Source organism: Spinacia oleracea, chromosome 4 (genome assembly GCF_020520425.1).
Source record: "Spinacia oleracea cultivar Varoflay chromosome 4, BTI_SOV_V1, whole genome shotgun sequence".
In the NCBI taxonomy this organism is placed as follows: Eukaryota; Viridiplantae; Streptophyta; class Magnoliopsida; order Caryophyllales; family Amaranthaceae; genus Spinacia; species Spinacia oleracea.
This window is the reverse complement of record NC_079490.1, coordinates 188131648-188375247: the sequence shown is the minus strand read 5'-3', so window position 1 is coordinate 188375247 and position 243600 is coordinate 188131648. Positions and strand designations below refer to the sequence as shown.

At 37.3% G+C, this 243600-nt stretch overlaps 27 protein-coding genes and 3 non-coding genes across 48 annotated transcripts; 18 read left to right on the top strand and 12 right to left on the bottom strand.

Annotated features, from left to right (window-relative positions):
• The first annotated feature begins 2095 nt into the window (after positions 1 to 2095).
• Positions 2096 to 6466, top strand: LOC110782617 (agamous-like MADS-box protein AGL12). Of its 2 annotated transcripts, none has more exons than XM_021986782.2 (7): positions 2096 to 2522; positions 4352 to 4442; positions 4850 to 4911; positions 4981 to 5086; positions 5341 to 5382; positions 6023 to 6064; positions 6141 to 6466. In XM_021986782.2, exons 1-7 carry the CDS (start codon positions 2341 to 2343, stop codon positions 6231 to 6233), a joined length of 618 nt encoding a protein of 205 aa, XP_021842474.2. In that variant the 5' UTR covers positions 2096 to 2340; the 3' UTR covers positions 6234 to 6466. The 2 variants fall into 2 exon arrangements, with proteins under 2 accessions (XP_021842474.2, XP_021842476.2); XM_021986784.2 differs by having other exon boundaries at positions 2098 to 2522; positions 4987 to 5086; positions 6141 to 6462.
• Positions 6467 to 8568: 2102 nt separating this feature from the next.
• Positions 8569 to 12596, top strand: LOC110782768 (GDSL esterase/lipase At1g71691). The gene is made up of 5 exons (XM_021987007.2): positions 8569 to 9084; positions 9561 to 9685; positions 11515 to 11754; positions 11856 to 12105; positions 12191 to 12596. The coding sequence occupies exons 1-5, from the start codon at positions 8772 to 8774 to the stop codon at positions 12424 to 12426; spliced, it is 1164 nt and encodes a 387-aa protein (XP_021842699.2). The 5' UTR covers positions 8569 to 8771; the 3' UTR covers positions 12427 to 12596.
• LOC110782769 (BURP domain protein RD22) lies at positions 11515 to 15515 on the bottom strand. Of its 6 annotated transcripts, none has more exons than XM_056843415.1 (3): positions 15181 to 15348; positions 14920 to 15031; positions 11515 to 14632 (listed from the first exon to the last, which is right to left on the bottom strand). In XM_056843415.1, the coding sequence occupies exons 1-3, from the start codon at positions 15217 to 15219 to the stop codon at positions 14127 to 14129; spliced, it is 657 nt and encodes a 218-aa protein (XP_056699393.1). In that variant the 5' UTR covers positions 15220 to 15348; the 3' UTR covers positions 11515 to 14126. The 6 variants fall into 6 exon arrangements, 4 of the variants coding, with proteins under 4 accessions (XP_056699393.1, XP_056699395.1, XP_056699394.1 ...); XM_056843417.1 differs by having other exon boundaries at positions 14920 to 15028; XM_056843416.1 differs by having other exon boundaries at positions 14920 to 15028; positions 15222 to 15343.
• A 564-nt stretch (positions 15516 to 16079) lies between these two features.
• On the bottom strand, positions 16080 to 16165 carry LOC130460489 (small nucleolar RNA Z221/R21b). Its single transcript, XR_008920346.1, has one exon. It is a non-coding gene; the product is annotated as a small nucleolar RNA Z221/R21b (small nucleolar RNA).
• A 1400-nt stretch (positions 16166 to 17565) lies between these two features.
• Positions 17566 to 32747, bottom strand: LOC110782767 (protein LAZ1 homolog 1). The gene is made up of 9 exons (XM_021987006.2): positions 32591 to 32747; positions 30743 to 31215; positions 24749 to 24805; positions 21888 to 21996; positions 19653 to 19837; positions 19217 to 19305; positions 18697 to 18952; positions 18340 to 18588; positions 17566 to 18240 (listed from the first exon to the last, which is right to left on the bottom strand). Exons 2-9 carry the CDS (start codon positions 30956 to 30958, stop codon positions 17959 to 17961), a joined length of 1443 nt encoding a protein of 480 aa, XP_021842698.2. The 5' UTR covers positions 30959 to 31215; positions 32591 to 32747; the 3' UTR covers positions 17566 to 17958.
• A 454-nt stretch (positions 32748 to 33201) lies between these two features.
• LOC130472266 (protein FAR1-RELATED SEQUENCE 5-like) lies at positions 33202 to 34903 on the top strand. Its single transcript, XM_056842794.1, has 3 exons — positions 33202 to 33264; positions 33414 to 33550; positions 33784 to 34903. Exons 1-3 carry the CDS (start codon positions 33202 to 33204, stop codon positions 34901 to 34903), a joined length of 1320 nt encoding a protein of 439 aa, XP_056698772.1.
• A 785-nt stretch (positions 34904 to 35688) lies between these two features.
• On the bottom strand, positions 35689 to 39475 carry LOC110782766 (probable cinnamyl alcohol dehydrogenase 1). Of its 3 annotated transcripts, XM_021987005.2 has the most exons (8): positions 39353 to 39475; positions 39159 to 39192; positions 38542 to 38642; positions 38334 to 38447; positions 38005 to 38235; positions 36496 to 36781; positions 36252 to 36402; positions 35689 to 36135 (listed from the first exon to the last, which is right to left on the bottom strand). In XM_021987005.2, the coding sequence occupies exons 3-8, from the start codon at positions 38628 to 38630 to the stop codon at positions 35939 to 35941; spliced, it is 1068 nt and encodes a 355-aa protein (XP_021842697.1). In that variant the 5' UTR covers positions 38631 to 38642; positions 39159 to 39192; positions 39353 to 39475; the 3' UTR covers positions 35689 to 35938. The 3 variants fall into 3 exon arrangements, with proteins under 3 accessions (XP_021842697.1, XP_056699390.1, XP_056699391.1); XM_056843412.1 differs by having other exon boundaries at positions 39159 to 39464; XM_056843413.1 differs by having other exon boundaries at positions 35975 to 36151; positions 39159 to 39472.
• A 5255-nt stretch (positions 39476 to 44730) lies between these two features.
• LOC130472265 (protein FAR1-RELATED SEQUENCE 5-like) lies at positions 44731 to 46109 on the bottom strand. Its single transcript, XM_056842793.1, has 2 exons — positions 45544 to 46109; positions 44731 to 45151 (listed from the first exon to the last, which is right to left on the bottom strand). Exons 1-2 carry the CDS (start codon positions 46107 to 46109, stop codon positions 44731 to 44733), a joined length of 987 nt encoding a protein of 328 aa, XP_056698771.1.
• A 1239-nt stretch (positions 46110 to 47348) lies between these two features.
• Positions 47349 to 52400, top strand: LOC110782765 (putative UDP-glucuronate:xylan alpha-glucuronosyltransferase 3). The gene is made up of 4 exons (XM_021987004.2): positions 47349 to 47732; positions 48917 to 49126; positions 49524 to 50161; positions 51211 to 52400. The coding sequence occupies exons 1-4, from the start codon at positions 47668 to 47670 to the stop codon at positions 52242 to 52244; spliced, it is 1947 nt and encodes a 648-aa protein (XP_021842696.1). The 5' UTR covers positions 47349 to 47667; the 3' UTR covers positions 52245 to 52400.
• A 582-nt stretch (positions 52401 to 52982) lies between these two features.
• Positions 52983 to 60073, top strand: LOC110782763 (uncharacterized). The gene is made up of 5 exons (XM_021987001.2): positions 52983 to 53395; positions 53663 to 53742; positions 53826 to 54001; positions 55279 to 55387; positions 59434 to 60073. The coding sequence occupies exons 1-5, from the start codon at positions 53092 to 53094 to the stop codon at positions 59734 to 59736; spliced, it is 972 nt and encodes a 323-aa protein (XP_021842693.1). The 5' UTR covers positions 52983 to 53091; the 3' UTR covers positions 59737 to 60073.
• Positions 60074 to 61357: 1284 nt separating this feature from the next.
• Positions 61358 to 65628, top strand: LOC110782764 (probable xyloglucan endotransglucosylase/hydrolase protein 32). Of its 2 annotated transcripts, none has more exons than XM_056843411.1 (4): positions 61358 to 61758; positions 61846 to 61946; positions 62684 to 62901; positions 65361 to 65628. In XM_056843411.1, the coding sequence occupies exons 1-4, from the start codon at positions 61554 to 61556 to the stop codon at positions 65593 to 65595; spliced, it is 759 nt and encodes a 252-aa protein (XP_056699389.1). In that variant the 5' UTR covers positions 61358 to 61553; the 3' UTR covers positions 65596 to 65628. The 2 variants fall into 2 exon arrangements, with proteins under 2 accessions (XP_056699389.1, XP_021842695.1); XM_021987003.2 differs by lacking the exon at positions 65361 to 65628 and adding an exon at positions 63020 to 63707 and having other exon boundaries at positions 61369 to 61758.
• A 3588-nt stretch (positions 65629 to 69216) lies between these two features.
• On the top strand, positions 69217 to 72541 carry LOC110782762 (serine carboxypeptidase-like 42). Its single transcript, XM_021987000.2, has 10 exons — positions 69217 to 69842; positions 70237 to 70344; positions 70426 to 70518; positions 70615 to 70707; positions 70886 to 70971; positions 71087 to 71365; positions 71450 to 71583; positions 71672 to 71764; positions 71862 to 71979; positions 72078 to 72541. The coding sequence occupies exons 1-10, from the start codon at positions 69581 to 69583 to the stop codon at positions 72243 to 72245; spliced, it is 1434 nt and encodes a 477-aa protein (XP_021842692.1). The 5' UTR covers positions 69217 to 69580; the 3' UTR covers positions 72246 to 72541.
• Positions 72542 to 72666: 125 nt separating this feature from the next.
• Positions 72667 to 72789, top strand: TRNAY-GUA (transfer RNA tyrosine (anticodon GUA)). Its single transcript has 2 exons — positions 72667 to 72703; positions 72754 to 72789. It is a non-coding gene; the product is annotated as a tRNA-Tyr (tRNA).
• A 2242-nt stretch (positions 72790 to 75031) lies between these two features.
• LOC110782760 (protein trichome berefringence-like 7) lies at positions 75032 to 81576 on the top strand. Of its 2 annotated transcripts, none has more exons than XM_021986998.2 (4): positions 75032 to 76275; positions 79503 to 79661; positions 80359 to 80670; positions 81437 to 81576. In XM_021986998.2, the coding sequence occupies exons 1-3, from the start codon at positions 75380 to 75382 to the stop codon at positions 80666 to 80668; spliced, it is 1365 nt and encodes a 454-aa protein (XP_021842690.1). In that variant the 5' UTR covers positions 75032 to 75379; the 3' UTR covers positions 80669 to 80670; positions 81437 to 81576. The 2 variants fall into 2 exon arrangements, with proteins under 2 accessions (XP_021842690.1, XP_021842689.1); XM_021986997.2 differs by lacking the exon at positions 81437 to 81576 and adding an exon at positions 80949 to 81243 and having other exon boundaries at positions 75033 to 76275.
• LOC110782761 (protein TRACHEARY ELEMENT DIFFERENTIATION-RELATED 6) lies at positions 81330 to 81941 on the top strand. Its single transcript, XM_021986999.2, has one exon. The coding sequence runs from the start codon at positions 81414 to 81416 to the stop codon at positions 81795 to 81797; it is 384 nt and encodes a 127-aa protein (XP_021842691.1). The 5' UTR covers positions 81330 to 81413; the 3' UTR covers positions 81798 to 81941.
• A 609-nt stretch (positions 81942 to 82550) lies between these two features.
• On the top strand, positions 82551 to 96304 carry LOC110782759 (transmembrane emp24 domain-containing protein p24beta2). 2 transcript variants are annotated; one of them, XM_021986996.2, is made up of 13 exons: positions 82551 to 82905; positions 83290 to 83608; positions 84015 to 84158; positions 84252 to 84383; positions 84660 to 84872; positions 84972 to 85202; positions 85275 to 85619; positions 85746 to 86237; positions 88601 to 88606; positions 88927 to 89133; positions 90611 to 90797; positions 90903 to 91010; positions 96026 to 96304. In XM_021986996.2, exons 1-13 carry the CDS (start codon positions 82634 to 82636, stop codon positions 96157 to 96159), a joined length of 2790 nt encoding a protein of 929 aa, XP_021842688.1. In that variant the 5' UTR covers positions 82551 to 82633; the 3' UTR covers positions 96160 to 96304. The 2 variants fall into 2 exon arrangements, with proteins under 2 accessions (XP_021842688.1, XP_021842687.1); XM_021986995.2 differs by lacking the exons at positions 82551 to 82905; positions 83290 to 83608; positions 84015 to 84158; ... (4 more) ...; positions 85746 to 86237; positions 88601 to 88606 and adding an exon at positions 86973 to 87187.
• A 1003-nt stretch (positions 96305 to 97307) lies between these two features.
• On the bottom strand, positions 97308 to 102404 carry LOC110782758 (protein NOI4). The gene is made up of 3 exons (XM_021986994.2): positions 102212 to 102404; positions 98870 to 99052; positions 97308 to 97717 (listed from the first exon to the last, which is right to left on the bottom strand). The coding sequence occupies exons 1-3, from the start codon at positions 102215 to 102217 to the stop codon at positions 97673 to 97675; spliced, it is 234 nt and encodes a 77-aa protein (XP_021842686.1). The 5' UTR covers positions 102218 to 102404; the 3' UTR covers positions 97308 to 97672.
• An 8663-nt stretch (positions 102405 to 111067) lies between these two features.
• Positions 111068 to 116408, top strand: LOC110782756 (pentatricopeptide repeat-containing protein At5g55840). 2 transcript variants are annotated; one of them, XR_008932693.1, is made up of 4 exons: positions 111068 to 111375; positions 112131 to 115427; positions 115863 to 116054; positions 116125 to 116408. XR_008932693.1 is itself a non-coding variant. In XM_056843409.1 (3 exons), the coding sequence occupies exons 1-2, from the start codon at positions 111195 to 111197 to the stop codon at positions 115394 to 115396; spliced, it is 3447 nt and encodes a 1148-aa protein (XP_056699387.1). In that variant the 5' UTR covers positions 111068 to 111194; the 3' UTR covers positions 115397 to 115427; positions 115602 to 115732. The 2 variants fall into 2 exon arrangements, 1 of the variants encoding a protein (XP_056699387.1); XM_056843409.1 differs by lacking the exons at positions 115863 to 116054; positions 116125 to 116408 and adding an exon at positions 115602 to 115732.
• A 982-nt stretch (positions 116409 to 117390) lies between these two features.
• On the top strand, positions 117391 to 125247 carry LOC110782757 (E3 ubiquitin-protein ligase UPL2). 2 transcript variants are annotated; one of them, XM_056843410.1, is made up of 6 exons: positions 117391 to 118246; positions 118416 to 118562; positions 118668 to 118748; positions 123739 to 124005; positions 124641 to 124854; positions 124941 to 125247. In XM_056843410.1, exons 1-4 carry the CDS (start codon positions 117860 to 117862, stop codon positions 123796 to 123798), a joined length of 675 nt encoding a protein of 224 aa, XP_056699388.1. In that variant the 5' UTR covers positions 117391 to 117859; the 3' UTR covers positions 123799 to 124005; positions 124641 to 124854; positions 124941 to 125247. The 2 variants fall into 2 exon arrangements, with proteins under 2 accessions (XP_056699388.1, XP_021842684.1); XM_021986992.2 differs by having other exon boundaries at positions 124641 to 125191.
• A 2445-nt stretch (positions 125248 to 127692) lies between these two features.
• On the top strand, positions 127693 to 145414 carry LOC110782755 (E3 ubiquitin-protein ligase UPL1). The gene is made up of 16 exons (XM_021986990.2): positions 127693 to 128086; positions 130712 to 130807; positions 130893 to 131099; positions 131214 to 139178; positions 139262 to 139579; positions 139908 to 140109; positions 140180 to 140466; positions 140551 to 140837; positions 141161 to 142301; positions 142471 to 142617; positions 142731 to 142811; positions 143299 to 143524; positions 143613 to 143752; positions 144219 to 144325; positions 144410 to 144579; positions 144986 to 145414. The coding sequence occupies exons 1-15, from the start codon at positions 128054 to 128056 to the stop codon at positions 144510 to 144512; spliced, it is 11340 nt and encodes a 3779-aa protein (XP_021842682.2). The 5' UTR covers positions 127693 to 128053; the 3' UTR covers positions 144513 to 144579; positions 144986 to 145414.
• Positions 145415 to 149212: 3798 nt separating this feature from the next.
• Positions 149213 to 181093, bottom strand: LOC110782754 (acetyl-CoA acetyltransferase 2). The gene is made up of 15 exons (XM_021986989.2): positions 180938 to 181093; positions 180672 to 180726; positions 179647 to 179745; positions 179372 to 179545; positions 179193 to 179298; positions 177225 to 177363; positions 151382 to 151459; positions 151176 to 151241; positions 150994 to 151079; positions 150633 to 150732; positions 150409 to 150519; positions 150204 to 150245; positions 150013 to 150099; positions 149666 to 149751; positions 149213 to 149570 (listed from the first exon to the last, which is right to left on the bottom strand). The coding sequence occupies exons 2-15, from the start codon at positions 180715 to 180717 to the stop codon at positions 149537 to 149539; spliced, it is 1254 nt and encodes a 417-aa protein (XP_021842681.1). The 5' UTR covers positions 180718 to 180726; positions 180938 to 181093; the 3' UTR covers positions 149213 to 149536.
• An 18733-nt stretch (positions 181094 to 199826) lies between these two features.
• On the top strand, positions 199827 to 203155 carry LOC110782578 (COBRA-like protein 6). Its single transcript, XM_021986743.2, has 6 exons — positions 199827 to 200273; positions 200406 to 200485; positions 201087 to 201552; positions 201812 to 201965; positions 202056 to 202333; positions 202412 to 203155. The coding sequence occupies exons 1-6, from the start codon at positions 200210 to 200212 to the stop codon at positions 202645 to 202647; spliced, it is 1278 nt and encodes a 425-aa protein (XP_021842435.1). The 5' UTR covers positions 199827 to 200209; the 3' UTR covers positions 202648 to 203155.
• Positions 203156 to 203260: 105 nt separating this feature from the next.
• Positions 203261 to 203342, bottom strand: TRNAS-UGA (transfer RNA serine (anticodon UGA)). Its single transcript has one exon. It is a non-coding gene; the product is annotated as a tRNA-Ser (tRNA).
• A 738-nt stretch (positions 203343 to 204080) lies between these two features.
• On the bottom strand, positions 204081 to 207596 carry LOC110782753 (uncharacterized). 2 transcript variants are annotated; one of them, XM_021986988.2, is made up of 4 exons: positions 207339 to 207596; positions 205878 to 205945; positions 205648 to 205743; positions 204081 to 205536 (listed from the first exon to the last, which is right to left on the bottom strand). In XM_021986988.2, the coding sequence occupies exons 1-4, from the start codon at positions 207433 to 207435 to the stop codon at positions 204715 to 204717; spliced, it is 1083 nt and encodes a 360-aa protein (XP_021842680.2). In that variant the 5' UTR covers positions 207436 to 207596; the 3' UTR covers positions 204081 to 204714. The 2 variants fall into 2 exon arrangements, with proteins under 2 accessions (XP_021842680.2, XP_021842679.2); XM_021986987.2 differs by having other exon boundaries at positions 204081 to 205743; positions 207339 to 207595.
• Positions 207597 to 211120: 3524 nt separating this feature from the next.
• LOC110782616 (protein DMP3) lies at positions 211121 to 212073 on the top strand. Its single transcript, XM_021986781.2, has one exon. It carries the CDS (start codon positions 211283 to 211285, stop codon positions 211955 to 211957), a length of 675 nt encoding a protein of 224 aa, XP_021842473.1. The 5' UTR covers positions 211121 to 211282; the 3' UTR covers positions 211958 to 212073.
• Positions 212074 to 213862: 1789 nt separating this feature from the next.
• LOC110782752 (uncharacterized) lies at positions 213863 to 220928 on the top strand. Of its 3 annotated transcripts, XM_021986983.2 has the most exons (17): positions 213864 to 214127; positions 214263 to 214325; positions 215122 to 215276; positions 216149 to 216262; positions 216487 to 216552; positions 216887 to 216970; positions 218282 to 218368; positions 218487 to 218578; positions 218706 to 218766; positions 218848 to 218907; positions 218993 to 219053; positions 219366 to 219473; positions 219548 to 219666; positions 219754 to 219825; positions 219932 to 220017; positions 220118 to 220214; positions 220317 to 220928. In XM_021986983.2, the coding sequence occupies exons 1-17, from the start codon at positions 213923 to 213925 to the stop codon at positions 220446 to 220448; spliced, it is 1662 nt and encodes a 553-aa protein (XP_021842675.1). In that variant the 5' UTR covers positions 213864 to 213922; the 3' UTR covers positions 220449 to 220928. The 3 variants fall into 3 exon arrangements, with proteins under 3 accessions (XP_021842678.1, XP_021842675.1, XP_021842676.1); XM_021986986.2 differs by lacking the exon at positions 216887 to 216970 and having other exon boundaries at positions 213863 to 214127; XM_021986984.2 differs by lacking the exon at positions 216487 to 216552.
• Positions 220929 to 223275: 2347 nt separating this feature from the next.
• On the top strand, positions 223276 to 228018 carry LOC110782751 (poly(A)-specific ribonuclease PARN). 2 transcript variants are annotated; one of them, XM_021986981.2, is made up of 7 exons: positions 223276 to 223765; positions 224746 to 224876; positions 225006 to 225313; positions 225794 to 225907; positions 226204 to 226330; positions 226575 to 226842; positions 227103 to 228018. In XM_021986981.2, the coding sequence occupies exons 1-7, from the start codon at positions 223413 to 223415 to the stop codon at positions 227875 to 227877; spliced, it is 2076 nt and encodes a 691-aa protein (XP_021842673.1). In that variant the 5' UTR covers positions 223276 to 223412; the 3' UTR covers positions 227878 to 228018. The 2 variants fall into 2 exon arrangements, with proteins under 2 accessions (XP_021842673.1, XP_021842674.1); XM_021986982.2 differs by lacking the exon at positions 223276 to 223765 and having other exon boundaries at positions 225025 to 225313.
• A 108-nt stretch (positions 228019 to 228126) lies between these two features.
• On the bottom strand, positions 228127 to 229101 carry LOC110782615 (early nodulin-like protein 21). Its single transcript, XM_021986780.2, has 2 exons — positions 228749 to 229101; positions 228127 to 228668 (listed from the first exon to the last, which is right to left on the bottom strand). The coding sequence occupies exons 1-2, from the start codon at positions 228936 to 228938 to the stop codon at positions 228277 to 228279; spliced, it is 582 nt and encodes a 193-aa protein (XP_021842472.2). The 5' UTR covers positions 228939 to 229101; the 3' UTR covers positions 228127 to 228276.
• A 1118-nt stretch (positions 229102 to 230219) lies between these two features.
• LOC110782749 (probable L-type lectin-domain containing receptor kinase S.7) lies at positions 230220 to 232648 on the bottom strand. Its single transcript, XM_021986980.2, has one exon. It carries the CDS (start codon positions 232409 to 232411, stop codon positions 230345 to 230347), a length of 2067 nt encoding a protein of 688 aa, XP_021842672.1. The 5' UTR covers positions 232412 to 232648; the 3' UTR covers positions 230220 to 230344.
• Positions 232649 to 235546: 2898 nt separating this feature from the next.
• Positions 235547 to 243118, bottom strand: LOC110782748 (uncharacterized). Of its 2 annotated transcripts, none has more exons than XM_056843408.1 (9): positions 242752 to 243118; positions 240282 to 242356; positions 238391 to 239816; positions 237619 to 237962; positions 237345 to 237539; positions 237033 to 237208; positions 236706 to 236797; positions 236532 to 236632; positions 235547 to 236301 (listed from the first exon to the last, which is right to left on the bottom strand). In XM_056843408.1, the coding sequence occupies exons 1-8, from the start codon at positions 242936 to 242938 to the stop codon at positions 236601 to 236603; spliced, it is 4527 nt and encodes a 1508-aa protein (XP_056699386.1). In that variant the 5' UTR covers positions 242939 to 243118; the 3' UTR covers positions 235547 to 236301; positions 236532 to 236600. The 2 variants fall into 2 exon arrangements, with proteins under 2 accessions (XP_056699386.1, XP_021842670.2); XM_021986978.2 differs by having other exon boundaries at positions 235547 to 236298.
• Positions 243119 to 243600: the final 482 nt, after the last annotated feature.

The window sequence follows — 243600 nt, the reverse complement described above, 5'->3', positions numbered from 1 at the left end:
AAATCACAAATTTGCATCAAAAAGTTTGAAATTAATTGAGGCATTTCATTAACTTTTTATTTCTTATAAAAAAATGAAATTGATTGACGGTAACTTTTGTGTAAGACCGCCTTACCGGAAAAACCACTTTAATTAGTTAACTAATTTGTTCCATTGCTTAACTAATTAGTTGCATTATTTAACCATTTGGTTTCAATATTTAACTAATTAGTTTCAGTGATTAACTTATATGAAACCAATGTGGTCTTTTGTGTAAGACCGCCTTATATAAAATTTTGTAATTGACTGAAGTGTGGCCCTCTGTTAAAAATCTCATTTTTTAGGTGGTCATTTAAAATTTTGAGATTTTTAGGTGGTAAATAAAAATTTGATTTTCTTTAGGCGGTAAATCACAAAAAAAAGATATTATAATATAATTATCAATGGGGTGAACATCAAACGGGCAAAATCGTATTTTCCAACACTAAATACGGGCGTTTTAAGAAAAACGTTTAAAATACCCCTAGACTAGTGTTGACAATAATATGCAAGCAAGGAAAACGATTTCACTAAAGTTATCACATACAACACCGTCACCCATAACACTGTATAGAGGACTATAGGGTAATTAAAACACTTGTGAGTTCGGAATAGGTAAACAGATGAAATATACCTAATTAAGTTGATGAATTGTATATTTGTATAGGATAAATATATACTTGCTTTGATGAATAATTTGTGATTCGTTAAACTAATTAACCCTCACTATCCGTACAAGTGTGTGAACTGTCTTCAGTATTTTCACTACTAACATTCGACAACAAATGGCATAATTAGGGGTGTCAATTCTCAATCCGACCCAGTGAACCCGATGGGTTTGTCCGACCGTTTAGAATCCGAACCGTTTAGAACCCGCGAGTTAAAATCCGAAATCCGATCCGATCCGATTATATTCAACCCAAATCCGACCCAACCCGTTAGTATTGATCCGATTAAGATCCGAATCCGTTAACAGACCGATCCGTGACAATCCGGATCCATTTAATCCGATCCGAAGCGATCCGAAACCCGTTTATGATCCGATCCGTTTAAATCCGAATCCGTTCCAACCCGAGGAATATCCGTTTAATCCGATCCGTTTTTAATCTGTGACCCGTTTAATCCGACCCGTTTCAACCCATGACCCGTTTAATCCGATCCGTTTTTAATCCGTGACCTGTTTAATCCGAACTAATTCCAACTCATCGATATAATAATATATTCAATAACTTATATTACTAATCTTAAATTCTTATTACTTTTAAAAGTTAGTTATTATTTTCGTCCCCTAATTAAGTCATCGATATGAATATATAATTTGGAACCGAATTGACCCAAATTCCAACCCGCTACCAAATAACCCGATCCGATAATTACCCGAACCAATATAAAACTGAATCCAATGTAACCAGGCTAAATTAGTTTCAATCCAACCCGTTTTAGTCTATTACCGATTAATCCGATCCGATATGAATCCGATCCGAAATGAATCCGATCCGATATGAATCCGACCCGAAATGAATCCGATCCGATATGAATCCGACCGACATGAACCCGAACCCGTTATAGTCCGACTAAACCCGTTAACAATCCGTCGTATTCCAATCCGATCCGATCCGACCCAAACCGACTACAATCCGACCCGTTTACAACCCGATCCGATATGAATCCGTGAATAAAAAATTCGACCCGATCCGGTCCGTTAAGTTTTCAATCCGATCCGATCCGACCCGTTAGCCAAATTAATCCGTTCCAATCCGATCCGTTTCAACCCGAATCCGATGAGTCCGACCCAAACCCGATCCGTTGATCCGATTTGACACCCCTAGGCATAATCAATTATATAAGTCATTCCAAAGAATCAGAATACTTAAAATTTAACCCATAATTAGCCACCTTGGAAGAGCACTAAAATCTGATAATCATATTAAATATAATAAATAAATACTCCAAAAAAAAAAGGGACAGTCCAACTTCAATTAAATTAAAAAGTTACTCTAATTAAATTATAAAATACTGTTAATTAATTATTAATTAAAGATGCAAAATAAAATGAGTATATAAGAGGATTCAATTCCTAAGAATGGAAAAAAACAAAGGCAAAGCTTCAGTTCCGAAGCCCAAAAAAACTCAAAAATTTAACAAGCGGCAACTCCGAAGCTAGTTCAAACTAGTGGGGGGTTGTTTGCTATTAAGCAATCACAAAAATCTTACATAAATAATTTCATAAATAAAAAAAAAAGGGGGAAATTTGAGTTAATCAATTAGTTTTTGGTTAATAAAATTTAATTTGTGGAAAAAATAAAGAAAAGATCGATCGAGATGGCGCGTGGTAAGGTGCAACTGAAGAGGATAGTGAATCCAGTGCATAGACAAGTTACTTTCTGTAAGAGAAGAGCTGGTTTGCTTAAAAAGGCTAAGGAGTTGTCTGTTCTTTGTGATGCTGATGTTGGTGTTGTTGTTTTTTCACCTCAAGGCAAGCTCTATGAACTCTCTACTAAAGGGTACGTATATTATTATTATTATTATTATTATTATTATTATTATTATTATTATTATTATTATTATTATTATTATTATTATTATTATTATTATTATTATTATTATTATTATTATTATTATTATTATTATTATTTATTATTTATTATTATTATTATTATTATTATTATTATTATTATTATTATTATTATTAATAAAACTTTTATATAAGGCGGTCTTACAGAAAAGACCACCTTGATGTCATATAAGTTAAGCAATAAAATCAATTAGTTAAACACTTGAACTAATTAGTTAAGCACTGAAACAAATTAGTTACTAATTAGTTAAACAATGAAAATAATTAGTTAAACACTAGAACTAATTAGTTAACCAATAAAACCAATTAGTTAAACAATCAAAGTGGTATTTCCGGTAAGGCGGTCTTACACAAAAATTGCCGTTATTATTATTATTATTATGTGGTTACCAATGAATTTTTAGATGTGGTTCTATCAACTTTTTCATTTTTGTTTAGGGAAATTATTAACTTTTTAATTAATACTATGAACTCCTTGGAACTTTTTTGTGAATTCCACAAAAAAAGATCAAATAGTATTCTTACAATAGTACGTAGTATCATTGTCGCGTCACATCATCAACTAATTATGTGTTGTTAAACGCAAAATAAATGTTCTTTTACCCTTTTACTATTATATATTGATGCCTTATTTTATACTAATGATTTCAACACCTTTTAATTAGGTCTTAAAGCTAGTCATTTTCTCAATTGTTACATGTGAGGTAGATGTTTATCATGGAAAAGGGATTGGTGGGGGTGAAGATATGGAGTATATATTTTTGTTCTTTTCAAATATTCTATAAGAGGTGGAGTATTAGGTATTGCATGCTATCAATTACTATTTTCGTTTTGAAATAATCTTTATAGTTACTATTTGTATAAATATTAATACAAAAGAGAAAGAGTACGAGGGTTAAAAGGTTGCTAAATATAATAAAATATATGTGAAGTAACATAATTGTATAAAAAGGACGTGTGTAAAAACAAAACACGAATAAATTAAGAGAAATTAAGTGAAAAGTTGTAAATGTTGTGTGGTAATAAATGTAAGATAGTAAACTTTTATGTCTATAAATAGAATAGAGCATATTATAAAGAATATTATAAAACGTACTAAAATGAAAAGTGTTAAACATCATTTTAACACGGAGGAATATAGGCTAAAATCCATTACGTAGTGATAAATATTTATTGCTTATTATCGAGTAAAGAATTTTGTTGATTTTCTTAGATATTTCGAATTCCATTTTTGTTGAAAATAATAAAATTACTTGTTTGGGGATATTGGGTGTCACATGCACAAGAAAGATAAAGTTAAAAGGCAAGAAATCAGAGACAAAAAACCTACGTACTCTTAATTAATACTAAACAAAAAGTATCTTACAATGCCTGCATATCTTGATTTCTTTCATCATTATTTACGCTAATCCCAGATCTCACAAAATTAATCAATCAGCTTAATTTTGAAAAAGCAATTTGGGTCCAAAATACTAATAACAAGGTTTGCATCATTTTATGTTAATGTGTTTAATGATTATTTACACATTAAACAACTACTCCGTACCATCTAACACCTAATTCACCAAACTCTACACAAGCAGCTAATTCAACTTGATAATACAAACACCTAACGTCTAACAGATCGACAATAAAACCAGCTAACAACTAACGATTAACCGTTAATTGCTAAATATGGCCTTTATATTACACCCGTATGTTTTTAAGCTAATATTCATATTTTAATGATCGTGGTTAACTTTTGTATAATTGGTAAAGAACCATGCAAGGGCTGATTGAGAGGTACATGAAGTGCACCAGTGGTTTTCTCCCGGCTGAATCCGAGACGGACGTACATAAGCGCTTGCTGGTATGTTACACTTTTTCTTTGAGAGCTTTTGGGTTCAATGTTAAAAGTCTTTCAGATAAGCGACACCAAAATGTGATTACTGAAATGCCATCAGTTGTTCCCTAATAAAATAGTGATTAATGTAATACTGATATGGCAATTGAAAAAAGTGTTAAGACAAGACTCATTGATCTTGTTCTTACTAACTTTGATAGAGTATAAAACTAATCTTGAGGATCCAACCATCAGTTTAAGCTTTTGGTTGAGTTGGTCATTTGACATGGTATCAGAGCCAACGTGACGCAAAGGTCACGATCAGCTTAAGGTGCTTTGTTTTGGGGTTGGTCCTCCTTTGACAAACTCTTAGTATTTGGCTTGTTTTTATGTCATGAAATTTACTGGTTTGCTATTTTTTCCCCTTGGTATAGGAATCCAAGGACGAAGTAAACATGATGACTCAAGAGATCAAATTGCTGGAGAAAGGGCTCTGGTATAAGAAACACATGAGCATAATATTACTTCCACATGTTTGAAATAAATTGACTAAAGAGTGTGTTAGTTTCAGGTCCATATTTGGAGGGGCTGAAGGAGCAATGACATTGGATGAGTTGCATGCACTAGAGAAGCATCTCGAGTCATGGATCTACCAAATTCGTGCTACCAAGGTACGTGCTTTCAATATTTTAATTAATACACTCGTTATGCTATTCATATATAGTTCCTTAGGATTAGTCCCTTAATTGAAAAATAATCCACCTGAGTTAAACTAGATGTACTACTTATAACATTTTAAATAAAAAAAACTTCATTAAAAATAGCCTTTTCTAGCCAATCTATGTTGTTACAGAAAACAAAAATGTAATTAAATCAAGCTTGATTATGGTTCACCACATCTAATACACACATTATCGAATTGCAGATGAAAATTATGTCTCAAGAGATTCAAGTTTTGAAGAACAAGGTTAGTTTAAATCTTTGCTCATCTGCTATTATCACCTTTCTATTTTACAATTAATTGCTTGGTTCATGTAATATACTAGTTTCTCTATTTATTTTAGTTACGAGTATTTATTTTGACTGGACAAGTTCGTCAATGTATAACTTTGACCTTTAATTGTGTAACGGTAAAAACTGTAAAAAGCAGATATATATTGACAATATGTGTTGAGACGAATCTAAAAAGACCCAATATAACTAAATAAATATCCACCGAAACCAAGGGAATATAATGCTAAATAAATGTCCAGGAAAATAGAAATACATCTTAATGTTACTTCCTCCGTCTTTTAAAAAGAGATACACTTGGCCGACACATAGTTTTAGGAGAGTGAGATGAATTTATTAAAATAAGATGAAAGTGGGGTAGTTAGTGAATTATTTACTATATTAAAAAATGATGTGAGTAAGTGTGGGGACCACAAGAAAGAAAAAAATATTGATATAATTGAAAGTGGATACCAAAATATATCAAAAAAGGAAAGTGTATCTCTTTTTTTCTAATATTTGAGGAGAGTGTATCTCTTTTTAAAATACAGAGGGAGTATCTTTTTTTTATATTCTTTTGAATTTAATAGAAAATTATTTTTGATGTCATTGTTAAGGAGGGTGTCCTGAGGGCCGCAAACAAGTATCTTCAGCAAAAGGTAGCTATACTTTTTCTTTTCTTTTTTTCGTTAACGTTGCATCAATCAATTGTTACATTGTCTTCCTGACTCGCAGGTTGAAGAGCAATGTGGATTTTTTAACGTTGAACCACTAACAACTAACATCCCTTATGCACTGACTATACCAAATGAAATATATGAATACTAGTTAGTGTACTAACAACATAAATTTCTTTGTAATTAAAGAATAAAATGGAGAAACCAAACTCGGATTTGTAATACCTCTTTTGAGGATGTGTGATGTGTGTCTATTAAAGACTATTCTATCGTTGTCACATTATGTGCTTCTTAGTATGTGATTACTTGTACAATTGTTTGCATTTATTATGACCGTCAATTTATGTATTATTCCGTTGTGTATATTACAAGTTATTATTGTTGTCATCGATTAACTTGTTACGAATTTATACTACGACTACTTATTCAATTTCGTACATTGGGTTTTAGCAAGATTATAAATTACTAGGAAAGGCCAATAAAGTATTAGTCTAGTGGTTAAAATTGAGTATCTGTGTACAATAGTCTCATGCATGTTCGATTCTCTCTGCCCTCATTTGTACTTATATTGTCCTTTTGGCTCATTCACACACACAAAAAATATTACTAGGAACATTGAAATAACAATACTCCCTTATTTGAGTGAGTATAATGGCTCAAATAATTTTTCAACGCAATATTAATATACTACGGAGTACGGAGTAATTTATAATATATCATCATCCATATACGAAGTATATACAATTATAGATATTCGGAGGACGCTCTAATTTACCTAGCTAATATTACGAGGGTAATATTACAATGTCAGATTTTTTTTTTATAAAAGTGGAAATATTATAAATGAACGGAATTTTCCCTGTTTAAGTAAAAAAATAACATAGAGAAATCTCAATGCACATTTATTAATCGTTAAATCACATGCAAAATATCAAACGTAAAGAACATTTTGAGACGGAGGGAATACTAGTATCAAGTTTAGAATGGAGTAAAAAGAGACTGACCCTTTTCTCCTGTGGTGGTTTCTTTTTCTACACTACAAAAAATTGTACCATTAACGACGGGAAATCCCGTCGCTAAAGGCCAATAATCGTTGATTAATAACGGGATTTCCTGTCACGAACCCGTCAAAAAAGGGGGTCGTCGTTAATGGAAAATCCCGTCGTTAAACCGTCATAAAAGACATTTAAGACGGTTGTTCCCGTCTTTGTTTGGTTGTTTGCCCCGTCGCAAAAGGCTTTTACGACGAGATTTTTAACCCGTCGTAATTAAGTTGTCGTTAAAGATACAGATTCTTGTAGGGCTAGTAACCTTCTTTGTTAATAAAGAGGTCTCTTATTATGATTCTTTTGATCATCTTTAAGGTAGTGATTCGAACTTATATATTTATTAATAGGAACTCATTATCTCAACAACAAACACTATTTTTTTGTTGTTAACATGCATGCCTATTGCCTAATAGTAAAAAAACGTAAAATATAAATAGTGGAAATACAAATTGCATAAGTCACGGTTGTATAAAGATAACAATAATGATATTGATGAGCTATTTCCGAGGAGGGTATTAAATTGTAACTACTAACTAGTAACTTGCAAAAAAATGGAAGAAGAAGTAAATGTAGCCAAGTTGGAAATGCAGAGTTTTTAGCAGTAGTTGACTATTGCTAGAATTGTTTTCTATTCGACATATGACATATCACATGCATTCTACTACGGAGTACTCGATACTATACTAGCTCCATCTATCTTGTTTGTTATTGTTACAATGTTACTCCCCTACTCAGCTGATCACAACACATAATTAACAATTTCAACCAACTATATATATTAAAAAAGTTGACACATTTTCCACTATCTATATTAAAAAAATAACCATTCCCTCCGTTTCTTTTTGTTTGTTACGTATTTCTTTTAGGGTATTTCACAATGTTTGTTACGTGGGAGAATTTTTCCTTTTATAAACTTATTATACTGTGCCATATTTTAATTTTAATTGGTCCAATTTTTTTTAACTCATTAAATTTCTTTACATTTTCCCAAGTATGTTAAGTTAGCATTCTTTGTGCTTTTCCATTATTAGTTCATTTTGATAAATAAAACAATCTTATTGGTTGTTGTAATGATTATTGGATTGAGCTTGGATTTATTTTTTTAATAAAAAAGAAAAAGAATCTTTATTATACGTTAATAAACGTGTAAAATTCCAAACATAACAAACAAAAAGAAACGGGGGGTAATATAAAAAGTCAAAATGATGTATGTATTGTAATACTAAGGAAATATATTAATACGGAGTACGTATAAATATAATAATTACCATGAAAGTGCACCTTAGAATTGAACCACAAGTGTATTAACTTGCGTATGCATAATAATAATAATAATAATAATAATAATAATAATAATAATGCGTATTTACATTGCCGCGTCTTACCATGGGCAGTTGGGAGGAGATGACAGTAAATGAAGTGGTCAGAGTTGATGTTTAATACTATCACCAAAGTGCACCTTGAAATTGAACCCACAAGTCAATATTTACACATTTATACAATGTAATTATTATACAAATGCAATTACTACCTTCCTACCAAACTTCTTAGTTCTTACCCTTGTCCACTTTTTAAATACTCTTTTCATTTCCACATTGCACCACACTCTTTTCTCAAACCACCAATTAAATAAAAACAAGATGAGGAGTTTGGTAGTAATGCTAATGTTGGTGGTGGTGGTGGTGGCGGCGTTGTCGATGAGTGCATGCTTAGGCCAAGATTACGGCGGCGATGTAACGACGGCGACACCACCATCGAATGGGAATGGGGAGATGTCGAGGAAAAGGGCGTTAGTTCCGGCCATGTTTGTTTTTGGAGACTCGTTAATTGACAATGGGAATAACAATAATTTGCCTTCTTTTGCAAAAGCTAATTATTATCCTTATGGCATTGACTTTAATGATGGTCCTACTGGTCGCTTCTCTAATGCCTACACCATTGTTGATGCTATCGGTATTTCTTTTTCTCTCATTCAATTCGACCCTTGTTTTTTATTTTCTTGTTATTCTAATTTACGCACGTACATTAACTTTTGTTTTTTTTAGTGTGCATGAATATTATTTATATTTTAGGTGAAATAACTAACAAGGTTTGTGTAGTACTAAACAGTTATTATATTTTCGGAATTTAGAAATGCATTACCAAATCACACATCTAATGATGTAACTAATGATCAATTTAGCTAATTAATTATTTTTGAAGAACGATTTAAATTTTAAAATGTGTACGTTACGGAGTACAAGTAATATTTACCGATTTACTATCAAAGTACTAGAAAGGTAGTAAACCAGGGCAGAGTACTTTAGACTAATGAACTTTGGTACATTTATGAAATATATACATTCAACTTTACTTTACTTATTATGTAATTAAGTTGTGTTCGACATGCAATTAAATTAAATATCTGAGTTTATTTGATAAAATTGCAGCGGAGTCACTAGGTCTGCCACTAACCCCAGCATACTCAGAAGCAAGAGGAGGAGATCAAATGCGTTACGGTGTCAATTATGCTTCGGCTGCTGCTGGCATTCTTGATGCTACTGGCAGGAATTTTGTAAGTTTTTTTTAAACAATAATTTGTTTTCCGTTTTATGTTCAAGATTTATTTTAATTAATTTCTTATTATTTCACTACAAGAAATTGTACTATTAACCACTGGAAATCCCGTCGCTAAAGGCCAATAATTGTTGATTAACGACGTCGCGAACCCATCATAAAAAGGGGCCGTTGTTAATCGAAAATCCTGTCGTAAAATACATCATCTCGATGCCCTTGATCTGCATTAACAAATTTATAGTACTAACATGTAAATATCAATTAGTTTAATTAACTACAAAAAACGTGCTCATTACGTATTAACTTCTCTCTTTTTGTTACTACTCCGTATATAATAATGATGCAAGTGTCTTAGCCCTTTGATTCTACTTTTTGTTACGTTGTTCATACAAATACAAAGTACTCGATCCCATTCAAGTCAAAAGTTTTTTTGACCTAGTGAAGATAAATGTACGTAAAAAGGAATTGAATTGTGATTGGTACTAAATGGAACCAATTAATTATTACGAGTATTTAAAACATACCAGGTCTGTACCAATTACCAAAGCAGTAAATAACCATACCTACTTGTTTTTCTCATGAGGACATTAACTGCCACGATATCAGTAATTAATTGCCTTGTTCCAGGCAATTTTATGTGTGCGCGAGACCGAGTTAGTCACTTGTGTTTTTCTTGGCCTTATACAAATATCTATTATACCGCCGAGTGCATCTAGAGTTAGATACACGTACTAATAAGTGTTTTTTTGGACCAATTGAGTTTTTACTAGTTGTCAATATTTACTAGATTAGGTACAATAGTGCATTTGATGCGCAGTAGATACTCTTATTGACCTGAACGATGTTATGAATTGTGTAGTGACTTGATATCTTATATTCTTTTGAATATTTTGATATTTATCACCTTTTATGTTTTAGGTTTTTGTATTTACCACTTTATTAAATTTAATTTCATATTTCCCGCTCTAGCTTATGAAATATTTTATATTCATCACCTCTTGACGAATTTCATCCAAATTTTCATTAGTGTCATTATTTACCTAAACTTTTCTAATTGAAAACCTAATGAAAGAGGAGAATTTTTTTTTAAAATTGGTTAAGTGTGGCCATATGGACGGAAAATTTGATGGAATCCCTTAAAATGTAGTGAATATAAATATTTTATAAAATTAAGGTGGTAAATATAAAATTATATTTTATAAGGTGCTAAATAAAAAAATCTGAAACTTAAAAGGTAGTAATATGAAAAAAAATCTTATTCTTTTTATATCATTATTTGTTTTTGGTATGTTTTAAACGTAGCCTTTTTATTAGAATTTATTAAATACTCCCTCCATCCCTTAATAGTGGACCTGTTTTGAACAGATACCCTTGTCAATGCACAACTTTGACCACCAATTTCTTTAACTACATATTATAAAAACTTATAAAAATATTAATATTTTGAAAATATATATTAAGATGAAGCCAACAATATATTATATACTAACATTTGTTTCCATATACTCGAAATAAAATAGGGTCAAAGTGAAATATGTAAATAGTGCAAAAAGTCAAAACAGGTCGAGTATTAAGGGACGGAGGGAATATGTGTTTGAAATTAGGGTAATTTCATATTTGAAATTCTTGATAATCCAAACTCGTGAATTACCAAGTCGATCCAGAAATTCAAGTTATTCAACACACCATGTATATATAATGAAATTTATCCTTGTCAAACTATTTTATATTGGTAGCAAATTGAACAATAGATATTGGACTCATAAAAGTTAAATAGTATGTAGTTAAAACTAATACAAGTAAGTTGTTGGATGTGGGTTGTGTTAGGTTGGACGCATACCGTTTAATCAGCAAGTTCGGAACTTTGAGAGCACATTAGACCAAATAACAGCTAATCTTGGGGCAGATGAAATGAGTAGAAGTTTGGCACAATGCTTGTTCTTTGTAGGAATGGGAAGTAATGATTACTTAAACAACTATCTTATGCCCAATTATCCAACTCGAAATCAATACAATGCCCAGCAATATGCAAACCTCTTGGTACAACAATACACCACTCAGCTCACTGTAAGTCGAACGATGGATCGATCAATCTTTCTTCAATATATTTATAATTATAATGATGTACGTGCATGATTGACTACATATATATGTTTGTTGAAATGCAGAAATTGTATAATCTAGGAGGGAGGAAGTTTGCAATAGCAGGATTAGGAATGATGGGATGCATCCCAAGCCTATTAGCACAGAGTCCTACTGGGAATTGCTCTGAAGCTGTGAACCTACTAGTACAACCTTTCAATGCAAATGTCAAGACAATGCTCAACAATCTCAATTCCAAACTTCCTGGTTCTAGATTCATTTACGTCGATATTGCTAACATGTTCCGTGACATCCTCGCTCGTCCTGCTGCTTACGGTACGTACATTCTAATCTTAATTGTTTGGCTGAACTGAACTGAACTGAACTGAATGAAACTGAACTGATATTAATAAAATTGCAGGATTCAAAGTGATCGACCGTGGATGTTGCGGGATCGGGCGAAACCAAGGGCAAATAACATGTCTACCATTCCAAACACCATGCATGAACAGAGAAGAATACGTATTTTGGGATGCTTTCCATCCTACATCACATGTCAACGTTATCTTAGGAAGGAGGGCCTTTAATGGTGGTAGCGACGTTTCTTACCCCATGAATATTCAACAGCTTGCTACTCTTGATATTCAATCTAACTGATCGATCATAATACTACCTACCAGTACCTACCTAGCTTCTCTTCCTTCTTACTTAATTATCATAATACTACCTATCATTAGTGTTCTTAATTAATTATTGTGTTTTAATACTACCTATCATTTCTAATTACCACTGATTTGTCCTATATATTCTTCTGTTATTGATTATCATATTCTATCATTATATACTAGCTAGCTAGCTAGCTAGCTAGCTTGTACCATGCACGTATGTAGTACATACGATTAGTGTACGTCTTATGATGACTTTGCAATTAAGCAAACTAGTACTATTTACTGATAAGACCTTGTACACCACTATTTACTTTTTTAAAAGTAATTTATATATGTAAGAAAAATACATTAACAAAAACAAAAATACCAAGGAAGGGCATTAACGTGAAAGAAAATACATTTATACAAGTTGATGATTACGACATTTACATGTAGCTAGCAAATGTACGGTGGCACACATGATAAAGTTTTAACTAAGAATAACTAGGAATTAGGAAGCATAGGTGCTTATTTACCGGGCCTTGTTAATTTCCCGTTATCACAGTACTGCATATATAGGGCTGCAAATGAGCCGAGCCGAGTCGAGTCGAGTAATAACCTTATCGAGCTAAGCTTGTTAAGGAACATTGGTATTCGAGCAGGCTCGAGCTTGAACGAGCTTTAATTTTTTTTGTTCGAGCCAGGCTCGTTTAATAAAATACTTTCTCGGGCTCGGCTTGAGCTTGCTCGTTTGTATTTCGAGCTCGAGCTCAAATCTTAACGAGCTTTAAACGGGTTTTAGTAAATGATCGAAAACCTATTCAATTCAAGGGTACTTATAGTGGCCATAAAGATTGACGAAATATGAAGAAGTAGCTAATTTGGAAGTCCAGCAAAATTCTTGTTGATTGTCGTGATTGAGAAGACTAAAAGAGGAAGCAGGAAATATGAATGTATAATTGACAAAATTCAAGCAAATATGCATTGACTATTGAGTTTCTAGATATATAATTCCTAAAATTTGTTTACTTTTTACCATATTAAATTTAGACTTTACCATTATACAAAATAATACATATTCTATATTTAAATTTGTATTATTCTATTAAAATATTTTACAAGCTATAACGGAGTTATAAACGGGCTACTAACGAGTTACAAAAGAGATATAAACGGGCTGTTCGTGAACAATAACGAGCCGAACGGGATGTTGTTCGAGTAAAGCTCGTTTAACAAACGCGCCTTAAATATTTGCTCGAGCTCGTTCAATTGCTTAATGAACGAGCTTTGACCGAGCTTTGACCGAGCTTGTTCGCGAGTTGTTCGCGAACGTCCTAGCTTATTTGCACCCCTATGCATATATATACATATATATATATATATATATATATAACTATAGTACGTACTTGAGCCCTGAACCTAAGCTAGGATCCATATGTGGAAATTAACACATTAGTTAGGATTTAGGATTTAGGATTTAGGATTTAGGAAGCCAAACTAAATCATTTCCACTAAGGAAATGGCATATAGGCTTACTCCCTGGCTTGATTTTAAGAAGTTGAAACGCCAAATGTTTAGGATTCCACGAAGAAGTATCCATATGACAAGCAGCAAACGCGTTCAATTGCTTCCCGTTAGCACCAATCAATGAAACATCATACATCTTCGTCTTCTTTATGTTGTGACAAAGAAACACCGCGTATGGGTTACTCATTGTACCTTTTGAATGTTGTATTCCATAACACTTTTTATGTCGTGTTCCATAGATAACACTGTTACCTTCAAGTTGTTATTTTTTCCAAACTTATAATTAACATAATCAACCATACCCTTCAATGAAGTTGCACAGTATCGGACCTCTCCTTTAACACCATTATCTGCACATTCTTTGACCGTCTTTGCAATATCTTGAGCAGCAATTGACTTAGGGTCCACGGATAGATGATTAAGGATCATTTGGAGCTTGTTAGATGACACAACGGACTTTGATTTTGGTAAAAACTTGGCTTCATTATCAGTTTTAATCAAGTCCAGTTTCATTTTTAATTTCTTGAGTAACATCTCTTCTGTAAAGTACATGACTCTGCCATCTTGAGGTAGTTGCGCACCCGTAAAGCCACGCTTGTACAAGGGTGCCAACCTTTCGAAATCATGATCCATATTGGTGTGTCCATAATTCATTAGGTTGAGTTTCGTACTAATTCCATCCTTTGTACCTAAATTACCATAATGCAAAGCAAATCATCCTTAAAAGTTGATTCAAAAATATAAATAAATTAAATCCAAAGGTACTGAAATGTTACGTTGTTGAAATGATGACATCTTTAGTACGTGGTTTAAGTTGATATTGTGTATTTGTGTTTATGGTCTAATTTGCATGGAGAAGGGATGAGCAGGTCATAAAAACATTAATTAATTTATGAAACAACAATTAATGAATTATGAAGTGAAACAATTAACATTTAATGAATTATGAATTATGAATTATGAATTATGAGCGGACCTAGTTCCAAAGAATCCTTGACAAGTTTTGGCATAGGGATGTTGCTCAACTTTGCCTTCCAGTATAATTCAGCAGGCGACTCTGCGCCATGGCTTGGTACCAAGGCCAACTGCTACAAATGGAAACAAAAACAATATAATATTGTAAACAAAAGAAATATAATTAAAGGCAATATATCAATCTTTGTAGAAATTATATATATTGATTTAAATAAGTTATAGCTAGAATGTTGATTTAAATAAGTTTATAGGTTCCACGTACGTACTCTAGCGCAAAGTAGATAAACAAAAAGAAAAACATACACCAATAACTGCAAAAATCACAAGCACAAAAGATGTCATGATAGAAGCGATTTTTACTAATCGTGTTTAGAAAAATAAAAGGAAGATCTTAGTTGTGTGAGATATAATGGCCATAAGAGTGGTCCTTTTATAGGACAATTAAGTTATACTTGTCTACTATGCAACTTGTATATTGGAGTTTTCCAACAGTCATTAGCAGCTATGGCCTCCCAAGTTTAAGCTTTATGCAACTTGCATTGCCAACACATCTATCGTTTTCGTGGTCGGGAAAAGGGAAAAGGGAAAAGGATGTCTATGGTGCATTGTTGCTCCATTTCCACATAATGCAACTAATTAACTTTATCTATTCGGAAAAAAAAAAAAAAAAAAAAAAAAAAGAGACCGACGACCGAGTAAATATTGTACATGGATAGTAAAGTGGTTTATAAAGAGATATTAAAAAAGTACCCAGTAAAAAACAAAAAGGGACCAACGACTGAGTAAGAATTAGTTGTAAATTGTAACAAAATAGTACTCCCTCCGTCCCTTAATACTCGACCTGTTTTGACCGAACATGCTTGCCAATGCACAACTTTGACCACCAATATCTTTACCTACGTATTATAAAAACATTGATATTTTGAAAATATATATATTAAGATGAAGCCAAACAATATAATATATACTAACATTTGTTTTCATATACTAAAATAAGGTCAAAGTGAATTATGTGAATAGTATAAAAAGTCAAAATAGATCGAGTATTAAGGGACGGAGGGAGTAAACGTTAAATGTGAGGCGGAGGCCTCCAAATAAAAAGGATCAACTTCCGTATCATTTGAACTCCCTTGCCTCAAAATAAAAAGAGAGAGAGAGAGAGAGCTCAGAGATAAAATGGGTAATAGAAAGTTATCAGCACGGGTAATCAGAGTGGTGCATGACAATCTCAATTCTCATCATAGCTCTAAGATTTTATTTATTTAACTAAAAATTAAATGAAATTACAAGATCGAAAGAATGGAACAAAGTACAAGGGAGAGGAAATAGTCTAATTTCATGACTATTTCAATCGCTTTGTCTTTGTTCAGTTGATCGAGTTTCTTTTGTTCCAGATTCAACAAATCTACACGATATAAATTCACGACTACAACAGATTATTATTTATTATAACCCTCGTTGCAACGATCATAACTTTCTACCAATGACTTAATTTAGTTTAAGAATTAAGGAAGGAGGAGGTAGGAAAGAGTAAATGGTGAGAAAGAGAGAGGGAGTTGGGGGTTATAAACTGCAAAAATTGTGGTTTGGTGCTCTGCTCTGCTCTGCTCTGATAAACCCTAATTACGGAGTATTATTTGTGCTGTTGGATTTCTAGGGTTTAAGAGTTTGGGCCTGCCTATGTTTTGTACTCGGTATGTTATGCTCATGGCTCATAGCTCATAGCTCATAGCTCATAGCTTGTGCATTGCCACTTTTCCAACTCCAAACACTTCTTTTCCCCTTTTTGGGATTCATGCTACTTAGTAGCTTAGTGTTTTTTTTGGGTGTAAAGAGAATCTCAAGGGACACATAGTGCAGATGAAATTCGATTTCAGGTATGGGAAATATCCCTGTATACCTTACCAACTAAGTTAGTAGACATCCACTTACAACTTGTTTTGTATTATAGTCAGTTTTCATTTCTTTGATTTTGAAAGTCAATTTCCTCTGTTTGCTTTTCATGTTTACCAATGCACAACTTGAGCTACTAATATATTTAATTATCAATAAGTAAGAGTTATAAAAAATTGATATTTGAAAAATATACATTAAGACGAATCTAACAAGATCCTACATAAATATGTTTTCCCTTGAGCGCTAAAAACAAAGTGTTGCAATTACAAAGAAACGGTGTGAGATAATATTTTGGTAAGGAAATAAAAACTAGATTAGCCCCTAAAATAGGACCAACCTAACTCCGAAAGGATGAGAGAGGAGAACAAATCATTACAAGAATTAAACCAATAAAGCATGGAAGGGTAATTATGACCGCAGTTTAATTTGCCTCTAGAAAATAGTGGTAAAAAGAAATCAACTTGAACTTCAAAACATTCTTTTGATCCCAAGAAAGAACGTTCCTTTGATGTCTTCTCGCAGTTCCAAGGGATGATGTTTATTAAAACAGTAGGGATCCATTTTGCAAAAGGGTAAAAGAAACTGAAAATTTCAACAAAATGTAGAAAAAGAATAACAAGAGAAAAAACCCTGATGTTATTCATTCACACATCGGGAAACCAAGAGAGATTGACTAAAACTTTGGCACCTTGTCATTTAGATATAAAGGTGGCGCGGTGTTGAAAATACAATAATAATCTTGAACAAACATAGTTTCAAGTTTCAAGTTTCAACATATTTATTTCTCCATGCAATGATTACTATCAAATTTTGTTATTCATTTACAAGGAGATATATGTTCAAATAGACACGGTTCTATTTTCTTTGGGTTTTTTTTTTGTTATCTGTACAAGTAAATCAGCTAGACATCTAATTTTCTGCTGTTCACTGTAAAATCAGTTAGCACCTTCTACTATTTGTCAAATTAGCTCTTGCCTCTAACCTGTCATCGGTCGTGGTCGTAACTTAGATTAGGAAATACAAGGAAAACAAAATAGGTGACTAAACACACCAGTGGGATGATATGCTGATTTCAGACCGTCAGTACGGACTGACTTGACTACTCGTATAAAAGTGAGGTAAACTATCAGCATCTTTCTCTGGGCTATCCTAACTGGGACGATGAACTTCTATATTTGACATGTTGTGATCTCGATCCCCAAGCCAAACCACTGTCACTAATACTCCCTTCTGGAAGATGATCATCATCATTAAAATCTTTTCTCCATGAATTTAATGGGATCACACTATCATCCTTGGAGCTCCTCTTCAGCTCTAGTTTCTTTACATTTTCTGATATCTCGTGGAAGGTTCTATTTATTTTTGCAAAACCCCTTTCAACTGGCTCTACCACATGGGATACTGTGAACCTCATGTCATCCGCAATCTACCAAATACAAACAAGATTCAAGGTTTGGTTTACAATCACTATTGATATCATACTTTATAATGTATTTATTAAAAGGGAGAGTTTGTGAAAACTCACGATTTCTCCACTACCGACCACCACGTCACGAACTGATTGAGGAAAATTTAAACGCTTTTCTCTGTCGTCATCATGTCGAGCTAGGCGCATCCTGGTGAATTTGGCACCATCCCTAACCTCCTCTGGGTCTGGAGGGGTACCTAAGGCTGCATAGTCATCCATAACAACAACATCTCTAACACACCGTTCTCCACGTTTGTAAGATACTGCTGGAAACACATAAAGATGAACCACAGCTGCAACACCCATCTGGCACAGAGGAAATTAAAATGCAGATTCATTCTAGTAAACAATTATGAAATTGCTGAAAATATAAAGTGAATTAATCAAAATATTTTTTTTTAAAAAGAGACTAACCTCAATACATATTATATAGTCCTGAATACGTGTCTTCAACTCCTGAGCCAAGGAACCCCGGAAGGCTCCTATTGAGAAAAGGAAAGCAACAGCTATTCCTTGCCACCATGTCAAGAATACTATTGACTTGAAAGTAAGAAATTTTGCCAAAGGCTTGATTGGTTCAAGTCTATCTTTCGTGACTGAATAGAATTGAACGAGGCAATATAAAGCCCATGTCTGACTGAAGTTAAGAACTGCTGCCAAATAGGGATAGCTGCAATAAGAAATTCCAGAAATTGAAATCAAGCACACATGACAAAACAATAAAACTCAACTCATAAGAGGCAGAATACGATACTAAATCCCAATCACACCTTCTCCTATTATGTACAACAAGCATGCTATACCTGTCGATTACCAATTTGATCACGGCAACAAAATATGTGGAGAGATTCACTGAACCTTTTCTTGTCTTGAAAAAAAAGTTATTTAAAATTTCCAAACTATGACGAGAAACTCAAAATAAGACATATCTTACCCATAATTCCACTGGAATTTCCCTTCTCCGTACACGCCACAAGCTTCCAAAAGTATTGCTAATAGTGCACATATCAACTTCAGTATCATCTGACAAGTGAAAAGGTTAATACAAATTAATGTTTCTACTTGAGATTAAATATCATAATTGATCAAAGCCTGAAATGCTAAAGACAACTTATACTTGCCTGCCATTTTACAATCATCACTACTAAGATTAACCACAAAATAGCATATCGAACACAAAATAACATGATATTACTTTGTAATATTAACATCTTGAACCCTCTTTATATTCAGAATATTCATATGAATCAAAGATCAACTTCATATGAAGTTGGTAATGTTTTGCTATTCAGAATATTCATATGAATCAAAGATCAACTTCATATGAAGTTGGTAATGTTTTGCATTTACTCCTCAATCATGGTACTTACATATTGAACTATGCCAATTTTAACAGCTTGATAGAAATCTTTCCCAAGATACCACTCCCTCATGAAGTATTTGAGAGGGAATGGATGCTCTACAACACCATAAGTATATGCTTCTTCCAAAAGGGGCGAGCCAGAACTTATGATACTTTGGCTTTCCATAAATTCAATTGTCTTTTCTTCTCCGCCTGTAACAAAATGAAGTTTAATAAAAAATTCGCCATGCCACATTCCAACTTCATACATGCCACAATAGATATGTCATATGAGTACCACTATTATTCAGAGCTACTACAGTCCATGAATATATCAAAAGTTGAAACACGATATAGTTAACCCAGTCATTCACCATTTCAAGTTGCACATGGTTGGAGCCCCAATCAAAAAGAAATATGACCAATGTAGCATTTATGGGTTTGATATTTTTCATCAATATTTTTTATTAAATTTATTAATGAACATGTTAAGGCTCGTGAACAAATTTGAGTTTGTCCAATTACAAGGAATAGACACATATGACACCAAAATATCTCCATTTATACGTGCAGCTTTTGCATCTAAGTACCTTATTTATGCAAACTATTCTCATTTAAATTACAAGGCACAACCGCACAAGAGATATTAGTCCAGCCAGGTGTCATTGATGATTCTAAATCTGGTTTTAACAGAAGTAAGGCACAGAAATATGCGTCAAAGTTCAAAGAATATTCACATAAATGATAAATGTCAATGTAAGATTTCTCCAGAAACTCTCTGGTCTAACGTCTGAATCTTTGAACCTAGCTACTCGTAGATATTTCAGGGGATGGTCAAAACAACTGACGCTAGGGTCAAAGTAATCCAATCGAATACTCAAAATCAAGCAATTTCCTCATATCTAATCCAAATAACTTAACAGGGAATGTATTTTCTGGTCACTTATTTTAACTTGGACTACGGAAAAAGATTGCATACATAAAAGGATAAGATGGTCTTTGTAGTGTTTTACATCAACTAACTGCCCCACATCATTATTCCAGTTTTTGCAACGTTGACACTTACACATTAGTGTGCAATAACAACCAGCCAGTGCAGGGGAAGTCTCACATCCAGCTGGGATATGGAATCTAGATGTACAACTAACCTACTACAGCATGAACAAAAAATTCTTTCTGATATACTCAGATTGACAAACATAGAATGATTGCTCTGTCAAAAGTCAAAACAAAGGAAGTTTATATTTTGGCAGTTTCATCTTTTACCTACGATCTTGACAAAGACCACGTCAAACAGTCTACAAAAATAACCTATCCAATGTTAAACAATGGCACCGCATAAGATCATAAACCATAATCAATAGTTGGTTGACTTCTATAAGAAACACCTATTTGAAGAAACAAACATTACTAAAAAGAATAATAGCTATAGTGCAGACTAACGACAAGCTTGCATGAACACAAGACAAAAAAAAATTGGTTCCTTCAATGTTGATGCAGCAGTGACAGCATCAACACCCAACATTGACACAAGTAGAGCCAGCAAAAAGATTGTATCAGGTTGAGTTCATGTTCGCGACGATCATTAACATGTCAAAAACCCTGAACCCAAAGCAAACCCATTTATTGAACAGATTGAAAACCGCAACTCTAACCCAACATATGTACCCAAGTACTAAATATTATTAAATATTAAAATTTATTATTTAATTAAAACAAGTTGCCCAAAAAAAAAAACGTGAGTTCAAGAAAATAATTATAAAAATGTAACAATGCTTCCATTCCAAAGTTTCTTTTATTTACAACCATCAATTAGGCCCATCACTATAATCAACTGGAACTTTAATGTTAAAAGGGATAAAAGCAGCAGGCTATTTTCGAGTAAATCTATCAACCCTAATATATCCTATTTTAATTCTTGTCAACTTATTTAATTAAATGGATTAAAAGGTCAATCAAAACTCAGCTACTTTCACGTTTGGCTCTGTTCAGGTTGTCATTCATCTCAACATTGGTTAATAATCAATATAAAACAAAGACCATATCCTATTCAGCGATTATGTACAATAGCCACTCTAACCACTCCCCCACCCCCCTCAAAAAAAAAAAAAGACCAGGAACTCGGGAGAAGTAAAGAAAAAAAAAAAAAAGGGGCAAGATTAATAAACATGAAACATTTTATGGTGAAGTTCAAAGTAATATTTCAAGCATAAATTCAAAGAACAGTTAAAAGATTACAGTTGAAATGATCTTGTGCAAATACCTAGACAAGCAATGAGATATCTCTCAAAGCAGTACAATGCAAAAGCTTCATAGCAATCGCGTATTACTTCACAGTTAAATGCAGCTTTTGAATCCAACAGCGACAAGAACTGTAATAAAAAAAACATAAGACAACAACCCAACAATCAGCAGTCATCACAATTCTCTAATGACTCAATTGTAACCATGCAAAAAGAAAAGAGAACTTAAAGCTACCAAAGAAAAGTATGTCATTTTTCACAATTGAGAAGTCTAGACATGCATGATAAATTCAACAAGTTCTCAAGGAGTTCAAACAAACAGATAATGATATATACGAAGTAGATAAGACGAAGAAAAAGTTACATGCTTTATGCTTATATCCAAATTTGACAGAAAATTCAGAAATCTGATGGATCCCTATTATTGATAGCATTCACTGTTGGCATCATATGTATTCCCAAAAATGAGATGAAATGAATTGTCCTCCCACTTTAGACTTCCTCCAAACCATCACCAAGTTTAGAGCACATTAGGGATATATTCACAAGTTGGACCCCCTACTACATATGCTTTCATAATTATGATTCATGTAATGAGATAAATAACTATAAATATAAATTCTCTTGTACAAATATATGTTGTTTACACACAATAAGGAAATGGAAATTCAGCGAAATCGACAACTCTCAGTTTCCTAGCGATGTTTACCCTTTCTTTTGAGATTTGTTACTTAAGCAAATAGAAAAGTTAATATTAACATATTTAGCAAGACGTAAAAGCTCATAAGTACATGACAATTTATATTCTCAAAGAGCCTTTGTTCTAATGAACTTCCAGAAGGATGACTAAAAATATGAACATACGTGTGTGATTTTCAACTAATTTTCAGTATTTTAACTTATCTTTTTATACTTCTGACTAGAGCTGGCAAAAGCTAACCCAACCCACCAACCCAATAATAAAGGGTTGGATCAAAATTTTCAACTCATTTAACTAAATGGGTCAACCCAACCCGTATAGTTAAAAGAGTTGGGGGGGGGGGGTTTGAAATTTTTGACCCGAAAACAACCCATCTAACCCGTTTAGTCGTTTACACAATTAGGTCATGTCAACCCACTCAACCCGTTTTAGTTTGAAGTTTGGGCCTTTTTGGACTTTAACTACAATATAACAATTGAAAAATGACTCAGAACCCTAATAGCCGTCTCCCCTCTCTCTCTCCCTTCCCCTCTCTCTCTCTCTCCCCTCTCTTTGAGTATCTACTCTCATCTGAAACGATTCTTCTTCTGCTCTTTGCTAATAGTTCGACTGGTTTTCCGGTTTGGTTATACTATTTGTTTTTAGATATAATCAATGATTTTATGGAAGTTTTACCATCATCTTACTGATTAAGCATGTATATGTTCGTAAAATTCATCTTGTTCCAGTAATCCACTGGTTTGTTAACCCGACTCTTATAATTTGTCCAGTTTATTTTTGTTCTTGGAATTAGCATTTTTTGCTTGATTTTAACAAAGTTTTATATTGCATAAAGGACCACAATATTAGTTTGGTACATAATGGTTTAATATCATCAAATATTCAGAACAAGTGAACAACAGAGTAGTATGAATTTGTAACAAACTAAATTAGAGCAAAAAGTAGAATAAAATTTTAGGCTATGTATTGCCAATTTAAGACAATCTTAGTACTTCAAATCTTCAATCTTGCTCCGTCAGATTATGTTCAAAGTAAGAAAAAAAGTTTATAAAAATAAATAAATTATATTTCTGTACAGGTCGACCCGTTTATTGTCAGGTTGGGTTGAAAATTCCAACCCGTTTAATTAATCAGGTTGGGTTCAGGTTAGGCAAATCTCAACCCGTTTATAAATAGGTCGACCTGACTTGGACCCAACCCAACCCATTGCAAGCTTTAGTTCTGACTCCTGACGTAACGTATCTTAACTTATCAACTCCACAGTTAACTTATTTTTGAACTTGATATAAAATGTGAACTGAACTTGGGTAGCCCTTATTGGCCCTTAACTTATTTGAATTCACTGGCCTTAAATTCAACACATCTGAACTTATTTGTCTTGCACTTAACTTATCCGAACTTAAAACAAGCGAACAGAAAAGTGAGGAGAACGAGACTTAGACCCCACCAATATAGGCCTTTCCACTTTGGGATGTAAAGTATAGTTAACTACTTAACTGTATACTAGTATATATTGTTGTTCCATTTTTATTGGATTAATATGATAAGAATTACTTATGAACTGCACTTATCTCTTCATGAAATGAGAAAAAAAATGAACAAGAAATCATTTTGTATTGCATACTTCGTACTAAAATTGCACGCTACAACAAAATGAGTGCCAATGTACAATATTGCATTAAATAAAAATTTTGAAACAAAACAAATTTGGCATTTGTTTTTGAAACAGAAGCTTATAATAAAATCCAATTTACAGCCTTTAAGGAATGACAGAATAACAGTTATTCAGCATAACAATTTAGATATAGTTAGAGTTAATTTACTACTCTTTCAGTTATTCAGCATATCTTTAATGCTTAGCTTTGTATGGATATTGTACGGAGTATCAGAGATTCAGAGCTTATGAACAATATAAAACTCAAATCCACACCATCATGCGTTCATACATCACCACACCTCATACCCAAAGACGGGGACAAAAACTTAGTGTTTAACACTCCTAACCTATTTACCTATTCAGAAAAACGAATAATCAATTTCAATGTGAGAGTGTTAGACTACTAGGAAGTACAACAAAAAAGCTTTAAAGGGGAGCTGAACATAATTATTTCACGTCAGTGCATCACAAATGTAAATGATTACCAAAAATGTGAAATCACAACAAGATAAGGATTAGCTTACCGATTCTAAAGCATACACAGGAACCATTAGTATGAGCCCTATTAGGAATTTCTGCTCCTGAAATTCAATCCAACGAGGCAAGGGGAAAACGGTCAGTGCCAAAATCTAAAAAAATGGAAATATTAACACACTTTATTTTTATCTTATATTTCTTTGCTTCTCCCACGTTATAATGTATATTACTCCCTCCGTTTTTTTGTGCCCACTTTCCAAAAGCGGTGTTTTCTTGTTCTACCCACTTCTACTTTATTCTGTTTTTTTTTTTTTTTTGAGGGAAGCAAATCAGTGCTTATATTGCTGAATCAGAAGCTATAACATCAATGATGGTACTGGGGAAGTCGTCCTCCCATATCCTTAATCCAATCTCCCAAGGTTGAAGATGGGCCAAAGTATGGGCAGCCTTATTCCCACTTCGTTTAACAAAAGACCAACTAATATCATTAAAACTATCAGCTAAAGCCACAATGTCATCAAAAATCAAATGTAAACTACTCGACCCTGTTCGCCTTCACTGTAGACCTGTAGTCCTTGGATTACGGACAAGGAGTCGCTCTCGACCACCACTCTGGACAAGCCCACATCCAACGCCACCCGCATCCCCCAGTAAACAGCCATAGCCTCCGCGACCTACGTCTCCCAAACATGCTCCACTTGCTTCGCTGCACACGCAATGATCTCCCCTTGCGCATCCCTGCATATTATACCCAGCCCCATGCCCACCTCCCCCAACATTCCAGCGTCGACGTTCACTTTGGCCCTTCCTACGCCTGGCCTTGCCCACACCACCGGGTGTTCTACCCTTTCTCGCCCACCTTGTCTCCTTACTGCACACACCTCCTCCTGCCTTAACTCCCCACAGGTCTTCATGGCATAACTTAACGTCTTCTCTGGCTCGGTGGCTTGCTTCTCAACAACAAACTTGTTCCTCGCCCCCCAAATCGCCCAGCAGGTTGTAACCAACTCCTCCATTTCCTCCCCATCCAGTTTCTCAAAACATAGTTCCCACCAATCCACAGCGGTACGGCATTTTGACGAAGCCAGACCTTCGAATTTACTAGCCTTCCAAACTTCCCGCGCAAAAGGACAGTCTTTAATGGCATGTAACACAGTCTCTTCTTCCCTTGTGCGACACACCCCACACTCAGCATCGTATGAGGGAATGCGGCGACTTAGCCCCCTTCTAGTGGGGAGCACCTCCAAACAGACCCTCCACGCAAAAATTTTAATACGTGGTAGCGCCTTAAGGCGCCAAACCTTTGACCAGATAGCTGTGTTTGTCGAAGGGGATCCGCCATTCTCCACTCTCGAGTCACCAGAGATAGCCCTATACGCGGAGCGAACCGAGTACCTTCCATCTTTCTCAAGGTCCCAGCAGATCGTATCATCCGGCATTCGGGGGCTAAGAGGTATGCTCAGAACCCTCGCCTGTTCAAAGGGGAGGAAACACTGCCTCACAAGTTCTGTGTTCCAGCTTCTTGTTATAGGGTTAATCAAATCACCCACCACCAACTCACTATTCGAAACACCCCTAGGAGAAATGATCTTCCTGGTTTGAGTACCTGGAATCCACGGGTCAGCCCAAGCTCTAATTTTCTCACCGTTGCCAACCCTCCACCGCATACCCCGTCGGACCACCCACCTCGCTCCCCAAATTCCCCGCCAAGTATAGCTAGGCGCATTGCCTAATTCGGCCTCCATAAAACAACCACTCGGGTAATAGCGAGCCCTAAGAACCTGCTCCACAAGAGAACCTTGGTGCACTAAGAGGCGCCATGCCTCCTTACCGAGGAGGGCCCAGTTAAAGAGTTTGAAATCACGGAAACCCATTCCACCTTCCTCCTTGGGACGACACAAAGCTTTCCATGCCACCCAATGAATCTTCCTCTCACCTTGCTTCTGACCCCACCAAAACTGAGAAACAAGAGCCCGTAGTTCATCACAAAAGGAGGATGGAAACTTAAACACGCTCATCGCATAGGTAGGGAGAGATTGGGCCACCGCCTTTATCATAACCTCCCTACCTGCCTTAGAAAGAATCATCCCCTTCCACCCTTGAAGCTTCTTCCACAACTTCTCCTTGACTCCCCTAGTAATCACCTTCTTCGACCTCCCCACCACCGTTGGAAGTCCCAAGTAGCGATTGTGTATGTCGACTATGTTGACGCCCAGCTTAGTCTCCAACGCCACTCTCCTCTCATCATCCACGCCCCTGCTAAAGCTCACAGTGGTTTTGTCACGGTTCACCTTTTGCCCCGACGCCTGTTCATATAAATCGAGAGTCTCCTTTATCACTTCCGCATCATGCATAGCTGCTTTCAAGAAGATTATGCAATCATCCGCAAACAGCAAATGATTTATGGAGGGGGCAGTGCGCGCTACTTTAATACCATGGAGCCCGTTCCTTTCTTCGGCTTTTAACAGGAGGTTTGAGAGCACCTCCCCACACAAGATGAATAGGTAAGGGGATACAGGATCGCCCTACCTAATTCCTCTACTTGGACTAAACTCCTCCGACGGACGCCCATTAACCAACACCGAGAAGCTGACAGTCCTCACACATTCCATAACTCGACTCCTCCACCCAACATCAAAGCCAAACTTACCAAGTACCGCATCAAGGAAGTCCCACTCTATCCGATCATACGCCTTCGCCATGTCTAACTTCATCGCCAAACACCCTTCCGCACTTTTCTGGTTTTTCATATGATGGAACATTTCAAAAGCTACTAGAATATTGTCCGTAATAAGGCGCCCCGGTATAAAAGCACTTTGATTTACGGAAATAATATTATCCAGAAAGAGCTTGAGGCGATTTGCAAGGACCTTGGACACCAGTTTGTATACCACATTACACAACGATATTGGACGAAAGTCGACCATTCTTTCTGCATTGTTCTTTTTTGGGATGAGGACAATGTGAGTTTTGTTCAAGTAAGGTGGCATCGATCCTCCTCTAAGAATACTCAACGCTACATTACACACCGAAGGACCAACAATGCCCCAATATGCTTGGAAGAAAAGTGGGCACATACCATCCGGCCCCGGAGCCTTTATCGGGTGCATTTGACTCAACGCAATCGATATCTCCTCCGTACTATAATCTTACTATAATCTGCCTGGAGCCCCTCATTCATCTCAGCAGTGACCCTTGGTTGGAAGTCCTGCAAAGCACGATCAATTTGGGGTGGGTTAGAGGATGAAAATATAATTTTAAAGTAGTCCACTGCCACCGCCCCCAACGCTTCATCACCAACATGCTCCATACCCTCTTCGTCGATCAACTTTCGAATGGTATTACGCCGCTTTCTACCCGACGCTCGTTGATGGAAGAATTTGGAGTTCCGGTCACCCTCCTTTAGCCATAACACCCGCGACCTCTGTCTCCAATAGGCTTCTTCATGGCGTACCAAGCCCTCAATATCACGTACTAAGCTCCGCCTTTTCTCTCCTTCGTCTCTCGATAACCCTCCCTTATTGAGCTTACGAAGAGCACGTCTTTTTTTCTTTAATTCCCTGAATATCGGGCAAAACTTGTCCTCACTCCACGCCTTCAAGTTATCCGTACACATGGCTAATTTCGAGTCCAAAGAGTACCCCCCTCGCCAAGCGTTCTCAATCACCCCCTCACACTCCTCTTCCGCCACCCAAAACTGCTCGAACCTGAACGGTTTTTCACCCAACGCCATCCTCCCCTTTTGCCTCCACAATGTTAGCTTAATGGGAGCATGGTCAGACCACTCCCTGTCCAGATTATACAAATGCGCCTCAGGGAATGAAGTAAACCACTCGTCCGTAGCAAAAGCCCTATCCAACCTAGTCTGTCTGTTCTCAGCCAACTCTCTCCCATTGTCATAGGTGAACTCATACCCAGAGAACGGGACCTCACGAAAACCGCATACATCCACCGCACTTCTGAAATTTACCATTTGCCATTCAGCCCTGTCCACGCCCCCTTTCTTCTCAGAACCACGTAGAATTTCATTAAAGTCCCCAAGCCAAGCCCACGGTAAATGGGATTGTCCCGCTAAATCTTCCAGGAGCTTCCACGATAGGTGCCTGCATTGAGTTTCCGGCCACCCATAGAAACCTGTCAACCGCCATTCATCCTCGCCCAAACCTCCCCGCACCACCACATCAATATGGTGGACCGACATCGTGCGTAGCACCACATCAACATCCTTACGCCACATCAATGCAAGGCCACCCGCCCTCCCCATTGAATCAACTGCCAAGCCTTCAAAATCACGTAACTTACTTTTTATTCTGCCAAACTCACTACTACTCAGTTTCGTCTCCGATAGGAATATCACAGACGGGGCCTCCCTCCGGATTAAGTCCCGGAGACCTCCAATTGCAGAGGGGTTGCCCAGCCCTCTACAATTGAGCCCCAAGATACTCATTGAGCTGGGCGGGGTTGCACCTCGGCAACCACCGTCATCCGCAATCCATGATCATTTGAGTCCACAAGCGCTTTCTTTCCTAACCCCACAACATCTTCCATATCACAGTCCCCCTCTCTGTCTCTTTTCTTCAAGAAGCTCTCTACCCCTTCGTTATTGGGTTCCACACTATCTGACACTCCTTTTCTCCTCACTAATTTCTTATATTTCCTCACAGAACCTTTCTTCGCATCACTTGTTCCCACTACAAAATTCAATATGGGGGTCGAAATGGGGTTTACCCCCTCTTTCACCGGGTTTGTTGATGTCATCAAAGCCACATCATTCACTCCAGCAGCATTTTCCACTAATTGCCCACTGGCCTGGGCCTTCATTGGGCGCCCCCCTCATTGCACCACCATCCACCGTGGATAAATGCTCACCCCTTTTGGTGACGAATAAGGCCTTCCTCCCTGCTGAGAGCGTAGCTAGCTCTTCCAACTCCTTCCCACGACCCTTTCTAGGGGAGGCTCGTAAGAACAATCCCCATCCTGGCCCCTTTTTCTTATCCTCTTCAGCTACTGCAGCACAGTCCCTCTCCGAATGTCCCATAACACCACATGCAAAACACATAAACGGCAGCCATTCATATGCAAACTCGACCTTCACTTCTCTTCCACTCCTGTCTGTGATTACCTTCTGACGCCTTAGAGGTTTAGAAACATCAAGCATGAGTTTGACTCTCCTATACCTGTCTAGGCCCAACTTGTCCTCCTCAATCTCAAGCAGCGTCCCCATGCCCCTAACAAGGGCTTTCACATGGTTATCCGAACGACAGTACTTTATTCTGTTTTTGGCAATCATTTTTACAATCTTACCCCTTTCCCATAATAATTACACCTTTACATCATCTCTCTCCTACTTTTCCCAATATTACCCACTAATTTATTACATCTCTCTTATTTTTTCCACCTTTTTCTTACACCCACTCACCCCTCCTTGAAACAAGAGTCTACATTAAATGGGTACAACATCAGAAAACGGAGGGAGTCCAACTAAATACTTATCAGAATTTTAAGGAGCACAGCTGCAGCGTAATTTATAATGAGTGTATTTGTAGGGGAAAATAAGAGATCTGTTGAGAAATGGCACTAGGAGTATTGCTTAAATAAACAAACAGAAATGTGGAGAGAGCCTTGCAGAGCTCCAAGAGGCAAGAACACAGAACCCTGTCAGAGTTTCATGTAAGTTTTCTGAAAGAACTTTATTTAATAAATTCTTAAGTTGCATAGGTAGACATATAAATGGGTAATCAAATCATCTATATTAAAACCTTCCATGAGATATATGATTTATTTTTAACAAGCATTCTGACATGAAATCACCTATACTAATAAATGTAAGTATTTCTCATGATCACCTGACAGTGACATGAAATCACCTATACTAATATAAACCTTGGAGCTCATGTAGCAACTTATTCATGCACCCTATGTAATAGATGCTGGCATGTACGTTCCATCAATGGTTAAAAGGGCCAAAAAAACCGACAAACATAATAAATGGACTGCTAGACCAAAACTTAGAGCACATATAAGGTTGGATAAGAACAGACCTCTGGGTGATTGTAAGCTGCTAAGTGCTCAAAGATGAGATACATAGATAGCACCAGAGCTGTAAGCACAAATATGCTTGAACTAGTGATACTCCAGCTGTAGAGAGATGATGTCCCAGTAGCCATTTCTAGAAACCATGCTTTCCCAGAACTGCCGACAGACTCCCTCGCATTTAATAGAAAGAAGAAAACATACACAAGCCACATCCATCCCATGTCCAGGACACTAGGATGAGTATCACTTCTTTTTAGATTAAGATGATTTCAAGCTTCATATGATCAACTGCACCTAAGCAGCACGTGACATCTTGCTATCTTCCATATTACCTCTTGATAAGTCCTGCAATTTCACCTTACATAATACACCTTCTGGAGAACATGGCAGTTGAAAAGAAGGGAAGAAACTTCTGGCTCAGGCCAACTGCAAACCTTGCAGATTCTTTACGTAATCTTACACAATGGCCTGATAAAACCTGCCATCAGAATATAGAAATAAGATCACCAGTTGTAGAAAAAGCCGCATATCTATCTGGTGGCAAGCACTGGAACAAACTACTGACTTTATTGGATACCACTAAGTCACGAACTCACTAACACATTGCGATAAGAAGAAAAAAAAACTAGTAACTAGTATTGGTTTACAAAACGGAGCATAATCTTCCGTCTAAAAAAAAAACAGCATAATGTAGCCATTCTCAAGCAAAATGTTTACTGACAACAACCGAGGTTGGCACATCTCGTTGGGCGTGACGACTCTAATGGCGTGAAGTAGTTCGTCTTCTTCACCGAGCAAGAACCAGTTGCTTGGCTTCACCCAGGTCTAGTGGCGGTTTTTCTTTATCCATGGCAATGAGTTTCGATAATAAAATCCAAATTAGAAGTTAATATCAGGCTCCATCTGCTCATGGTTCATGAAAAATTATCCCCAAGTAGTAAGAAATGAACGAATAAAAGGTCATTGTCCAATAGTCATTTACGCAACTAGGTTGAATTTTTTTAGTCACGGACAAACCCTTTAGCTACAGAATTTCATTCAAGTCGAAAAGGATCTTGCTAGATGCAGTTAATATGAACTATGAGATCAAAAAGCAGCCTCGATAACAGTTACATTCCATCAAGCACTAAACAAATTCTACAACACATCCCTTCAAACAAAGGGTTTTCCTAACCCAAAATCATATGCTCCAATTTCATTTTAATTCTGTTTTTACCCTGCCATTTCAATTCGGGATTCAAGAACAACCAACGCCACACTTCCACTAACTCCTGTCTATTGGTCCCATACAATGGGTGTATACAGAGGTACAAACTCAAATTTCTCCTACATGAAAAGGGATGCAAGCGCCTTTTTTTGGGGGGAAGCTAGTAGAATCAATTCATTTCATTCTATTGATTGTGGACTATCAATGACCCTAGGGAAAATGGCAAACTAAGTTCAAAATCAAAATACCCACTTTGCTAAATGATTGTTCCGAACTTCAATGACCCAAAAACAGCAATAAATCTAAACACTGAAATCGGTTCACTGCCATTGCTTCTTTCTACCCCTAACAACACCAAAACTTCACAATGCCAAATTTAACCAAAACAAGAAACACCCATCTCATGTTCAACAGCTCATCAAAGGAATTAATCACAATAAAACACAAAACACGAGAATCATTCAATTAAAAACAAAACAAAGAGTTAGCAAGTTCTAAATTAATAAATCAATAAAAACACCTTCTAAATTAAAGAAATAAAAATCAGCAATGATTCCAATCCATAACCAAGAATAGAAGAGTTAATACAAAAAGTAATGGGAAGGTAATTAATCAAAAGTGAGAAAGGAAATATTGAAAATCAGACCTGGAAATCGGAGCTTTCTGGGAAAAGAAAATGGGAGTGCCGTAGTGGAGAAGGGTCGATCCGAAATGGGGAGAGGAGAAAAGAGAAAGGGAGTTTACGAGGAAAAAAGAGAAAGATTTTATGGAGGTGGGGGCATAAAAGAGACGTGTAAATTTGACGTTTGCTTAAGCAGTTGGGCGTATCACTTTTTTGTATTCATGTACAAATCTTAATCTAGTCCCACGTTCTATAACTAGATATATTTTAGTGTATCGCTATTCGATGTCCGCATACGCTAAAAACGTCCGCGGAATATAATGTTAAAGTATGGATTTACCCTTATAAAAAGTCACCCTTCTTCTTCACTTTTTCACCCCAAGTTTTTACTCTCAAATTTCCGGTATCCCGCAATAATTTTCCGACGACTTTCCGGCAACACCATTTGTTGGCTCCCAACACCATTGTGTCCTGCCTCTACATCACCTCCATCACCTGAAGCCCGAGCATCACCACTCTGCCGCCCCAGGACCACCATCACCTGACGCCCACCACCACCATCGCGTGGCTTGTGCTCCACCATTAATCAACACCACCATAGCTGTCTCGAGCACCTCTGCATTTCCGTCACCATCATGGGCGACGACGTTCCTTCAACGTCGTGGTCGTCGGCCATGATGCACGCTTCGTCGCCGGAGGTATAAATTTTTTTTGTTTGTTTTTTTTGTAGTAAAGTGCCTCACACGGATGGCTAACCTATTAAATATTAAATATGAATATGAATGTTGCGAAATATTAATGTTGTGATTTTTTAATATTAAATATGAATGTTGTGAATTTTTAATAGGTTCCTAACCCGGAGATTCCACTTCCGGATTATGGTGGTGACGGTGTTGACTATAGTGATCGGTTTGTGACAAATGAAATTTTTTATGGTTTTGAGAACGCTGCAAATTGGGCAAGACAAGTTGCTATTGGATTAGGGTTCATCTTGATAAGTAGCTCATACAAAAAGACGTGAAAAGATGATCGACAATACCGGTACTTGAAATGTGACCGTGGAAGGAGAGAAAACAATTATAGGGATCCAGAGACCGCAAAACGTCCAAACACAAAGAGCAAGGCATGTGGTTGTCGGTTTATGATTAAGTGTGAATTGAACAACAACGAGTAGAAGAAAATAATTGGGTAATTGAGTTGCCTAATGATCGTGGCAGACATAACCACGAATTGATTGTGTATCCCGAGGGTCACCGCGGTGTCAGCGGTCTCAGTCAAGGTGCAAAGGAAGTTATTCGTGAGATGAACGATGCACATGCTAAGCCAAAACACATTATGGTGGCCATTAAGAACAAGTATCAAGATGAACATCCCAACATGAGGCACATTTATAACTTCAAAGATAAGATTAGACGAGAAGGTTCAGAAGGGAGAAACGTGGCTGAGCAGATGTTGCATCTAGCGAGAGAGCACGGCTACATAAACTGGGTTTCATGTAATGATCGTTCGAGTAAAGTCATTACTTGTGCCTTCTTAGCTCACCCTGCAATGGTGGAGGTGTTAAGCACATATCCACTTGTTATTGGATTAGATTCGACTTACAAGACAAACAGATATGGATTTCCTTTCTTGGAGATTGTTGGTGTGACACCTACAAATCAGAATTTCTTGATCGCCTACGCATTTATGAAAGACGAGACGGCAGTGAGCTACCGTTGGGTGTTACAGAAGCTGAAGTTGCTCCTCGGGGAGGCCATCATTCCCACGGCTATCCTGACGGATAAAGAGGGTGGTCTTATGAGACCGGTCGCCGAGGTATTCCCACATTCTCGATATTTGCTATGTACTTGGCATATCAACAATGACGTGGAGGCCCGTGTATCACTTTTGTGCAACAAGAACAAGGATGTTGGTGCTGCGTTCAAGAATGGAGTATGGAAAAGAATCATGGAGGCTTCGACTGAGGCTGAATGCGAAAGTGCAGTTGTAGTCATGGAGGATCGTTATGGAAGATGGCCGGCCGTCCTGGATTATGTTCATAAAACATGGCTTAATGATCATAGGAAGAAATTCGTTTTAGCTTGGACGAATGAGGTTCTTCACTTTGGCAACATAATGACTTGTAGGGTCAAGAGTCAACACTCTGTCGTTAAGAGTTGGCTTGACAGTTCACAAGGGTCCTTGGATACTATTTTTAGAAAAGTGCATGCATCGATCAATAACCAAGTTACTGAGATAAAAAAAAATGGTTTAGAGGGTTTGAGACGGAGACACGAAGCCATCAAATTGTCTCCTTCAATTCTTAACTACTTGATGTTGAGGCGTTTTTCTTCTTGAAATACTTTATGAAGAGCACAAGCTTCTTCCATGAAAGTTTGTGTAATGCCGAGATTGTAAGTATGCCCAAATTAAACGCCATTATTGTCGCGTATCATATAGTACGTATCCATGAGGTACCTATGAAGTACCCGTACCAGAGAAGTACCCGTACCCGAGAAATACCCGATACAGATACCTCATAAAACAGCCGTACCCGGCGCTTCATATGTGAAATATATCCTACTCCCCAATTAACGACACCAAAAAGTTAAAAAGCTCTTTCACACAAGATTTCAGTGATATTGCACATGAAAATGATGATCACATAAATAAGGTGGTGTTGTATACAGCAATATATTAGCAGATCTTTAGTCCCTAAACGAGTTTTGCCGGATGAAATATCTAACCTTTTTTGCATCGTGTCAGTTTGGTTTTAAAAGTTATACGATTTAGATAGAATTGTGAACTAAAATAGTCACACTTATAGTAAATCACGTTGGTTTTGAAAACGAGCAACAAAAAAACAGAAAACTACTTTTTATAATTTTCATAATTGGTTTTTTTATTTTGTAAAAAACAGAAAATTGGAAATAAAAAAGCGATACCCAACGAGCCTTAATGTATGATTTCAAGTCCAATTTGGTTAGAATTTCTCAAATCGAGTTCAAATGGGAAATCCTCCAAATCAAGTTTCAGAGAGTACTGATTTTTTACGGGTATAATTCGAGAAGTTCTTTAGAGAAAAAAGGGTTTGCAAATGTTTACTGTGACCCAGTAATAAAAATATAAAGAAAAACATACAATGATGCAACTATGAGTAATAATTTGTAATTATTGCAGAATGCATTCTACACAGTACATAGAAAATCGATCATACTAGTAATATTGTAATGTTTTCAACAAGATAGCAAATAATGCCTGATATGACCTGTTATAATAAGCTTATTCATGTATATAAATGCTCAATAAACCAAAATAAATCTGAATGTATCATTGTATGATGTGTAAGCCTGTTCAAGTATAGTATTTCGACGTTTGGCCTAGTGGAAGATATTAGTTGAGGGAGTTCTCGATATCGATCACAAAACGATATTTGATGTCCCTTTTAATGAGCCTCTCAAGAGCTTGATTTGCATATTCAATGGGAACAACTTCTACCTTTGGGTATATCTTATTTGCAGCGCAGAACTCCAACATTTCTTGAGTAACTTTAGTACCACCAGTTATGCTACCAGAGAAAGTCTTCATGCCTGTCACAAAATTGCACTAGTAAGAAATTTATATAAATAGGAAACTAGGAAAGTAATAAGAGTTGCAAATATGGCATCTGTAAATTGAACAGAATTCAGCAGTCTGAGTTGAATACCTATTAAAAGACTGGCAGGACTAAATTTCACTTCATTTGGGAAGCCCACCAGAACATAAGCACCAAAAGTCTTTAAAAGCCACAAGTATGGCTCAAACTGGTGATCTCCAGATGCAGTATCAACTATAAAGTCCAATGATCCAGCCAGGGTCTACACCATGCATTACGTAGTCCAGATTAGAACCACAAATTAAAGGCAGATTTATTTATTTATAGTACTATTATAAAGTTGAGCAATAATCACCTTCATTTGTTGTTCATCAGATGAAATGACAAAATTGTCTGCACCAAGTACGTTCAAGGCCTCCTCTTTCTTTGATATGCTGGTACTAAAAACTGTGACTTTCAGTCCAAAAGCCTTACCAAACAATACAGCCATATGTCCAAGACCACCTAAGCCAATCACCCCTAGACTTTTACCAGGTTGGTTCATATTATGGCGCATCATTGGAGAGTAAACTGTTATTCCAGCGCATAGTAATGGTGCAGCCAAATGTGAGGGATAATTCTCAGGTATCCGATAGCAGTACCTGCAAATTCAGCACAGCAAGATTTTTCAGGTTTAGGTTCAATATGTCTAAAACCTCTAAAGCACATTTACTAAATTCTGTTCACAATAACACTGATGAATTGCTCTGCCCTCGTTGTCTATTACTGCAAAAACAAAGTCCGAATGCAACCATAATAGAACTAGGACGAAGTCATCAAGTTGAAAACTCTGCGAGTCTCTGCCTCATTTCAACAGAATCATTGTGCACTTTCGAAATGCAGATGGCCTTTACCAGGGATTTGTTCTTTTTAAATTCCAGGAATGGAATTAAGTGACTATAACAGGATAATTATCAAATACGGAGTACTTGGCACTGAATAGGCATGAATAAAAACTGTAATACCTGATAAATAACACACTGCTAAACTAGTAATCTGGGATGAACTAAATATATCAAACTATTAAAAAAATTGAAGTTTACAGGTGTGTTAATTTTATTATTAAAAATTTCAAATGCTGAAAAGTAAACCAAACAAGAGATAATTAAAGGCAGAACCAACAATTTCTCATGTAAATGTCCCTATTGGTAGCCTAGAACTTGATTATAGGAATGCAATGACGAGGTGCTTTTGTAAACATGGCCTGTAATACAACAAAACAAACCAGGGGAATGTCAATGGAAAGAAGCTCGGATCTTTGTTGAGATGCAATTCAGCCACCAAATTCTATTACTCCTAAATCCTAATGGATAGGAAAATGAACCCTCTAAGGAATGAAGGTAAACACTAATATAACTATGAAATGTATATAAAAGTGGTGAGTGGTTATAAACTAAGATAATTCGCCTTTAAAGTAATTGGGGGCTTACAATTACTAGTATTGCAACCAGCTAGTAAAATATATATATATATATATATATATATATATATATATATATATATATATATATATATATATACAGTTATGTGTAAATATGGGTTGCATAAGTGCTTTTATATCTAAAAACTTCATTCAGACAATCAGGCTGCAAAAATTCTGACTCCAACCGTCTACGAAACAGATTAGGACTTCCCCACAAGGTTGTGTTGGGACTTTAGATTATAATCAGGACAAGCAAGTCAAAATCCTCAGATTCTATATGAAGCAAAACTACCTTTAATCTATCTATATGAAAAAACAAGATGGAGCTAGAGTTTCTGTGAATAATGAATCAAATTTCTATCTTAATGAGAAAGGAGGAAATACCAAATACATGAAACCCACCTTTCATGAACAACAATAGAGCTAGAGTAACCTCCTTTTGTGATTGTACCATCTGAATCAACTCCGTTAAACGTAAAGACTGATCCTTTTACACAACTAATCTCCATCCCCTCATTGCAATACTCACAGTCTCGGCATGAGTTGACATAAGTTCCCACTCCAACATGATCCCCAACTTTGAAACGATTCACATTCGCCCCAACCTCTTTCACTGTTCCAACAATCTCATGCCTTAACACAACAAACAAACACAACTTGATCAGATCCAAATGCCTAATTTCAGTGTTTATATACATATATATATAGTATTCCACAAGCTAGCTACATACCCCGGCACCACAGGATACTTGGCATCTCCGTGAAGGTTCTTTGTCCATACCACATCCGCGTAACACACTCCACAATGTGTAATTTTAATTGATACATCATCTGCTGCAACTGCCCTGTTAGGTACATAAAGTTTAGTACATTATCGAAAACCTCTAAAACAATTAAAGGAGTACCCGAATATGCAAAACATGATACCCTTCTTGGTACCTGCGATTAAATTCATAAGGTGATAGCACTCCTGATGCATCTCTAGCGGCCCATCCTAGGCAATTCACATGAGCATTCTCAGAAGCCATATTCAGCTAATTCTGTTAACAGTAATAAGTAGCAAAATCAAATTCAAGTTTAATGTGACATTAAAATTTTAACATTAGTGATCAGTTTCAATTTTTAACCCTAGACTCTAATGATTTATACAATATGTTACAACTACAAGAAACAACATCATGTACATTATTTACAAATGCAATAAACAACACCATCACAATTTAAAGACTTCTCCCAAAAAATGACAGAAATCTTTTTTATTGAATTACTCCGTACTAATCGTCATCTTGCTTTAACAAAATTAAAATCAAATATTCATATGTCCGGTTTTGTTAGAAAATATACACCAGATATTCATGGAAAGCATAGTATTACGGAGTATATGATAAATCTGAATTATTCCCACTAAAATCAAATTCTTAATTATATGTTTTTTTGATCAAAATATATAAAGCCATAATCCAAAAGAGATTTGCAGAAGTGAGTAAAACAGTATCACTACCAAAACTAAAGTGAAAGAGTGCAATAAATTAAAACAAAAATCATAAGAAACAAACCTGATATTTTAACGGTGTGAGTGAAGTGCAAGATCTGCAAATAGAGTAGTAAGGATTAATTAGATTAATAAAATTAATGTTGATATTAATATTTATAGGGTTTTGGAGAAAGAGAGCAGTCGTTGGAGGGCGTCAATTGTTCAAATATGCCGTGCTACAACCGCTGACTGTTCGCTGTCGCGCTATGTGCTCACCGCTTCCAAGGAAGATGAACATTCTTCGCGGGGATTGGCCTCAAAACACTTTAACAACAACAACAACAACAAAGCGTTAGTACCAAAATGATTTAAGGTCGGCTAAATGAATCGTCGCAGGAGAACGTCTGTCACCAATCAAACTAGAAAGGAGCACTTTAAAGATGAAAATATGTGACGAATGATCCAATGAGCAGATCACCAGATTTAGACTATGTTGTATTTTCAAATAATATAAGTTCAGTAAATATAAGTTTATTTCTTATAAAATAAGTTCAGATAATATATTTAAGTCAAAATAAGTCTAATAGTACAGAGACTTAATTAAAGCCAAGTTTGGTAAAACTAGCGGGTAGCGGGGCCAAGTTCGGTAAAACTATCGGGTAGCCGTGAATAATAGTGGATAGTTGTCTAAATAGCGGGTAACTGCTTTTAGGCTATGCTCGGCAAAACTAGCGGTAGGGGTAGTTGTAGGATAACGGTTAATAGTAGCGGGTAACGATTAGCTGTCAAAGTAGCGGGTAACTAATATAAGGCCATGTTCGGCAAAATTTGAGGTTGTGGGTAGCGGTTAGCGGTTGAGTGGCGGGTAGTGGTTAGAGTAGCGAGTAGCGAGTAGCGATGAAAAGTAGCGGGTAACGGTTAGTTGTCAAAGTAGCGGGTAACTAATATGAGTGTTCGATAAAAGTAGCGGTTGATATTCTAAAATATAATAAAAGCTAGAATATTGTTTAAAACTAACAGATGGATGGATGGATCAAATGATGGATCGGGTGACGGGTTGGATGAAGCTCCATCCGAGTCCGAACCGACCCATCACCCGATCCACGCGCCAGCCGCTTAACAACCGTGTTTTATCTTGTTTCAACCATAAATTCGGTTCGGGTTGTTCGAATATCCGTCGGACTTTGATGAAATTGTCACCCCTAATTTGAAGGTTGAAAAAATATACAAAATATATGTTGAATTAATATTGAATGTTAAAGGGGTGAAGTGGAAGAGGTTAATGTGTATATTGGACTATTAGTAATTGATGTTGAATAAGGAAGATGAAGTGGAAGGGGAATTAAAGTTGTAAAACATAGAAACAATAAATAAATAAATAAATAAATAAATAACTAATAATGAATTGATGAAAGAAATGAGAGGTGACACATGGCTTCCAATAATCTATGGTGGCACATGGCTTCTAATAATATATAGTTATCATTTTTAAATACTAGGTATAGATGGTCATTCATTATTCCATTTTTTTGCCATTAGTTTTCACGTAGTATACGATAAATCCCTCTCTTTAATTTATTAGAATTGTGCTCCCTCCGTCCCATATTTACAGTCCCCTTGACTAAAAACACGGGTTTTAAGAAATATGGAATATAGTACAATAAAATAAAATAAAATCACTAAAATAGTTGTTCTTTAGGCGTGAATAATTGAATATTTGGTGTCTAGCTTGGATCCAAATTCTTTGTGTTTCTTTTTTACTTTCTTTGATGGCTGCTAGTAATTGTCATATTGACCTTTTATTCTCTTTTACCTTTTTCCTTTAGTATTAGTGCGATCAGGATCAAGCACAATTGTTATTTCAAAATTAGGTGATTCCCCTTCTTGTGTTTCTCGTTGTGCTTCAGCTTTTGCCTTTTTTTGTTCTGCTATCTTTGCAGCTTCTTCTTTGGCCTTCTTTTCTTCTTCATTTTTTATGATATCGTCAACTGCTTTATTATCTGTTTTAAAACTCTCCTCGATAAATTTTCCGGCCTTTGCTATCTTATGTCCTTTTCAAGATTAAGTTATAGTATTTGTAATCCCCCGTAAATTTATAAATTTTATTAATATATTTTAACGTATATTATTTATATTTAAATAGAATTTATGAATTTTAGTAATAAATATATAATTAACGTATATTTATTTTATTTTAAGTACGTTCTAAATATTTAACGATTTTTGAACTTGATTATATTTATATATTTAATGTATATTTAATTTTATTTAAATATATTCTAAATATTTTAACGTTTGTGCAATCAAGAATAATTTTAGAATATTATGTTGAAAAGAATTTGAATTACGAAAATCGATTGAATTTAGAAAACGATCCTATTCAATTTTGAATTTGAATCATAAAAGCCAAATCCTATTTCTAGCCCATTTTGCAAAGCCCAAACCATAAACCCAAACAAATCCTACATTTCCTTACTCTACCTCACGTAAAAAAAGAAAAAAAAAAGAAAAGAGAAACCCTCATCCTCCCTTGCAATCACGTGAAACCCCAAGACCTCCATTCTCTCCTTCTGCCGTCGTTGCTCCCCTCCACGCCGCTGTCCCCGCCGTTGCCCAGCCGTCGCGCCGCCGGTAAGCCGTTCTCTCCTTCTCCTTCTTTCTCTCTTTCGTTCTCTAAACTCTTTGGTTACAGTTTCTTGCACACCCCTTAAACGTTGTTGCTTGTTTCTATTGCCGCCCAGCACACCACCGTGCTCGCCGCCAGCAACCGTCGAGATCCCTTGTCGTCGCCTGACCTCTGGTCTGCACGGTAGTCTTCGTCTTCCTCTCTTTTCTTTTTCATTCTCTTTTTTTCTCTCGTGTCCTCCTCTCCTTAATTGTTTCTGTTTCGCACAGCCACCATTCGCGCAGCCACTTCACCCTGCGACCACCTGTGTGTCGCCGTGCCTCAGCTCACCGCCGTTCCGCCGCTGCCGCGCCTGTGCTCCGCCGGCAGTCTCTCTCTCTTTCTCCTTTTGGTTATTTCTTGAATCCTAAGTTATTTAAATGTTTTAATTAATTTAATTAATTTGAATTTATGTTTCTTGAATTAAATTTATGATTTTTATGATTAAGTTATGAAGTTTCAGATTATATGTTGTTGAAATTAATTTAATTATTTTCAGATTTATTAACTATGTTTAAGTTAGGGTTTTAATGAAGTTTTATTAATTTAATTCATGCTCCTTGAATATAGATTATAAGTTATTATGATTAGATTATATTTTCAGATTATATACTATGTTTAAATATAAAATTTAATTTTCAGATTATGTAATTGAATTGAAATAAGGAATTTAATTATTAAAGCATGGATTTTTAAGGTTTTAATATTCTAAAATCATGGTAGAATGATTATAAGTTATTAAAGTTATTATTTTTATGATTTTAAGTATGTTGGATATATTTTAGATTAGTTTGAAATTATTTTATATTGCTGGAAATTTTAAAAAGGGATGTTTTATTGGAGTTTAGAACGTTTTGGGATCATTAGTTTAATAGTTATTATGCTTGGAGGTTATTTAGTTAAGTTTCGATATTTGGGATGGTTCAAAATATGTTTAGGGTGTATTTAGAGCACTTTAGTATTGCTGTAAATTGTTGGATATTGATTGGGGAATTTTATTGGTTGTTTTTAGGCGGAGAATTCTTTGTAGGCGACTTTTGAATTCGTTAAAGTGGCCTATCAGTTTGTTTACACAAGGTACGTACATGCCTGTGTGCTTGGATGTGTGTTGTATTGAGAATATGATGAATATATTTATGAACTTGTTTATGTTGGAATTTCATGTTCAATGTCGTTGAATTAATGCGTTGAGCATAGAACTTTATTTATAAGAATTGAATCATGTTAGCATGGAATATTGATGCAAGCATGTTGGTTTTGTGGAACTTTATATTATTTAATATTGGTTTAGATCTTTATTGATCGTTGTTCCTCTTTAGATTTTCACTACTTTATAAGGGCCGAGGACCTTGTTTGGTAGTTGAACCTTATACCTAATAAAGGTTTTTAAATATGGATAAAGGAAGGATTAAAATAGTTGGAATTGGCTCTTGGTTGAATGTTGTGATCAATGGTTTAATTCAAAGATAAAAGAAGTTGTGTTTACTTGTTGAATATAATATTTATGTTTGATGAGTCATAACCAAGTATTAAAAGTTAAGTCATGTAAAGTGAAAATGAGTAGCAATAGCTTTAGACTGTGCACGTCTAAAGTGACGGACAACCAGGAGTTGGGGTCATGGGTAGCCTATGACTTTTTCTGGGGCCGGATTGATCACCGGTTCTATTTTTACTTAAAAGTCCCTCGATATCGCAGGTCATTGGGGTTTACGGAGTCGCGCCCGTACCTCGTCTTCCTTAGTGAAGAAGAAGAAATTTCTAGTAGACAACTCAGTCCATTGACTATTTCAATTTAAATAATGTTAATGATACAAAAGTCTAGTTCAGTCAAATATAGTCTTCAAGTCAATATATCTTGATTATCCTTGCTTATGTTTTATTTAGTACCATGTTAGGATTGTTCGTTTAATAGAATCATGTTAGGATTATTATTGATTTAGTATGTAGTACTCAGCTTTGCTGATTACGTGCTTTTGCTTGTGCATGTTGATCATGGCTATGCCTTATTGATCCTGTGATGACCCAATCTTTGGTGAGCAGTCTCTAAGGATCAATAAGCATTGTCCATCTGCAGGTTTGAAGATGTTGCATCATTGGGATCGGGAATAGAGAGCTTGTATTTAGTTTTGATTTGCTAAGTTAACTTGGGTTTGTTAATTGTGACTTTAAACTTGTCGTACTATTTATATTTCCTTATTTTCGTTGGATGATTTTTGGGATTAAACCTGTAATCAATTATTTATAAACCTAAAGTTCGTTTTATGTTTTCCGCTGCAAAATTCTGAATAAGCCGTTACGTTTTCACACGGGCGATAATGCCTTGATAATTCTCTACGTTTTATATTAAAATGTTGTTTTAGAAAAGAGAGAATTGTTGGGGTGTTACAGTATTTGTCATATAAAGTTTTAGCGTTAAATATTTAGCGTTAAATAAAATATCAACTGTATTTGTAACTATATGAAAATGAACTAATGTAAATGAAAAAAATAACTTCTGATCATATGTAATCTCCAACCAGTAAAATTTTGAGTTCACCTTTCTCCTTTTTTATTGTATCAACCCTTTCCCATATCTGTTTCTTTGCATATCTAGTCCATCTTGTTATGTAACGATTTGGAATTGTATTGATTGAAAGTAAATGCAATATTCTCATACAATGGAAGCACAACCATCCAGATTGTTCAAAGTTTTTGCATGTGCAAGTGACGGTTGAATATTCGATTTTGAATTGAACTTCTTGCCTTGATCATGTTAGATTATTTACATAAAATATAACATTATTAAAAGAACATCTATTCAAAATATTAAACAAAGATTTAAAGTTTTTTTACATGTTATTCCTTCTATCCAGACCTCAAAAGACACTGTTCTTTCAACACTTCTTATGAACTTTGCACTACTTGCCACAGAAAGCTTGAACTCTTCTTCAAAATCACGGAAAAGTAATATAGCACTCATACTTAGCTCTGAAGTAGGTATTCCTCTTGTTCAGTCAAACTCGTTCTTTTCTTCTGTTTTTCTCCATCGATTTATTGTAACTTGAAAAATACTATAGAACTCTGTTAATGTAGTACTTTTATTCACTTTAAATCCAACAGCATGGTTTGTACTTTCTCTTCTTTGTGAAGAAAGTATATCGGCAGGAAAAAAAAAAATATATTTACTTAAAGTTGTACACCATTTTTCTTTAAGAGTATACAATCTGTTGAACCAGTCATCCTTTTCCAGCTTAAAAGTGTTGATCATAGACTTCCAAGTTTCTTCAAAATCATTTGGTGTTATACACCCACTTAAACACTTGTAGAATGCGTTTTTGAAGTTTTTATCAGACTTCAATAAACCAAATCTACTGTTTGCGTTTTTACTCAAGTGCCACAAGCATAACCTGTGTATTGAAGAAGGAAAAACCCTGAAAAACAAGAATGAATACATATAGTTGCTTTCTTACAGAAATAATTACTCTTTCAAAGATATAGTTACTCTCAAAATATAATATTGTATTTTCTAAAAAGAGTAACTATATTATATTAAGAGTTACTATATGTATAGAAGGGTAACCATAGAAAATAAAGAGTAATTATATGTAAAGTTATAGTTATTCTCAATATATATTAATGTTTATAGTTATACTCAGTAACTACATGATATTTGAAGAGTAACTATAGTAAATAAAGTGTTATTATATATAAAGAAGAGTAACTATAGAAAATAAAGAGTTACTATATATAAAATGAGTAACTATTCTAATACAAACAGTGACTATATGTAAAGGACAGTAACTATATATATATGAAGAGTTACTGTGATACCTGTTCTATTCCAGCAGCAATAGTTGCATCTTGGTCTGTGAAGATTGATATTGGGTGCTTTCCTCCCATAGCTTTCAGAAAAGTTTCAAACACCCAAACGAAAGAATCAGTTGTTTCATCCCCAACGAAAGCACAAGCAAACATTGTGTTTTTCCAATGGTTATTAATACCAACAAATTGAGCACATATGAGACTGTACTTATTTCTTCTTAATGAAGTATCAAAAACTAGTACATCCCCATATATTTTGTAATCTTCTCTCATCATTGAATCCCTCCAAAATAGGCACTCAACTTTTCCTTCATCATTGAGTCTTACTCTGAAAAAGAACTCAGGATCTATTAATTGTAAGTCATACAGTTTGTTCACTAGTGTTTGTGAATCCTTGCCATCAATTTGCTTATTTTTTAACTTGTAGCAGTAGTTTAGATGATCAATCATCGTATGACCTACACCGTCTTCTCCATCAGTTTCTGTTGACATATATCTAAAAGACTCCATTGGTCTTATACCACATTCTGACATTGCCTCAATAGTTTCTTGCTTAGGCTCTATCATTTGTCATTCAGATCGGTGGAGATAATTACTTATTTCTCTTGTTAATGGATGATTATGAACCACTATATGCTTTTCAATTTCAAAATCTCCATTTTCATTCTTCTTTGCAAATACTTAAGCTTCACATTTAGTTCTTGTTATCGATACTCTCCTTCTCCTTCCTTTCTTCTTTGCATCTGATTGATCATCTCCAATTTCGAGTTCTTTCTTTTTAGGAGTGTCTCTTATTCCAGCAGCAGAGCAGTAGAAGTATTTTCCATTAACAACAATGGTTCATTCTTTATATACATTCTTCCCTTTTCGTGCGTTAAAACCAATAATAGCAGCATGTTGGCAATATAGATCATAAATCTCATCGGTTGTTTTCCTTGTTCTCCAATTAAACTGCCAACTAATGCTTTATCAATGTTTTGTTGTTGCTCATTATTTGGATTTTCTAAGATTGTATGATTTGTATTAATTGTATGTATTATTGAACCTGTACAGATACAAATGTTAGCATAGTTACTGTTTATATGTTATAGTTAGTCTACAGTTAATATAGTTACTGTTTATATGTTATAGTTACTCTACAGTAAATATAAGTCATGTTTATATGTGATAGTTACTCTACTGTAAATATAGTTCCTCTTTATATGTTATAGTTACTCTACTGTAAATATAGTTCCTTTTTATATGTTATAGTTACTCTACTGTAAATATAGTTCCTCTTTATACAATTCTTCTTCTATTGCGCGATTTAAATCGATATTCAAATCGATTAAATCGTCCTTCATTGTTGAACCTTGAAGAGAGAAGCTACTGGAGGAGAGAGAAATTGCTGGATGAGATAGAGATTTTAGGGTTTGGTTCAAAAATGAACGCGTATTTTCTGTTTGGGTGGTACTAAATGCAGGTAGTATTTTACCTAAATGCAGAATAACTTAAAATTACTTAAATATTATTATTCCTACATTGAGAGTGTTTGTTGAAGGGGAAGAGAGGCAGACAAGGAAGAACTAAAAGAAGGTCAAAGGCTGAATAATGAATATGAAAAAACAAGGGTATTTTCGACTTATAATTTTTTTAAGTGTCATTAATTTATTCTACATTTAGCGTTTTCTGTACTGTATTTAGTACGGGATTCGAACCTGAGACCTATCATACACAGGCCCTCGGTCTTAACCACTAGGCCAAGAAATTGTGAATACTCCTTAAAAAGGTACTCTTGGATGTATGTAAAAATTTGCGCCATCTATAATTATCCAGCAAAATATTTACGAAATTGAGTTAAAAAGTATTCATTTCTCCGAAGCCGACTTGGTCCTCCGGCCGTCAAAATTAACAAAATTATTACTGACAATTTCCCGGCATTAAACTCCCTGCTGCTCGCTTCCTACTACCCCCTACTTACAATAATCCAAGATCGATCTCATTTTCTCTCTCTTCCCCAATTTGTTTGCCTACTCTACTACAAATGCTTTCTGCTGCATTTATTTGGCTTTTTGTTTGATAATTTGTACAAAACCCAACCAACTCTTTTTAAAAAAGAAAAATTAAATCCAAGAGAAAGCAGGAAATGAGAGGTTCAATGGGTTCATCCCCAAAAGCTGTGGAGCCCCGCCATCGTCTTTCCGCTTCAGTGTTAGTCTATCATTTCTTAAGACTATTTTGATATTGAATTTGGTTTACATTGTCGGTGGATTGTTGTTCGTCTGATTATTATCAACTTTTAACTTCAATTCCAGGGTGTGTTTAATTTAATGGGTATTTCATTGTTTTTTTTTTTGTTTTGGGTTTTCACTTTAATCTTTTTCGCATTTTGAGGGTTTTTTTTTCCTTGTTGAGAATGAAGGTACAACTGTGAATTTACTGTTATGATGGCATGCTGATTATTTTGTGCGTTTTGATGTTGATCCATTTGGCATTTGGGTTTTTGATGGTTTCGGCTTTGGGGTATTCAAATTTGTACAATGTGCATGGATTGTCTTGGTTAGATTGTATGCTTGAGGAGAGAAATGGGGATGGTTTCTTGGTGTATACTCCAAATTTTGATGTTGAGCCATTGAATGTTGAGAATTTGAGGAGTCGTTTTGTTGGTGGAAGGTTGCTTGGTAAATACTCCAACTTTAAGTTTTTTGAGATTTGGCCATTTACTTCAAACAGAGGCCGATTTTTGCCTGGGAAAGGGAGGAGTAGGTTCTTAAACCCAGCCTTTCGGCAAGGGTTGAAGTCCTTGTGGCTAATTGGATTATTGGAGTGGAGCATAGTCAGTGATTTCTTATTTTCTTGCATTGGTTTGAATACACCTTTTTCACTAGCTAAGAGTCTAATAATCGGGATTGGTTTACTGGTCAGAAAAAAGATGTTATGTCAATGCTACTTTGTCACCCAATCATAGTAGCTCTAACGAAAACGGGTCATGTATAGGAATTATCCTGAAAAAAGCTGGAATAAGCTGCTCTTTTTCTTGTGTGTGTTCAAGGTTCCTGGGGAGAGGGGTGTAGAGGATCAGGGAGAAGCTGCACTTAGCTGTATGTTTATATAAAAAACATAAACTCTGTCAAGTCACTGTTGAAGTATTGGTAGCTTGAGGCCGAATGCAACTTTATTTCCAGCTCCACAGCAATGTGGTATAGGAGTTAGTGTTCTTAGCATCACGTTTCCATTAATTTCACATTGTAGAATAGGATTAGTGTACAGTGTACTTATCGGATCACAGTTAGTGTGCATTTTTATACGCGGGATTCTGAGCACTGTTTGTGAAATTGGATTTAAGACTCACCATGCCAGTCTAATTACTTATCTTACTCTTTGGTTTCTTTCAGTGAAGAGTCGAGCAAAAGAAGGTCTATGAGACATAGAGATATTAGAGATGTCGAAAAAGCATCATATTCTGCCTTTCAAGATAGAAGTTATAACTGCAAGTTTACACCATTAAAGCTCATCCTGATTGTCATTTTGATTGGAACATTTTTGACGCTCCTTCACTCTCCATCCTTACAGCATACAGAGAATTTATCAAATTCCAAATCTCAGTAAGTTTCATAATTTTCTTTCTTTCAACTGTTCCTATGAGTGTTTACTCTCTTTACATAACCTTTTTACTTTTCTTGCTCACCTTTCGCGGACGGTTCCTTTATCATTCATGTTAGCCGACTCCAAATCATTTTGGGGCTAAGGCTTTGATGTTGTTGTTGTTTGAACTGTTCCTATGTTTGTACTTTTCGTGGAAAGTCATAGTTTGTTACTCCTACAGTCCTACTTGATTCAAGGTTTTGGTTTTCCTTCTATTTGTTGTACTGTTAGGATCACTGTCCACTTCTTTAATTTCTTCTTTTGCATCCACACACATTATGTGTTTGTTTTCTGAAGTTTGTAGTTACTAATGATTATCCAATGCGATTTGCTCAAGAGGAATTTTACTGAATGCAGGATGAGTATTGTAGATATATGGAGAGGGGATAGTCATGTTTTGGACAAGCGCTATGTATCAGATCTAGCTATTAATTGGAATCACATCTCAGAAGTCATGGAAACTCTCACTGATAAGAATGAATATAAGGCTATAGGCCTTTTGAATTTCAAGGAAAGTGAAGTTGATAGTTGGCAAGAAATGTTACCTTCTCCTGAGCATATCATTTTGCATCTGGACCATGTCCCTAAAATCTTAACTTGGGAAACACTGTATCCTGAGTGGATTGATGAGGAAGAAGACTTTGAGACACCTAGTTGCCCTACTCTTCCCAGCATTCAGGTTCCTAGAAATGTACGTATGGATCTTATCGCTGTGAAATTGCCTTGCAACAAGCTTGGAAAATGGTGGAGAGATGTAGCACGACTGCACCTACAGCTTGCAGCAGCAAGACTTGCTGCGTCTTCTAAGGGGTCGTATGACATACATATACTGTTTGTTACTGAGTGCTTCCCAATCCCAAATCTCTTCACATGTAAGGAACTTGTTTTGCGTTCTGGGAATGCATGGCTGTACAAGCCCAATCTGAATACCCTAAGAGAAAAGGTTCAGCTTCCTGTTGGATCATGTGAGCTCGCACTTCCTCTCAATCCAAAAGGTAATTTTTTTTCTCCTTTCTCTGTTATTCTATTGGTATGAGGGCCTGTCTTTGGTGTTTCAAAGATCTAAAAGATCAATTTTCCTTATGCTGAAATGTTTATGTTTCAACTCTAGATTTGTAATTATGCTGAAGGGTTTGTAGCATTAGGTGAAGACCTGTCTTAGTTACATGGCAGGATTCTGGTATGTTTAACCTAAAAGAGAAAGTCATTGGCTAATAGAGCTTATTACCCCATCCAATTTGGTGAGGATGCTCTTAGTTCTTGTTGGCTCACTTTTGCATGAAATGCTTCCAGAGCTTGGACACAACTGCATGAGGTGTGTGAAAGTGCGCATGCCGTCTTAGCTAAACGACGGAGTGCTCTGCAACTGAAATTTGTTTTTTTTTCCTGTGCTGACATAAGACACACACACACACACACACAGTAGAAGAGCCAGGCAGGGTAGATAAGGCCTCAGCCTCATACACCAGAATCCCATATTGACAACTGTATTGACTGAGGTGAGAATGGAGATTTTTTGCACTCTAAAAGAAACATACTATACACTCCCGTCAGTCCCCTGTGACAAATATTGAAATTCAGAAATGCTGCTGACACTGGGAAGAGGGCTGAGAGCACTATTCTGTAAAATTGAATAAATGTAGTGAAAAGTGGATAATAAAGTTGGCCTAGTAATGATCAGGCAAGGAGAGATCAATGATGCATTATATCTTTTTTTTTTTGCTTTGGGAAGGCCGGGGTGGTTTAGTAGTTGAGAGAGAGTTGGAGGAGGGGAAGAGTGTTAAAGAAAGATGTTCACAATTTTAGTTTGTTTGACTACCATTCTTTTTAAGGTGTACCTTAATTGTGTACCTTGGCTTCTATTCCTTAACAAACCTATATTCTATGATTGTAAATACACTTTCCTTCACTCCTGAATATCTATTAGTGGTATCATTAAATATCTTTTGTGGATATTATATATGAGTCTCTTTGTATTCTGCATTCTGCATTCTGCATGTATTTACTGGATCGGATTTTTTTTGAACTGGATCTTTTGAAGCAGCCCATCTATCTACTGGAACTGCAGTCCGAGAAGCATATGCTACGATCCTACACTCAGCACATGTTTATGTATGTGGAGCCATTGCAGCAGCACAAAGCATTCGAATGTCAGGTTCAACTCGTGATTTAGTCATTCTTGTTGATGACACAATTAGTGAGTATCACCGAGGTGGCCTCGAGGCTGCAGGTTGGAAAATTCATACCATTCAAAGAATCAGGAACCCTAAAGCTGAACCAGAAGCCTATAACGAGTGGAACTACAGCAAATTCCGTCTTTGGCAGCTAACAGATTATGACAAAATCATTTTCATAGATGCGGACCTTCTTATACTCCGAAATCTAGACTTCCTATTCGGGTTGCCGGAGATTTCTGCCACAGGAAACAATGCTACTCTTTTCAACTCTGGAGTTATGGTAATTGAGCCATCTAATTGTACATTTAAGTTATTAATGGACCACATCAATGAGATAGAATCCTACAATGGTGGTGACCAAGGGTATTTGAATGAAATCTTCACATGGTGGCATCGAATTCCCAAGCGAATGAATTTCTTGAAGCATTACTGGGAGGGTGACGAGCCTGAAAAGAAAGAGATGAAAACCCGGTTATTTGGTGCAGACCCTCCAGTACTTTATGTACTCCATTACCTTGGGTTGAAACCATGGCTATGCTTTCGGGATTATGATTGCAACTGGAATAATGAATTATTGCACGAGTTTGCTAGCAATATTGCACATAGAACTTGGTGGAAGGTGCATGATGCAATGCCTGAAAACTTGCATAAATATTGTTTGTTAAGGTCTAAGCAGAAGGCATCATTGGAGTGGGACCGAAGACAGGCCGAGAAAGCAAACTACAGTGACGGCCATTGGAAGATAAAAATCAAGGATCCCAGATTGGAGACATGCTTTGAGGATTTCTGCTTCTGGGAAAGCATGTTGTGGCACTGGGGTGACAAGAATTGGACCGACAATGCGACTACTGTATCTTCACCACCATCAGGGATTAAAACAACATCTCTTCACTCTTTGTAGTATTTTCAGGGTCTATTTTTGCCCATCTCAGAAATATAATGACTCACATATATAGAATACAGATTGACAGATACAACTTATTTTTCGCGTGTAAATTCTATACCGAGTATTTTTACATATTTATCCTGTCGAGCCGAGAACCAAACTTTACTGGTATCCACCTGATTGAGCTTGCTGAATCAGACCCTCTGAGGTCTGAAGTTCTAGCCAGTACTTACCTGAGCAAAGAGCATTAAGGTTCTTTTATTTCTTCTTCTTTTTGTTCATGAATCTGGCATACTTCGTGTTTCAAATGAAAATAATATTTTTCTGCTTTACAATAAGAAAAGATTGGAAATTGGACAATAATTGAATAAATAGAATTTTCAGTTTTAAAAAAAATTACTTTGTATATATATATATGTGCATATAACTCCTAACGACTACAATAAGCATCAAAAATACTTTATAAAATAAGACGGTAGATTAAGAATTATGTTAAAAATGGTGTATTTTGAGAATTTTGACATTTTTAAACATTTTCTATGGAAATATCTCTACTACTTGTATGTTTTAGATTAGTTATTATGATTTATGACGAAATCATTTATAACTTAATATTTTTTTAAGAAAAAATACATTAAAATTATGATAGTCTTCTCTCAAAATTGTATATATAAGGTAATAACATTCGTAAATCGATGGTATTAAAATTTGATACTCTATCAATGCTGAATTTTCATTTTGACCTTTTTATTCTTCGTAACCCTTAAACTTACGCTTCTTTCACAGACTAATTCACTGTTCTCAAACTCCAGCAAAACAACCGAACCATCCTTAAAATAACACTTCCACTTCTACAAAAAAAATGGATTTGATAACCTGGAATTTTAAGCTTCCTCCAATTTCTCCAACTAATTTGAACCGCCCAATATTTAACAGCAACAAGGAGAAGCTATTCTTTGGATTTTGCAACTACCCTTTGCAATTCAATTATGTTAGGAACAAACCCTTTTCAATTTTAGTAACACATGCAAAAAAGAAGAAGAATTCACAGCTTGAATCACCAATTCTTCAACCAAACGTCAATAGAGAAGTTACTCAGGTTGATGATGAACAATTAGAAGAATTAGAAGAAGAAGACCTCTTAATAACTGACGGTTTTGACCAAGGTATCCCCACTTTTTCAATAGTTGCAACACTTTTTTTTCATAACTTTGACCATTAATTAATATCTTTAAGCACCTACTCGTATTAGTTACATTTATGTATAAACAAGTTGTGATTTAGAAAATGTGCATTCTGGATATCTGGGTGAGATAGACTTATATGTTAGTTTGATTATTTGTTAGTAATTGTTAATGTTTCTATGTAATTGAAGTAAGCCAAATGGGCTGATGTTAAATGGGTTATTGTTTTCATTGTTTGATAATTAATAGAGGAATTCCTAGATGATGATGATGACGATGATGGAGGTTACTTTGAAGATGAGTATGATACTGAGAATGCTGAAGTTTATGTAAGCTCAATTTATTTTAGGTATTGTAAATTGTAAATGCCTTGATTTGATTGCTTTTTGGCTGAATTGAGTTTTGGTTGAAGGCTGGAGATGGTGCCGAAGGCGGTGGGATATCACTTGCTGGTACATGGTGGGATAAAGAAGCATTAACAATTGTTGAAAATGTAACTGAATCCTTTGATGGTGACTTGGGAATATATGCCTTCAGAACTCTAGCAAATGCAATGATTCAAGTTCGGATAGAGAAGCTTTCGACCAAGTAATCATCTTATTAGGTTTATATCTTGATTCATGAACTAAAATCTGTTATTTTTTGGTTTAAGTAGTCAGGAAAGATCTTTCTAAATTTATCAGAGTCCGGTTTTATATTCTTTGTAGTATTCTTGTATCTATGTGTTTGTTTGGTTGAAATAAAAAAGCCATGAAGTAGAAATTTTTGGGGTTGACAAATACACAAGAAGTTGCACTCCCGGAAGTTCTACTTCCCACTGTATAGAGGAAATTACTTACCTAGTTTCCCCTAGGTAAGTAGAAAATTTTGTTGGAAATTAATTTCCTAGGATCAACCAAACAACAATTTTATTTACTTCCTAGGAACTGGGATCCATGGGAAAATAGAAGCATTACTTCCTACGTTCAACCAAACGACCAGTCGACCACTATATCTAGTATCATGGACTTGGTGTTGTGGTACTTTGAAAACCCTTGTTTATATTAGGTGTTGGCGTTTTCAACAATCTGGATGATGGTCTTATGCTCAAGATTGGTTCTTAGGCCATCAGAATCTGATGAGAATAAGGGATCTTTGGCTTACCTTCTAACTTGAGAATATTTGCCTTTTTGGAATATTGGCTTCTCATCCTTTACCATTTCCTCTGAGTTTTAAGTTTTTAACTTTAAAGATAACAGTTAAGTTCACTAAGTAAGTGATTCATCTGAAGCAAAATAATAGTATTTGTCTAATTTCATTGAAATTCAAGCATCTCAGTTGCTGAGCTACCTTTTCATTAGCCTTTTGACCAAATGAGATGGAGAATTTTCTTCTTTGGCCCATGTTCTCGATGCATGTTATTGTTTATAATTGCAATGTTGCATAACTTACTGGAAGGAAGAAACACCACCAGAAGAAGGATCCAACTTAACGCGGGAGAGTTAAAATGAGGATTGCTGTGAGAAAATTTTTGTTTGGTGGTGTAAAAAAGCATGAGAATAATTGTTTCGTGCTTGTGTGGAGCAAAAGCTGTTTGGTGTCCTTCTGTAACCTGTTTTCGCGTCATTGCGTTGCTCTTCCTTTTAAATCTAAGAAAGAACTTTATGCCAAAGAGATGTCTTCGTGTATAAAAACTTTAAGAATTTGTTTTCATGCGTATGAAAGGAGAAAGAACATATGGAAGTAGATTGTTCTCTTTTCATTTTTGTTTACCCAATTGTTACTTTGTTAGTTTAAGTCTACTATCTGAATTGTTTTATTGTAGTGTCGTATATCATTATTGCGAGGCTTTGATCTAGGAGAAGTAACATCACATCATTTTACAGGTATGGTTCTCCGACCATGTCTGATATTGAAGCATTCTCAAAAGCCTACAGGACACGGCTAGATGAAGCAGAACTATCAAAAACTATACCCGAGAATATATCAATAGAGGTATTTTTTTCTGCTTTTTGACTTGTAGAAATTCTCCAAATTTCCTTTAGAGAACCCTTCTCTAGTTTTAAATAAAACTGCTTGGACAAGCTATTTAAAAGGTCTTTGGTTGCATGAGGATGCTTGTATATTCATAATGCATGCTACTCAGTACTCGCTATCTTCTTCATCTAAAATATCTGTATTTAAAAATCCATTCTGTATTTCTGTATTATTGTTGCATAAATAAAATGTGGCAACCAGTAATACAGATTAGTGTTGCGTCAACATTGATGTTATCCCAATGATTTGTTGAAGGCAATAGAGGAGAGTCGGATCGATGCATCTTTACCTCTTACCTTTTCTGAGGGGATCTTTACCTCTTACCTCTGTGTTAACAAGGAGGCTGTTTACGAGTATAAAAAAACCTTAATAAAAAAAAGAGGCTGTTTCTGATAGACTCTTCATCTAAAAATTTACAACTATTCTATTACTTCACACAAAGTAAGATTGTGGACATTCCATTGTAATCCAAAAATCAAAGAACGATGTAATCTAGCTTTTCCCTTTTCTATTTCGGGAAAGACAACCTATTTATTGTTTTCTAAGCCGACAAGGCTCACATAGGTCATTACTATTGTAGGTCAAAACGCCAAGTCTCTTACCAGATTTTTCTTGTAAAGTTCAATGAAGGCATGCAAATTTACAGTGCTCATACAACCTATCACCTATGGCAAGCCTGTGGAAAGCAATCTTTTACCTGAATTGGATATCATGCTCTGATCTTTTTCTGAAGCGGTTATCATGCAATGATCTTTCTCAAAAGTGAGTTAATTACCATCTTTAACCATACTTACCACACTTAGGAAAATTGCATCAAGATCTGGAGCTAAAACTTCAAAACTTTGTACCTTCTCTGTTTGAGTGACCCCAATACCCTTGCCTTCACAGTTCAGACTGTACAATAGCTCCATTCCAACTGGAATTTAGATGGAACTATACAGTGTGCCGAAGATATTAGAATTGTTTGTCATGTGGCTAGTATAAGCCAGTGTATAAAAAAGCGCAAGGCGCACTAAAGCGATAACAGTCCGAGAGCCTAAGCGCAGCGCAAGGCGCGCGCCTCATCGGAGTGAATCGCACTTTTTTAAAATTGAAGGTTCCTTTACTATTATGCATATATATATATATGTGACTAAAAGAGTATTTAAACCACAAAATTATATAAACATCAGATTTTCTTCCCTATTTATTCTGGAGATGGGGTTTTCTTAAAGATTCTAGAATCAAGTGTCTGAGCATTCAAAGAGCTAGAGCCGGCTGCTGTCTTCGTCTTTTCTTTTCTTCTTTTCTTTTGGACTGTTGGCAGTTGGCCCACTTTCTATTGTTAAGGATTTATATGGTGTGGTCCGGAACACATTAACACCATAAGAAAAAAAAGCTTTCAACATAAAATAAAAACAGAATAAAGAATTTTAATAAAGCGTAGAAAAGCACGCTTCGCCTAGGACTAATTAAGTGCTTTTCCCTATCGCTTAGAAATTAAGCGCGCTTTTTCATACACCGTACAAGTGGACAACCACTACCAATCAACCAGTTGTCTTTGCTTCTAGATGTCGAAGCTTGATGTGCATAAAATAAAATCTCCTTCTTGACAAAACAAATGTGTTCATAAACTTCTGAGCTGGAGCCTTATTGACTAATTTTTCTGCACTCCTGCTGAATATGACCAAACCTCTTGCAGTTGCAACATTGAGGTTATCTTAATGGTAGCTATCTTTCTCTGAGTGATTTGTTTTTCCCTGAGTGTTGCATGTAATAAAATTTCTCTTTATCGCGGTGCTTTCATTGTAATAGTTCAAGTTTTCCCAAATCGCTGTTCTTCCGACTGCTTCTTGTAGGATTTGATTGCTTTGCCTTGTGCTTTACCTGCAAAACAATTTTAGATGAGACTCAGGTGTTCTCTTGAACCTTTTCTCATGTTAGCAATGGGCCCGATAACTCAGTTGCACTAAATTTTATTAGGTCCTTTAATTTTTAAATCATACCAACATTAGTGTTATTCTTTATTTGTTTAAAACTTCCACAAGTCTGGAAGTGTTTAGTTGTTGACCCTTTAATATTTTACTTTCTTTGACCATATTTTTAATTCTTTTCTGAAAGTATTGAGCCGAATAGAACTCACCTTGTCATCTCCATACAACCCTTCCATTCTAGAAAACATGTTCAGTTTGCGGATTGAAATTCCCATAATCTACGGAAATTTGGTGTCTGCAACAGCATCTACTACATAGGCCAAGACTTTAGCATCCTTTAGCTCAAATTTGACCAACTTCTTTAATTTATTGTGCGAGTTCTGCTCCATTCCCCCCCCCCCCCCCCTTCTTGATCAGCCCCTTCTCCTCTACCTCTCATAGAGAAAATGGCTTAGAAATAGGTTAGCCTTTATGCACCAGTTATCTTACTGTAGGCACTAGCATTGAGGTGGTTTTTGACTTAATGTTGAGGCCATATTCTGTTAAAACGTATTTGGTCTGGCCTTTAAATCCTTTGAACTCTCTTACCTCACTGTTGGTTTAGTGGAGAAAAGTGGAAAGGAAACTGGAGAAGAGACTGAGAGTGTTTTACTATTCAACATGCATATTCTTCTTCTCAGTCAAATTTCAAAACACTGACCTTAAATTTATGTAACAATAGTATGTAGAAGAAGTAGAGTTTGAAAGAAAAATATACATCTACTGAGATTACCTCTTGTTTCTAAGTGATTACAACAACAACAACAACAACAACAACAACAACAACAACAACAATAACAACAAGCATAAAGAATAAAGAGCGCCAAGAGGTGCCATGGTTCTTAGCCGCTTTGCGGATTTCTAGTTTTCTACATCTAAATGTCGAGGGTGATGGTAAATATGTATCTGTAATAGATTCCGAGCATGAAGCATAAAGTACATAATCATGTCCTTGTAAGACCTTCTGGCTTAGCCGGAGTTTGACCACTCCAGCTGTATAGGTTATATACCCTTTGGCTTGTTTGCCTCTAATGTGGAACTCAAACAAAGCAAAGCCTGTTGTTTTATTGATACAGTCTACAGATAATCTCTTTAAAGTTTCCACTCTTATAAACCATGTCTTTTAAGTCCCATGGTTTGTAATTTACAAGGACCAGGGACTAGACCTTTCTTGGTCATTCTGTAACGATTATCAACGTTCTATGGATGCAAGAAACAATCTGACAAAAGCACAACTCTGAAAGTCATGCAGACAGCCATAACCTTACAATTTGCTAGGGCAGGTCAAGAAAAATAGTCAACTCTTATGGGGCTATGTACTCGGGACTCGAATATAAGTCATGCAGACCAAGCATAATCTTGTAAGGGCAGGTCAAGATAAACAATAACTCAGATTCAATTTATTGTTTACGGGGAGGATTCGATTTGATGTACTTGAGGTGAAATGAAGAGTTAAGAGTACATAGATGTTTTGTACCATTCAATCAGGACTAATTAAGCTTGTTCTTTGTGTCGTTTTGGTGGCATTTTGTTCAAATTCTTATGTGCACCCAGGTACACTAGGTAATTTTTTCTCATTACATGAAAATTCTTATATACACCCTAGAACTATGTTCACCCGATGGTATTTTTATATCATTTGACATATAAACTCCTGGAGGTGTTGGACTTCTTTTTTATCTTCCTATTTCTTCCTTTTTCACCCTGTAATCCTCAATAAAGTCCATCAGAAAATTAAAGCATGTGTATAATTATGTTCTTCCTTTGACAAACATCTAGATGTATAATGCATTTTTCTGCGCGAAGTGGATTTATACTGTTTGGGATCTGTTTCAGTCTTTATTTTGTGGATCAGACTATGGATTGTAACTTATCTCCTTAAGACTTTTGTTTGCAGCTACATTGCTTTGAACTGAAATGTTATTCATAACTTCCTTTAGTAGTCTTATCTTGATTTGCACCAATTCACTCCGTATAAAAATATTGATGAGTTCAATTATCCAAGTTAGAATGTTTTTGAAACTAATTTTCTTCTCTTAATTTTTCTCGCAGGTGTCTTCCCCTGGTCTTGAGAGAATCATTCGTATTCCACAAGAACTTGACAGGTTCAAAGAGAAGCCTATGTATGTTAAATATGTCACCGAGGCTGCTGAGTCATCTTGCGAAAATGATGGTGTTTTCAGGCTTATTTCCTTTGATTTAGAAACAGAATGCTGTACTTGGGGGTTAGCTGATGTGAGGATTAATAGAGAAAAGGCAGGAAAAGGGAGACCAATGAGTAAAAAACAAGGTGAATGGCGGTTGACGACTCCTTTTGATTCCATTCGTTTAGCTCGCGTGTACTCTGAATTTTGATATGGTTATATTACAGACGCACGTACATTCAGTTTTGTTGATGTAGAAGTTCTGGAGTTATTTGGGATCCCCCCAACTTTTAGAATGTTCATTGAATAGAGTATCAAATAAATACTTTGATATAGCAAATCCATGTAATAGAACCGTACCGCATTTGCAAGTTGCAGTTGTAAATCATAAAATGTAAGTTAAGTTTGGGGGTTTATAAACTTCGATATGTACCTTTTAATAGATCTTGTATACATTTTTTGATGCATATGTAATTGTAATATATACTCCTATGTTGTCAAAAATGTATTTACCACCACAAATCAAGGAGTATTATTGAGTTCCACTACAAATATTGACTGTTCCGGTGTTGTAAATATGGAAACAATGGGCTTCGAATGAAGGCCCTTTTGTATGTGTTGAAGATCTTGATTGTTTGAATGAGTAGAGTCCGAATTCACCTGCACAAGAGCAAAGTCACTAGCCTCGGGGGTGTTTCCGAGGAAAGCCCCTCCGATGCCTAAGTAAGAACGATGCTCGGATTCTAGAGAGAAGTTCTCTAGAAGAGTAGTCTTAAGGCGATAAATTGGACGTACCTTGAGGTGTGAGCCTTGGCGGCCTATTTATAGTGTTTGCATAATAAATGCCCATAGGTCATTTATTGCTTTTGGGCCTTGGGCCTTGATGGATGGCTGACTAGCCATTGGTAGGTTTGATGCTGTTTGTTTAGAGCCATTGGGCTTTAGACTTAGTGGCCCAATTGAGAATCAATTGGGAGCCCAAACATTGACATTGTAGAGAATTATAGTCTTGGGTAAGTGCAGTTTCTTACTCTTAAGACTGTTACTCAGATTTAGGTACATGAATTTGATACGAGTGTAGCTTCGAAATTTTGAGTGCAACCGAACTGATTGGGTGTTTTTGGTTTTTAGTGTATTCTGATTGCTATTATGTTTTTACTTTTTAGTGGCAAATGGCAATGGTTTGGAACTCTTTGTTGTTAGATTAAATGTTTATGATTCCAATTTTTAGGGGAAGAACTTGCATAATTCCAATTGACAATTGCATGTTTGTGTAAATTATTTAACATTTTGTAGACAATTGTAATTTTGAAGTATTTCATTTTGATGCAATATTGATACTTGTTATTTTGGGGATGGGTTTTATTTTAAGTATTAAATTTTTATATTTATGCATTGATTGATTATTGATGGTATCTGTGAAATCTTGGCTCCGCCACTGGTAGTACCTAGTACGATGTACACTTACCAAGATAGTACTTTTATTTATCTTTTTTTCTTAGATCTTTACAAAATGAAGTTAACCCTATGGTCCCTATCATCTATCTAGCGGCAGAAAATAGTCATAGAAATAAAATCGGAAAAAAGATTGCATGGTATAATTTGTCTAGGATACCCCGTACCTCCCAACTTGGCAACTAGATATTTAAGAAAAAAGTTACAAAAAAAAAATAGAAATAAACAAAATGAAAAAAGACTTGAATGTTTAACTATTCATCCTGTCATAATTTGTCTAAGACGGGGCCTGCCAATTGCCAATTGCCAATTGCCAATTGCCAAACCATTTCATGCATTTATTCATATGGACTATTACTAATTTACTACTGCATGAAAAAACATGGAAACAGAGTAGTTTGTTTCCATGCTTTTTCATTACTACTTCTACACACACACACACACACCGACATCTACACTCACCCTCCATATATATTATATATATATATATACACACAATACACATAAGCTAAGAATCAATCAATCTGCATTTCTCGTTTTATATATACATATAATTATTCATTTTGCTTAAAAATGAAAATGTTGTTGATAATTTTGTGTATTTTTGACATGGTTTCATGTATCAGTAGTATTAGTTTATGGCCACCATCTCCTGGCTACTATCCTAGCAAGAAGTTTAGGTCTGTGAGTTTTTGGAGAGGTTATAGAAATTTATGGGGTCCTCAACATCAGAAGCTTGATCAAAATGCTTTGACTATTTGGCTTGATCGAACTTCAGGTAAAGTAACTAGTACTCCGTACATGCATATTAATTTCTAAATTCTAATCTCCCTCTTATATTTTTGTAATAATATATTATATATAGGAAGCGGGTTCAAATCGACTCGCCCGTTTAGATCGGGTTATTTTGGTACATCAATCAAGCTTCAACAAGGGTACACTGCAGGAGTAATAACAACATTCTATGTAAGATTTATTCACCTTAATTAATTAGTCAAACTTTTTACTTGCCTACACTATTCAACTTAATTATTCTAACTTTTTACTTTCTAGTTATTACTTCCTACGTTATACCAATTGACTGTTGGTTCAGTGGTGATTGAGGCTGAACTTGGTAGGGAGGACGCGTGTTCGATCCCCGCAACAACAATTGGGAGGGGAATGAAACCTATCCACTCACAACTCGCCCCCAATCCGGATTAGCCCTAAGGGTGAACCGGGACGGAGGGAGTAATTATTTGTTCAAACAAGCCGACATATGATAGTGCATGAACTAGAACTATAGATACTCTTAAATTAAATGCCCAAAATATATATATATATATATATTTTTTGATCCAAGGGCTCAAATTAATTCACCCAAAAGAAAAATAATAGGAAAATGGATAATAAATTAATAACAATAATTGTACTACAATTAGCATATTTATTTCTTCAATAGTTCAATTCCTTAAGCTTCCGACATAATGTATGTAATAGTGAAAATACTAGTTGCTAGTGTGACCCAAATAGTGAATAACATCTACTCCGTATTCAACTCAATTCAATTCCTAGATAAGATTGGTATAGTAATCCAACTATTCCACCCTCTAATATAAATTATCTCGGTCTTGATACTGTTATTTGAACTAGTAATGTGACAACTACCGAAATTATTGTATTAAATTCTTAATAAGTAATTACGCGTTGGCATTGATTTGCAGCTTTCGAACAATGAAGCTCACCCGGGGCACCATGATGAAGTAGACATGGAGTTCCTAGGGACAACATTTGGTAAACCATATGTATTACAAACAAATGTTTACATAAGGGGAAGTGGAGATGACAATATTATTGGAAGGGAGATGAAATTTCATCTTTGGTTCGATCCAACTAAAGGATTTCATCATTATGCTATTTTCTGGAGTCCTAAAGAGATAATGTAAGTTTACTTTTTTGCCCTTACTATTTCAACGCCCCTTCAAAAAATAGTACAAATTTTGCATTCAATATACTTCCTCCGTCTTTTTTTTTAATTTTGTTGATATTATTGTATATAGATTTTTAGTAGATGATATACCTATAAGAAGATACGAAAGAAAAAGTGATGACACATTTCCACTAAGGCCAATGTGGGCGTATGGATCAATATGGGACGCCTCATCTTGGGCAACAGAAGATGGTAAATACAAAGCAGATTATAGGTACCAACCATTTGTTGGTCAATTTACGAATTTTAAAGCCGGCGGTTGCTCCGCCTACTCTTCCCTCTCGTGTCGTCCGGTTTCCGTTTCTCCTTATCGATCCGGAGGCCTTACCCGTAAGCAATACTCCGTTATGAGATGGGTTCAAAGACATTACATGTTTTATGATTATTGCAAGGACCATAAACGTAATCGTTCACTCACTCCAGAATGTTGGTTACGGGCTCGTCGTTAATTATAACCATTTCGGGAACTTGCATTTTGGATACGTGTTTGATTTTATTCATATGCGTTTATAAATTACGAACCCGTAATAAAAAAAATCCTGCCACTGCTTGTACTGTTGTACATCCTTAAATAATTAATTTTGGAATGAACAACACACACTTCATTAATGCTTTCCTTTGTGTAATATGCCATGTCGGCAATCGGCATGGTGTAGTAGAGCTTGGCCGGGTATTCGAATTGGCATTCTCTTTTAAGTTAGACCATGTTTATCAATACCAAAAGTTTTAACTTCAATCTAATAAAATATTTTATTTTATTTTTTCTCTCTTTCCGACATCAACAACATCTAACAATATTTACTCCTTCCGTGTTTATTTAAAGAATACACTTGTCTTTTCCGGACATATTTATTTAAGAGATACTCTTGCCATTTTTAGTAACTTATCATTATTAACCCCACCATCTAATTAAATAATCTATCTAATATATACTATGTCCCACCACCCTATTGAACAAATACAGAGTAATTTCAGAACTACACCCCACCCCCACTTCTCTAAAATGACATGGTCCCCACTTGTTTTACTTATTAAAATATCTACACCCAACCCCACTTGTTTCATTACTTTATTTCATTCAATCCTTCTTCTTAATATCCGTGTCCGGCCAAGAATATTGATAATAGTTGATTGCAAATATTAATAAATATATATATTAATGAAGCACTTATTATTTAGTTCATTTTTTTGGCATAGGTTTAACAAGTTCTTTTTGTTAACAATTATGTTCTTAGGTTATTATTAATAAATATAAATTATTACTATGTAAGAATTATTTAAAATTTATAAAACAAAGTACAAATTCGACCGATTTGTAAAAAAATATTTGTACGTGATTAACTATTTAATAAACCTCTTTATACTTTGTAATGAAACTTTATCACGGAAGGAAAATAACTATTTGATACTCCCTACGAGACTACGAGTAGCTCACTTAATGCATTGATGTAAAGAAATAATATTATGATTTTTGGAAATTATTACTTTCAATTAATGCATTGATGTAAAGAAGTAATATTATATATCATTATTTGCGTCTCACCAAAAAAACCGATCATTGGTGTGTGATGTACATGTAATTTCAAAAGTGTTTATTAAATTTTTCTCTTACAAACATCTAGATGTATAATTGTATAATACATCTCAAAAGAAATTATGCGGGAAGTGCATTTCTACTGTTGGGATCTGTTTCAGTCTTCATTTTGTGGATCAGACTATGATCGTAACTTATCTCCTTAGATTTTTGTTTGCAACTACATAGCTTGGAATTGAAATGTTATTTATAACTTACTTTAGTTGTGAATATAATTATATGGCTTACTCTAATACGGGTAACTGGAACTAATATATATAATAATATCGTACAATAGTATAATTACGAGTATACCCTTAATATCCTCTATTACACCCCCTCAATCTGTGCAGAGGGAACCACATGCAGATTGGATCTTAAAAACTCAAAACGCTAACCTGACAAACCTTTCGTAAAATATGAGCGATTTGTAACTCAGTAGGGACATAATGTACAACTAAATCACCATGAGCAACACGCTCCCGAACGAAATGATAATCTATTTTGATATGTTTGTTACGATCATACTGAACCGGATTTACCGCAAGATAGGAGGCAGAAACATTATCACAATAGAGCTTGACGGGTGCGCGGAAGACGATTCCCTACTCGGCGATTCTGAAAATACATCCCGAGACCAATTTAACAAGATCATACATGTAACGTTTTGATGTATATAATGGTGAGAATTTACGGTCAAAATTTTTATACTTTGGACACATTTTCCAAAGCGTAAAGAACTTTCTGAAACGGAGGTAGTATCATACTTACTAAAAGATTAATTGTTATTATATTATTTGATTGATCGATGTTAATTAACAATGTTTTTTTTGTGTAGTGGTTACATGTCTCCGGAGTATGGGCAAGGTCAATTCTCTGACAAATCGGATGTGTATAGTTTCGGTGTACTTGTATTAGAAATCATCGCCGGGAAAAAGAATAGTACTTACCAATCAGGGGACGACACAGACGGACTTGTGAGTCATGTGAGTCTTCCTTTAACTCACGAGGTGACGTTTACATTTTGGATTAAAATTAACAAAAGATCGAAACACGAGAAATCCAAGTATTAAAATTTTGATGCAGGCGTGGAATACATGGAGAGAAAACATGCCCTTGGAATTTGTTGATCCAACAATGCGAGAATTAGGGTTCTCTCTTGCCTTAGGTTAGAATAATGTGTGTATTAGAATTCTGAAAACATAATTTTTAGGTTATTAAAATAACCTTTTAACCAACCAAGCTAACCGGCCAAAACCGCAAGGCCTTGACCGGCCAGCTTGGCCCACGGCAACAACACACATTGCAGCGCAGCCAGCAGTTGGGCCGCGAGCCTTGGCTGCTGCTGCTGCTGCTGCTGCCCCATTTTTGCGCGTATGGCCAAGGCAGTAAGGCCATGGGCCATTGTGCCTTGGTGCCTTGTTGCCTTGCTTGTGGGCTTGCTTTCGCGTTTGCTTATTAATTATCATTTGATAATTCATTCATCGTTTCGTACTTGACGATCCATTGTCGTACGATACGATTATTCGTTTCGCCTAGCTGACGAATATACACAATCACGATATACGATCTCACGATCCAATGTTAAATCGTATAATTATGTTTTCCGAACTAATTTCCCGAAAAGCTATTAAATGAATTTCCGATTCATTTAATCCGGTGGTTTGTTACATGTCAATGGTCTGACCTTATACGTTCAGTCAAGAGTAAGTTGTGAGCCTAATTAGGATTAGAACTCACTGATCGGAAGCATTGCTCCAGACAGCTGTTCCGATCACTTGATCTCACTGAATTAATTTTTCGTAATTAATCTAAACTTTTGATATTAGACTAATACACATTGGGTGAAGGACATATTTCCTTCAATCTTGACTAGGTTAAAACGCTAACCGCTACCTCAAACGCTACTGCCGAACATGCCCTTTATAGATTTTTTTTAGTTTATCCAAAACCTAAAGATACAACGCTACTGTCGAACACGCCCCTTATAAAGTTATTTCAAAATTGTAGATTATCCAAAACCTAAAGATACAGGTAGTAAAACTTAAAGTTACCATTACCATTTGTGTGAGTGAAACTTTTCTGTCTACTTTTGATTTTATATCATCTCATATTCTCATGATAATCATTTCTGACATGATGTATTTCCCTTAATTGTTTTAGCATAAATAAAACAAGCCAGAAAACTGATTGATATTTTAAGATTCTTGCAAAAGTTACAATAGAATGTTGTTTGAGCATGCGTCACTCAATTAGAGGGGACCGTTACTGTTTGAATGCTTTTCGGTGGGTGTTTAATAATAATAATGCAAGTATTTGTAGCTAGCATATGTGAGTGTGTGTGACCATTGTTTGCCTGAAGTTGCATTGGCATGCATTATTATACTTTGGCATCATACGGCGTTTCCTTTTTGCCCTCCCTTATCATCCCCAGCTACGGGAGAGTGGAGGGGTCGTCGACTATATTATTCGGACTCGAATATCCATATTGACATGGTATATGTTTAAGTGTCTGACACTGTTATTTTATTAAAAAAAGTTGCATAATTTTGATCCAAAATAAAGTGTTAGAATGTCCATATTCATGTTCGAATAATATTGAGATTTGATACAAGTATTTGCGTTAAAATGAAGATTCTAGATAACATAGGTGTCGGAGGTTCGGAGCGTATTCATACCACTTTCTCTACCACTATTAGCAGTTTGAATTATGCCATCAATGTGACTATTAATTTTTAAAGAGGTTTATTATTTACCGTCCCATTTGTTTACCCGTATACCCCTCCTATATTTACCTATCCATTTCACCATTTACCTTCTTCTACCTCCAACCTTACCACCATATTTATGTCCACCACCACCTCCAACCACCACGAGATTCCGACCGCCACCAAATTTCGGCCACCTTCAGATGTCAATCTGGTCACCGCATTGAGTTTTACGAGGGTGGTCGACTGCCGGGATGGTGGAGAGTGGTCGACAGGTGAGGAACTGGTAGAGGATGATCGGCTGCCGGAGTCCCAAATAATGGGTGAGGATGTACGAGGGTAGGGGAGGTGAAAGTGAGGTGAGATGGGGTGAAATGGAAGTCAAGATTAAATAAGAATAGTTGTGTAAAATAATGAGGCGGTTTTGAGTACTATGAGACGACTTTTAAGACTTTACTTTTTAATGGTACGAGTAGTAGATACATATATGTACAAGGAACATCGTACAATATTTAAAAGCTATTAAAACGGATAAAGCTTTTTGAAAATGTTTTCTTTTTAGGTTATTTTACAACCATTTCATTTGTTAACATAAGTATGTTTTGAAATTGTCTTGCGAGTAAGAGTTCTAGTCAAAATGCGGCTCCTATTTAGCTCCACCTTGAAACTATAGTAATGGAAAAAGTCTTAAAGTAGAAATAATAAAAAGAATCGAGGTCCAAAATAAGCATTTTAATAATGATTTCGATTTCAGTACTTTATCATTATCCACTACTCTAATTGTAGTTCTTTCCACTGCTCTAGATTAGAATCCAAATTCTATGATATTGACCTTGTTTAGCAAATGGTTATTGATTGTTTTACTTGGTAAATAGATGTCAATAAAATTGAAATAAAATCTTTTTAGCAATATTGAGATTGATGTGGTCCTCATATGTGCAAGACTTTTTGTAAACAAGTTCGTATGACAAGTTAAATTTGATACTCACTAATTTTGTTTAGCTCGATGAGAACTCAAATTTTATTATTTCTTTCTATCCGCCCTGATACATATAGACTACCGAAAAAAAAACATACCGCATTTGAAACAATCCTAACACGAGGTAATTAATTAACTTTGAAATGTTTTCGAAGTTAGCTTTGTTAAATTAACGAAGTGATGATGATTGTGTGCATGGAGCTTTGGAATTAAAAGTTATTGTTTCATTTAACAAGGTGTTTTAATGGGGCTCTAGGAATATATTAACATCATTTCCCTGCCTGCCTCCCTTTGACTTTACCATTTTTACCCGAGTCTGCAAGTACTTCACTCTGGGCCCAGTCTCGGGCCTGCTTATTTGAGTTTTGCTTTTGGCTCGGTCTCGAAAGTGTTCATTTTAGTGTAAAGCGATAAAGATCGTAATTTGTGACAAAATAATAAGATTATTTTTATGATTCTAAAAAATTAAAATAAGAAGTTTTTATGGTGCACAAAGAGTTACAAAAATACAATGGATAAATGATATGGACGAGATTTGATATTGGGTCATATATACAACGTGTTTAGGTTAGGATAAGTTTAGATTAAAAATAAGTTTTTTCATATATTTTCACACAAATCAAGTTATTTTATTCTTTTTTCCAGATAAAATAAGTTTTCAGATAAGTTCAGATTCCGTTAAAAAAAAAAATCAGATAACATAAGTTTAGATAGAATAAGTCGAATAGAAGTCTAGAGTTGGCAAACGTTCGTGTCGAATTGCATTATAGTCAGATATAAATGGGTGGGAAAACATCAACACTAACCAGACCTGTGGGATTTGACCCATTTAGAACCCCGACTAATGAAAACCCGTTTCGGATCCGACCCTAATTAACCAACTATAATTCAATTTAATCTTAAAATCCCCGGGGATACGGAATAAAAATTTCAACTTTATTTAGTGGTACAGTAATACTGTAGTACCTCTCACAACTTGTTCTATCTTTTCCAGAAAATGAGACGTTAGAATTGAAGATTCACTCACAGGCTACACTGCTACAGTCATACTCAAACACCACTACCTTTCCCTCAAAAAACAAAAAAACACCACTACCTTAATCATAAAGATAATCCCATCATTCACGTGTTTCATTCTTAACTGAATTCCAGTTAATTTTATCATTTCATAATTAAAGCAAAAACAAAAAAAAATCATTTCCAAAATTCAATTATCTGTTGAAATAAAATAAAATAAAAAGTTTTATCCATTCAGCATTTAAGTTTTCAAGGACTTCTTTATAAAAAGAGGTTGGTTTGCATTTATGGTTTGCATTCATTGTGTAGAGTAGAAAGTAGAAGTGGGGTTTTCGGAGGAGTGTAAAAAGAACAATGGGTACAAGACCTTTGAGCGGCGGTTTGTGGTGGTTGTTAGCGGTGGTTTCAGTGGTGTTTGTTGTTGGTGGTGGAAGAGCAAATGGGTACCCAATGGAGGACCTGGTGGTGGATTTACCAGGGCAACCAAAAGTTGGGTTCAGGCAGTTTGCCGGGTATGTTGATGTGGATGTTAATGCTGGAAGGAGCTTGTTTTATTATTTTGTTGAAGCAGAAAATAACCCTGACAAAAAACCCCTTTCCCTTTGGCTTAATGGAGGTATAACTTCTTTTTATAATGGTCGTTTGTTTTCTTCTTACTTTGATTTTCTCAAAGTTTCCATTTTTTTAATCTTGAACTGGTGAATTTTCCAATGCTAATGTTATTTATAGTATATACTCCCTCTGAGTTACGAATCTGATTCCAATCGTATGACTTTTAATTAATGAATGGAAAATACTCAGTTGCTTTGCAAGGCCAGAGTACTGTTGTTTGAATAGACTATGTTATTATGTTATGTTTACTTTGAGTTGTTTGTGTGTGATTTTGTTATTAGTACAGGACAAATTTTAGAGGCTTCTTTTTTGTTTGTTTTTTAGAAAAGTTTTAGTTATCAAAATTTAATAAAAATGGAACTGCCAAAACTCAAAGCAAAAAAATAATGAATTTGCAGGACCTGGTTGCTCCTCCATGGGAGGTGGTGCATTTACAGAATTGGGACCATTCTTCCCAAAGGGTGATGGAAGAGGCCTAAGGCGAAATTTGATGTCATGGAATAAAGGTTTTATATTTGAATAAATTTTTTTAGTTTTCAGACATTTTGTGGTGTTATATCCTGTGATGATGATTACATTGTTTACAGCTTCGAATCTCCTCTTTGTTGAATCACCTGCTGGAGTGGGATGGTCGTATTCGAACACTTCATCTGATTATATTACCGGGGATGCAACCTCTGGTATGTCAACTAGAATCATATTTTTTGTTTGAATGGTTGTGATTCTGCAAGTATCATGCTTGTTTCTGATGTATGATGTTCAACTTTTATTGACAGCTAAGGATATGCTCACATTTTTAGTGAATTGGTTGGTGAAGTTTCCTGAATTCAAATCTAGGGATCTGTTTCTTACTGGGGAGAGCTATGCAGGTTCCTTCTTACTTCTTAGTTAGCTAGCTTGCATCTATTTTCATTCATGTTTTAGCAGCATGACTGAATTCTCTGTTTAATACTTACTGAGCTATGTGAAAAGGGCGAATTGGATTATGATTTTCTGCTGTCCTAGTTAGTTCGAATGCTTTGCCTTAACCATGCCTTAACCATGCAGGGCACTACATACCACAACTAGCTGTTGCAATGTTGGATCATAATGCTCATTCAAACAACTCCAAGCTCAACTTGAAAGGACTTGCTGTAAGTAGTGGTTTTACTTGAGTAAATTTCTAGATCCATGGTTGTTCCTTTTTCTGTTAATTTCTACCTATGATGTAGATAATCTGTTCTGCATGCTTTCTATTTTGTGAATCAGATTGGAAATCCACTTCTTAAACTCGATAGAGACGTTCCATCAACATACGAGTTCTTCTGGTCTCATGGAATGATATCTGATGAAGTTGGCCTTGCCATCATGAATAAATGTGATTTTGAAGATTATACCTTTCCTAGTCCTCATAACGAATCTGATTCTTGCAACAATGCAATATCACAAGCAAACACCATTGTTGGAGACTACATCAACAACTATGATGTTATCCTTGATATCTGTTATCCATCTATTGTCGAGCAAGAACTTCGCTTGAAAAAAATGGTAACATAACTAACTATCCTTGAAAAATATCTTACCAGATGGATTTTCGTCGTTTCTAATTTACAAGTATTATTTCATTTTCAGGCCACTAAAATGAGTGTTGGAGTTGATGTTTGTATGACTTATGAAAGGAGATTCTATTTCAATCTTCCTCAAGTACAGAAAGCTTTACATGCAAATCGGACTAATCTGCCTTATGAATGGTCTATGTGCAGTGGGTATGAAACCGCTCTAGTAGACTATACTATACTTGGATTTATCAGTAGTCATTTTTGAGTTTCTGACTATAAATGTTATATTTTACAGGATTCTGAACTACAATGACAGTGATGGTAGCTTGGATATGCTTCCTCTGCTTAAAAGAATACTCTCAAATGGTATTCGTGTTTGGATTTTCAGGTAATATCAAGAAAATACAAAAAAGTAAGATTATGTAATGATTTCTTATGTTTTGATGGCATGCATGCCTTAACATCGACTGTTACACTGTTGACAGTGGAGATCAAGATTCTGTTGTGCCATTGATCGGCTCCCGTACCCTTGTTCGTGAGCTTGCTCATGACCTTAAATACAAGGCCACTGTCCCTTATGCAGCTTGGTTTCACAAAGGACAGGTAAAGTTGTTGATGTCAGCCTGCCTTCCATCTCCTTTTCCTTCTCTGTTCTCAAATCTCAACTAAACCTGCATTTTTCGGGTTTTATCTATTTACAGGTAGGAGGTTGGGCAACTGAATATGGAAACTTACTGACATTTGCCACTGTAAGGGGTGCTGCACATATGGTACCTTATGCACAGCCATCAAGGGCTTTGCACCTTTTCAGTTCGTTCATTCGAGGTCGAAGACTGCCAACTACAACTAAATTATCCATGGGTGGTTAACTACATTTAAAACAGATTTAGTTCTGAAAACTACAACCTGCAAAACTCTAATAAGAAGATAGTTTTTAGATGATTACTGACTGATTAGTGCTAAAGGATACTACAACTTAGGATACTTGAATTTTTCGACGATTTCACCAGCAAGAAAGCTGGCTGGTTCATAGATATCTGTCATGAGTGACTCATGAGTGCTGGAATCGGATTCAAAGGAGTAAAGATTCTAATGATTTGAGGATTTGTAAGTTCATTAGCTTTTTTTTAAAAAAAAAATGGGAAATAATATTTATGTTCAACTATATTTGTGCAACAAGTCAACAAAGAATGGTTGAAACCCAAGGAAGGTTCATCATACAGTAATAAAAAATGGACCACATGTGTCTTACAAAGTTATAAATTATTATTTGCATAAAAGAGATCAATAGCCCGCCTAGCTTAGTTGGTAGAGCGCAACTATGTAGGGTATATCCCACCACTCTCCATGAGTGGTTAGCAATCTATAAACAATGGGTGGTTGTGGTCGTGGGTTCGATTCCCACGGTGGGCAGATTTTTTTTTTTCACTATGGTAGGTTGAGGTTGCAGGTTCCATTCCCATGCCAGGCAAATATTTTTCATCATTTAATGGTAGATTAATATTTCTGTAACATCAGCTATAGCATACAGTAGCATCGTGTTGATTTTAAAACTGACAACAAAACTCCTTTTGTAGTTTTCATATTTTGGTATTTAGTTTTGTAAAATACAGAAAACTAAAAACAAAAACGACACTGAACGGGCCCTAAGTTTTTCATTTTTTTAGGGATAATGCCGAAGTTATATCGATAATCTTAAAGAGACAATTAAAAAAAAAAGGAACGGAGGAAGTTAGTTAAAACGATAATTAAAACAAAACGAGGGAGTACATATCTCTTTGAATTTGTCGGACAAAATACCTACAATAAAGTGCTCCGTAGCAAATTACAATGTGTTTATAAAATTAATTAGTGATGGCAACCCAAATTACTTGTGCAGTATCTGTGGGAAAGAAGTTCAACTTGGTCGATGAATGTTTTGGTACCATACTCACCAGTATGGCGTACCATTTGATTCCAACGCTTACGGCAAACATCACCAGACCTATGTTCCAAAAGATTATCCCAATCCACGTCGTCTTCACAAACTTTCAATATCGCAATTTCAATAACGCACTTTCAATATCGCACCTTTATTTCATATGCTTGCTATTTCAATTCCGCACTCTTTGCTCACTTTTTTTTAAGGCGATGTGGTTTTGCACCTAAACGGTATTGTACGCATTTCAATAATTTCTATTTGTGATGATGTTTTACATGTTTATTGCTTTCATTAACCAACATGCTAAATACAACCAACATACAAAGGTTACATCACGCTTAACAAAGATAATTTTGTGGACAAACCGGCCTTAGGTTCTCTTAATTAACTTTAAAGCAAAGTGACCACGTAGAAGTAGCAAATACGATGTTCCAAATGCATGATTCAACCAACCTAGTGTCATGATTAGGATTTCACGAAAATAATCCTTGTCTTGTGTTTGAATGCACTTTTAAAATTTGCCAAAAATAAGCGGTTTGTTCCCGTACCCGAATCTCACACATTCGGTTTCAAGATTTAATGTCTTATCCAAAAGAGTCAATTTTGGTCCGTCCAAACCGGACCCTTAAAATGTTTGGTGGCGACTCTTTCAAGTTCAAAATTTCAAAAACCGTAGGGATGATCCTATTATACAAAAAAAAAAAAAAACCCCTACATCAACACACTGTGGTTTTAGGGTTTTGGGAATTTTCCTAAAACTACCTAATTTGTTATAGGGTTTTGGCTTCTAAGGTTTTTTCCTATTTCCTATAAATACATGGCATATGGTCATGAACTAAAACACACAATTAAATACACTTTGCCTATCACCTAAAAATGAGATCCTGAAATCATAAACCTTATTCTATATCCTAGTTAGTACGATATAAGGAGGATCAGAACGTACTGTGGACTTTCTATGGAGAGACGATTTTTGGCGTTCTAACTTGTTCTTGTTCGGTTGGGGAGCAGCAAGAGAAGGCACGCATCACAAAGTGGGTTCACTAAATTATGCTAAATGATTATGTGCATTTAATTTGGATTCTGACATTTATGGTTTATTCCGCATGACATTAGATTGTTCATAACCTAACACAGACAACTCCGCCCGCCCGGGCGCGAGTGCATTTGACAAATCAAAGGGCGGGACATCCCTCGCTGCAATGTAACTCCGCCCGATGAGACCGGGCAACAAAGTCTGATCGGGCACGAGTGCAATTCTGATTTTGTCCTTCAAATCCGCTCGGTCGAGCGGCTCTGCCTAGTGAGACCAGGCGCGCTTGCCTTCAGCTCGATATCCATAAGGGATTTCATCTTCGGGGCCCAAGTCTAACTCCTTCGAGCCTAAATAAGTATCTGTGGTCCCCTTGAAGTTGACTGAAACATTCCGAACAAGGTCGGGATCCGTGTACTTGTCCGGGAATGTAAGAAACGGGTCTTAAAAGATCAATTTCCACCAAATAGCGGTCCGCAACACACATTAGTACTTAACATGACTCCGAAGAGTTCAATTAAGATCAAAAGTGCTCATAAGATGACAAATATACTTACGATTTTTTTTTAGGGAATAATATAATTATGTTGGATTGTCTTACTAGTATTCAATAACGGATAGAAGTATATTATAATTAAAATCCGAATCATAGAAGTCGGAGGAATAAAAGCTTTACCACCTCGAGTGTCCAAAATTCTTTTCTCACTTCTCCGAGCAAGTTGAAAAATCACCTTCAATCTTATTTGTCACAATTCACAATCTAACGCACTCTAATGGCTCCGTACAATTGTCAACACTCAACAATAAGTCAATAATATAGGTGTCTTCCTACATTGACTAAAGAAAAGCTTCCACTTTTTACTCCATCTTTCCTTCTTCTCTACACCAACTCTTACTCATTACTACCAGCAAAGTAGTTGCCATTTTATCAAGAAATGAATGATTTGTAAGATCTCTGCTTTTCTCTAATCTCACACTTACATTATTATTTGATTCTTTCAATCAATTTCATTTGCTTCTGATTTAGTAACAAATTCATCACCAATTTTATGGATTATGAAGTTGTTATTCTTGGTTCACTTACATTGATTTATTTACTAGCTTTATTGTACTGGGTATTCCTCAAAGATTTGATTAGTGGTCTTAGTTTGAGCTCATTTGGTCAATTCAAGAAATTTTACACTAGGGTTTCTAGTTTTGGGGAATTGAGTTCGGTGGGTAATGGTAAAAACTCAGTTTTGAGATCTGCAAATGGTGTTTTAGCCACTGGGTGTTTGTTTATTTTCTTTGTAGTTTTAGCTGGTGCATATTGGTTGCTTTCTAGTGATTTGCAGCCTAATTCGCGGGATCAGGGTTTTAGTATTCCTGGCCCTAATGATGCAATTGGGCAATGTAATGTGTTTGATGGGAAATGGGTTCCAGATGATGGTTATCCTTTGTACAATGTATCAGATTGCCCATTTGCAGAAACCGGGTTTAATTGCTTGGCGAATGGGAGGAGAGATGATGGTTATTTGAAATGGAGGTGGAAGCCTAAGAACTGTGATCTTCCTAGGTTTGATGTTCAAGCTCTATTGAAGTATCTTCGAGGGAAACGGGTAGTTTTTGTGGGTGATTCATTGACAAGGACACAGTGGGAGTCGTTTATTTGTATGCTTATGTCCGGGGTAGAAGATAAACGGTTTGTGTATGAAGTCAATCAGAATAAGATTTCGAAGCAAATTAGGTTTTTGAATGTGAGGTTTGATTCTTATAACTTTACGGTTGAGTTCTATCGTTCTGTTTTCCTGTCCTGGCTTACCCCTCCACCAAAACGTGCACCAAAGAGAGTCAAGTGGACAATTAGACTTGACAAGATGGATAATGCCAATGAAGAATGGGTAGATTCTGATGTCCTGATATTCAATACTGGGCACTGGTGGACGAAGACTAAGCTTTTCGAAACGTAAGTTTCTGATATCTAATTTATTTGCTAATTTTATATGTGATTTAGCTTTGAAATGTGTTCTAGAAGTCATGAATCTCTGGGTTACTGCTTCAAAACTTTAGAGTATTCGTTTGCTTGCTTTTGTTTCTCGTCTGAACATTGTGAATTAAGATCCAGTTTTGATGTTGTTGTCTTTGCACATTTATACAACTTATGGTCACATTATACCTTAGTAAATGATGAGAAAATGTAAAAGTTTTGAGTCAGAAAAATTATCATGGTCACATTTGTAATGAACCGGTTACACTGCTGGGATACCAATGACTTGAAATCTATACAGAGGCTCCTGTGTCCTTGTTACGATACAATGCTGAATCGAGTTTTCTTGAAACGGAAAAGTGAAAGATGCAACAATACAATCTCAGGGCCTGTTTGGCCAAGCTCTTGGAAAACAACTTCTGTTTCCTAAAAGTAGTTTTGCAGAAACATTTTCTAGAGAAACCCTTGTGAAAAACTGTGGCCAAACAAAATTTAGAACTATTTCTTAGAACCAGAAACCATTTTACTTTGTTTGGCCCATTATTTACTAATAAGAGTATTTGTCAGGCCTGTTTATCTTTCTCTTATTTCATTGCATAATGTCATTAATCTAGCTAATTTGATTTGCCAATAAAAGTTCTTTTTAGTAAATTCATCAACGAAGGTTTGAAAATACGGAGTACTGTAATTTTTCTAACAACATTTTTGCTGGCCTTCTGCTTGTTTTTCATCTCTTTTATAACAATTGAGATATCATCACATTGGAAGCTCCGAAGAACAATTGAAGAAGTAGGAATAATTCATCTACTTTACAATTCACTATAGTGAAATTAATCAAAAACCAAAGATGCTTGAACTATTTAAGATCTGATAAGTAAATTTGAGAGAAAATCTTAAGATTCTGCAGCAAAATATTTAAAACGTTCCCGATTTACACCAAACAATCCATATTCTGATAATTAAAAGAAATACAATGGATAAAAGGTTCTCAATAACACTAGACAATTCACAACCAATTTAAATAAATTCCCATTGAAATTGAAAAAGGAATAAGAAAAGAAAAATGGAGATCTGTAACAATACAATTGAAAAACATGGGAATTTCTAAGTTTGATAAACTTAACCTGCTGTTGAGTAATAGATTTATAAAACTGAAGTGTTTGGAATTCATAAAACCACTCTCTTGAATTTGTGTAGTAGCGCACTCCTTTTGTCTTTCCCTTACATTTTCTACTTTGTTCAAGGATTATGGTGATAAACTTCTATGGAGATTATAATCATATCAGGATATCACCGAATATGAAATTAATTTTTCTGAGAAAACATAAACTTATTTGATGAGGGATATGAAACTATGGATGTGTAGTGAGAAAACGACAAGGAAGAAACGAAAGGGCCATTGATACCATTGCTTGACGAGGAGAGAGAAAAACAGGAGGGGTATTTTAGGTGGGATATTTGGGACATTTTTCCAGAAAAGAGGGTATTCTGGGCAGGACAGAAATTTCATTTAAAGGGGAAAATAGCTCCCAGAGAAACACTTTGTAGAAGCTCCAAATTGGTGTTTCTCCTCTTCTTTCCTAGAAACTGATTTGGGCTCCTAGGGAAATTGTTTCTCCTTCCTTGTTTTGCCGAAAAATTGTTTCTTAAGTTGAGAAACACTTCCAAAATCTTGGCCAAACAGGTACTTAATAATAGAATTTCCATTAGGTCTTTTGGTTATTCGAGGGAAAATAAAAAATGATCTCCAGCTTGTTACGAGTGAGGCCTTTCTAAGTTGATTTTCATCTTGGAACTATATCCTCTTCTTTGGTATTTTCTTATTTTGAGGGTTTATGGTGACAAACTGGCTTGGTTACTTCCATCTCATAGACTTAGGAATAGTTTTGTGGTCGCGTTTGTTGCTAGGTTTGTAGGTCCTGATGGGCAAGGTTAAACTGAGTCAAAATTTTCAATATTCTCTGATTTCTGCTGTATCAATGGAATAGAAATAACTACCTTTTAAAACAATAATCCGTAATTCTCTGCTCTAAACATCGGTCTTTCTCAGCTTTTGCTGAGTAGTAGGAAACTTTACAGACTGGGACTATTCAAGCTGAAGTAGGCTATAACCCATTGAAACCTTTTGACTTTTATTTACATATTACTTGGTTACTTTATCAATCTTGACAAAACTTTTCTCTTCTATGTTTGCTACATGCCACCCACCCTCTTTTTTGGTTTGAGGGAATTCACTGGGCAGTGGCGGGTCTTGGACATTTTATGTAGGGGCCAGTAGAAAATTAAGCAATAATAATATGCAATATATACACTTATACTCAAATTTTAAGGGGGTCAAAACTAAAAATACACTGAATTTTTCCGCCCGGTAGGGCCACACCCTCCCAGGCCATAGTGAAGATCCGCCACTGTCACCAGGTAGGTAGGTAGTTGACAGATATGACGATACAATATCAAAAATCCATGGTGAAGTAAATGATCAATTTTTTTCTCTTAACACGAAGAATACCTTGTGAGGTGTAAGTACGTTAACGGATGACTATACTTAGGGGCCTCCGGAGGGGAGGGGGGGGGGGGGGGGGGGACTGGTGAAGTGTGCTATAGTCTATAGACTTTAGGGATCAGCGGCAACATGATTCTTGTAAATCAGCAGTTGCTCTGAAAGCATGGATTCACAGAACAGGAAGGGAACAAAATTTATCAAAATGAATGATCCAAGCATGTAAAAATTGTCCTTTATGACAGTACTTACTGCCTGTTACTCTTAGTAACTCATCATTCATGAGCTCTTTCACATTTCTATTCTCTATTAGATGTGGATTTTTTCTTCTTACATGTATATCACATTTTTTTTTAGTGCTAATACTCTTTTATCTGCGAGGCTATGCATTTCAACAATTCTTTTCCCGATTATCATTTTCTATTTGACTATAACATAAATACATGTGTTTGGTACTTTGGTTTGTTTGGGGCCCTGGAGGAGTGGTGGTTGGGGAGGGGAGGGGCTGGGGCTGGGGGATGTGTTGAACTGTAGCTTAAATAGTGTACATCTTATTTTCATCTTTGGAAAAACGTCTATAAATTTATTTTTGTTACTACATACTATGGGAATAATTGGTGTTAATAACCCCAAGGTTCACTTGTCATTTCAACTTGTTAACTGGTCCTCCTGTATGTAATTGCTTCTAACTTGTTTATTCAGACAGGGGTACCTATTTTCAGGTTGGTGGATCACTAAAACTGGGAATGCCAGTAAGTAAAGCTCTGACAAAGGCACTTCAAACATGGGCAACGTGGGTTGAGTCGAAGATCAATCCAAATAGGACCCATGTGTTCTTTCGTACTTTTGAATCTTCTCACTGGAGGTGAGTTTCATTTTAGGCTTCAGCAACACAATACGAAGTATTACTGATTATTTCCTTCACTTTTATTACGGTGTAATTTAAAAATGCAAAGTTAGAATTTGTTTTGAAGTTTCAAGTAATCTTTCTGCCAGACATGATCACAATCCTACTAAGCAATGATTTCATTCATTCTTCTATGTTTCACCCTTCTTTCTCACCTTTTGGATGCTTTGGAGTCTGGATACTATTTCTGCTACCCATCTCATTCATGTCAGTATTTTCTGTAGCATCACTACCATTCCTCAATTGATTTAATACTTTCTTTCAGTGAACTATAAAAGCTTTCTCAAAGTAAGAATGAAACCATTTATCAAGCTGGGCTTTTACAAGGACTTCCCATTCTTCTAAATTTCTAGTATATCCACTTTATATTCCTATTTCCTGAGTATGGATCCCAAAAGAAGGAAATGCAGTTTATGAAGTCTTGTTCTTCAATGTTGAGGATCCAGGTTAAGGTGTTAAGCTCATGTCTGCTTTAACTATTAACTATTAGGACTCACCAAGTAATAGAATTTGCTGAACAGTTTTATTGACTTAGTTTTGGTACTTTGGCTATGCGTAAGTGTTATGTATCCATCAAGATCTGTTTTGATCTTTTTTGTATTCTGAAATAGAACATTGGTTGAGATTCCAATATTAACATTGGTGATCATTACAGTGGTCGTAATCGTAATATGTGCAAAGTGAGTCGAAGACCGATGTTAACAACAAAGGGTAGGGACAAAAGTCCAATTTCAGATGTGATATTGAGGGTTATCAAGAGTATGTCAGCACCTGTTACGGCTCTGCATGTTACTCCCATGGGAGCATACCGCAGTGATGCGCATGTAGGTACATGGAGTGACAACCCATCAGTACCTGATTGTAGTCACTGGTGTCTGCCTGGGGTCCCAGATATGTGGAATGAAATCCTATTCACTTACCTTCTGCACAAAGATCAAATTTCCCAACAACGAACTGCAAAGTGAAGGTGACTTCCTAGTTCTTTTTTTATTTGCTATTTCCTGTTCTGGAACTGATAATGTAGATTGAAATTGCAATAATCTGAAGTTGTCTAATTTGCTATGTCATTTTTCTCATAACCTAATAACCAAGTTTTCTATCATGGGTATTTCTTATGTTGGAGTTTAAAGATTCTAGCATTGATTCCGTAGATTTCCCTGCTAGAAATGAGAAACCATTTTTGGAATTGTGGAGTTAATCAAATGAGTGAATAAATTGTTGATTGCAAAAATCTCTCTCCTGCAGTTTTGTATTACAAGTTATGAGACAAAGAGGGGCGAGTGAGGATAAATGTTGAAAGAAGTTGGAGTTTTAGCACGTAAAGTTATCGAGTAATTAGCAGTTGATGTTGATCATCCAGATTGAACCAAGAGCCAGACTTACGGTAGCGGAATACTTCATTAGACGATGTATCTTGTTCGAAATATATTTGTTTATTTAATTTGGGGTTTGGTGGGATTTCAGAGGCAGAAATTGTGGAAACCTCAACTCTAAATTAAAAGTAGTGTTTTGAAATGCAATCTACATATCTTAACTGGAATGTTAAGCTATCAGATACTTAGAAGCATACATATGAATATTTGATATGAGCATAGAGGTATAAATAAATAGTCCCTTAATCCTTTCCAGTTTCCATTAAACATTCAACTCAAAAGCTTTAAAACAATCTTGTCTTGTCAAATAATACCGATAATTCTCAAGGGATCTAAAATGGCTTCAACTGACGTGAACAGCTCCTTCCATCCACACCCAGCACCGCCATCTCCAGACTCAAGTTCTTCAACAGTTATTGTCATCGTTGTCATCTCGTTTGGGTGTCTCTTCTTAACCGGAGCTGTTTTGTCATGCATTTGGTTGTTGATGAAGAGGCGCAAGGAGCGGAAACTTATTCGTGAGAGGAAAGACATCGATGTGGATGAGCATTTGAAAGTGCATGAAATGATCGTACGAGGGCCGCACGGCCCAAAGAAGGTGTTAGTCTCGGTGGATGACGATGTACGTGTGCATGAGGATGTTCACAGGAGTGAGGTTGATATGGTCGGTAAAGGAAAGCACGGAGAGGCCAGTGTAAGTCTTGGTACTAGCCAAGTTTGATCATTATGATTTATGGGGAGGGCTCTACTGCTCTACACTACTGTTGTAATAAATTCTTACTATTTATACCCCTATATTGTCTTGAAGAAATGAGCCTCAATGGGTCTTATCAAAACAATGATCAAAATGGAAAGTGATTATAAAGCGATACATTGTGAACATGAAATTTAACTTGTATCGCAATGGATCACGAAATTAATAGACCTTTATGGATCACAAAATAAACTTCAACCTCTGTTGAGTCACGAGTCACAAAACTAACCTGATTCTACAGGTAGTGAATCTGCATATCCATTGCTGGGACAAATGTACAAAACTGACCTAATTTTACAAGTACTAAATCTCCAGATCTATTGCTGGGATAAATTTTGAATCATGCCAACATTAAAAAAAAAAATTCAAACCAAAACTAGCAACAAAACATGCAACAGTCAATAATCAACCTTCATTATCTGCAGGATCAGTCCTGCATAAGAACACCCATTTCGGAGCAAAGTATCCTCCACCTTTATTTATAGTTATTTTGTCATATCAATTATTACTTGATCCAAATTACATGTCAAAGTTACATTTACTCTTAAAACCAAAAGAAAGAAAATCGATAATTCAATATTCAAGTATGAAATTATTAAATTAAAAGTTACAGGGACAGTCGCATACTAACATAATAATATTCAAAATGATGTGCGAGAAAATTTTATTGACTGTGAATTTAATTCATTTAAATATACTGAGTAGTGAGAGAAAGAATACTCCGTATAAAACAACCAACCAATCAAGAACATTAGCACAAACCCTTTTGTAACCACTCCATTAAAAAAAAAAAAAGAAAAAAAATGGAGAAAGACAAATACTTTCCTCTGTTTGAGACGAAACAAGCAAAAGGGAGATTGATTTACAGGGTATTTGCAAGTTCTATATTTGTTGCAATTTGTGTTATTTTGATTTACAGACTTAATTACATACCCAAGAAAGTTGGGGAGGGAAGATGGGGTTGGCTACTTTTGTTTATGGCTGAGATTTGGTTTTCTTTTTATTGGATTCTTACTCAACTTCTCCGTTGGAATTGCATCTATCGTTACTCTTTCAAAGATAGACTCTCCCACAGGTAAATACTCTAATTTCTTCTGTTTCTAGATAACCGTCATTTTTAAAAAGATAGTGTAACTTGTACTTTGATTTTTTGAACTATTAGAATAAAGTACCGGTCGATCACTCAAATAATAATTGTGTTTCAAACGATATACTCTGTATAAAGTATGGTATGCTACTCAGAGTATCTTGATCAAGTATGGTCTAGACTCTAGACCATCTCGTCTTATTTGCCTATTTGGTCTACCAAGGCCCTGTTTGGCAATCAGCGGTTAGCTGTAACGGATTGTATTATATGAATTTATTGGTGAAAGGAATATATTATTGAGATGTTGACTATTCTAGCAGTAGTAATGAATAATATATGCTAATAACCTTGGTTACTTGAAATATGACAAAGGTATGAGAATGAGTTGCCTAAAGTGGACATATTCGTATGCACGGCAGACCCAGTAATAGAGCCACCAATATTGGTGGTCAACACTGTTCTATCGGTGATGGCCTATGACTACCCGCCGGAGAAGCTTAGTGTCTACGTATCAGATGATGGTGGCTCAATATTGACATTCTATGCTCTTTTTGAGGCCTCCAAATTCTCTAAGAATTGGCTACCTTACTGCAAAATGTACAAGGTTGAGCCAAGGTCCCCTGCTGCTTATTTCAGATCATTGCCCAAACCTGCTGATGCTACTCATTCCAGCCATTTGGCATCCATCAAGGTATAATTTTTTTAACTACTGCCTCCGTCCCGGAATACTCGATCCGGTTTGACCGGCACAGAGTTTAAAGGACTTATTTAATTTAATAGGTAGTAGTTGATAGTGGGGTATTATTTTAATGTAGTTAGTGGGAGGTGGGTTAAGAGGTGGGGTTGGGGGAGAGTAGGGGTTGAATTTTTAATTATTTTTTGTATGGAGTAGGGGGTACGTGGGTTAATAGGGGTGGAGTGAGAAATAATATAATATTGTTAGAATATTTCCATTTTTAGAAACAGGTCAAGTATTAAGGGACGGCTCGATAAGGAAAACAGATCAAGTATTCCGAGATGGAGGGAGTAGTTTGATTAGTCATCATAAATAGTACTGATACATACGGAATATGTTTTATTTTTGATGCAAACCATAGAAATTGTATGAAGAAATGTACAAGAGGATTGAGACAGCAACAAACCTTAGCCAGATTCCAGAACAAGTAGGCAATCAACACAAAGGTTTTTCCTTGTGGGATGACAGCTATACTTGTAAACGTGACCATGACACCATTCTTCAGGTTAGTTAGCTTCTTCTCATGCATTTAAATCTGAATGGATTTTCTACATATATATACATGTAAATCCCAATTAACATTTCCTTTTTCATGTAGATATTGATTGATGGAAGAAATGAGGGAGCAATAGATGTGGAAGGTAACCAATTGCCCACACTTGCATACCTAGCTCGTGAGAAAAGGCCTCAACATTTCCACAACTTCAAAGCTGGAGCTATGAATGCATTGGTAAATTAGGCTGTGTTCTATTCACCTGATTTCCACTTATTTTTCCTGAACTTATCTTATCTGAACTTATCTGAACTTATCAAAACTTATTTTAGTTATAAATTGTACTATTTTTCTTGAACTTATCTTATCTGAACTTATCTGAACTTATTTTTCCTAAAATAAGTGAAAATAAGGTGAAGAGAACAGGGCCTTAAAGATATTACGTACGTTATGATTCTTTCGAAATACATCTGATAATTAATAATTAATAATTAATTATATGTATGCATGCAGCTAAGGGTATCATCAGAAATAAGCAATGGATCGGTTATCCTCAACGTTGATTGTGACATGTATTCGAATAACTCACAGTCTATTCGTGATGCACTTTGTTTCTTCATGGATGAGAAGCAGAGTCAAGACATTGCTTATGTTCAATTTCCGCAGAAGTTTGAAAATACTACCAACAATGATATATATGGTTCCGCCCTTCAAACTATCAGTAATGTAAGATATATCATACTTGATATAGTATGATATAGTTAATAGTTTCCTGGATTTAACAAAAAATACACATGTTTAATTGGTTTTCCAAATGAAATGAAGGTGGAATTTCATGGATTGGATGGCCTAGGAGGTCCACTGTATGTTGGAACTGGATGCTTCCATCAGAGAGAAATCTTATGTGGAAGAAAATACTCTAAGAATTACAAGATTGAATGGAAGACTACTCCAAATGTGAAACAAACTGTGCAAGAAACTGTGCAAGAGTTGGAAGACAGAGCCAAATCACTTGCTAGCTGCACCTATGACCTAAACTCCCAATGGGGAAAACAGGTAAATTAACTATTAAATGCATTAATTAATATTACATATTAAGAAATAAAATTGGAGCTAGTAAATTTGCAGATGGGATTGAAATACGGGTGTCCAGTGGAAGATGTGATAACAGGGTTAGGAATCCAGTGTCGTGGATGGAAATCGGTCTACTTGAACCCGAAAAGGAGTGCTTTCTTAGGTTTGGCAGCTACAAGTTTGGATGATTCATTAGTGCAACACAAAAGATGGAGTGAAGGTGATCTCCAAATCATGCTAACACATTGTCCTTTATGGTACGGCCGTAACAGGATCCCCTTAGGCCTTCAATTGGGTTACTGTCACTACTGTTTCTGGGCAGTTAACTCCCTTGCAACCCTATCTTATTGTACCATCCCTTCTCTCTATATGATTGGAACCAATTCCTTATTTCCTCAGGTAATTTCGTTATTTTCAACTTACAGTTTTACGCTATATATATATATATATATATATATATATAGAATCAGGATCTAGTTTGCGTTCTCATTATAAACTTGGTATGAATTGTTTTGGTTACTCTAGTTATCAAGTCCATGGATTCTCCCTTTTGGCTACATTATTATTGGCAAGTACAGCTACAGCTTAGCCGAATTCCTATACACCGGAGGCACGGTTTTAGGATGGTGGAACGAACAAAGGATGTGGCTCTACAGGAGAACATCATCATATCTGTTTGCCCTCATTGACACCATTTTAAAGGTGGTTGGATTTTCTGAAATGAAGTTCGTGATCACGAGCAAGGTGGCTGATGAAGATGTGTCTCAAAGATACGAGAAAGAGATGATGGAATTTGGAGTTGCTTCTCCCATGTTCACATTGTTGACATCCCTCGCTTTGATAAATCTGTTTAGTTTTGTTGTCCTAATCAACAAGTTGTTGGTACAAGAACAGAGGATATCGATTACCAACAGATTAAGCTTGCAGATTATACTATGTGGTGTCTTGGTATTAATCAACCTCCCATTGTTTAAAGCTGTTTTTATTAGGAAGGACAAAGGCAAGATGCCTACTTCTGTTACTACAAAGGCAGCACTTGTATCTTTTTTAATTGTCTTTTATTTTTCTTATTACGGAGTAGTAAGCTTAGTAGTAAGCTACTAAGCTAGAGAGGAGATTAATTAAACATGTACACCTCTTCCTACTCCAACCATACTCTCTCATACATACGGGAAACAAACTTTATTTATACCTATACTTTGATGTTTTAATTTATCGTTATTACTTATTACTTCCCCCCCCCCCCCCCCCCTCTATTTGTTCTACCCATTTCAATTTTAGGCGTTCAAATGTGGTTGGTGTTGGGCTTGGTGTTACGGAAAGAAAATAGATACAGGCTTTGTTTTGTTCGAATTATTTTGACTCATTTCAAACAAAATAAGTTCGGTTAATTTCAGATAATATAAGTTCGGAAAAATAAATTTTTTCCACACATTTTAACACACAAATAAGTCTATTTCATTTAAAATAAGTCTTTTTAGATAGAATAAGTTCAAACAAGTTCGAATAATATAAGTTCAGAAAAAATAAGTCAAATAAACGGATAAGTCTAAATTTTTGGCTACTCTTACTTTTTATCGTGAACAATTACTACTTTAAAACTATTTTGAAACGGCTGGAATATACAGTAATAATAATCGATGGCAAGGTTAAAAAAAGGGGTTGCCAACGTGGAACTTAGAGATTGGTTAAGCTACGTGGAAATACTTACAGTGGGCCCTCACATTTTAAACAAAGCAAGTGACAGTGGTCTCCCCTGAAACAGTAGATCAAAACCCACGAACTCAACTCATAAGACTTTTAGTTCATCTTCATCCCATAATTTGGTGTTTTTGTCAACTGTTTGTAGATTTTCTTAATCAAACAAATTAAATTTACTACTTTTCAATTGCCCGTTTCATTTTATTCCCTTAGTTTTTCATAATTATAGTGGATTAATCGATCTACCTCAACTTCTTCTGATAAAGGTAATTTATTTTCTCTGCAATAGTAATTTCCAATTATTATTTTCTGGGTTTTATTCATATTATGTAATTATGTTGATGTTCTTCTGTTTGGGAGTTGAATTATTCGTGAAATGAAAAAATGCCCAACGATCTAGTTAATTTATTGCGGAAAGTTGTGTGTTTGATTGAGAAAATTGCAGTTTCGGCTAGGTAATTAGGTATAATACTTTCTGTAAATAGGATGAACATGTTTTTTTTTTCCAGATTTTGAAAAAAAAATGAAGCTAGTATGATGAGGAAAGATTCAAGTTTTATTGTTGTTTTGTATGATCATGTGATTCTGTTAAGATTGATGTTTGCTGTGATTCAATGAAGAACTAACTTCAGTTATAATTGAGGGATGAATTAATTTGTCGTTTTGAGTACGAATTATACTCCCTCCCTTCTCGAATAGTTGGTCAGCACCAATATAGGATGTGATTTAAGAGTGAAAGTTTGAAGGGTGAGTTGAATTAGTAACATTACTGCCCGAAAGAGTCTTGAGTTGAGTTGATAAGTAAGAGATGATGGATGAACTTCGCTGGTGAATGTAAAAAGCAAAATTAGGACTTATCTTGCAGTACCCTATATTGGTCAGTTCTTTGACAGACACATTCTGAATGAAGGATTTGCTTATCTCAGAGCTTGCCTACTAGTACCCAACATGAGTATGTGTCTTAAGTATCGGACTCAGTTTCGAAAGATTTGCTTGTTTTGGACCTGAATAGAAGTCTATGTCAGTTTAAGCGTCAATGGCGATCTTAATTCTGAGTATCCAACATGAGTAATGAAAGCACATTTTGTTTGGGTATCAAAAAGGAAAATGGGAGAAGATTGATGGGAACAAGGAAGTGTGAGGTACGGAAGAAAAGTGGAAAAGTAGTTTCCCTCCTTTCAAATGAAAAGGTTTTTCTACCTTTGAGGGAGTTAGGAAAATTGTTTTCCATCCCTTGTCAAACCAAACAACGTAAAATGATTGAAAAAGGGAAAATCGTTTTCCAATGGTAACATTTTACAACAAACCAAAAGGAGCCTAAGTCTTCGTCATATTCCCATAATAGAAGAGTTTGGGTATCCAACTCTCTGAGTCTCTATACTTGTCATTTATCTTTACAGTTACCTTAAAAAAGTCCTAAATCACAGCCTTTCTCTATTTCTGTTTTATCCAGAGGCCAAAGGAGGTTTTCCTCGTGTCTTTTAATTCGCTTGTTCTTATATCATGATATGGCGGCTTTCTCTGACATGGGCGGTCTGATATTTCTGGGATTAGCCAGGTTACCCTATTTAATGTTTTGAGACATTATGATGTTCGGGAGCCATAAGGGACACAATTTTTTTGGCAACCTGCGAGATTTTGCGGGTGATTCGGTTAGAAGGATGATAAGAATTTCCAAGATTGCTGTCTTTTCTGGCATCATTTTGGGATCCAGTAGCATATCCAACTCCTCTGTAGCTTCAATCTCATGTAACTTCCTTTTGGCATATCCTTAAACTTAGACATTCACATGAGAACATCAAGTTACACACATATTAAGTTACTGATAGTTTATTATTGCTTTATACCCAACAAGCTTTTCAAAGTTACGTGTAAAGTAAAAGTAACATGCCCTATTGTCTTCATTGATGGCCAGTGTGCCAGAAGAGTTGTATTTAGTTTGTTGTTTCTTTAGGTTTTTCTCTTTGCAGCCTCTGACACTCTCTCCTTTTTTTATTGGATACAGATGAAATTCTCTCGTTGGTCAATATTAGTAGCTGTACTACTGCTAGCTCTGTCTAGCTTGCAACTGGCATTTGGCCTTAGGTTTGTAATTGATAGAGAGGAGTGTTTCTCCCATAATGTTCAGTTTGAATGGGATACAGTCCATGTTTCTTATGTTGTGATTAAGTCTGATTCTCCTTGGCGTACGGAAGATGGTGTTGATTTAGTGGTTAGTGGAAACTTCCCCTGGGTAACATTTAATTATTTGTGTTTTACCTTCAGTTAACAACTGTATTGCCTGCGTTGCTTTGAATGATATCTGCTCTGGTTGATATTCCAGGATCACTTTCTCCTATTTTCTAAAGGTGAAGGATTAAAGGCTGTCCCATTAAACAATTGTGCTTTTATTCGATTGCATATTTTAAGCTCTAAAGAGTAAAAATAACTTCACTCAAGTAAAATATATTGTTGATCCATATCACCTTCACTTAGCTTACGTAAAATACATGATAATTTAAACAACATAGACCTAGGTAAAAGGAGGAGAAAAGGATAGAAAAAGGAATGTAAATGTTGTCAGAACTTTGGTACCATATGATTTGCTTTTGGTATAATATGGTGAACTTGGGAATAAAGTATTTGATGGTATGAGAACTCCATGTCATCTATGATTTGCTTGTGGTATAATATGGTGAACTTGGGAATAAAGTATTCGCTGGTATGAGAACTCCGTGTCATCTGTAATCCTTGCACCCATTGTATGTAGGATAAACTGGTTCCAACTCAGAGACCTCAGGAAACTCAAGGAATTTCTTTGATATACCAGCATGTTTTTCCCCTTAAGGAGCTTTTGAGTCACAAATGATTTTTCTAAAATCTCTTTGAATTGACCTATCTGAATTTAGTGGCTATTTCTTTTCATAGTTAAAAAACAAAACAAAATATTAGGTTTCTAAGATAATTTCCCTAAAAAAATGGTTTCTAAGATAGATATCATGTTTTGTGTTCCCAAGATTCCTAGTTATATGAAAATTATGTTGGTCCATTTCCACATCTCCGAAGCTTGTTTCTGTGCTTCACAGGCTACAGTGGCCTTGGACCATGCTGTATTATGTTTTTTTTCTTGTGAAGGGGTCTAATTGGGCCACATGCCATTGTTGTGTCTAGTGATGGTATTTGATTGATAAAACCCTTCGATATTGAGTTTATTGTTTTGTGATAAACAAAGTAACTTGTTGATCTTTTTTCCTGAGATTAGTTGGAAGGTTGGGTGGCCTTGGACCATGCTGTATTATGTTTTTATTGCTGTTTGCATTGTCTTTCACTGGTACTTGGTAGCCTTACTATTTCAAGCTTCATATCACCGATGGACCTGATGATTTCAAATAAAAAAAATTCGTTATTTGTTTTCCTAATACAAATGAACAAGCAATAAATGGAAATGATTGACCATATGTTTGCCAAATTTGACTTGGTAGCATCTAAAGGATAGGCTTGGTGTGAAGTTATCTGCTAAGGTTCTCTTTGCACATGGTTTTTGATAAGAGTGTCTTTGACTAATATACGGCATGATTGGAACTCTTGTTTTATACTGTACTAGGGATTAGATATAGTTTTATTTATGTGACAATATAATTGCAGCTGTGTTATTGATGTATTTGCATATTTTGGGTAAAGAACAATGTGTGATCTCCTGAATATTTTAGGTGAAAGGACCTGAAGGCGACCAGATCCATGACTCGCATGATAAAATCAGTGAGAAGTTCGACTTTTCTGCTCATAAAAAAGGACCTTTCAAATTCTGCTTCACTAATAAGTCACCTTATCATGAAACCATTGACTTTGATGTACAAGTTGGACATTTTACATACTATGATCAGCATGCAAAGGATGGTAAGACTAAATTACTGGAGTTTTGGATGTTTATCTATTGGGTTCGTATGTAGTACTCCGTAATCCATATATTGATTTAAGCCGAGATGTATTATGTGTTTGCAGAGCATGTGAAACCTTTGATAGAGCAGATTGAAAAGCTAGGTGAATCTCTTTACAATATTCAGTTTGAACAGCATTGGCTGGAGGCACAGACTGATCGACAAGCAATAGGTACTTCATTTTCATTTTCATTTTCATTTTTAACTCCTCCATTAATCTATTACTATATATTACTATATACTAAAAGAAACACCGGGAATGACACATGTCAATTCCTGGTGCATTTTTTTCCCGCCAAAAATCACTTTCCAAAAAAAATGTATCTGTTTGATTTTATTTTTATTCTCTACCTTTTTTTTTATAAACTATGTATATATGGAAACAGAATTTAGTTTATAAATTATAGCAATAATAGATACGGCGTAATATTAATTATTCTAAATTGGTAATATTTTAGTCAAATCACTATATTAGTAATGGAAAATATATCATTCAATATTTTGGTCAAATTACCCTATTAGCATTTTAAATATGCATATTAGATGAATAAATTTAAATGAGTATGTTAAAAATGTTATAACTATGCAGTAGTTTGATAGATATTGAGTTAAATATTTTGTGAAAAAAATGATCAAAATCCGTGCATGCACGGAATCTAATCTAGTATTATAACTAGTATAATACCCGTGCGATGCACGATTTATAATTTAAACATAAATTTATATGAAACTTGGTAGACGATTATCATCAAAATAGATCTTATAGCTACTCTGTATTCTCCAAATTAGAATTAATGATGGATAAGTTTATTATTGCTCATTCGATGTCTTATTTATTAAAATAGTTAAAACAAATAAGGGTACACAAATAAATTTATTTTCTTTCTTATTCACCTCTTGTGTCAAGCATAAACTTAATTATCTCATCCACCCTTCACTTCGATAGTAATACCTAGTTATTACTCGCAGAGTCGACCATTAAATTCATTACCCGACCACTTAACACATAACTACACCATTTACTTTATTCAGTCAGATATAACTTTGAGCCGAGGTGAGGCCTGCACACCCATACCCGCCTATAATTTTCATCTCCATCCCCTCCATCTACGACATAAACGATACCCACCACTTCCAATCCCAGAGGTACAAAATAAACTTTATCCCCCTCTTCATGACCCCCCCCCCCCCCCTTCCAATGTATCCATCCCCGCCTCAAACGCACCCCTGGACTCAATGTTTTTGGTATGATAGTTTTGAATTTCAAAACTTATTGGGTTTTTGACAATTCCTTAATCTGATTAGAGTAATTGAATAAATAAATAAAATATTATAATAAGTTAGTTGTAATTTTTTTATATTATTCATAATCAATTAGATGAAGGATTAGCAACACAGGTGGGTCCAATCTAAAATTTATCCTTGTCCCGTCACCCACGACGAATACATTTTTTAACTCCATCATCCACCAAACTTTCCTCCATCCCCGTCCACTTGAGTAGGATGCACGGGGGTCTCCCAAAAAATATGTCTCGTTGACAATCTGACATCACTATATATATTCGATCAATAATCCTTTCCTTAACCAACTTTTAAATATATGGAAAAAATATTACGATAATAACAATGTGGAAAATTTTGTTTTTCAGATTTAAGATTAAGTATGTTTTTCAGATTTAAGATTAAGTATAGGCTAGGACCCGTCATAAAAAAAATATGGCTAGGGGTCTCATTTTGTTAATTAAATTTGGGCAATAAAATGTTTGAGACAACCTTGTAAAATATATTTAATCAAGAGTTAAGATTTGTTATTCATATCCGGATTCATTATATGACACTAATTCTTAAAGAGATGATAGCATTGTAATAATTTAATTGATAGTACATGTTCAACTATTATAAGATTTTCGGTTATCAGAAAATGCATGCAAAGATTCATTGTATTTCAAATAATAAACGATCAAAGATAAACATTCGTTATATATATCCGTATCTAGCCTATGACATAATTTCTAAATAAAAATTGATACCGCATCCAGTAGTTTACAATTAGTCATTATTTATGTTATAAGCTAGAGAGGCAAATCATAGAGCGATATTTGTCCATATCCACATCGATTTGACTTCTGTTTGGTATAGTACAAAGTATATAGATATGGATATGGAGTATAAGTTTTAATTAAGAAATTTATTGGTCATAAGTAAATAGTACTTCGTAGTATAATCAATTATTACCATAAGTAATTAGAAGCTAGATTGTAGGTAAAATAAATACAAAGTATATTATTATTTTATCATATGATTTTTATTTATATTATAAGAGAGGCACATCAGACAACATTATTTTTTCAGGTCCACATCGATTTGTCACTATTTTAGTATTACGTATACAAATGTTGTTAAAAAATGATTAAATTATCATTCAAGGAGCTTTTTTAAGTAGAGAGTTAGTGTGTTAGTTGCACATCGATGTTCTTATTTACTACTTCAACCATGCTTTTGGATAATGCAATTTTATTTTCACGTTTGTTAATAAGTAACTTCAACTATTAATATCTTAAATTATCAAATAAGTAAAAATTATTTTTAAAAAATGGTAATATTGTGTAAGTATTTAGACAAATCCAAAAAAAAATGTTAGGGGGTACATGACTATGTTCATCATAAAGTATTAATAATCACAAAAAAAAAAAAAAAAAAAAAAGTAGAGGGATGTGTGAATATAATAGATAGTGTTAAAATCAAAGAGTTGCATCTAAAAATTGAGGAACTAAGTAGTAGAATAGTAGGTGGATTAGATTACGCAAGTTTTCTTCATGTTTAACAAAGTTACATTTTTTTTATATATAAAAATAGTAAAATATTACTATCAATGGCTTTGATAATATCGAATTTAGTTGATAAATATACTACGTATAAAATTGTACAACCAATTGCGGTTTTCAAATTTAGTTGTTAAAATATTATAGAGTACTATAGTAGTTTTTTTAATACACTCTTATTCATATATACTTGATTGATTTTCTGATTTATTTGTATTCTAATTATCCAATATCTGTATATTGCTTTTAAAGTTTTATAAAAATCATAGGTACTAAGTATAATGGATTAATATTCTTTATATATAAAAAGATAACCTTATATTGGTCATATTTGTTAGCAAAGTACATAAAGTATAATTTACAAAATATTCTCCATGTGTAGAATGTTTTTTTTTTTTTAGGAAAATAGACTCAATTTTTTTTATGAGGGGTAAGTTAATTCAATCAAGATTGAACCTCACTTCGATCGCCTTACGTTGTTCAAAATAATTACAGAATCAAATATTTAATTTTTCATATATTTTTTTATTTCTATAAGAGAGGCAAATCAGATAGCGATATTTATCAGCTCCACATTGATTTCCTCTCTTTTATTATAGTATATAGGTAACCTAATATTGATATATTTGGTCAAAATCTACCTTACCTTTGAGCTAAATTTTGATAATTTTGACATAAATTTATTATTAAAAATAATTTTACTATTAACCATAATATTGATAAAAAAAATAATTTAAACATGACCACATTTTTAGGATGTGATGATTGTTTCCAAGTCAATTAAATCCAAATCCGCACCATGCATCACCAAGGTGTGATGCACGATTTACATGTCAAAATATTAATTTTCCTCGAAATTTTATATATAAGTGATATTGCAACACTTCACATTAACATTTAATAATAATTTTTTGTTGCAAACATATTATAATAAAAATATTTTTACTAAGTAAAAGAAATGTCAAAATCATAAAGTAAAATTGTGATAATTTAACTTCTCATCCACCAATAATAATTCAATTGAGCTAGTTATTGTTGAAACATTGTAATTCGCTTGTTTTCAAACCTCACATAGTCACATTCGTTTCCTTTAATTTCCATGATGATGTAACGGGGTATCATAGTGCATGTTATAATAGCTAATTTTGACTCTGGTGATTTGACCGTAAATGATAGGAGTAAGCCATAATATGACATGTTATTATATATGTACTTTAATATGGAATATATTGTATAAAGGCGTGAGAATTGCACAGAATAGCACATACTCCCTCCGTTCTTGAATGTTAGTCCCCTTTCTTATTGAGTTATTTTTTTATTTTTTGGAGTCTTTCCTTATTTGTTCAACATTTATCCATTTTATACCCTTATAAATATTCAAATGGCTCACTTGTTTATTCTCAATTAAAACTTATCCCCATTAAACCCCTTAATTCTTTCTCTACCCTACACACATTGGTTAGATTCTATTGAAATACCAGATTTCAATAGTATTTTTTGTTGGAATGTTTTCAATTACAAAAGGGACTAACACTCAAGAACGAAGGGATACATATTTTTTGTGGAAAACATTGAATAAAGATTGTAATGAAATGAAATAAACACTTATTAGAATGATAATTGCAAAAAGTAGCACATAATATTGCATTCCATAATTTTGTGGAAAAGATTGTAATGCATATGACAACTTGCATGATGACAAATGGTTATAATATGCACTCAAATTTACTAACAAACACGTTTTGCGAAATATTTTTTGGAAAAAATTGTATTCGTATTAGAGATATGCATGTTAAAGAAAAGTAATTATAGTAGATATACTATAATTATGTTAGGTAGTCAATGTAAATATATAAAGATAATATAATAAAATTGTGTTAGATAATCACATACAACTATATAAGTTATAAACATAGTAACAATATGTAAGAATAATGTTAGGTGTGACTCGTGAGATTGAAATAGAATTATGCCAGGATACATAGATCTTGATGTATTTTAATGAGTAATAAGTATATATAAAATAAAAAAGTCAAAAATATCTTTACAATAGTTACTTAATTAATACTTGTGCTTCACGTTTTATTTTTTGGAACTAATTCACGTTTTACATAAAGTTACAATGATATCATGATTTATTAAATGAGTAGTAATAAAGTTAAAGATATTATATGAGTATTTTCTACAGGTTGATCAAGTTAAAGATATGAAGTATGTCTTAGAGAGTATTTTTAACTAAAAGAGAGGTGAATCAATGAGTGACACTTGTCATCACCACATTGATTTCCTCTCTTTTAGTATATTATATAGATAAACTAGTGTTGTATTGGTTGATCGTGTCATTTCTCTCATATGAAAAATGCAGTGAATGAAGCAATGAGCAAGAGAGCAATCCATAAAGCGGTTATGGAATCGTTTGCACTTGTTGGCGCAAGCGTGTTGCAGATATATCTTTTGAGACGGATGTTTGAAAAGAAGCTCGGAACTTCCAGAGTCTAAAAACCTTACTATATTATTATTCTCTATCTTGCCAGTTTTTGGAAATAGCATAGCTTTGTTTTTCTGGTATATTTTACCATAAACCTTCTACTGTAGAGATCACAAATGAATATCAATAGACTTTCCCAATCAAGATTTGTTACAATATGAATATCCAGTCCCAATTATGGTCACTTCATTTTAAAAGGTCCTGACTTTTTATTATCCTAGAGCGGTCCCAACTTCGAGGTATGTTTTCCCTAAATGGTCCTTTAGCTTAATAAATTGTTAATTAAGTTGATTTAAACACATCACACTATTCCATTAACTTCATTTAATTAAAATATAGGATTATAAGTTCTGAGTCTTAATTAAGTTATATAGCACTTACTTTAATTAAGGTACCATTTTTTGAAAGGACTCGCTATAGTTGAGATAATCAAAAGTTGTGACCTTTTAAAGTAAATCGGGAATAATCAAAACTTCGTTCTCTCCCTACTGGAGAGCTTTTTTACCCATTTATTGGGTTATCTGTACCCATTTATTGGGTTTTATCTCTCTCCTTGTGAGAGTTTGGGACCATGTTCTTAATTTCGCAGGAAAGTTGATTTATTGATGAAGATTTGTGCAGAGTTACAATAGATGTCATTCTCACGTCTACTATCAATTGAATCAGATTTAATTCAATACCAAAGCTACAACAGATCGAAAGACCCCCTCGTTGAAGGCTGTATCAAACAACGATGTGAAAGAGGGTATTCATCATTGTCAGATCTCATCTACAACGATCGTGGTTTTACAGGATTAGAATTTTGTTTGATCTAAATTATTTTGTATTTGTTAGTTTTGATTTCTATTGTAGATGTCGTATGACTATTTTATCAATGAACTAATTTTTACCTTCAAAAAAAAGTACATATATCATTTTTTCCTAAATTATAAGCGACGGAAAAAGGCAACTCGATATAAGTTAACTTATTGTGAAATATTAAAAGTTCAGTGAAATTCACTTCTAAAAGCAAAATATAGCCAGATAGCCCACCTCCTAACAAGTACTAATCACATTTCTTCTTGAAGTAAGCGTGAAGCTAGGGACTAATCACTTTTTTACACCCAAAAAAAAAAAAACTTACTACGGAACAATACAAGGCAAGCATGGAGTAAAATCGTAAGGCAAAACCAATAACACTCCACTGATACAGAAACCAAAGGTTATATCACAAGATGAAAAAACTTTACAACTCAAAAGCACAAGAAATGGAGAGTGAGTAAGAAAGGAAAACTTCCGGTTTTCTTAATAATGACCCACACAATTCAGTACATATAAATACAATATAAGAGTCTTCTTTTCATATTCCTTCCCACACCAACTCATTCCAACAGCACAGAGAAAAGAAAAAAAATTCGTGTTGTTCCAGGAAGCACCCTATCACAACTCTTACATCTTTGTCTTTTGGGTGAAATGTGTTGGGGTGGGATCTCAGCCAAACATCCCCCCTTCCATATCAAGTCTTATGAGAAGAACGCATCCCCATTAAGAGTGCACATCTGGGGCTTGTACACAGCATAACCATTTTTTCTGCAAATTCAAACAACATAAGTTATACATGATATCGCCTTAATTTCCAAGCCAACATCAATCAAGTGAGCCAAATTGTTTGCTGTAGTCAGCTGACATGATTCTTAACAAATTTCAGATTCTGAAGTCCAAACAAAATGTGGCCATTGTATACATGACAGAGGTTTGGCACAGTGGCACCCTATGGTGACTTCAGTCTTCAGAAATGTCACAGGACAGTAAAAGAGAGAGATATATCCTCTATAAAACTAAGTGTCTGATTAGCTCAAGTGTCCGACAACTCGACAAAACATCTCTAGCTTTTTTAAGATTTCCTCTTATTTCAAGACAGTTTTACCAAATTTTACTTTTATACTCCCTCCGTCCCAGAGCTATGTCAACAGTTTACCATTAATGTACCATAGCTAAGGGCTCGTTCGGTATCATTTCTTGTTTCCAGTTTTCTGTTTTTTACAAAACTAAAACCACATAAAGTAGTTTTCAGTTTTTTTATGTCAGTTTTCAAAATGAGCATGATTACTATAGGCAGACCTTTTTTGTTCATGATTCAATCTAAATAATATGACTATCAAAACCAAAAAACCAAAAACAGAAAACAAACAATGATGCCGAATGAGCCCTAAGTTACATAATACTGTTGCTTGTTTTTTCCTCAAACGGTGGGACACCTACTCACTATTTTCACTCTACCACTTCTCTCTTGTAGATCTGGAAGGGAGGAAGTATGAAATAAGCCATGCATAATTTTCATAATATCTGACTTGGGAACAGCAAGGCATTTCTGAGAGACGAAATAACAAAGTACTTATTGGTCAGTATTAGAATGCACAAGTTACTGGTGGATCTTTTACACATACAGAGTACTTGTCGGGCAGTTATTAATTCAAGGATGAACAAAAGAATAATCCCATGCCAGGAAAGAATAAAAGATGATAGTAGAAAACAAAAAGAAAAAATTCAGCAACAGTCACGATGCCTCTGTGTCTTTAAAAACCTCCAGCTGATTTGGCTACAGCCAAGTCTGCTCCAGATTAACATAAAAGAAAAGGGGCCCGAAAATAGTATACCCATCAGTGTGTCCCTCAAACAAGAAATTAAAGACGGCCTAAAACAATGCAGATGCGCTAATGGTCAAATCAGAAAGCAACTTACAGGCTGAGACTTGCTGGGCTCCATTCCGGGCCTAGATGTGGGCAGGTTCTTCGCAGGGGACTCAGGTTTCCCACCTGTTTTCTTTTCATCCCTGGCTTTATTAAAGATCACAGTGAATCCCTCTGCCGAAGCTGGGTCATTGACGTCCCATTCACCAAACTTGGGCAGTGGCCTTCCCTTGTCCTGACAATTTGCAAAGAAAGGGTCAAGGGTTTGTGCAATTAACTCTTCCAATGAGGAAACTGAGTAGAGCAAAATATATTAGATATACACACATGTTACTTCTCTGATAAGAAAGTCTGTTTGACCACCAGAGATAATTTCCGACAACCTCTATCAACCTCTCTTCCTCCCCAAATAAAAGTAACAAACATTTGCATACATCTTATTTGACCTTTCTTTACAACAATGACGTCGACTAAAATTGTATGGACACACCAGGTCTAAATCACAATACGAGATGATTTTGCAATAGCAATACAAAAAAGTAGCTGGAAATGGTCTATTTGATGTTATCCAAATACAGTTTTTGTTTTCACCAACAGAGGAGATGTACTTTGCAAGGGTAGTACAAACAACAACTACTCAAAAACAGACTACTCACAGAATAAACCTTTTTGGACTTTTTATATTAAAAATACTATTTAATGAAATTTCGGAGGACTAAAATGTCAGGTGGGTCTAGCTGTTCAGAACTATTATAGAATAGCCTTAATCACCAAGTGAACACGATCAAATTAGTAAGGTCACTACATCAAACATATGGATCATATGCACACATTGACATTGAATTCACACACTGAAGATAAACCGGAAAAGGGCAAATAACTTCAAAACTATCTTGTGAACCAAGGGTTTAACACAAGTTGGAAAATAAATTGAAAAATATATGGCCGTCAAAGGCAAAATAGCAACAAAAGGTAACAAATATCTGACCCTACAAGACAAGATTACCAAAACTCAAAAAGGTTGAGACTTAAATCTCTCATAAACTTTAGAAAGCTGCTTATAGAATAATTGCAACTCCCATTACGCATTTCTCATGTCACGGAAGTTGGTATAGCCGTATAGGTGTTTCCAGATTCCTTTAACAGATAAGTTATGACCAATCATATTATCACCAGCTGGGAGTAAAACTGTCAAACAGAATAAGTACATGATGAGTAACTTATTCCCCTTAGATCTTAACCTACTCCATTTTCCATGAGGTATGAGGCACACTCGAGAGATAGATAACCTGAAGCCTTGGTGGAGCTCAGCGCAAAGTGAAGGAAGGTATTACATATGAAAGTAAATTGGGATATGGAATGGAGATAAAGGAGAGCAGAGTTTGAAAGAAGAAGTTGGTTAGCGGGTGAGACGCCCAACTTTAGAGAAGGAGAACCCCGTCCACAAGGACGAGCTGGGTGATCTGGAAGCTCAGAAAAACTTACCAAACACTGAATGTATACTTTATAAGGGACAACCATTGTTGGCATAGTATACCTTTCCAAATATAACATACATTACCCTAGTAACACATAATAACAAAAGCTATAAACCACTGAATGCTTCATAATGCTATGGCATATAGAAAAAGGGAACATTAAGATTCATGATGCGGAAAACCTACATAAAGCAATTTAAAAAAAGCACCAAACACCATGCCTCTAAGGCCCATAAGGATCATGATGTGTCTGAGAGCCTATCGCCCTCAACACCTCACCTCAACTCACGCTTTATTATATACTGCAAGTGTTAACCTATATTCAGACCGGTGTTCGACAAGCAAGATCTTTTTTGCCGGGTCTAAGGACATTTCTGAAATTGCCTGCAATTGCACATACACTATGACTTAGCACATGATAAAGCCAGCCCAAGCGAAAGCAAGCAGAAGTTGTATGAGGCTAATCTCAGTTAGGCTCACAAGAGCAAGTCAGCAAGCTAGCTGCCAGTTTGACAATTCCTCTCGCACAGACAAACTGCAGAGTCATATCCTTACTTATATATCCTTCATTTCTTTGTCAATTTCCACATCTTATCACCCGTTGCCACTCAAAAGCCTATGATGCGACAAAAGGAGAGACAATATCTAGCATTGTTTGTTCATCAAAAATAATCCAAAAAGGTACAAAGAAAAGTACAAGATGAACCATTATCTCATCGACTATGGAATTATCCACCACTCCTAAAATATTCATCAAAGTTCACCAGTACTCTCTAAATAGACAGGAGATCATAGTTATTCAAGAAGAAACACTTGCTCTAAAATCCTACATCCTCAACATTTAACCTAAAAAGACACAGGTTCAAAACGCCCAAAAGATTTGATTTGTGAACGGTGACAGAAGGGAAACTGTAATATAAACTCAAGGGCTTAAGAATTAAGTGCGATTGTGAAAAATTGGAAATACACAAGTTAAAAGTTCACTTTGGTGCAAGATGGAAATTGGCTTAACCCCCAATCAATGAAGTAGTCGTTCAGTTAGACCGTTGATACTTTTTTTTATTAACTTGGCCATTCTAATACACTCCTTCAAACTCATGCCATGAAAAAACAACGCCACTTAACGCACATCGTAAACACAAGGAAAACAACAAATCCATAATTGACAATGACTTTGCTTCCAAACAAGGATTCATGACAATGCCAAGTAGCTAAATTCATCACTGCCACACAACTTTCACATAAAGTTTGAGTCAACATCTTCTAATCACTTTTAGACAATGACGGTATCAACCAACAGCACAATTGAAGGCAACAAAAAATACCCAAAATTTTGTTAACAGTTGAGTTATTGGCAGCCCAAAAAATTAAAAATAACCAAAAGTGAAAAAAATAAATCATAAAATTAGGAAAACCAAATCCTACAAAACAACCACAAATTACATCCAAAACACCCCAAATCAAAAATACAAATCCTATACTCCGTACTAAGGAAATTAATTCCTAGGTTACAAACCAAATTTTGCGAAATGAAAAATATATTCAATCTTGAAAAATCAAAATCAGCTAGACTGAACCAATTAAGTTACTAAAATGGAAATTTCGCATTATAAGCACATCAATCAAACAACAACGAAAGTTTGGGCAATCAATAGGGAAATAAATAAGGAAGATATTTTCCAAAAGGAGGGTTCAAACAGAAAATAAAATCAATCAACAAGAGCTCAGAAATGAATAAAAAAATGGATCAAATCAAGTAAAAAAACATCAAAAATGAAAAATGAAGCCGAATTGCGATGAATCTAGGGTTACGATTAACAATAACAATCAACAAAAAGATAATAATAAATTACTCCTATAAATTAAAAAGAATAATAATAATAATTGGGGGTGTTTGAAGTTTGAATTTTACTTACCGTCATGAATACAGAGAGGAAAGGAAGAAACAGGGGGGAAGAGAGAGAAATATGAGAGATTCGTATGAAATCAAATGGAGAGAGAAACGGAGAAGAAGATGAAAGAAGTAGAGAGAGAAAGTATTGTGATGATGACGAAGTTTGTGAGTTGGGGAGGAGAGAGAGAGAAAGAACGGCCAGAAATAGGCATGTGAACGTGGGGACTTTTCAAAGCTAACTCTCCCTCTCTTTCTCTCTCCTTAGAATATAACGCCGTTCGCTTTTGAACGACGTTTGTTTTTCGGATACATTTTATTACACTCGGTTTTTTTTTTCTCCTTTGGTCCAAATGAGCCCCAATATTATACGGAGTAATTCCTTTATTCTTAGCGGTAGTGAATAGCAGATAGCGGTTACAGTAGCGGTTAGCGATCAATAATAGCGGGTATCGGTTAGCTGTTAAAGTAACGGACAATTAGGGCGTGTTCGGCGATAGCTTTTGAGGTAGCGGGTAGCGTTTTGACCGAGTCAAGACGCTACTTGTAAAATTTGTAAGTGTTTGGCGAGGTAGCGATTTAGGTAGCGGTTAGCGGTAGAGGTAGCGGTTGAGTAGCTTTTATCAAACGTTAAAATTAGTAGCGTTTAAGGTAGCGGGTAGCGTTTGACAAATTTATAATAAAGTTTTAAATAATATTTCACCTTTTATTTTATTTTATAATATCAACCGCTACTTTTACCGAACACTCATATCAGTTACCCGCTACCTTTGACAGCTAACCGTTACCCGCTACTATTGACCGCTACCCGCTACTCCAACCGTTACCCGCTACTGAACCGCTACCCGCTACCCGTTACCGCTACTTTTGCCGAACAGGGCCTTAGTATGAGTGTTGGGTAAAAGTAGCGGTTGAGATTGTAAAATACAATAAAAGTTATACTTCCTCCGTTCCGAAAATATCGCACCATTTGTTTTTTACACTTTTCACACTACGACTTTGGCCATTTTTTGTGATTCGTATGTAAGGAAATTTTAGTCATGTGGGTCATGTTAGATACGTATTGATGTATATTTTCTAAACATTATTTTTTTATAATTTTTACTTGCATACGCGCGATTTGAGATATTAATAGCCAAAGTAATGGTAGAGGAGTAAAAATCAATCATGGTGCGATATTTCCGGAACGGAGGAAGTATATATATTGTGTAAAACTTTATTATAATTTTATCAAATGTTATCTGCTATCTTCAAACGCCATTATTTTTAACGTTTGACGAAATCTAACCAACTGCTAACTCACCAAACACTTGTAAATTTTACAAGTAGCGTTTTGAATAGGTCAAAACGCTACCCACTACCTCAAACGCTACCGCCGAACACACCCATAATTATCTTCGATTTGACAAGCATAAAAATTCTAAAAAGTTAATATTCTAAACCTATGCTGTGTACATTGAATCTCTATTAGATAAAGGAACTCCTGATGTCATTTTTATAAATGGTCTTTTGGTGTCTCCTGTGTAAAAGACTAAAATACCTTGACAAATTCACAATTAATTTAATTCATTATTTAAAAGCTTAATATTTTAGTAATTTTAAAAATCTATATTGTTAAAGTAGAGTGGTGAGAAATATGAGGACTCCAAAACCTCAATCCTCAAGACGACCTCACCTCTCATGCTTCGTTATTTAAGTAAACTTAGGAAATAAAAAAAACAAAAATAACAAATCAGCAAAATCTCCCCACGCACAATTAATTGGGTCATGAAAACGGAAACAAGAGTAATTAAGCAACAAATATGGTAATGGGAATAATTAAGCTACTGGACAGGAAATAATTCACCTTCAAATTCCAGTCAAAAATCTATGGTCCGCTATATATGGAAACATTACATATTCAAGATATTAAAAATCGAATTGTACAGTTACATGATACCAAAATAAAAAAGAATTACACAAAATTGCTGGAAATTTCAAAATTCGTCAAAAATCTAAGGTCTACTATATATGGAAACAGTACATGTTCAAGATAATGAAAATCGAATTATACAGTTACACAATACCAAAATAAAAAAGAATTACACAAAATTGTTGAGAACCTTGCAACACAAAATGGTTGAGAACCTTCCTTTGCCGCCGAGAACATTGTCGCGCTGCCAGAAACCTGTTGGCATCTGTTGGCGATTGCTTGAGCATATTGCTTAGGAGAGAGAATGTAGGGCTCTTGGAATAAGTAGTACAATTATTTGGCGATTGATTGAGAGAATTGAGTTTGGAAACCCATAAAATTGTTGGTGATTGATTAAGCAGATTGAGAGGAAAGAGAATGTGAGGGCTCTTGAAAAAAAAAAGACTTTAAGAAAATGAAGGATGAACCATCTGATTTGAGAAACAATCAATGTAAACCAATATTCGGTGATGCCCAATGTAATGACATTTATTTACGATGACCACCTATCCGTTATAGTGTTCCACTGTTTGTTTTTTCGCGAGAAGGGTGTGCAATCAATTAACGAGTAGGAATCTAATTTATGTTATGTTTAATAAAACTTACCTGTTATTTTTTTTACTTAGGTGAAATATTTCCGTATTCGTGCTACGGTGTTAAGTATTGACACAGATATGCCACTTGGGTATGAGTCCTGTGCACGACACTTCACATAAGTTATAAGTGTTTGAAATGTCGGTTCTCCTGTAGCACCATTGTGCCAAGGTGCTTAATTACATTGGTTACTAAAAGTAAAAAAAAAATGTAAAAAGTAACAAATTAACAACTTCTTAATGTTTCAGATTCAGAGTTCCTAAGAAAATTGGTGACAACACTACTACGATGTTTGTTACACTATTGGGTAATGATGTTGGGATATCATTGGTTGTCAAGCTTCACGTATTAAAGAATTTGCAACGCATGTAAGTATACACTTTGTTGAGCTAAATAATATAGATTCATGGACACGTCTAACCATGATATTTAATTTTATTTGTAATTAGGAATTCAGAGACAATATTTTGAGGAAGTATTTGAGTGAACGTCTTATAAATTCATTCACTTTTATCTTACGTGCTCCGCAAACAGAACAAGAAGAAATAATGGTCGTTGTATATTTTCAAGTGAATGGGAAGAGGAATTTCGTTATTACAAGAGGATATCAGCAAATTAAAGTGTTCACATAGTCAATTTTGATATTTTAAATGTTTTTAGACCATCATGGATGTAGAACTTAATTTTGGATATTTTTTAGCTTCTTACTCCAGAATTTATGTTTTTCTTAAGACACATATAATATTTAGATACATTTTGGTATTGCCACACAAATACATTGTGGTTAACAACGTCGTTTAAGAGATTATATACTTTTAATAGGTACTCGTGCAATAGCACGGACAAATACTAGTTTAGTATATAATGCAAATTAGGAAACCAAATAATATCATGCATAGAATCTTCCCTGTTGCCAATTTGATAACAAAAAGTCAACAGGAATTAAATAATTTCTCCAACAAACATAAAAGTAAATAAAGCAGTAAAAAATTATGGAAATCAAAACCCGTAATATCTCATTTTCTCTCAAGAAAATAATAAAGCATGTCAATAGAAGTCAAAAGAAGACAAAACATTCAAATAATATTACAAATTAATTATAATTTCCAAAATCTCTATTCTATATATTGAAAACTATAATTATTCAAATCACTTTTGCCATTCAATTTACTGTAAAAGTAATAAAAGTCTAAATTTTCTAAGAAAAAAAGAGTAAATCAAACAAACTAGTTTATCCCAGAAACTCCACCACCATTTCTCTTGAAGTCGCACCAATACACTTGAGTATATATATTCTTCTTCCAAATCCATGCACAAATTAAGAAAATAAAAATACAAGTTGGTTATTGAGATTTATCATTTTCGACGACAAAAGGCACACATTGGATTGTTATAGATCTTTTTAACATTTTCTTAATTTTTCAATCAGTCATTTGTCATTAAACATTTGAATTAGTATTAAACCATTGATTAAGATACAATCTGAAGAAAAAAAGTATTCCCTCCGTTCTTGAATGTTAGTCCCCTTTCTTAATTGAGTTGTTCTTTTTTATTAGTTCCTTTTGAAATTGTTCCTTATTTGTCTAACATTTATTCCCTTAATACCATTCTAAATATCCCAAAAGCTCACTTCTTTACTCTCAAACAACCTTTTATCCCCATTAAAACCCCCAATTATTTCTCTCTCATACCCACATGAGTTACATTTTATTGAAATTCATGCGACAATTGTACTTTTCTTCGATTGTCTTAGATTCCAAAAGGGACTAACATTTAAGAACAGAGTGAGTAGTATTTCTACGTTAATAATATTTAATTTCTTAGTGTCAACATTCATGCATTCTAAAATCCACGCATGCATCACGTGCATAAAAGACTAGTTGAATCTAACACAACCACATATGTCGATATTATTTCTTATAGGCTAATGAGAATTCATGGTCAATTTTTAAAAAATTTGACCCAAAATATACAATGGGACAAACATTTAGGGAATGAGGGAGTACTTCGTAGTATTAATTACATACGGGGAAGGGGATTCGAGCATATAAACTATTATACAAATGTCCTTTGTATTAACGGTTGCACATGTACCATATATGCTAAAATTCCGCAATTTTTAATGCCAAAATTGTCAAAAACTACTTTGTAAAATAGTGTTTTTGCAAAAAAGTACCTTATAAAAAAATGTTGTAATTAACTACCTTATAAAAAAATATGTTGCAATATATACTATACTAGTCTTATATGCACGTGATGCGGGCAAAAATCTTACACCCTTTTAAAAGCAAGGAGTGGACTGTTACTATTCACAACATAGTGCAAAGACTGAATTACCCTCACTTTTGTTCACAATTTTTTTTTGGCGTTTTCCTTACAGACAGTGTAAGTACGTTTATGCCCTCAATCTCAGATTGCGCCATCTGTCCTCCGTATGCAACGTGCCTCCTCCTTACCTTGTCTACATCTTTTTTATTCTATGTACTCTTAATCATGAGGATGCAGCACTACCATGACCCATGGCGTCCTTCGAACGCTTTCCTCTTCCCTTTCTTTCTTACTCTTCCCTTTTACTCTTCTTATATTTTTTTTAAGAATGGATCTGATAGAGAGTTGGATCTTTTCTTCGAGGCGAAGAGGTGTTCGAAAATGTATTCGATTGCTTGGATTTATCATGTGGTATGAGATTTAACCTGTTTACTTCTCTGCCTTAGATATTGTTAAAATATTATTAAGGGGAAAATATATTTAAATTTTGAATTTTTAGAGGTTTTTGGTGTTTTCAAATTCTTATCTTCTCTCAATATCTGAATTTTTTTATGTCTAGGTATTTAAATTTAGATTTTTCGGATTTTGGTATTTAAGATTCTTATTTCTGAAACTTCTATGTCTAGGTATTAAATTTCAATTTTTCGGGTCTTTTTTGTTTTTGTGATTCTAAATTAAAACCAAAATTTTGATTTTTAGGGGTTTTTGGTGTTTTTAAATTCTTATCTTCTCTCAATATCTGATTTTTTTAGGTCAAGGTATTTAAATTAGATTTTTAGGATTTTTCTTCTTGTTTGATCAACCCAGAAAAAAGGGAAATGGTGTTATGGGAAATAACATTAGCAACAACATATTTCCTGGAATTGAAATGAACTTATAAGCTTGCTTTCAAGATTGAACGACACCTCATTCCTGCTAAACACCTCAGAATTCGCGAATTTGTTCAAAGGTTTATTTTCTTCTTTACAATTTATTTATTCCATTGTTCTAGATTATTCTTACTGGTATGGCTTATTATTGACCAAATATGATCTTGATTAATGGGTTATTTTTTCCACTCAGTAGTAATTACCTTGCTTGTAAAATTGGTGATATTGTTCTATTGTATTATTGAGATGTTTGATTAATTCTCTATTCTTTATTGAAAATGGGTGTTAAACTGTTAATGATCTTGAGTAGCTAAAGTATTAGGGTTTAACATCTTAGGAAGGATCCATATTTGAATTTCTCTGTGTTACTCTTTCTTTACTTTTTTTTGGGCTTCTTGGTTACTAAGATATTTGGGAATCTTATTGATATACTGATCCTTATTGGTTGCTTCCAAATTTTCTGGGTTTAGTTTATTGATCTCAATTTCCTCTGTTTAGGATAAACTAGGATCGGACCGCGCGCTATCGCGTGCGGATATCCACCGAAAAAAGCGATGAATTTTTTTGATTCTAGTCGATCTGTATAAAATTAAAGTCACCATGCTTTAGATTTGAGATAAACATCTCATGAGTAGTTCAAAACACATTAACATAAAACTACTCAATATCCTCAACTATCAATTCCCGTCGTTCTGTTGGAAGTGTGAACTAATTTTCCTACTTTGTTAATCTAATACTCCATAATTTATTGGGAGTACCAAGTACTTAATAATTTATTGTACAAAAACACACAACTAAAAATTTTAGGGACTCTATGCCAATTATTCTTCAAACATCCCTTCATCTGATATGTCGGATTATTCTGTTCCATTACATGAGGTTGGCTAGCAAAATCAGCACTCACGTCACTTAGAATATGACGTTCTCCCTCCAAATCTCCACGGACAACAAAGATCATTATCCGAGACCAACACCGGAGAGATTATCCGACAAATGTTCTTGAATAGTCGATCACTTGATTTTCTACACATCTAATCACATATGTAAATAAGTATATAAGTACTAGTACTGCTCCATGTCGAAGAGGAAGTTATCAACTTCCTTCGAGTCTCTAGCCCCACAGTAGTCTCGAGACTTTGGAGGTTTTATCTTCATCGCACCACCTCCACTCGAGTCAGTTCTTGCAGCGCGCATCAGTGTCGCGCATTTGTCTTGGGCATCTTCAGCTTGCTTCTGGACAAAGTTGAGTTGTTCCTGAAGCGCTTCTTTCTCTTGCATGAGCTCATTGACCGCACCCTCGAGTCTTTCTATCTCTTTGGCTTGGCCAATCACAATTTCCTCGAGCCGGGTCCAGCTCTTTGACTTGCCTTCCAGCCAGGCTAGTCTTTCTTCGATTGTTTCCATCTCAGTTTGCTTCTTGGGTCTCTCGATGCCTAGGTTTGAACCTTGGCTCTGATACCAACTGTCACGATCCGAGTGTTTTGACACCGGATCCGTGCGGCGCGCTCTAACCTATGGGGCGGCAAGGGCGCAAGCCTTGTGCGAAAAGTGAATCTCAAGGCTCGGGGCACGAGCGGGTGTTTGCTTTAGAATGGGCACTCTTGCCTATTTGCGACAAGAGCGAGGGTCGAGGGTCGATCGGGGCGCTTGTGTGCGCACAGCAGGCACAAGCGGGACCGATGAGGAGAGTGTATCTATTTTGCAAGGGACTTTGATGGGTCTTGGAAAGCTTAAAAGCATGCGACAACACAATATCTATAAAGGCTAGCAACAACATATGAATTAAGCAAAGGCAACTTCTGATGAGAGGTATTGGTTCATACCCCTCATAGAGGTTTATTTTGAATTAGCTAAATCTTGCCAGTGAACACTGGAATTACAGTAACATAATAATTCTCCCTAAAGCCTAGAAAACTATTAGAAAGATCCTAGAAAGCAATAGAAAGGAGAAATACAAGTAAATGAAGGTTGGATTCTAACACTAGGGCAAAACAGGGAACTCAACCCTATTTCCGCCCTAGGCCAAAATAGGGATCTTAGCCCTATTCCATGTTTTTTTTTGTTTGTCATTACAAAACATAGAATATGGCTCCCATCAAAATTCCCGCCCAGGACAAGATAGAGATCTCAGCCCTATTCCGTGTTTTTTATTTTATTTTATCGCCATTACAAAACACGGAATAGGGCTCCCACCCCAATTCTCGCCCTAGGACAAGATAAGGATCTCAGGCCTATTCTGTGTTTTTTCCATTTTGTCTCCATTACAAAACATGGAATAGGGTTCCCAACCTAATTCTCGCCCTAGGACAAGATAGGGATCTCAGTCCTATTCCGTGTTTTTTCATTTTTGTCATTACGCGTTTTTCCTCAACTAACTCTTCGTCGAATTCATTACATTTGTTATTATTATTTAATTAATATTTTTATTATGTTTTTAATAATGCATTATTAAGGTTCTTTTTTTTAAAGGTCACTTATTAATCATAATGTCAATAAATAATTTTTCCAAATGAACACAAGTGAACATTTTTTCCCTTATATAATTATTAACTTAATTATAGTCAACAAAAAAACAAGCTACCTTAATTCTACTCAACAAATAAACTAACATAATAAAAGTTCATTTACGTTCTCGACCAAAATTCCACTTCAATCACGATGATGACGTGGTTGTCAGACCAATGATGGTGGTGGCTAAGGTGGGGCCGACAAAAATAGTGGTTGTCGGAATTTGGTGGTGGTCTAGTGAGAGAAAGTGGGGTAAGTGAGTGGGGAAGTGGGGGTGAGTGAGAGTGGGGTGGGGTAGGGTGGGGTGAGAGTGACCAAAGGGATATTTCATTAAATAAAGATGGGCATTTTGCGTAAAAGTGGGCGTCAAATAGTAATGCCCATGTACTATCGCCGCACCGCGTGCATATATAAGATTAGTACTACCTCCGTTTCGCAACAGATGGATCGTTTCTCATTTTGACACTATTTATTAACCAACTTTGACAATCATTCTTTCGCATTATGTTAATAATAAACAAAGTCAAGTGAGATCTTGTTAAATTCGTATCAATGCGAGAATTTCAAATATCAATCTTTTATAATTTTTACTTACACGCAATTAAATATATTAATGTTCAAAGAAGCATGTAGGAATACGTGAAAAAGAAAAAAAAAAAAAACCGAGGTAGTATTCTTTAAAAAAACCCCTTTCGTACCAATGGTCCAATACCTATCCCATGGCTCTCCAATTGTTCCCTGTTGGTTCAAGAGCAAACCCTCTGCAAAAATTTCCCAGAAATGAAATGTTCAAATAATTAAAATTACCCAATTGCAAAATGTATTCAAATTTAGTTTCCTCAACAATCAAGAAACTGTCTATATTACCCAGAATTTGTTATAGTTTTCGAGCTTTTTCTCACCTGAATTCCTCCCATTTCCTGGGAAACCATTCAAGCTCTCACACTGCTGCTGCTACTACTACCCCCAAAACAACATGCAAGAATTCCCGAATTTCTGGTAATTCCTTCTTTCTCTCTCCTCAATTTCTTAACTTTGAGTCACTTTTTAAAGCATAAGTATTACTTGTAGCATTTTATTGTCCCTTCAACTTGTAGCGCTAGATGATCTTTGTGGACGATCACCAGAGAGTCAGAGATAAAATCTTGGTTTATGTAGCCGACCTCGCCCTTTTGGGTTAAGGCTTTTCGCATTAGTGTTGAAATTGTTTCTAGTAATTCAAATTGCTTGAAATGGTTACGTTTTTCTTTTTTCATGAAAATGGCTTTTATTGGTATTATTTGTTTTTCAGATTGGGGTCTTTGAAATTGTGTTGAGTTTGAAAAGTTCTAAGAATATGCAAAATAGCATCTTTTAAAGTTTGTATCTTTTGATTTTTTCTACCCATACAATGGTAATATATTGGGTTACTTGCAATTTATTTAATTAATTTCATAGGGAATAAAGGATTCATGGTGCTCCATTTTCCCAAAGTAAGCTAAAAAATTGTGTGGTGGTGTTGGATATCTTAGTTTTTAGGTGTTGAGGATATACAAAATAAAGAGCATATTTTTTTAAAGTTCTTTAACTTTTAATTCTTGTCAAAGTATAATGTTTTTCTTGGCTTGCTCGGTATTGATTACACAGTTGTACTTCATAGAATCATAGGGTATTTGATTGTCGATCGAATTTTCACAGGTGCATTCTCAGTGAAGTCTTTGAAATGGGTGGGTCTTTTTACTGTATTGACAATATTGTCACTTGATCATTTACAGGGGATTTGGAAGACAGTATTTATGCAATCCTCACTCTTGACCGATGGGAGTCCCTGAACCACATGGAATACAAATTGGCTTCACTTAGACCCGTTCATGGAAGATTGGCTTTGAAATTTCTTGACTGGGTTATCAAACGGCCGGGTTTGGAGTTGAATCACATAATCCATATGTATTGTATTACAATTCACATACTAGTTAGAGCTAGGATGTATGATTACGCTAAGACACTCTTAAAGCGTGTATCTCGTTTAGGTGTCGATGTAAGTTCCATTTTTGGTGCCCTCATGGGAACTTATCGCCTTTGCCGTTCAAATCCTTCAGTCTTTGACCTTTTAATGAGGATTTATTTGAAATTGGGACAAGTAGACCATGCTCTAGAGACATTTCATTTGATGGCTTCCCGAGGATTTAACCCATCAGTTCATACTTGCAATATGATCTTAGCTGCAGTTCGACCACATCAAGTGGCTTGGGATTTCTTTAAAGGGATGCTTGCGAGAAGGATTTGCCCAGACATTAGTACCTTTAATGCACTGTTGAACATTCTAGGTTCCGAAGGGCAGCTTAAGAAAGCTGGGTATCTCCTCAGGAAAATGGAAGAATCTGGTTATGTCCCGAATGTGGTTACTTACAATACTATGCTTGGTTGGTATTGTAAGAATGGAAGGTATAAAGCAGTTTGTGACCTTATGGATCAGATGAGTTGTAAAGGTATTGAAGGAGATACACATACTTATAATATGCTTATTGATAGTTTATGTAGGAGTAATAGGAGTACGAAAGGGTATCTACTCTTGAAAAGGATGAGGAAGAAGAAAATACTCCCCAACGTGGTGACTTGTAATACTCTTGTGAATGGGTTTGTCAAAGAAGGGAAGCTTGAAGTTGCTGCTAAGGTTTTTGAGGATATGGGGAGGTTTGATCTTAATCCAAACCATATCACCTACAATACATTGCTTGATGGTCATTGCAGTCACGGTAGTTTTCAGGAAGCTTTCAAAATTCTTTGTAGAATGGAATCTGTGGGGTTTACACCTAATGAAGTTAGCTACGGGACTCTGTTGAATGGATTATGCAAGCATGCCAAATTTAAACTTGCAAGAAGTGTTGTGGAGAGCATGGAAGCAAAAGGTATTACGGTTAGTTGTACCATGTATACAATGATGATGGATGGATTTTGCAAAAATGGCATGCTCAGTGAAGCTATAGATTTGCTAGCCCCAATGTCAAGAGATGGCGCTTGTGCTGATGTCATCACGTATTCTGTGCTAATTAATGGATTCTTTAGAATAGGAAAGATGTATAATGCAAAGGAGATATTGTGTAAGATGTATAAAGCAGGAATCCGACCTAACAGGGTCATATATGCAACTATGGTTTATAATTCTTGCAAACAAGGAAGAATTATAGAAGCCTTGAAATATTATGCAGCCATGAGCACTGATGGACATGAAGCTGATCTTCAAACATGTAATTTGTTGGTTTCCTCTCTTTGCAGCAGTAAAATGTTTCAGGAGGCTGAGGATTTCATGCAACACATGAGTATAATTGGTGTCACGCCCAATTCCATTACCTTTGACTGTATGATTGATGGTTATTCAAATTTTGGCAATGTTTCCAGAGCATTTTCCTTTTTTGATGAGATGGTTAAATTAGGTTATAATCCAAGACCTCTCACGTATGGAAGTCTTCTGAAAGGACTCTGTAGGGGTGGAAACTTCGAGATGGGGAAAAGATTTTTCCGGTCGCTGTGTAATATTTCTGGTATGCCTGATGCTTCTGCATACAATACATTGATTGCTGCAATGTGTAAATCGGGCAGATTGGCAGAAGCAGTAGACCTCTGTGATGAAATGATCCGGAATGATCTTCTACCTGACAGGCACACATACATTACTCTTCTGAGTGGTTTATGTAAAAAGGGAAAAGTTGTTGCTGCACTTCTCTTTCTTGGAAATTTGACTAGGAGGGGAATTTTATATCCTTGTCAAGTGGTATATACTATACTGATTGATGCTTCATTTAAGGCTGGTCATCTAAACGCTGCTTCCTATTTGTGTGATAATATGGTGAGGGAAGAGGTCTACCCTGATGTTGTTGCTACAAATGCTATTATTGACGGATATTCTAGGAATGGGCAAGTGATGAAGGCACATGAAATTCTTCAGTTGATGAGTGGGAACTCTTTTCCAAGTTTGGCTTCATATAACATTCTTTTACACGGGTACTCAAAGCAGCGGGAACTCTCAAAATGCTTTATTTTGTACAATTCTCTAATAAGGAAGGAACATATTCCTGATAATTTAACTGAACATTCTCTCATTCTTGGACTCTGTGAGTCACAGGCAGTTGAACTTGCTGTGAAATGTTTGAAGAAGATGATAATGGAGAGAAGTATTCCTGATCAGTTGACATTTAACATGCTTATCAGAAAATGTTGTGAAAGTGGTAAGATGGAGAAGGCATTCGATCTCACTGATGTGATGATGAAGGTGGGAGTGCAAACTGATAGAACTACCTATGATAACATCGTCATTGGACTCACCAAAACATACGCTTTCCAGGAGGTCCGAATGATTTTTCGTGAAATGCTTGCAAAGGGTTATGTCCCTACTTGCAGACAGTATATCACTCTGATGAAAGGAATGTTGAGAGCAAGAGATATAGCAGGTGCTTTTAGGCTTAAGGATGAAATGGAGGGTCTTGGTGTTAGCTCCTGTGATGTAGCTGAGAGTGCTATGGTTAGGGGACTTGTGAACTGTGGAAAGATTGATGATGCAAGATTGGTTTTTGATTTCATTCTCCGGAGGAATCTGGTTCCATCTGTTGTCACGTTTACAACAATGATGCATGGGTTTTGCAAAGAGGCCAGGGTTACCGAGGCTTTGAAATTGCGGGAAATCATGGAACAACATAAATTAAAACCTGATGTCATTTTGTACAATGTACTTATTTCTGGCCTTCATGCTACTGGTGATACGGGTATGGCTTATGAGCTATACGAGGAGATGAAACAAAGAGGTCTTTGGGCTAATAGTACTACTTTTGAGATTCTCATTAATGCTGTTCTTGCTAAAAAGGACCTTGTAAAGGGTGAAACTCTTCTGACAGATATGCTTGAAAGGGGATTCATATCTCAAATCGGAAGCTCAGATGACATGGAGCAGGTTTTATTATCTGCTCTGAACACCTTGAAATATATGCGACATAATAGAGGGAATCAAGAGGGCCGGAGATTAGGCTTCATTAACAATCAGGTTTAATGGAAGTAGACAACAAGATGCCTGATCTCAGGTACTTATTCGTTTTATCCCTCGTTTAGCTGATCAAGTTAGTACTTGATGCACAACTTTTACTATGTAATTTGTATGGAGAGGCTTGTTTCTTGCAGTGCATTCGTGTAAATGTCAAATTGGCTTGTTAATTGTTTTCTTAGAGGTACTTAGTCTTTTGTGTTGTGTGGTTCAGGTAGGGCGGCACCGTCACAATGGTTCTGTTTCTTCTCACTGGCCATCTGAAAGTTTTCTAGGCTTGCTTTTTTAGTAAACAAAGGCATCTTAATTCTACACTACAAATCTTAATACTATATTACAATAAACAGAATAAACCTTGCCTAGCTTATACTATGATGCGTAAGATATCTACTTGTATTTTGATCTGAATGTCAATACTATGATTGCCTCTATTCACTTATCTTATCCTTTTGTTTTTCTTTTCTTTTCATGGTAGCCTCTTGGCAAAGGGCTTTTGCAGAGACTTTTGTTAAATCTGTGTGCTCATAGTGTCACCAGAGCAACTTTAGTTCGTCTTTTGCTCAAGCCTGAGGCTGAAGTTACAGCTGGAAGTCTTTCAGCCACCAATCCCAGAGGCTCTATGGTTGCCCCTCAAATGTGGTCTATGGTCATTCCCAGTTGTTAGAGGGTATGCACTTCCCGAGCATAGCCTGTGTGCTCTACATTTTTAGTGGTCTTCTAACAGAACCTTTTTGCAGGTCCTCCACCCTTGGTTTTGCGTCTTGTTCTTGAGATTTTAAATTATTTGGCCACCAATCATTCTGCTGTTGCAAACACGTTGTTCTACTTTGAGCCATCACTTTTGCCCGAGTCTTTCCAGAAGTATGCAGTAAACAAAAAGGGAAAGGGCAAAGAAAAAGTAGGGGAAGCTGGAGTGCCTCCAAACTCTGTTCAGGAATACAAGGAAGGGGGTACTCCTTTAATATTGTTGTTGAAGCTTTTGAATCGCCCTCTTTTCCGTCGTAGCATTGCTCATGTTGAGCAGGTAGGTCTGATGATTTTTATTACAATTATCCTTTTGGTAATGTATACTGAATACCGATAATCTTGTATCTTAATTGTTAAACAGGTTATGGGTCTGCTTCAAGTGGTGGTCTATACTGCAGCGTCAAGATTAGAGAGCCCGTCTCTCCCTGAGCAGGTCTTAGATGATTCTCAGAATCTTCCTAGTAAAGCTTCTGATGAGGTAGAAAGAGATGTTGCTTTGGTGGAAACAGAGACTAATAAACAGAATAAAGTTGAAAATGGGGAACCCTCTATATCTGATAGGAGTACAGGTCATAATATCCATGATGTCTTCACGCAGCAGCCAAAATCTGATTTGCGTTATCTCTCCCGTCTTCTTGGCTATGAGGGGTATGAATTGTGTGCATTTTTATTCAGACGTGGTTTTATGTTATTTCTTCCTCGTTATTATCAATATAAATGTTAGGTGTAATTCCTATTACCATGATCAATAGAGCCATTCTGATTCAACCTCTGCTGACTCACTCATTAACCTAGAAATATGAGGAATCAGTTCCGTCTTTTTTTGTTAGAGTAAGGCAATGCAATATAGGGTATTGTTATTCCATATCTATTGCTTCCCTCCACTTCTATCATGACTCGTATACCTCAGTTATGTAATTTTGTTGGCTTACTATCTTGAGTGATTGACATGTCTTTACATCTACATGGTAGGCTCTCAAACAAAGTGTACATGCTTGCTGGTGAGGTGCTAAAGAAGTTGGCTTCAGTGATTGCCTCTCACCGTAAGTTTTTCACGCAAGAGCTTTCAGATCTTGCGCAAGATTTGAGTAGTGCAGCTGTGTCTGAGCTTATAACCCTGAAGAACACGCGAATGATGGGTCTCAGTTCTGGTTCTATGTCTGGTGCTGCTATGCTTCGAGTGTTGCAAGCACTTAGCTCACTAATTTCCCAGAGTGTTGATGGCACTAGTTGCAAAGAGAGTAACGAGGTGGAGGAGTAACCCATTTTGTTGAAGTTGAATTCTGCCCTGGAACCTTTGTGGCAGGAACTTAGCGACTGTATTAGCACAACCGAGTCAGCGTTGGGACAAAGCACTTTATCACCAATCATGGCTTCTATGAGTGTTGGAGATGGTGTTGGGGATGGTGTTGCTGGATTATCTCTCTCATCCCCCCTCTTCCTCCTGGGACACAGAGACTCTTGCCATTCATTGAGTCTTTCTTTGTTCTGTGTGAAAAGCTGCAGTCAAGCAATACATTTGTTCACCAGGATCAAACAAATGCAACTGCTCAAGAAGTTAAAGAATCTGCTGATGCTTCTTCCTCAGCACCGACAAAGTGTGGTGGTGATTCTCAGAGAAGATTTGACAGTGCTGTCATATTTTCAAGGTTTGCTGACAAACACCGTCGACTTTTGAATGCATTTATCAGGCAGAGTCCAGGGTTGCTGGAAAAGTCGCTCTCTATGATGCTGAAAGCACCTCGTCTCATCGATTTTGATAACAAGAGGGCATACTTTCGTTCTAGAATCAGGCAACAGCATGAGCAACACCATGCTGGGCCACTCAGAATAAGTGTTCGCCGGGCATATGTTCTTGAAGACTCATATAATCAGCTGCGAATGAGATCAAATCAGGATCTGAAGGGGCGATTGAATGTTCAGTTTCAAGGTGAAGAGGGAATTGATGCTGGTGGCCTAACAAGAGAGTGGTACCAGTTATTGTCAAGGGTTATCTTTGATACGGGTACACCACTGTTCACCACAGTTGGAAATGATGCAACCTTCCAGCCAAACCCTAATTCTGTTTACCAGACTGAACATCTATCATACTTCAAATTTGTTGGCCGTGTGGTAATTTTTCCAACACAACTTGCAGTTCTTTTATTTTTATTTTTTATAATTGTTTATTCTTTAATTTGTCAGTCTTCAATATTTCATGCATTAAGTAACTGTAAAAGTAATATTGCATTGTCCAAATGGGTTTATACCTTGTTAAGTAACATCTCTTGATTATGTACAGGTTGCCAAGGCCTTATTCGATGGGCAACTTTTGGATGTGTACTTCACCCGTTCCTTCTACAAGCATATTTTGGGCGTGAAGGTGACCTATCACGACATTGAGGCTGTTGATCCAGATTACTATAAGAATTTGAAGTGGTTGCTGGAGGTAGTGTTTTCAATTTGTTCTGCCTTGCTTTTAAGCAGATATCATTATGGTCATTATGTATGGTGGGAGTTTGCGTTTCTTACTTGTCTCTGATTGGTATTGCAGAATGATGTCAGTGATATTCTTGACCTTACTTTTAGCATGGACGCAGATGAGGAGAAACTTATTTTGTATGAGAAAACACAGGTACAGACTTGAATTTTCTTGTATGCTCCTAGTATAAATGGACTTTGGACTTGCAGGCTCCGTTTGTTTCGACGGAAAACATTTGCTAGGGAAATGATTTTCCATTTCCCGTTGTTTGTTACTATAAAGGGGTGGAAATCACTTCTCCCAAAGTGGAAACATTTTCCTTTTTGCGGGGAAGGAATGCCACCACATATTTCTCTCTAACCCCTTACATCCCTTTTCTTTTCTCGTGTCCATCCATCCATCCATCCTGTCTTTTCCATTTCCTTTTTCTCTTACAAAATTAAACAAGAGCGATATTAAGTTTTATTTTTATTTTTATCATTTCTTTTTATGACCTAAAGTGAGTTAATATTGGTGTCTATTTATAGAATATAAAAAAATAAAGACATTCACATATTTTATTGTATTTTAGTTGTAATATTATGCAATGGTTATGCTATATAGTATATAATTCCTCTGTTCCTAAATAGTTGCACCGTTTTGACTTTCACGTTTGCCAACGCATAACTTTGACCATCAATACTTATAATTATGTGTTAGTAAAAATTATAAAAAGTTGATATATTTAAAATATATATTAAGACAAACCTAATAATACTTTGTACTCCCTCCGTCCCTTAATACTCGACCTGTTTTGACTTTTTGCACTATTCACATAATTCACTTTGACCCTTTTTTATTTATAGTATATGAAAACAAATATTAGTATATAATATATTGTTGGTTTCATCTTAATATATATTTTCAAAATATTAATATTTTTATAAGTTTTTATAATATGTAGTTAAAGAAATTGGTGGTCAAAGTTGTGCATTGGCAAGCGTGTCCGGTCAAAACAGGTCGAGTATTAAGGGACAGAGCGAGTATAATAATTTTTAATTTTATTTATTACTCCCTCCGTCCCAAAAGTTTAATTGTTGTTCATATTGAAATGAATCGAGATTGTTTGACTTAATAACTAAATAAAATAGAAAAAAAATACTGACTGCAAGCTTTTTCTATCCGTGAGGATCCCCATTTCCAGTTACTACCAAACTTCCTAAGAATTCGTGTGGTATTTTTTCAGATTTTGATGTAACCTTGCCTTCCGGCTGAGTGAGCTCATTGGCAAATAGAACATGCCGAGCCAAATCTTCTTCATGTAAAACCTGCTTGATAAGTGAAAACTTTCAAATTCAGAGAAACCCCATCGAATTAAACCACATGCTCCACCGCTTGTGCGGGCCAATTATCTTCCTGTTTCTAATTTTGGCTACTAAGGTCCCCACTTTCTCATGTACTATATTAATTAAAATTGAATTGAAAACCCCACCCATGTACTATATTCCACTTTTCCCATGTACTATATTATCTTTCACATGTACTTTATTCCACTTTTCCATACAACTCAATCATCATTTGTACTTTATTCCACTTTTTCATGTACTATATTCCACTTTTCTTAAAATTCGTGTTTTTAGTCAAACAGGAAGATAATTATGGGACGGAGGGACTAGTAGAAAAGTGAGGTCAAAGCAAGACAAGTGAATAGTGTCAAAAGTCAAAACGGTGCAACTATTTAGGAACGGAGGAAGTATTAACTAGGGGTGGCAATCAGGTCAGGTTGGGTCGGGTTCGTGTTCGGGTCATACTTAAACGGGTTGGAAATCTCCAAACTGAACCTGATCTGTTTAAGTAATCAGGTTGAAAATCTAAACCCTAACCTGATCTGTCCCTTATCGGGTCAACTCGAACCGCCCAACCTGATTTATTTTAACTTTAATTTATACAAATAGGTTAAGCCATTTAACTTGCTTATTTCGGGTCAACCCGAACCCATTTAACCTGCTTGTTTCGAGAAAAGAATATTAATTAACCCTTTCTCATTACATCTATATACGAAGAGCTTGGAAAATAACGATTGTGATTACCAAAACAAAAGTGCAGGATCTAGATATTACAACGAAATCGGACAATCAATTAAAACTTACTTCGTATATACATCCAAAGTAAGAAAAATATCTAAAAATCTAAAATGTAGTGTGCATCCTCCCAGTTCATAGCTTTGTGATGTTTGTGATAACAGGATGCCAAAATTTCGTTGAATAAAAAGCCTTGCACACAAAAAAGAACAAAAGATAATACGGAGTAATATTAGCATTTTTAGAAATAAAACGGAAACAAAATTAGATAGGGGAAATTATAATCCACGAAGTTATTCTCAGACAAACATACAAATCCACGAAATTATTCATTCATAAAACTATACAAATCGACGAAAATATACTTGTATAAACAATCAAATCCAGAAAATTATTCTTACATATAAACATTAAAATCCACACAATTACTCTAAAGTCAATTAATAATCCAAAAAAGCTCTTGAATTAAGATGCAAAACCATGCATTACTCTTCAAATAGATATGCAAATCCACAAAGTATTCTAAAATTAACATATAATGAAGTAATTCTTGAACATAAATTGAAATAAAGACATAAATTATTCTTAAATAATCATTATCATTATCATTACCCCATTGCCTCAAAGAGGCTCCCGCAAGAAGCGGGATAAGGTGGGGTCGAACGTACGCAACCATACCCCTGCAATTACAGAGAGGTTGTTTCCAATTGACCCAAAAGCGATAACGGGACGACAACGGGACAATCATCTTCTACCTCATGGAAAGGAAGCGAGGAGGTATTAAGAGCCATTTTGATTTAGTCAATTACATCCCACAACCAAAAGAAAAATTATTCTTAAATAAATTAAATAATATCTATCTAAGTATCTTTCCCTTCACCTAGTTGATGGAGGAGTAGCAAATATGTACGGAGTAGTTAATTGAGGAAGTAGAGAAGCCACCGCGTCCGCCGTGAATGAGAGAGAGGGAGGTGGGAGGCTGAGAGAAGTAGAAAATAAAGGGAAGGGTTAGGGTTTTGTTATTTATACAAGCTAATACATTTGAATTTTGGGCCTTTGGTCAATATTGTAAAATGACCGAAATTTTACCTAACTTCTACTGAAATTGACCTATTTAGGCCCTGTTCTTTAGAGCTGAACTGAACTGGACTGGACTGGACTGGACTGAATATAAATAATAAATGATAAATGATAAAATGATAAATAATAAATTATACTCCCTCCATTTCTTTTTGATGTATCCATTTGGAATCTGGTGTGGTTTTTAAGAAAATTGGAATCTTGATTTATATGGGTATAAGTGTAATGATTGGGTGTAAGAGAAATGATTGGGTGTAAGAGATTATAATAAATAAAGGAGTGAAAAAATAATAAAGAAATAAGGTAAGAGATATGAGTGATAATGATAGGTGATAAAGGAGGTGAGAGAGTGAGTATATGGGGAAGAGAAAAGAATTAAATATTATGGGTGGGGAAAATTAGGTGGGAATATGGGTAGAATATTTAGGTATTTTGGTAATTAGATAGAAATGTAAGGGTATTTTAGGATAAAATGTATGTCCAAAAATAGAATAGATTCTAAATGGATACAACAATATGAAACGCTTAAAATGGAAACGGATACAACAATAAGAAACGGAGGGAGTAGTAATTAATAATAAATAATTAATTATATATAATAATTTAAATATAAATAATAAATAATAAATAATAATTATTATTATTATTATTTATTATTATTATTATTATTATTATTATATTATTATTATTATTATTATTATTATTAAGTTGAATTGAATTGAATTAAACTGAACTGAACTGAATGCCCCTGAACTGAACTGCGAAATAAGTCCTGAAACTGAAATTAAGCCAAAAAGAACATGGCGATACTTAATCGGGTGACACAAGTTAATTTCGGGTTGAAATTTTCAACCTTAACCTAACCCATTTAACTTCAGGTCGGGTTCGTGTCGACCTATTTAATTAATCGGGTTGAAAATCTCAACCCAAACCCACTATATTCAGTTCGGGTCGAGTTATCAGGTCGGGTCAGCTTTTGCCAGCGCTAATATTAACACAGCAAATCTAGACCATTGAAATCACTTTGCAATTAAAAAAACAACAATATTTTTAGTCCCCCATACATGAAACTGGTTTTCCATTTGGTGTTCATGAACACCAATATTTGATTGGTTTCACACTCTCTCTCTTCCTTTCTCTCTCATCTATCTACCCATTTTACGGAGTATTAATTTTTATTCACTTCTCTCTCTTGAACACCAATGCTTGGTGTTCGATAAACATGCTCTAAGTATGCTTCTAGGAACCTTAGAAATACATAAATAATTAAACAAGTTAACTAAAGTAAGGATACATTTGTGCCAACTTGGGTGGGATCGTTGAGAGGTCGGACTATGTCATACTCTCGATGAACACTCCAATTCTATCTAAGGTTGGTGTAGATTCCCGGAGTCCCAACAAGGCAAAAATGTTGCCGTAACTTGTGTTTGGAGGGGTGAAGTGGCCATGGTTGGACTGCTACCTTCAAATTTTTGAACGTTATTCATCAAGGTATACCATCCAGCTACCGCTTTTTAGCTCTCTGTATAACCTGAATTTCCCATTTTCCTAGCGCCATCTGTCACAAGTGGGGAATTGCACCATTATTCTGTCCAGTTGACCAGAACAATGGGATGTTATTTTTCTTCTGACTAGCCTCCAAATTCTTGGGAGCTGATACACATACCCCGGGGGTATGTGGGGTTCCCATACCCTGAAAGCTGGTTGGTGCCAACTCATCAATTCTCTATTTTCATTTTGCGGGAAAGCGGGGGAAATTAGGGGGAAATTTTTCAGCTTATTGCGCCATTTCGCTTGGCAAGCGGGATAATTCCGCCCTAAATTCTCCTCTCTGGTTCTTAATTATGCTAAAATATCTCTCAAATTCTTTCAATTTTGGAACGTCGTTTCATATCTTCATTTTGACATTTTAGTTCCGCCATTTTTGTTCAAATTTTATCACTTTGCAAAACCCTTGATTTCGTACTTTTTACTTGGAGTACTTTTCAACTTTGATGTGTTAGGTTTTTCCAAGTTCTAATGGCGGATCCTATGGAATCGGCGAGTCCCCGGTTCCAAAGTAGCTTCCATTAAAATTAGGCGGAAGAGGGAGAAGCAGAAGGTCCAAGTGTTAACTCCCAGGGAGAGAGAATCGGGGTTGAAAGCCTTAATTGAGGAGCTTGAGAGTTTGTCTAGGTACTTTGATGAGATTTTGAGCAGCGATCAATGCGGGTCAAGTTGCATCTTCGGAGTGTTTCATCGAGTAATAGTGCGAATGCGGTAATTATCAGGTTCGAACTTCTTCTTGTTTCTTCCGCCATGGCCAAGGTCAATCTTCTTTGTTTGCTGGAGCTGTTTAAGAATTATGTAACAAAATATTTGGTGTTTGATTACACGTTAGTACTTATAAGCACTGCATACTGTGCAAAATAATTTGATTTCTTTGACTATAATCTGTGAGGTATTTCTGGGTTTAAAACACTTTTTGTAGGGATTTCCATATTTGATTGGGATTTCATTTGACAAATTTATGATATGGGATTCTTCAGGTGCTTATCAGTTTAACATTTGTATTATGTTTTTCATTTGACAAATTTTGTATTATGAGATGTGCACATCGTTGTTATATGGAACTTGCATCCTGAATTTTAGTGTAGTGACACAGTATAGACAAATATCGTTGCATTTGGACCTTTTTTTTCTTAGACATCTAGGTAAATGCTTTCTAAAGTATATCTTCAATTGCGATTGTTGCTTATCTGCTGGCTATTTTGTTGCAAGACAACAGTTTTTATACATAATCGATCAAAACTTTGATTTTCAAACTTATTAGCTGATAAATCTTGACATAGTATCTATCAAAGATCTTTCAATCATCTTTTCTGGCAGAAAGAACTGAGGGATAGAGTTCTTAACATGGTTGCAGGTGATGCGTGAGAGAGAAGAACGGAAGCTTTGGGAACTTTACCTCTGTACCAACGATCTCACTGCCTGTTGCAGTTGTGGCTGACTTATGAACTGTGTTTTATATGTTATTTATGAAGGGCAATTAGTGTAGGTAAAGATATTGGTGGTAAAAGTTGTGCATTGGCAAGCGTGTCCAGTCAAAACGGTGCGAGTATTAAGGGACGGAGGGAGTAGTAAGTAACTTTTGTGTCTCTCCTTGTGCACATTTTATCTTTCTTTACTCTAAACTTGCTCATTCATAAGCATTATTTTGGACAAGTGATTTGCGTTTGAGGGACTGCCAACTCCAAAAGGGAAGCATGTTCGTTTTGTGGATGAAGAATGACTGGGAAATAGGGTGGTGCTTTTGATCGATGCGCTGTTGTGTTATATGAATCTGATAAAGTAGCTAACTTTGAATCTGATAAAGTAGCTAACTTCCTCAAGTTCTTTGATTTTTCTTTTGGGTATGAAACCTTTTTCATATATATACTTCCTCCGTCTTTTAATACTCGCAACGTTTGAACTTTTGTCACTATTCATATAATCTACTTTGACTATTCTTAGTGATTTTTATATAAGATAAATCTTGTTAGATTTGTCTCGATGTGTATTTTCAAAATATCAACTTTTTATATTTTTTGCATAAAAAGAATTTAAGATACTCATAAATGATCAAAGTTGTGCATTGGCATGCGTGAAACTAACAAACGTTGCGAGTATTAAAAGACGGAGGAAGTATATAGTACCCTCGTCTCTTCGATGCGCTGTTGCTTATAAAATGATGGAATTGGCCCAAATTTCTTGTTTCAAAAATTAATCGATCTTTTGCACAACGGATCTTTAGTGTTAATAATATAATGATTAATAATGACAATGTAGCCCCAAAGCTTTCTTTTCACTTAGCACCTCATCTCTTCGACCTAGCCTTCAATGTCATGAATAAAAACTCTTTTTCTCCTCCACACTTCAAACTTCAATACTCCATTTAGTTTGTAATAAAACTAGTACCAAAAAAAATTTGTATGAGGGATTATTTGTTGAGAAAATATAGTATACATTTTGTTTGAACGGATGGTTAATAATTAGTTCTTTTAAATATGGTAAAACATAGATTTTTTTTTTATGTGGAAGGTCTAAAATTGATACTACCTCCGTTTTCAAAAGAGAAAGAGTTTGTGAAAGGTGGACGAATATAATAAAAAAATGGGAAAAGTAAGATGAATGTGAGTGAAAATCGTAAATGTTGTGGGATAAGAGGGGTGAGGTAATAATTTTTCATGTCCAAATATAGTATAAAACGCATTGTAAAAACATTTAAACAAACTAAAAAAGAAAATATAAAGATCATTCTGAAACGGGTGTAGTATTTATTACGGAGTATGAAATATTTTTTTATCTAATTACACATGATTGAAACATTATTGACCTATAACGTACACGTGATTTAAAATAAAAGATTGTATTGAAAATTTTAAGACAATACGTGGTTGAACTCTATTGAACCTTGTTGTACTAGGTTTGATGATTAAAAAACTAACAGACATTATTCGAACTTATCGCCATCAAAATGTTTTGGCTTTTTTATGTGGATTAACTCGTTTAGGTTGAGGAACAACTCGTGGCCGGCCTAACCAATCGTTATGATTCACATTGGTAATTTGAATGATCATTTGTATTTCACGTTGACATACTTATCACATATTTCGAATTAGCTAGTTTTTCAATCATCAAAACTAAAACGATAAGGTTTGATAGAGTTCAATCACGTATGGTCCAATAATTTCAAAACAATCTATTATTTTCAATTACGTGTTATTATGTTATTTTGTATAACATAACTTCTTTTTTTTTTCTTCTGTGTGTGTTTTTTTTGGTTGGGTGAAGGCGTATAATAGGCGTATAATACACTATTGTAAAATTTTGCTTTTTTTCATACAATATTAAAATAATCGTGTTACTTTATTTTAGTCTATTAATAAGTCGTAGAACTTTATAGTGTACTTTTTTTTTTGCTAAAAGTGTACTGTTACTTTGAGGTCGATGATGGCTAATTTTTTTAGATAAATTTTGTAATTAGTTTTTTTCTTGCCTATTGTTTGTGATGATTAGTTGTAATAACCCGATTTTAATTTTTATATGTATACTCCTGCACGCATCGCGTGCATATAAGACTAGTAGTATAGATTCGAGCTTGGGTGTTTTAACATTTCGTCAAAGTGACTTGTAAAATCACGTAAAATTCAACATTCAGAAACTTTTCAAATCCGGCCTCAAAATTAAGTTCCTACAACAGTACTTAACTTTGGTTAAATATTTCTCACTTTGCATAAGAATTATGTAGTATTAATTATATAATAACTCCACTACAAGTACAATCCTACACACCCTGTACTACATATGATGTGTGGACCGCCACAAATATCGATCAAGGCCTAAAGCAATTTTAGTATAAGTAAAAATTTTATGAGATGTAAATGGCCAGTTTTAAAAGGACGCAAGTTGAAACGGTACAGATAAACATGTAAGAGTTGAAACAATTCAGATTGAACAAATTTCCTAGGGTTGAAACGGACCGAATCTCTATCGAGGTTCAGTTCGGTTTGGCTATAATAGGATTATCGCATGTCGCTTTTTATGGGGTATAAGTCTTATGCGGGCCAATTTATTCGTATTGGTTTGGTTTCAGTTAGTATAATCAACCCGTGTCAGTTTTCGGTTGCCAACTAACGGGTTCTAAATAATTCGTTCACATTAATCGGATAAATATTGCAATTTCAACGTTTCGGGTTAAAAACTGATAACTTTAACGTTAAAGGTTTAAAGTCAAGCATACTCCACGTTAAGTATAGTTTATGGATTCACCGCTCGGTACCGAACGAGACCTTAAGTTTTCCTAGTACGAGTAAAAAAGTATTGAAAAATATGATCTCCTACAGTCGGGTATGACGTATCTCTCTCACAGTATGCTGAAGTGAAGCCAATCTCACACAGTCACACGTATATATAGGCAAGTTTAGCAAACTTACTAGGGAATCCTAATTTTCTCTCTCTAAACTCTCAATTTTGCGATCTCATCTTTTCCCGAAAACCTTACCCGAAAACCCTAGACCTTATGATCGCAATATCATCAATTCATAAAACAAAATCAAATTATCTCATCTCTTTCCTAAAACATTGATGATTTCAGATTAACTTCTCAATTCATATGATCTGATATCTTTTCTGCTAATTTTTATAATTCGTACACAATCCACAACAGTTGGAATTGGAATTTTAATTGAATTTGAAAACTTCAATTCAGTCTTTGATTAGGGTTTCAGTTTCTGGAAAACGTTTCATCAGTTCTTACAATTAGGTTTGGTAAATGGTTAACTCGAAGTTCAATTCAATATGAAGCTCAAGAGGAGGAGGGCTTCTGAAGTGGTTAGTCATACTATTTTTTTAATAAAATGTTGCATTTTCTTGTTTTAATTGATGGTTCAATGTTATCGCGCTCTAGTGTCTCTTGTTTCTGTAAATGTCTTTTTTCTTCATGCAGTTAATTTTCAATTGCATTTTTTGCATCCTAATAGTATGCCGATTTCTTTTAAATATTTTTGAAATTGGAAAAAGAAAATATTTGTATAATACAAACTATAATTCTGGTGTGCTCTTATTGGTTGTTCATCTCTTGTTATTCGATTTCGACAATGGGGTGGGCAGTTGGTGATAAAAAGGGGAGGGCAGTGATTTTTGCGCTCTGTAGTCTCAAAGTCCCAATCAAGCATTGTATGGCCAGTGTCTCGGCAGTTGGTGCCATGTTACTTTTGGTTACAAAGTTTTAGGTATCTTGGATGCAAGAATTGTAAAATTTTAGGAAGTTAGAAGCACTTATGTATTACGACTAATCATGAATCACTACTGGTGGTATTTAGGGCAGGGTTCGACAGTGATCTGGGGTATTTTTAGTTCATTTTAAAGACACATAGGTGGTTTTCTTGTTATGGACTTGAAGACCCTGAAAGATGGATATTTGAGAGAGACGGATAGAGATGGGTGTCAATAGTTTTTAGCTTCATTTGTTATACATGCATTTGTTGGATTAAGTGTTTTTTGTGTCCGTTGTGTTCTCTGAGGCCTAAGACTTAATCACACTGCAGCAAAGCAGAAGACTCTAAGTAGCATGTTATGTTGAGTGCTCTAAATTAGAATGTAGCTCTACGAAGTGGTGAATGTCGTGATCTAGTTTATTCAAACAAAAAATTGCCATCGAACAATTTTCTGTGATTGACTGGATAATTATGATTCTGGGACATAGGTTGATTCTTAGATGAGATGCCCAATATCTTGTGTGATGCTTCCCATTGTTTTGTTTTTGATATCACATCTTTATTATTTATATGTTGTATCATATTTCCTTGAGAAATCGGATATGAATTGAGAAGTTCAATATTTTGAAATATTTTTGTTATATCCTCCTTGTGTATTGTCGTATAGATAGCATGGTACAACTGATCAATCCTTTTTTCATGTTTCCCTATGATGTTGTAACCCCTTAATTTCCCCATGTCACAATTCCACAATTGAAATACTTTATCTTTATTGACTGAGAAGGAATGATGCCATGATCCTTCTAGAGTACTCAAGAACTTCTCATTTGTAAATAATTTTTTAATTTTATTTTATGGAAGATCTTCGGGACACAGGTTTTTTCTCTGTTTTAACTGGTTTCTCGGGTCTGTGTTTATTTCAATGCCCTTAGACCCTGCCACTGCTTGATTTACTTTTGGGTTTTACGATTTAATTGTTTGTGGGGGTCTCCTTAACTGCCCCAAGTGTTTACTTACCCATTCTGAAGAAGATAAGTAGCTCAAACACTGCTGTTCCCTTTCTCTCTCTCTCTCTCTTTGTACCTGTAGGTTAGAGAACTCAAAAGCTGATGTGGTATGTCAAAGTTGTGTTGTTATAGATTAAAAAATAGGTTGGCTAGTTAGCAGCTTAGCACATTGTATTACACATCTATTAAGATGAATTTGCAAAGGAGATTAATCTTGTAGGGCTTGCACTGTGACAAGAAGATCAGAGTCAAGGATAAAGTCAAGCTGCGGCTAGTCGGAAAACCTGTATGCTAGTGGTGTTGGGATGTAGCTCTTACGACCTGTCTTTATGTTGTAGGCGTAGCTCAGATTGTCTCTACTCTACTTAGCTTGCTCGTATTCTAGATTTTGTCTTCGTCCAGTGGCGGACCCAGAAAATGTAGCTTATAGCTTCGCTGATTTTGAACGTCAGCAATTGATATATACAGAAAAAATAAAGTTCGCAACAATAGAACCCGAAAATTAAAGTTCTTAGTCCAAATTCTATTTAGTGCAATAATTTTTGTGGTCAATTACATTGAAAAGGAAAAGCAAATGCAATTGTAATATTTGAGTATCTTATTTTAAAAAAACAAGTGGTACTTACCGTATATGATGGTAGAATTTTTTTTTTGTTCAAATTGAGTAATAACATTGCAAGGCGCGGTTAGGCAGCATAATGACTTGGAAAAGGATAAAAGAAAAAGCAACTAGACGAGAAAGAAAATAGGTGAAAACAATGTCTGAATTGGTCACTCGCGAGATTTGAATGCGGAACTATCTGGTCATAATGTCATATGCTCAAATCTGCAAGTGAGGATGTCGACACGCAATTTCAACTGATTTACCATTACTCTATTGTAATATGCATGCACATAAGTCTTCATATCCTTATTTTAATAAACCTTTGTTAACTTTGGTTTACCAAAATCCATTATGGGTTCAGTTGAACCCACTGAGCACATACTTGATTTGCTACTGCTTGCTCTAATTGCACACTTTCATTTAAGTAGGCAGTTAGGCGCTGGACTAAACGTAGACGGTTTGACCCCTTGTCTACCTCGTTCTGTTAAAAATGAATTGGAGGAAATGCACGTGTGAAATTTAGTAGTTTCTTTTCCAGAGTAATGGAAATGATCAATTTTGTATTTCAAATGATTTATTTATTTATGATTTTAACTTCTGCTTTCTGTGCACACTGTACCAAATGCAGCCTCCAAAGATCAGGTTGTTCATTAATAGTGTTACGTCGACTCCCCTTGAGAATATACAGGAGCCCCTTAAAAGTTTTGTATGGGACTTTGACAAGGTGTGTTTTTGAAGTCTTTACCCAATGATTTTACCTGCTCTTTTATGTCTTTATCTGACGTTTTTTTTTTTTTTTTTTGCTTCAGGGGGATTTCCACCACTGGGTGGATCTTTTTAATCATTTTGACTCGTATTTTGAGAAGCACATAAAACCTAGGAAAGATTTACGCCTTGAGGATGATTTTTTGGACTGTGATCCTCCATTCCCAAGAGAAGCTGTTCTTCAGATACTCTGTGTTATGAGGATCATTTTGGAGAATTGCACAAACAAGCATTTTTTGAGTTGTTATGAGGTAATTGTTACTCCTTGCAGTTTATACTTTGTCTACTGTGCTTTCTGTATTTATGAACTTATCTTAGAAGTGATGTATGATGTATTACTTAATGGTTCTCTGTTAACATACCAGCATCTATCATCTTTGATGGCTTCTGCTGATGCCGATGTTGTTGAAGCTAGCCTGCAGACTCTGGCTACGTTTTTGAAAAAGACAGTAGGGAAGTATTCAATTAGAGATGCTTCTCTGACTTCTAGGTTGCTTGCTTTTGCTCAAGGCTGGGGTTGTAAGGAAGAAGGACTTGGGCTAACTGCATGTGCGTTGGAAAATGGATGTGATACTGTTGCATATGAGTTAGGGCGTACCCTTCATTTTGAATTCTATAGAGTGAACGTATCATCTACAGAAGCTGCAGGAGGGCTTCAAACTATTCATCTGTCCGATGTTCATTATCGCAAAGAAAGTGATCTTGAGCTTTTGAACATGCTTGTCAAAGAATATGGAGTTCCTCCCAACTTAAGATTTTCTTTGTTTAGTAGACTGCGGTTTGCAAGGGCCTTTGGGTCTTTAGCTTCACGTCAGCAGTATACATGCATTCGGTTGTATGCTTTTATGGTTCTCGTTCAAGCAAGCAGTGATGCTGATGATTTGGTATCCTTCTTTAACACTGAACCTGAATTCACCAATGAGTTGGTCTCATTATTAAGTTTTGAGGATTCAATTCCAGAGAAAATCCGAATATTGAGTCTGCGTGCTTTAGTTGCTCTTTCTCAAGATAGGTCCCGCCAGCTCCCTGCCGTTCTTGCTTCCGTGACCTCTGGTGGACAGCGTGGAATTCTTTCCAGTCTCATGCAGAAGGCAATTGACTCAGTCTCCAATGGTTCTTCGAAGTGGTCTGTTGTTTTTGCGGAGGCTCTCTTGTCACTTGTCACTGCTTTAATCTCCTCTCCATCTGGTTGTTCTGCAATGCGTGAAGCTGGATTTATACCAACTCTTTTGCCTCTTCTTAAGGATACAAATCCTCAACACCTGCATTTAGTTGGTACTGCTGTGCATGTTCTTGAGGGTTTCATGGATTATAGTAATCCAGCTGCAGCATTGTTTAGAGACTTGGGGGGCTTAGATGAAACTATTAATCGCCTAAAGGTGGAGGTATCTGCTATAGAGGATGGTTTGCAGCAACCATATTCTGACTATAGCAGGACGGGTACTGAGGTTACCTTGGGTGCATCAGCTGTCCTAGATGACATTCAACCCCTTTATTCAGAGTCCTTGCTTGCTTATCATAGACGTCTGCTACTAAAAGCTTTGCTTCGTGCTATTAATCTCGGAACTTATGCTCCTGGGAGCACTGGTCGTATATATGGTTCTGAGGAGAGCCTGTTACCCCAATGCTTGTGCATTATATTTCGAAGAGCAAAGGATTTTGGTGGTGGGGTGTTCTCACTTGCTGCCACTGTTATGAGTGATCTTATTCAGAAGGATCCTACATGCTTTGCTGCTTTAGATGCTGCTGGTCTACCATCTGCCTTCATGGATGCTATAATGGATGGTGTACTTAGCTCTGCAGATGTCCTAACATGTTTACCTCAGTCCCTTAATGCCTTATGCCTTAACAACAATGGTCTTCAGGCTGTGAAAGATCGTAATGCGTTGAGTTGTTTTGTAAAAATATTTACTTCAAAAGCATATTTACGTGCCTTAGCTGGGGATGCTCCTGGGGCCTTGTCTAGTGGACTCGATGAACTTATGCGTCATGCTTCCACATTGCGTGGTCCTGGGGTTGATATGCTGATTGAGATTTTGAATACAATTTTAAAACTTGGGTCTGTGGATGAAGTTGATTCTTCGCCATCAGTTGATTCTATACCCTGCCCAGCTCCTGTTCCAATGGAGACTGATTCAGATATTAGGAGCTTATCTACACTTGATGAGAAGGAATTACCGACAGGAAGTACTGACCCAATTGATCTGTCATCTGATGCTACCTTAGGAAATGTGGAGTCATATCTTCCAGATTATGTTAGCAATGCTTGTCGACTTCTTGAGACTATTCTTCAGAATTCTGAAGCATGTCGCCTATTTGTTGAGAAGAGAGGGATTGAAGCTGTATTGCAGATGTTTTCATTGCCGTTATTGCCTGTTTCAGTTTCAGTTGGTCAGAGTGTTTCCGTTGCTTTTAAAAACTTTTCAGCACAGTATTCCGCTTCTCTGGCAAAGACTGTGTGTTCGTTCCTGAAGGAGCATTTGAATATAACAATTGAAGTACTGAACTCAATTGAAGGAACTCCTCTCGTTAATCTGGAACCTGCAAAACAGACCAAAGTCATGAGATGTCTTACAATTTTGGAAGGCATCTTATCCTTTTCCATTTCCATGTTAAAAGGTACTACGACAGTTGTATCAGAGCTGGGCGCTGGAGATGCTGATGTGTTGAAAGATATTGGCAGGGTGTATAGGGAAGTGCTCTGGCAGATCTCTTTGTCCTGCGATACTAAGGTTGAACCGAAACAAAGTGTTGAAGTAGAAACCGAAAATGCTGATGCAGCTTCGTCCACTGCAACTGGGAGAGAAAGTGACGATGACACAGGCATTCCAATTGTCAGATATATGAACCCTGTTAGTATAAGGAGTGGTTCTCAATCTCAATGGGCCAGAGAGCGCGATTTTCTGTCGGTTATTCGTTCAGGTGAGGGATTAAGTCGTCGTAATCGACATGGATTGACACGTATAAGAGGTGGGAGGACTGGCCGCCATCTAGATTCTTTTAACACGGATTCAGAAGTTCCAGCAAATGTGCTTGAGCCTTCCTCCTCACTGGAACACAAAAAGAAAAGCCCAGATATTCTTGCATCCGACATCCTTGCTAAGCTTTCTGGTACCATGCGCTCATTCTACACTGCACTCTTAAAGGGCCTAAGTTCACCAAATCGCCGCAGAGCTGAGTCAGGGTTGATGAGTTCTGTTGCAAAGAATATTGGGACCGTTCTTTCCAAAAATTTTCTGGAGGCCCTTAATTTCTCTGGGTATTCTAATCCGGCAGGGCTTGATATGTCATTGTCAGTAAAATGTCGTTATCTTGGAAAAGTTGTACATGATATGGCAGCTCTTACATTTGACAGCAGGCGTCGGATTTGTTACACAGCGATGGTGAATAATTTCTATGTTAGTGGTGCCTTTAAGGAACTCCTGACCACTTTTGAAGCCACCAGTCAATTATTATGGTCACTACCTCCCTCAATTCCTATGTCTGGTATCGACTCAGGGAAGGCCAGTGAAGGAAGCAAATTGGAGCATAACTCTTGGTTGCTTGATACGTTGCAGTGTTATTGTCGCCTGCTGGAGTACTTTGTGAATTCTTCTCTACTTCTCTCTCCAACTTCTCCATCCCAGGCTCAGCTGCTTGTTCAGCCTGTTGCCGTTGGCCTGTCAATAGGATTGTTTCCTGTTCCAAGAGATCCAGAAGCATTTGTCCGCATGCTCCAGTCTCAGGTTCTTGATGTGATACTTCCTGTGTGGAACCACCCCATGTTTCCTCATTGCAGTGCTGCTTTTACTACTTCTGTTCTTTCACTTGTTTCACACATATATTCTGGGGTTGGAGAAACAAAACGTAATCGCAGCGGTGTGACGGGGAGTTCAAGTCAGCGTGTAGCTCCGCCACCCGATGAAGCTACTATCTCTACCATTGTTGAGATGGGGTTCTCAAGGGCAAGAGCCGAGGAGGCTCTGAGACGAGTGGAGAGTAATAGTGTGGAGATGGCCATGGATTGGTTGTGCACCCATGCTGAAGATCCTGTGCATGAGGATGATGAACTGGCACAGGCTCTTGCATTGTCATTAGGGAGTTCAACAGAAACGTCTAAGGCTGATAACAATGACAAGTCAGTTGATACCCTGGCCGAGGAGGGACAGATGAAGGCCCCACCTGTTGATGATATACTTGGAGCATCAATGAAGTTGTTTCAAAGTGGAGACTCTTTGGCGTTTCCCTTGACTGATTTGCTTGCAACACTTTGCAATCGAAACAAGGGTGAAGACCGTCTTAAAGTTGCATCTTATCTAATACAACAGCTGAAGCTTTGTTCTTCTGATTTGTCAAATGATGCTAGTGCTGTGTCGTCTATATCACACATTTTAGCATTGCTTCTATCTGAAGATACAGATGCTAGGGAAATTGCTGCTCAGAATGGTATTGTCCCAGTTGCTATTGACATCTTGAAGAATTTAAGGGGCAATCAGCTTGGAAAGGATGTTTTGACCACAAAAAGCACTAGTGCTTTGCTGCTTATATTGGATAATTTGTTGCAATCAAAACCCAAAATTTCCTCTGCTCATGCAGGGGTAGCTTCAGCTGATGCACTTCCTGATTCAGCTGGAGAGCATGTCTCGGTAGCAGCTTCAGTACCTGACATTGAGAAAAAGGTTATATCAGATGCTTGTGAGGAGTCTTTCTTTGCTTTTGAGAAAATATTTGGAAAGTCGACTGGTTATCTTTCGATGGAAGAGTGTCATGCTGTACTTGAGATTGCATGTGATATGCTAAAACAGCAGGTTCCGGCAGTAATCATGCAGGCAGTGTTACAACTTTGCGCTCGCTTAACTAAAACACATGCGTTGGCCTTGCAATATCTTGAAAATGGAGGCATGGCTGCTCTGTTCGATCTGCCGAGAAGTTGTTTCTTTGCTGGTTATGACACTCTGGCATCTGCAATTATCAGGCATTTGCTTGAAGATCCTCAAACTCTGCAAACTGCCATGGAATTGGAGATTCGGCAAACACTGATTGGAGGTCGTCATTCTGGACGTGTTCCTACTCGAATATTTTTGACATCAATGGTACCTGTCATCTCTAGAGATCCTGTAATATTTACAAAGGCTGCTGCAGCAGTTTGTCAATTAGAGTCATCTGCTGGGAGAACTGTTGTTGTTTTTTCAAAGGAAAAAGAGAAGGAAAAGGACAGATTTAAAGTAACTGGTGCTGAGGCTGCATTACCTTCCAGTGAGCCTGTTCGAATACCTGAAATGAAGGTCCAGGATGGGCCAGGAAAAGGTTCAAAAGGTCACAAAAAGATCCCTGCTAATCTTGCTCAAGTAATAGATCAGCTTCTTGAGATAATTTTGCAATTCCCTTGTTCAAACAGCCAGGAAGATTGTTCAAGCTACCAAGCAGCCATGGAGGTAGATGAACCTATTACAAATGTGAAAGGTAAATCAAAGATTGATGAGGTCGCTAAGGGGGATTCCGTTGTCCTACCTGAAAGATCAGCAGCTCTTGCTAAGGTTATTTTTGTCTTGAAATTGTTGAGCGACATTCTTCTGATGTATGTTCATGCAATAAGTGTTGTATTAAGACGGGATTCAGAAATTTGTCAGCTGCGGGTTTCTTCTCAGCTTGATTCTCCTGGACAGGGTGGCGTGGTACACCATGTGTTACACAAGCTTCTTCCTCTCTCTTCTGATAAGTCTAGTAAACCTGGTGATTTAAGGGAGAAATTATCTGAAAAGGCTTCATGGTTTCTGGTAGTCTTGTGTGGACGTTCTAGTGAAGGGCGCAGACGAGTCATTAGTGAGCTCGTTAAGGCCTTGTTGTTGTACTCTAACTTGGGTAGCAACTCTCTTCAAAGCAGTTTGTTGCCAGATAGAAAAGTTCTAGCATTTGTGGAGTTGGTCTATTCTGTCTTGTCCAAAAATACTTCCTCAAGTAGCTTATCTGTCTCTGGCTATTCGCCTGACATTGCACGAGGCATGATAGATGGAGGAGTTGTGCCGTGTTTGTCCAGTATTCTTCAGGCTATTGATTTGGACCATCCAGATGCTTCTAAAGTTGCAAATTTCATTCTGAAGGCTTTGGAAAGCTTAACTCGGGCCGCTAATGCAAGTGAGCAACCACATAAATCTGATGTCCAGAACAAAAAGAAGTCTAATGGTTCTCAAGGGAGATCTGATGATCAGACGACTAATGCATCAGCCAACGTCAACACTCAGCATAATGAAAACCAAAGCAGTGAGCAGGAAGCCAGGGATGCACAGGTTGATGGACCCAACCCTCATGAAGGTGCTGGGTGTACAGAAAATAATCATGGTACTGACGTGGCTAGGTCAGATAATCAAGATATGAGGGCTGAGGGGGAAGGGATGCAAGTAACAGATGCAGCTGTGGAGCTTGCAATGGAGTTTACAGGTGATGAGATGGAAGAAGGTGATCTAATGCACGATGGTAACCGAATTGGTATGGAATTCCATATTGAACATCGAGCTGATGACGGTGCTGGTGACGAAGATGATGACATGGGGGGTGAAGGTGAGGAGGAAGATGAGGAGGAGGATGATGGTGAGGACGAAGATGAGGATATTGCTGAAGATGGAACTGCTCTAATGTCTCTTGCAGATACTGATGTGGATGATCATGATGATGCAGGATTTGGAGATGAGTACCATGATGAAATGATTGATGATGAGGAGGATGATTATCATGAAAACCGGGTCATAGAGGTAAGGTGGAGGGAGGCCTTGGATGGATTTCATCATCTGCAGGTTGCCCAGTCTGGAAGTGGTCTCATTGATGTTCCTTCAGAACCCTTTGAAGGTGTGAATGTTGATGACCTTTTTGGGCTAAGAAGAACCTTAGGTTTTGAGAGACGTCGACAGACAACTAGGTCTTTTGATCGAAATAATACAGATGGGGGTCTCCAGCATCCTCTGCTCTCGAGGCCACCTCAATCAGGCGACGCTTCATTATGGTCATCAGGTGGCAATGTATCTAGGGATTCAGAATCTTCATCAGGAGCAGGAACTGATGTTTCTCAATTTTACATGTTTGATACTCCTCCTTTCCTTTATGATTTTGGACCAGCTAGCCTATTTGGTGACCGTTCAGGCGGAACAGCACCTCCACCATTGACTGATTACTCAGTTGGTATGGACTCATCACAATTAGCCGGGCGAAGGGGACCAGGTGATGGTCGATGGGCTGATGATGGTCAGCCGCAAGCTGGCAATCAAGCATCTGCCATCGCCCAGGCCGTGGAAGAAGTTTTTGTTTCTGTTTTACGTGGTGCTTCTTCGACCGAGACTCCAGTTGGAATGCAGTCCCAGAATACGAGTCAGCCCGAACAACAGCTTGGTGCTGGGGAAAAGAGTGATTCTCATGTAGAAATGGAGGGAGATCCCTCACACGGGGTCCATGGACATAGTGAGGTACAAATTGAAAATAGTGAAAGTGAACCTCTGCAAACAAATCAACAGGACATTGTTTCAGTTCAAGGTAACATCAATTCACAGGCTGTGGCAGAGGAAGGAGCAGCCCATGAAAGTGAAATCTTATCTAGTAACCCAGCACTTCATAGCATGGAATTTGAGAATGAAAATGATCCTTCTAATGATTTGACGAGGACAGATCTACAGCCTTCCCTGTCAGTAGACCCTGTACAGCACGGAGCAGATTTAGGAGAGCTAGATAATCTACGTGATGATCAAATGCAGGTTGGTCTGACAGATGTATCTTCCGGAACTGGCCAAATTAATAATGATGTGAACAATCCTGAACAAGCGATGTTTGATCAAGTCGAGCACCCTTCAGTCGGGGCTAGCCCTGATACTGAGATGAATGGGGCAGGTGATGAGCCAGTCCAAACCAATCAGCTCCTCCCTGCTTCTGAGATTAATGAGATTAATGGGGAAGATGATGAGCCAGTTCAAACCAATCAGCTCCCACTTGCTTCTGGGAGTAGTGAGCCAGTATCTATTCAGAATGTTTTGGGGAATGTTTCAATGGAATCTGACCATGTAGGAGCTAATGTTGAGCCCGCTGGCACAAATGCAATTGATCCAACCTTCTTGGAGGCTCTCCCAGAAGACTTACGAGCTGAAGTATTAGCTTCTCAGCAATCGCAGTCAGCTCAACCCCCTACATATACTCCACCTTCAGTAGAAGACATTGATCCCGAGTTTCTTGCTGCACTGCCTCCTGATATCCAAGCTGAAGTTTTGGCCCAGCAACGAGTACAGAGGCTGGCTCAGCAGAGTGAAGGACAACCAGTTGACATGGATAATGCTTCTATAATTGCCACTCTTCCAGCTGATTTGCGTGAGGAGGTTTGCCACTTAACTTCCTGTAGAGTACTTGATTGGTATCCCTGTTATTGTATTTATGCATATATGTTTTACTTGTGATGCAGGTACTCTTGACATCATCTGAAGCAGTTTTATCAGCTTTGCCTTCTCCGTTACTCGCAGAAGCGCAGATGCTTAGGGATAGAGCAATGAGTCATTATCAGGCTCGCAGTCATTTTGGAAGCAGCCATAGACTAACTCAACGCAGGAATGGTCTGGGCTTTGATCGACAGTCTGTCATGGACCGGGGTGTTGGAGTAACCATTGGACGAAGAACAGGTGCTGCCCTTTTAGATGTCCTGAAAGTGAAAGAAGTTGAAGGTGAGCCCCTTCTGGATGGAAATGCGCTAAAGGCATTGATAAGGCTCTTACGCTTGGCACAGGTGAGGATCATGGTGTACTTATAACTGCTTCTGTTGCCAGGATAATGCAATCAACTGTGTGTCTGGATGTTTATTGAGTGTGCATGATTGATGAGGAAAAGCCTCTGCATCTGAAAGTTATCTAGGCTTGCTTTTTTTAGTAAACGAAGGCATCTTAATTCTATACTACAAATCTTATTTCTATATTACGATAACAGAATATTGAACCTTGCGTAGCTTATACTATGATGCATAAGATATCTACTTGTATTTTGATCTGAATGTCAATACTATGATTGCCTTTATTCACTTATCTTATCCTTTTGTTTTTCTTTTCTTTTCATGGTAGCCTCTTGGCAAAGGGCTTTTGCAGAGACTTTTGTTAAATCTGTGTGCTCATAGTGTCACCAGAGCAACTTTAGTTCGTCTTTTGCTCGAGATGATCAAGCCTGAGGCTGAAGGTACAGCTGGAAGTCTTTCAGCCATCAATCCCCAGAGGCTCTATGGTTGCCCCTCAAATGTGGTCTATGGTCATTCCCAGTTGTTAGAGGGTATGCACTTCCCTAGCATAGCCTGTGTGCTCTACATTTTTAGTGGTCTTCTAACAGAACCTTTTTGCAGGTCTTCCACCCTTGGTTTTGCGTCGTGTTCTTGAGATTTTAAATTATTTGGCCACCAATCATTCTGCTGTTGCAAACACATTGTTCTACTTTGAGCCATCACTTTTGCCCGAATCTTTCCAGAAGTATGCAGTAAACAAAAAGGGAAAGGGCAAAGAAAAAGTAGGGGAAGGTGGAGTGCCTCCAAACTCTGATCAGGAATACAAGGAAGGGGGTACTCCTTTAATATTGTTGTTGAAGCTTTTGAATCGCCCTCTTTTCCGTCGTAGCATTGCTCATGTTGAGCAGGTAGGTCTGATGATTTTTATTACAAGTATCCTTTTGGTAATGTATACTGAATACCGATAATCTTGTATCTTAATTGTTAAACAGGTTATGGGTCTGCTTCAAGTGGTGGTCTATACTGCAGCGTCAAGATTAGAGAGCCCGTCTCTCCCTGAGCAGGTCTTAGATGATTCTCAGAATCTGCCTAGTAAAGCTTCTGATGAGGTAGAAAGAGATGTTGCTTTGGTGGAAACAGAGACTAATAAACAGAATAAAGTTGAAAATGGGGAACCCTCTATATCTGATAGGAGTACAGGTCATAATATCCATGATGTCTTCACGCAGCTGCCAAAATCTGATTTGCGTTATCTCTCCCGTCTTCTTGGCTATGAGGGGTATGAATTGTGTGCATTTTTATTCAGACGTTGTTTTATGTTATTTCTTCCTCGTTATTATCAATATAAATGTTAGGTGTAATTCCTATTACCATGATCAATAGAGCCATTCTGATTCAACCTCTGCTGACTCACTCATTAACCTAGAAATATGAGGAATCAGTTCCGTCTTTTTTTGTTAGAGTAAGGCAATGCAATATAGGGTATTGTTATTCCATATCTATTGCTTCCCTCCACTTCTATCATGACTTGTATACCTCAGTTATGTAATTTTGTTGGCTTACTATCTTGAGTGATTGACATGTTTTACATCTAAATGGTAGGCTCTCAGACAAAGTGTACATGCTTGCTGGTGAGGTGCTAAAGAAGTTGGCTTCAGTGATTGCCTCTCACCGTAAGTTTTTCACGCAAGAGCTTTCAGATCTTGCGCAAGATTTGAGTAGTGCAGCTGTGTCTGAGCTTATAACCCTGAAGAACACGCGAATGATGGGTCTCAGTTCTGGTTCTATGTCTGGTGCTGCTATGCTTCGAGTATTGCAAGCACTTAGCTCACTAATTTCCCAGAGTGTTGATGGCACTAGTTGCAAAGAGAGTAACGAGGTGGAGGAGCAACCCATTTTGTTGAAGTTGAATTCTGCCCTGGAACCTTTGTGGCAGGAACTTAGCGACTGTATTAGCACAACCGAGTCAGCGTTGGGACAAAGCACTTTATCACCAATCATGGCTTCTATGAGTGTTGGAGATGGTGTTGGGGATGGTGTTGCTGGATTATCTCTCTCATCCCCCCCTCTTCCTCCTGGGACACAGAGACTCTTGCCATTCATTGAGTCTTTCTTTGTTCTGTGTGAAAAGCTGCAGTCAAGCAATACATTTGTTCACCAGGATCAAACAAATGCAACTGCTCAAGAAGTTAAAGAATCTGCTGATGCTTCTTCCTCAGCACCGACAAAGTGTGGTGGTGATTCTCAGAGAAGATTTGACAGTGCTGTCATATTTTCAAGGTTTGCTGACAAACACCGTCGACTTTTGAATGCATTTATCAGGCAGAATCCAGGGTTGCTGGAAAAGTCGCTATCTATGATGCTGAAAGCACCTCGTCTCATCGATTTTGATAACAAGAGGGCATACTTTCGTTCTAGAATCAGGCAACAGCATGAGCAACACCATGCTGGGCCACTCAGAATAAGTGTTCGCCGGGCATACGTTCTTGAAGACTCATATAATCAGCTGCGAATGAGATCGAATCAGGATCTGAAGGGGCGATTGAATGTTCAGTTTCAAGGTGAAGAGGGAATTGATGCTGGTGGCCTAACAAGAGAGTGGTACCAGTTATTGTCAAGGGTTATCTTTGATAAGGGTGCACTACTGTTCACCACCGTCGGAAATGATGCAACCTTCCAGCCAAACCCTAATTCTGTTTACCAGACTGAACATCTATCATACTTCAAATTTGTTGGCCGTGTGGTAATTTTTCCAACACAACTTGCAGTTCTTTTATTTTTATTTTTTATAATTGTTTATTCTTTAATTTGTCAGTCTTCAATATTTCATGCATTAAGTAACTGTAAAAGTAATATTGCATTGTCCAAATGGGTTTATACCTTGTTAAGTAACATCTCTTGATTATGTACAGGTTGCCAAGGCCTTATTCGATGGGCAACTTTTGGATGTGTACTTCACCCGTTCCTTCTACAAGCATATTTTGGGCGTGAAGGTCACCTATCACGACATTGAGGCTGTTGATCCAGATTATTATAAGAATTTGAAGTGGTTGCTGGAGGTAGTGTTTTCAATTTGTTCTGCCTTGCTTTTAAGCAGACATCATTATGGTCATTAACTTATTATATATGGTGGGAGTTTGCGTTTCTTATTTGTCTCTGATTGGTATTGCAGAATGATGTCAGTGATATTCTTGACCTTACTTTTAGCATGGATGCAGATGAGGAGAAACTTATTTTGTATGAGAAAACACAGGTACAGACTTGAATTTTCTTGTATGCTCCCAGTATAAATGGACTTTGGACTCGCATGCTCCGTTTGTTTCGACGGAAAACATTTGCTAGGGGAATGATTTTCCCATTTCCCGTTGTTTGTTATGCTATAAGGGGGTGGAAACCACTTCTCCCAAAGTGGAAACATTTTCCTGTTTGTGAGGAAGGAATGCCACCACATATTTCTCTCTAACCCCTTGCATCCCTTTTCTCTCCACCCTGTCCATCCATCCTCTCTTTTCCATTTCCTTTTTCTCTTTACTTTTTTTACAAAGGAAAACTATTTTACAATTGTGTTCTCCCTTGAAAATTGTTTCCGTTAAAACAAACGCAGCTGTAGTACTTCCTTCTTTGCTGTATCTAGAAACCTTTCCCCCCTCTACTTGTATGCTTTATATAGTCAAATTTAGTTTGATGTGCTTGAACTAATTTTTCCTTTTGATAATTATTTTTCTGTTGATTTGGATAAGGTCACTGATCATGAGCTTAAACCTGGAGGGAGAAACATAAGGGTTACAGAAGAAACAAAGCACGAGTATGTAGATCTTGTTGCTGACCATATTTTGACAAATGCAATCCGCCCTCAAATCAATTCATTTCTCGAAGGTTTTAATGAACTGGTGCCTCGGGAGCTAATTTCCATTTTCAATGATAAAGAGCTTGAACTCCTTATAAGTGGACTTCCAGAAATTGACTGTGAGTGAGCTTGTACATATATTTTCTGTTACACTCCTTACTGGCATTTTCCCCTTCTTGGATACTGAATTGTTCGTATGTTATCCAGTGGATGATTTGAAGGCCAACGCTGAATATACTGGCTACACAGTTGCTTCCAATGTCATTCAGTGGTTCTGGGAGGTTGCAAGTAGCTTCAGCAAGGAAGACATGGCAAGGTTGCTACAATTTGTCACTGGAACGTCAAAGGTACATGATTCTGTGAGCCATATTGCTCTTCCTCTCGTGAATTGTGGATCCATTATTGTTTAGGCAATTATATCAACAATTGAGTTCTACTTTCTTCGTATGATTTAAGGCAAACTGGCTAAGGATAATTGTTGTGTCATGGATTACTGATGTTTTACTCCTACATCCGCCGCATGATTTAATGAATTTGCTGTCAACCTGTCTTATTATCCAAATGACCCAATCTTTTTGCTTGAAATCTGCCCCTCCCCCTTCCTGTGATGTAAATAACTGGAATTATTCCTTTGACTTCAACCGGTACAATAATCTTCTGCAATTCTGATAAACTGGGTAGGTTAGTTGCAGCAAAATTTCATAATTTTCTCAAATTGTGCTCCCAGAGAGGGATATGACTTGTAGTTCTAAAAAACTAAAAGAAATAACCTGGTAAAGGTATTCATAAGCCCTTGGTTTTTTATGCCTGCAGGTACCGTTGGAGGGTTTTAAAGCATTGCAAGGTATCTCTGGTCCTCAAAGATTTCAGATACACAAAGCATATGGAGCTCCCGAGCGGCTTCCATCTGCTCATACATGGTGAGGATTTGGACTACTCGTGTCATATTAGGCAAAAAGACAATGCTATCAGCTTTCATTGACTGGTTTGTTATGCTGTTTTAGTTTCAATCAATTGGACCTTCCTGAATATTCTACCAAGGAACAGCTTCGAGAGAGGTTACTTCTTGCTATTCATGAAGCCAGTGAAGGCTTTGGCTTCGGCTGATCCTGGTTATTGCATCATACAGCCTGAAAAGAAGCACCTTCAAGTTCCCGTCAATAATTCTGTACATGTGAGTCCATATGCCCCAGAAATATTTTAGAAATGTTAGTTTTTTGTGCTTGGATCTTTTTATCATTTACTGTTTGTGCATCTTGTAATTTCTCAAATATCATACCAGTGGAGATCTTCCATCAAAATCTGTCTTCTATAGATCAGATCCAGCATTAAGCAAGCTCTTTAGTTGATAAAGATTACCATGGTTTATTTCCATTATTATTTTCCTGCCACCATCGAACAGTAATAGAAACTAAGAATTGAGTAATAGAGAAATTCAGGAAAAATGCTTTGTTGAGGCTGAGGCCTAGTTATGCCTTTAATTTTTTCAAACAAGAAGTTATTGACATCCATTGAAACTGACAATTGTAGTTCTCTGCTATCACCTGAAGAATAGCTTTTGCTTATGATTTTGGATGCAGAATTACCAGCAAATTGAAGGCTCGTAATCTGAAAGGCTGACCATTGACTTTTTTAGCTGATGATGGTTGGAGTTGAATGTTCGTTGGGGCTATCAGTCGAGAAATTTCTTGAGTTGTAGCCTTGCCAAGCAGTGGGTTGATCTTTGCCTCTGATACTTGGAGGTTGGAACTTGGAAGGGCCTGATTATACATATAACTAGCCTTTTGATTTTTATTTTTTTTGGAATAGCTGTTCATATCTGGTTTTTTGTTAACGTCTACAGTAGGCAGCTAGGCAAATTCTTCTGACCCCGCTGGTGATATCATTTAGAAAATGGTGTATATGGCCAATTGGCTATTTTAGTTCCAAATAAATCAGCTCTTGAAGAATTCTGTATAATATTACTTGCCACAGCTTAAATCTGTTTGCAGTTAATCTTTTTGACTTAAGCACCTGTACTAGTTCTTTGCTATGCAAAAGTGATAAGAGTCTTAGCTACTTACTACCCTGTCAAGGTCAGGATGAGTAAATTCATCAAACTTTTTTCTTTTGTCTTTTGGGCAAAGATAAAGCAACATCAGGGTAAAACTCCTTTTCTTGAGTTCTAGCCTTTTGAGTTAGTAATAGTATGCTTCTAGGACCTTAGAAATACAGAAATAATTAAGCAAGTTAACTAAAATAAGGATGGCATTCACTATGTTAATGCACCTTTATTTTGTCTAGTTGACCAGAACAATGGGATGTTATTTTTCTTCTGACTAGCCTCCAAAAATTCTTGGCATTTATCAAGTCAAAGTTTCTGCTTCTCTAGCAAAGCTCTCATGATAATCAATTCAGAACTTTTGAAGTTACAGTACAACTTTGTGTCATGCTTTTCGGTAGACCTGATTCACATCCTTGCAACACGTGCTTAAGCATAAGTGTATAAACAAACAATAAAATAAAAAAAGTACATAACCACCTTTCTATCAAAAAATTGACAGCAGAAAATCAATACTCCCTTCTTATTTAAACTAGTGCGCCATCCCCCAAGTTAGCAAAAAAAAAATAAAAAAAAATTGTGAATCTATTATTATCATAATATAATAATTACAATTTGAAAGTTACTATATTTGTATTCACAAACACTTGCTACATGTGAAATCGAAAAGTGTAATTAAATACATTCTTTATTTAATAGCCATTTTGAACGTTGTATTCCATATTAACCAAGCTACGAATTTTATCCTAACTTCAAACTTAACATATATGAAGTATCATTATTACCAAAAAATTTAATCAATAACTCATACATACATACAATAATCCAACAAATCTTGAGAAATACAGCAGAAAAACTGATTTCAACATAAACGAATTGCAACATTACGGAGAGAACAAAGATTTTGACAACAAAATAACATTCAACTTTTGCTGCTTGTTGCTTTTTTATCAGCAATGATCATGATCTTTATGGAAGTTCTTGTTGCAACACAAGTTTAATATAATTCAGTTAAAATCAAAATCAAAGACAACACATTTATAACTAATTTCATAGATACAACTATGAAAATTCAAATACTACAAGACGATGGAGCTTTTGCCAAATAATTTATCTCACCTCACAACTTATATATATTTTTTTATCTATAGCAACTTGTTTTCCTAGTGCTATAAAACCCACCAATGAAAAACCAATCCACAACTCACATAATCAGTCCCATTTTACAGTAGAACCTAAACTTTTCTATACATTGTCAGGAAAATACAGAAACATTTATACATTGCCAATGCCCAAAACAATTATATTCCAACAAAAATAAAGCCAAAAGTGAGAACTTGATACTTTTCTACGGAAAAATTGCACAAAGATGACAAACATCAAAGTAAATATCAATCAATTGCTTTTCATAAATGTAACTAATGGATTTGTGATGGTATTATAAACTGGAGTGTTTCTGCCAACCCCTTAACGACCCCTTTATGACCGACCTTGACCCACTCCAAGCTTGCATGACCAGAACCATGTATAGTAACTATTCCAGGTTGCCCACAACCAATCTGCCCTGCCCAACATCGTTCAACAATGGGTTCACTACTACAAAAGTTGTAAAAGATAGCGGTCAGAAGTAGCAATAGACAACAGTTGGCAACCATTGTAAATGAAAGCGTTGTTGTAGAGGGGGTATTGTTTAACAACGGTTAGGCTCAACCGTTGTTAAATGTATTAGGTTTTTTAAACTTTATTTTATTGAAAAATATAGCAAGCTATATAATTTAGTAACCTATGTAGGATTCGAACCTACATCATTATGCAATTGCACAAAGCTCTACCAAGTGAAATAGGCTTTACATTTAAAAAAGTGATATAGTACTTTTAGTAGAGAAAGCTATACTATAATATTTGTATGATGTAAAGTAAAAAAAGGTGTAAACAAACCCATGGGGTCCATTATCCATATACATACATGGAATAAAATGAGGCATCCAATAATGCCATTTTTCGCTGTTGATTTAGACAACTTAGTGGAGAAGGATTTGTGTTGACTTTATCAGTTTCAAACTACACACAGTTATTGCTCAATCCCTGACGTATAACAAGACAAGGAAAAGATCAGAAAAGCCCAAGTTTAGATCATACGTATATAATACTAAAAGTTCATCATATTTCAGTCCACATCTCCACAATAATGTTTGCTCATATAAACTTTCTCCAAAGAAATGAGATTATAACAAGTACTTCGTAATAAGAAACACGACCATGAGCTTAAATAATGCAACTAGAGAGACACTAAATAATAAATAAATCCATATCTTAAATAATGCAACACCTAGTTCAATTTATATGCATGAGTTTTGAATATTGGGGTTTTTCCTTGAGCTAAACTCGGCTAACACTTTTAACAGGAGCCACACCATTGGCAACATTTAATAATATATACATGGTGCCATATTTCTAAACCGTGCAAAGCGAGGGTCTCGGGGTTAAAATGATGTACATAACCGTTCAACTAAAATGTACAGAACCATTGAATGTTCATGAAAATTAGTGTTATCTAAGGCCACCTAAGATAGAAAATTACCCCTCATATTAACTTGCTAACTTAAACAACAGCTAAATTACATATGTGCCAGTCGGATCATTGTTATTAATGAATGAAGCTACTGACTTCTGTTCTAGATCCATACAGAACCTTATGCATTCTCTCTGACTAGTTTAAATTCAGTATCTGATTAAAATCCTCTACCTCCCTGAATAAATAAGAAAATACGTTAAATATTACACCAGAATAACACTTCAATATATCCTTCAATTCAGTAACATGAATAAGGTAAAGCACGAATTTTGAATCCCCTTATGCGACAGCAAAAAGATGAGCACCCTTTGTTCATCAATATAACTCATTACAAGGAAATTTCAATTTATACATGGTTAAAAAATAAATTAAGAAATTACTTTCAGTTTCCGATATAATCACAAAATGCATAAATTCTGAATGAACGACCATAAACAAAATAATGTGACCAACAGGTTGCTCTACCAGGTTAGATGGATTTTCTCCTTTACAGAATTACAATAATCATTCTCGTCAATTCATACCCGTTGCCAATAACATTATGCAAAAAAATTACATTTGACAGATCCACAAATACATTCACCAGCCTTTAGCTTCTTGACTAAACACAACTTTTATCAACTACAAGTATATTCACCAGTTGAGACAAATCAGCGTTTAATAGATGGAAGTCCGTGTTAGGTGATGAACAATATAATTCATGCGGAAAAACCATAAAACCAGGAATTCAAATTAATTGGCACATAGTCAATTAGCATAATTTAGTATACATACTATGTGATGCGTACCTTCCCTAGCTGCTCCCGAACCGAACAAGAACAAGTAAAGAGCTCTAAATGTCGCCCCTCCGTAGATAGTCCACAACACATTCGAATCCGGCTTAGGTTCAAACCAACTAGAATATTCTCTAAGGTTTTATGCACTCGGGAACTCACATTATGTGATAGGCAAATATTAAACTCTCTTGAATTTAATGTCTTATCAAAGTTATATAAAATATGTGATCATGAACCTAATATTTATAGAGTAAAAATAGAGAATATCCTAGTTGGTTGAAATATTTCCTCCTTTTTTTACTTGATTAAAATATTTCCCCAACCCCACTTGCTTTATTATTTATTTCATTTAACGATTCTTCCTTAATACCCGTGCCCGGACAAGTGTATCTCCTATTTAAATACGGAGGGAGTATAAACTTAAAACCCTTCCTGCCAACTTTATATACTTTACTCTTACATATCTTGAACAATACATTAGTCCACATTGGAGGCTCAAATCGTTCTCACAGTGCATGCATTGACCAGCACAAGCATACAATTACATGCCTAGAGTAAATCACCTAATCATCTCCGCTTAATTATATGATTACATAAATCACAAGGAGATCCAGTTACTCTTAAAATTGTATGCCTACATTTGTCTCTTCAGTTGAAGGTTATCCATTTCTCCAGTAAGAATTTAAAAGTCTTGAACCAGGGATTTCCAAAGGAAGATTCTTCTCCAGTTAAAAGTGTTTCAAAGTCTTGAACGACTGGCACTGGGCATTGATCTACAGTAAGGCAGAAAAGTATAAGTTTACCCAAACAAGAATTTTTTTGATATTAGCCCCTCTTGCAACCACCACCCTAAAGTCAAGAGGCTTACATGAACTCTAAGACAAGAGCAGAGGCTCCTCCTCCTCCATTGCAGATGCCAGCAACACCGTATCTTGCTCTTTTCTGCCTTAGAACCTGCGAATTTCAAATTTGAACTAAGTTATGTCTATGCTGAAGAGAAGAGAACTTAACGAATTTGTTCAAGTGTATCCATGCAGAAAGACACCCACATTGAAGACCCCAGTGTCTTGGCAATAAATATTAGATGACAATTTAGTAAAGCAATAAATAAAAGAAAGGGCCTGATATGTGATATCTTTAACAGATTCTCCGCTATGTACAGAGGTAAAAAGATTGATGAAGTTCATTGAACTCAAAAGATGAGATGTCACTTACACCAAGCAATGTGACCAAAACTCGAGCTCCACTGCAACCTAAAGGATGTCCCAGAGAAACAGCTCCACCATGCACATTGACTTTTTCCTTCGCAATGGGGTTTTAGGAAGGGAGCGATATTCAGAAAAATGACTCATACTAATAGTTATGCAATCTGAGAAGGAACTGAACATGAAATAGATATAACTCACTGGATCAAGCCCCAAAAGTTTCTGATTAGCAAGGGCAACGACCTGCAGAAAACAAGAATGGAAGACAAGGAAAATCAGGTATGTATAAGGCAAGTAGAAAAGAGAAAAATCTAAGATAAAGAAAATTTACACACACAGACGGGGAATATAAGGTATGTGAACGGTAAGTTAGACGAAAGAATTTAGAAAAAATAGAAAGTATTACAGCGAAAGCTTCATTGATCTCATAGAAGTCAATTTGAGAAGGCTCCAAACTAGCATTTGAAATAGCTTTTGGGATTGCAAGAGCTGGAGCAGTAGTAAACAATTCAGGGGCCTGGGCATAAAATGTTATTAAGAAATCAGTTTTGAAGAACCGAAAAAAATTACCTTCTGAACGAGCATTTAAGAGATATGAATGTAAATAGCCAGCAAAAGAAATTTCTGAACCTGAGCTGCATCAGCAAAACCTTTGATCTTTGCAATCACTTGGAGTCCAAGCTTTTTGGCTGTTTCTCCACTGACCAATACTATTGCAGCAGCACCGTCACTGTTTGTAGAAATTCAGACATAAATGAAAATGCATATAGACATTAAGCAAAACAAACAGTGAAAAAACAGTGGGTCCCTTCATCAAATAACTTGGGGAGAATATCGAGCACGCATCTTTCTTTCTTTAATGTATATGCTTTTGAATAACCACAACAGCATGAATCCTGTTATTTAAACACACACACGCACATACACACACACATCGATATCGCATATATACGTGTTATTGCATTCCCCCATCAGTCTCAGATTAAATTACCTTATAAGAGACGCATTCCCAGCAGTGACAGAGCCTCCGTTCTTTTTAAAGCTAGGAGGAAGCTTCTTAAGTTTGGAAGGATCAAACTGTTACATACCATCAAAACCGAGCACACATAGTGAAGATAACAACCAATACTAAATTGAGTTGGAAGCTGACATGATCAAGATATTGTGCTGTACCTTCTCAAGACCATCATCCCTGTCGATAATCGTGGATTGCTTTCCTCTATTTCCAGAAATCTTCACCTGCAAACAAAAATCCATTAGCCTCATGCTACCTATAGGTTAATCTATTCCTTTTTTCCCGTTCGCCTTTTCATGCTTTCTGATAAATCACATAAAAGTTTCTGGTTCAAATATGCATGTAATACAGAAGAAAATCTTGCCGGGGCTATTTCCCAAGAAAATGCGCCACTGTTCTTTGCAGCAATACCACGCTCGTAGCTCCTTATAGCATATGAATCCTACGGAAGCAAGAGAGAGTTAGCAGAATCACAAAATGAAATTCAGCAGAGAATTTGAATGATGTTTTTCTTTTATGTTTGTTTTAAGAAAGGCAACTAAGCTACAGTATCCAGAAGATGCTAGAGGAATTTTCACCCCTGCACAATTAGAGGCCACATGCCCACCTAACCAGGCCCTTGAGGCTATGAGACAAGCATATTTTTCTCAAACCCACGAAAAGAAAATGAATTTTCTCCTTCTCCTGGATGGATGACACATATGACTTAAAGATGAAAAGTACACCGCCAAACTATCGAGAAACCAGTCTTTACAGTCCACCCTCAAGTAATTTGCCAACAACAGGTTGAACCGTTGAACTAATACAATTCAAGCCAATTAGGTGATCTTATGCCAAAATGGATCAAACTCAACAAAGAAAGTGTTTCTTGACTGCTTACATAAAAGAAACAGTATGCAGGATTCAATAACTTGAAGCTTTCTCGTGATTCAATAATTTTCTGCTCCGATTGGGGTTCATGTGAAACGTTTGGTCCTCTACCCTCTTCGGGTCTGAGTAATTTAGAATGTCCCAGAAATGAAGGCTATAATAATACACGGAATCAGACCAATTCTGGAGACTTATGAGACCCGAATTTTTAAACTTAAGTGAAGTTGACAGATGCATTCAGGTGTCATACAGGTAGTTTGGAACATAAAATACCCACTAATTTGCAAAAAAGTCTCTCCCTTGCGCTCTGCTAGGGTTTGAGTTTACCCTTGAAATTTCCAAGATATCCCTTGCGCTCGGCGAGTACTGGAGCCCTAATGGCAGAGGATTTATCAGAAATTTGTGCACATCTCTCAATAGAGGATGACGAGGATGATATTGTAGAACTGGTGAACAGCACAAACAGCGTGGTTGAGGAGAGAATTGAACTTTCTCTCGTGGGTAAAATACAAACGGCGCGGTCGTACAATTTTGGTGCAATGAAGAATACTATGAACCAGGTATGGGCGCTATCTAAAAAAGCCATCTTTCACGAGATTGAGAACGAATTGTTTGTCATTCAATTCTTTCATTGGAAAGACAAAGAAAAGGTGCTAAAGGGAAGACCATGGTGCTTCGACCATAACCTCATTGTTTTACAAGAAATTCCCAGTGGGGTGCAACCGTCGCAAGTAGTAATGGACAAATGCCCTTTCTGGATTAGGCTATACGACCTTCCATTTGATGGGAGATCGACTGAGAATGTGAAGCTACTGGCTGGCAAGATAGGGGAGGTGATGGAGGTAGAGGAAAATGAGATTGTATGGGACAAAGCGATGCGGGCTAGGGTTAATATGAATACCTTAACTCCCCTTCGTAAAACACAAAAACTCAGAAATACGAATGGAGAGGTGATGGAGGTTAGGATCAAATATGAGAGGTTGCCGCATTTCTGCTACAGATGTGGTATAATGGGGCACACAGAAAGGGACTGCATGCTGGAAGCAAAAGTAGTTAATGGGAAGAAAAGCCAACAATGGGGATTGGGTATAGTGGCATCTCCACGTAAAGGTAGGGCAAGCAGGGATGAGGAGCTTAACTCTCTTATACAAGGGAAAAGGGCGTTGGTCTTTCAGACAAAGGCGAAGACTGGTAGTGGAGTGGAGGCTGAAAAGAGAAGTGAAGAACAGGAGAGTACAGAAAAGAGAGGTGTAGGAAAAGGTTTGGGGGCAGTAGGGGAGCAAAGCGACACTGCTGTTGGGCAGAACGATCCGGGAGAGGGGGCGAGGAAGAGAGGGGAGGGGGAGGACAAGGAGGGGGGCAAGGGGAAGGCGATAGTGTGCGCAGAGCCTAAGGAGCAACTTGGGCTAGGAGGGGAAGGTAATGTTCCGGTCGTGGAGGGAGGGAAATCAGTAGACAGTGGGGGTGGCGGGAAGAGAAAGGTTATTAGGAGGGCAATTGATCGGTCCCATAATAGCAAGTCAGGAGGAGCAGGAAATATTCAAATGGGGAAAAGAGATAGGGAAGACCAAATGGAGGTAGATGATGCTTACGGGCCTCCCAAGAAAGCGTTGATTGGAGGGTCTTTGGACCATTCTTTTGCGCCTGTTCGTGCGGAGGAGTTCTCTTTGGCGGAGGTTGGCGAGCACCAACCCCGCCAGAAACAATGAGTCTCATGAGTTTCAACTGTAGGGGGCTGGGCAATACCCCTGCATTTAACAGCCTTCGTAACTTGATTCGGAGGGAGGCCCCGTCTTTGATCTTTCTATCAGAGACGAAGTTGAGTAGTGGGGAGATGGTGAAAGTTAAAGACAAGATGGATGGCTATGAGGGCCTTGCGGTGGACAGTTGTGGGCGGTCTGGGGGAGTTGCGTTGTTGTGGCGGAAGGAGCTGACTGTTGACTTGAGATCAATGTCGGTGCACCACATCGATGTATGGATTAGAGTCGGGATTGGGGATGTTGACTGGGAGGTTCACAGGGTTTTATGGGTGGCCTGAGATCCAAAATAGACACCTGTCATGGAAACTCTTAGAGGATCTAGCTGCTCAAGTGTCAGCCCCATGGGTTTGCATGGGGGATTTTAATGAGATCATGTTCGATTGTGAGAAGAAAGGTGGCCGAGATAGAGCGGGTTGGCAGATGGATAACTTCCGACAGGCGGCTAATAATTGTGAGCTCCATAATATACCTTTTTCGGGGTATGAATTCACGTTCGATAATGGTCAAGAGGGGGTGGATAATGTCCAATGTAGACTGGACAGGGCGCTAGTGAATGATGGTTGGCTGAGTGTGTTCGATAAAGCAAGGGGAGTTAACTTGGATAGAGAGTGGTCTGACCACGCCCCCATTAAAATTTCCATGGCAGGGACGGAGGGGATGGAGGTGAAGCGAGATAAGCCGTTCCGGTTCGAGCAGGTCTGGGTTGGAGAGGAGAAATGTGAGAAAGTAATAGATGAGGCATGGCTGATTGGAGGCCCTACGGTAGCCAATAAATTGGCCTTCTGTGCTGCGGACCTCAAAGCTTGGAGTGATAAGGAGTTTGGGCAGAAATTTCGTGAGTTGAGGAAGAAAAGGAAGAAACTAAAGGAGCTAAATAAGGGAGGTTTAACTGCTGCCCAATTGGAAAACAGGAGGAAGATTGTCAGGGATATCGCTGACCTTCTCTTCTCCACCATGAAGAAATATACTGGAGACAAAGGTCTCGGGCACTTTGGCTAACCGAAGGTGACAAAAATACGTCATTTTTCCATCGGAAGGCATCTCAAAGAAGGAGGAAAAACAACATTGCTGGCTTAGTGGACTTGGATGGTATTAAAAGAGTAGGGGATGAGGAGGTGGGGAGGATTGCTAATAACTACTTCTCTACTCTTTTTACATCCCCAGGTTGCTTAAACTTGCAGGATGCATTGGCTGGAGTGGAACAGCGAGTCTCGGACTCTATGAACGCGCGGCTACGAGCCCGTTACTCCGAAGAAGAAGTGCACCAAGCACTAAAACAAATGCATCCGTTAAAGGCGCCTGGTCCGGACGGAATGTGCCTACTATTCTTCCAGACATATTGGCACATTGTGGGTGCGTCTGTCACAAATATGGTGCTTGCTGTTCTTAATGGTGAAGCTTTACAGGAGGGGATTAACAAGACCTTTATTGTTTTAATCCCGAAGAAGAAAGATGCGGAGAGTATGAGTGACTTCCGGCCGATTAGCCTATGTAATGTGATGTATAAGTTGGTATAGAAAGTGCTAGCTAATAGATTAAAACCATTCCTAGGGGACATTACCTCAATAAATCAGGAAGATTGATCACAGACAATATACTAGTAGCTTTTGAGATGTTTCACTTCATGAAAAATTCGAAACAGTTGGAGGGATCGATGGCGTTGAAACTAGATATGGCCAAGGCCTAACCGGGTCGAATGGGGGTTTCTTAAAGAAGTTATGGAGCGATTAGGGCTTGATGGTGGTTGGATTTCTAGAGTGTTTGCATTGTATTACATCAGTCTCCTTTGCCGTGCTAGTGAATGGGTTCCCAACTACGGAGTTTAAACCGGCTAGGGGGTTGCGCCAGGGCGACCCATTGTCACCATACTTATTCATATTATGCGCGGAGGCACTTTCTGGGTTGTTGAGACGGGCCTCGGAGAGAGGCAGCCTACACGGAGTTCGGGTGGCCCCTACGGCACCTGTGGTTTCTTACTTATTCTTCGCGAACGACAGTATTATATTCGCAAAGGCTAGTATGGAGGAAGCTAATACTATAAAAGAGGCCCTGACTTTGTATGAGAATGCTTCGGGCCAAATGGTCAATTTCAATAAGACCACTGTCTCATTTAGCAAGGGAGTTCCTTTGAACAGAAGAGAGGAGTTGGCTGAGAGCTTGGGGGTGGTGGCGGTAGACATCCATGATAAATACCTTGGCCTCCCCACGGTAGTGGGGAGGTCAAAAAAGGTGATTACAAAATATGTTCGGGAAAAATTGGTTAAGAGGTTACAAGGGTGGAAGGGAATTATGTTATCAAAAGCGGGTAGGGAAATCCTGATAAAGGCGGTGGCCCAATCTATCCCTACCTACGCGATGAGTGTGTTCAAATTCCCTTCCTCGTTCTGTGATGAATTGCGTTCGTTACTGTCACAATTTTGGTGGGGTCAGAGAAAGAATGAAAGGAAGATTCACTGGGTGGCATGGAGGAAATTATGTGGGCCCAAAGCTATTGGAGGTCTCGGGTTTCGTGATCTAAAAATGTTCAATGCGGCATTGTTGGGAAAACAGGCTTAGAGGCTTATGACTTGTCAAGGGAGCTTGGTGGAAAGGGTGCTGAAGGCTCGTTATTATCCTACTGGAGAATTCCTAACTGCTGACCTGGGCTCCACTCCAAGCTATACATGGAGAAGTATTTGGGGATCGAAGTGGGTTGTAATTAGGGGCATACGATGGAGGATAGGGAATGGGGCTCAAGTGAGGGTATGGAAGGATAGATGGATCCCGGGAACTCAATCGGGTCTGATCATCTCGCCAAGGCTTGGCGCAAATGAGGACCTCCTGGTGAGTGAGCTCATTGATGCTCCCAATGCTTGTTGGGATAGGGACAAGATAACTCAATATCTCCTACCCTTTGAACGAGAACGTGTGCTCAGTATCCCACTGAGTTCGCGCCTACCTGGGGGCAGGTTATACTGGGACTTGGAGAAGAGAGGTGAGTACTCTGTTAGATCAGCTTATAGAGCAATTTTTGGAGAGGAGGAGGGGGGGGGGGAGAGAGCAGACTCTTCGGTGGTGGAAGCAGGAATGTGGAATAAGATATGGCATGCAACCACTCTACCTAGAATCAAGATTTTTTTCTGGCGTGCGTGTTTGGGAGTGCTCCCAACTCGGGCTGGGTTGAGTCGTAGGGTGCCAGCCATTGATGGATGCTGCGGAGTGTGTGGTAACGTTGAGGAGACTGTTCTTCATACCCTTACTGGATGTGTCTTTGCACGTCTAGTATGGGAAAAGAGGAGGGTGTGTGACGAAGTATATGGTGAGTTCAGGTCCTTCGCAGACTTGGTGGACGTGATTTTTAGGAAGCTGAGGGTAGAGGAGAGGGCGATGTTTATGGCTCTTTGTTGGGTTATCTGGAATGCCCGCAACAAGTGGACAATGGAAGGAGAGAGATTCGAGGTGGAGCGAGGAATAGAGTACGTAGATAAGCTGATGACTGACCTGCGAGTGGAAAGGGGTGATGACGGGGTTGTGCTGGGGAATATAGTCACGCCACGATGGAGTGCCCCACATGGGGATACGGTCAAGATAAATGTGGATGCAGGCTGCTTCGAGGGGCTGGGTACGAGCCTGGGGGGTCATTGTAAGAGATAAGCACGGGTCTGCGAAACTGGGAGCAACTTGGCAAGGAGTGGAAGTGTTTGAACCGAAGGTGGCTGAAGCAAGAGCGGTGCTGCTTGGACTGCAGCTGGCGAGGGAGTACGGGTACGTGGATGTGATGGTAGAGAGTGATTGTCTGACGCTGGTGAATGCAATTCAGAAGAATGAGGAGGGGTGGAGTCAGTTCCATCTAATTGTTGATGATATTATTCATGTTTCTAAGGTGTTCTCTAATATTTCGTTTTCTTTTGTCAGTAGGGAGTGCAATAAAACGGCCCATGAGCTAGCACATTACTTGCCATGGGTTGAGGGTAGGAGGGTTTGGCTGTATGATTTTCCAGCAAGTGTGGATGTATGTTTGATTGCTGATTGCTTGGAGTAATTCAATTTGTGCCTGTTTGGCTTCCTTCAAAAAATAAAAAATAAAAATACCCACTAATTTATTACATAAAGTATTGAAAAGGCCTCGATTCAACAAAATGAGTTTGGAAAAAACTGATGGAAATAAGTCTAACCTTTAGACCGTTTATTAAAAATAAGTCATACTTTTGATTATATCTGAATAAGTCAAACTTTAGCAACAATTTGTGACTTGTTGTTACAGGTAACGTAACAGGTCACTTTAAAAAAAAATGACAGGCTTTTCAAAGCGTTTGTTGACACGATATTTGGTGCAACTTCTTAACACATTATTCGAAATGATATTTTGACACGTTCATCAAGGCACATTTTCCGAGATGAATTTTTGATACTTTTTTTTTTGAGAAAATCGGCTTAAAATATTTATTATTACTTTTTCAAAAAAAAAAAAAAAGAATCAGCCTAAAAATAAAATAAAAAGATAAAAAAATCTACAAAAAATAAGCTTAAAATACAATAAAGCACAAAAATACAATTAAAAAGTTAGACGTTTACCTGTATAAGTGGTTACCGATCACTTGACTTGTTTAAAATTAATGGATGCTAAAGTTAGACTTATTCAGATATAATCAAAAGCTTGACTTATTTTTTATAGACGACTCAAAGGTTAACTTATTCCCAACAATTTTCCCAATGACACAAAAACCGGCTAAAATAACATTGAAGAACCAAAGTAAATGGTTGTAACCACCAAACAGACCACCACCAAAGAAACCTCCATCGGTCTCATAGGGTCTATGGTAAACATTTGGGCCTCTCACCTTTTAGGATCCGAGAAATTAAAAGAAAGTCCACAAAATGAGCGTATACACGAAATAGCATTGGAGAAACCGAGACCCCGTTTCTAAAACTGAAGTTAAGTTGATTGATGTGACTTCTGGCATCACTGAAAGGATCGAAACCACATTCGTAGGCCGACAACCTTTCTGAATAAGTCGTGGAAGATTCCCAGTCATTTACTTGAATTCAAAATCAATTGAGGAATTCTATTTCCATAACATCAAACGGACCCAAGAAGGACGCTAACCTAGTTCATTTGCTACTTGCCTCTAAGAGGAAAATCAATTTGCAGATTCTATGCTTTTGGAATGACTTGGATTTTTTTGAGCGTATCTATTTAATTACGGTCTTTGTCGTCAGTTTGTGAATTAAAAATGACTCAAAAATCGGACCAATTTTGAAGACTTATAGGATTTGGATTCTAAAACTTAAGTGAAGTTGACTGATGTTCGGAAGTCCTATAAGGTAGTTTAGAACCATAAAACACCATCTAGTCAGTAACATAAAGGCTTAGGATGTCCTTGATTAACCAAAATGAGTTTTGTAAGAAACTCGACTAAAATAAAATTTAAGAGCCGAAATAGATGGTTGTAACCACACAATAAGCCTCTAGTGGATTCATGGGAAGCATACGGGGCACTAACCTCTTCAAGTCCGAAAAATTCATAAATGGCCTAAAAATGAAAATTATATATATATATATATATATATATATATATATATATATATATATATATATATATATATATATATATATATATATATATATACGAAATCGGACAAATTTGAGAGACTTCTGGGACCTGTTTCTAAAACTCAAGGAAAATAGCCCAAGATGAGACCAATTCTGGAGACTTTCATAACCCGGATTCTAAAAGTTAATTGAAGTTGACCAATGTTTTTTTTTTTTTTTTTTTTTTTGACAAGTGCTAAACAAACATTAAGGAAAGAAAGCAAAAGAAATAGAAGTTGCAGCTGCAGAGGTTGCAATGTCGTGAGCACCTTGAACTTGATCTCGACCTACCTTTTGGATGCTGCACCAGTCGAACATTCTTCCCAGACGCTTAATCTCAGTTATGGTCCAAAGCAGGTTAATGTCAATCGTGCTTTGTTGGAGAAGCATTTCAACCAACATATGAGAATCCGTTAGAACAGTAATATGTCGAACTGTAGCTGTAATGCTCCATCTAAGTGCAAACAAACATGCAAGGACCTCCGCTTGAAGAGCTGACTTCGCTGTCCCTACAGAAGCTCCACCTAAGATCCTATCCGATGTTATCAGAGGATTACTAAGCACCCAACCCATTCCAGCTATCCGAGTATTCTTCTTCCAAGATCCATCAACCTGAATGAAAGACATTATTCCTTGTATCTCTGAGTCAGCAAGTATCACTCTAAAAAAAACCCGGCGGATAAAGCGGATCATTTTCCGGAGGATGTAGGAAACGTAATGCAGGAAATAGATGATTGCTAAAGATTTCTTGCTGCTTCAAACCTTCCCTGATAATAATATACACTGCGAGAACCTCACCCCTTTCATTCCTGAATATTCGGTTATTACGTGATAACCAAAGACCCCAAAGTGTTGCAATGAAATAAATAACCCTAACACTATTCTTCCCATCCTGGCATTGAAAAAGCCGGATATAGTAGAGAACCCAGTCAATAAAGGAAAGGTTCTCATTGATTTCTGAATGGATCGCAAGTGATCCATACCTCCAAACGCGTTTCGCACAGTCACAAAACCTGAAAATGTGCTGAATATCCTCGTTATCTTTTGCACAAAAATCACAAGTAAGAGACAACTGAACTCCTTTCTTTCCAACATTCACTTTTGAAGCAATTCCATTGTGAAACAATTTCCACAAAAAAACCTTCCATTTTGGGAGGATCTTAAGAGCCCACAAAATCTTAAAAAAATCCAAACCTGGATGGGCCTGTGCCAACCCATAATCCTCCACTGCTAACATTGCATATGCTGTTTTAACAGTAAACTTACCCTACTTGTGAAAACGCCAGTAAAGAAAATCTTCAACACTAGTAGAAGGCAATTCTGTTGCCACAATTTCCCTGGCGTCGTTAAACTCAAAACAAGAATGAACCCGATTAAGATTCCAACCAGAACCATTAGGAAGAATAAAATGATTAACTTTCCATGTCGCTGCATTGAGTAGTGTGACATTTGATTTAAACTCAGGCACTCTTCCATTGACCCACCTATCCTTACCAGCCCAAACTTTCTTACCATTTCCAATTTTTAAGGGGGTCATATGGTAGTTTAGAACAATAAACACCCGCTAGATGGTCATATAAGTCTCAGAACAACCTCAATTCAAAAAAATGAGTTTTGTAAGAAACCAAATTAAAATGACATTTACGAGCCAAAATTGGTTGTAAACTCCTAATAGGCCTCAAGTAATCTCATGGATCCATGGGAAGCATTCGGGCCTCTAACCTCTTCGGATCTGAGACATTTAAAAATAACCCAAAAATGAAAATTATAACATACGAAATCGGAAAAATTTGAGACTTATGGACCTGGTTTCTAAAACTTATGGAAAGTAGCCCAACGCTTTGGGGTCACATAAGTTAGTTTGGAACCATAACACCCACTAGTTGGTCACACAAAGGATCGCATGAACTTTGATTCAACAAAATGAGTATTATTAGGAAACCAACTAAAATGATATTTAAGAGCCGAAGTAAATGGTTGTAACCACCAAATAGGCCTCAAGGGATCTTATGAAGTCCATGAAAAGTATTCATACTGTAATAGACTCACAATTTTCACAGAATAACAGACAGCAATTATAGAGGAAGGTCACTTTGTATTGATTGAAGGTTAAGCTTACACAAGTCACAAGATAAACTAGCAACTTTAGGTTGCCACTCTCCAAGACAGTGACTTCAACTCTCCACTTTTCAAATACACAAAACTCAATACTGATTTCTACTGCCTTCCCCCCTTTTAATTGCTAACCCAAGTGTACTACCACCAACCCACTACCAATGTTGCTGTTGTGTTGTCTGCTACTGTCTTTTGTCTGACTGTTGGTTCTGCATCTCTTGGTTTGGCTGTATTTGGCTGCTGCTTCTCTTGTCCTCTTCTTGCGTAGGTAATCTTGATTGGGGGCCTCTGCCAGGTCATCACATTACTCCCCCCCCCCCCCCCCCCCCCCAAAAGAATCACCTTGTCCTCAAGGTGGAAGGATGGAAAATGCTACTGCAATAGTGCTGCATCCTCCCAGGTGGCCTCAAAGGAAGGCAAACCTTGCCACTTGATTAACACTTCCAGCGTAGTTTCTTGTCCCACTCTTGTGTCGAATTTCCAGCAGTTCCTCAGGGGTGGCCACAAGTTCCAACTCAGGTGTGATCTCATCTGATCAGGAATTGTGGCTGAGGATGAGTGCGAGCCCACGGCTCTTTTGAGTTGTGATACATGGAAGACCGGGTGGAGCCTGCACGTTGGAGGAAGCTTAAGCTTATACGCCACTGTCCCAACCTTCTTCATAACCTCAAAGGGTCCGCAGAATCGAGCAGCTAGCTTTTCAAATGGCCTCTTAGCCAAGGAGTTCTGACGATAAGGCTGTAGCTTAAGGTACACTGTATCCCCTTCCTCAAAACTTTCATCTCTGCGCTACAAATCACATTCCTTTTCATTACTTGTTGTGCCTTGATCAGATTAATACGCAGCTCATCAAGCATCACATCTCTCTCCTGCAGGTACTCCTATACGCTATCCACCTGAGTCTGCCCTGCTTCTATCTTCAACAGCTTAGGAGGGTCTCTTTCATAAACTATTTTGAAGGGTGTCATGTTCGTAGAGAGATGAGGTGAAGTATTGTAAGAGTATTCTGCCCATGCTAGCCACTTTGCCCACATTCTTGGCTTCTCGGATGTGAAACACCTCAAATAAGTCTCTAAGCTTTTGTTTACAATCTCCGTTTGGCCATCCGTTTGAGGGTGGTACGAAGTGCTTCTCTTCAGCTCTGTTTCCTGCAAACGGAAAAGCTCTCTCCAAAACACGCTCATGAAGATGCGATCACAGTTTGTGACAATGGAAGAAGGGAAGCCATGTAAACGCACGATCTCTTTGACAAAGACCTTGTGTCACGGTCCGAGTGTTTTGACACCGGATCCGTGCGGCGCGCTCTTGCCTATGGGGCGGCAAGGGCGCAAGCCTTGTGCGGAAAGTGAATATCAAGGCTTGGGGCACGAGCGGACGTCTGCTTTAGAATGGGCACTCTTGCCTATTGGCGACAAGAGCGAGAGTCGAGGGTCGATCGAGGCGCTTGTGTGCGCACAGCAGGCACAAGCGGGACCGACGACGGGAGTGTATCTGTTTTGCAAGGGATTTTGATGGGTCTTGGAAAGCTTAAAAGCATGCGACAGCACAATATCTATAAAGGCTAGCAACAACACATGAATTAAGCAAAGACAACTTCTTATGAGAGGTATTGGTTCATACCCCTCATAGAGGTTTATTTTGAATTAGCTAAATCTGCCCAGTGAACACTGGAATTACAGTAACATAATAATTCTTCCTAAAGCCTAGAAAACTATTAGAAAGATCCTAGAAAGCAATAGAAAGGAGAAATACAAGTAAAGGAAGGTTGGATTCTAACACCTTGGCTACTGGCAGCGCGGTGTATGGGAGTTTCAACCCAACGAAGTGTGCAAATTCAGATAATCGGTCCACCACCACTAAGATGGAATCCAACCCCTGTGACACCGGCACACCCGCAATAAAGTCCATAAAAATTTCATCCCACACGGCTGTAGAGATTGGTAAAGGTTGCAGCAGGCCCGCTGGACTCTTTTGGGAGAGTTTGCATTGCTGACAAACTCCACACTCGTGCACATAAGCAGCCACATCCCGTCTCATTCCCTGCCAAAACCACTCCCCTGCTACACGGAGATAAGTCTTGACTCCACCCACTGGAGAATTGTGATATTCTCTTAAGATTGCTGGAATTAAAGAAGAAGATTTGGAGAGTACCACCCTGCCTTTAAATAACAGTCTGTCTGCTGCTAAAGAGAATGCCGCAAAAGAGAATCCCTTGTGAGTCTTTCTCCCTTCTTTGAGCTCCTGCTTTATCTGCTTCAGCATCCAATCGTTCTGAACTTCCTCATCTAAATCTTCACAGACAATACCAGGGACCGAAATCAGTGCCCCAAACTCTATTTCACCTTCCCCTTTCCTGGAAAGTGAATCTGCAACTCGGTTTGACACTCTGGGTTTGTATTGAATGTCAAAATCAAACCCAATTAGTTTCCGAACCCACCTCTGATAATCAGCTCCTATTTCCCTTTGTTGTGTGATGAATCGAAGACTCTGTTGGTCCGTGCGTATCACAAAGCGTCTTCCTAGCAAGTAATGCTTCCATTTTTGCACCGCTAAGCAAGTAGCCATTAACTCCTTCTCATAGATAGATTTATCGCGAGCTCTGACCCCAAGGATGCAACTATAGAAGGCAATTGGTCTGTCTCCTTGCATTAGCACAGCCCCAAGGCCGAACACGGAGGCGTCAGTTTCTACTACAAACGGTTGATAAAAGTCAGGCATCGCTAGCACCAGAGCTTCAACCATCGCCCTTTTCAAGGTCTCAAATGCTCCGGTTGCTGCTGCTGTCCATCCATAGTTATCTCTCCACAGTTGGTCTGTGAGAGGGTGGGCAATTCTTGCATAATTTGCCACGAACTTGCGATAGTATCCGGTGAGGCCTAGGAAACCTCTTAGTTCCCGCAAGTTCCCCGGGATTTTCCACTCCACAAAGGCCCGTATCTTATCTTGGTCCACTGACACACCCCTACTAGAGATAACATGGCCAAGATAAGCCACCTCTGATTTCCCAAATTCACACTTCTTCAAATTTGCGTACAAAAGATGCTCCTTAAGTTTTGCCAGTACCAACTCTAAATGTTGTGAGTGTTCCTCCTGGTTCAAACTATGCACAAGGATATCATAAACAAAAAAAACAAGCACAAACCTCCGTAAAAAAGGTCGAAACACATCATTCATGAAGGATTGAAAAGTTGTCGGGGCGTTAGTCAATCCGAATGGCATGACTAAAAATTCATAGTGCCCCTCATGTGTGCGGAAGGCGGCCTTATGCGCATCCTCCGGTCGCACTAAAATCTGGTTATCAAGTCAAGCTTGGAAAAAGTGGTTGCCCGTGAAGTTCATCAAATAACTCATCAATAACCGGGATAGGATACTTATCTGGGACTGTCTCCTTGTTGAGCGCACGATAGTCTACGCAAAACCTCCACGACCCATATTTTTTCTTCACCAAGAGCGGGGCTTGAAAACGGACCGGTGGTTGGGCGGATAATTTCTGCCTGGAGCATCTCTCTAATCAATCTTTCTATCTCATCTTTTTGAAATTGAGGGTACCGATATGGTCAAACACTGACCGGGTTGCTGCCCTCCATGAGAAAAACGGCGTGTTCATGACCTCGCGGTGGTGGTAGTCCTGTTGGAGCCCGAAAGACCTCCTTGAACTTCTCCAGTAGCAACTTCAAGAATTATGGGCACTAACTGTTTCCTTGTTCTCCACCATCCCCTGTTTCCTCGAACTGGTTTAGTTCAACCAAAACTCCTCTTTCCTCGGTACTCTGATCATACCTTTCAGGGACACCTGAGAACGTGATAAAGAAGGGTCTCCTCTCAATGTCATTGTTTCGCCATTTACTTGAAACCGCATCACTTGTCTTCCAATTGGTGGTCACGACCCCGAGCTTCTCTAGCCACTGTACTCCAAGGATCACGTCCGAATTGCCCAGTTCCAAGGGTAAGAAGTCGTCTTCGACCCCTATTCCCCCCTCCAGTTCGAGCATCACCTTCCGGCAGACCCCTTTACCCTTGACCGCCTCACCGTTCCCCAATGCTACACCAAAACCCGCCGATTCCATCACCGAAATCGCCAGCCTTTCCGCCGCCTTCAAGGCTACGAAGTTGTGGGTGGCGTCCGGGTTCACCATCACCACCGACCCGCCATTAATTAACCCATGAAGTTTGATGGTCTTAGGGTGGTCAACCCCACAACTGAGCATAGAGAAATCTCCGCCACTCGCTCTTCTTCCCGCAGCGGTTCTTCGTTGATCTCCTCCATCAACTCCAGCTCCAACTCGATGTTTTCTTCCTCCGCCACTAACACGACGCTGAGTTCTTTTTTTTGGCAGCGATGGCCAACGCCCCACCTCTCGTCGCACCGGAAACAAAGACCTTTGGCGCGTTTTACTTAGAGTTCACGCTCCGACAGTCTCTTCACCTCGCTCCCCTTTGAAGAAGTCGTAGATCGGGGTGGGTGGTTTGAAGCTTACGAACCCACGGACCCACCAGTTAAACCCGCCCCGTTTCCCTTAGACACACTCTGGGGTGGAGCCCCATATGTGGTGTTTGTTGGGCTGTATTCGTAAGTGGGCTTCGAGGATAGAACGAAAACGAGTTTGTCTTTGGGTTGGTCCAAGTTGGACCCTTTTTAGTGTTGCTGACTCGGTTCTCTCTTCCACTCTAATTGCCAGGTCCATTTCTTTATCTAGGTTAAGAGGGTTTAATAACCTAACTTCGGATCTTACCTCCTCCTTGAACCCATTAATAAACTGCCCCACTAAAAGACTTTCAATAATGTCTTCTAAGGGAGCAGATAAATCGATGAACCTCCGGCGATACTCCACCACGGTCGTGTATGTCACCGCCAACCACTGCTCATGCAAGGTATCTGCACTAGAGCTGGCAAAATCTGACACGACACAATAACACGACACGAACCGAACACGAAAAAAGCGGGTAAGTGTCAAGGTTTACGACCCGTTTAATTAAACGGGTCAACACGATACGACACGTTTAATTAAATGGGTCGGGTTAGTGTTGAGATTCTCAACACGAAACTGACACGACTTAAACAGATTAAGAAAAATCAACCAATAGTTTAATATATTCGGTTACAAACCTTATAATAAAGCCAACTTTAGCAAACAAACACGACAACACGACACAAACCGGACACGAAAAAAACGGGTTAGTGTCAAGAGATTATGACACGATTAGTTAAATGGGTCAACACGACACGACACGTTTATTAAATGGGTCGGGTTAGTGCTGAGACTTTTCCAACCCGTTTATATTCGACACAAACACGAACACGACACGTTTGCCAGCTCTAACCTGCACTATTAGCGAAACTCCAGTACTACCCCGCCCCTTCAAAACCCTCCATCCCCTTATGGGTCGCTGTCGGTTCTCAAAATGGAACCACCGCAAGGCATTCCCTTCCATGGAAACGACGGCTGCCTCTAGCTTCTCGTTCTCTGTGAGGCGGTAAATGTCAAAAAATTTCTCTCCTCTCAGAATCCAACCATCCGGGTCACTGCCATCAAAAAGTGGCACCTCCAACCTCCGATACTTCAAATTTCGACCGCTCCGCCCATGGTCACCGTTATCTCCAAACAGTCCCCCCCTTTCATACACTTGGTTCTCCCCTTCATAGCCATTGTCTCCGTTGGGCCTGTTGCGAACCCTCACCTCCGAGGTGTTTGTCGACGTTGATGTATTCCGGCGGTGGAAAAACTTGGTCGTTCTTTTTACCGGTCACCAAAGTACGTAGTTCTTCTTAAACTTGTCTTTAGCGGCTTTCAAAGAAAACATGGCTTGATTTGCTCTTCCCGGAAACGATCAAATCTTCCCTCGAGTTTGGTCGTAGCCGCCCCCACTGCCTCTGCATTCTTTCTGGCCTCCTCCTCACCGGCAGTTTTGCTCGGCCAGTGACCTTTGGATGGTGGCGATGCCTTCTGCAACTGCCGACATCACTATTTGTTGTAGGTTATCCTCCATTCTCCAAACCCGGAGTTGAGACCTTGAATACCTTCTTCCAGCGCATCAATTCTCTGTGTGTTACTGTTCACCATGACTACGGTTCACCACCAGTTTCGACCGCTCTGATACCACGTGTAATAGACTCACAACAGACAACAATTATAGAGGAAGGTTATATCTTTGTATTGATTGAAGGTTAAGCTTACACAAGACACAACATAAACTTGACTTTAGGTCACAACTCTCCACTTTCAAATACACAAAACTCAACATTGATTTCTACTGCCTTCCCCCTTTTAATTGCTAACCCAAGTGTACTACCACCAACCCACTACCAATGTTGTTGTTGTGTTGTTTGCTACTGCTACTGTCTGTCTGTTGTCTGACTGTTTTGCATCTCTTGGTTTGGATGTATTTGGCTGCTGCTTCTCTTGTCCTCTTCTTGCGTAGGTAATCTTGATTGGGGGCCTCTGCCAGGTCATTCACACATACCTCTAACTTTTTCAGATTCGAGAAACTAAAAAATGTCCCAAAAGTGAAGGCTAATAAAATACACGAAACCAGACTAGCTTTGGAGAGTCCCGAGACCAAGTTTGTAACATTAAAGGATGTTGCCCGATGCTTGGGTTGGTGGGGGGGTAAGTTATTCCCTTCGTCCCAACTCAGATTTTACACTTCTCATTTCCATTCGTCCTTGATTAGTTTGTATTATTTTGGGAAAAACCCCACAATTATTTTAATATCTTTCTCTTCCTCCTACTAAAAAGTTAGGGTCACACACTCTCTCACTATCAATTAAATTTTTTTTGATCTATCTTCTATCACATCTACTTTTCAATAAAAGATTACCCCACTATTTTATCACATCTACTTTTCAACAAAATAATACCCTACTATTTTCTCACATCTACTTTTCAGTAAAATAGTACCCCGCTATCTTCTTTCACATCTACTTTTCTAATAAAATAATGTTTGATAACCAAGAAACAACTTATTTCCTCAAACTGTGTGCCTAGATAAGTGTCAAAACTTGTTGGAGAAATATAAAGCATTATTTATTTTTAGATAAAAAAACATTAAGCAATTTCATCCTTTGCAAGATTATAGGATGCGTAAGAGAAATGCTAAAACAATTTGAGGTTCTAAGATATTTACTTTAAATCACCCACTGTTTTAGGAAAAACAAAAGCATATATAAACATGCTATTGATCATTGTAAAATCATCCCAAAACAAAAAAAAACATAAAGAAGAGAGACAGAAAAGCTTTAAGAGAATTTTTAGAGAAAAATTCTTGGGTGTAATTGGGGTGCGTACAAGATTGTGAGTTACAATAAGTGTTGTGAACACTTGTGTGTTATTTATCTTTTCAGTAAAAGTTTTACAGCATATTTAGATATAATAACACTTGTCGGATAATCAATTTATTTGTGTGTGTTATTTTAAATATTATTGTTATTCCTACTAATCTGATTCATTTCATAAGGAAAGTTGCATAATTTCCTATCAACTGGTATCAGAGCCGAGTTGGTAAGTTTTGTTTGTATCCATAGAGGAATCGTCAAATTCGATCCAAAGAAGTCAGATTTAAGTGGGAGCAATGGTTGTAGACGAAGGAAAGGTAAAACTCGAGAAATTCGATGGTGCAGATTTCGGGTTTTTGAAGATGCAAATCGAAGATCGAAGATTACCTGTACCAGAAAAAGGTTTATGAACCTCTCAGAAACTAAGCAAGAGGGAATGAAAGACGAAGATTGGAATCTTCTCGACAGATAAGCCTTCGGAGTTATCCGATTAACGTTATTGCGCAATGTTGCTTTTAATATAGCAAAGGAAAAGACCACGGCAGGTCTTATGAAAGCTCTCTCGAATATGTATGAGAAGCCATCGGCCTCTAATAAAGTTCATTTAATGAAGGGATTATTCAATTTGCGGATGACGGAAGGTGCATCGCTAGCTCAACATCTCAACGAACTTAATTCAATCACAACTCAATTAAGTTCAGTCGAAATAGATTTTGAAGATGAAGTTCGAGCATTGATACTTTTGTCTTCATCACCAGATAGCTGGAGTGCTACAGTCACAGCTGTGAGTAGCTCATCGGGAAGCAATAAGTTGAAATCTGACGACGTTCGTGATCTGGTTCTCAGTGAAGAGATCCGACGGAGAGAGTCGGGTGAATCATCAACCTCTTCAGTATTGCATACAGAGTCAAGAGGAACAACTACAACTAGAAGGAATGAACGTGGAAGATCAAGCTATCAAGGTAAATCTAGAAATTGGAGATCGAAATCAAGGACTCCCAATAATTCGACGAGCTCGAGGATTGTCGAGTGTTGGAATTGTGGGAATATCGGGCACTATAAAAATCATTGCAAGAGTGCACCAAAAAATCAAGAAGTGAAGGCAGAAACAAATATTACTTCTACCTTAGAAGGTGATGATGCATTGATATGCTCTTTGGAGAGCAAGGAAGAGTCTTGGGTGTTAGACTCTCGAGCATCATTCCACGCTAGTTCGGAGAAAGATTTCTTCGAGAGGTATGTCCCTGGAAATCTTGGGAAAGTATATCTAGGTGATGATCAACCTTGTGATATTGTTGGTAAAGGTGTGGTGAAGATTAAGTTAAATGGGCCAGTTAGGGAGCTGAAAGATGTCGCATATTCCCGACCTAAGAAAGAACTTGATCTCACTCGGGCAGTTGGCTAGCGAAGGCTACACTACAAACTTCTAAGGTGATAATTGGAAGATTTCAAAAGGTGCAATGACAGTTGTGCATGGTAAAAAGAGTGGTACTCTTTACATGACAGCAGGGGCGTGTTGTGCAATTGCACTTGCATCAGGAAATGGAAATTCCAAATTGTGGCACCAAAGACTTGGCGACATGAGTGAGAAAGGGATGAAGCTTATGCATTCAAAAGGGAAAATTCCAGAGTTACAGCATATTGAAGTAGACATGTGCGAGGAGTGCATACTTGGAAAACAAAAGAGGGTAAGCTTTTAGACTAGTGGTAGAACCCCAAAGAATGAAAAGTTGGAGCTTGTTCACTCCGATGTTAGGGGACCAACAACTACTTCATCCATTGGTGGAAAACACTATTTTGTAACTTTTATTGATGATCATTCTCGGAAGGTATGGGATTACTTTCTAAAACATAAATCTGAAGTGTTTGAAGCTTTCAAGAGATGGAAAGCTATGGTTGAAAATGAGACAGGTTTGAAGATCAAAAAGTTCATAACTGACAATGGTGGTGAATATGAAGACACCACGTTCAAGAAGTTTTGCTATGATCATGGAATAAGGATGGAGAGAACCGTACCTGGTACACCCAACACAATGGTGTGGCTGAGCGTATAAACCGAACGTTGACAGAAAGAGCCAGAAGCATTCGTATACAATCTAGTTTACAGAGTCTGGTTACCGAAGAAGTTTTGGGCAGAAGCAGTCAACACAGCAGCTTACTTGATCAACCGAGGACCATCAACTCCGTTAGAATACAAAATACCAGAAGAGGTATGTAGTGGAAGAGAGATAAGTGTATCTCACTTAAAGGTATTCGGTTGTGTAGCATATGTGCATATTAGTGATCAAGGCAGGAATAAGCTTGATCCTAAATCTAAGAAATGCACTTTTATTGGCTATAGTGGGATGAGTTTGGATACCGCACCTGGGATGATGAAAACAAAAAGGTGATCCGTACTAGAGATGTGATTTTCAATGAAAGAGTTATGTACAAGGATAGACACAAAACTGACGCCAGCGACTCAGTACAGAGTGGGCCGATGTTTGTTGATGAAGATTATGTCCCACATAGTACAATGACAGAGCCAATTGTAAGGAAACCTCAACAAGATGAATCAATTGGACAAATCACTATGCCACAGTCCAACATGCCACAACCTTCTAGTTCAGCACCGGTATTGAGGAGGACTACTCGTCCACATGTGCCAAACAGAAAATATATGAATTATTTGTTATTGCCTGATGAGGGAGAGCATGAATGCTATAATGAAGCATGTCAGACTAGTGATGCTAGCAAGTGGGAGCTTGCAATGAAAGATGAGATGAAATCTTTGATCTCAAACCAGACATGGGAACTATTTGAGTTACTCATAGGTAAGAAAATTCTTCACAATAAATGGGTATATCGAGTGAAAAAGGAGCATGATGGTTCCAAGAGATACAAAGCTCGATTAGCAGTCAAAGGATTCCAATAGAAAAAATGAATCGACTACAATGAGTTTTTGCACCTGTTGTGAAACTCCATACCATTAGAACAGTGTTGAGTATTGTTGCCATTGAAGATCTTCAAGAGCAATTAGATGTGAAGACTGCATTCTTCATGGGGATCTGGATGAAGAGATATATATGCATCAACCAGAAGGCTTCTTAGAAAGTAAGAAATAAAATATGGTGTGCAAACTTAAGAAAAGTTTGTATGGCCTAAAACAAGCCCCCGAGACAGTTGTATAAAAGTTTGATAGCTTTATGCACAAGGAAGATTTTCAGAAGTGCAACGCTGACCACTGTTGCTACATTAAAAGATATCAGTCCAGTTATATCAGCTTACTACTTTATGTCGATGATATGTTAGTAGCAGGTCCAAATATGGATGATAATAAAAGGTTGAAGCAGCAATTGTCAAAGGAGTTTGACATGAAGGACATAGGTCCAGCAAAGAAGATTCTTGGAATGCAAATTACAAGAGATAAACATAAAGGTACTTTGCAGTTATCTCAATCAGAGTACATCAAATGTGTTCTACAGAGATTCAATATGAGTGACTCCAAGCCAATTAGTACACCCTTGGCAAGTCACTTTCGATTATCCAAGGATCAGTCTCCCCAGACGCAGGAAGATATAGATATTATGGCAAAGGTTCCTTATGCCTCAGCCATTGGGAGTTTGATGTACGCAATGGTTTGTACAAGACCAGATATTGGACATGCAGTGGGAGTTGTTAGCAGGTAATCTAGGATGCTCGGACTCGGGTACGGGTGTCGGACCCGGGTAAGGGGTCCGAGTGTCGGACATGAGAAATTAAAAAATCAAGGACTCGGGGACACGTTTTAAAAGGGTCCAAAACTTGTATATGGACTCGGGGACACGGCAATGAAAAAAAAAATTAAATTTTTATGTGCGGATTTTAAAAAAAGAAGTAGAAATACTGATTGTTAGTCAAACTCTTTCCCAATTTTCAATAAATAAAATTAAAGACCCCACCAGATAAAGATGCATACTTTATTGCTCAGTTTTAAATAAAGTAAAAACCGGACAAAGAGGCAGAATAAAAGACCATACTTTATTGCTCATTTTTTAAATAAAGTAAAAATACAGAAAAAGAGGCAGAATTTAAAGGACTCACGTGACTTTATCTTCCACCTAACCCACCCCACATTAAAAAAAAAAAAAAAAAAAAAAAAAAGAGTTAAAAGAAAACAGAACCAACACAAGTCGAAGACAGTTTCAAAGGAAAAAAAAAAGTCGAAGATAAGAAGAAGACAGCCTCCTTCGCCGGAGAAGAAATCCGACAACTCCGTTGCCTCCGATCTACTTGTCTTTTCTGGCCGAACAAAAGCCCTAAGGTTTTGGCGTTTGATTTGCTGGATTTGAGATTTAATTTTAGATCTAGGGTTAGTAAATGCCGAGTCCACTTTCTCTCCGGCGGGTCCGATCCGGATTTCGTGTCCGTACCCGGGTCGCGTCGTGTCGACACCGGTACGGAGGGGTGGTGAGCCGAGTCCGAGCATCATAGAGCAGGTTTATGTCAAATCCAGAAAAAGTTCATTGGGAAGCGGTGAAATGGATTTTGAGGTATCTACGAGGTACCACGGAGAAGTGTTTGTACTTTGGTAAAGGTGAATTAAAAGTACAGGGTTATGCCGATGCAGACTTTGGAGGTGAAGTCGACCATAGAAGGAGCACCACCGGCTACAGTTGGAAATACAACGGTCAGCTGGATGTCGCAGTTACAGAAGATTGTTGCTTTATCCACTATAGAGGCTGAATATGTAGCAGTAACTGAAGTCGGTAAAGAGATGATATGGCTTCAAGGTTTGTTAACTGAGTTGGGATTCAAGCAGGAGAATAATGTTCTATATAATGATAGTCAGAGTGTGATACACTTGGCAAAGAATTCAACATTCCATTCTCGAACAAAGCATATTGGGCATCGATATCATTTTATCCGATCTTTACAAGAGGATGAAGTGTTAAAATTGGAAAAAGTCCAAGGAACCAAGAATTCGGCGGATGTGTTAACAAAAACGGTGAATATCGACAAACTAAAGTTGTGTTCAACTTTAGTTGGCTGCATGAATAACAAAAAAGGAGAAAAGTTTCTCGGCATGGAGTAAGGTGTGAAGACAGATTAAAATCAGTCTTCAAGTGGGAGATTGTTGGAGGAACATAAAGCATTATTTATTTTTGGTTAAAATTAAATTAAGCAATTTCATCCTATGCAAGATTATAGGACGCGTAAGAGAAATGCTAAAACAATTTGAGGTTCTAAGATATTTACTTTGATTCACCCACTATTTTAGGAAAAACAAAAGCATATATAAACATGCTATTGATCATTGTAAAATCATCCCAAAACAAAAAGAAAACATAAAGCATAGAGAGAGAGAAAAGCTTTAAGAGAATTTTTAGAGAAAAATTATTGGGTGTAATGAGGGTGCGTATACGTTGTGAGTTACAATAAGTGTTGTGAACACTTCTGTATTATTTATCTTTTCAGTAAAAGTTTTACAACGTGTTTAGAGATAATAACACTTGTCGGATAATCAATTTATTTAAATATTATTGTTATTCCTACTAATCTGATTCATAAGGAAAGTTGCATAATCATACAAACCCACTAGTTCGTCACATAAAGGATCGGGAATCTTTCAATTCAACAAACTGAGTTTTGTAAGAAAAACTTGCTAAAATGACATTTAAGATCCGGAGTAAATGGTTGTAACCACAAAATAAGCTACAAGTGGTCTTATGGGGTCCATGAGAAACATTCGGGCATCTAACCTTTCTAGGCCAGAAAATAAAAAATGTACCAAATATAAAGGCTAATAAGCGAAAACGCACCAATTTTGAGACTTACGGGAACGAGACCCGGAATCTAAAACTTAAGTGAAGTTACCGATGTTTCGCAAGGTGGTAATTTAGAAACATAAACTCCAGCTAATTGGTCATAAAGCTTGGGAACATCCTCGATTCAACAAAATGAGTTTTGAAATGAAACATGCTAAACTGAAATTTAAGAGCAAGAGTAGATGGTTGTAACTTGTAAGTGATCTCATAAGTTCAATGAGAAGCATTCGGCGCCTCCAACCTTTCGGGTCCAAGAAAATAAAAAATGTCCCAAAATGAAGGCTATAATAAGCTTGGAGAATCTCAGGACCCATATTCTAAAACGTAATTAAAGTTCACCGATGTTTCGAGGGGTTATATATAAGGTAACTTAGAACCATAAACACACGCTAGTTGGACACACAAAGGCCGAAACTACCTCAATTCAACAAAACGAATTATGAAGAAAATAACCTAAAATGGCATTTAAGAGCCGAATTGGATGGTTGTGAACACCCAATAGGCCTCAAATAGTCTCATGGGGTCCATGCGAAACATTCATGCGTCCAACCTTCAGGTCCGAGAAATTAAAAAAAAATGTCTCATAAATGAAGGTATACACAAAACCAGATCAATTTTGGAGAATTCAGGGACCCGTATTCTTAAACTTCGCCGATGTTTCGAAAGTTCATTCAAAGTTTAGAGCCATAAACGCTCAATGGTTGATCACATAAAGGTTTGAAACGAGGCAAATGTGACATTTAAGAGTCAAAGTAGATGGTTGTAATCACATAATAAGCCTCAAGTGGTCTCTCATATGTCCATCAGACACATTCAAGCGTCTAAACTTCGGGTATGATAAATAAAAAAATGTCCCCAAAATGAAGGTGTACACGATATTGATCAATTTGGGACTTCCGGGATCCGTATGCTAAAACGTAAGTAAAGTTCACCGATGTTTCGGGTGGTCATATAAGGTAATTTGGAACCATAATTACCAGCTAGTTGGTCACGTAAAGACTCGGAACGGCCTCGATAAAATGACATTTAGAGCCAAAGTAGATAACCACCAAGTGACCCTAAAGTGGTCTCTTGGGATCCATAGAAAACATTTGGGCGTCTAACCTCTTCAAGTACGAGAACTTCAAAATTGTCAAAACTTGAAGGCTACAATGCGAAATCGGACAATTTCGGGGACTTGAGGGACTAGGATTCTAAAACTTAAGTGAAATGGACTGATGTTTCCGGGAGTTATACAAGGTAGTTTAGAACCATAAAACCACGCTAGCTGGTCACATAAAGACTTTAAACGGCTTCAATTCAATAAATTGAGTTTTGTAAGAAAACCGCCTAATGTGACATTTAAGGGTCGAAATAGATAGTTGTAACCACCATATAGGGCTCAAGTGGTCTCATAGGGTCTATGGGAAGCATTCGGGCGTCTAGCCATCGTGTCCGATAAATTCAAAGATATCTTAAAAATTAAGGTCATATAAGACACAAAGTCGGACCAATTTCAGAGACTTTCGGGACTGGTGTTATAAAACTTAAGCGAAGTTGACCGGTGTTTTGGTGGGTCATATAAGGTAATTAGAAACATGAACACACGCGTCAACTTCGGCTAAAACATTTAAGAGCCAAAGTAGATGGTTGTAACTACCTAATAGCCTTCCATGGTCTCATGGGATCTATGAAAAACATTCGGGCCTCTAACCTTTCAGATCTGAGAAATTAAAAAATGTTCCAAAAATGAAGATACACGCAAATACGCAATCTGAACAATTTTAGAGACTTTCGAGACACGATTTCTGAACTTAAGGGAAGTTGACCGATGGTTCAAGGGTCATGTAAGTTTGTGTGGAATATATGCACATGGTTGTAAGTCGCATAATGGCACGAAACAGCTTCTATTCAACAAAATGAGTTTCGTAAGAAAACAAAAAACGCTAAAGTAACATTTAAGAGTCGGAGTAGATGGTTGTAAGTCTCATAACCACCCACTAGGCCTCCAATGGTCTCCCGGGTTCAGGCCCATGTAAAGCATTCCGGCCTCTCATCTTTTAGGATCCGAGAAATTTAAATCCTAAAAATGAAGGCTATGACTATGTACACTCGAGAAACACATTTAAGAAGATGTTGATTTTATCTGGACAAGCCCGTAAGCCACAAATTACCAATTACAGAGTACAAGTTTATCAAATTTATTATCCACATACATATCCAATTTGTGAATTGAAAGAAGACAAAAGATACATTCCCAATGTTTATCGATAATAAAAGCAAAGTGAAGCAGACATAGGTAGTTGAAGAATTTACATAGTCCAACATGAGTGCTTATCACACTTAATTGAACAACAACTTCTCACGTTGACTATCTACTTGAATAAGTTGCATTTTATCCAAAAAGAGTTATTTTGATGATTTTTTTTATATAGAGGTCTCCATTCATCACTAAGACATTGAGTAATGGCGTAAAGCATCACTGCTTTAGTACATATCCCTAATCGCCAGATTTTATAACAGCTCGTCATGATTTTGATTTTGATTTTGATAATTGATACAGAGGACAAACTGTAAAAAATCATGGAAATGCCACATTTATTTATCCTTTTGATCTGCTATACACTAACTCTTTAAATCTGATTCCTAACCTAAACAATTGTTTGTTCTATATTGTTTTTATTACTGATTCAAAAATTCAGGGCTGGATAGTTGTAAATTACTAGCTTGAAATGAAATGGATGATGCGTGTGCGTGCAACACACACAAAAGTGATAAATATCACCTAACACAAAGAACTTCACTCACGTAGAAGATAAGCAGTAATACAAAATAATATGAATTGATTATACCTGTTCTTCTCTTGAAAATTGATAGTTATCAGCACACATTTCCGCACAGATTCCCATTCCAAAATCGTTGTAAACATCCCAAAGTCCATCTTTCAGCATTCCATCGATTATGGTGTCATGTCCAAGCCTTGATCCAGTTCTGTAGTTAGCGAGGGATGTTAAATGTTGTTTCTGGTAAACATTGAAACAAAGTTATTCATGCAGATTCTTATCTACATGGAAGTTTAGTGTTTCTCAAGCTAGATACAAGTTCGTGCCACTTTAGAGTTTAGACTAATAGGAATAAATTTGTATTGTAAATTTGCACCAAAAGTCATATACCAAATTACCAATGCCCATGAATGCTAACTTACCTCAAGTGTCTCATTTTCTCATTATCATTACCATCCCTAGCCATTCGGGGGTGATATTGGGTGGGAAGGAATTTATGAAGAATAACACGAGGGATGAGTTTGTATTACCATGATGTGATGATATTACTTCCCTTGCCAAATTACACTAAGATTCATTAGATTCATTCTCATTCCCGCTATTTACTACCGGCTAGGCGGCTACCAAACCAGCATAGTAGAACCTTTGCTGCCAACTATACTGCTTCTATCTGTATTATATGCCAATATGCCACTGTGATATACCTATATTACCCGTTAATGTTAATAAAATGTATAAATATATAACAAATACTACCTCTGTTTTATAATGATCTTTACGGTTACCTTTATTTGCACAACTATTAAGACAAATGGGAAAAAGTGTGTAAAAAGTGGGCGAGCACAATAAGATATGGATAAAGTAAGAGAGAGAGTATAAAAAAGTGGGTGAGTGTAAGATAAAAAAAGAAAGAATAAAGTAAGAGAAAGTGAGCGGAAAGATGTAAATTTTGTAGGGTAACAGCCTAACAGGGCTAAGATTGTACATTTACATTTTCATGTTAAAAAAAATAGTATAAATCACAATGTAAAAAGCATTATAAAACAGACTAAAACGGAGAGTAAAGGTCATTATGAAACGGATGTGGTATTATTTTAAGGAATATTTAAGTTCACTCCCTTCGTTTCCGAATACTTGCAACCCTTGCTTCTTTCGGCCGTTTCTGAATACTTGCAACACTTCCTCTTTTGGCATGAGACCACTAATTCTTTATTGTTTCTCTCTTATTTATCCCACTTGCACCAATTTTTCATTATTACTCTCTCACACGAACAATTAAAATATCACCACTTACTCCACTTGCACGTTAATTTATTCATTTTCATGTACTACCTACAAACATTCCTAAAACTCCGCGCAAACATAAGTGTTGCGAGTATTCTGAAATGGAGGGAGTAGTATCATATAAGACACGTAAAGGCGATGAAGTACTGAAGTAGGTGTGAAAGTGCCTCATTGGTCAACCAAAATTGCAAACGGTTCAGTGAGATTAAAGTATGCTACATATGAACGGCAAGAGATTTTTCTGATTGTAGAGAAATGAGAGCATAGCACAGGACAGTTCTATACATAGAGTTACTTAAAGAGATCCAACTGATTATGGAATAACAAGGAATTCTGCATAGATGTTTTACTAAAGTAAAATCCATGAAACTGTAGACAGTAGTGGTGCAGAAACCACAAATCAATTCAAAAGAATCCCTGGGAGTTTTACAAAAAGTGGACAACAACCAGCCAACTGCAAGTTTATCCTCCCTATCCTCTCTAAATACACAAAGATTCTTGATTCAAAAATGAAAATCACATCACACAGAGAAAGAGCTTGAAACTACACAGCATCAAGTTGAATAAATCATACAAACTAGACACTCCCTACACCAACAAGGAAGCAATTGAAAAATTCATGGCGTATAAGTGAGATGATACAAGATATATATAGCTCCCAGCCTCCCACAGACAGATTGATTAAACAATAGTTGAGTGAATGAACTCAACAACAGCGAATCTGTAATCACTAATTAAAGATAAAGAACTAACCTGGCTAAGGCTAGGTACTTAGGCGCATTAGACATACTCTCCATCCCCCCAGCCACGACAACATCATTAGCACCCAATTGGATACTTTGAGCAGCAAGCATGGTGGCTGTACCAATCCATCAAATAAGTTACTGGCTCTATTGAGGAGATAGATTGCCAGCGCAAAAAAATTAACGCACCTTTCATTCCTGAAGAGCATACTTTGTTAATGGTTGTGCAGACGACTGAGTTAGGAATTCCTGCGCCTAAAGCAGCCTGTCTAGCAGGAGCCTGTCCCAAATTGGCACTAAGAACGTTCCCAAAGAACACTTCTTGTACAAATGATGGATCCAGTCTTGCCCTTCTAAGAGCACCTACATATTTACAGTGCATTATGGACTGGTCGAACAACATACAGGACTAATAGACTACACACAGGATGATAATAACAAAGCAAATAACTTGTTGTCCTTACACTCGATAGCTATAGACCCAAGCTTGGTGGCAGATAGAGTTGATAAAGAACCAAGAAGCCCACCCATTGGAGTGCGTGCAACAGCAACAATGCAAACATCTGTTTCCAACCAAAAGTGAGGTTTTGTAACAAATTTAACAATAACCGGTCAAAGCTTGTACCAGCACTTGAATAGTTCAGAAAGTAACAGTCTATTACCGACAAAGTTAACTGAGAACTAATAACATCCTAACATTAAACGAAGCCAATCCCACAATTCCCAAATATAATGGTTAACCGCAAAGATAAAACAGTCTAATATCCGCTTAAAGCAGCATCATTGACCTACAAATACTTGTATACTTCCTCCTTTCTTTATCTGTTGCAACGTATGAGCTGGAGACACAAATTAAGGAATGGGGAAAATGGGTGGAGATGGACCACTTGACCATGTGATTATGTAAAAGGATTAGAGAGAGAGAACAACATTAAAGTAAGGCAAGAAAGTCATTTTGTTGTCAAAATTGTCCAAAATGAACAATGTCGAAAATGATACAAAATCTTCCACAAGAGAAACATTATGCAACAGAAAATGAAAGGAGGAAGTATTATTTGAACAATAATAATTGATACTGCATCTCACCATACGGCCTTGCCAGTATAACCCCAACCTCCATTTCCACTCCCAAAAAAAAAAAAAAAAAAAGTAAATAAAGGTATTCTTCATCCTTTGTCTGCTAATTATAGTCTCCCTCGCTAATTTGAGAAGTTCGGAAAATGTTGTCATCTTTCCTAAAATCCCTATCGTTCCTGGTTAGACTTCCTAAAATGTCCTGAGATTAAGTAATATGAAGCACTACTATACTAATCATTCCCTAATCGCATGAACTATCAAAACTACCCTACATGACTATATGATGTTGTTTAAAACCCTAACATTAATCAGTAATCAATAGAATTCTAATTTCCAATTTCCACATTAATCAATAAATCTCTAAACTCCCAAAAAAATAACAAAAGGAGAAAAATGAACATCGAAATCAGACCTCGAGGTTTTATTGATTTGTACTGCATTTCTGAATTTTGATCCATATCTTCAACCTGCAAATGATGTTAAAAATTTAAATTCGTCAATAGTATGAGAGAATAACATGAATTAGAATTATCAGAAAGAGAAATGCAAGCGGAAAATTCAAATATGAGCAGAAGATCTTGGAAAAATGAGTAAGTTTTTCCATAAATTAATTGAAGCTATAAAATTGAACAAGACAAAAAAAATGGAGAGATTTATGGAGGAATTTGGGTGGATTACTTTTTAAATTGACAGATAAAAAATGCAGAAACTGCAATTGATCAAGCAAAATTGAACTTGGAATTCAAGAAAATCAGAAGAAATGATGGTCTGTTGCAGGTGGCGGGAGATCGAAAGAAGGGTAATAGAAATAGTTAGTGACGTGTTTTTTGTACTCATCAATTCTGTCATCAAATACTCGTAATAAAATCAGTCGGTTCATCAAGCATTCAAAAGGTGTTACGTGCATAAGGTGTATAATAAATTTATTATACACTAAAATAACTTTTATATATTTTTTTGTAATTTTAAATTAATTTTTTGTAACTTTTATATTATAAAAATAAAAAGTTGATAGATAAACATTTTAAAGGGTTAAATAATTAATTTTACATTATTAGTGATTTTGAAGAAATAATTTTATTCAAATGAAAAATTTTATCACTAAAAAATAAATAACTTTTAAATATATAAATGTAACTTTAGAGCATTTTGAGTCAACTTTTACTCCAGTGTACAATATTTATTGTACACCGCTTTTAAATAAGAATTTGTGTCAAACATTTGTTTACTCGTTTTGACAATTATATTTTATGTCATATATATCGGGAAGTTAACTGTGCAGCGGACTATGTTACAGACAATAGTCACCACATTCAGACCTACCAAGATATAAAGCTTGTAATCGATATTAGGCCTACTGACTGTGATCAAATACTTGAGCCTCTGTAGATCAATCTATGCCTCTATGGTACTCTTGCTTCACAAAGAGGGGGTTTTGCCAATTTTTTACGATACATATACTAAACTTGTCTGCCGGCTCCATTAAACTAGTTAAGGCAGGATAAACTACTTTCCTTAATCGATTGCCACAATATGAGGGAATAGATGAGAATCAACTACAGTACGCATCCCATTTTTGCAAAAGAAACATTGTGCATTGATAGGCTGTCGTACACCCGTCAAAAATAAAATCCTAACGAAACCTCCTAACAATGTAGTAGGGTAAGCAGGGTCGAATCCACAGAGAGATGGCTATTTAAATCTAGCTTTCAAGGTATGGCGAAACTAACAATGTCACGAAATTTAGGATTCAATGTTTAAACTAAAATAAATAGAAAAATAAACTAAAATATCTAGGGCAACGGTTCACCATATTCATAGTTCAGAATCAATCAAAACATCATCAACAACTCAAATATTCAAATTATCTAGAGCACAAGTTAATCCTACGGTCGGGTCTTAACACTCTCAATTCAACATATGCAGTACGATCGCTAACATAATCAGAATTGCTAGTTGTAGGTAAGCCTCTAAAATTCGATCTTTCGATTCTAAATCCTATTAGCATGATTTAATCAAACAATTGATCAGATTGCAAAGATTAACAATATAAACCTAATCAACTAGAAATATCAATGAATAATCAAACCATCAACAATAATAATAAGGATTCATAATATAAACATGGATTCCCAAACCCTAGAAAGCGAACTACTCAATCATGAAACGAACAATGAAAATCAATTCTAAGAATGAAAACATAATTAAAAGCAATAAATAAAATAAAGAGAAAAATCAATTATACCTCAAAGAATTACATTGATGGAGTATATAGAAAAACTAGGGTTCATGAAGAAGAAAAGAGAGAAAAAGAACGTGAATTCCAAATCTAGGGAATTGAAACCTAAAGGAAATAAAAGCATAAGGGAATACATTCATTCCCTTGAGGTATTTTAGTGTTTCCTAAATTCTAAACAAAAAATAGGAAAAGATAACAATTACATAAGCTAAGATTTAATTGGACGATCACCAAGACGAAAGCATGAACCCGCGTGTGGAAGTAGTTGGGCGGAGAAACCAGCGGGCCCGCTGGTGGGTCGCTGGTTTTCGCGCCCAAGGGGAAGATTGGGCCATCGTTTTGGGCTTCGGGCGAATCGGATAGTCGAGCCATCTTGTTTATGTCATAACTCTTGTTCTACAATGCCTATAAGGACGTGTGACCTGTCGTTGGAAAACTCTTGAAGTCTACTTTCTAGGCCAATAAAAATCGCCTCATTCCGACATGTAGAACTTGAGATATCATCAAAAGAGTGAACGCTTGTCCGTTTTGATGCTTAGAAAAATAGCGTTTAGCTTCGTTATTGACTCAAAATTATCCCTAGAGATATGCAATGATCCTCGAGTCAACATTCCATCCGTTCATCATCCAAATCAACTCATAACACTCCGAAAGCATCCAAATGACCGTAAAATCACCTGAAACATTAAGAAAACACAAACGGGGCGTAATAGAGTACGACAACGATAACTTATGCAAATGTGATCCTAAATGCAACTAAAATGATATAAATGCCTAATAATGCAACCTAAATGCGCCTAAAATACCCTATACAAATATGACTCATCATGCATCTGAAAATTGCATCATTTTTCGACCCACCTTACACTTTCTTTTATACTATAATAATAATAATAATAATAATAATAATAATAATAATAATAATAATAATAATAATAATAATAATAATGCATTGCCCTTGTATAGCTCGTACCAACAATAATAAAATACGTGTCACACTATTCGACATCTCACTTTTTTTTTATTCGACGTTAATTGTGGATGAAAATCCCATATATTATACCCTTTGTTCCTTACCTATCCACCTCCTCTCTCTAACTCGACTTCTCGTCTGCTCCCTTCTTTCTTTAACTATACAACTAGTGTGTGGCCCGGGTGATGCCCCTGTTGCTACTTAGAATAATTAAAGTTCGAGATTTTTCTTCAGCTCAATACTTGACCAAAATACATGTAGTCCATAAAAGTGAAAAGATTTTAAGTTCATCAACTACATCTGTACACTATGTCATTTCTCATGCCAAGTAATTTTCCATTTAGAGCATCTTACAATTCATTTAATTTATTTTATAATGGACGTATGGAACTACATGCTACAAATTAATAAGCACCAAATTAGATTATGCACGACATTTCTATAGTTGATGCTTATGAGATTTATGATATCATGTTTAATTCATGATTTTCCTAATGCTTTAATTGTTATATTTATTCCAGTATGGTCCATAATAAATAAAAAATAACATAAAAATTTAGTTGTTTAGACTTTATGTTAACATGTAATTATAAATTAACTAGATTAGGTCTCGTGCACGCACATATATTATAAAAATATAATTTGACCATTTTTTATAAAATATTTGAGTAACAAAAAACTATTCGAAAATAAAGTATTATGTAGTACAAAATATTTTGTCAGGTTAATAAAGTTTTAATCAAATATACTGAACCTTTTCCATAAAAAATTATTGAAAAAAAGAAATGAATAATAAAAAAGTTTTGGCGGGAAAAACTTTCACCAGGAAGTGATATGTGTCATTCATGGTGTCTGTTTTAGTATAACTAGTCTCTTGGCCCGTGCAAGGCACGGGTTGTGCATAGGTTTAAACATTATGATACCAAATGTTTAAACCCAACACTAGATCCATCAAGTGACAGTCTAATATTACTAATTGGTGTGCATTCACTCTCTAAGTGTCTTCTTACAATCTTAAACCCATCTGCAGTTTCTGTCCTTTCAAAGATTTCTGACCATGGAGAGATGATGCTAGAGAATGGGAGGTCATTCCTCATTAGTTCCATACATAAAAAGTTACCTCCAACCTGACTTTTAACTACGCTTGATTTTTCTTGGTTGCTACGTCCATGAGAGGATAAAAAAAAACATCAAATAATTCCTGATCTAGTGGTGATGGACCATCAATCAAAAAACATGAGGTTTTTCTATTCATGATATGCATTTAACCCCTCTCTGCAGACTGCAGTAAGAGAACGACGAGATTGAGGTACTCAATTGATCCTCCAATCTAGAATTTTCTTTCCTAGTCTCTTGTGCCCCTGCACTGCATGTTTTCTCAGTACTGACAGAAGACAACATCCCATATCCAAGGTTCAAAACATCACGTTCGCAGTGGAGTATAAGTTGGCTCAAAGGTACGTAACAACATTCTCTTTCGAAGTGCTACACCATATGATCCAGTATCATTCACAGCAATTAAGATCAACCTCATCAGAAGAACTACTGTTACTCAATTCACCACAGCATATAGTTTTATTTGCTTGAAATCCTACAATCCTAGAAACAGGAATAACATCCACCTCCTGTTTAGCATTCCTGCATTCAATGTCCTCTGGCCCAAATTTCCCTCTACGAACATATGTCACAATATCTCTATTTCTTCATAGCTTAAAAGAGCCGTCACAGGTGTCTACACCCTCTTCTCCACTCTTTGACAGTTCTCCTGTTGAAGATATTAACGAATTTCCACACATTGGGATTTCATTTTGTTCACACATGCATGGTGCATAGTCGTATCATCGTACGTGTACTTTCTCCTTCCCTAAAATATTGTCTCATTGCAATATTTTTGGTCAAGCATAGAAACTTTGACCTCATTAATTCTCATTGTCTTATAAGAAATAATATAGTCATGTAACATTTTTTAATTTTAACTCATGTAGAATTAGAGATATTGATATTTTAAGTCGTGTCTTAAAGACTTGAAAGAGCCAAATGGGGCGATCTTTTAGAGACAAAAGATGTAATTTAACAATCGCAACTGATCTGGAACAACTACTTTGTACAACATTATGTACTTTTACAATTTTATAATCATACTCCGTATATATACTTGGCAAATGGAACATTAACCTAAATACTCCAAATTTAGATAATAGATAAATTTTCATAGATCGTAAGATTAATAGCTGTTTGGGCTCCCAATTGATTCTCAATTGGGCCACTAAGTCCAAAGCCCAATGGCTCTAAACAAACAGCATCAAACCCACCAATGGCTAGTCAGCCATCCATCAAGGCCCAAGGCCCAAAAGCAATAAATGACCTATGGGCATTTATTATGCAAACACTATAAATAGGCCGCCAAGGCTCACACCTCAAGGTACGTCCAATTTACCGCCTTAAAACTACTCTTCTAGAGAACTTCTCTCTAGAATCCGAGCATCATTCTTACTTAGGCATCGGAGGGGCTTTCCTCGGAAACACCCCCGAGGCTAGTAACTTTGCTATTGTGCAGGTGAATTCGGACTCCACTCATTCAAACAAGCAAGATCTTCAACACATACAAAAGGGCCTTCATTCGAAGCCCATTGTTTCCATCTTTACAACACCGGAACAATTTGGCGCCGTCTGTGGGGAAGAACACTTCAAAGCCTTTGAAAGACATCAATCACCTCTTCCCGCGAAAATGGTGAACGATGTTGTTAACAACAAAGACGACGATATGATGGTGCGGTCAGATTCAGAATCTGACCAAGAGGGGCACCCTCAATCGATGGCGAGGTCACAGCCAAGCAGAGCTACGACCGCCACAAATGCAGGACCTCCGATTCCAACTAGGGAAGAGCTCACTGCGGCCATGACCATCATGCAAAACTTCCTCTTCAATGAGAAGCAGCAAGGGCTGGCAAATGACCGCAGAGAAGAGAGGAGGACCAGGCGAAGGCTGAACGAGCCACCCAGTGTGGAAGTGTCCAGACCCGAACGAGAACTCCTTCCCTTGACAGGTACACACTTGACGTCGAGGTGGATGGAAAGCACGTGGGACACCCAAAAAAGGGCACAACAACAACCAGATTGGTTTGCGAGACCATCGCCTACTCCAACAGCTCTCCAAAGCGAATCAACTACCCGTAACACTCGGATCCGAAGCTCGGTGCTCAGCAGGTTGAGACCCTCGGTCCATTCAAGGTTAAGACCTTCGATCCATACGAGACTCGGGGTAGGTGAGTCGAGCAGGTCTGGCGAACGACCCGAGGTCAGTAGCCGAGAAAGAAGAAGAGACAGGAGGCATGATCGAACCCCTAGCCCCCATCGTACGCCCGAGCGTTCTAATCACAGAACCTCGGCAAACGAAGGCATCAGGGCTAGACTCGGGAAAAGAATCATGACTCCTACGTCATCCCCTTTCTCGGACGAGCTGATCATGGAAGAAATACCGAAAGTAAGACTGCCAGCGCACCTAACCTACAGCGGAATCACAGATCCGAGGGATCATGTCATCTCATACGAACAGCAAATGTTCTTGAGTCCCTACTCCGAAGCATGTTGGTGTAAATACTTCCCAACCACGCTAACCGGAGTGGCGGGAGAGTGGTTTAGATCGCTGCCGAAGGGATCGATCAAGAGCTGGAAAAAGCTGAAAAAGAGATTCTGCACACAGTTCGTGAGCAACAATCGCCCCGAGCGAACCACAGCAGAACTGACCTCAATCCAACAAGAAAGAGACGAAAGTCTGAGAGAATTCATGGCCAGATTCATGAAAGAATCAACAAACATACCAAACTTGCAGCCAGACGTGGCCATCTTCGCCTTGAAGCACGCGCTCCAGGAAGGGAAGTTCCGTGACGAACTCTCAATGAAGAACCCCTCCAAAATAGCTGACGTGCTCCAAATGGCCGATGCGTTCATCAGAACCGAAGAGTTCAACAAGGCCGCTGCAAAATTGAAGGGATCGTCAGATCCGAGAGACACAAAGAATAACCAGAGCAGGCCCGAGGGCGGCTCAAGGAAAGGGAAAGAGAAAGTAGGAGCTAGAGAGATGAGCCCGAAGAAAGACGGGAGAAGGGGTGAACTTCAACCCAAATACACCAACTACACTCCACTAACTCTGCCCCGAAAAGAGATATTCAGCCTCAACAGAAATGATGAAAAGTGGAAACTACCGGGGAAGCTCAAGTCCAACCCAGCTCGGAGAAACAAGAACAAGTGGTGCGAGTTCCATGATGACTTCGGTCACCATACCGAAGAGTGCAACTCGCTGAAAGATAACATTGAAGACCTCGTTCGCCGAGGCTACCTGAAACAGTACTTGTTAGACCGAAGGGAGGAAAAAGAAAAGGCCGCAAGCGGCAAACAACACGAGCAACCCCAGAAAAGGGTCTACGAAGCAACAGGGCACAAGAAAAATGACATCCTAGTGGTGTTCGGGGGACAGAAGTCTGGCCAGGCCAGCAAAAAACACCTAAGAGCCCTCTCCCATCGGGTCAACTTCAGCGCGGTTGGAGACAACCAACCACACCCCCCGAACATGACCTTCACTGCTGATGATTGCTTCGGAGTCCAGTACAAACATGACGACCCTTTGGTCATTTCCATGGACCTCAACAATCACAACGTACATCGAGTGTTAGTCGACGGAGGAAGTGCCGTCAACATCATCTTCAGAAACTGCTTCGAGCAGCTGATCCTCGAAGAACCAGAGGAAGCACTGACGAAAGTCAGCTATCCTCTGATCGGATTCAACGGATCCGCAGCTATCCCTCGAGGAAAGATCACCCTGCCAGTCACAGTGGGCGAAGGCCAGGCAGCAAAAACCCTTCGGGACGAATTCTTGGTGATGGACTGCGACTCCGTATACAACGTAATCATGGGGAGAACCATGATTCACAAGATGCAAGCAGTCCCCTCCACATACCACCAGCTGATGATATACGTCTCGGATGCAGGATTCGCCGAACGAATCAGAGGTGATCAAGAAGTGGCGAGAAGAACCTGCCACACTGCTGTCCGAAAGCCCAAACTAGGGGACGGCCCCGAGGAGGAAAAAGGAGCTACGGGAGAGGAAAGCGAGGCAAAAAGGAGAAGAGCAAGCACGAGCAGCTTGTCTCCCGCGGAAGTTGATGCTCGCCCCGAAACCCTATCCCCCGAACCGGATCAAGAAATGGAGGATATCTTCCTCGAAGATGATTCAGACAGGAGCGTCCGAATAGGCAAGGGCCTAAGCTCGGGGCTCCGAATCGATTTGATCCGATTACTCAGGGATCATAAAGACATCTTTGCATGGTCAGCAGCAGATATGCCAGGGATAAATCCGAAGCTGATTTGTCACAAGCTGGATGTCAACGCTGAAGCTCGGCCAATCAAGCAAAAAAAGAGAAATTACTCCTCGGAGAAAAACAAAGCCATCGCCGAGGAGGTTAAAAAGTTGCAAGAGGCCGGATTCATCGAACCATGCATGTATCCGAAGTGGCTGGCCAACGTGGTGATGGTCAAGAAAGCGAACGGCTCATGGCGAATGTGCGTAGATTTCACAGATCTGAACCGAGCCTGCCCCAAAGACTGCTATCCCCTGCCAAGGATAGATCAACTGGTTGACTCCACCAGCGGCCATGCACTGCTCAGCTTCATGGATGCCTTTTCAGGCTACCACCAAGTATTCATGCACCCCGATGACAGGGCAAAGACAGCGTTCATCACAAGCGCAGGAGTGTTCAACTACAAAATGATGCCTTTCGGCTTGAAAAATGCCGGAGCCACCTACCAGAGGTTAGTTGACCACGTCTTCGCCGACCAGAAAGGGAGGAATGTGGAGGTCTACGTGGATGACTCCATCGTAAAAAGCATCAAGGAGGAAGACCATGTCAAAGACTTGGCAGAGACCTTCGGAAATCTGAGAAAATACAGCATGAAGCTGAACCCAAAAAAATGCGTCTTCGGGGTGAAGTCAGGGAAGTTCCTCGGATTCATGGTGAGCGAAAGAGGAATTGATGCGAACCCAGACAAAGTCCAAGCGGCATTGGATTTACCCGAGCCGAAGACCAAGAGAGATGTGCAGAGGCTAACCGGCAGGTTAGCCGCACTAACAAGGTTCATATCAAAAGCCTCGGACAAGGGAGCTCCCTTCTTCAAGGCACTGAAACCAAAGAACCTCCCCGGAGGAGAAGCAGAACCAGTCAAGAAAAAGGGGGTCCCGAGGAAAGTGGATCCCGAACTGATATGGGAACAGGAGCAAAAAGAAGCTTTCCAGCAACTCAGAGCCCACCTAGCTCAACTGCCGACACTGGCCAGATCAAAGGAGGGGGAAACCCTGTACCTATATGTCGCAGTTAGCCCTGGAACCGTCAGCGCAGTGCTTCTTCGGGAAGAAGAAAAGAAGCAACAGCCAATCTATTTCACCAGCCGAACACTCACAGGGGCCGAAACCCGGTACCCACTCATCGAGAAAGTCGCATATGCAGTAGTGGTAGCTGCACGAAAACTGAGGCCATACTTCGACTCCCACCAGATCACAGTGCTAACTGACCAACCGCTCGAAAAAGTACTCGACAAAATAGAGAGGTCAGGAAGATTGGCTGCCTGGGCCTTCGAACTATCAGAGTTCGGCATCAAATATCAGCCGAGGACAGCAATCAAAGCACAAGCATTGGCAGACTTCTTGGCCGAGTGCTCATACCAGGAAATGTTGGATGATACGAAAAGCACTTGGGAGGTCTTCACTGACGGATCTTCCACAATAAACGGCTCAGGGGCAGGAGTTGTACTGATCCCCCCGACGGGGAAAAGCATAGAGTATGCATTGAAGTTCGGCTTCAAAGCAACCAACAACGAGGCCGAATACGAGGCCGCAATCGCAGGGATAGAGCTTTGTTTATCCCTGGAGGCCGAACATGTTCGCCTCAAAACTGATTCCCAGCTTGTAGCCAACCAGATCCGAGGGGAGTATGAGGCCAAATGGCCCAGCATGACAGCCTATTTAGCAAAAATTAAATCCTTAACGTCAAAGTTAAGATCCTTTGAAGTCATCCTCATTCCCCGAGGACAGAACACGCAAGCAGACGCACTGTCAAAACTCGCAAGCTCAACACTCATCGACCTAAACAGGTCGGTCCACGTGGAAGTTCACCAAGAGAGAAGCATCGACTTGCTACCCACCACAGTATGCAGCTTACGTACCGAACCTAGCTGGATGGACGCAGTAGTTGCATACAAAGAAAGGGGAGAACTCCCCGAAGATAAGCTGCAAGCGAGAAAACTGAAAAGATTCAACAGATGGTTCATCGTCAGCGCCGAAGGAGAGCTCATGAGGAAATCATTCTCTGCTCCGCTGCTAAAATGTGTGGGTCCAACAGACGCTGACTACATCCTAAAGGAAATCCACCTCGGGATATGCGGAAACCACATTGGAGGTAGGACATTAGCACATAAAGCCCTTCGGGCTGGGTACTGGTGGCCCACTATGGTCTCCGAGGCAAAGCAGATGGCAAGGAAATGCGAGAAATGCCAAAAGTTCGCACCAGCCATCCATCAACCAGCTCAAACCCTACAATCAACACTGTATCCCTTACCATTCGCACAGTGGGGGTTAGACATCATTGGTCCCTTCCCCTCAGCGACGAACCAGAAGAAGTGGTTGATTGTAGGAGTCGACTATTTTAGCAAATGGATCGAAGCCGAAGCTGTCTCCTCCATCACCGAACCTCAGGTCCGCAAGTTCATATGGCAGAACATCATCACAAGGTTCGGCATACCAAGACTGATGGTCTTCGACCACGGGAAACAGTTCGACAACACCCCGTTGCAAAAGTGGTGCAAACAGTTCGGCATACACCTAGCGTACTCGGCAGTCTGTCACCCACAAAGCAACGGGCAAGCCGAAGCTGCTAACAAACTCATCCTCAACGCACTCAAGAAAAGAGTCGAGGATGACAAAAACAAATGGTTAGAAGAGCTACCCGGAACGCTATGGTCCCTTCGGACCACTGAGAAAGAAGCTACCGGGCAAACACCGTTCCACCTTGTATACGGATCCGAAGCTGTAATTCCTGTGGAAATCGGAACAGAAAGCCTGAGGATCCAGGCATACAACAGGTATGATGGGCTCCAAGGAGAAAGCAACAATCAACTTCTATCCGAAGCTCTCGATCTACTGGACGAAGCTCGGAACGATGCAAGGACACTCAACGCAGCCTATTTGCAGAGGGTCAACAAGCATTACAACCGAAGAGTCAACGCCAGACCCCTAAAAGTCGGTGATCTAGTACTCAGAAACGCCGCCTCGGTTCAGAAAGGACGGATCCATGGCAAACTCTCAGCCACTTGGGAAGGACCATACATCATCCATTCCGAAAAAAAGGCCAGGCACGTATATGCTGAAACAGTTAGATGGAACAATTCTGAAGAACCATTGGAATACCGATGTTCTCAAGAAATATTTTGTATGATCTCTGTCTGTAAACCAAGTAAGTTGTTTAATGAGAAGAGGAAAGCCATTGGCACCATGTGTTTCATTAAACTTATCTCTATAATTATTGTCCCTTTATATATATATGCAGCCTCGGATCTGATCAATCCGAGACTAAAAACAGGTTGACTTTGCCCATTCCTTGATAAAATTCAAGAAATGACCAAATCATACACTTCAGGGAATCGTCCAGAATCCTCGGATTCGCGGTACCCTAATAAAATTTGTTCGCAACAAACAGTCGCTCGAATCAAGTTATAAAACTCCGGCTCAGATCCACGGATCGCCGAAGGCATAACTAAAGAGGCAGACTAGCGATCTCTTGCCCAGGTTTCCGAACCACAAGAGATCGGAAGAACAATCCAAACCTCTGAGCAGATCGACGGATTTGAAGAGTCTGGAAACTAAAGAGTCTCTTAGCAGATCTACGGATTTGAAGAACTCGCAAAACTAAAGAGTCTCTTAGCAGATCTACGGATTTGAAGAACTCGCAAAACTAAAGAGTCTCTTAGCAGATCTACGGATTTGAAGAACTCGCAAAACTAAAGAGTCTCTTAGCAGATCTACGGATTTGAAGAACTCGCAAAAGCTAAAGAGTCTCTTAGCAGATCTACGGATTTGAAGAACTCGCAAAAGTTAAAAAGTCTCTTAACCGATCTACGGATTTAAAGAGCTCGCAAGATCAAAAGGTTTTTAGCAAGTCTACAGAAAGAGGAGCTCGAGAAATCTACGGATTTAAAGACCTAAAATTGCGAAAGAACAAGTTGAAAAGAAGCAGCCAAGTAACAAACATTCATTTTTTATTCAATATTTGGGGGAAGTACAAATACATTGAAAAACCTCAAAAATTGAAAACAAAATGAAACAGTTAAAATCGGCAGCCATCAACAGACAATACCGGCCTACCGAAGTACTAAGAAAGCAAAAAGAAATGAGTACAACGCAGCGCCGAGGCAAAAGGGGGAAAGGCAAGCACATGTTCGGAAGTCCTCAACTGGAACCGACCGACTCTGAAGAAGACGACTGCCCGAATCCCTAACTCTTGGGAGTCTCAGGAGCATCCCCCAGGGGAGCATCCTTCGAAGAACCCCCAGCAGTAGTATCACCTTCGGAAGTCGCCTTCTGGGCCCGAGCCTCTGCAAGAGCAGCTTGGCGCTCAGCTTCGGCCTCGTCTCGATCGGCCTGGCACTCCACCAAGTGATCCTGGGCCCTCATCCAGAGCGGAACCTTCTCATTCCAAGGGAAATGAGGCATATGCTTCGCGAACATCCGCCGAGCGCCCAGGATGCCATTCCAGTATTGCTCCCTACACTGATCAGCAGTGTAGAGGTCAACTCTCTCTTGCTCCAGTTTCCGAATGGCAGCATCCTTCTCTCGGAGCTTCAGCTGGAGAACGGGCACCTTGTCAGCTTGGTTCTGAACAATCTCCCGATGCTTGACAAACTGCTGAAGCCTCGCCTCCGCTTCCTGGCTCTGCTTAATGGCCGCCTCAAATTTAGAAGTCATCTCCTTGAGAAGACTGTCTTTTTCTTCAAGTTCGCTCGCAAACTTGGCAGCCATTTCTTTCCTCTCCTTGTCGAAGGAAGCTATCTTTTCAGCATCCTCCTCGACTCGGAAAGTAAGCTTCCCAACTTCGGCCCCGATCTGCTCAGCCGATTCCCTAGCCTCACGACTGTACTGAAGGTACAGTAGCTTGAGGTCCACCATCTCGGCCATGAGCTGCCCAGCCTTCTGGTCCAAGACAGGGATATCACGAGCATAAGCCTCCTGATACCTCCTCAATTGCCTCTCCTCAACCGAGCTACACTCGGAAGCGAACGAGGACCAGAAAACAGCCTGGGAAAGAAGAAAAGACAAGAAAAGATGAGGAAAGAAGACAACAACAAACCAAAAACGGAACTCAAAACAAAATTTCCAACACTTACCTCATTCAGATAATACTGAGCCATCATAGCTGGGTTCCTCTCCTCAGCTCCAGGAACCCTCCACTGCGGGTTGGCCCGAAGAAGATTCTCCCGTGCAGCTTCGGGACCCACCAAAGATCCCACGTGAGCCATGGGATTCTCCCCCAAAACCGGAGCCCTAGCATAGCGAGCCATCGCCTCCCTTACCTCCTCGGGGATCCGTTTCAGCGGAACATCCAAGCAAGGGTCAGCGTGGATCAGTCTATCCAGGGCCGAGGTCGAAGTAGAGCCCAAGGTCGAGTGGCGCCTCTTCCTCGTCAGACCCTGCTCGGGTTGCTCCTCCTCAGCAGAAGGGACCTCCTTCTCAGCTTCGGGAACCTCCATGTGAGCCTCGGTGAGATTCACCATCTCCTTATCTGGACTTCTCTCCCTTCCGAGAGAAACGTCAGCAGATTCTTCCTTCCGCTCGGCCACAGTAGGGACATCCGAGCCAGGAACAAGGTCGGCTTCAATTGCCTCCATCACCTTGGTTATATCCTGGATCTCGATCCCCAAAGCAGCAGACGGCTTCAGCGGAGAGGGGATGGTATCTTCCTCGGCCAACGGTTGGTCCACGGGCGGCGGTTCCGCAACCACCACACTCTTCAACTTCTGCCCTGGCAAGGGCATGAAGTGAAGGAGATTTTTGGGAGGAGGCATGACTTCCGAAACTTCTTCCTACAGGGCAAACGCTCAAAAGTCAGTTTCAGAAAAAGAGAGAACGGACCACAAAGGCTCCAAGTCAGAACAAATACCTTCTCCGAAGACTGAGAAGCTTTCGCTTTCTTCGGATGCGCAGAAGGCCTCAAAAGAGTGCTGCCCTTCCTCTTGCGCTGATCCTAAACAGAGGAGACCAAGGGTCAATAAATGTAAAAGAAGACAAAGGAAGGAATAAAGAAAAAAACGCGAAGTACCCGGTTCCTAGATAAAGAGATATCTATCCGAGCCGGAGATGAAACCGAAGGAACGGCACGCGGCACAGCGTCAGTCCCAGGACCCTAAAAAGATGGTCCAGGACCAAGACGTTAGCCGACGGCCAACCAGAAAGAAAGACAAACAAAAGACTTCGAGAAATAGAAACACTCACCGGATCCGAGGTCGTCCTCAATTCAGGGAGCACGACTTTCACTGGAACAGCTTCGGGAGAAGAGGCAGAATCCCACGGATCAGCTCGAACTTCAGATATCCGAGCGACACCCGACGGAGACAGCACGTAATCCTTCAAGCGAGGATTACGAGGATTCTCCTTCCCGAACTTGTAATCAGGGGCCGAGTCGTGAATGGTCTTCAGATCCAAAGAAATGCCCAAGACCACAGGATCAACGCAGCTAAAGCCGTACTCTGCAGAAACAAAGCACAAAGCAAAGTCAATAAAACGAGACAAAAAGGAGGAGGACAAACTTACTAAAGCACGGTCCCAGCCGAAAGACACCTACCCCTGTCAAAAATCCTACTGAGACCGGCAACAGCAAGAATGTCCTCCCGCAAGATATAGTTGAGGTTCGGGAGCCAGTTGGACGGCAGTTTGTAGTTGTCCTCCCGAGCCAAAAACCACTGGAGGAGATCCACGTAGTGGTGATGGTTCCGATCCGGAGCAGCCACGCTTCGCATATCAGGATCAGGAGTCACAAACCACTTCGGAGGGCGGTAAAAATGTGGATGCTTCGGATCTGTCGGCACACGAACAAACAACCACTCCGTCTTCCAATTATGATCAGAGCTGAGGTAAGGGTAGGCCGTAATATAGTTCGGCTCCCCCTTCCTTCGGGATCTTTTGTTTATGATGGTCCACCAACCATACCCATCTCCCTTGGAAGCATGGTTGAAAGACAGATCGTGCAGATCCCGAAACACGGCAACAGAGCATGGAAAGTTAATAAAATCGCACACCCATCTAAATCCGATGATGTGCCTCATAGACTTAGGGGTAAGCTGGGCCAAACTGATGTTGTACGACACCAGGAGCTCGGAAACGAAGGGATCCAAAGGAAAGCGGAGACCGTTCTCCAAATGATGAGTATACACAGAGATGAACCCCCTCGGCGGATGAGTCACCCGAGGACGCTCCTGGTCGGGAAGCTCGCACCAGTACCCCAAGGCGTGCTGGATTCCATATAACTCTTCGGCTCTCCGATGGTAGTTCCCCAGCTTCGCCTCCACCAACCAGTCACCACTGACCGATTTTTCCAAGGGACCATCGATCTTAGTGGTCTCATGCAGAATCGGGGCATACTTGCCCTGCGGATCAGCTTCAGTCCAATGAACTGGAAACTCAGGGTAAGAGCGGCGCACACCCGAAGAACCAGCTTTCTTACCAGAAGTTGCGCGTTCAAACACGCTAGATCCGCCAACAACATCATCTTTTGAAGCATCCCAACCAGTCGAACGCCTCTCCACCGGCCTCTCCGAAGGCCGACCCCTCGAAGTTTTCGGTAACCTTCCCGAAGGCACGTTCTCCCTCTCACTAGAGGAACCAACGACGAACTTGCTCTTGCCCCTATTCTTTGCCATGGCCGCGAATTCTCGGTCTAGGGTTGAGATTGAGGGGTAGAAGGGAAAACGAAGAAAAAAAAGGAGAATTCAGAAACAAATTACCTTTTTCCGAAGCGGAATTCGCCGATAAAACGAACAACACAAGTTCCCGAAGTCTAAAGTTGGCCGAATTTCGTAGATCTGAAGAAGCAAATTGCACTGCGATCGCCGGAATTTAGAGAGAGAATGGGTTTGAAAGAAGGAATAAAAAGTTCAAAAAGAGCAAAGCACCCAGTATTTATAGAAAAGAAAAGGGCGCATCAACTTCCTCAACCCACGATCTCCACGACACGGTACAACTCCCAACACTTGTCATCAATGCAAATCATCTCTTTTCAAAAAAGAGAGGGAACTTTCGGACTTCTGACAGCTGGAAACCCACCCATTTAATTCTAAATGGACCGGGTCTGGGGGGCATGTTGTTTGGGCTCCCAATTGATTCTCAATTGGGCCACTAAGTCCAAAGCCCAATGGCTCTAAACAAACAGCATCAAACCCACCAATGGCTAGTCAGCCATCCATCAAGGCCCAAGGCCCAAAAGCAATAAATGACCTATGGGCATTTATTATGCAAACACTATAAATAGGCCGCCAAGGCTCACACCTCAAGGTACGTCCAATTTACCGCCTTAAAACTACTCTTCTAGAGAACTTCTCTCTAGAATCCGAGCATCATTCTTACTTAGGCATCGGAGGGGCTTTCCTCGGAAACACCCCCGAGGCTAGTAACTTTGCTATTGTGCAGGTGAATTCGGACTCCACTCATTCAAACAAGCAAGATCTTCAACACATACAAAAGGGCCTTCATTCGAAGCCCATTGTTTCCATCTTTACAACACCGGAACAATAGCAAAATGTGAAGCATCGTAAGATTAATAGAAAAATGTGAAGCTTCCTCAGTCCATTTGCTCAAATCCTGAATCTGTGTCCTGTGACTTAATAAAAACCAACAACCTACTCCATATTAATCTGTTTGGTAACTTCACGAATACACTGGCTTAATTGAGACAATAAAGAAACTTAATCAAAGAGAAAATGTGTGAAGTCACCTTCTTATACCTCTAACAATCCTCCTGATCCTCTCAACATTATTAAATCTCTTGGTAAATGAACATCTCAAATCCCGAATGTATGTCATGTGCTACGAATTAAGCTCGAAATTGGACAAAACTCATAATACAAGTAGGATAATTTAACAACAAAAATTGGAGAAAAATCAGAATACAAGCAGGATAATTTTACGACAACAACAATAGTAATAATAATAATAATAATAATAATAATAATAATAATAATAATAATAATAATAATAATAATAATAATAATAATACAATTTGAACCTCCCTCCTCTAGTCTTCGACATAAGCCTTGGCTAATGCTTTTTCCAAAGCCTATCATATCAGCCAGACCATCTGACTCTTTTAGCCTAAACCACAACACAATTTTGTATTAAGTAATGAATTAGTTGGTAAATAAATGTTAATTAAATGTGCTGAAGGAGAAGAGGAACAGTAGAAGCGCTGCAGGAGAAGAGGAAGAGTTGAAGGGGAAACCTTCAAAGAGAAGCGACGAAAGAGAGAAACAAGAAAAGGTGACTAGAGGATGACATGTGGATCAATAAGGAATGAGATAAGAAGTTAGTGGTTTGAGTTTTTAAATACTAGGTATAGATGTAATATATGTGCATGGATAACAATAATTAGTGGTTGGTTAAGATGATAATGGGACTTATTCTCCAAAGTTGAGGTCTTGTGTTACTAATTTATTATTTAATATTTAATATTCATTTATTATTTATTACTCCATCCGCTCAATAATGTTCCTCACTTTTCCATTATACGCGGTCTCAAATGCACTACTTTGAACTTTAATAGTTTAAATTTTGCATTAGTAAAATTATTTTAAAAAAAAAATTATATTTAGAAAAATTATATTGAAACGAATCCAATGATATCCCACAAGTTAATATTTTTATATTAATTATACTATCAATTACAGTCAAAGTTTTAAAAATTTGACCATATGAATAGTAAACATGAGGAACATTATGGAAGAGAGGAAATATTTATCATTTATTATTTATTATGAAAAGGGTGGCCAAAGGAAAGGGAATGACAAACCTTGGGGGAATAGGGGGATTGTAGAGGGATTTGAGGGTAAGTGAAAAAGAAAAGAGGGTAAATGGAATGACAAAAACAACTAAACAAACAACAACAAAAAGAATGAAACCCCATCGTTCCCTTTCCCTCTCCTGAATACCCCAACCAAACGCCCCCTTATTGTATTGATTTTTAGTTGTCAATAACATCACATAACCTTAATGAGTGGATAACGTGGCGTAAAAGGAGAATTCTACGTGGCATATAAACTTTCTCTGCAACGCCTTTTAATATATTATATAGTATTAGATATAAGTAGGATGAATAAGAGCATACTTTCTATTTACAAAAGGTGGGCGAAATAAGTAAAAACCAGTGACGGATTATAATATTACGGAGAAGTATATGTGTAGTCCAATTTTGGGACTTTTGTACGTACAATTTACAAATGTACAAACAACTAACATAATGTTATATTCATATCCAATATTCAGGGATAACAATGAAGTACCCGTCAAAAGAAAAGAAAAGAAAAAAGAAGTAAGTAATGGTTAGAGTGACCGTTCTTTATGAATAGCCGAATAGGGGCCTTATTACGGCGGATCTTCTTAATGGTTAGGGCGGGCCCGACCCATGCAAAATTTTCCGTAGTGAATTTTTAGTTATGCCTCCTAAATTTTTATACGAAGTATAATGGTATAAATTACAATATTACATACTTTATTGTTTAATTATTCTACTGATCCCCTGATAAAACTATTCAAGATCCCCCGCTTTGCATATAGAGTTATCTTTCGAATCATTAGGGATGATCTCGTAGTTCTTGGTCTGTGAATATGACGTTGTTAGATAAGGCAGAACCTAAACCTATCTCAAGAGATAGTTTATTTTTTGGCAATAATTTCAAGAGATAGTTGTTCATACGTATTATCACATAGATACACTGATAAGGGATGTATGGATCATATGCAGTATATTTTATAACGGGGTACGATGTACTAATAGAATAATTAATATAACATTTCTGACAATACAATACGAAGTACTCCGTATATATTAACCCGTATATTACACGGACTTAAATCTAGTATACATAATACTACGTACGATGTACTCCGTATATAGTACAACACGCGGGTACATATTTTTTAGTAGAAAAAAAATTCAAAGTAATTGGAACAAAAATAATTGCAAAGATCCTAGTTTTTTGGGTTTTGTCTTGTAAAAAGAAATTCCTTTAAACCTTTTAATTTACAAGGTAAAAACAAGAAGAAAAAATAACAGATTGAAAAAAAAGTTGATTGGTGAATTAGCATAAATGGTAACAAATATTGAAGAATTACCACATATCATTTATTCCTCTCTAAGCTTAATTTGCTCACTCATTTCCATTTATACTTACCATACAAGAACTGAGGAGTGAGAAAACCAGCCATACTCCAACCCATCAATTATTCGAGTCTATTAATAATATAGATTTGTAATTTTTCTCAAAGAAGTAAGAAATTCAAACACAAATTTTTGAAAAACTTTGGATCCTCTCTTTTCATTGATCCATTGATATTTTTTTTAACTATTATTTTGAACGAGCCACAAGGACATTTCATTGATTCATTGTTTTTCTTTCAAACGAGTCACAAGGAAATTTCGTTGATTTAACAATGATGTTAAAGTTTTGTCTGTTCATCTTCTTTACTAGTCTCGGTCTCACGTATAATCTCAGTTGTAAGTATTTTCATTTTATTTTAATGCAAAGTTTTGTTTTTGTTGAATATTTTTTTAATTAATTTATTTATAATCGTATTGTTAGTTTTGAGATCATAATGGAATTGTTATTTTGTGTGTGTTTAAATGCAGATGGGTACGACCCGCTTGATGTGAGAGGGAATGTAACAATTCAATGGGATATTACGGATGTGAATCCTGACACGTACAATGTAAGTTACGTGGATACGAGCTATTATGAGATTAGTTTTGAGGTTTTAAGTATAGGCAAAATCTTGTATAGTTGTATGAGACGAATTGCAAAATAAAACAAAAACTAGTTAAATATAATGTGACAAAGTTGTATGTAGTGCAGTAGACAGTGGCGGAACCAAGTAGGGGTGGACCCCCCAAAAAAATTGGAAAAAAAACTTATAGTTGAGAGCTAAGAGACCAGTTATTATGTAGGGCCGATCTCTTAGGTTAATCCTAAAGACCAGGGTTTAAAACAACTGGTCTCTTAGAGTTTTGAATTTAAATACGGCTCCCTTAAATTAAGTTATTCTTTTCACCACACCTACGAACCATAGAGAATAATTGTAATAATTTTGTATGATTGTAATATGAATATTTATTAATTTTAAGACGATACATTTTTTTAGTAATATATTATGTGTTGTGGAAGATCACTAGACACAACGCTCTAAAATTCCTGGGAACGTCACTGTCGACACCCTAAAAAAAAAAAAAATCCTGACTCCGCCACTGGCAGTAGAGTGGTGAAACTTTGGTTTGGTGTTACGTTGTTTATAAGAATGTGGAATAAATTTGCAGGCAGACGTAACAATATATAATTATCAACAATATCGACACATTGAGTGGCCTCCAGGTTGGAGATTAAGCTGGGAATGGCAGAACCATGAAGTTATATGGAATATGCAAGGTGCAGAAGCAAAGGAGCAAGGAATATGTAACAAATCATTAGGAGCATCACCTCCTCATTGTTGCTTGAAGCAACCTGTAATCATTGACCTTCAACCTGGAAGTAAGCTTAATAAACAAGCAGCTAATTGCTGCAAAGGAGGGGTGTTAACTTCAATGGCTCAAGATCCTACCATGTATGCTTCACATTTTCAGATGACTGTGGGGCTTGCTTCCACTTCCAGTGACACCTCTCAACTTAATATGCCAAACAATTTCAAGTTTGGTACTCCAGGTTATACATGTGGTGATTCTCAGCAGGTTTTTCCTCCTACTAAGTTCCCCGAGGATGATGGACGCCGATGGAGGCAAGCACTTAGTAAGTCTTTGTTTTAAAGACCAACTCAACCAAAATCTTAAACTGATAGTTGGAGCCCCAAGATTAGTTTTATACTCTATCACGCCCCCTCACATGAAAGCCCTTTGACCTTTACGTCATGCTGGCTCTGATACCATGTCAGAGGACCAACTCAACCAAAAGCTTAAGCTGATGGTTGAAGCTCCAAGATTAGTTTTATACTCTATCACTTTTTACAGATTACTCCTATGTTAAGCTGTAGATTGTTTACACTTTACAGGTACATACAGGGTCATCTGTACTTATTCTCAATTTAAAGCAGCACCTGCCCCTTCTTGTTGTGTTTCTCTATCTGCATTTTATAGCTCCGCTATATCATTCTGTCCCAACTGTAGCTGCGGCTGTCAACAACAACCTGGCTTATTATGCATCAAGTATTTCCTATTTCCTATTTCCTCTATTGCTTTTGTCTGTCACTAAAAATAATAATATTGATGCTAGCTTCTTAATTAATAATTATGCAGGAAAGGGCAAATACCTCCAATATTGGCGAAATCAAAGGACCCAGATTATGTAGCGCCTCCTCTGGTGAATTGCACTAGTCATATGTGTCCAATTCATGTACATTGGCATGTCAAGGAGAGCTATAAAGATTATTGGAGGGTCAAAATTACGATCATGAATCTTAATGTACGTAAGAATTACACCACATGGAACTTGGCCGTTGAGCATCAGAACCTCGCTCATCTGTTGCAGGTTTTCAGCTTTAATTACATGCCCCTTACTCAGGATCGCCCAACCAGTAAGTCCAACATAATTATTTTTCATTCTTTTTCTTTTAGTGTTTATCACTTATCTATCTCAACTTGTCATCTTTCAGATGATACTGGACTGTTCTGGGGGATACAACACTACAATGATGTGTTGCTGCAATCAGGACTAAGCGGGAATGTGCAGAGTGAGCTGCTACTGAGGAAAGTACCTGGGACTTTTACCTTTGATGCTGGTTGGGCATTCCCCAAGAGAATTTATTTCAACGGAGAAAACTGTGTAATGCCTCTCCCTGTCGATTTTCCCAGACTGCCTAAAGAGACTAGTCGCCATGTCAGGCAATAGATCGCTCTAACAAATGCACCCATATGTCAATCACATTGTTTCTTGGTATGACAAACTTGTGTTCTTGCTAGATAAGTATGTATCTCAGGTGTATATGCTCAATTTTGCACTTCAACTGAACTGGATCATGTTTCGAGACCTTATTTTTGGGATGGACTTGTTTTGTAACTTTGCCAACCCTGGCTAGCTTTGTTATGCAGATTTCCAAGTATGAACAACTTCCAAAACGTACAACACTTATATGACAAAAAGAAACTTCATACATGTATACAGCAGAAACAAGCATGAACACCACCCAAACGGCGAACATCTATTGGTATCTCACTTCATAGTCCATACATGTAGAACAAGAGGAGAATAGGAATACATTAGCATTACAGTTTATGCTGTTCTTTTTCACAGATTTATGTGTTTCCTTACGTTCTTTTTAACAATGGAAACTGCATCTGTTGCTAGCCATTGCCGAAAAGTTATTAATAAAGATATCTTAAATATGGATTTTGAATGAGTTAGTTCTTACCTCTGTTCTAGATTTTAATCCGAGTTATCTCTGTATGTTGTCTACTGGTTTACACTGCTGCTTGCAAGCCGAAGAAAAAAAAACTGCATCTGACGTCAACAGCAGGGTTCGAACCTGCGCGGGCAAAGCCCAACAGATTTCAAGTCTGTCTCCTTAACCACTCGGACATATTGACATTTGTGTTAACAATGCGCTGTTTTAGTATATATACAATCACTAAAGTCCGTATGTATAACAAGCGGATGGAATCTGAATCTGATATTGGATCAATCAGTTGTGGACTTGCCAAAGATGGGGTTTACTATCAAGGTTCATTCCTATGCCAAATTATCATTTTACAAATCTCATTTTTAACAAACCTTGTTGTAAAAATAGACAAACCTATTTAAAAATTTATGTATAAAAATAAAAACATATATTTTTATTTTTTTACTTTATTAGATGCAACGAGGTTTGTTTTTTGTAACCTCTCTTGAAAAAACTTAGGCTAGCAATAGTAAGGTTTGTTTGTTCTAATCATGACAAATTATGTTCTTGGTACATAGGCTATGTTACTTGGACTCGGGTACTAGTGTCGGATACGGGTATGTGTCCAAGTGTCCGACTCGGCTAAATGGTCAAAAAATTCCAGGATTTAAGTCGAAAATGAAGTGTCTGAGTGTCTGTACCCATGTCGGAGTGTCGAGGGTCCGACACGGGTACTTGAGGTAAAATGAAGAGTCTGAGTAACATAGTACATAGGTGTGTATCTCAGCCTCTCAGGTAATATGAGTTAAACTTAAATTGGATCATGTTTGGAGACCTGGTTTTTTTGGTTTTGCGACTTCATCAGGGTGGACTTGTTTTTCTAATTTTGCCAACGCCGGCTAGCTTCACTTCCTTATGCAGAATGCCAAAGTGTGAACAACACAGATGACAACAACAAATAATGCTCAAGTGAGCATATTTCACAACATACAACAGAAACAAGCATCCAGAACCAGAAAAGTCCTACCAGTCTTTATGCATCTGTCAAATAGGAGAAACAAACTCAATTGCCGAGACTTGAACCAAAAAACCAGAAAACTTCAAAGGGTCACTGTTGACTCACATTCCCTTTATGATCAAGAAATGAGCATCTCAGCTACAGACTTCAGCTCCAATTCTTGCTTCACTCTTTTCAGCCAAAAAAATTAACGCACTCAAGTCATTCTTCTTTTCAGCCGAAGGCATTGTGGATGGCAGCAAAGATATGCACATTTTTCTTTGGATTGGTGTAATTTGATATGTCAAACTAAGTACTCCATAACATACCAGAAAGGCAGAAAGTTTCACAACTCTCTTCAAGAAGCTGCAGTTCCTTGCATCGCAGATTCCTCTGAATTAGTGCATTTCCAGATATAGAAACCCTTCAAGGCAATGACTTTCTGAAAAGGCTGCTCCCCCACCAAAGTGGTAACTATGATTTAGCCACATAAGTAGCATGTGTAAAGACTAAAGTAGATATCATTAGGCTATTGCTGGTAAATCACAAAATTGCAATAGCACATCCTCCATAAATCTCTCATTCAGTTGACTTCAAAAATCAAATTCCTGATAATTGACCCAGCATCTGAATCCAGCAACTTTTTAACCTTGGACAAAGAAGATCTTTGAGAACTCCCAAGATTACTTGAAGCAACTACTAAACGATTACCAACTTCAGATCTTTCATAATTGTTTTTCAGACCAACAACATTATTCGAGTCTTCTGGCAAAAGTGAGGGCAACAATCTCTGGCGTGTTTTTAGAGAATTTCGCTTCTTGGAGCTGTTCTTATCCAAGGAAATATTCTCCATATCACATTGTCCCGTTCCTGTGGTAGCTTCTGAGCTGGAAGCGCTTCCATTCGGATCAACATTGATAAAATTTGTGAAGTATCTGTCAATGATACCTGACACTGATACTGCTCCAGATAAGCTTCCACAAGGACTTTCAGCTGTAGCATTGGATTCTGATACTTTACTTGGATGCTGCACTTCTTGCTGACCACTCAATTTTTTCTGGCACACACTGGAAGTGTTTCCTTTTTGCTCTGGCTCAAGTCTTTCATGACTGAATCTTTCAGCACATTTCTTCAATTTAGGTTTTCTTTTCCGCATTTTTTCCTTCCTAGATGGGGGAGTTGATACCAGTGCTGTAGCATTGAAATCTGATACTTCACTCGGATGCAGCACTTCTTGCTGACCTCTCCGTTTCCCTTCACATACACTGGAAACGTTTCCTTTTGGCTCTGGCTCAAGTATATCATCACCGAGTCTTTCAGAAAAGTTCTTAACTTTTGGGTTTTTTTTCCTCTTCTTCTTCTTCTTCTTCTTCTTCTTCATCGGTGGGTATACCTGTGCTTCCCCCTGCGGAACAGCTTTTGAGCCTAAATTTTGTTTGTTGCTCTGGATTTCAGCCAAGTTCTGACGAAATTTTGTACTGTTATTGATATCTGGAAAAAATTTCAATCGACTAACATTTACATAGAGGAACCAGGAATCTTGAAGACCATGGAAAACATGCTCCAGCGGCAGCATATCAGGCAGGCGGTAATAACAGTTAATCTGCTTCACCTACCAGAGATGGATGAAACTATTATAAACAATTTTGAAACATAAAATAGAGTCAAATACAGGAAAATTGGAGAAAGTAAGCAAGACAGTTACTCATAAAGTACATGAATGTGAGAAAAGAATTATGGGGATACCATCACTTCATCAATAGAGAGAAATCCTAGTTCAGGAAAACAACAAATGTGCGCTCTTTCAAGTTCCCCTGCAGAACAAATTTACACCCCGTTAACTTCACATAGAGTGAAACAAGCAATTTCCTCGAGGCAAACACTTACTTGATATTATAAATACCAAAAATATACAACAGAACTCCAGCCTTGCATCTATAGAAATGTTAGTAATCACCATACAGAACAAAGAGGATACAGATAAGAAGTAGGTAATGGAAAACTGGAAATAGACTACTAGTCACCTAACTTGTCCTTTCAGATGACAGAATTAGGCATACCATTTTCATCAAACTGCAAGCACTCAATATTACATTACACTTCGTCGATCATACTAGGAACTCTAAAGAGGTTGGAAACACCTACATTTACCTTTTAACACATGAACCATTCTATACTTACTAAAAGAGGAGTAATTTGGAAAAGCAGAACCTCTATATTTGCTAGTACCATGAGCAGTTACACTGAATACCAACATGGTAGGCAATCCTTACTCACAGGTTAGAGACCTACAAACCAATACAAGAAAGAAAAGTTGCTCCAAATTCAAACACCACCAAGCAATATCCGACCACCAGAGGATCAAATTTGAAACAACAATCCGTGCGCTCCAAATCTATACCTAGTATTTAAAAAGCAAAACCATAGCTAATAATATGACATGTCTCATGCCTCCCTCAACTCATCCATCATTTTGGTTTTTTTGGTTTTTTTTGTTGTTTGTTATATTTCTAACGCCTCTTCTACTCATATTTCTCATTCAACATCAATTTATCATTTAATTTATGTATATTCATTCAATCTTTTCCACTTCATCTCAATCAATATCAATATTCCATTCAATTTGTATATATATTATTTCAACCTTCAAATTCCACCTATAATATTTAAATCATATTTTCCTACTAAAATTAAAAACCTCCAATAGCATTAGGACTTTAAAAGGCCAATAAACAACTACTACTGTATAACGGCCCGTTCAAACTAGTTACATAAACAAACATGTCAGCAATACACCCGAAAAAAGCGAACCCAAGTAACATAGCTAGTCAGCAATGGCAAAAGATAACCAATGATTCCTGTCATAAGCATACACTCCACAATTTAGATGGCAACACAATTTCGACTCACAGAAATCGAAAGCTCAATTCTAACTAAGAATGGGGTTAATTACATACAACAAGCATAAATTTCGATGCCAGCAAATTGATTAGAGTTCCCATTTTACAAATTTAAAACTATTACTGTGAATTGTATTAAGAATATAGAAATTCAAGATTTCAATTTTATCTTTCTGGGTCAATTCAACATCTCAGCAATAGAAATTCAATACCAAAAAAGAAAATTAAAAAGGGTGATAACATTCTCTTGAATTAACTAAATTAAGAAGTACCCAAAAATATATATATAAGGGGTGATAATGTATACCTTTGAATTTTCCGGCAGTAATGTCCGGTGAAACGGCGACAACAACGCAAGTACCCAGATTAGTTTGGGTGAAAACTGGGAGTTCTTTCAACTCCATTTTTTCAGGTGTAGCCGTGTGGGGAATCGCAAAGCAAGAACAACACTGGAATTGAAATAGGAAAACTCCAATATTTCGAAGATAGTCCGCTAGATTTCCTATTTTCTACTCACACCGTGCCAAAATGTTCTTTACCTATTCTATTTCGCGTGTTCTAAATTACGGAGTATCTTTTATCTATCATTTTATATTTTATATTATCTTTAACTAGAATGTGTTATGCACGGGATATATAGAGTGTTGCAAATAAAAATAAATCTTAATGCTACATGTTCCCAAGCTAAAGAATGATGGTATCGTACTTGCATCGGTAATGCGAGTGAGATGGGAAGAAAAATTCTACAATTTGAAAAAATTGAACGGCGGAAATGTTGAATTATTTAAATAGGAGTATATGATTTTATGAGGGTTTATTTGTAATTCTTATCAATTCAAAATTCACTATATATCTTTATTTTTATTTACAACACTCTATGTATTCGTGCACATTCTAGTACGTACGAATTCAAAAGAGATCAAGTGTTAAACTTAAGTAGTACTACGTACATGACAAATAATCCAGCTTTTTTCGCCGTCAATTACTCCTGCTTATTTTGTCAATGTTAAGTCAGTTGCTATTAGTCATAACCAAAGAGGACAATAAAGCCGATATTTTTTTTGTCAACATCCATGTAGAGTAATATAATGTGGTATAGATCGTTGGCGTTTATTTAACAAAGAGTAAACAATTTATACGGTGGAGGAGGAGATGAGATGACCAGAAAATCGGACCTAGGAGGTTCACTTAATGAACTTAGTCGTTGCCCTTTGGAACGTACTGCACGTCTGCACCTGCACCTGCACCTCGTTTGTGTTGGAGTGTTTGACATAGTCAACATAGTAGATAAATGTCTGCATTATACTTAATTGACTGTAAAGAACTAAAGATTATATGATCTCTTTTAGCATTGAATTGTTTGTATTTGACAATTGACAGAGTGGAGATACACTGCAATAAACATTTCTAATCTAAGTGAAATTAAGCCAATTAGCTTTACAAATATAATAATACAATGCAACCAAGTAATGTATATGCCTTTCTCCATTCTTTTGTAGCTAGCTTTTTCTTTACATTCCCCTGCTTATCCATTCGTGTTCTAAAGATGTGTTATACTACATATCATTCATACATTTCTTATGTTGTTATTTTGTATAGACCTTGTACACTCTTTAAACTTCAACGTACTTCTCTAGTTTTCATCCAAACACACCAAATATTACCTACAGGAATGATTCTTCTCCAACAAATGGCGTAATTCAACTAACAACCGATACAACAATCGTTAGTCTTAGAGAAAGTGTAGGCCAAACATCCTATTCTCATCATGTGCGCCTTTGGGATAATAGTACCAACAACATAACCAATTTTATAGAACAAAAAATCAGTATTAAGAATATTGACAATTGAAAAAAGGAAGTACTTCAAGAGGATATCAAGATTAAAACTTGGGCGATAAGGGAAATCGAAGGACCGATATTGAGCGGTGAACCAATTCCAACCATTGTGTAAACCTATAAGTTGAGCCAGCAGTCAAGTCCCCCAAACATGTACGACACCTGCATTCATTTCACTTCATCCATAAAAAATTCTAGTTTTTCTCAATTAAGAAATAAAAAAGCCATTATCCTATAATCAAAGAAAATCGAAGAAGCAAACCATAGAAGTGACATTAAGAGGTAAAGGGGTTTGCTTCAAATTTCGCTCAAAGTTTTCTCTTCATCTTCTCTGTCTTGCGAATTTGGCATACATACAATTCAGAATACGAATTACCCAATTGATATCTAATACTTGCACCGCTTCTATAAATGGAAATATTATCAATATTATATTATTTCTAACACTTATCTATTACCCCATCTACACCCCTACTCCCTACCAAAAATCATTTAAAAATCCACACCCCCCTCTCACCACTCCCCACCCCTTACACATTTTCCACTAACTGTATTAAAAAATACCTCACTATCAACTCACACCTATTAAATTAATAAGTCAATTCAAATGTCTTAAACTCCGCACCGATCAAACCGGTGCGAGTATTATGGGACGGAGGGAGTACTTGTAAATAAGAATTTCTCGTTATTATCATCGATGACAAATGGGATCATAGGGTGGGCGAAACTGTAGAAGATAGTGGTCCACTTCGGGCAAACCCGACCTCTGGCTTGACCAACTCTTGTTGATGGAAAATTTGACCAAGAAACATATTAGCTTTTGATCCCGTTTAGAGAACGGGCGGTTGTATAGTAGTTATTTAGTCTATCTTTTTAAGTTCTAAGTTTATTGAGCTTGTGATTTTAAAGAGGATATATGATTTAAATAGAGGTAAATTTTGAAAGTTGAAAGAATACATAAATTAAATAGTGTATTAATATTGAGTGTTAATCGTGAAGATGGAGTGAAAAATGTTGAATGAATAGATTGGTGAATTGGTGTTGGATAAGGAAGATGGAGTTAAAGAGACGATTGGAGTTGTATAATATATCAAATAACAAAGAAAAAATTATATAAAATACCAAATTGATGGAGGAAATAATGGATGACACGTGTCATCTAATCAAATGTGTTGACACATGTCATCTAATCAAATGTGGTTTTCTTTTTTAAATACTAGATATAGATTTTGCAATTCACCAGTCATTTCGTTAAACAGAGTCGTTTAACAAGTTTCAAACCAGCCAAGTTGTCTTTTTCTTTTTTTTGATAATTAACCAGCCAAGTTGTCTTATTATACCAAACATACAACTATACAAGTATAAAATTCCACGAAAAAAAAAGAGATACGTCTAAGGAACACCAACCCCTTTCTTCCATTTATTGATCACTACTTAATTATATATTTTGTTAATAGAAATGTCAATAAAAGTAGGAAAAAGTAATTTTAAAAATACAACCTTTAAGCAATCTGCTGAAAATGGGATGGTATTAAAGTTTTTAAACATAAAATTTACTCCCTCCATCCCGGAATATTTGACATGTTTTCCTTATCAGGTCCGTCCCTTAATACTTGACCTGTTTCTAGAAATGGAAATATTCTAACAATATTATATTATTTCTCACTCCACCCCTATTAACCCACCTACCCCCTACTCCATACAAAAAATAATTAAAAATTCAACCCCTACTCTCCCCTAACTCCACCCCTTTACACATTTTCCACTAACTACATTAAAATAATACCCCACTATTAACTACTCCCTCCGTCCCATAATATAGTGCCTGTTTTCCTAAAATGGTGTCCCTAAATGATGTGCCTATTTCTATTTTAAACCATTAATTTTTACTTTGAAAATTGTACTTTTTGACTTTTATTCAACCCATGTGCTTGATTTTTGTCCTTTTTAGGCCTATTTATTATGTACACACCTTTAATCTATAATTTATCTCTCCATTTTTGCCAACTAACATGTACTTTATCTTGAAAGTACAAATCATTATTGTTTTTATTATCAATGTTATCCTTTACCTTAATAACCGTGATTTTGGTCAAACGGGCGCTATATTATGGGACGGAGGGAGTACTACCTATTAAATTAAATAAGTCAATTTAAATCCCTTAAACTCTGTGCCGGTCAAACCGGGTCGAGTATTTCGGGACGGAGGGAGTATTATATACATAGTCGTCACAGCCTTGCAAACAATCAGTTAAACTTTATAATTGCTAGACAACTGCCTCATCGGTTTCCTTCTCAAATGCATGATTGCTCATTAGCATACTAAATTATAAATTCCCTTACAAATAGTCCTTTGTGTTCTTTCTCATATTGTATTATTGTGCAAGTCATTCATACAGATTACCAGAACAAAATGTCAGAGCTAAAACAAAGACTTCCATCATCCTCCATCAACCAACCATCTCCCACCTCCGATTTCGACTCTGACTCCGACCACCACCCAACTGCCATCCCCAACAACATACCCGATGATCGTAAACCGTCTATGGCCCAACGGGCCTTGGCAAGCACAGCCAATTTAGCCAACTTGCTACCAACAGGGACCCTCTTAGCCTTCCAAGTACTAACCCCAATCTTCACCAACAACGGGCAGTGCGATATAGCTACTCGGGCCATGACCGGGCTCCTCCTCACGGTCCTTGCCCTGTCCTGCTTCCTAGCATCCTTCACAGACAGCTTTCGAGGCCCGAATGGGCAAGTCTACTATGGTTTCTCCACCATGAAGGGGATGTGGCTATTCGACTACACAGGGCCGGGCCAAGTTGCGGTTGATCTAACTAAGTATAAGCTTAGGTTCATTGATTGGGTTCATGCTGTATTATCTGTGCTTGTGTTTGGAGTTGTGGCTTTAAGAGATAAGAATGTGGTGATCTGCTTTTACCCAAAGCCTAGCCATGAAATTCAGGAGGTTATTAATATATTGCCAATAGGTGTGGGTTTTATTTCTAGTTTGCTCTTTCTTGCTTTTCCTACCAGAAGACATGGTATTGGCTACCCTGTTTCTAATGCCAATCAACTTTCTACCTAGTTACTTCATTCTTTCTTCTCTTTCTTTTTTTTAGACAATTCTAAATCAATTTATTTGTGTATTCATTCTTTTGTATTAACAGAGACTATTTCAAAGTAAGATTATTCATTAATTAATTATTGCTTCTTACTTCCACCGTTTCAAAAAAAATTGCTAACAATTTTAATTTTGTCATTATTCATACACCAACTTTGACCATATATTTTATGGCATGTAGAAACTCTTACTTCCACCATTTCACCGCATGCAGAAACTCTTGTGATTTTGTCGGGAGACTCACCCATGATAAGGTGTGCGAAACGGGATGGATTCCGATGTAGTCGAAGCTAAGCTCCGATTAGGGTGTGCTATGCGTTAAAAAAATGCACGAGTCTTACAAATAATAGCTAATGACACATCAACAGTTTTTGCATGAAAATAAAATAAAAATAGAGGTTAAAGAAAATAAGAGCTCGTGTTAAGGAGGAAGTGCATTTCCACAATGTTTGGGAGGGACTATTATTTGAGGTTGGGGAGAGAGAGATTAAGAACCTCATTATAATAGCATGAGCAATAGTGAGTTTGCCCACGATAATACATAAATTTATTTCTGTTCCACATCATTTTTCACCATCTTGAATCACTATTATAAGCCACCTTTTTTTTTATTGTTCCCTAGTGGTGAGGTTATGTACCATTCTTAAGTGGAAGAAAGCCCAAATGTAGGTGACAAGTGTCACTTTCTACTTAGACCTCTGCTTGCTTCCCATTGAAACATGCCTCGTGGGCCGAAGACGTTAGTGACGCAACAGTCACTATAACGTAACCCATCCCATGAACAAGCTAAAAATCATCATCTACAATACTCCATAATAAACTTACTCACAAAGAGAAGAGAAAGTATCATGAGTAACAACAAATTCACCATCGCTCAATCTCCCCTTATTATTGCTTTACAAAACCAAGACAATTTTCCACATGAAATCGGAACAAAAAACACTACCCCCTCAAGTGAAATTTCAAAACAATCCCCTTAATTGACATATTAAGGGGCATTCTCGTAATTATAATGAAAAAATATACAATCTAAAAATTGCAATTTACAATATATTTGATATTTCAAAAAAATTAAAATAAAAGAAAATAATTTTAACATAGAGAGAGATTGTATATTTAAATATATAGATGGTATATTTTGATAATTTATTTATGAAAATATCCTTTGATATATTTACCGGCTAAGCATGGAGATTGACTGGACGGAGCTCACTCGTTAAAGCCTTTCTCAAACGGTCAAAGTTACCGTCAAACCCCGCTTTGGTACGAGGAAGTATTTTCGGATATCAGATATGTGTGGGCAAATGCATATCATAGCAAAAGACAAAATAAGAAAAATGACAAAAAAGAAATTAAATGGTACTCCCTCCGTCCCATAATATAGTGCCTGTTTTCCTAAAATGGTGTCCCTAAATGATGTGCCTATTTCTATTTTAAACCATTAATTTTTACTTTGAAAATTGTACTTTTTGACTTTTATTCAACCCATGTGCTTGATTTTTGTCCTTTTTAGGCCTATTTATTATGTACACACCTTTAATCTATAATTTATCTCTCCATTTTTGCCAACTAACATGTACTTTATCTTGAAAGTACAAATCATTATTGTTTTTATTATCAATGTTATCCTTTACCTTAATAACCGTGATTTTGGTCAAACGGGCCACTATATTATGGGACGGAGGAAGTACTTTTTTAAACAAAAATGGTACTTTTTTTAACTAAATGGTACTTTTTTTTACAAAATGGTACTTTTTTAACATAAATGGTACTTCCTTTTTTGTCTTTTAGCTGATATGTGTGTTCACATATCTGATATCCGAAAAAACAACTTCGCTTTGGTACCCCTTTCAAGTTTCACAGTAGTAACGTTATCTACTCCAGTCAACTGGAATCTCTGTTAAAAAAAAGCTTACTTTAGCAGCAACAATGGCGGCAACCGTCACCAATTTTCATCCAGTCTTTCTCCTCTCTGACTCCGACTCCTATATCTCGTCCAATCCCAGAAAACCCAACTTCTCAAAACGCTTATTTACCACTTCCCCTCTTTTATTCCCAACAATTGTCAGCCATGCTCTTACTCAAAATACCCCTCCTTACTCTTCTTCTTCTAAGCCCAAATTAAAAAAGACAGGTAAATTTTGCAGAAAGTTAAGTGCCCTTTTCTTTAATGTTGCCAATTTTGATCCTTACTTGAAGAAATGGGCATTGATGGTTTTGAATTCATCTTTAATTTGTTTTGGGTGTTTTGAAATTGTTGGGTTTCCAGGTGGTCTTGATTCTTCAGAGAAAACCCAGAAGCTAAATTTGCAGGTTTCACCTCACAGAGCTGGTAAACTCATATTTCTTACATCTTGAAAATTTTTACTGTTACATTTTCTGGGTTTGTTAATTGACCTTAATTTTGTATAATGTGGGTAAATATTGTTATGATTTTTTGTTAATGTAGTGGTTTGAAATTGTGTATTATCTTCTCTATTTTGGTACTGAATCACTTGGAGTTTTGGGTAAATTTGGAGTGTTGAAATCTTTGACATTCTAAACAGGTTGGTGATTATGTTGAGATATTTAAGATTACTTATCTAGTTCCATTTTCCCCTTTTATATTATCTTGCAATTTGTTGTTATTCTTTAGGATAAATTACAACCATATCTTGTTCTATCGTTAAGCTGAAGTTGAACCGTCCTTTTAACAATGCACTTAATCAAATATTCTGGAGTGTCATTTATTTAAGTGTTCAGCTTGCCGATTAAACTACTACGTATGAGTTAAGGGAAGCTATCTCTTAACAATCATGGGGTGAATATCTTATATGTATACAAATTTCCTAGGTCAGAAAGCTGGTTCATCTTTTTGGGTGGCTTGTTTAGTGCTTCTTTTTATGATGTGGTTTGGTGTAAAAGTTACCCTATTCAATTTTTGGGTTGAAATCAATAAAATTCCACTGTTAGTACTTAAAATCGCGTTTGTGCCATGGCCACATGGTAAATGGTGTGAATATCATTCGTTACTATCCTAGCACTCAATATTGATTGAGCACAATAGGAGGTTTAAGTGGTGCAAGTTATAGAAAAGTTTTGTTCTGATATTGATGATTCTCTTGGTTTTGTTTCCTGTTTAAATTCAGTTGCTGCTGTGAGGTTGATGCGGATAGAGTTCGGTGGTGCTTTCGCCGATCTTCTAAATGAGAGAGGAAAGGGTTCAGGGAACAACGAGATGGAATATGTCGAAAGAACTCTTGGATTCCGCACCAGAGACCTAGAAGAAAGAGATCTCAGAATGGTCTTTTACTCTTACTCTCCTTTGTAAACTTATTACCCACCTTACAATGGTAGCATTAGTGCAGAAATTTGAATCTTACACCTAATTCAGACCCAGGGCATATTGCTAGATGTTAGTACATACTACATAGCTATCAGTCCCAAATAAAGTGGAGGTGCTGCTCCTTTCATTAGGTTCGGTTGTGACATGGGTAAGATGCAAACTAGTGAACAAAAGCAACTGTATAGATGCTTTTGGTTTGAGACATGTTCCTTCATGGCCACCTCCTCCACTGGTTGGCAGTTTGGCTATCCTCGGCAAGATCTAAGGGAATGTGGGATATGTGTTCTGCAGAATGACTGTATCTTGGTGATGTTTAATTTGTTTAGGAGTGAGTAAATAGTGGTGAAAAATTAGTGGTGGGACCTTTTGTTGGATTCCAAACAAGTCCTTAATAATGCGGTATTCTTACAAGAGTTCACAAAAACTTGGTTGATAATATGACGCTGCAAATGTGGTTCTAGGACTCAAATTAATTCCTTCAGTGAAAATTATCTTACCTTTACTCTCCATCGAAGGCATTTAGATGCTTATTCTGAATAAAGTTGAGGAACACCTGCATGCTTTTTTGCTCCTTGACTTTTATCCGGGTAGATGAACCTAAGAACTACAAACATTAATGGTTTTTGGACTCAAACAAGTTCCTTTAGTGGAGATGCTCTAACTTCAACTTTCCCGTCAAGGTCTATAGATGTTTATTCTGAATACAGCTACGAACTCCTTTTGCACCTCGAGCCAGATTGATGAACCTAAGAACTAAAGACGTTGTGCATAAAGCTTTGTGTATTGTTCTGTAGAAGGGAAATGTTGCTTCTAATATCTTGACATTGTAGGTTACTAACATTGTTGGTGGTGCAATTCGTTGGAGAAAATATCTAGATTATCTGATTCTTTCGTTGTGCCATGACGAAATATCCTTCAGGAACATGGAGCCTCTGCTATTACAGGTATATCACTCATATACGGTTCTGCCAAGACTTAACTTTTTTTTTTTTGGAAATGGTGTGAGTGAAACTTTTATGCTAAAGATTATTATGTTCGGTATGTAATGGATTTTTCGAGTGTTTTATTTGTTAGCTGGTTGTGAAGGTGTAGTTGTTATAACTGTTAAATATGTTTTGACCCTATATATTGTATTAACCTTGTGACTTGCACTTATTTTTGTTTCTAGATTCTTAGGATTGGATTTTATGAGATTGTTAAACGGGAAATGCCACCATATGCTGTTGTTGACGAGGTTAGTTGTTACTCACCTGTGCTACTTGAGTCATGTCTCATAGATATACCTTTTACTTTTTGGGATTTGATATGGAGTAGATATAATTGCATACTGTTGGATCGTTAGAGTTACTAGCTGGAGATGACTTTTTTGATATTATAATTCCTTTTAGCTAGTACGTGCGTCCGTGCTTGCAAACAATGGCTATGTTTGTGGTAACCTGAATGCATGTGCAACTGCAGAAGGTTGCATCATCCGGTTTCAAATTTTCTTGGTGAAATTAGAGCCTTTCTTATTTGTCTGTAGGTTCAGAGTTTCAGACACTTGTTCTTACTACTAGGCTGTATTGCAGAATGTGAATCTTGCCAAGTTTGCTCTTAGACCAGGTGCAGGGAACATGGTGAATGGGATACTCCGAAAGCTAGTTTCACTTAAGGTTCATATCTTTCTTGTCATTAATCTTTTTTTTGGATATGTAATATTATTGCCAAAATCTATAATACAACCAAGGTACAAAGAGAATTAGAGAAGCGGCAAATCTTCAAGGAAGGAAGTAGGAACCCCCCCCCCCCCCCCCCCCCCCCCCCCCCCTACCCCTCTCTCAAGGACCTGCCAACAGCAAACAAAAGGCCGGAACCATACACCAAAACACACCTATCAAACTTGCAGTTTATCCCAAGGATGCAAACCAAGCACAGCTTGGGGCACCTTTTTACCTAAAATACAATTAATCCTTTGCTTCACTATGCTTATCTCCTTAACTACTACATTAATAGTAGGGAGTTTACAACTCCACATAGCTTCATTTCTGACAATCCAATTTTCGTGCAATATAGCAGGCTAGCAGCAGCAGATGCTATTGCAACTTTTCTCCAGAACTGAGATGTCATTTCTCTTTTACTGATCCATCTCAAAATGAGATAGAAATCATTAGTCACAACCCTGATTCCAAGCCATTGTTTGATCTTTTTAATGCACTGATTGCCATATGCACATTCAAAGAGACTCACAGTCTTGCGCTCTTGCCAACAAATGCCACCAGGGACAACAACTATCAGTCTCGCTACTGTGCAATTTAAACTACCGTTGCCTAGTCTGCAACCATACAAGCATAGCAAGCCAGACTATCAAATTTATTTTTGGGAACCACTAAAAAGTTACCGCACTTACTTTTGGAAGGGAATATTTGATAGAGTATAAATTATAAAACTAATCTTGGGGCTTCAACCATTAGCTTAAACTTTTGGTTGAGTTGGTCCTTTAACATGGTATTAGAGCACAGGTTTGTTGGGCCTTTCATAACGGGTATTTCAAGCCACTGGTTAAGGGACCTCTATTGGATGTTCATTCCCAATGAGGGCTATAATACCTCCTAGTATGCTCTAAATTCTAAGGATACTCACATGTGAGGGGCAATGTTGAAACCTTGTCCACATGTGAGTTGTCCCACGTTGCTTATAAGCTTGTGGAGTTACTCTCACTATTACCAATTGGTTTTACTTTGGAATCTGCATTGAGCTTAATAGTGGACCGAACTCTCCTCCTCCTCCTTATTGGATTGCCCAGTCCCATTTCATATTTCTTTGACATCAAACATTAATAGAGTATAAAACTAATCTTGGGGCTTCAACCAAAAGTTTAAGCTAATGGTTGAAGCCCCAAGATTAGTTTTATACTTTATCAATATTCATAATTAAATTGTCCGCCCTTGATAATGTTTATAACATAAGGCCTTTTCTCTCTACAGGATAACGACTCCCTTCCTGTACCCAAGTTAGACGGTAACGATCGTGCTCAAGCACGTGCCCTTGCTACTACTCATTCCCATCCAGTGGTGAGTTTGTAATGAAAATATGAAATCCAGTTGCTGATGGTGCTATGCTCTTAGGGTATAAAACAATTTTCAATACTGACTGGTCTCCTTTTTTCCCCTCATAACACCTCCTCCCCAGTGGATGGTAAGACGGTGGACCAAGTATCTTGGACAAGAAGCAGCTATAAAATTGATGATATGGAATAATACTGATCCAAGTTTCAGCTTACGGTTGGCAATTTTTTTTTCCTCTGGGTCATGAATTGTCTAATGTTTTCGCTGCCTAAGTCATGTTTATGGTACTAATGAACTAATCCTGATTTTCCCTCGTTGCTAAATTTGGCTTTCTTGGTACAAGGGCCAATATTGCAAAAGGATTAACTCGAGAAGACCTCATTACGAAGCTTAACATCTTGAAGGTTACTGACTTTTCCCTTGTAGCTTCATACTGGGCGTCTTTTTTCTCAAACTCTATGCGCATCACAATACTTTATCTTCAGGTTCTACATGAGCCTTCCTCGTATTTGGATGATTTTGTCTGCATCAGAAGAGGGATGCAGGTACTTTCTTGTCATAGTAACTTAATGTTTAGTATAAGATGACTGATTTCTTAGATTATATACTGATTTGTTTTCCATATCCCAGATTGTGATACAAAATGGATTTCTTAAAGAAGGCTTATGTTCGGTCCAGGATGAGAGTGCAGGTCAGCAAATCCCAAGTGCCATTATGTTTAACAGCTTCAAAGATAATGCTTCTAGGTCTTCTTGTATTGTGATGCTGACACTGCCAAAATATTCAGCATTAAGCTCTTTACATATTTCATCTTTTCATACTTTATTTTTCTTTCTTGAATCAAGACCATCTAATCTGATGCCTTTATTCTCACATTGGTTAAAACTCCATCTTTTTACCTACTCTTCTGAAAGATTATATAGGAAGATTAGATATCAGACAATGTATGGCTTCATCATCTCCAATAAAATTTTGGATGACAAACACAATAACTTTGCTTCAGGTCTAGCTGTCTCTGTTCTGGATCCACAACCTGATGATTGCATTATTGATTGCTGTGCTGCTCCTGGGGGGAAGACACTCTTCATGGCATCTCGCTTGAAAGGCCAAGGTACATAAGGAGCAAACAGACTTCTTCCTTATTTGACAGTTGAACTACTGATGATGCCGGTTCTGCATTTTCAGGTATGATATCAGCAATTGATATAAATAAAGGTCGTCTACGGATTCTTGAAGAAACAGCCAAGCTGCAGTGTGTTGATAGTGTGATCTCTTGCATCCATGCTGATCTTCGATCCTTTGCAGTACGTCGTTGTAAAATAAGTTACTCCACTACCTTTGTTTTCTGCTTCTTTTTCGCTGAAACAACTACCTCTATTTACCTCGATCAGGACAGCAACAATTTGAAGTTTGATAAAGTTCTGCTAGATGCACCATGTTCTGGCCTTGGTGTACTTTCCAAAGTATGCGGTTCTCCTTTTCTGCTGTTCGGATTCTTTAAAACTTAATTTTCTATCTGTTTTTAGGTGTGAAAACGTTGATCAAAGTTTCATTTTTTTTTTCCTGAAGAGGCCGGATTTGCGCTGGAATAGAAAGCTGGAGGATTTGGAAGAGCTAAAGTCATTGCAGGACGAGCTGTTGGATGCTGCTTGCAAGTGAGATGAAGATCTAGCGTTCCTTTTGAAGTGCATGATGTTAATTAATGTTTTTTTTCAAAAATTTCCTTTATTCTGTGGGTTTGTTTAACATACACAGGCTGGTCAAAGCAGACGGTGTGCTTGTGTACAGTACCTGCTCCATTGATCCTGAAGAAAATGAAGAGAGGGTCTCTGCATTTCTTATCAGACATCCGGTATTGTTGGTGTAAAATAGTAGTTTCATCTCTTATAATTGCTGACTGGGTAATTCTTTTCTTCTTCTTCTATGTGTTAATATATTGTTTGCTGAGTGATAGGAATTCCAAATAGAGCCTGTTGACAGATATGTTCCATCTGAGTTTTCAACTGAACAAGGATTCTACCGCTCATGCCCAGTGAAGCATTCAATGGATGGAGCTTTTGCTGCACGTCTTGTTCGATGGCAGTAAGTAAGGATATGAGAAGGCCATGTATGTGTCATTTCCCTTTCTGATACGGGACAACAAATGTCAAATGCTTGTGTTGCTGAACGAGTTTATACAAGAAGCAAATCTTGATATAGGCCTGAAGAATTAGCAGGTTGCTGATGCTGATGCTGATGCTGATGCTGATGCTGACAGTCAGGGGACAAAGATAAGAATATCAATGATTTGATTTCTAAAGCAAGTTGGTCATATTCCTTGCTGAACAACCAGTAATGAGGACGATGGTGCAAATTTCGTAGCATGTTATAGGCAGTAGTGGTATTATTAGTCAGATTGAACTCCCAACTTTTCTGTTCGATTGGTAGAACGCTTTTAATCTACCAAAAAAGTATACAAAACCCTAACACCACCTACATGGCTACATCCTTGTCAAGTAGGTGTAGTTGTTGACGCTGTAAAAATGCTACTACGGAAAGTATTTGTCAACTTGGTTTAGTGCTTGCCCATGGTCTCTTTTGTAATAATTCGCTTAAATTCGTTTCTAAATCTCTTTTTAAAAATAGTTTGAGATTATGGTTTTAGGTTCATTTTCAACATAAATCAAGTTTAATGAAGAGCTGAAATTTTGACTAATAGTTTGAGATTATGGTTTTAGGTTCTTACATCTCTTTTGAAATTAAAGTGAGTCTATGGGTTAAGCGTAATTTAATTAGAAAATATTATTATGTTTATCAAACTTGTATCTAATTATTTGTCATATCATATGACATGTTTTTTTTTTTTTTTGACAAGGAGTTCATTTAAACTAGGAAACTAAGAAAAGCGAATACAACAAGCCGAATACTAAACTATTACATGGGCCATGACTAAAAACATACAAACAAAGGCAGCCAATGAGCACGGGGACGGAAATGCCTTGCATTGAGGCAGTAGATCGGAGCCTGAAAAACCGAGTGAGACACAAACCAACCGCAGCCAGACCTTGAACCCACAACACATTCATTATGGGGAAGCATGAGAATGACGATGGTGGAACTATTACACCGGAATAGGGACCTTGACATTGCAGAAACCTTGAAGCAACTTGACGATGGAAGCCGATGAGAAGTGAAGAAAACCTCTGACGAAGAATACACCCTGATTGAACAACCCACACATGACACCCGACCACTCCTAGGGAACGAGATACATACCAACCTAGGAGGCTTGGAACGATACTGGCATAGCCACTTTCCTTGGTGACTCTACCATGAGAAGCCTTGCAATTGAATGCTGGCCCCAAACATTAAAGATGGGGAGCCTCCTTCAAGATATGATTTAACAGTGATGACAGATAAAATCATCACCAACAAACTAACTAAAGAAACCACAGGGACAGCAACTCCGTACGCAGACAAAATTCTCCTCCTCACACCAAACCCTTTAAGCATAACTTCCATCAAATAACCTCCTAAGGACACCCTAGAAACAACGACCTTAGGATTATAACTACACTGGTTTCCCTCCCCCACATAGGAGAGGGCCAGCACCCTGACCAAACAAACGAAGCAGGGCATAGCCATAAAACCAGCACAATCCCTTGAGACGCCCAAACCCACACAACACAAATCCCCCCAAATTAACATACACATCCAGAACACACCAAGCCAGCAGAACAAACACTTAATACGAAGAAAGAAAATCCTACTTAAGAAACCCCAAATCATCGACCAACCTATAGACCCAACAAACCCCTCAAAAGAGAGATCAACAACCAAAAGAGAAACTAAACACAGAGAAAACATACCAATTGGACTTGGAAGGCAACTTGAACGGCGGCAGATAAGCGGCGGAACCACCCTAGCGGCGAAAAAAACCGCCGAGCACGGTGGTGGGTGATACCACAAAAGCCAACAAACCAACCACACCTCCTCGATTAGAAACTCCAAAATTTGGCGATCGAAGAACACCGCAAGAACTACGACAAACCATAAAAAGCACTTAAATCAACTAAAAACTACAATTAAACAACCATATCCACTCCCCTCGCCGGCGATGGCGATCTGGTGATCCAAAATCACCGATCGCCGGCGAGCTGGTGGGAAGAATTGATGCGGTGAAGCAAACGGTGGAAGGAGAGAGAAGAGAGGAAAAAAAGTTTAGAGAGAGAAGCGATTTTCTTTTTGAACCCTATGCGTTTTTATATCACATGTTTATTTGGAAATCAGTTTAGTGAATGATCGAAAATATTGATTATTTAAATATTATACAGAGTAATTGAGTTTACTAAACAATAAAGAATTTGTTTTCTGCTAGTCTGTAATTCTAAGAGAATTTGTGATATTACATTATTTGACTAATTGTTTTACTAAAATTAATACTTCGTATTTGTCAAGTGAGTTGGTTGCGGTTATTTTAAAAGTCCCAAGGTGACAAATAATACTCCAACCCGTGGGTTTTCATTAATTTACTCCATGTAGGTTTTGCGATGGTCGGCGAGATTGTTGTGATGTTACTGTGCGCCACTACCATGTCGTTCATGCAAAGTTTGTGCGCCAGTCCCATGTAGGTTTTGCGATGGTCGGCGAGATTGTTGTGATGTTACTGTGATGGCGGCGGAGATGGGTTGAGATGGCCGACCGGAGTTGGGCTGAAATTGGCGGCGGCGTTGAGGGAGGGGTGCTGGCAGGAGGAAGGGAGGGAGAGAGCAGGGAAGGAGAAGGGTGATGAGGGAGGGAGGTGAATTTGATTTTAAAGGGCAAAATCGTACTTTTACGTAATAAATTAGGGCGTTATTAACGGAACAAGACGTCGAATAAAAATCCCCATAGTAAATACGCCTATTAATTTTCACAATACCCAGACTCTTGGATATTCAAATTTCCTGCCTTCGCTCAAGTCCAATCCGGTTCCGTCCGGTTTGAACACATTTTTTCTTCTTTCTTCTTCTATTCATCGGAAAAATGTTTCAGTGACCTGAAACAGAGTGAACAGGGTGGGTATAACAGAATGAAGAAATTCAGTAGAGTGTCGCCATTTTCTCTCTCCTCTGCCCTAATTCGAACCCTAACCGCTTCTTCTTCTTCCTCAACAACAAATTTCTCATTGAAAAATGTAACAAAATCGAACTTCGAAGAAACCCTAATCGACCTCACAAACCATGTCAAAGCGGCCGATTTTGTTGCCATTGATTTGGAAATGACCGGAGTTACGAGCTCTCCTTGGCGCGAGTCGTTCGAGCTCGATCGGTACGATATTCGGTACCTCAAAGTTAAGGATTCCGCCGAGAAATTCGCCGTCGTTCAGTTTGGTGTTTGCCCATTTCGCTGGGACTCCTTCAAGAATTCTTTCGTAGCTCATCCGTTAGTCTCTTAATCTCGTTAATTTTCATTAAATTTGGTTAATTTTAGTGGGTTTTGTTTCCCGGATTACTAATTTGAGAGTGTTGTTGCGTGCATATATTTTGAATGTAGTACAGTAGTAGTATATCTTAGCTGAACTCACAGACTGAAGAATTTCATCTTAACTGAATTCATAGAATGGAACTCTATAAAATGCTTCCTTTTTTTCTTAGTTATGTGCTGCAATGGATGATGTAATTACGAACTAAGAAGCAGAAATTACCGGTTTTGGTTTATGATTATGTGAACATTATATAGTTTTTCCCTTTTCGGATGTTCGGATAAAGTTATTGTCTTTACTGGAATGTTAATGGGGTTATGATTGGATTTTCTAGGATGCCCCTACTTAAATTGAATAATGTGAAGATAACTAATTGGGAAATCATGTCATATCTTAATTAATGAGAGGTTTTATTGTTGAAACAACCTGTAAGTGATAATTACTTCCTGATGGAGGGAGTAGGTTTTATGTTATCTGTGTATGGAATTCCGGAAGCCCCTTTTCACGGTCCAGTTGTTAGTCTGCTAGTGTATTATTTCATCATAGAAAGGCAACAGAGAGAATGGCTGATGAATACTAAGTGTGTTCTGGTCTTGAGATGGTCATTATCCTCCCTTCACCAATTATTCCTGCTTCAGGGCTCAAACCTTGCCGTTTTCAGGAATGTTTGTCATGCTTTTCGAATCATGTTTTGGTATTTTTATTGTTTTCTCTGATTTGATATCTCCGTTTGGTAGATTTGTCATTTGTGTTAATTTTAGTGCCTTTGTAAATTGCTAAAGACCAAAGTGAAGTGGGAGGCACGGGTCACTAAGTGAAGCTACATCTAAGTCTAAAGTCTAAACATTATAGTTGGTGAAAGTAAACAACAAATCTCAATCATTTGAACTCCACTAGAAGGGTTTCTCCATCTAACAATGTTATACTGGCTCATTGTCAGGCATAATTTTTACATATTTCCACGCCAAGAGCTTCCCACTGATGGGCCGCCATATGAATTTTTGTGCCAGACAAGTTCAATTGAGTTCTTGGCAAAATATCAGTTTGACTTCAATGAATGCATACATGAAGGTAATGTACTAGATACGCTACTGTTTCAATTTACTTGTGTATGTTTATATAGAGAAACTATTGTCATCTGTGGTATTGTCATGATGATATCAACTCTTGGTGGTAAATTTACACTTTGCATAATCTCAGGAGTGTCTTATTTATCCAGAGGACAGGAGGACGAGGCTTTGAGTCGCTTGAATTCAGTATATAACGGGAAATGGAAAAATACTAATGAAGTTAGAGATGTGCCTTTGACCAATGTAGCGGATATTCTATTCTCGGAACGGATGAAAAACCGACTTAGTGATTGGCATGATATGTTGCTACTGAACAGAAGTGCTGCACTTCCAAGTGATGTGAAATCTAAACAACAATTTGAAACCATATTTTTTAGTATGCATCCTGCTCTTAGATTGAACGGGTTCACTGTTCATCAGCTGAAATTGATTGAATTGGTAATCCTTCGAATGCCGTTTTATTTTTATGCGTCATGTCTTGTTATTCAATTTTCAGATTGGATATCTTGTTTGCTGTAGTGATACTGTGATAGTACAATTGAATTGAACAGGGTGCAAGAATTCGTCTTTTGCCTTTTGGATATCAATGTAACAACAATTTACGTGATGAAAATTTTGTCTCATTTATAGAATTTGATTTCTTCTCAATAGCTAGGATGCGTGTTTTTTTACCAGTACTTCATTTTTGTCTTCCTGAAAGCAGGGGAGGGGAAGTTTTCACTTGGCACATAGAATCCCCAATTTAGGTGGAAAACATTTTGATCTTCTCTTAGAGATTTTGTTTCCGTTGAAGTCTGATGTGTCCATGCTTTTTCCCTTAAGAAATATCAGTAAACAAGCTTGCTTTGTCTTACATGCTGCCTTTCAATTAATTTTATAACATCTTGGAATCCTACTGATTTAGCACTGCAATTGCAGGTCACAAGGAAGCACTTTAAGGATCTTGTTTTCGTTCGTGCTTATGATGAAAGTTCCTTCTTGCAGAAGCTTGTTGTTTATGTAGAGTCCGACAACGACAAGATTAACCTTATGGTGAGAATAATGTCACTTGCATTATGATAATTATAAGACTGATAACTTTCACCTGGCCAGCTTTATTAGTAGGCTAGGATAGCTTGTCTATGGTAGGATACATGCTGGCTTGGTGCCTGTGGTGGTTGTTGAAGACAATGTATTAGGATTTTTTATTCTTTTTGAGTCTGCTTGGCACGATTAGTGTTTTACTATATGATCTGTGCTCTGGTTAGTGGTTGGTGGATAATAGCTTGATATGTGCATCACTTTCTGATTGCCACATTTGTAACTGTCCCTTCTTTGTTCTTCTGCAGGAGATGATAAAGAACGAGTCTTACCAGCAAGCAAGACGAAAAATAAAAGCAGCTGCAGGAGTTCGGCATGTCATTGACCTCCTCTCTGCTGAAAATAAGCTAATTGTAGGTCACAATTGTTTCTTAGGTATATATTTCTTGCTTGTCACTTAAAGGAGAAATTACTGCATGCTCTGGCTGTTTGGGACCAACACCCCCACAACCCATCTCTCATTAAAATTGTTAATCCTCCCTCCAGAAACAACTGATAACCACTTTAATTGCGAGAGGTGGGAGCATTTGTCCTACAAAATGCTATAATATTTGCATTTAAAGGCTTTCCTGGTGTCATTTCAAGTCATGTAAGATATCTTGGATTGTAATTGTGGCAGATATGGCTCACATGTACCATAAATTCATTGGTCCTCTCCCATCAACTATTGAAGAGTTTGTGTTGAACATCAGCAAGCCTTTTCCACAAATTGTCGACACGAAAATACTGTTGAATGCAGATTTGAGCCTCCAAAGACGTATGAAAAAAGCCAGCACATCGTTGGCCTCAGCGTTTTCTCTGTTATGTCCTGAGATAGCCTCTGGAAAATCCTCTGATGTTGCTGGACAACCATCTGTTAAAGTAGAGGTCCAAGTGGATGACATGAGGTTTGTCACCCAAATTGCCTAGTACCTCAGATTTCTTTAAAATTGCTTCTTTAGAATCTTTCTATGAGCCTTGTCTTGACTCTCGAGGGTAATTTACAAATCAAATTGGCAGTAGACCTTTGCTTGTAGACGATTTGTCACAAGTACATTGTTTGCACCAGTGTTTATTGCAATTGTGCATACTTTTTATTTCCTGAAATTTACTTTCCGCATTACTGCTATTATTTATGAAACGAACTTATTTAAGAGTCTTGTTACAGGTCCTCAAACTGGAACTCAGGGGCTAAGCATGAAGCTGGGTATGATGCATTTATGACTGGGTGTGTGTTTGCACAAGCGTGCAGTCATCTGGGTATTGATTTCTCTTATGAGAAGGTAGTAAATAGTGAGAATCTTCAAAAGTATGCCAACCTGCTTTATGTTAGTTGGAATATGGGAGACGTGATCAATGTTAGCAGTGGTGATGTGAAAGAAATTCCTGTAATGAATTCTGTTAAAAGGAGGTTTCTCAACATTTCACATCCTAACATTGTTTTGATCTGGGGATTTCCCTCAAAGCTCAAGGCATCCGAGATAAGAAAATGCATCAGTAATGTGTTTGGTATATACTCGATTGCTGGCATCTATGAGTTGGATGAAACTGCAGTATTTGTTCAGTTTACTAATGCAGATTTGGCTGCTAAATTCCTCGCCTTAAAGGAAAAAGTAGAAACAAGTGATGATTCTATCTCTGTCCTTCATCCTTTATCAAAGTTATTGGAAGGTGGGAAAACCTGTGCTGCTGGTTATGAAATTTACAAGGATATCTGCAGCTCCCCAATTTCGAAGGTCTTGTTTGCAGATCAGGCTGAGGCGATTGGAATTAAATGGAAGACCAAATTAATTGAACCTGAAGAATTGACCGATAAAACTGCAATTCCAAGCCCATCACCTGGGAGTTGCAGAGCAACCAAGTCAAATCAGAGTGTTTTTGACAAGATATTGTACACTCCTGATTATGAATCCAACAAAGTAACTAACTTGTGTAATTCATAGCCTATTTAGTTCAACAATTGGAATCTTAGCACATTCATTAGATTTCTCAAATTAATACCCTGTATTATTTCATAGCAACAGCTTGTAGGAGATCTCTGATATAATATAGAAGAAATTTATGATCAGTTCCTATTTTCTTTATTCGCAACTTTTAGTTATCAGTATGTCGAAATTCTACAACTTATTCATGTAAATTGGTATCTGAAGTTTATCCATGAAATACATTGCAGAGAATGAATTCTGACAGGCAGTAATAAAAATTTAACTAGCATTAAAATCATAATTTCAAAACAAATGTTCCTCAAACAGCAGAGGAGAACAACATAATCAACTCTACCCTAAAGGTCTAAAGCAATTTAAAAAATAAAAAACAACCCTAGCTTCAATTCTAAGAAGCTTTTAATCCATGAACAGATAGAGCACGATGACAACACCCATGAACAGCGTCAGGCAATAAGATGTGACAGACAGCATGTCACTGGAGTTGGTAGAGGTGGGTCCCGACGAGTCGGTAATGAACCCATATCCGGCATCAGTTGGTCCCTGAGATGAGGGTGCAGGGGAACTGGCGGTGGGGTGATGAGCAGCATATTGTACCATCACACGGATGATCATCTTCTGACCTGCTTGACAGTGTTTTGGTTTCCCACTTATAAAGTAGACAAAACCCGATTTATCAAACTCATAAACCGTGTTGCCATCATCGAATTTCAACATCGGGTTTTTCACATTACAATCCTCATAATCACTTCTCTCAACCAGGAGCACTGAGTCATTTGTATACTTGAAATCTATCAGTAAAAAGCAAATTGTCAGAAACTGATTTTTTGTTATATTAATGTGAAACATTCATATATCAAAGATAACTTACTGATGGAGTCTCCGATGTGAAACCTGTTTTGTTCTGCCCACTCATTGTAAGTCTCGAGCTCGCTTCCGTCGGGTTTAATCCATCCTTTTTCACCTCCTACTTCATACTGAAAGCAGGAAACATGGAACACAAAGAGAATGGCTAAAATCAGAGAAAATTTACAAGCTTTGATTGTTGAAAACTTGGCCATTTTCGTTTCTTGTTCAGATTTTTAGACAAATTGTATTCTAGAGCAGAGAAAGTAAGGGAAGCAAATAAAAGTGTAAGTTGATTACTTGAGCTTTGAAGTTTTTATAGAGGAGGATGGAGAGTGGCGGTTAAGGTAGTTATATTTTGAGTGGTCAAAGTTAGAACAAGTGGAGGGAAAGTGGGGAAAGATTGAGGGCAAGTTTTTTGTAATTTCAAGTGGTTTGAACGTGATTCTAGTCAAATAGTCTCTCTTTATTTTTTTAATATTTTATTGTTTTTTAAATGATTATTATGTGGGAAAAATCTGATTACTTCGGAAAATTAGTAAAATCTATAACCTATTTTATTTAATGGAGTACTAGTACATTATGTGGAACAAGTATGCTGGGGAACGATGATTTTTTTTTTTTAAGGGAACGGGGAATGATGATTTTGTATATCCCTCTACGTTCATTTTTCTAAAAAAACTTGAAGTTTTTTTTTATTGACGGAAGAAATACATAAGAGTTTATGACAAAGTAAAATGTAAAGGGCCGATTGATACTATTAATTGTTTAGTTGATGCTTATTTTAGGATTATTTAACGTATAACCTTTCTTTTATTGGTCGGTATTCCACCTAAATTTAAAAGCTTCGAAATAATTTTGTTGAAGATAACTTGAATGACAACACTGATGAGGTGTTGGCCTTATAGCTACTCTGGCCGCTATCATTACTGAGTATTCAGAAACCCATAAAATCTTAACTTAAACTCATAAAATCGTAACTAAACCTAAAAAATCTTAACCAAAATCCTGAATTGAAACTCAAAAGTACGTAACTAAAACTCAAAAATCTTCACTAATACCTAAAAAATCTTAACTAAAACTTAAAAAATCTTAACTAAAACGTAAAAAATCGTAACTAAAACATAGAAAATCTTAACTAAAGCTCTGAATTTTTTTTAATGAAACTCAAAAATACCTAACTAAAACTCAAAAAATCTTAACTAAAACGTAAAAAATCGTAACTAAAACATAGAAAATATTAACTAAAGCTCTGATTTTTTTTTTTCATGAAACTCAGAAATACCTAACTGAAACTTTAAAAATCTTAACTATAGCATGATAAAAACAATCTTTGCCGTAGGACACTGGTATACAAATACTGAAATTGATCGTACAAGCAGCAACTTTACATTCTTTAATGTGAAAGCTTCAGAAAAAAAAACCAGTATACTCTAGCTGCAATAAACAATCTTATGCAAAGGAAATGCTGTATTCAGAAGAACTACTAGTACTCATATCAGAATTTTGATATTTGATTGAAAGATTTACAGATAAGAGAACACTATGCAACAAGAATGAAAAACAAAAATCAAATGAAAGAATGAATGAATTAATCCAAAAGTAAAGTGATTTTTATTGTTCAGCAAATCTCTTTCAAATTCTGACAACCTTGAACTGTATCCTGAAACAGATCATCTGAGCCTTGACTCTCTTGTTCATAATCAGAAACAATGTCTTCTATACAGAGGGGAAGACTGCTGGAGAAAATCAAGGTTGGCTTCGATTTAGGAACGAGTACAGGACCGGCCTCATTGTTAAGTATCTGAAGCACCTTCCTCATATTAGGCCTCTCTAAACAATCAGGATTTGCACAGCTTAACCCAACAAGCAGAAGCTTCTTCATTTGTTCCACATCAAACTCCATTTTTAACCTCTGATCAGCAGCTTCAAGTAGCCTTCCTTGAGAATGAAGCTTCCAAACCCAATCCACTAAATTAACCATCTTCTGATCACCTGTCTCTCTCTCTATCGGCTGCCTCCCACAAGCCACTTCAAGAACCACAACACCATAGCTGAATACATCAGTTTTTTCAGTAGCTTTTCCATACTGCAGATACTCAGGAGCCAAGTACCCCATTGTTCCAGCAGTTAATGTTGAAACCGGGCTTTTATCATGTTCCATAAGTCTAGCTAACCCGAAATCACCAAGCTTTGGGTTGAAATTTGCATCTAATAACACATTGCTAGTCTTGATATCTCTATGTATGACTACCTGTTCACATTCTTGGTGCAAGTATGTCAAAACTGAAGCTAAACCCACTACAATGTTGTATCTTTTAGCCCATGGGAGTGGGTTAGTGTCGATTTTTGACTCTGGATACAGCACTTTGTCAAGGCTTCCATTTAGCATATAATCATAAACAAGCAACAATTCACCTTTTTCTACACACCAACCTTGGAGTTGAACCAAGTTCTTGTGCCTCAAACAAGCAATAATTGATAACTCAGCAAGAAACTCAGATTTACCTTCATGGGAATGCTTTGACCTCTTTACTGCAGAAATAATTCCTGAAGACATGAAGTATGCTTTGTAGACAGTCCCAAACGCGCCGTTTCCCAGAATCCTGCTCGAATGAAACCCCCTTGTAGCAAATTTCAGCTCTCTATAGCTAAACTGTCTAGGACCAGTTACCATTTCTGCCTTGAAACTTTTCTGTTTCTTGATTTTCTCCCATTTCTTGGCAGAAACATAACCAAAAACAATCAGAACAACACAGCAGAATACTGGACCAGCAATCACAAGGGCTAATCCGATCCTCTTTCTATGATTCTTTGAGTTCGATTCGAGCCTTGGAGGAGGAGTTATTATCACAGAACTGTCAGAAACATTATGAGTCCTAAAATGAGGTCTCACAGGAAAAAACCCAAAAATCTGTAGTCCAAAACTCTCTATCAGATGAAGTTCAGTACTCCCCTCACTAGAACCCGAAAAACCCACATACACAAACTCCTTCAAATGTTCTGAAAGATCAATTTTGACCTCTAATACCGGGTTCATGGGTTTGGTATTCGAATAACCCATATAAATTCTCACCACTTTTTGCTCATTTTTGTATTCAATCCACACATTGATCAAATCCCCACTCTTGAGATCAATCCCTTTTAACAGCAAATTAGCAGTTTGGATTGAAATTAAGCTATTAACATCCAAACCAACATGATTATCATTCGGATCATTGAAATGAGGATCGAGTTTCGTGTCGAACTCGAAAGCAATAAACCGATTCTTGGTTAACTCAGAGGAGTTCACAAGACCCAAGTACCCACCAGGGCTACCAAGACTCTGATTATCAGGAGAGAGAAAGAAGGTCAATCCATCACCAGAAGATGAAGTGGGATTAATATTACTGATTGAAAAAGAGAATTTAGCAGAGAAAGAAGCAGTAATATTAGCATCAGAATCAAAGAACTGAATTGGGGTATTGTAAATGATTGACCCAGAGCTTGTAGTAGGAACTGTCACGTCTCTTGTAAGACCCACAACACCATTTTTAAGATACGAATCACCCAACAAAGTGAAGTTTCTGGCGTTAAACGATGAGAAATGGAAGCTTGAAGTCGAAGCAGAGGTTGGTATTGGAACAAGGAGGAAGATGATGATTGCAAAGCCGAGCCGGAAAATCAGGGTTCTTGTGGATGAATTCATGGTTACTTATGATGAAATTTGAAGTGGGTATTTGGGAATTTTTCAAGAAATGAGAGAATTTGATTGAATTTTGTGGAAAAATATGGGTTTCTGGGAAATTTTAAGCATTTCAGTGAGATTGAAGAGCAGGGGAAACAGAGGAAAACAGAGTTCTTGTTTTTTAGAAAGAGAAAGTGATAAGGAGAGAGAAAAAAAGTAAATGGGGTTTATGGACGAAAGGAGGGAGAAAATGGGGTATAAACCGTTAGAAAATGGGCGCGTGGTTTGTCGGTTAGAAAATTTATTTATTTTTTAACAAAAAAAAAAGGTGTGATTATTTTTGTTGACAAAAAGAAAAAAAAAATTGTGATTTGTTGGTGGATTGTATAACGGTTATTTAAGAACTTTTTAGGGTAATCTGGATGAGATAATTTTTGGGGGAAAATATGGATGAGATAATGATAATGACGTTTTATTTGATTGTTAGAGCTAAAGATATTGATTTTATGACGTCAAAAGGAGGTGGGTGGGTCCAGCATGATAAAAAATTGTACCATGATTGATGTTGCATGAAATTCAGAATATTTATGAAATCCTAATAATGATTGAAAATGCCTAGATTTGACCAAATTAATTATGTCAGCAAATAGGAGGAGCTGATATTTTAGTACTACTGTCAGTCCTTTTTTTAAGAAGAACAGAAACACGACGATTGTGTTGATGAACTTTACCTTTACAATCTCATTCAAAATTTTCAGATTATACCAATAAAATAAAAATAAAAATCATGTTATTTCATAATAAATACTCCATCTGTCTCGGAATACTCGACCTGTTTTCCTTATCGGGCCGTCCCTTAATACTTGACATGTTTTTAAAAATGAAAATATTCTAACAATATTATATTATTTCTCACTCCACCCCTATTAACCCACCTACCCCTACTCCATACAAAAAATAATTAAAAATTCAACCTCTACTCTCCCCCAACCCCACCTCTTAACCCACTTCCCACTAACTACATTAAAATAATACCCCACTATCAACTAATATCTATTAAATTAAATAAGTCAATTCAAGTCCCTTAAACTCTGTGCCGATCAAACCGGGTCGAGTATTCCGGGACGGAGGGAGTAATACGGCAAAATGAGAAAGTTCTGCCATATTTTATAGATTCAATAATAAGAGTTAACGTTACCTACTCTTAGTTTTTTTTTTTTTTTTTTGAGGGGATCTACTCTAAAATCTTACAAATCGGTTTTCATTTATGTTGGTGTGTACAACGTGCATAAAACTATGATGTACGTGAATGTCATACTTGAACTAAACATTTTAGTTATTGATTTTTATTTTTTTGATAATTGTTTATGTTTAAGTACACGCTAATTTTTGTAAAATATGTTAGGATGTTTCATTTATAAATTACTCTGTATTAAACATTCTCCCTAACTTTTAACAAACAAGCTAAAGTAATATGCTTATTCACTTATTGTCTTGATGGTAAAAGATGACATCGGGTTAACTTTTAGTAGGCAAAAGCTTTTGTGTAAGACTACCTAACGGTTAGACCAGTTTTTTTGGTACTAACTAAAATAGTGTAAAATATAACTAATTGAATAACAAAATAGTGTATAAAGACAAATAGTTAAATTTAGGAGTCGACTAGTTATTATTTTTTAACAAACTTATTAACTAAAACTCATAAAATCTTAACTAATTGATCTCATTGCTTAACTAATCATTTTCATTGTTTAACTAATTGGTTAAATGCTTAACTAATCTGTTCTATGGGATGACAACAAGTGGTCTAGCCGTTAGACGGTCTTTCCTAAAAGTTTGTATAAGGACTTCTAACCCCTTCTCACTCTTATCCCATGTTTGTTTACAAGGAAACAAAGATTAATGAGGGATAAGGACATGGATAAAATGATCTCTTATTCCTCATATTCTATACCGGCATGAGGCAGGTATAGGAATGAGAATTTCTCATTAAAATGCGAAAAGATAATTTTACCCTTAATACCTTTTATTCAGTTAATACAAATATTATTTAACTTAACATTTTAAAGGGACAATATAGTAAATTTGTTATGTTATCCTGGATATATATCCAATATTATACCAAACATGGGGTAGGGATAGTGAATTCCCCATGTTCAATTCCCTATCCTTGTCCCCAATTCTTGTCCCTATCCCTATCCCATAACATACCAAACAAACTCTAAGAGTGAAACTAGTGAGAATCAAACCCTAAGACCATTGTTAACCATGTGCAAAAAAAATCATAAGACAAAATTGACTATTTTAAGTTGTTATTTGTAGAGGATGATAGCATAACCATAAGGAGGAAGTCTTTGCGCATATCAAATATGTATGGGCAAATACATATCAAAACAAAAGACAAAATAGGCAAAAGGACAAAAAAAAAATTAAATGGTACTTTTTTTTTTACAGAATGGTATTTTTTTTAACATGAATGGTACTTTTTTTTTTGTCTTTTAGCTATTTGTCTTTTAGTTGATATGTGTGTTGCCACACATATCTGATATGCGAAAAAACAACCTCTAACCATAAAAAGTTCAAGTATAATTATGGTATGAATTTATCTCACAAGTTCAAACCCTGAAATATTTAATATAACCTCCCTTGTACATTGTAGACAGACCCATGTACAATACATACGGGTATACCATGGCATAAAAACATTTGAAATATTAACAAGACTTTTTATTTATTTATTTATTATTATTCAAGTGAAGAGACGAGATCCAAGATAAAGAAAGAAAAACGAAACAAACATACATAAAGAAACTACATAGGGGCTAAACGTGGCAAAGCCACACATCTAATATTCTAATGTCTTCATCTAAATTACGACGATGTTCTATATTAAATATTTATCGATAATGTGGAGCCTGCTATTATATTCTATAGAATCTATACTACTAATACAAAATCTATCTTATTTCAAGTATAATTTGACAGTTTTTTGCAAGACTAAATAGATTAGTGAAATCCTTAGAAGATGGAGTAATAATCAAATAGAGAGATGCTTTTGGAAACGGAGCTGAGCAGTCAACAATTCAAAAAACTGACAAGAGCGCCAATGTGAAGGGGTCAACATGTGACTGACCCAATACTTGTTAAAGTCCAAACTCAAGAGTCAAGTGACCCACCATTTTTCATCATTTTCGTATAATAAATCTATAGTACCAGAATAAAATACATTCCATTCATACCACAACTCATGTAGCTTACTAGCCGTTACAATGTGAAAACCTAAAATCCACAAATATTCCTTGCTTTTTACTAATCCTACAGAAATGCAAAGGGCAAAAACAAGATTAGTAAATTTAACCAACGTTAAATCGACATTTACAGGTTACTAATCTCGATCCATAACATTCACTGTAGTTTTAAGCTGCTTCGAGACAAATACCTCGATTTACAATAAATGACCTAAGGGCAGATTCATTTCTACATGAACTTGTTTATCAAATCTATCCAATCAATCTTGGATGAATGCCACTATTCTCTATTCTTATCCAGGAAGAAGAACTTCAAGGAGAAACTGACCTGTGAAAGCTTGAAAACGCCCAAGACATTGATCAATATCTGACATTGGTTGCTAGAGTAGAGTGAATGGCTTCCTCCAAACTTCAAAAGCTCCTTCAACTCTTCAAATCTACAATATTACATATGCCAGCGGAATCTGGCAATAGCTCCTAACTTGGGTTTAATCATACTAAGCTACTTAGGGTCACCAAAAAACTATCAGTGTCTCTAAAGTCAGGCATATATACAGTTATAAGTATAAACACAGAGTTTCTCAATGCATTTATGTGAGCAAGAAGTCTTCTTCCAGCTGCCCAAGTTGAGATATCAGTTGTTCGTTGCCCTTCGAAGATCTGCTGAACCACACACGTTGTTAGGTATAACTGAAAGCAACTTAGGATCGGTAAGACTTCTATAGCATAAAGGCATAATGACAGATTGTTGTCACAAGATAAAAGTGGTGAAACAAATGGCAGGCATAGAAAACATCTAACTTTAATGACCATTTTACAGTGAATAAGGTGTCACCTACAAACATGAATAGTATTTGAATAATAGTAATTAATCAAGGTCAAGGAATATTTACCTGCTCGCAAACCAAAAGCATATCCTCTGCCAACTTAGTTCTCATATACGCATATGGACTTCTTTTATTTTACTTTTGTAGTATTCTTCTGGGCAAAAGAACTAGAAGAGGAAAATAGATGTTCTGAGTGTCTGAAATAGCTCAAATTTAATGAAGTGCAGAAACAATCTTTACCTTTCTCCAAGCTGCAAAAGCTTCCAGGAGGAAATATCACATTTGGATCTACATGTTGCAAAGATGATAAAGCCAATGCCACACAGCTTTTACTGCAGAAAACAAGCAATAGCTCGAGACTTAAAATTGTTGCTGTTTTAACCAAGGATCATATAATAAAAGGAGATGTGTGAAGAGTACAAGTAGCATATCAACAAAATAAAACTACAAAATGTAGCAGATTAACCAAATTCCAAACCCCGTACATGTGTTAACTCAACAATTAAGAAAGGGGCACCGAAAAGCTTAGTGTAGAGAAATAATCTAAAGGAACCAAACATAACTAACCTGGCCCATGTAGGGACAAACTTCTTGTTTGGTATTTCATCCATTGCTTCCTCTTCATCATCTGAGCATTGGTATGGTGATATATCATATGACTGTGGTGCGCTAGTTCGATGATCTGGCTTATCATTTTTTACAATATTAGGCGTTGAACTTTCAGCAACTTCCACGTTACCAACCTGCAAGACCATCACAACTTTTGAGAAGGGAAATTTCACCACGTACCAAGGCATCTGAAAAGTAGATGAACCATAAAATTTACATGCCAAAAATGTTATGCTACGCAGTCAGAACCCATCCCTGGCACAATTTTACCTTTCCAGTGGCGGAAGATACCGTTGGCATCTTGTGATCAATTAAGGTTGAACGTCCATCATCAGCTTCTCTTCTATCACTTCCAACCACGACCGTATAATTCATTGGGTTCTCTGAATCTTCTCTTTCATATCCTTTCTCAAGTTTCTTTTCTATTTTCTCATTTAAGTCCTTTCTCAGATTAGCTCTTTCTTCCTATAATGACCACAATAATTAAAACAGCAATAACAAACAAAAAAATTACTTGAAACTTTATAGAAGGACAAAGCCATACCTCTGCTGCACATCTCGATTCCTCTTTCCAAGCTTTAAGGTTCTCCTCTGCTTGCTTGTGCTGCAACCTTGCCTCTTCAACACGCTGTTTTTTCCTTTCCTTTAAGTTCTTTTCTTCTTCTTCTCTCTGTCGTTTCTTAGCTGCGGTTTCAGCCTCTCTTTTCTTTTTATGTTCCTCTTTTAATTTTCTTTTAAGCTCCATTTCCTTCATATTTTCTTGCTCCGCTCTTGCTCGTTCAAGCTTCATCGCTTCTTTTTTCTGCTTGCGTTCATTTTCTCTTATTTCAGCAGCGCGTTTGGCAGCTTCTGCAGCTTGGAGGGCCTTGACTTTTACATCTCTCTTTTCTGCAAAGCAACACAAAACGATCCATATAGCACGAGCTTTGAAAATAAGAAATAGCCTAATTCAGAATGTTAACAGTTTCAAAACACCTTCTAGATCTTATAAACCAGTAGCTTATAGATGCATCAAGCAGAAGATAATTCTTCATAATAGTACTAAATATCCTAATTATACAATCAGCTGTAAGAAGAACAAGCTAATCGGAAGGGGTAAACACTTTGGCCTTTAACATATGGATACGAAATTCTAAAACCAAAAAACGATCAAGAAGATGAAATGAAGAAAATTGGACGGATAACAGAAACTTGCCATTTAATGTTGCTAGTACTACCTAATTCCAATGGGTAAGCAGTAAGAAAAAGGAGTCCACCATACTTCTTTTAAGTAAAAGAAATTGTATACTCCAAGAAACAAGACATAGTAGTATTACCAGGTAGAACTGCAGCTGCTTGTTTTTGTTGAACAAGTGGGACAAAGGATTTTATGTTGGACACAATATTTTTGCATTTTTGTCCCTTTTCTGAAAAACTTTGCCCTCTAGTTCTTAAACTTGAATTTTCTGATGATATTTGTTTGCTGAACCTGTTACTGAGTGGTTTTGAGTGCTTTTTACTGCTGTAAGTACCAACTGAAAAGCCCTTGTTCTCCTTCTCCAACCTGGTCTGCCTGTATTTCCTCTGACTCATGCTACTCTTCTTGCTTTCATTACGCATCTCACGAGTTCTGATTTCTGTGCATACCGATCCTAGACTGCATCTCTCGTCTACATAATCTGGAGCCAGAGTAGTTTCATTCTGCATAACTTTATCACAAAGTGATTCCTTGTTGCCACCACTTCTAGTACTTGACACAGTCCTCGTATCCTCTACGCTCACAGATTCTAAACTACCTCTCTCATCTGCATGATTTGGAACCAGAGAGCTAGCATACTCTGCAGTAATATCAAAATATGGTTCTCTATCAGCACTATTATTCATAGTTGATGAAGACTTCTTCATACTGGAGTTAACAGCATCATTCACATCTTCCTCACCACTTTCAGGATCCTCCAGAATGGGGAAGCAAGTGAGCTCTAGATTACTGCTACCAAGCTTATCTGAACCACCAGATTTTGATGTGGCGCCTTCATAGCCCCTCCCAACCGGTGACAGAAAAGGTTTCTTTATATCCCACACATATTGGCGATTAGGAAAAGAAAATATATCGGAATGAGACTTCCCAAATAAAGCACTTCCACTGTGCAGCAAGTTACATTGTATGTCAATGTTCTCCAGCAGCCCGTTAGGTACTGAGGAGTATATACCTGGTGGTAAGTACGATTTACAGCCAGAAGGAAAGGGGGATACGGGGGTGCTCAAAGTTGCAGAATTACAAAATACCTCAGGCAAGCTGGTCCTGTCCACTTTTTTATAAAGAAAGGGAGCTTCTTCGTGGAAAATTTCCTTTCCAGAACTTTGTTCATCAACTGTGTTGTCACCTATAACAAAGCGCTCAAGCTCCGGAATAGTCTGATCGGCTTCAGCTACATTCATAAATTCCATGAGGGGAGAACCAATAGATAGTTTAAAGTCATGCACACTCTGATGAGATTTTCTTTGATCCACAATCATTTTAGTATCCACCAACTCCACTGCAGCATCACCATTCACCAGATCTTGACCGTACACCAAGCCACCAGACACCATTTCACTGCAAGATGCAGCACTGAATGCATTTGCTTTCACTTTTTCATCCTTGGGCAATAAATCTGACGGCTCTGCAGTTATACTTCGATTCACATTTGAAACATCAGATTCCGATAGTTTTAGGTGTTTACATGTGGAGGCTATAGAAATTCTCCCTAGGCTAACTTTATCCTGCCAGATAAACATGAAGAGGTTAATAACATATCAAGGGAAAATAACATTTGAAAAAATGTCAACTTAACTTATTGCAAGACAACAAAAGTAAACATATACTTCGTATTATACTTGCGGCAATAGAAATAGCTTTTAGATAACCCAGTTTATAGTTTATGTCCACTAGCTTTCCAGTTCCATCTTATTAGTCGCTTAAAGTATCAATAAACTATTTTGTCACTTTCAATACCAGTGCAATAGTATTTGTTAGTTATAAAAACCATTACAACAACTAACTATTTAATAAGTATACATGAAGAAATGTATTTTGGGAATTGGGATGGATGATGTAATTCACCAGCGAACAAAAATAATGCAGTTGATAAAAAATGGAACATGCTGTGAATCAAACAGGTTGTGATGAAGCAAATATATTATCTCATTTTATAAAGCTAACAATGAATACCGTGGGTGAACCAGTACCTTTCCACACTCCACCTGATGAGTCAACGAATGCTCCTTACTCGTTGAAGAAGAGACACTCTGACCAGTCTCTTTGGCAAGAATAGTACACTCTGATAAAGCAGCACCTGAATTATGAGAATTAATAGATTTCTGGGATACGGGATGAATGTTTTCCTTCTCACCCCAATCACATCTATCTGGAATGTTTTCACTGATAGCCCTAAAGGAATTTACCCTCAAAGTTGGGCTGCAAGATTTGTTGGGGTTCTGATAATCAATTTTCCTCCGCTTATAACATGGCCAAGAACCATCTAAGGCATTGCTATAATTGAAGGCTTGGAGCATGTTTACTTCAGCTCTAAGCTCACATAGTTCAGAATCACCAGCCTGCTTCCCATGGCTTGAGGAGGAAGCTCGTACAGCAGCACTTGTAGAAAGGCTCCCCAATTTCACTATCTTGGCTGACTGAGCAGAATCAGCTTTGGCTTCATCTCTAGTAACTGTAGGAGCAAAATCAGTCACTGGTACCAATAATCCAACTGGAGTTTGGTCAGGACTCAATTGAGCAACTTCTGTAGCCTCAGCATCCAAAGAAGATTGCAAACCACCCACACAATCTTGCAAGATCAAAGTCTGTCCGGATATTTTGTCACTTTTAGACAAAGCATGAGCTATTTCACTACCTGGAACCTCAAGGGTTTTGTATGCTAATGACTGAGGATATGCTCCAATAGAGACTGCGCCAGGAAGAGAGCTAGGCGTGTTGATTGTGTGAGCTCTGGTTCTCTCTTCTAATGTATCCAGACTAATAGGTCCTGGCAAATGATCGGGAAGGTTGCCCAAAAATTTTCTTTCTTCAACTTCATCAAAATCAAGTTGCTTGGGTTTTACAGACACTTTCTTAGACATGCTTCTCTGAAACCTTTCTGCTTCTTCAGCTCGACTTTTGGATCTCATAAAGATACCACTGTGAGCCTTGATGCTATTCCCAATGGATGATTCCACCTGCTGTGTCAAGCCACTTTTGGATCTCACTATTCGACTAACACAAACATCCATGCTCTTTTTATTAAGAGGGTGAGCTCCCTCGACACTTTCGGATCTCATTATTGGACCAACACAAACATCCACATTCTTTTTATTAAGAGGGTGAGCTCCTTGAAAACTTTTAGATCTTGTCATTGGAGCAACACAAACATCCATGGTCCTTTTATTAAGAGAGTGAGCTCCCTCAACGGAAGATCCAGATCTAGTAAACCTACCACCATAAATATTGCTGCATTCTTCAATCATCTGATTGTCTGCCAATTCTACTTCATTTCCCTCATGAACTGTTGAATGTGTAAAAGAACCTCCGGAAGTATCAAAAAATTTCTTCTTGTCTGAATGATACCCGGTTGCCACTTCCTCCTTGGAGCAAATTTCGGGAGCAAATCCTGTAGATTGTGCCAAAAAGCCAGCATACCCGTCGGCACTCAACTCCTTGTTTAAGCAATTCCCAATTGCTACTTTTTCGTTGGAGCAAATTTCAGTAGGTAATGCAGAAGGCTCAGCTAATTCAAGAGATCTTCTCAAACCAAGTTGTTCATCGTTTCTACATATATTGCTGTTCTCCATCCCTAAACGGCTTTTCGCACTTGTTTTTGCACTATTCCGAAGCTCCAGTGCCTTTTGACGGGATCTGGATCTCTGTATTTTTACTAGCGACTGTTCAGGTTTATAAGCATTAGATTTATCAGTCTGATCTTCGGGAGGAGACATAGGGACATAATTAAATGTGTCCACACTGTCATCAACATGAGGCAAAGGAGCAATGTCAGCTGCGTCTTCAGTGCCATCAACCTGACACGAAGGAATAATACCAGCCGTATCTTCAGTGTCATCAAACCGACTCACAGGAGCAACACCAGGCCCGTCTTCATCAAAACCATTGCTAGAGGCACAGTTTCCAGCACAAGTTTCATCTGGTATGCCACTATTAGCCGCGCTTAGAACCGGCTTATCATATAAAAGGCAAGGACCACTAGGATAAGAGGCAAAAGGTCCAGGTCTTGGAAGCAATAGTCCTGAAATCAGCTCTTCCCTATTTAACGCTGAAAACAATTTAAGTGAATTAGCAAATTAACACTTTTTTCTTCTGTTTCTTTCTTTAAAGGTCAAATTGACTACAAATTCCTAGCTAACAACTCATAGAACTAACTACATTTCATAATTCCTCTCAAACAGACAGGGCAATTCAAAAAATGAAGAAATGGCGACAATGCGATTCCAATTGAATACCCATTAAACCTAAATCAATTAGCAACAAAATATAACATCAAAGCAAACAAACTCCTATATTAATCCCAATTTCACTAGAAAAATTGAACAAATATTTACCCTAATCGACAAACCTACACCTCCCGCACACCATAAACCCTCAAATTTTGAGCATAAAAAACCTCAAAACTATACAAATTCTGCGAAACTCGAGGAAAGAGAGAAATACCAGTGAGATCCGAGGTTGAAGTTTGAGAATTGGAATTGAGGAGCCAAGGAGGAGGAGAAATGTCTTCAATTAGGACCTTGGAAAGAAGGTGCTGTGTGCGAAGTTGCCTAAGGTGCTTCAATTTGTCGATTATCTCCCTCTTTCGATCGAAGATCTGCACAAAGAGCTTCTCCTCCTTCGTCGCCATTTTAGGGTTTATTCACTGAAACTCCATGAATTTTAGATGAAGAATCTCGAAGGTCTAGGGCTCAGTTCGTTGGTTGTGGAGGAGAGAGAAATAGTTGGAGTGATGAAGCGCTGAGAAATTTCAAATTTTGTTGGAAATTCAAAAAAATGGTGAAAGTTTGTTCAAGAAGTGTTTATTACCGTTATCCAAAAATGGTGAAAAGAGAGATCCAGGTTAAATATATAAAATGTCATGATTATCAAAAAGAAAAAATTACTCCCTCCTTATCTTTTTCTTTTCGTCATTTACGTTTGGTCTTTTACACGATTATTAACGACTTATTAATGTGGATGGAGATTCCTCTATTTTTTATTTAAACAAGAAAAATTACGTTTATTTATCATGTTTTCACTCTTATCAAAATTCAAATATTGAGGAAATGAGAAAAATTTAATGTCACAATAGAAAAGTTTGAGAGATTAAATGACCTAATGAATTTAATTTATTAAAATAATCATTTGACATAAATTTTGATAGAATATTAAAACATTTATGTGATAGCGGTTTTGTTTTAAAGCAAACCGCCATCTCAGATGGTAGTTCAATGTTATAAACTGCTATCTGAGCTAGCGGTTTGCTTTTAAACAAAACCGCTATCTCGGATGGTGGTTTGCTTTAAAACA

Bases quoted from the DNA above. Each gene is read 5' to 3' on its own strand.
- LOC110782617 (XM_021986782.2), top strand. From the start codon at position 2,341: ATGGCGCGTGGTAAGGTGCAACTGAAGAGGATAGTGAATCCAGTGCAT. The intron at 5,087-5,340 runs GTACGTGCTTTC...ATCGAATTGCAG, and splicing joins ACCAAATTCGTGCTACCAAG to ATGAAAATTATGTCTCAAGA. The intron at 5,383-6,022 runs GTTAGTTTAAAT...GTCATTGTTAAG, and splicing joins TTCAAGTTTTGAAGAACAAG to GAGGGTGTCCTGAGGGCCGC.
- LOC110782768 (XM_021987007.2), top strand. From the start codon at position 8,772: ATGAGGAGTTTGGTAGTAATGCTAATGTTGGTGGTGGTGGTGGTGGCG. The intron at 9,085-9,560 runs GTATTTCTTTTT...ATAAAATTGCAG, and splicing joins CACCATTGTTGATGCTATCG to CGGAGTCACTAGGTCTGCCA. The intron at 12,106-12,190 runs GTACGTACATTC...ATAAAATTGCAG, and splicing joins CGCTCGTCCTGCTGCTTACG to GATTCAAAGTGATCGACCGT.
- LOC110782769 (XM_056843415.1), bottom strand. From the start codon at position 15,219: ATGTTTTTCTTTTTGTTTATCTACTTTGCGCTAGAGTAC. The intron at 15,032-15,180 runs GTACGTGGAACC...TTCCATTTGTAG, and splicing joins TCTACTTTGCGCTAGAGTAC to CAGTTGGCCTTGGTACCAAG. The intron at 14,633-14,919 runs GTCCGCTCATAA...ATGGTAATTTAG, and splicing joins CAAGGATTCTTTGGAACTAG to GTACAAAGGATGGAATTAGT.
- LOC110782767 (XM_021987006.2), bottom strand. From the start codon at position 30,958: ATGGGATGGATGTGGCTTGTGTATGTTTTCTTCTTTCTATTAAATGCG. The intron at 24,806-30,742 runs GTCTGTTCTTAT...ATTGAATTTCAG, and splicing joins CAGCTTACAATCACCCAGAG to GAGCAGAAATTCCTAATAGG. The intron at 19,306-19,652 runs GTAAGTACCATG...TTCACTTGTCAG, and splicing joins AAATTGGCATAGTTCAATAT to ATGATACTGAAGTTGATATG.
- LOC130472266 (XM_056842794.1), top strand. From the start codon at position 33,202: ATGGGCGACGACGTTCCTTCAACGTCGTGGTCGTCGGCCATGATGCAC. The intron at 33,265-33,413 runs GTATAAATTTTT...AATTTTTAATAG, and splicing joins TGCACGCTTCGTCGCCGGAG to GTTCCTAACCCGGAGATTCC. The intron at 33,551-33,783 runs GTTCATCTTGAT...TGATCGTGGCAG, and splicing joins CAAGTTGCTATTGGATTAGG to ACATAACCACGAATTGATTG.
- LOC110782766 (XM_021987005.2), bottom strand. From the start codon at position 38,630: ATGGCTTCTGAGAATGCTCATGTGAATTGCCTAGGATGGGCCGCTAGA. The intron at 36,403-36,495 runs GTGATTATTGCT...TGCATGGTGTAG, and splicing joins CTGATGAACAACAAATGAAG to ACCCTGGCTGGATCATTGGA. The intron at 36,136-36,251 runs GTATTCAACTCA...ATTTTGTGACAG, and splicing joins TCCTGCCAGTCTTTTAATAG to GCATGAAGACTTTCTCTGGT.
- LOC130472265 (XM_056842793.1), bottom strand. From the start codon at position 46,109: ATGATAGAGCCTAAGCAAGAAACTATTGAGGCAATGTCAGAATGTGGT. The intron at 45,152-45,543 runs GTAACTCTTCAT...CTTGTTTTTCAG, and splicing joins GGAATAGAACAGGTATCACA to GGTTTTTCCTTCTTCAATAC.
- LOC110782765 (XM_021987004.2), top strand. From the start codon at position 47,668: ATGAGAGGTTCAATGGGTTCATCCCCAAAAGCTGTGGAGCCCCGCCAT. The intron at 47,733-48,916 runs GTTAGTCTATCA...GGTTTCTTTCAG, and splicing joins CATCGTCTTTCCGCTTCAGT to TGAAGAGTCGAGCAAAAGAA. The intron at 49,127-49,523 runs GTAAGTTTCATA...TACTGAATGCAG, and splicing joins TTATCAAATTCCAAATCTCA to GATGAGTATTGTAGATATAT.
- LOC110782763 (XM_021987001.2), top strand. From the start codon at position 53,092: ATGGATTTGATAACCTGGAATTTTAAGCTTCCTCCAATTTCTCCAACT. The intron at 53,396-53,662 runs GTATCCCCACTT...GATAATTAATAG, and splicing joins AACTGACGGTTTTGACCAAG to AGGAATTCCTAGATGATGAT. The intron at 54,002-55,278 runs GTAATCATCTTA...ATCATTTTACAG, and splicing joins ATAGAGAAGCTTTCGACCAA to GTATGGTTCTCCGACCATGT.
- LOC110782764 (XM_021987003.2), top strand. From the start codon at position 61,554: ATGAAAATGTTGTTGATAATTTTGTGTATTTTTGACATGGTTTCATGT. The intron at 61,947-62,683 runs GTAAGATTTATT...ATTGATTTGCAG, and splicing joins GAGTAATAACAACATTCTAT to CTTTCGAACAATGAAGCTCA. The intron at 62,902-63,019 runs GTAAGTTTACTT...TATTGTATATAG, and splicing joins TGGAGTCCTAAAGAGATAAT to ATTTTTAGTAGATGATATAC.
- LOC110782762 (XM_021987000.2), top strand. From the start codon at position 69,581: ATGGGTACAAGACCTTTGAGCGGCGGTTTGTGGTGGTTGTTAGCGGTG. The intron at 70,708-70,885 runs GTTCCTTCTTAC...TTAACCATGCAG, and splicing joins TACTGGGGAGAGCTATGCAG to GGCACTACATACCACAACTA. The intron at 71,584-71,671 runs GTATGAAACCGC...TATATTTTACAG, and splicing joins GAATGGTCTATGTGCAGTGG to GATTCTGAACTACAATGACA.
- LOC110782760 (XM_021986998.2), top strand. From the start codon at position 75,380: ATGGATTATGAAGTTGTTATTCTTGGTTCACTTACATTGATTTATTTA. The intron at 76,276-79,502 runs GTAAGTTTCTGA...TTATTCAGACAG, and splicing joins AAGACTAAGCTTTTCGAAAC to GGGTACCTATTTTCAGGTTG. The intron at 79,662-80,358 runs GTGAGTTTCATT...TGATCATTACAG, and splicing joins TTTGAATCTTCTCACTGGAG to TGGTCGTAATCGTAATATGT.
- LOC110782761 (XM_021986999.2), top strand. From the start codon at position 81,414: ATGGCTTCAACTGACGTGAACAGCTCCTTCCATCCACACCCAGCACCG.
- LOC110782759 (XM_021986996.2), top strand. From the start codon at position 82,634: ATGGAGAAAGACAAATACTTTCCTCTGTTTGAGACGAAACAAGCAAAA. The intron at 84,873-84,971 runs GTAAGATATATC...AATGAAATGAAG, and splicing joins CCCTTCAAACTATCAGTAAT to GTGGAATTTCATGGATTGGA. The intron at 85,203-85,274 runs GTAAATTAACTA...GTAAATTTGCAG, and splicing joins ACTCCCAATGGGGAAAACAG to ATGGGATTGAAATACGGGTG.
- LOC110782758 (XM_021986994.2), bottom strand. The intron at 97,718-98,869 runs GTAAGTTGCTTT...TTGAATTTGCAG, and splicing joins AGCCCAGCAAGTCTCAGCCT to AAAAAATGGTTATGCTGTGT.
- LOC110782756 (XM_056843409.1), top strand. From the start codon at position 111,195: ATGTATTCAAATTTAGTTTCCTCAACAATCAAGAAACTGTCTATATTA. The intron at 111,376-112,130 runs GTAATTCCTTCT...GATCATTTACAG, and splicing joins CAAGAATTCCCGAATTTCTG to GGGATTTGGAAGACAGTATT.
- LOC110782757 (XM_056843410.1), top strand. From the start codon at position 117,860: ATGATGCTGAAAGCACCTCGTCTCATCGATTTTGATAACAAGAGGGCA. The intron at 118,247-118,415 runs GTAATTTTTCCA...GATTATGTACAG, and splicing joins TCAAATTTGTTGGCCGTGTG to GTTGCCAAGGCCTTATTCGA. The intron at 118,749-123,738 runs GTACAGACTTGA...TTGATGTGTTAG, and splicing joins TTTTGTATGAGAAAACACAG to GTTTTTCCAAGTTCTAATGG.
- LOC110782755 (XM_021986990.2), top strand. From the start codon at position 128,054: ATGAAGCTCAAGAGGAGGAGGGCTTCTGAAGTG. The intron at 139,580-139,907 runs GTGAGGATCATG...TTTTCATGGTAG, and splicing joins GGCTCTTACGCTTGGCACAG to CCTCTTGGCAAAGGGCTTTT. The intron at 140,110-140,179 runs GTATGCACTTCC...ACCTTTTTGCAG, and splicing joins TCATTCCCAGTTGTTAGAGG to GTCTTCCACCCTTGGTTTTG.
- LOC110782754 (XM_021986989.2), bottom strand. From the start codon at position 180,717: ATGGATCAAAATTCAGAAATGCAGTACAAATCAATAAAACCTCGAG. The intron at 179,546-179,646 runs GTAAGGACAACA...GTAAATATGTAG, and splicing joins TGGGTCTATAGCTATCGAGT to GTGCTCTTAGAAGGGCAAGA. The intron at 149,752-150,012 runs GTAAGTGACATC...TGAAATTCGCAG, and splicing joins TTTTGGTCACATTGCTTGGT to GTTCTAAGGCAGAAAAGAGC.
- LOC110782578 (XM_021986743.2), top strand. From the start codon at position 200,210: ATGATGTTAAAGTTTTGTCTGTTCATCTTCTTTACTAGTCTCGGTCTC. The intron at 200,486-201,086 runs GTAAGTTACGTG...ATAAATTTGCAG, and splicing joins TGAATCCTGACACGTACAAT to GCAGACGTAACAATATATAA. The intron at 202,334-202,411 runs GTAAGTCCAACA...GTCATCTTTCAG, and splicing joins TACTCAGGATCGCCCAACCA to ATGATACTGGACTGTTCTGG.
- LOC110782753 (XM_021986987.2), bottom strand. From the start codon at position 207,435: ATGGAGTTGAAAGAACTCCCAGTTTTCACCCAAACTAATCTGGGTACT. The intron at 205,946-207,338 runs GTATACATTATC...TTTGTTCTGCAG, and splicing joins TACTGCCGGAAAATTCAAAG to GGGAACTTGAAAGAGCGCAC. The intron at 205,744-205,877 runs GTATCCCCATAA...CATCTCTGGTAG, and splicing joins TCTCTATTGATGAAGTGATG to GTGAAGCAGATTAACTGTTA.
- LOC110782616 (XM_021986781.2), top strand. From the start codon at position 211,283: ATGTCAGAGCTAAAACAAAGACTTCCATCATCCTCCATCAACCAACCA.
- LOC110782752 (XM_021986983.2), top strand. From the start codon at position 213,923: ATGGCGGCAACCGTCACCAATTTTCATCCAGTCTTTCTCCTCTCTGAC. The intron at 215,277-216,148 runs GTCTTTTACTCT...TTGACATTGTAG, and splicing joins AAGAAAGAGATCTCAGAATG to GTTACTAACATTGTTGGTGG. The intron at 219,667-219,753 runs GTACGTCGTTGT...TACCTCGATCAG, and splicing joins CTGATCTTCGATCCTTTGCA to GACAGCAACAATTTGAAGTT.
- LOC110782751 (XM_021986981.2), top strand. From the start codon at position 223,413: ATGAAGAAATTCAGTAGAGTGTCGCCATTTTCTCTCTCCTCTGCCCTA. The intron at 225,314-225,793 runs GTAATCCTTCGA...CTGCAATTGCAG, and splicing joins AGCTGAAATTGATTGAATTG to GTCACAAGGAAGCACTTTAA. The intron at 225,908-226,203 runs GTGAGAATAATG...GTTCTTCTGCAG, and splicing joins ACGACAAGATTAACCTTATG to GAGATGATAAAGAACGAGTC.
- LOC110782615 (XM_021986780.2), bottom strand. From the start codon at position 228,938: ATGGCCAAGTTTTCAACAATCAAAGCTTGTAAATTTTCTCTGATTTTA. The intron at 228,669-228,748 runs GTAAGTTATCTT...TTTTACTGATAG, and splicing joins TCACATCGGAGACTCCATCA to ATTTCAAGTATACAAATGAC.
- LOC110782749 (XM_021986980.2), bottom strand. From the start codon at position 232,411: ATGAATTCATCCACAAGAACCCTGATTTTCCGGCTCGGCTTTGCAATC.
- LOC110782748 (XM_056843408.1), bottom strand. From the start codon at position 242,938: ATGGCGACGAAGGAGGAGAAGCTCTTTGTGCAGATCTTCGATCGAAAG. The intron at 237,963-238,390 runs GTAATACTACTA...GTTGCTTTGCAG, and splicing joins AGCAGCTGCAGTTCTACCTG to AAAAGAGAGATGTAAAAGTC. The intron at 237,209-237,344 runs GTAAAATTGTGC...ATGGTCTTGCAG, and splicing joins TATCTTCCGCCACTGGAAAG to GTTGGTAACGTGGAAGTTGC.